This window comes from Lissotriton vulgaris, chromosome 10 (assembly GCF_964263255.1).
Source record: "Lissotriton vulgaris chromosome 10, aLisVul1.2, whole genome shotgun sequence".
In the NCBI taxonomy this organism is placed as follows: domain Eukaryota; kingdom Metazoa; phylum Chordata; class Amphibia; order Caudata; family Salamandridae; genus Lissotriton; species Lissotriton vulgaris.
The window spans coordinates 401,535,558-401,823,915 of NC_141698.1; positions in this window are offsets into that span (position 1 = coordinate 401,535,558).

The following is a 288,358-nucleotide window of genomic DNA, read 5'->3' on the forward strand; positions in this document are numbered from 1 at the left end:
CCGGAGACATGTTTAAAAAAGCTACTTAAATGGGTGGCACAATCAGTGCTTCAGGCCCTCTAGTATTTAATTTATACGGTGTGGGTACATGTAATTATCACTTTACTAGTAACTTACAAGTAAATTAAATGTGCCAATCAGATGTAAGGCAGTTTTACCATGTTTAAAGGAGAAAGCACGTTGGCACTGATAAGCAGTGGTAAAGTGCACAGATCCCTAAAAGCCACCAAAAACGGGTTCAGAAGACAGGAGGGGAGAAGACAAAAGTCTTGGGGGTGACTCTGCAGAGAGGGGCAGATCTAACACCCAGGACTGGAACAAGTAAAGTAGGCTTTGATAGCACAACCCTGCAAGAATACACATCTTTAGCGAGACAAAGTCTGACAAAGTTAAATCTAGAAACATTCCCAAATCACTTAGAAAGGTGAAGACTTTCAAATTAAAGCTTCTGGAGAAGTATTGGCATTTTTTGATCTACTACCTCACACAGAGAAAGGGAGTGAGTATGAATGAGTGAGTTAGCAGCTTAATTTTCCAAATATTTGTGTTTGTTTTTTTCTTTAGCCCAACACCGCAAAAATAACCATTGTGCGTTCGCAGAATTAAACTAGTTTACAGTGGTTGGTGTAAGTCTATACCGTATCAAGCAAATTTTTTTTTTTGTTGGTACAGCCATAAAAGAAACAATTCTACATGACAAATCAAAAACATTTCATTATTCCGTTATCTGAAAAGTACAATATTTGAGATAAAGTTATTCCACATTTAAAACTGATATCATTTCAAATAGTGCACGGATCTGATTTTAATTGTATTTTAGCTATTATATTTTTTCATATTTGTTATAACACATTGGACAAAATGAACTACTGCTACAATCCCTACATCAGAACTAAGTTACTGTAATTGACTCATTGCCAAACAGCACCAGTTCACTTTAAAACTTCCCTCAACTGGTATCAATTTGTTTTTGCTGGGGATTAAGTGAAACTTGCAAAAAGAAACAAAGTACAAAGTCCTCTTTGCTAATATGATATCATGGGGCAGCAAGGAAGTCCCTTAGACCAGGGACCACAAAAGGGGGGATAAAGAATTAAAAATGCAAAGCAATTAAATCTAAATCGAGTCAACAGAACCCATGTTGCAAGTTCATTACAGAGAAAAGGCAGGGCACTTTTCTCATCAAGGAGGCTCCTCCTTTGTGGCGGAGCAGAGTTGCCACACTGAAAAATAAAGTGATAATAAAACCATTTTTTTTTCTTTCCTAATCCTACCATTGTCAGCAGGGGTTAGGGCTGGGCCATCGTGACGGAACATCACAGTGGGGAGGAGTGGTGGGCACCTAAAAGTGAGCAGGTCAGTTTGGCCGGCTGTCTAAGGCCAGCCAAACAGAAATGCGCTCTTTGGTTTTTCCAACCCAGCTCTGTTGTACAGCCGGGTTGAAGAAAAGCTACAGGCTCACTGTGGCTGAGGGAGCATCAAGTCAGCCAGCTCAGGCCAATCCCAGCGCCTCTTTTACCCACCGCAAATTATATTACCAGCATGAGAGCAGGTCTGTGATTGCCACCTGGGAGCCTGTGCAGCGTGACCAGCGTAGGTAGAGGAGCACCAAGGCAGCAGCCGCAGGTGAAAGTAAGTTGCTTAATTTATTTTTCCTCTGACCCCCCCCCCCCCCTCTCCCCCCCTCGCCCCCATTCACATTGGCCCACCAGCTTCCAGTTTAGAGCAGCCACCACTCTGTCTCATGGAAGTCACAGTGGCTTACTGTGAGTTTACATAATTACCCCAAGGATCTCTCATTCTACTGATAACTGAAAAATCTCTATTTGATCTCCTCTTTAGTTTTAGAGTTGATAAGTCGGTTTTGATGAATACCTCCAAGGCATTCAACTCACCAAGACCCTTTTTAATGAAAGAGAGCCATGTGATAGAGAGCACTCTCCAAGAATAAACACTCACATATAATAAACTTTGGAAGCCTGGATCTAGATTTACTCACAGTGTGACCCACAGCAGTAATGGGCATATTTTATTTTAGTCTTTGAATTTTGTTCCTCTGCCAATCCATTCAGACAAACATGGGTGGAACAACTCTGACGTACTGTTAAATGCCTTCTCAGGAAATTGTTTTCTATGCTCTGTAGCCCTTTTACTCTTATATGCCAACACACACACCTTCACAGTATGATTCCTCTCATACACATTTGAAATGATATATATCAACCCCTTTAATGTCTTCTGTACTAGTTTCTTACAAACCTAAAAACAGCCTCGATGGTCATGAAAATTGATTCTGTCTTATAGTGCATGGCGGTCCCCCAGTTATGATCTTCATGAAAAGGAATCCCATATTATGTGAATGTCTGAACACACTGTACAGGGCCTCATGCTATATTGTGGTAACACTTTTGGTAGGCTTTGATCCACATAACATTGTGAAGGACTTTGAATGATTTGTAGCAAAGTCCAGCTGTTTCATAAAAAAGGAACTTCTGAAGCCCACTTGCACTAATAGAACTGCATTGTCTGCATACAATACAGGATTAGGGTGCTTGCCCAGCTGTGGCATGTCCTTCCCATTTGCAATCAAAATTCTCAAAGTTGTTGATTTTTTAAGTAAAACGAAAATGAGCCAAGCCGCAACTTTGAAGCACCCTTCTATCTATTCTGAATGGGTCAGAACATACAGCATTTTGTCCATGGTGCACCCTGGCTATGCCATCGTTGTAACACTGTTACAAAAGGGGTACCACTGATTTATCTAGCTACAATTCTAGCATGATAGACCATAGTCTAGCATGATTTACAGTGTCAAAGACACACCTAAGGTCTATAAGAACCAGATAGAACACTCCTTTCTCTCCTATTGTGTGTTTGCTAATCAGCAGATATAGGTTCAAACACATATCTACTGTCCCATATTCTGAAAATCATATTGTATGTGTAGAGCTAAGTTCCTCATTTTTTAGAAACATTTATCACATTTAACTGTAAACTGCCCACTTCAATGTCAAAATATTATGTGCACAGTGAATGCAAATTTTGAAACAGGAAATCAGAAATTAGCCTATTGTAATGAATTAAGTGAGCTTTAATGCTGATGTCAATTTGAATGTTAACTTTACACGTTAGGATTAAGAGGCCTGTTTATGCATTTAAATTGTGGTTTTGCTCTAAATGTTTCTCTTTCCTCCCGCTGCAGATGATGTCATTTTCCAGAAGTTTACTGTTAGCTAGTGGATAGGCATTTGTTATGCATTAGGCAACTGATAGTGAGGCTCTCACCTAGAGGAGAGGAGAAGGTAGGAAATGGAACTCGTGTAAAGAACTGTCTGTTCCACAAGGTCGGTGAAAGTAACAAACCAAGGACATGTATGAGTAAAATCCATTGTAAAGATGTGAGAAACTTGGGAGTTTAACTGTTCCCAGACTTTAACGAAGAAACATTGGTTTGAGGGAATTGGAAGGATATTGCAACCAATGTTTTGTTACATTAACCCCTTCAATGCTCATGACAAGGTCAACTCGTCATGGGTGTTACCTGCGCTGTGCGTTTGACGAGTTGACCTTGTCATGAACAATGGAAATGTGAAGAGTTCAGCATTGAGCGGGAATTCCCCTTAGCACCCAAGGTGTTATATTAACGTGTGTTACTTCGACGGGACAGGACACCTTTCTGAAGAATTTAGGAAGCAGATCTTAGAGATGCTTGCTGACTTTGAGTTGAGAAGACCCTTCTCTGCTGAACTCCACTGCTGCATTTATATTTTTCTCATCAGAAACCTTCATTTGGTTTTCTGAAACTGACACCTCACGTTTCTTGCTTAAAATTAAATGGCATTGATGCCTAATCCTCATTAATTTAGATTAGGGATTTTCCATTATGGAACACATTTGCTGCATATTCTGTATTCTATTTTTAATTGTTATCAATGTGCTACTTTACTTTACTTTGAAATATCAACGTTTAGATTATTCAAATCTGTAATAATGATGACTAGAATATTTAATGAACTAATGATTTTATTTGAATTGATTTGTTAATAAATCCCTTTAATCTCACTCTAAATCTTTTTCAATTTCTGTGGAGCTGCAATTTGACTTCATGGTTTATGATCAATTAAATAAATTATAGCTTCTTATCCCCTCTCCTTGTCGACTAACAAAGGCCCTTACAACCAATGGGAGAGGAGAGCGACATTCGAGATACAAAAATCTCTGATCCGGCATATGCTTGAAAAGATAGATTCTGCCCTGCCTATACTTCCAATCTAACCAACCGAACTCTGCACAAAATGTCCAAAAGGGATATTGGGTGATAGCAGCTAGGGTAATTTCTTTCACCCTATCCAAATAAATGGGAAATTGATTGCGCTAAACCAGGATGGGAGTTGTATGCTCTTAGTTGGTAGTGGTACTAAGTTCGAAAGCTCTAGGAACCACATTACCCTCTTGTAGTGTAGTTCCTATTTTTCCAATAGGCTCTGCGCATTGGAATAACAAACAATAGTTTAGACGTAGGACTGAGGTCAACTAGGTCTCTATTGAATATGTTAGACTTAATTAGGTTTGCCAGCTAGCTCAGAGATCACTAGAAACTTTCTCGAATGAACAGGGAGGAGTCAACTTCCCTGATTAGACAAGAAGGGATTAGCTTCTGACAACCCCATAAACATGACAACTTTGCTCCCCCAGAATAAAGAGTATATCTCCAGAGTCGTGTGAAAACAATAGATAGCTATTTCATTTAGTCAATCGTGCATACTTAGTTTCACCAGAGTGCAGAGAAATAGAGAGACCGGCGTTTTCAATAAAAGGTGTTATTTAATGAGCAGTGTTCTTTCTCATGCAAGAGAAGTGAATTGCTACAACTGCAATACTTGTCATAAAGTAAAGTGCGTACAGTAAAAGGAGTATTATGAAATAATACTGTAAAAGCATTGATATGGTTTCTGAGCCATATGATACTTAAATGGTATAAAATATATACAATTACATACAATGATAAAAGTTGACTAAACGTACTCAACTGATATTTCTAAATACGCCTACCCCAGTGTACCTAACCTAAGCCTAGTACGTGGGAAGGAGTAGAGGAGTTTTTAAGTTAAGTTAGTTTTGCCAAGAATCTGACTCAAGAATTCTCTAAGGATCTAATCAGGTCCGTACCTTGGTTTTAGAATGAAGGAGGTCTTGTATCTCGGTCTAAGGACTCGATCTCCCAGTAACCCGCAAGGGTGACTGGAAACACTGGAGCTGGATTTTCTCGGCAGGTGAAAAAGACAGCGTCTTTCTCAGTTCATCAACTGGGAGGGACGGCTTCCTTCGGCACTCGCATCAGCTGGGCTTCGGATAAGTAGATAGCCGCTCTGCTCCAAACTGCTGTGTGTTGCTTAAGGCAAACGCTGGTATATTTATACCTGGAAGGTACCGTGTTTGACGTAAGGTTGGACATAAGACGTCAATAAAAGATGTCACTAAGAACTGGCCGTTCTTTCGGACTCGCAGGAGTTCTAGGACAAATCAAAACAAAAGCATGGGGAATTCCCAGGTTGCTGGAGGTTTGGTTTGTTGAAAGAACTCGTTGTACTTTCTAGGTGTCTAAGGAAGTAGCCTTGCCGTATTTGGATTGCATTGGCTATTACTGAATATGGATATGATTCTTATATCTTTATACGGGTATGATTTGTTATAACCACATAAGGGCATAAATCGGGAATATTTAATTAGGGTCCTAGATACGTTCACAACACTCTCACCCCCTTCAGTAGCCAGGTCGACAGTAGGAATACACCCTAGAGAAAAGATCCTCACATTTGTAAGTCAGTGTTTCTATTTTGAGTTTGGTAACAAATGGTAAATCGACAGTCCTGCCAAAAGCCACTCTTTGGTCTTGCCCAATACCACTAAGGAGTCCCACTCTGTCTCCCGTATGTGCTTTTCAAACTTTCTTGTTGAGGTTTGCATCTTCCTGTCTTATAGGATTCATTGTTTTTGGAGCCAGCATCAGTTTTCTATGAGCTGCTGAGCAGCCTGAATCAAACCATCTACAAGGCTTTCCCCCTTTTTCTGTTAATGGGGACAGTTAACGGGATTTCAATATAACCACATAACAAGTCAGAGGAAGTATTACATAATCCAATGTTAAAAATATCCTCCCCAAATGATATTGAAAGTCCCCTTAACCACTTCGACGCTATTGGAATTAGGCTCATATAATGAGATTTCCATTGAAATGAATGGGCAGTGCCTGACGAGTTACCCTTGTCATTAGCATCCAAGAGGTTAAAGTTGTTGGCAAACTTGTCTGTTCATATTCCGAAATTGTCTATTGCGTTGGTATACTGATGGTCAAAGATGTTATTATAAAAGTTGTTTGCAAACTGTGATACTGCCTTACGAACTGTATATACATCAACAGAAATTATTTAGATGTGAACTGAGACAAAAGTTGACAACCCCCCCCTTTTTGCATGCTCCCTTCCTAGATGCCACCACTGGAACACAGATTGAACAGAACCATCCAAGAATATGGGGTCCAGCCCCTAAGCCTCTTCTACACAAATCACATCATTGTTTTTAACATATGTCTCCCCATCTGGGTTGTCCAATTTATTCTTATCCCTGCTATGTATCACGACAATGTCGGAATACTGATTCCTTGATTTTTCTCCAGGACAGTGGCACAAATAGATCTAATACTTTAATATATATATGTATATATTTTAAACTGCAGATTAGCACAGAAGGAAGATGTGAGAGAGGGAGGAGAACAATAGGAAGTAGGGGTGGGATGAGCACCCAGGGGCGGATTTAAGGACCCCAGTATTTGTTCAACACGAAAACTTTGAGGTCTTTTTTAAAGCTGGCATAAGAGGGGTTGCAATGAAGATCTTTGGGGAGGGAGTTCCAGATGTTCGGTGCGTTCCCGGAAAAGGAGCAAGATTGTGTAGTTTTCTTGTTTAACAGAGGAGGGACAAGAGCGAGGGTGTTGGAGCTCATCGGTGATCTAGAGCCACCGCTATGGGAAGTTTATCTGTGAGGTACTGTGGGGAAAGTTGATGCAGGGTTTTGTGCCTAATGCATGCTGTCTTGTAGGAGGCTCTTCCTTCAATGGGCAGCCACTTGGGCGGGGGAGATAGGATCAAACCGTTTAAGGTCACTAATAAGCCTAGCGGCAAGGTTCAGAACCGATTTGATAGGGGCGAGGTGGGCTTTAGGAGTTCCAGTGAGGATTGCGTTCCCATAGGCGATTTTTGACAGGACCAGGGATTGGACGACTAATTTAAAGTTGTCTGCTGGAATGAAGGGTTTTATTTTCTTTAAGTGATGGAGTGTGAAGAGAGCGCTTTTGGCTGAATTTTTTATGTGGGGGATAAGAGTAAGGTTCAGGTCAATGTTAAAACTGAGTGATTTAACAGAGTTGGATATGGTGAGAGAGCAGTTGAGTACAGTAAGGTCAGAGATCCAGGATAGAATGGGGAGCGAGTTGTCCTTAGGGGAGAAAGAATGATTTAGGTCTTTTTTTGCATTTTATCATTCTGAGTTCAGGCATACTAAACGCAAATTTCTTCTGTGTTCTCTTAGTCAGTTAGGATTATAAGATGTAATAATCTAACTGCCCATTCTGGCCTATGGATAACAGGTAGCCTTGCAATAGTGAAAAACCAAAATGTCTGTAATTCACTATTAGGACGTGCCACACACACACCAGGGCATGTCCTACCTTATACTTACGATTACCCTGCCCTTAGGCCTACCATAGGGGTGTCTGATATGAAGAAAAGGGAAGGTTTAGGGACAGGCAAGTGGGTGCACTTGCCCAGTCAGCATGGCAGTACTAGACTGCACACAGGATCTGCAATGTAAGCCTTATACACCATTTTACGAGCTGCTCCTGTGAGTGGCACATCCAGTGCTGCAAGCCCACCAGCAGCATTTGGATTACCAGCCCTGGGCACTCCTGGTGCACTGTACTAGGGTCTGACAGGTAAACCAAACCACCCAAACATGGAGTCACTAATCCATACATCAATGTTACCATAGGGAGAGCATGTGCACTTTAGCACTGATCAGCAGTGGTAAAGTGCCCAGAGTCATAAAACCAACAAAAGTAGGTCAGACAAAATACAGGAGGAAGGCAAAAAGTTCAGGGATGACCCTGCAAAAAGGGACAAGTCCAACATCTACTTTCTCCAAATATCATACCAAACAGAAAGAGCTGTTGCGCCAATATGCTTGTTAATATAAGGGGCAGCCATCTCTTTATGGATGATATATGAGGGAGTTGAATTCGGAACAGCTAATCATCTTCTTAAGAAGATGTTTTTTTGAGTCTGAAAAAAAACATGATTGGGCATTCCCCATAACGCAGCACCGTAACAAGTTTCAGTAAGGCACTTACTCATGTAAAGGGTCAGAATTTCCCTAATTGGCTTTTCCCCCTTTTTTCTATCTGGAGGTAGCCTCTGGGGTCCGTTTACATTTTAATTTGCAGTAGTCAATATGGACTGCTCAATGACCCTTTGTGTAAATAACATGTGCAAATATCAAAATGATTGTGTTTCTACTATGGGCACCCTGTTGACATCAAGTATCCTAGTCTTTGGCTTCCCTTTTCCACAGATTATCATAAATGAATTTTTTAGATTGAGTTTTAAATCCTTTTCATGCTTATGTTCCGCAAATTAGGCACTGAAGCCCGTTAGCAGTTCTAGAAAGAAAAACAACATTGTCTGCATAAAGCAGAGTTGGCGTGACAAGGTTGCCAACCCTAGAAGCGTCAGCAATAAATCTTCGCAAACATTCATCCACTCCATTTGTATATAGAGAAAATAGGAGTGGGGCAAGGACACAACCCTGCTAATCCCAAGTGTTACTTTAAAACTGGTAGTACATACTCCTCCAGGTCCATATTGAACTCTGGTGGTTAAAAGCTCATATATTTGTGACAGGTAAGCAAAAATGTCACTTGGGGTGCCCATCGCAACCAGAGTCTGCCATATTTTTTTGTGATTTACTAAATCAAAAGCAATTATAAGGTTGACAAAACACAAGTGCACATGGTCCTTTTTTGAGATTGTGTATCTATGCCTATTATTTTTCAGAAAACAAATTTGATGCAAAAGCCTTGAAGAAGCCCAATAAATAAAATGTTAATGCTGGGCCAGCCAGAGAGCCTGGACCAAAAAATGGTCATGCCAGCATGAAGCTGTAGTGTCCAGAGCCTGCTGTTCATCACAATCCTGCTAATAACAACACTGATTTTGATGGGCATACCAACAACATCCATGTTGGCCTGAAGTTGGAGCTTAAACTCATCCTGTGGCCTGGCTCCCACCAGTGGGCCTGCAGGTTCAGCGTAAGTGCAGTGTACATGTAGCTTCTAGAGTGTCAGAGTAGGGCCACCTGGGGTGTGTAGCCAGCCTTGTGCCTCCCAGGGTGGCGGAAAGGCCGTGGCAGTTTTTAGGGGGGCATTGGCATGCCTATTTTGGCCAGCCCCCACCTCTACATATAAAAAAAAACAATCTCTGGTGCCTAGTGGGTTTTTTCCACACAAGGGCACTCAGGGGCTATTGCTCCATTTGCCTCCTGGGGGGCAGAAGTACTATGTTTTTTTTAGGGTGGGGGCATTGGCATGACCATTTTAGACAGCCCCCACCCCTATATACATTAAAAAATCTCTGGGGCAGATTGGGGCGCAGAAAGACAGATTATCCCCAATTAATTTTAGGGGGAGCAAAGGCCCTTGTCCAAGGGGCTGCAACCCATCCCTGGTGCCTATTGGGTGGATCCCTGCCCCAGGAGGGCTTATCCCCAAGCAGGGATCCACTAGGGAGGGGTACCTTTGGAAAGGGTATGCATTGTCAAGGGGCTGAGATAGCCCCCAGATCATGTAGAAAGTGAAAGTGAAACTGAGATGAGCATATCATCTCATTTCAGTTTCACTGAAATTACATCAGCGCAATTATATGCGCTGATCGGTAATTCAGGGAAATCATAAGAACAGCCTGGGGAGCTGGGGAAGCTCTACCCCAGCTCCCCATGCTTTTGGGGGAAAATGGAATCCTTCTGGTGCCCGCACCAGAGGGATTCCCTGTGCCATGATGTTGGGCACGTGGGAGCTGTCTGACGCACATGAGCACTTATGCGTTGGATTGCTCCCATGTGTCAGACATATTGGAAAGGGTTAAAGGAAAGGGCACATGGCTGGTTTGTTTTATAGAGCTACTCCAGAAATTCCCCTTAATCTTACTTAGATGCAGGCTTTACGAAAGCGACAAAGGAAAAATATCTTCACTTGCAGCTGGGTATCCTACCATCATTGCTCCATTTACTCCCATGGAAATGACCACAGATAAGAACCCTCTGTCAATTATGCGAAGAATCAAAATGGGATGTGCTACATTTACTGTGTGTATGTGGGAGACTAAACAAGGAACGCAGACTTATAGGAGAACCTCCCCTAAAGAATAAGGGGATAAGAACATGCAGACAGGCAGTGAAAGCATGCTTCGAAGGCAGGAATGTCCAGCTAGCCTGCCGTCTGGTCCAAGTCATGGGAATAGCGGAAAAAAGTTAAACACCAGTACTTAGCTTGCCAATTGGGCTATCACAATAGGCATCAACGAGTCAGCCACCACTGTATCAGTACCCAAGAGAGCCACTACATCTGCTGCTGATTTTGCACCTTGCTCGCTTTAACTGCTGGGAGCCCCACTTAACACCCTGCGGTCCTCGAACATGCTACCTAGGAGGAAAAACGTGTAAATTGGGAGGTCCACACAATGACAACAATCTTGTTTCTCAGTAGTACTGCAGTTATTGACCCTTTAATTTCAACTAATCCTTTTAACAGCATCGAAAAGTGGCTTTGGCTAAAATGAACTGCAAACACCTGTACACAATCAAGGCTTTTACCTCAGAACATTTGTCTATTACTGTTTTTCTGGTGTAAAGGTTTTACCCTAATTTTAAATATGGTCTTACAACATTGACAAATTTATACTGTTTTTTTACTGTTGCAATGGCTTTAACTAATCACGCAAATAAAGATATTATTACTATTACGAGTTTGGCAATCGGACCACCAAAGGACCACTGCATCTGCTGGGAATTGCTTATACCTATGTGGTATTGCAGTGATGTGAGGCCAGAATATGCTGGCAGTGCTGCTGCAGCACAGTCAAGCATATCACTAATGACCCCACCATGAAAAGTGTGACGGTGAGAAAACAAAGGGCTCCCTGTTGCCTCAATGTCTGGGGATGCATGCAGGGGGCATATGGTGTGCCCCCCTGTGTGCATGCACCCCCTGTTCCATGCTGTGGAGGAACAGACATTGGCGCTCCCATTTTGGTGCCTTTCTAATAGTCATTGCTGTGGGACCACCTCCTAATCTGGCAGGTGGGCGCGTTTGGTGGTGTTGGAGGGGGGCGTTGGCGTGGCGGCCATCTCCCACACCGCCAAACTTGTAATCAGGCCTTTAGTCTTGTTGTGTGATCTTAGGCAATATGATGTGACTTGAATCTTGCTTTATGATGTCTTCTCTCTTATGAGCTCCTGGGTTGCATATTAGTCATTTTGGATGAATTTACTTCAAATTCAAACTAATTTTCATTCACTTGAGGCAGTCTTCAATCTAGCATTCCGACAATCAAGCTTTAGGCATTTTTTACAGTTTCCTTTTTAAAAGAATGACACTTAGATGTGGTTTATGCTACCTAAATCGAAAAAAAGACAGTGGTGCTTCCTACAGAACAGAAAATACTGTTACATAGATAACTAGAAGGTCCCTACTATCAGAGACCTTTTCACTAATGTTTGAAGCTAACATTAATGCACTACGTGAACAGTTTTCATCAACTAACGATGGGTGTTTAAATAAGAGGGCAGTGGAGAAAGTGACTGCAAGGGAAATCTTTAAATCCTGGCATCTTCTTGGGAATCATTATTAGGAAGGCTCCATCAGGAAAAAGTAACTGGAAAACCACAGCCACAAAGTGAATGGCATACCAAAATGAGCTCTGGAGGTGACATGTTGCAGGCCTTAAACGGAATACATTATTGGTCAGTTGGTCAAAGCAGACAGTGAATTTTAGGTTTATAGATGGTAGTAGCCTCCTTTAAGAGCATATTGTTGATATCCCGTAATAAAGTTCCAGAGCTAATACCTACATTTATTTAATGAAATTACTGTAAAACAAAAATAAATAAAATCATACCATTTCTTTTGGAATAAAATTGTGTTACAGGTTCCTTAAAAAGTGTAGTGGTAACTTAATTGCGGCTCTATGCCCATCTGATTTGCAAACAACCACCTTAAGCAAATACTTCCTGGCATTGAAATATTTTCCGGGTTCGATCCACATCCGTTTCCTGTGGTCCAGTAAATGTAGCTCTCTGGTTGAGCGATATCAGGCCAGACTTCAGTTGTTCAGGCATCAAACGGTATTGACAAATAATGCATAAATGCCTAAAATTAGTTTAGTTAATGCTTTTAAGATTTCATTATTGCATTTTTGTTCAGTTTAACCAGAATCCGGAACGTGGGTTGCAAGGATATATATATATATATATATATATATATATATATATATATATATATATATATATTCTGGGGCTTGTAGTTGTGATGATCTGCAAGCAGTGTGCGGTGATTAAGGGAAGGGGGTGTGGCGACCCTACACCAATGGGACAGTGGCGGGGGCAGTATTTAATTGTGAACCAGTCTACAGGATCATTTTCAAGCATCTGAGGAAGGCAGTTCCAGGCCGAAATGCATTATGCTGATTCTGCTATTAAAACTGTCTCCAACGCTACCCCTGCTGTGGCCTCTGCTTCTTCAGTCATGGGAGGAGTTTCAGATATATATATATATATATATATATATATATATATATATCTCTATATATATATATATATATATCTCTATATATATATATATATATATATATATATATATATATATATATATATATATATATATATCTGCAAATACCTCGCAGCAGCGCTCCTCCAAAGAAACACGAGGCAAGGACCAGCTTTTCTCAGCATCTTATTTATTTAGCCATTAACCAGAAAGTCATGACGCGTTTCGGCCGTCCCATCACAGCAGGTTAGTACTCATGCTTCACTGTCTGCAGGTCACAACCCGAGGCTATGTCCCTACATCACGGTCACGACCTTTTTCTGCTTGATGGGAAGGGACCATCTACGGACACCCCTCCGCAGGCTTCCTAGGGTGGGGTGAACCCACCACCTCAAAACATAACATTCCTCCTTAGCACACAAAATTAAAGAAAACAGTGGAAGTAAATGCAAGCAATGATAATGAGACCAGTATGGATATAGGGAAGGGGAGAGAGAGAGAGAGAGAGAGAGAGAGAGAGAGAGAGAGAGAGAGAGAGAGAGAGAGAACGAAAATGTAAGACAAAAATAAATCCCAGAGCCAAAACCCATTATTCAGTGCAGTAAAATGTCATGCAAACAAGATATCTTGCCGGATGGGGTCAAATATGATATCTCTCTGTACCTTTGATGATTGTCTTCCCTCCCTGGCTCATTTTGCACGAAACCAGGTGGTGAAAGGCCAGGAGCAAATGGCACAGCCGGCCGACAATACCCATCCGTTTCAGACAATGAGGGCACCACCACTGTTGACTCTAGTGGAACAGGAGGCTCAACAGGGAACAGCTCTTCATCATCAGGTACTTCCACTCCACCAGGAGTATCTAGATCTTCCCCTGATCCTTTGGCAGGGTCTTGAAAACTCTTGAAACATGAGACATTCCTTTTGGCAGTCTCTCCAACTCTCTCAGAAGTAATCATGGTTCATTTTCCTCTTTGTACCTTCCAGGGGTGAGGTTCAAAAGGTAACTTGAACTTTCCCCGAAAATGTCTATTCTTGACTGGCACCAGATCACCCACTTGGATTGAACTCTGCTTTTTTCTATGAGTTCAAGACATGTGCTCATTTTGTGCTTCTGCAAATTTTCGGCAATCTTTTGGTACACAGCAGACAGTTTTTCCACCTGAGGAATGATATCACCCATGGTGCGATTCATGCATAGAGAACTTGGACTAATAAAGTCTTCAAATGACGAGTTAAACAATACTCTGGTAGAAAAGCATAGAGGGCACAGTCCATATTCTGGCCGTTGGCCAGCGCAATTTTGAGCACCTTTTTCAGAGTGCGCATGAAGCGCTCGGCTTCTCCATTTGCTTGCTGCCACTTGAATGTAATTTTCCTGTGGAGAACACCCCAAGATTGCAAATATTCAGCCAGCTTTTGACTCGAGAACGGGGGTCCATTTTCATTATGTAATTCCTTTAGTAGAACATTAGTTGCCATATTCTTCTACAGATGAGGAATAGTTTGACTGGGAGTAGTGGATTCCATGACCTCACCCTCTGGGTATTTTGAAAATCATCGATGACTACCAACATATGTTGACCATCAGGTAGGCTACTAAAATCTATGATGCCTCATTGGCAGGGGAACAGAGGGATGTCTTCTGTGATGATAGGTATGGGTGAGTCAGCAGGGCTGGCAGACTAGCACTGGCGCACAGTCTGTTCTACATGGGCATTCACATTGGGAAACCAGACCGTGTATCGTAACCGAGACATGGTCTTGATGACCCCTTGATGGGCCAAAGAGGCGAGGTCCACCACTCATTGTTGGAGGGTTCCAGGGTCCACCGGGTGGGGACCCTTCATGAGAAAGACTTGCGGGGATGCTCCCAGTTCCCTGCAAACATTGTGCAGTGATGTTAATGTCACCCTTGCACCATCAGTGTGATATATGGTTTTATCCAGTAAGGTGCACCACTTGACGGACCCCACTGCAGATATGCCCAGCTGGATACACTCATCAGTCAAAGTAGTGTTGATTATCTCTTCAAGCGAGATGGGGAGTGTGCGGGAGCGTTCAACAAGAAGTCGAACATACTCTCCCACATCTTCCACATCACACTGGGTTTTGAGCACCATGGCGAAAAAAAGACTGTAAAGTGATAGTGCTGCAACTGTAGAATCCATTTTTCAATCCAAGGGTGGAGTTTGGAGGATGGCCCCATAAGCAGAGGGGTGAGGGGTTTGTGATCAGTGTGTACCAAAAAATGCTGGCCATATAGATACAGATGAAAATGATGGCATTCCCAATGCACAGCAATGGCTTTTTTCTCTATGTGTGAAAAGCGTTGCTCAGTCTAAGTCAGCGCCCAGCTGGCATAAGCCACTGGGGCCCACTCCCCGTTTCCTTGTGTCTGAGATAGCACTGCTCCCAGACCTGTGGGACTAGCATCAACAGATAGCTCGGATTCTTTGGCCGGGTCAAAGTAGACTAGGGTTGTGTCAGATGACAGCACCCACTTCGTAGCCTGGAATGCTGCCTCCGGATCAGGCCCCCAATCCCAGGCTGTGTTGCCTTTTGTCAGCTCTTGCAAGGGGGAAGTGAGGTCCATGAGAAGGCAAATGCATCAGCCTCACTATGTGACCATACCAAGGACACTTCTCACCCCGGTTGCTCTGGTGGGAGCTGGAGCAGCCTGAATGTCCTGGACTTTGACAGGATCAGTTAGGACCTCCTCCTGTGAAAAATAATAACCAAAGAATGATATCTCTTTTCGGAAAAATGGCCATTTTTCTCTGTGAAGTGTCAGACAACTCTCTTTGAGGTGTTGGAAAGTGGCTCTCAAATGATCAAGGTGTTCTTTAAGCGACAGGGCATGGACCAAAATGACATCGCTGACATTGAGGACTCCATCTAGGCTAGCTAGTACACGTCAGATGGTGTCCTGAAAAACTTCAGCTGTGTTAGAGACTTCAAAACTGAGACTGTCGTATCTGCTCAATCCTACATGGGTGGAGAATGTAGTGATAGCGCGAGACTCTGGATCTAACAGCTGATAATAGCCAGCTCTTAATTCCATCTTGGAGAACCATTTTGATCCAGTCACTTTAGACACAATATCGTCGAGGGTGGGCATCAAATGTCGGTCCCGCTTGATAGCCAGATTAGGTGGGTATCAACGCATATTCTGACTTCTCCTGGCTGTTTTGGTTTGCGGGCTATGACAATTGGGGACCCCCATGGAGTTGGGCCGTCAACCTTCTCGATACTATCTGCCTGGTCCAGCTTAATCAATTATTTTTCTACTTTTGGTATGAGGTGGGAGGCCACCTGCCGATGCTCAAGGCTACTGGCTGGATCGAGTCATTGATGTGTAGGTGTATAAAACAGTGATAGAGGCACCCTATACCCTCAAACAATGATATAAACCGAGTCACCAGATTCTCCACGCTTTCATCTGGTGTATGTTGAAAGCAAAAACGAGGAGTTGGTGCAGCTCTGTTGTCCGGCAGCTCAGTAACAACCCTGTGCCTCCTTTTTTGACATACACCTTTCCTCGAATCGAGAGAGATTCATGAGCAATCTCGGTTGTGAATGCCACCACTAGAGGAAGGGGAGAGGTGGATCTGAAGGCAAATACATTTGTAGTGGTGGGTTTTAAAGTAGGTTGTACAGGAAGGGTGTGCATGATGGAGTGGGACATGATGTTAATGGAAGTCCCAGTATCGATCAGCGCTTGTACTTGATGACCCCCTAGGAGGACGCTGCATCTGTTTTTGGGGTTGTGCATCTGGTTGCATGGCATGTATTACATGGACAGAACCCTCAACCTCTTCATTGTCCATGTCCCCTTCATCCTCAGGGACATCTGAAGTGAGGAGGGCATTCATCGGGTCGTATTTCTGACCTTTTGCTGGTGCTGATTAATGACAGATCTTGGTGAAAGGGTTCAGTCTGTTACATACTGAGCATCGTTTTCCTTGTGCTGGGAAGCCTCATTGGTGTGGGCCGGGACCTTCGCTTCCATAGCATATCTTGGACGCCGCAGTCCTCTTGGTACGGGCCTTCCTTTGTTAGGTTTTCTGACGGTTCCTGCATTGACAAGTTTGGTCTTGACCTGGTGCTTTAGTGCCGCCTCCATGTGAGCTGCTCGCATCTTGTGCAAATCTTTTGATCTACCCATGGTAAGCATGTCCACCATGCGTATTCCTGGGACATGAAGGATATTTTCTCGGAGTTTGGTTGAGGAAAACCCTGAATGAATTGAGCTCATATTTTGTCAGTTGGATCTAGTAGGCATAGAAGCCATCAACGGATTCATTTAGTAGCTGGATGTAGCAGAAAATGTTCATAATCAGGATTAGTCAGAGGTTTGAAATGGGCAGTTAATGTCCACTTAAGCGTGTTGTACGTGTAGGGTGGTCCCGCTTTGGTGACCGATTTTTCCACTTTATGTATGGCAGGAATCCCCAGATGTAGAAGCATGGGATGTTGTCTGTCAGGATCTCGGTCTAAAGTTACAAAATAGGTCTCCAGACACTCTACTCATTCTTTCCACTTTACAACACATGTGTGGAAGGGGGACCATCAATATGAAATGACTCTAAAAGCGGTATTCCTGTTATGGTGGCTGTTCTAGGCAGTGAAGATGGTGCTATGAACGTGATACACCCCACTCACTTTTCTCCTCACATCAACAGAGTCAGTCTGAATTTAGCCTACACCAGGGAGGCTAAAGTGCAGTAAATTGTGCCCAGGTCACTGGTGGTAAGCGTAGTCCTTGCAAGAGCAGCAGGACAAGCTGGGCGGCAGACAAGCAAAACTTTCACGCACCTTGAGCTGCAGGAGATACTGGAATCACAGGAGAACCAGAAGGCTGCAGGGCAGGTGCAGGAAGCATGATAGTCAGCATAGGAATATACAACTGCCAAACAGGCTGTCCTTTGACCAATGAATGGCTTGCATAAGCTTGGCAGAGGAGAGGAAGCAAAAAAAAAGCACACACCAATATGTGCCCAATCAGGAAGTCTCCATGTAGAAGATCGCCAGGAGAGGCAAGGCAATACACCCGTGTGTGTGTGTGTGTGTGTGCAAACATAACAATCAGGCCGGAGAAGGAAAACCAGGCAGCCGATGCACCTTGTCGGAGGCCGCATCAGGGATGCTGCATGCTGGCAGCAAGACACAGCAAGGCTGGAGAGGCCGGCACCACGGGTGCAGGAAAACAGGCAACTCCCGGGGACCAAACAGGTGAGCGCACAGGTCTGGACCGCCTCTTCACCAGTTGTTGTGGTGTGTCAGTCTTAAGGATATATATATATTTGATAACCACAGCAGGCTAGTACTCATGCTTCACCGCCTTCAGGTGACGATCTGAGGCTATTTATTACCACACGTCCCAACATCACAGTCGCAACCATTCCGACCTGATGGAAACTGAACACTTATGGACACCCCTCTGCAGGCTTGCCAGGATGGGGTGAACCCACCACCACAAAACATTACATATAATAGTAATCTCGATGGGTATTATTTCTGCTCCACCTTTTCTTAGGGTCAACTTCCAATTTCAGTCATTTTAACAATATGAATTTACATTTATCCAACTTCATCATTTCCCAGTTTGGAAATCACTAATAAACTACAGCAGTTGGGCTTAGGTTATGTAATAAAAATATGGAAACTCAGCTATCATTTTTAAAGTGTGCTAAATTCAACACACTGCGTGTGAAGCTTGTTAAAGATGGCTATCTTGGAAAGAGTGTGAGAAATGTGCTGCTGTTTCCTATTACCTCCCAATGCGGGCGATTCTCCAGGACTGTTTTTGCAACACTTTTTTTTTTGTTTTCTTTTCGACAATATATTTAGTAAGTTTGGAAGGCGTACACCTCTCTTAAACAGAACATTGTTGAATTTTAGTCTTTATATATGATCAAGAATTTTCTGGTAAAAATAAATTTAAAAATCAAATGTTCCTTTGCTAACACATGAAATTACACTTAAATCATTCCTCCTTGCTGATGAGTTTTTTCTTTACCTTGTATTGGGAAGTTATGCCACCCACAGTGATACATATTATAGGCTCGACAGATAACACTGAGGCATTCAAAGAAAGCACATTACCAACACATCACATACTGGAGGGTCGAAAACAAGGCTTTAGCAGAGTGGTATGCACAAGAGGCTCCTTCATGCATCTGCACCCTGTATTTTAGCTTACCAAGTATGTTTAAAGTAGAGATGTGCGAAATGTGCACACTTTTCTGTTGCAGCACACAAATCACAAGTGCTCCAAACGGCAGCTACTCTTGTTCTGCTTGTTTTAGTTATCCTGGTGTACTTGTGCATAATTACAAAAAATGACATCATAGCGAAATTTTGATCATTTTCACAACTAGGATAATCCACATTTAGTAAAATTACATAGATTGTGCTTGTATAATGAAAATGTCACCAGTGTCTACTTTAAAGCTAAGGTAAGCAAAACAAATAAGAAAAAACATTCACTATAATGTTTCAGAGAAAAATTAAATCCTGTGTGATTGCTTAGTACTGACCTGTTCCTCGTGGGAACAGTTCATCCCGAACTGCAAAGCGCGGCCTCCTCCGGGAGAGAACAAGCCACCCCAGACTGGTTTTCGCTCATTAGGCCTAGTCAGTGAGGTATAACTTAGATCATGTGACTCAGCAGTAAAGGCGCTGATATCTGAATACACCCTTTGCTACTTAGGGCATTCCATCAGACACACAAAAGGTGATGGGAAAAATGCTTGCAGACAGTCTAACCACTGGCAATTGCTAAGGGTAGCGTTATATGCCATCTCTTTTCACTCACTTTGCCACTCTAGGCACCTTATGCAAATAACTACTGACACTGCTCCTCACAGGAACAGTCCATCTTGAACTGGCAGGTGAGACTCATTTCAGAAGGGAAAACAAGCAACTCCAGAATAGTTTCTGCCATACTAGGCCTCATCAGTGAAGTATAACTTGGATCATGTGGCAATGAGCAAGGATCCCGCTTCTGGGCACACCATTGCATACTTAGGACATTAAATCAACGACCTATGCTCCAATGCTACAGAAGTGCATATTTCTCACTGAGAATCAGCACTTCCACATAATCCGGTGATGTATTAATTCGCAAGTAAAGGACAAACTGGGGAATACGATAAGGGAAGTAGTGATTTCTCATGCTGACATTTTGTTATGGTCCCTAGTTTGACAATGTATGCTGTTATCTGTCTCTAAAAGGGAAGACCCTGCCACGCACTGCAACTATAATTCTCACATTTCCTGGGACTTCACGTTTCTGAAGATCGTTAAGAGTTATATAAATCCTAAATAAATGTATGACAAGTCATTGTAGCCCTAAACGTACCTGTGGGCATTGGCAGAGGGGGGATGTGGTAAATCCAGGAATTTAAAAACCTGGCAGTGTTCACTTTATTTATGAACACATTATATTAACTGTAGAAAAATACTGACAGCAGCACATTACGAAAAAGACAATTTTTTCCTGCATACATTATTACGTGGATCTTTCAGTGCATGCAATATAAACATCTCCCCGGGCAATCAACATTATTACTTTCCATCCTTCTCTAAGAAGATTTCAGTTACAAATTATTTTCACAACTGCAAATCTTTTGACATAAATGACAGCCTCACTTGTCGCATGGCGAGGAAACACCACAGGAGGTCTGGGAGTAGGGGGACCCTGATGACTGCTCTGCAAGAGAATCATGCATCATGTATAATACCCATACATCAAGGGACAGAGCCAGTGAGCAGATTTAAAGGATTCATCAGGCTTGACAATTTCCTGTATGCAAATTATTAATCAGAAGGAAAGAAGATCTAGGACAGTAAAAAAGAGATCATGTTTTTGCTAAAACTGTGCCTTAACAGTATACTCATTTATTACTTTAATGAAGCACTGATCTTCACCAAGCACAGATGTCAGCACTGTAGCATGCAACATCATTCTTCATAAAGATTGAAAGCAACTTCTTCATTGCGTTTGTTCCAGCATTAAGAGAAATGTTTAGCATCTTAGTGGTTGTAAGAGAAATTCCTAACTTGCAGAGTTTATGGATTCCAGTGTATGGCAAGATAAGCCAATGTGCCGGCATCTTGGCAGCCCTGCCACGTTTCCCAGGTTCATGCGTGGTATGCTGCTCCATTCAAGGTTTTTCTTTGAATTCTGGGACTTATAGTCTCGTTGATTTCTTTATAAAACAGGACTACAAGCCCTAGAATTCAAAGAAAAAGCCTGGACTGGACCAGCACACCACTCATGGACCTAGGGAATTTGGCAGCTACGTCTTGGCTCGTTAGTTTTAAAAATGTGGATTTTAATTTTTTATTATCCTTAAAAGCAGCAGGTGTGGAATCCTCATTTGGGGTTGGGAGAGATCGTTAAGTAAAGAGCAGCTCATCTACCTCTGCTCTAATTCTTTTTGTGATGGGCCTGATAGGAGCAGTTAAAAAGCTACTTCTTGTGGTTTGTTTTTCTCCCTACAATTAGCATGTCATCCAGCCAGATAAACATGGTGTTTGTAGGTAATTGGGTTGCTGGTTGGGGAAGTGAAATCCTTATTTGCGTGAACCGTAATATGTCACTAAGTTAAGAAGTACTTAATTATCTGTAAGTTTGCACAAGAGATGTCAGGCTTAACCTATAGGCAATGTGTAAAGTATTTATGCAGCACACAAATAGCAATAAAGTAAAAACACTACAAGAATAACCTCTCACTAATTTAGAAAAAGAGCTAACTTTAATACATTGACACCAAAATGTTAAAAATGCAAACAGTAGAACAGGGGATTGGTCATTTGAAAGTTTTCGTGTGAGTGTAGTGTCTTAAAAAGTACAAAGCGTTGTTATATTCCATATAGGTACCCCAATATAGGCTCAGGTAACACCCTAACTCTTCACCTATATTCTTCCCTACATTACATACATAACAGTTCTTAGGGACTGACATTTTACCTAGATACAACACTGCACACAGAACACGGGATTTACCCTGGTAAGGCCTCATACATTATACATAAGGGTTCTAGGAAACTCAGCAGGACCACCATTCTCCTTTATAATGTCTATGTATAAAGTTCATTGCAGATGTGATCCTAAGTCCGACAAGTGGCACAGCAAGGTAGAACCCCCGGGGAGACCTTTGGGTATATAAACATCACATCGTGCTGAGACAAGGAAAGGAGATCAGGACTTCCAAGCCGACACACTGACACAAGGCACTGAAGCCCCTGCATGCAGATACTCCAGCACACAGTGGTCGGACATCCCTTGCCGGGTGACCAACCCGAGACCAGGAATGGGTCCCACAGTTTCTCACTTCAGGAAATAGGGGTTGACTTTATCCTACAGGGATTCTTGGCTTAACACCTACATACATTCTAGGCACACTTAGGTACAACTAGTTAGGGTAGCATCGTAGGATTACGCATTTTATTGTCATGTATTTGATATACTTCCCTGTATTCATGGTTTTAGCAAAATGGTAGACATGGTAGACATCTACTATCCTTTTACTTTCCTAGTGCTTCTAATCATTTATACCTGTTACTGTCTAATGATTGTTTCAGCCACCTATTTTACACTAGAATAATGACTGCTCAATAAATACTTATTGAAAATGTCCCTATTGTTTATTCTGTTTAACTCACTGAGACTAAGTGAGCAAGAGTGATTGAGCGAAAAGTAGTACTCTGTTTCCATGGTCCTGAGGGATCAGGGTTGTCATGTTCGATAGTTGCCAATAACTATTCACTCCTTGGTAAGAGAAGTTTCTAGTGGCACTGTGAGCTAGCTGGTTTACAGACCAACATATCCGGAGGGGGTGTCTGGAATTATTCAAGACACTAAGCCCACAGTGTATGTTGTCTAAACGTGCAGATCCTATAGAGTTTAGAGGAACTACAACAGCTTCACTTGCGGTGACTTTTACCTGGTAGCATGAGACCAGGTGAGAGTCACAAGTTCAGGCTGAACGCAATGGAGTACGGGACGGATATAGGGTTTGTGTTAGTCCTTAAAAAAAAAATTGCCTTCTAGAGTCCAGCGAAGAGTTCTGTTTGCGATGGAGGAGGCTGCAAGGAACAGGGATAGCTTCACGGGGGGTCATCGCTGTGTCGCATAGAACAAACTCGGCATAACTGACTATGATCACTGTAGTGCCACGATCTTGTTGTGAGTTGCAGATGGTCATTGCTAAAGATTGGCATTTTTGGCCACGGCGGGCTGTCGATGCTGTAGTGCAGAGGGCAGATCTTGCTTTGAAATTCCTCGCTAGCTGTTGTTGTAGCACAAAGAGTCTGGGTTATTGGTGCTTTGCATTGGCGGTCAGAAAGAAGTTGGCACACATGGGCTTATTTGTGAAGATCCCAAAACTTTAGGTTTCATATTTCCTTTAAGGAGAAGTTCAACTTATGCTAAACCAGTTTCAAGGGCCTGGGAGGCACCTCTTGGAGACCTGGAACACACTCCAGCAGAGGACAGCCGGGCTCAGGCAGGTCCGGTTGCATGTCCAGGCAGGTCTAGCTACAGCAGGTAAGCTAGGCATTTGCAGGGAGACCTCAAGCAGCCTATAGTGTCCATATAGTTCATAACAGGAGGTCAGTCAACTGACCCTTGGTGTCATATTACCCTGGGATGAAGGGTGAAGGTCAAGTCTTACTTCTTAGACTGCAAGGCAGGTATCAGGCAGCCTAGCAGTCTTTCTGTGGTAACTACAACTTGAGGAGGTTACTGAAGAGTGGCTTTGAGGGTCCCATTTTTATACAGTGTAGACCCTTTGAAATGGGAGAAGCGTATGGAGTGTTCCCCCAAGAGTAGAGTCTGGAATGTTCTGCCTCCCTGCCCTGGTCCCAGTCTGTCTGAGGGCGCAACAGGCTAGTGTGTGTGCATGAGCTGGACCAGTGCCTTTGAAGCCCAAATATGGTAGGAGTCACCAGCACCCCCCATTAAGCCAGGATAGCCCTGACCCTCTATTGTAATGCTGTCTTCTTGGAATACACAAAGGCCAACTGCCCCATGTCATGTGATCAGGATAGAGGTAGCAGGCACCAAATGGTTAGGACAAGCAAACTTTCTAAAAGTACATTTTCAGAATTGTCTCTTAAAATCTAACTTTACATTTACACAGGGTTTTGAATTACAATTCCTCAGACACTAAACATGATATTCGTGCCTGCACCAACACAAACGTTATCAATCATTAAATGTAAGAAGGTAACCCAATGTTATCCTATAGGAGAGATAGTGCTTGCAATAGTGAAAATTGAATTTTTTCTACCGGGACATGTCAAACTTAAAAGTACATGTCCAACTTTTTAAATAAAATACACCTGCCCTGTGGGTTGTTCAAGGCCTATATTATGGGTAACATATTTATGAAAAAGACGATTTAGGCCTAGATAACTGCACACACAGGCTGCAATGCAAGACCTGAGACATGTTTAAAAAGGCTAAATAAGTAGGAGGAACAATAAGTGACGCAGGCCTACTAGTACCATTTAATTTACAGCTCCTGGGTAGAAGTAGTAGCACTTTAATAGGGACTAACAAGTAAATTAAATGCGCCAATTTTAAGTAAGCCAATTTTACAATGTTTTAGGGCGATAACACATGCACTTTTAGCACTGGTTAGCAGTGAAAAAGTGTACAGAGTCTAAAAAGCAGACAGAAACGGGTTTAGAACCGGGAGAGCCGAAGGCAAAAAGTTTGGGGTGACCCTGCAGAGAAGGCCAGGTCCAACAGTGTTTAGTTTACGTTCTGTATTTTATTTTCCTATACTGATAGGATCGTTCTTTGAGTGGAGTAGCCTCCAAGCTCCATAGTAAAAAAAAAGCACAAAAAATAACACAAATAGATGTAGCTCACTGATATCTTTGATGTGCAGTTATTTCCTATAACAGTTTATTAAAATATCGGAATGTCGAGAAAAGCACTGAAATCAATGAATGGGCTCAGGCCCAATAATGGCAGATACAGACTTTCGGCTCCAACATTTCTTAGTTTGTCTTTCTTGTTTGTCGTTCTTAATTTCGAACAATCTACCACCTAGGGGGTGAGCACTGGTAATATTCACTGACCCTAATATGGAAGTTTATTTCCACTTACTTCGCACCCATTCTCTTCTCTTACTTTTCTGTGTCTGAAAGACCAACTTTATCCTTAACAAAAGCATCAAACAAAAAATAATCAGGACTAACTTTCCAGCATGAATCTTGGATAGCCTAATTTGTTGTGGGTGCAAAAGCACTCCCTTACAAGACAGTGCTAAAAATCAGTAAGCCTGAAACAATCTATCATTTCTACAGGGAATAAATCTATTGGGCCCAGAATAGGAATTATAACCAACACCGAGCTTTTCTCATTTCTCCAACGTAGGTTAAGGGAAAATCTATACTCATTAAGTATCTGAATCTTCCCAGGCACAGATAAACTACACCCAGTATTCAGCCCCACAACTCAGCAAGCTAACGCAGCACAATCACATCATCGCAATTATGACCTATAAAACACTGGCTTTCTCTGAAGCCTCAAACACATTCATATTTTGCAGCATCAATTACAATGCCCTAATAATCATCGCATTTTACGTGACAGAAAACACTCGCTATTTAGTAAGTCATCCACTTACATAGGAATGGTCGAAGGTTGTTTTCCACTACAGTACACATACTATTGTACTGAAAAACACCATTTTCCAAACAAATGGCAGATTTTCAGACATTTATGTGTAATTTGGTATCACCTAGTGTTGGAGCCCCACTGCCTTACATTGCTTGTGGAGGAGTATGCTCTAAAGCAACACAGAGCTGTGACATGAGCCAGCATCTGCAACAACACACCATCACAAACCATACTCTTTCCTCACTTCACACAGCAGATTAAAACCTATAATTTCAAGGGGCATGATAAAAAAAACTACTTGAGCATTCAGGGTCAAACTAGGAAGTGGGCTTCCTCTGTTTGCAGTGCATTTTAAACCATGTCCAGTCTCTCTACTACATACTGTATTCTAATGCATTCTAGCTAGGTTTGTTTCAATTAAAATAAGATTTATACCAATTAGTAATTGCATAAGTGGTTAGGTTAAACTAGATAATACGAATGTTATGTATTCCTTCCCCCTTTTCTTTCCTCCCCTGCACCCCTTTTTCCTTTTTATTGCCTTAGCAGTTTACATAATTTAATTGTATCTTGTATTTTATATTGAATTGAGATGTTTTATATTTATAATTAAATCTCCTTTCATTTTCAACTTAAAATAAGATTCATATACATACATAAATATTTATCTGCGAGCATGCACTAATGGAACAGATAATGGCAGCATGAAAAGTCAGGCTGCATGATTTTATGAGGTCAAATACAGAATGACTACATTAATTTCTTATAACTTCACAGTCATGAGGCTTAACCTCATCCTGGTCAATACAAATCATTTAATACTACAGATGCTGGGCACCAGCAAAAATCAAAATGACAAAAGCAGAACTCTTGACTAGTACACTAATAGTATTAGTAATAGTAATACGTGTAGCCACACAATGACATTCCATAGGCACACTATACCTACACATGTGAAGAACAGATTGAAAACAAAAGCACTAAAGTCCTAATAAACTCTCAAATCTTAGTTACTAAATAGGCCTCACTCTCATTATTTAGTTTTCTACACATAAGTACCTGCTATGATCTTTAATAACTACCCACCAATCTAACAAGCCAAACAGATGGAGGGGTATCAGATTTGATATCTCATAAAATATTATAGTAAAAATTCACATAGTAAATATTGGGATAAATCAATTGTGGTCAGTCATCAGCAAATGCCAAAAATGTTCGAAGACTGATACCACAAACTTTAAAAAAAAGTGTAATAAACTCAAATCCTAATATGTTGATAAACCTTGAAGTAATCATCACAAAATCATAAAATCCTTACACAACTAAGCTATGCAACCTTAAGAGTAAAACCAATACCAACACAGAATAGTGAGGAAGCGGATATCTCATTTTTATTTGTAGGGGTGCATCATAATCACTTGTAGAACGCATCCACATATAATCATGCAGTTATGGTTACTATTAGGTATTATAATTCAGAAACAAATTAATGCAATGATGTGACACACTTTAGTTTATGGATAAATGCCATGGAGAATTAAAGTAGGAAATAGTAGTAACTAGTAGAAAATGTTGAAACGTGTGCTGTGAAAATTACATTATTCACTTATTAAATGTGCTCTACAATCAATGTTCCTAATTAGTAGGTGAATATATTAATTTAAATACTAATAATGGTTATGCAAATTATATTGTTGAAAGAGACACATCTTATGTTAGCTGAAGTCCTAGACCTGAAATGCGATAGTGGGATTTCATAAGTGTTGCAGATTCTGTTCTTTATCACACTTTCATTGAAGGTGGAGAATATATTCTTTAGGAAAAGTAGCTTCTTTGTTTTAGTAAGTTAAGAAAGGAGAGAAGATGGTACAATTGTGTGTCTTGAGTCGATGAAAGAAGGTCATTGTGCTTCACAAAGGAGAAGGCATGGGAACCAAGGAGAATTTGTTGCAAGGAAGGTACACCATTGACATCTTCAAAAAATACCTTCAGGACTGTACCAAGGGAAGATGGCATGATCCAATCTGCACCATGGGAATGTTACCCGTGATAATACTGGTTGTTGTAACTAGGGATAGTGTGTCACTCCTTTCTTGCCTTCAGAGAGAGAGCCTCTTAGTACAAGCTCTGTCTTTTGTAGCTTCATAATACTTGACTCATTGATCGTGGAGTGACTTCATAGGGAGGCTCCACCTGCTGAAACCTTTTACCCTTCTTTCTGAAAATGCTTATTTAGGGATGTCACTTCAGTGTTAGAGTAGGAAATATTTATGCTTTTCCTACATCAGCCCTCGATGCACGGAAATGTGGGCCTGTTTTTCTGTGTTCTACTTCTTGAATTAATTGTGTTGTTTATGCTGCATCATCAAAACTGGATGCAAAGATTTGCCTTCATGCTGATTCCTCTGTATTCCTATACCCTCTGTGGGTGACTCTATGTTCAATTATTCCTGGCTTTGTTATAAAACAACTAACCTTAAGAAGTTGTCCGTTGGTTAATACGTATCCAAGAGAATTATTGTCTAATTCACTCTTTTTCTAATGACTTTTCTTACCCCTACACTTTCATGCTGCTAAAAAGACCCATCAGAGTGTGACTCTAGAACGGCGAAGAACGTATGGGCCCAGCCCTTTCAGTAGGAATCCACCACTCTAGAGAAAACCAAGATAAGATACCGGCACATTTACATCTCACACCCTACTGAGCCAAAGTGCAAAGGTTGCTGCTGTTAGAGTACTAGAATGACATATTTGGAAACTAGACAAAATCCTAAAACTCTTACCGTTACCTACTGTTTATAAATACTCCACCAAACTGAACAGGCACTACATCCTGATTCACTACACTGGGAACAATATTATATTGCAAATTCAAAAGTATTTATTTTTGTGTCTGTTTAGTTTCTATCACTTTGAATTCAGCTTTCTTCATAGTTTATATGCAGCTGCTTTTTTTGGGCGAGAACACAGTGACGGTTGGAGCCATGATGAGCAGATTATAAATGTAATGTCTTCAACTTTATAAAGGCAGCAGCATTCCTTCAAAATCTTATGCTATGCTCCATTATTACACCCCCTTAACACATATATATATATATATATATATATATATATATATGTGATTGAGACTCCGTGATTAGATAATCGCAAACATCAAAAGACGTTATCGGAGTGGCTGGCTTCAATATTCCATGAACAACTGGGAGTTGATCGACTTTTGCAATATAATAAAGGATACAGGGAGGTAATAGTTGGGGACAAATGTAAGCTGTACAAAACCAGTGAAATTCAGCAGTTCTAGTTACCTGAGCTAACTATAACTTACACCCTGCAATGCACTGCTTATGACCGGACATATTACGTCACTCATGACATGGTCAGTGAAATCACTCATGACATCATCCACAAAACCACTCACACACCCATACAACCTCTCGTATGCCCACTCACACACCTGTACAACTACTGACATACCCATTCACAGACCTATAGCAGAACTCAAGTTTTTTTAAAATTCTATTTGCTAACCATAACGTCCCTGTAATCTTAGGTTATTTCAATGCGTTTCTAAGATTTTTTTAACTAGTAATCTCATTTGCAGAGTGGTAGAGAAAGGCGACTGGGTCTCTAACAGCTCTCAGGAATTCCATTGTGTAGGACTTACGGGAGGTACCAGGAGGGCTTCTTGGCCCCCAAGGGCCTCAGGAGTAAAGTGTAATTCATTCCCCAATCAGTTGTGCACCAGGAGCCGTGTTTTCAGAGTGGTGGAGAAAGGGAGTATGGTGTCCGAACACCACTTAGCAATCCCAAAGTGTGGGATGTACAAAAGGTAACTGGAGGGGTACTTGGGCCCCAAAGGGAGGTAGTTGTTCCCCAAGGATGTTCTCAGGGCGCAACCATCCCTACTGTTACCTCCAGTAAGTCCTACACAGCTGGATTGCTGAGATTACATAGGAGGCCACGCCCCATTTCTCTATCACTTAGCAAACATGCCTCCAGGTGCACTACAATTAGGGGATGAAGCCCCCTGCCTATTGAGAGTCCTTGAGGGCCAGGTGCCCCTCTTGTTACCTTCTTCGTGTTTCACACACTGGGTTTGCTGAGAGGTTTTTGGTGGCCACACATCCTTTCTCCACCACTCTGCAAACGTGCCTCCTGGTGCATGATTAGTTGGAGAATGAAGTCCCCTTGCCTCTTGGGGGTCCTTGGGGGCGAACTACCCTTCCTGTTACCTCCAGTAAGACCCGCAAAGCTGGACTGCTGAGAGGTCATCAGAGGCCATGCTCCCTTTCTCCACCACTCTGCAAACAGGCATCCTGACGCACTGCTGCTTGGGGGATGAAGTCTACTTTATTTCTTAGGCACTCAGGAGCAGTGCACTGAGAAGCGCATTTGCAGCAAGGTGCAGAAAGGGGGCATGGCCTCGGACCACCTCTCAACAATCACACTGTGTGGGGCTTACAGGAGAGAAGAGGAGGTCTTGTTGGCCTCTAGTGATCCTCAGCAGCCAAGGGGAAGTCATAGTCCACCCAGTAGTGTGCCAGAAGGAATGTTTGCAGAGTGGTGGAGAAAGGGGACGGGCCTCTGGGATTTGCCGTACTATTTTTAGGAAGAGGGGCTGCCAAATTTGGTGTAGTTCCATTGAGCAGTTCGGATTGCAGCTGTGTCTAAAATTTTGTTTGTAAATTAACATGGAGAAAAGGCTTTTTTTGGGAACCCCTTTTCCTTGCCCCATGCTTGACGGATAACCCTGAAATGATCAAGACAGCGACTGAAGTGATGCCCTGATAGTTTTGAACATTTTGCGAAGATTCATGAAACAGCGCCAAAGTTATTGGTGCATCAAAAAATGCTCTTCCTATGCAAACTGCATCCTAACTATAACTACCTACTGGCAAGTAGTATATATATATATATATATATATATATATATATATATATATATATATATATATATATATATATATATATATATATATATATATATATATATATATATATATATATATATATATATATATATATATATATATATATATATATATATATATATATATATATATATATATATATATATATATATATATATATATATATATATATATATATATATATATATATATATATATATATATATATATATATATATATATATATATATATATATATATATATATATATATATATATATATAACTATATATAACACTGACGAAGCCTGCAAAGGTGAAACGCGTCTGTTGGGGTGAGGGGGGTTAGGTGTTAATAAACTTCTAAACTGGATACCAGCGTGCCAACCACTTCTTTCTGGACACAGAAACGTGCAGATATATATATATGAATCCAAAACGGCGTGCCAGGCGCGCACTCAGGTACCTGAGTGCGCGCCTGGCACGCCGTTTTGGATTCATATTGTTACCGGTTACCTCACCGGCAGCGCGCCACCCCCACGAGACGAGGGATACCCCACAGAGGTGCTCTTTGGATTTATATATATATATATATATATATATATATATATATATATACACACTCATGCATATATACATACACACTTATACATACACTCAAGCTAGGTGTTGAATTGAAATGCAAACTAATGCTCAAAAAACACATAACATTGACTAGTAATAGTATACTGAGTTAACTATAACCTGTGCCTCTTCCATGCACTAATTATGACCTCATGTATTACACAATTCATGAAATATCAAATGTGATCATTGATGATATCACAGATGAAATCATTCAGTCATTGTGACAGTGTCCTATAGTGTCCTATAGGGTCCCAAATCGGTATCAATGGCAGACGGACCAAAGTCCATTGACCATCATAAGATGCCCTAAGTAATTAAGCATACTGCACCTGTGAAAAATGTGATAAATCACCTTAAATTATTCAAGGTTCTGCAGTACCATTGCAGTATCCACGGTCCAGGCTTCATCCCCTTGTCAAGTGGTACCGGCAAGCTTCACTGAAGAAGCTTGCTTGGTACTGAGGTACCTTGGAGGTGAAGCTTGAGCAGCAGCTCCCTCAGGAGTATTGTGGTATATCGTGGGACAGCTGCAGTGCAAGTGACACAAATGTTTATTTGATAATTTTGGTCTCTGGGAATCTATGGACCCCCTCCTTCAAGTGCCTGGAGGTCAGGCTAGTCCTATACTACATAACACACAAAAAGAAGGGGGAGAGGTAGTATTCCCACCCTACCTTCCAGTCACAATCTAGATCACACAACAAAGAGGCAGGAAAACTAATTCCGGTGATGGCATGTGCTCAGTGAGTTAAAACTGTCCTCACTTACACATTTGTGACATGCTTCATCATCAGGCTTGCTAACTGACACCCCTGTGCAGACTAATGCCTGGGGTGGAGTAAAAGGGAGGTAAAGCCAATACAAACAAAGTTTTGGGATCACCAATGTGAAGTGAAGTTAAAACTAGCTTGAGTGTGTCCCTAATTCTAAATTTATTCCTAAGGAGACTTAGAAATCATAATTGGCGTAATCATTTGCGCATTTTATTCTAAAGCTTTCGGCAGTGCCTGACATTATCAATTTGAAGCTTAATAATCCTAAAATAGCAGACCTACAAACCTCCACTGAACTTCATATTCAAAGAGAAATCAGATTGATACTATACGAGCCTCAAATTCTAACAGATCAAGAGGAATTATCTCTCTTTCTCTTCAAAATTTTGATCTGTTCTTACAGCAGCTAAATAATGTAAGCAAAGTCTCTGGTCTGGTCAAAAGGAATTCTTGGAACTCAGACCAATGCTTCGATCCATGAAGGCTCGTTATGACCTTGTTCATCCTTGCTTCTTGAGGGTTACATATAACAACAAGTCAGCATCTTTTGAAGATCTAGCAGAGCTTAAGAAATTCATACACTCTCACAAGGGAGAAGATATTGAAATCTGTAAATCTTAAAATCATTTCTGTATAATTCATAACCTTGAATTATCTTTTTTTGATACAGGTCTCCAGTCTCAGTTTGTTGAACGGATCAATATAATTTTGTTTTCTAGTGTCTTTTTCTTCAAGTATTGACGTTATATCCACCAAGTGACATCCCTTTTCGTGTTTGAAAGTCCTCTTTTGTACTTTGTTGTAATGGTCTTTTTATACATTTTTTCTTTTTAATTTTATCTTTTTGTTTTGTGTCTTTTTTCTATTTTCATTGTTAGTCTATTGCATTTTCAAATCTTTTATTATTGACTCCTCAGTGCTTCTTATCCAGAACACCTGTCTCCGCTCCTTTTCATTAATATTACCTTTCTTGTTCTGTTTTTCATCTGACTAAAGTATTTTGGCTTTTTGTCATCTCTTTTTTATTTATCAGTACGGAGATTTTACATATTCTTTCATTGAATAGTTTGCGCATTGTTTCATGGAATTGTAAAGGTGTTCATAACCCAGTTAAGAAACAAAGGGGGCTATCACACCAATCAAAACTTATCATATTGCTTCATTACAAAAAACACATTTTAAAGAACCAGATATTGTCCCCTTACGTAGACAATGGGTTGAGAATGTTTTCAGTTTTCCCACTGTAAAAAAAAAATGGTCTTATAATACTGTTCTACAAATCTTTATGTATTAAATTGACTTATAAAGTTGAAGACAATGTGGGAAGATGGATTTTACTAAATATTAAGATTAACAATACCCAGTTTTCTCTTTGTAATGTTTACAATCCCAACAGAGTAGATCCATTATTTTGGAAACAGTTTCTTCACTATTATCTTTATTTGCGTCAGAAAATCATATAGGAAGGGGTGATTGCAATCAAATTATGGGTCCCTTTCTCAATCGGCACTCTAAGGTAAAGTTGATTCCCAATAAAATGCATAATATCTTTCAGAAAGCCATTTTCTCCAGAGGGTTAGTTGATGCCTGTAGAACCTTCCATTTGGAGTTAGAATTTACATTTTTCTCCCCTATTCATAGTTTACACTTCAGAATAGATTATATATTTCTCACTCAGACTGTCCTCCAATTTATGACTCACATCTAGATAGGCTCAATCCTCATTTCATATCACGCTCTCATTATTGTGGATCTGGATACTCCTAATGATACACCTTATTCTCGTAGGTGGAGAGTTAATACTGCCCTATGGCTTGATAAACAATTCACTGTAAATTGAAAACTTTCTTTCCTGATTTCTTCACTAATCTCTCCTCTGATACAAAGATGAATTATGTTTGGGATTCATTCAATAAGAGATTATGATTCCCAAAAGAAGAAAAAAAACAGCACTCAAACAATCTACACAACTTTTAAAGCACATTCAAAGTTTATAACATGAATATTTATTTTGTAATAAAGTGGATATCTTGACCAAACTCATAAAAGCTAAAATGTATTATAGCAGACAATGCATGTGGCAGCTTACTCAAGTTTAGTGCTAAAATGTTTGGTGGTTGCAACAAGGCAGGCAAGACTTTGACTAACTACCTCAAAATAAAGAAACACACATATAAGATAGTGGCCATAACTCACAAATCTTGGGTCATACACAATAGTGGTTTTAAATATTAAAAAGGTTTCCAGAATACCATACCAAATCACATACCCCAGAGTCTTCTCCTAGTACTGAAAATGTAAATGCTTTTTTCCCATAAATCTCAATATTTGCTGACCATTTAGTAGATGTAGCCTCCCTTGACACTGCAATTTCTGAACAAGAAATTATTACCGCCATCACTCACCTTCCAGTTCTTAATTTGTGCCTGTGGTTTCCAGTGCTTAGCACCGGCACTTATTTAACAGGGCCGGGACTATTGAATTTTGCTCCCCTGTGTGATGGTCCCAGTAATTATCAAAAATAAATGTACCTACCTGTCCTACTTTAGCTGCATGTCTGTCTGGTAGGTCCAGAGAGTGTACCACCCAGGTCCACGCACAACCTAGGGTGTGAGACTAGATTGTGTCATGCGCAGTCTGTATGTGCATTGTGCAGGAGGGTACTACCAATTTACCAGCGCTATCACACAAGGTGAGATCGGCCACCCTGCCGGAGATTGGTTTTTTTCAGAGCTTTCCTATGCTAGTAATGGCCGGGGCTATCTAGTGGGCAAGATCATGCATGCCTGCTGCAGAGAGAGGGAGAGGATGGCTCGATGATGTCATGGTCCATAGAAGGATGTTAGCACAGAATGTGGAGGAGCTTTCACTTTCGCTCTGTAATTCCTGGAGTTCAGCAGGTCTTTCTGAAGTCTTGCAGCACAGCGTCCTTCTATACCAACGCTGCAATCTGTGCGAAAAATTGTCATGCTTTTCATCAAAATGTCCTTTCTTGTTCTGCTGCAGCTGTCATCAAAAACAGCTGAAAGGGTAGGAGGATACCTTTTTTTACATATTTATATAGTGTAAACTCGACCCTAAGGTTATATTTATATAAGGACGCATTCATTTTTTGGTAGTTACGGGGAGATTAAATGATTTGCCCTCACACACAGGATATTGAACTGACGCTAAGACTCGCACATGGTTCCCCTGCAGAAAGGTTGGCAGCGCTGACAGTTAGGTGGCATCCTCTCCCCAGTTCATATTACTATCAACCCAGGCATACCTAAAATGAAGCTATTATCGCAAAAATTATGGTAAAATGAGAATGTCACTTCTTCCAACAACATACACCTATTGTGAATTTTTTTACAGTTCACATACTTTTTAAGAAGGCTCTGAATGCGATACTTCTTCCTTGTATTTAATCTGTATGTGGCCACGACCTACCACTGATTTGTAAAAGGCAGTACATAATATTTCTTTTTATTAACTGTTGCATTTTAATGTCAAAACTGCTTTTATTTGTGACGTTACATTCCTAAGCTTTTCATCTGTGTATTTAATCAGTTTAACAGACATGTGTATTTTATCGCAGTTCCATGGTTGCAAGGAGCTGCTGTTTTATGACGTCCAGGATACCTAAATGACAAAAGTGAGTAATTGAATGTGTAGGACAAAACACCAAGGCTCCCAACTGCATTCAACTTGATGCTCACATGTAATAATTATGCAATTGTTCAGGGAAGGCTTGAGTTTTAGGAAGGACAGATCGGGAACATTATAAGGATTTTGGCCAAATTAGTTTTGTGGGAACCTGTTCAGAACAGGTTAGAATACATGATCCAGTTTCAGCTCTTTCTTGCCCTCCTCGGCCAAGTCACTGGCAGTGCACAGGCATACTCTCCAAATTCTAAATGTGTTTTCAGATAATATCCAGGGATAGTGAGGTGTGTTTTCAATATTGTAATACAGAAGCTGACTAATATTGTAAAAACTCTTGGTGACCCTTTCCTGTTTTGTTTATGTGAGGTCTTGTTTCACTCTAAAAAAAACTATGGATGATACATAGTGTGTATGATCAAAGTCCCGCAGGTCCAAGGGCCACATGATAATTCCCTTCGGTAATGGTCTTGCTTAAGACATACATGTGTGGAAAAAGCTGACAAAGGCCCGTGTGGTAAAGTTCCCAGTGGAAGTATTAAGTTCTATCCGTGAGGTAAAGAGCCTGATGTGTGGCAAATGTATATGTTGTAAAGTAAGTCCCTGAGTTAAGATGATCCTGCTTTGTGATTGTGTGGCACCACTGCTTTTTCTGATGGACACTTACGATGTTGAGTGCATCGCTTCTGCAGATGACACTCAACTGATCCTTACCGTAGATAACAATTCAAAAGTGGATGAAGAAAAATGTCACCACTGTCTAACAGCAGTGATGGATTGGATGAAGCTAAACCATCTAAAATGTAATAGCTCCAAAACAGAGATTATGCTGTTTGGCAAGACCAACGTTTTCAGACCGGACCAATGGTGGCGGTCAAATTCAGCCCCACCTCCTACTACAGTAGACACTGTAAAGAATATGGGAATACAATTTGATCACACATTATCCTTCCACAAGTAAGGCCTTGCTGTGGCAGGTACCTCTTTTCAAGTAATAAGAAAATCTCAGAATTGTTTTCGATCTACTCCCAATCCCGGCCAAAGAGACGGTGATAGCAGCCTTAATTCTATCCCATGTGGACTACTGTAATAGTCTCTATGCAGGAACTAACAAAAAAGTCCTACAGGTGGTCCAGAACGCTGCAGCAAAGCTGGTACTCAATTTGCCTAGAGACTCCTCCTCAGCAACAGCACTAAAAACCCTCCATTGGCTGCCCATCCATAAGAGGATTCTCTTTAAGGTTCTGACCATCATTTATAAAACAAAAAATAATACTGGACCAGAATATATTAATGTTAGAACTAAGCCATACACCACTCAATGTACTCTATGGTCATCTTCAGAGAACCTTTCAACAACACCCAAATTTAAACTTAAAACCAGGGGTGGAAAGACATTGGCGGCCATAGTGACCAAAGCCTGGAACTCCTTGCCAACTTAACTCAGACAAACACAAACTGAACTCACCTTTAGGAAGTCCTTAAAAACATGGATTTTTGGTATCCCAGATAATAATGCTTTGTCTCTCCTCTGAATTTCTATCACCTGAGACTGTACCAGCTACTTCTCCTGGTAGGTGCCCTCTCTTTCCGCATACAGCGCCAAGATACTCCTTGGAGTGAATGTTGCGCTATATAAAAGCTCTTTCATTCGATGATTAAACAGCCAAGTACTATATATTAAAATTGTCTTGTGTCACGCATGGTTCCTCACATGTGACAAATGTTCATGTGGATAAACGGTCACCCCTTGTTCTGTAGGATCCCTTTTGGTAAAAGCGAGCACCAAGTGTTGTGAAGTGTTACTTACTGTCCATCAGACAGACTGGCATTGGAGCACTCATGCACCTATCTGTTCCGTGATATTAAATCTGGCTTTTATTAGTGGCAGTTGAGGATGTGTGTGGAGCCAATAGAGTTAATCGGTGGAGCCAATGGAGGAAGTGGGTGGATTTGGGGAAAGTGGGTGTGGCCTCCTAAAAACATTTGAGCACCTGGACTTAATATTTTACAAATTAAGCTCTGTAAGGATAAAGCTCCCAGGCCTGATGGCTTCTCTGTTCAAATCCACGTTCACTTTACGCAAGTTTTAACCCCTAAATTATTACTCCTATTTACCCATTTTTTAACTGTAGGACAGACACAAGGTAAATTTTTGCAGGCTATGGTTTGTTTTCTCCTCATGAAAGAAAAAGATTTAACACAATGGACTAATTATGTACCTCTTTACCTCATTAGCACTGATTATAAGATTCTAGCTAAAATATTGAGCTTACTTATTAAACAAGTAATTTCTGATCTAGCTGTCATAAATCGATCAGGGTTTGTTAAAGGTCGCTGTATTTTAGATAATTCCAGAACTTTCCTTAATAGTATACATTTGGACTCCAAATGTAGATCTCCCTTTTCTGCCTTCACTCCTGATACCAAAAAAGATTTGATAGGGTTAATTGGGAATTCATGTTTGGAGTTTGGAAGTGGCATGGTTGCAGCCCTCATATCCTCCAATATATTTGATAATTATACACCAAGGCCTCTACCTCCATATGGGTCAATGGCAATCAGTCTCATTATTTTCTTCTTCATAGGGGGGCAGGCAGGGATGCCTTTTATCTCCTCTTTTAGTCCTTTTTTATCTCTAGATCCCTTTTTGGGAAAAAATGGTAGATCAGGAACTTTTTCAGAATTTAAGCATATGGAGATATAATTCATGGCTTACACTGATGATATGTTGTTATATGTATCTACTCCAACCACCAGACGTACTAAATTTTTCTCGTTATTAGACAAATATTCCACAGGTTCAGGTTACAAACTTAATATAGGAAAATCAGGAGTTTTGCCATTTAAAACATGATGTCTTCCCGACATGTTCAAAGATACTGCCTTCACTTGGAACTCAAAGAAGATTAAATGTCTAGGTATTTTATATTCTAGCAATATCAAAGAAACCATTAGAATTAATCTCACTGTAATTAATTCAAAAATTTCATTTTTGGCTGATTGTTGGCCTCCTCCCTATTTGTCCTCGTAGGGCAGATTGGCTAAGATTAAGATCATAATGTTACCAATAATCAATTTTTATTAGTCCATGCTCCCATTTACACATTCACTTATTTTTTTTATACTATTAATCATTCCTTGAGGAGCTTGTTCCGGCATAAGTGTAAGCTGCAAATTTCACTTAAAAGACTTCAGTAATTTAAGGATAATGGGGGGGTATCAATTTTTCTAATCTTAGACAATACTACTCTGCTTTCACTCTTAAGCAAATTTGGACCTCCCTTTCGAGTACCCCGTACAACTCTTCGAAAGTCTGGGGCCCACTAGAACATGCTCAGTTTACACAATTTCCATTAAGGGAAGTAGTCTGTATTTCTTAGCCTCCAAAGTCTTTTTTCTATAGTATACCTAGACATTCAATTTCCACTGCTACATCTCTAATTATTAATGCTAATTCTCATTCTGAAGCTCTTGCACAAACTTCAATATGGTACAATAATCACATTTAATGGAAAGAATGGATACTTAAAGGCATTACTACCATAGGTCATATACTTTTGATTGGTCACCCCCTAGAATTTCATGAACTCATTCCTCTACCTCCATATCCCATGCACATCTTTCCTCTTTCTCTATGGATTTTTCTTCACAAACAAAAGCATCTTACAGACACACTACTATGAATTCTTTTTCTATACAAAGAGTTAAATCCACTATGGAAATACATTGGGAAATTGACTTTAACCAGGAATTTTCTCTTTAAACATGGTCATCTGGGTAAGCAGAGATACATAATACTTCTCGTTAAGCAGATACAGCTCAAACATTATTTTATTTTTACAACAGATTGTACTTAACTTCTAGGTGTCTTCATGAATGTAAACTTTCTAAAGATCCCTGTTGGAAATGGCCCTTTTTGCAGGGTTATCCCCAACCTTTTTACTTTTTCTCTTATTTTTCCCTGACCTGTGTGTGTTGGTTTTAGGACTCTGGACACTTTACCACTGCTAATCTGTGCTAAAGTGAATATGCTCTCTGTGTAAAATGTGTTATGGATTGGTGTTTCCAAGATTGGCCTATTTGATTTATGTGTCAGTTCCTAGTAAACTGCACAGCAAGTGCCAGTGCCTATATATCAATTGTTTTGGTGGGCTGCAGCACTGGATTGTGCCACCTATGCAGACTGCCCGTAAAATGTAACTCTTGTCTGCCATTGCAGAGCCTGTGCGCAGCCTGGGGTTGCCATGTCGACTTGGGAAGTGCACACACTTGCAAGTCCCTAAACCATCCCTTTTCTACATGTGAGTCGCCCCTAGGGTAGGCCCAAGGTACCCCCATGGGAAGGGTGCATTGTATGTGAAAGGTAGGACATGCCCTGGTGTGTGTGGCATGTCCTGATAGTGAATTACAGCCTACTTAGTTTTTCCCTATTGCAAGGCTACCTGTTCCCCGTAGGCCAGAGTGGGCCGTTTGATTATAACATCCTATAATCCTAAATGACACAGGGAACATGGTAGAAATTCGAGTTTAGTATGCCTGAACTCAAAATTATGAAATACAGTTTAGTGAAGATAGTTCTAATATTCTGTATTTGAAAATACCACTTTTAGAAAGTAGGTATTTTCTTGCTTAACCATCCAGCCTGCCTCTGCTAGCTTGTGTATTGACTGCCTAGTTGTGCATGACAGGAGCTGGGGAGACTCCAGGAGACAGGGTGAGTCAGCACAGGGCTGAATAGACCTATCTGCACATAGATGGGTGGGAGGAATCGCACCTGGGTCTGAATAGGGCTGTGCCTGACTTCCGCAATGCTCGCTCCACCTCCTGTGTTTCTATGAATATGAAAAAATGGTTAAAGGCGATGTACCAGTTTAACAATGTTACACTCTTGCTTTGACAAACAATAAAATTACGAGCGAAGAAACAAAAACAGCTCCTGGTTAATCCAGACTAGTAATAAGCAGAAAACATTAAGGCATACGAGTTAATCTAAGTATTAATGGCCTCCAGCCAATTGGCCATGGGGCCCCAAACTACTTGGCCCCTTTGTTTAGCCCTTCGCCCCTTCTTGGCATAGATAGCCCACTCCAGCCTAAACGTAGCGAATAGCCTAGCTTGCTATTGACAAAACGAGGGGGGGCTAAAGTCTTTCCAATGTGAAGCGATGCATATCCTAAGAATAGTAATTGCTACGAAGATCAATGCTCCTCCTGCCTTTGGGTGTAGCTGGTCGTATAACCCTCACAAGATAGTACCTGGTGTGAGTTGGATATTTATATATAGTAGATTGCCCAAGAATTTTTGTACGTCTTGTATTAATGGCTGGAGGTAAGGGCAGGTGGCAAACATGTGTACAATACCTGCATTAAATACTTGGCATCGCGGACAATTTACTTCAGGGCCAGATGACTATTTAGCTACTCTGGACGGCGTTATATACAGAAAGAAAGCAGTCTTGTAAAACTGCGCTTGCAGTTTGGAAGAGAGCAAAAATAACTGAGATTGGTCATAGGCTAAGCTAAAAATGTTTGGTGGGACATTAAGTTTTAGCTGCCATTTGGGGTCAGTTTTGTCTAAGTCATCTGTTTGATGTCCGTTCAAGATGGAGTAGATACTACCTATCCTTGCAAGACTAGGATTAATTAATTTATCGACTGAGAAAACAGTGGTAAAGCCCGCTGTCCCACCAGTTTTATGTATTAAAAACATCACTATAGCCTGGTATTGATAGATCTGATTATTGCCCAGTTTATAGTAGGTTTGAAGTTCTGTAAATGGACAAATATTACCAGACCTGAATAGATCCCCTAGTTTATTAATTCCTGCAGCATGCCAGTGTCGAGTATATGTATACTGGAATATCAAAGGCAGATTATCATTACATTTAATAGGAGTATAGTAGTTTAATTTGCATATTCCAAACAACTTACGAACGTTGTTGAAGACTGATACGCACTGAGCAGTGTCTTGAATTGAACTCGCTTAAAGTAGCTAAGTTCGAGTTGCCGCCAAAGACAACCCTTTACCTTCTCTCCTAAAGTTAAATGAAATGGGGAGGGCAATCCTGAGGGGCATATGGCCCGTTCTTCATGTAGAAGGTCACAGGAGTGCTGTAGTACAGCGGCCCAATAATAAAATGTCAAGTTGGGTAGAGCCCAGCCTCCCCTTTCCCTTGGAAGAGAAAGTAGGTTAAATGCTCTCCTGGGCTGTGAATATGACCAAATAAACCGGGAGAAAATACGCTCAAACCGAGCTAATAATTGATTATTGAAAATTTATGTTATTGTCTGGAAAAAATACAGTAGTTTAGGAAAATAAGTCATTTTTAAAACATTACTTCTGCCTACTATCGGGAGATGAAGATTATCAAGTTTCCGTAATGATTTCTCCATGGTCACGGCGAGAGGGGTCACATTTTCTGCTACTAGAGATTCTAGATCAAAAACTATAGTGACACCTAAATATCTAGCCTTTGTAACAACCCTATCACCCACCCAGCTTATCTTATGGTTTACAACTATTTCCGTTTTAGACTTATTCAAAGCATAACCGGACAACAAGCCAAATTCTTGTGCTCATCATTTTTCTGCTCACTAAGCCACCCCAGTTTGGATCCAGCCATAGGCAAATCAGTACTGACCCTGTTCCTCATGGAAACAGTCCAGCTTGGCAGTTTAGGTTGGACTGGTCCCATGAGGAACAAGACTGGTTTGCATATGGCTGGGTCTGAACTGGGGTGGCGAAGTGAGCTAAAGAACGATGATGGATTCAACCTGGATTTGTGACTGGGGGTGAGTGTCTGAAATGTTTCAGCGCTCTGTCAATCATATCCTTGTGTTTGCTTAATATATAGACATATAAGCCATTAGGTTAATCTGCCTACTAAGAAAGAGATCCCCTTCACAAATTGCTGGTTATAGTTTTAAGCTAGTACTCCTAACATTTAAAGCGAAATTCTCAGTAAAACCTCATGTTTGGACAAGTCATACAGGTAGATTAATCAAGCTGAAATCGGCTCGCAAAGGGCCAGATTCTGAGAATCTGGCCCTTTGCAAGCGCTATTTTTGCATTTGGGATTCATCATCACAAATGCAAAAATCGCAATTCTAGAAATCGCTAAATTGCGATTAATTACATTTAAGGAATCTCAATTTGAGATTCCTTAAATGCAATTCATGAACCATTTTAAAATTGCGAATTCGCAATCTGGGGCCGCTATTTACCGCGAAGTCAAACTACGTGGTAAATAGCAAAAACTTAGAAAAATGCACTTTAGTGCATTTTTCTAAGTTGTATGTTACACACACACATGTCCTTCGGACATGTGTGTGTGGAACACCAGTGTACATTACCATTTCAGGGGTGCTACAGGGTGTCCTTTGGATACCCTGACACCATTGAAATTGCTTCCTTATTTGCGATTTGCTAATTGCGAATCGCAAATGAGGAATGACTCCCCATTCATTCCTATGGGCCTTTAGGCCCATAGGAATGAATGGGAAAGCCATTCCTTATTTGCGATTAGCAATTTGCGAATCGCAAATAAGGAAGCAGCAGAAATCGCATAAAATATTGCAATTTCTACATGCATCCCGTTTTGCGAGTCTTTACTAGGGAATCCTTGAAATTCGCTAATAAGGACTCGCAAAACGTTACTTTGATGAATCTGGGGGATAGTCTGATCTCCTAATTCATAAATTCACACCAACCCACTTAATCGGAGAGCATTTCAGATTGCAACTCTAAAGCTACAATAGTTTTTAAAACAAACATCTGAAACTGAACTTTGAGTTTTATATCTGGAATTATAACTGCAAACCTTCCAAAAATTACTAACATCCTCAACAGGTTCGCACTTTCATCATTGAACGTCAATCTATAAATGGTTAAATTGGAGCTAGACTCCATAGAAAAATACTGTAACCTCAAAGAATAATATTACTCTTATCGCAAATCTCTCTAAATCCTTTGGAAAACTCAAAATAGATGGCACCACAAGCTCATCAGAAGGTCAACAAGGGAATTCTATGATGTTTGTAAAAGAAGTTCCATAACAATCAAGACAGTTTCAGTATCCACAAATAAATGAACCTAGAACCATTCAAAAAGTTTGAACAATTACAATTATTTGTATCAGGATTGAATAGAACAACATTAAATTTTGTCAAAATAGTCAACAACCTCACACTGCATGCTAATTAATTTGCCACCTACAGTTATTTTTCTCATTGCCCTTATTCAATCCTGTAACATCAGAAGACCTGATAAAGTAATTAACCTTACACATGGTGTGTATCTGCTTAGTAAATCATGCTCAAAATCTATAAAAAAGAAATACATTTGACCAGCAATGGCCACTGATAGAACTGAAATTCTGAATATCTATTTCCATGAAATAAAATGCCTCAGTTGAGCCAGCGATCTTACAGCCAGATTCATCATTGTCCCATTTTGCGAGTGCTTAATAGCGATCATTAAGGAATCGCTATTAAGGACTTGCAAAACGGGATTCATGTAGGAATCGCAAAATAAATTGCGATTCCGACATCTTCCTTATTTGCGATTAGCAAATTGCTAATTGCAAATAAGGAATAACTCCCCATTCATTCATATGGGCCTAATGGCCCATAGGAATGAATGGGGAGTCATTCCTTATTTGCAATTAGCAATTAGCTAATCGCAAATGAGGAAGCGATTTCAAGGGTGCCAGGGGTGTCCAAAGGACACCCTGAAGCACCCCTGAAATGTAATCTACATTTGTGTTGCGCACACACATGTCCAAAGGACATGCGTGTGTGTAACATGCAACTTAGAAAAATGCATTTAAATGCATTTTTCTAAGTTTTCGCTATTTACCACGAGGTTTGACCTTGCGGTAAATAGCGGCCCAAAATTGCCATTTCGCAATTTTAAAATGGTTCATGAATTGCATTTAAGGAATCTCAAATAGAGATTCCTTAAATGCAATTCCTCGCAAATGTGCGAATTCTTTAATAGCGAATTTTGCATTTGGGATGATGAATCCCAAATGCAAAAATTGTTCTCAGAATCTGGCCCTTTGCGAGCACAATTAGGCTTGATGAATCTAGCTGAATGTGAGATGTTAAAAATGGGAACAACAGGATAGGTGTAAGCATATGTTTAGGAAAAACGTTCTCAACCTTAACCAAACAGACTTTCAACCTTCTTAATGTTAGAAATCAGGATTGTGATCTATAAGGTACCCAATCAGCAGTGCAAAGATTAGTGAGGACCTTCTCACAGCTTTTACCAAACAGAATAAAACAATCCTTATCTGGCTCCACATCTCTGCAGTGTATGATACATAAGAGTTGTCTTTTCTGACTAACATGCTATGGGAAGATGCCCTATGTTACAGAGAAGGCTTTGAATAAGTGTACCCAAAAGATAAGTATTGCGTTTCAATTTTCATTGATTCGAACATACATAGTGGCCCACAAGAATGACCCTTGTCCGTTTTCAACTTATACCTACAACTCTAGCCCATGCAATTGACCGATATCAACTGGAGTTCCAAATGCATGCAAATGATGGTCAAAGTTAAGAATGTCTGGTAAATCCGCAATCAAATTGACTCTCAATCAGAAATAGTCAACACAACTGAAAAGCTGCAATTAAATTATTGGGAAAAAGGATCTGACAATCTGTAAAAATCAACATTATATTACAATTCAGGTAAAATCTCTACCATGTTCTTATTTATATCTTTTCAGCCTACAGAAGTAATAATGTAGGAAACAGGTGGGCAAAACTGACAGATCTTGGTCCAAAAATCGTGAATGTTCTCAACCTAATACTTAGCTCACAACCAAACTTTATCTACAGCAATGTGCTCAAATATGTGACTTTTTAATAAAACCTTTTATTAATGAATGACGTGATTGTGTTATATTCGTAAGGTCACTGGACTACTCAACTACCTGTACTCATACTATCGTGTTCCTAACTACCATCTTAACTCTTCACTAAATTTTGTTTCAAGGGCATTTTAGCCCTTTTTGTTAGTTTTTCCACTTGAACTTTCATCCTTCCCTCCCTATACACCATTTCATTCTGTATTCATATATATCTCTCTGTGTGTTAAATGTAGTGTTGCATATCGTTCTAGTAAAGTGTTCCGAAGTTACCATTAGGCAACATTAAACCACATACAGAGCACTTTAGGTTGTAAAATACAATAATATGTTTGCATTGGACTGAACATTCAAGTTAATAGTCGGAGGCAATGTCCGACCCATATTTAGTGTTTTCGATCAATCATATGCTTTCTGATTTCAGCTATTTCTTAGAGTTACCAGTTTAAGGCATTTTTGCAGATATTGCTTTGGTTCAGATCAATTGACCCAGTTGAGCACATTGCCCATTGTGTCCATGAGCCGCATAATTACACTAGCATTTCCTCACATAATTAACCTCGCCCTTCAAACTATCTTCACCTCTTAATCTATCCTTGTAACCAGAGCAGTAAAGAACTGTTGAGAATACCACCTAGTCATGCTGTTGGAGAAGATTTTATTTTCTTCCATTGTGGAGCAGTGCATGTAGAGTAATCATACTACTGTTCCCTTAAATGCCCACTATACATGGAGTGCTCAGTGAAGGGATTAATAGCTGCTTATCATAAATGTTAGATGTAGGCAAATCAGCCATATGCCCAGATCCTGCTTGCATTGTGGAGAAGTGTGGCTCACTGGTTAGAGCAGCCACACCCTGAAGCAGAGCTCAGACCCGGGGCCAGGGTTCGATTCCCTACGCGGCAGGGTTTTGAGCTCAAATGTCCACGGACTCGATAATTCTCGCTTCGGTGCCTGACCTAATCATGGGGTCACACTCTGCAACTCTGGGCATTAAGCTTGCTTAATCTCCACAACAGCCCCCCGCGGCGGGATGCCTGGCTTTCACCTTGGTGATGCCCTGTAGGGACTATCTCACAGGGAAAAACCAGGACGGGTTCCCAAGGCAAGTGCGGAGATACCCCTTCGGGGGTCGATTCTGGCGCTATATAAGAAATATATAATAATGCACTCTATGAATGTTTGGACAAATATTTTATGAAAGCAGTTTAGTTTATCTTAACATTTCTTATTCTAAAGATAAATTCTTCTGATGGGTCTAAGGTACAGGAAGAAATACAGGTAATTCCAGCACTGTGTTTCTGTTGTTAAAACGAAAAGTGATTTTTTCCAGCAGTACAGACCTGAACAGAATATAATCTGCATTCCCAATAAAAGACAGTTTAGCCAGGTGCAGCAGCGACAACAAGGTGCAGGAAATAAAACAATACACGAGAAATGCAAATTCGAGCAACAAGAACTCTTATCTGGTCCCAAATCCCCCATCACATCTGCAGCATGCTTATCGAGCAATGAAAAACACCCTGAGCTCACCGTGGAGAAAACACACCTGCCAAAGCAGCTCTATGGCTGGAAGATGATTGCCCTTGTGCTTCCCATGTTTGCATTCAAGCCTGGTAGAGTGAGTGATTCAGATTTAGGTTACAGGGGAAAACGGCAGTATAAGAATGTGATGTAGTGAAATGTCTGATATGACACACACGTTTTACTATTGAATCCTTATTTTCTCAAAATGTTTGCTGCACATCCCTCAAGGAAATAACCACTTGTTTAACTTAGTGACTTTTTTTTTACATTAAAACACATATAAAGCTGTTTATTAGCATTAGCTCATCATTCCCCATCCTCGTCCTTTCAATTGGATCGTGAAGTGTATTCCACTTCCTCAGACACCCACTATCTCTAGGAAACAAGCAAATACATTTTGTGACACCTGAAACTTCTCCATCAGAAGACCGCACAAAGAGAAGGGTCACCTTACAATGACTGTTTACCTGCTTTTGATACATATCACAGGTCTTGAGTAGGGCTAGGTCCTGCATTTCTCTATGCATTTACAGCTGGGGATGCAGAACCTTCTTGGTGCTGTGGCTCATTCCTGTTGGATGCTTTTGTTGGTTCATTGCATGGCTTGGTGATCTGATTGCTAGCTCAGGTGAATGATATGCCAGCTGGTGGATGGGTCCCTTGAAGGGACTCTCCTCAACAACTTCTTGAGCGTGTTGCTGGGGAAGCTTTGCAGGCAGGAGTTCCTCCATAATGGCACTGGGTGTGGCTGGGTCAGTGGCTCCAATGGGGTAGGGACCTGCTTGTATATGTTGGTACAGGCTTGTGGTTGGTTTATGGCTCCAGTCCCTTAGTCTTCCAGTGTGTGGACCCATGGTCTGCTGAGCCTGGGCTTAGTGTGGGTAGCAGCCCAGATGGTTCTTGTTCTGGTTATGTTCTGTAGTATGAATGCAACGTTGTACCTCAGGCTGATGTTCCTTGGTCTTGGACTCCTATAGGCCAGGGGCCCTGGCTGTCTTCTCTTATACTACAGTGCGTTTTGTGGCTCTACATCATGTGTACTCATGCAACAGACAGATTTGCTCCCTGGGTCCCCAAATCCACTCTTGTGGGTCGATCTGAGAGGATGCCGTCACTTGACCAAGGGCTCTAGCAGGCAGGAGGTCTACAGTTTTCTTCCTGGTGATATGCCAGCACCCCCTAGGCTGAATGATGTTCTCCTCTGAGGACAAGGATTCTGCTGGAGTAGAGGCCTCAGATCTCCTTGACCGGGACCCCTACTGTAGTGGGCTATAATTCTGGCCCTAAGGGCCTGTGTGGTTCCAAGACTCCTCTGAATTGGATTGCGGCTTTCCTTCATGTATTCGTCTCTTCTTATTTGACTCTTTTGGCTGGAGATTCAGTAGGGCCTTATGGACCCCACCCTTCAGTCTTCTAAGAGGTCTCATTTGTTGAGTGCATTTCTTTTACCTTCTTGTGACATTCCCGGCATTTGCTTACTGTTGTTGGAATGATTCGTTCCTATCCTGGGTATGGGATTTGGATGAACCTGCAATTATACAGCGCTTACTTTGTGCTCCAGGTGGGTCTGGAGCTTTGGTCGCGACTGTCCTCTTTGTGGTTATGTGAAATCTCTCACTACTCATGAAAATGGGTGTTATAAATCTGACATGTACTCCTGTATAGGCTATGCACTGGAGTGCTCCTGCAGAGTTTTGTGCTGATGGCTCTCTTCATTAATAGTGAGCTGAACTGGCACTCTTCCTTCGAGAGACGTGAGTAGGTTTTAGCCATCCATCTGCGGTCCATGCTAGAAGGTTGCCCTTAGTCATTCCAAAACTCTACCCACTTAATTTTCTTATTAGGGCCAGCTTTGTGCTGTTCTCAAGCTGAGGGCATCCACCTATAATATATGGGTTTGGGTTCGTAAGGGGTTTGCTCCCCTTGTGGATGATGTGGTTGGGTTTCAGTTCTCCGTGGGCCAGCTCTGTGGAGACAAAAAGGGACCTTAATTGTTGGTCACGTATTTGCCACAACCTTATATCTGGGGTGTGACAAGGATGCAGACCTCGCTTGTGTACCCTCTTCGATTGCATGATTGTGGCATTTCTGTCCTGTCTTTCTAGTCCTGAGGTCAGTGCCCTGCCTCGCTGTACTCGTGTCAGATTTCTGCTGCTGGCTCCATTGTTGTCCAATCCTTCACTGGCTCTTCTGGCATTAGGAATGGGGAGCGGCTACTCTATGAATGGCAGAGGAGACAGTGTACTTGAAGATGGGTGTACCCTTCCCTATTTAGTGGGTGTTGAGCTGAGTCTTGGACTCTTCCCTGTCCTCCCTGCTTGACTTGGGATCTATGTACAGTGTCCCTTCTCCCCCATGCTATTGTTCCATTCTTTATTTCTGCCTCCTTACTGGGTTTGTTGAAAACTCTTAGGTGCTGCCTCTGTTTGAAAACCACTTCCCTACCTCATTGCTGGGCTTAGGGCTGTGGTTAGGTTTCCTACCCTGAAACGGGTGTTCCCCCCCCATGTGTCCTGTTGGGGTCAGACTTGTTGGGTGTGTTCCCTATTTCCTTTCATCTGCCATGTCTGTCTTTTCCCTTCCTCCTGCTGTAAATTAATTTTATGATTCCCTTATTGACTCTCTGATAAACCCTTTCAGGCTTGGCCTTGCCTGGGGTTTGTGCTTGATCTCATGGCCTGATTCTTATGCACCACATTTTTTGGCTCCCTGCCCCGGCATATCGCTCATGTTAATTTCACCTTTGTTTGCTTTAGTGGTGTCTAGCAGACAGTTACTTGGACTCCTTGTATGCCGGGGATTGAGATGGACCTGCTCAGTGTTGTCATTTTTATCTTTTTTTGTTCCCCTATTTTGTTGTTGGTATCTGGGGATAGACTTACCCACTGGCAATATGTGATGGCTCGCTTTTATAAGGCTGGATTTTTGCCTCCTTGCTTCATCGTACAGCACCTCTTTCCCATTTTTTTTCTGTTTCGTTTTGAGAATGTTGTTCACTGCCTGCACACACATATTTTGGAAATGACTTGGACCTGCATTGGGGGTGTGTCACCGAAGCTCTCAGGTGGTGCTCGAGTGAATTTGATTATTTACAAAATACTTTATTGAAAAATAATGTGAAGAATTTACATTTATAAACAAGAAAGGTTTCATGCAAAATTGTAGTAGGAACCCATCCTATGGGCCTGTAATCTAGTAATAAGGCTTGGGGTTCACTTTAAATTGACATATGTGAACACACCATGCTGTAATGTGAAAACCCACTAATCCTGAAACACTTGCTTTTCACTTAAATTGACAAATTGGGCAAGTTGTTTTTCTTCTCTTTACTGCAGACATTGCAATGTTGGAAGCTACTGTCTATTAGTTAATGAATAGACATTAGTTGTATTAGATGACCGATAGTCATATTCTCACCGCAAGAGATGTAGACAACAGCGTAGGCGATTCGTGGGAAGATGTGTGGGTAAAAAAGAAAGGATGTGCTTATAACATTAAAGGACACATGGTTAGAAGACAATTGTACTCTGGTGAGAAGATGGGGGGTAGATCTGTTCCCAGGAGCTTGCTGAACACTCGCTGGACAACCCAAAGGTGAACACATCAATGGTGCAAACTTAGAAAACCTGTACTTATATTAGTGACTGATCCTAGGTTAGTTAGGCAGATGCTTGAGTTATACTCATTTTGTTCCCTTTCCTGACTCTCTAAGAAAAGACTAGGTACTGAGTTTCTTGGACGTCTTTCCTGCAGAGTTTATTTCTTGATTTGCAATTATTTGAGCTAAGAGCTCTTATAAGAATGTACTTCATGCACATGCTTAATCTCTCATCAGAACTTTCCATGAGTTTCTTAACTGACACTGTGATTCCTTTCCGTCTGCGATGATTTACCTTATACTAGGGAAGTTTCTATATAGAATACACTTTCATTGTATTGATATCATCTTAATACTATTAATTGACTGATTAATTGTTAAATCTTCCAGATGAATTTTGGAAACCAATACATAATAAAGAGCGACCAACTAAAGGATTTGAAAATAAAACACTTTAACTCATAACCAACAACTCTACTAATTGAACCGTAGTAGTAGTAGTTGATAAAGTTTATGATTGACTTCAGCTTCTTACTTATCTGTCCACATCAAAGATCCATCAAACTTGTGCGTGGGGTTTATGGTGATAAGTACATGACAAAGAAACCCTGTGCTCCATGAGTGGTATATGCTGCCGTGAGCTGCATACTATGTGTGGGGTTGTTTACTTCTAGCCTGACCTTTTGCCCTTCTTTTCTTTGAAGACTGTTTTTGTTGAGCTGTTTCCTGAATTTTATCTGATGCCAGTGGTCCTCAATGGACTGGTTGGCTCTTTGTAGTGTATGGTAGACCTTGCTTTAGACTTTTCGCTAGTCTTCAGGGGAGGTTTCTAGTCTTGCATGTGCTTGAATGCCCATATTCTTGGGCTTGGTTGCTTTCTCCAGTTGTTTGTTGACTGTTCAGGCAGGTATCTTTAGCCTTCTCCTGTGCTCCTTGTTGAGTTTCTGCATCCCTGGGTGATTGTTGCTTATTCCACTTCCCCGTCAGCTGTTGCTAATTCACAAGTCAAAGAACTAATAGTTATCAAACCGAAATATTTTAAAGAAGTAACTGTAGATATTTATGCATTATAATGTTTTATAATATTACATTGATGGGTTTTACTATGCTTCACACATTTAGGCTTCTCTTGGTCATGTTCTAGTGCAGTGAAGCTAGATGTGTTTTAGGGGCTGTGTTACATTGGAACAGCATAATGGAAACATCATTTACAAAAAATGTATCTTGATGATGAAGGAACAGGAGCTGAATGCAAGGATAAAACATTTATGTTTGAAATATATACAGTATTGAAGGTGGTTTATATAAGATTGACTCAGCGCTAGAAGAATGTTTCTGGCATAGAGCTAGGTCTGAGAAAATTTGCCTGCCCCAGTTATGTTGAAATTTGAGGACAGATAGCCTATTGTAGAGTCTTGTCCATATAAGACGGCTTGTACCAAAATGATGAGTTGTCTATTGGCTATGATGGCATTTTATTTGCACCTAATGGGGAGAAAACATTATTTTAAATTTGAGAAAGCTTGAACGGCAAACAGCGAAGACACCAAAAAGATGACATTTGTTTCCATTTAAAAGCTTCAGCCATAAGTACTGGAGCTCAAACTCACAGTATTGCTGAAAACCCTCAACATTTTACTAAACTGTTGTAGCAGAGTATTCGCCACCTCTACCACATTCAGTGCCACTGAAGGACCACCAGCGCATGCAGCTTATCCATTCAAAATGTAATCCAACTCTTGCAATCTTTTACACAAAAAAAATTATTCTGACTATTTATGACCACATACATTCTCTGTCTGGTAGCTCATGATAAAATATGATTTTCTTTACAAAGCTTTGTTTACACTTGTTGTGTCCACGACACTGTCAGCCATACATGTGCAGCCTGCTCTCAGGGGTCAATTGCACTAAGGTATTGACTTGGAGAAGGAGGAAGAGGTGAAGAGGAATGCATGGCAAGGAGTTAAAGAAAGGGTGGAAACTGGAGGATGGGAGATTTTAAAGAGAGAATTGTAGAAAAAAGATACCAGAGGACAGTTGTGATGAGCCCTAACTAAGCCTAAACTAGTCCAGGGTTGCTTGTATTTTCGGTTCAGGGCGGGCCCGGCCTGGCAGTTTGGGCTTGACTGGTCACATTGGAGCAGGGTCAAGAGTGATTTGCATATAGCAGGGTCCAAACTAAGGTGGCAGGGTGTGCAAAATAACAATGGGTTGGGATGTGGTCCGATTGATTACCAGTAGCTGGGACTAATTCAAGCATTCCACCCATCACTATTTTGTACACTTTTATAAAAATGTTGTAATAAATTCCAAAATAAAACTTTTATTTTGCATCAAGGAAATGCTATAAAAAATATCTCATAGAAATGTAAGAAACCTCATTTCTTCATGGTTGTTTGAACAATATTAAGCCCCCTATTTTCTATGCAATTACATTCATTCACAGCCCATGATGTCTTCCAGACGCCGTACATCTTAGTTCACTCATTTAGAGGGCATTGCACTCCTTCAGCAAACATTTGGTCCACCTCCCCCAAGCACCTCCTACCACAAACATGTGAAATGCCTCTTATAGACGTCAGTGGGATCAGTCGTCCACCAAACATTCCTCACCCTCCAACAAATGTTACATGTCTGTGGATCTCAATGGACCATCCAAAACCATGTGATCTCATTCCCTTGGAGGGTTGAACGTCTGAGAGCTTTGCCTGGAAGCACCTGAGTTTACAGTGTGTATTAAACTAACTCAGGTGGAAAAGCATGAATAACGTAACATCACATAGCATCACTCATCACCACAATCACATAACTTAACACATATACTTACTGTTATAAGAGCTGATTCTAAAAGCATTTTGCACAAATATATTCAATACCTTTACTGCACACTGATACAATCAGGATTGGCTAAATTACACGTTTAACACACTGGAGACTACATTTTGCTCCTGTAAAAGACAGGATGATTGGGGTTGGTGTGGTAAGCTTAGCTTAGTGACTTAATTTAATGGCGGTAAACATTGTCTACCACGAAACCGGGACACCGCATGCCATTACTCGGCACGTTGGAACAACAACTTGCTCTAGGGGTTAGAATGTGTTCGATTTAAAATCCAACACCTTCTCTACTGTTGCACAGACTGGAGTTGGAATAGTAATTTATACTATTCCAACACCCAGCAGCCCCCTACCGCAAGTCATTGTTCTGACTTGCGGAGTAATGGCATGGGTTATTAAAACGCGGTTGTTGTAATGACCGCGTTGTAATGGCATGGGGTAAAAAAACAAGCTGGGTAACGTGGCATATTCTTTAGTGGCTTATTCAATGGGGAAATATTTTTCACTTGTAAAAACTAGAAAATTGTGTTAACACACATTTGTATCATGTGAATGTTTATACAGGAGGACATTTTGCATACCCACCTTAAACACAAAGAAGATTGACATAGATTTCCAAGACCACTATGGCAATTCTATTTTAATGCAAAACATCATACAAATGATGCGCAGAGAGTTTGGAATAGTGCTTAATTTGTACAGGTGGTGGTCACGGAAAATCATCTTTTGGGTACTGGGACATATGTGTCTTCTTTATCAGACTGGCAGGAAGCGTGGGGTGGTGGATGAAACTAGACAAGAGGTGGAAGCAAGATAAAGCAGCTGTAGTAACCGGCATCGCCTGTGTTCGGCTGCACCAGAGGCGAGTGATTAAGAAAAATTTGAGGGAAACACAACTTATTTATTTTTTAACACAAATTAAGCACCGCTTAAGAGTAGTTTTAAAGACTCAATCTTATAGTTATTCAAAGTTATGTTGTGAATCAGGTTCGTGTATCCATTACTGCGCCCTTTCAATTAACCATTGTAACCTCCGTTTTTTTTTTTAAAATGCAGAGTTCAAAGACATTGCACACTGGTTGTGTCTGTCTGTTTGAAATATGCTTTGCTGCTTCGCTTCCCGATATGCCTGTACCTTTATCACTCTACATTTACCAATAAACTGGCATAATTGACTTTTTGCTAGTCCATTGGATTACACGATATTACTTAAGGGACTTTGCTATCTCCGCGAGGAGCTTTATCAGGGCACTTTCCCAATCAATTTGAATATAATATTCCACGGCACATTTGTCCAGGGAAGAGTTTGGTTTCTCCCGAACAGCTTTTTCTTTGTCATTGTCCGTGTCCTTGCATCCGTTGCAAGTAAAGAGATAATCTCTTTGTTATTTATATTCTCAGGATGCCGCGAGACGCCTGTTTTGCAACTGGCCTTCTGCCTAAATGTTAAATCTATAAATGTGTAATTCCATCAGAGGGAAGATGGTTAACTGGATTCAAATGTGTTCTATTAGTTCTGTTGGCAGAGGCAGCGCTGACAGGTTTGCAAGTAATATTAACTGCCTTTTGTAGTAAATTACATTCTGCAATCAGCGGTGTTCCCTGCACAGGGCAGAACGGTTATCAGCCACCCCAAATGAAATGCTTTGGAGTATGTCCTATCGGTTTCCTCTCGGAATAACACAAGTTTTGCATAAACAGGATTGTATTGAACCTGGGGTCACCTCTTCAAAGCACGGTGCATAGCTGCTATCAGACCGTGGGGAGGGTTTGGAAATATTCACACTGCTTACTATAAATGTGAATAAACCGTTTTAGAGATTTTTTTTTTTTTTTTTTACAGAAAATTCGGTCATGTCTAGGGCCGGACAGCGAGCCAAAAACAGCCCTGGCAAATTTTGTCGGACCAGCCCCCTCACTTCATAGTCAGTCTCAGGCAGCTCCGTTCGGCTGCACAAAGGCTTATGTTTTCAGTGGAATTCCATGCTGAAACTACTATGACCCGTCCAAGCCTTTAGTGAGAGTGGCCTGATAGTTGAAAATGGCCCCCGGCCTCCAGTCCACAGAGGAAACGCCAGATACCTGGAAGGGCACGCCTGCAAAGCAGGGTAAGAGGAGTCCTGTCACTTCTATTGGGACTGCTAGGTAACGGTGGCGGAGGGGGGTCGGGGATCCAGAGGGGGGGGGGGAGGGTTTGAGGTATTAAAAAAAGAAAGAAAATCAAAAAGAAAGATGACTTACCTGCCGAACTCTGGCTGCTGACTCTCCTCCATCCTCCCTCTGTTTTGGCTCCCGGCAGCACCCAGATTCCCCAAACCAATCACAATGCTGCTGGACAGAAACATCTGATTGGTCTGAGCCGCCTGGTTCGGCGCTCAGAGAGGGACTGAGAGGCTGTGCATGTTCTCCACTCAGACTGCGCAATACAGCCAGTTGGAGAACATGCTAAGTGCGCATGTCTATTTGGCCGTCCCAGGACGGCCGGACAAACTGTCATGCGCACTTAAGTACACCAACCACTCCTCCCACTGCTGGCTGTAACAAGGGTCCAGTATGACCCAAGAAACTGCCTCAGTAAGGAAAAATAAACTGAAAATAACATTGTGTTATCATTTTATTTTTCCTTTTTTGCACTGTTCCAAGTGCAGTGGGGCAGCGATCCTCTGCTGATCACTTCACTGCCCTCCTATTGCACTGAAAGCGCTGCTGTGTCATCCTACTATACCCGTCACCTCAGTGCCCAATCTCTAGAATATATAGACTATTTTGAAAAACATTCCCTAAAGAGTTTATCAATGTAATGACATCCTGGATTTTTAGAAAAACCTTTCCTTCTAAGTCAGTCTTGCATTTCGCATAATCTGATCATGTAACCATGTACTGCGTCAGAGATCTAGCTAACCAGAGATGGGCTGTATCCCAAGCATCACTGCGTGGGTGTACCCGTATAATGACTGGGTAAAGAGTTACAAACTACATTACACTGAGAGATGGACAGTTTTTCCCCACTCAAACCGTGGGGGTAACGTCAAATTATCATCACAGAATAAGTCTATAAATGGCATTTGCCCCCCTTAATACATGTAGTTATACCGGGAGTATCATGGGGCCAGGGGGTGGGACTCTAGGGCTACTGACAATAGAAGTTAAAGACTCAAACAAAATTAAGAGAATACTGCCATGATCTTTTGATTACCAACATGCTTTTTGTAGAACCAGAGGAGCTCTTACTTTTCTTTTTGGCTGAGTGGATGGTGTTGTCTCTCCTGCCATCAAATATTCCTCCAAGATGTGCACGTCATCATGTGAGTTACAGTGCACTGTACAATTTGTTTGGCTTTTATACTTTTGAAATGTCACTATGATGACTATCACTTATGAGGCAGGGACTAACCAGAAAAGAGAGTTGACAGAGCGAGGAGACGATTTGGAAGGCGAGGGCAATGCAGCATGTCAAACTCATTTTTAATGCATGGACAATTAAAGAGTGCTTTCACAATAAATTCAAAGTGGCACAAATCTAAATAATTTTACGCATGTATATAATGCCACATAATGATGTTGCACCTATTCTCCAGTACTCTGTATTATTATATACCTAGTTTAACAGTTTACTCTGTTAATATGCCTGCTTCAGATATCTGTGTGAAAACTGCAAGTCACCAATATGAATCCTTACAGGTCCACTCACACTTATATCATTCAAAGTTCAATTAAAATTAAAGCCGTTGAGAAACCAGTAATACTTGCTTTATATGATGCTTAGGAGATACTGTATGGTAGCATTGAACTGAGTAGATGCAAAAATACCAAGGTGATGGATGGAATGCTTGGATTAATCTCAGCCACAGGCAATCGCTCGATCCGCATCCCAATCCCTTGTTTTTTTGCCCTCCATGCCAACCCACTTTTGACCGAGCCGTATGCAAATCTGTCTAGATCCTGCTCCCCATGGAAACAGACCAGCAGGAGCTGCCAGGCCTGGTCTATTCTGGACCAGAAACTAGTATCCTGAGACCGGTTTCGGAGTATCAACCCTCAGCAGACAGGCCAGCTTGAATTCAGAGGCACAGTGGGGCTGGGACCCACTTCTAGGCATACCTAGTACACTTAGGACAAAAAATGCTAATAAAACAAGGTGATGGATGGAGTGCTTGAATCAATGTCAGCCATTGGCAATTGCAAAAACAAACCTATCTAAGCGGGCCTAACAAGAAAATACCTTCTATCCATAGAGTTTGTCAGAGGGAGATTCCATTAGCAAAACCCTTGCTTACTATTTTATATATGATGATATTCAATGTAACAAAATCTTTCTAAAGGTCTTAGTGCAGTGTAATAGCAATCCACTCGTACATATGCCAGGACCACTTTCCTTTGTTGTTACTTCAAATAATAGACGCATTAGGCCTGTAACCGTTATCATTCAGTTGATATCATACTGGAAGAATCTTTCAGTTCAGTATTAGTTGAGGGGGCAACTACCCACCGCAAGAAATAATCACAATCCTCATCGGGGTGAACCACTATAGACACTAAATAAACCTGAGTGCAATACTCAAAATCGTAAAGCTCAGAGCAGACAGGCTTAACTTAGAGGCAATGTGTAAAGTAGCTATGTGGTGCCAAAACAGTTATAAAGTCAAAACACAACACAAGAAAAATCCCATTTAGAAAATTAAAATTAGAGTAAATTTAAATAACTAAAATGGCATTGTAACAAAAATCCAAAAAGGGAAACTGGAGATATGAATTTTTTAAGTTTAAGGATGAAATAGCACCAAAACATGACATCCAAGGCCAACTGGTCATGGTAGAATAACTCTTACATGCTATTTGATGCTGATCGTGATGGTGTGAGGGTCAACTACAGAAACCAGGCTCAATCCAGTCAGATATTTTACCTTTGGGCTTATTCTCTGAAGAGGAACTCCAAAATCTTCAGTGAAACAAGGAAGCAGGCTGTATCCAAAGATGGCTCCACAAGTTTGGATACCTTCCCTGTGAGGTCCTGATGACTCACATTTGCTGCTACAGCAAATCTCAGTGGGGCACACCTGAATCTTCAGTCTAGTAGCAACACTGCTCCGTCGGATCAAATTGAAGGTTTTTTCCTGCTTCTCCAGAAGTCTTTGGACCCCAAACATTCTCAGGATGTTAGGAGGAGTACATTTTGACACAGCCAGGGATTCCAGGGCATGAGGAACAGGACTTGGTGGGCAAGACTCACTCCAGCAAAAGCCCCAACAAAGTCCATGGCGGGGGGCGGAGTCTAGGAACATGGCGGCGGCAGGCTAGCGGCTGTCGCGGAGCTCTCCACCCGAGCGTATGAGCAGAGAAGACCCGACAGAGCTAAGCGGTAAGAATTTGATGGCCGGAGGCTCGTGAGCTTCCCTATGCCTCGAGAGTGAGCGGCTTTTTTCTCTCTTTTGTTGTTCTGAGGAAGCCAATGCGGTGAAGGTAGCGGGGCGGCGAAGGAGAAACAGAAACAGAAAAACGCAGAGGTCGGCGTTAGGACCACGGGGCTGGGAAATGATTACAGCGAGCGTCAGCTGGAAGGACGTTGAAGGAGGACGTGCACGGGACCCGAACAGCAAGGCACTGAAAGCGGCAAGAGTAGATTCTGGTGCTACAACGGGGAAGCCTGTCACGAGTAAAGGAGTAAAGATAAGTGGTGAAAAATGAAAGGGGGGAACCTGGAAGTGGGACAGATGCCAGTACATAAGAAGCGTTTTTCTTTTACAGCAATATAGAGGTCCTGTGTTTTGGGGGCATTTGTCTATGAGTGGATATCCCTTTCCTGCCATATTAATTACCCTTGATAGAGGTAAAGCCCGTATGGAGGCAACCCCATCAGAGGCAACAGCAATAGCACCTACATTATTTCGTCAGAGGGAAGGGTGCCTAGCGACTAAGGCTGACACTGGAGCCTTTACACCAACAGACGCTAGTTTAGCAAAACCAGAGCACAAGGGGAAGGACCAGGTTAATAGCAGGTTGGTTAAAAACCGAGGAGAGGTAGTCAAAAACAGATACCAGCTGAGGTCCAAACAAGAGCTTAAGCAGAGGGGGGTCCTAGATTCGACGGAACTTGGAGAGAGGGTGAGACCTTCACCTCTCACTCCACATAAAAGCAAGAGGAAACTTAGTTCAAAGAAATCTATTATCAGCAAGCCTCTTCAGCAGATTCCAACGCTAAAAAACACCCCCTCCCCCAAAAGTTACTTTAAGGTGCTAGAGAATATGAATCCCGTAAAAGAGGGGGTGGGTGTAGAAGAGGTCCAGCAGTCTATGCAGGAGTCAGTGTTTACCCCCGCATCTGGTCTGGTTCTCTCTAATAGGTATTCTCCATTGACTGAGATTAGAGGCTTTAGTAGACCCAGAGAGTCCAGTAAATATAGACAGCGACACTATATTAAGCCGTGGCGATACTGATATTACCTCGGGCAACTCCTCACTCCATCATGAACTCTTGAGTCATAGTGAGTTGGTGCGAACTCACACAAGTACATTGGCCTCAGATATCGCTCCTATAGATCTGGCCATACCGGAAAAAGAAAAAGGAAAAGAAAAAGATAAGGGAACAGAGGAAGATACAGGCATGTTTCCTACGTCCTCGCAGGAGATAGAAAAGATTGGGCTTCTGCTTCATTCCCTGAGAGGTGATCTATTGGAGAAGTTCGAATTCTCTGAGTCTAACCAAAAAAGACTACACAATAGGTTTGACTTACTAGAAACTAGAATGGACGGAATAGAAACACGAACAGTTACCTTGGGGAAAGAGGTCTCTACCTTGTCAGCGATTACAACAGAAACCAGCGAGGAACTAGGCGCCTTAAGGAAACAGAATAAGGCGTTAATGATGGACATGGAGAGACTGGAGATGCACTCAAGACGGAACAACCTCCGTATTCTAAAAATACCTGAAGGAGAGAAGGTAGGGGATATAAAGGCCTTTGTCTGCAGACTCCTTAGAGAGGGGGTATTAAAAGACCATACAGATATAGATCTTGAAGCAGAGATACAGAGGGTGCATAGGGATCCCTTCAGGATTCACCAAGATCGTAAGGGGCCTAGGAAAATACTGGTTTACTTTCAGACTTTTTCTGTTAAAGAGCTGATATTGAGCAAAGCTCTAGCTAGTGCCTCTCTTCACTACAGAGCCAACCCATACCAAATTAGGTCAGACATAGGTGGAAGAACGGCCCAGAGGCAATGGGAATTGGGGTCAAGAATGACAGAGTTGAGATCTTTTGGAGCAAAAGTGCAGATGAAATTCCCAGCCCTGCTCAAGGTCATGTGGAACAATAAAACCTATACTTGTAATCAGCTGGAAGAGGTAGATGATCTGTTAAAGAGGATGAGGGAGTAGGCAAGGTCAGGCGGATGACTTCCTGTCCTAAATTCTAAAATAACTAAATGTCTAACCTTCCTTTGGAATAATCAAAAATACTTATATTTGTATATATTCCTGCATATAGATGGTGTCTGAAAGGCACAATACAATTCTCAGGCGTAAGATAACTACTAAAATAAGATATTAATTAATTAAAGGATATACCACTATATACTAAGCTACACGAAGTGCTGTAAAAAAAAAAAAAAACATTATCACATAGGTTTTGGGGTTTTCACATTAGGTATGATTAATTTTATGCAAAAAGGAGGGAGATGAGGATAAAGGTTTGAGTTTAGGGAAGCATTAAAATTGCATGTAGGTATTGATGAACTAACTTGTGTTGCTATCACTAGATGTTGTCACGGGATAAGGGACTAGAGCTATAGAGAGGGCTCGATAGGTGGAGAGCTCCACAAGGGCAGGACAAACGCCCAAGATGAAGGGGGGGTTCCTTGGGGGAGGTGGGGGGGGAGAGGGGGGGGGGAAAGAAAAAAGTCCTCATTTAAAAATAGAAACTCTGAAACAATTATTCATATACATAGACAAACACAGAAACAAACGCACAATTAGCTATTTTTGGTAATATAATTAAGCTGAACAGGGAGAGCAAAATATGGTTATGGCTACTAACCCCTATATAAATAGTAAAATCATATCTTGGAATCTTAACGGAATAGGAAATCGAAGGAAACAGCAGAGGGTTTGTGATTTCTTAAAGAAGCTCCAGGAGACCCACATTGAGGAAAATGAGTGTAAGAAGGTCTTTGGGAAAAGGCATTGGGTACAGGACATTCTATGCTCCAGGCAAAAGGGAACAAATAAAGGAGTAGCAATAATTATTAGAGCGAACAGGAATATTAGAGTGCAGAGGTGGGATACAGACCGGACAGGGAGATGGTTGGCAGCTGAGCTCTCAGTAGCAGGGACACCTTACAATGTTGCAGTCTATTATGGCCCTAATGAAGACAATGAACTTTCTTGGTTAAACTCGAGAGGGTTTTGATCTCCAGTAGGGCACCTCTGATTTTAGGGGGTGACTTCAATCTTGTCTTAGACACTCAATTAGATCGTACTTCAAGAGCGAAATATACCTTGCCGAAGAAATCCCTCTCTGCTCTGAAAAATATAATGAAAGAACATAATTTGTTGGATGCATGGAGAACAAAAAATGGTGATCTCAGAGAATACTCTTTCTATAGTATAAAATACAAGCAATTTTCGAGAATTGACTTATTCTTGGTAGATCACCTTTTGGAACCAGCCCTGATCTCGGTTACTCACGTTCCTGTAGGCCTTTCGGACCACTCAGTAGTACAGCTTAATATTAACCTTTCAAATGCTACCATCGAACGCAGGTGGACTCTGGACAGGACAATTTTCTTAGATGTCAATATAAAAGCTAAAATCTGTAACAGCATAAGGGAGTACTTCTCATTTAATGTGGGCTCAGCACTAGAACAGATAGTATGGGAGTCATTTAAAGCTTTTCTCAGAGATATATTGGGAACCCAAATGAGATTAAAATCGAACGCAGGTGGACTCTGGACAGGACAATTTTCTTAGATGTCAATATAAAAGCTAAAATCTGTAACAGCATAAGGGAGTACTTCTCATTTAATGTGGGCACAGCACTAGAACAGATAGTATGGGAGTCATTTAAGGCTTTTCTCAGAGATATATTGGGAACCCAAATGAGATTAAAAAGAAAAGAGATTAAAGACACAGAAATTAAAGATCTTGATTCTATTAAAAAGAAAGAGCTTGAGCTTCAACACGCAGCTCTGGAGGAAAGGGAGAGGATCCCAGATCTAGAAAAAGAACTCTTTGAGCTGCAGCTGAGTCTTAAAGCTAGTGCTGATAAACAGATTCATGACAGATGGGAAGTTAGCAAACTAAAAAACTTCGAATACGGAGAAAAATGTGGGGCACTTTTGGCATGGAAAGCAAGAGCTGACAGGACTAGAAATAACATTGACACCCTGACTCAAAGGGCCTCTGGAAATCAGTTATTTAAGGAAGAAGAAATTAGGGAGGAAGCCAGAGGATTTATGGAGGAGCTATATCAAGAAAACAACAAGACTGGCGCAGAAGACCTAGAGAAGTGGTGGAACCAGAGGGCACTACCACAATTGAATGAAGAGGATAAGAAGACCCTGTCAAGAGACATTACAGAGGGGGAAATAAGAACTCAACTAAAGAAAATGAGTAGGAATAAGCCCCGGGCCCTGATGGTCTGCCGACAGAGATCTATAAAGATTATGAGAACGAGATTACTCCACATTTACTGACTCTTTTTAATAACATTTATCAGCAAAAAGGGGATATCCCACCATCCTGGTTCGAGGCCACTATTACCCTAATCGCAAAGCCAAATAAAGATCCAAAGAATATAGAATCATACAGACCCATATCTCTTCTAAACTCGGACCTTAAAATATTTTCTGGAATTTTGGCCGAAAGACTATCTAAAGTAATAAAAACTGTTATTCACCCTGACCAAAGGGGCTTCATTCCAGGACGACAGCTTAATGAGCTGACCTTTCAGGGTATAGGCGCAATAGATTATGCTCTACATAAGGGATTTCCACTCACCATCGTGGCAATTGATGCCGCGAAAGCTTTCGGCCAAGTCAACTGGGTTTTTCTGTGGGACACCCTAACAAGGTTTGGTTTTCCACCACCTTTTATTCAGGCTGTTAAAAACCTATATGGACATCCACGAGCTAAGGTTTTAGTTAACGGAGCCTTGTCAGACTGGTTCGAGATATCGAGAGGGACGAGGCAGGGCTGTCCCCTGTCTCCTCTCCTTTTTGATTTGTACATTGAGCCTTTTGTTATGGTGATTAGATCTGACCCAACAATTTCTTCTTTTAATATGGGTGGGCTGGAACTTAAAACTGCGTTATACGCTGACGATCTGCTACTATATACCACAAACCCATTAGAAGCGATCCCAAAGTTATTCACTCTTGCAGAAGAATACGGAGCAGTCTCAGGATACGGCATTAACAAAAATAAAACAGATATAATGAGTTGGAATAGCCCTATCCCCATTCCTGATGTAAAGATTAAGATCAGATACTTGGGTATATATATCACTAAAGATCTACTAGACTTACCTAAAGTGTCATGGCAGGTCGTGGTGAAAGATATTATTAAACTCCTTCAGAGATGGTCTAATCTTCCTCTCAGTATTTATGGAAGAGTTAACTTAATTAAAATGGAAGTACTACCAAAAGTGACTTTTTTATTCAACAGTATTCCGCTAACATTTCACAATAAAGATATCTTAAATCTTCAGGGGAAAATAAGTTCATTTATTTGGGCATCTAAGTCCCCAAGAATTGCCTGGAGGAAACTAAGGAGAGGGCTAAATATAGGAGGACTGGCTCTCCCTGATCTGTTAAATTACTGCTATGCATTTCACTTAAAAATTTTTAGACTCCTGGCCAATAAATTAGATGCATCATCACATGGTCGTTTGTTTCGAGCTCTTCTATCTGACCTACCTCAGGGCCTTGAATTTTTCTTGTTTAAATTCGCCGCCCAAAAATTCAACAAAAAAGTCCGCCTCAAAATTTTACTAACTGCCCTAAAAGTCTGGCAAACAGCATGTAAAATATGGAAGATTCCTTATTATAATTTTTCGGCACCAATTTGGGACTCCCCCGGAACACCAGAATGTCTATTAGATAGACTCTCCTTCCCCCTGAGGGAGGCGGGTTTAAATCGATGGGGAGATCTCCTGGTGAATCAAAAACTAATGGATTGGGTATCCTTATCTAATATAACAGGAGGATCTCTAGCGAGGTTTAAATACTATCAGCTATCATCATGGTGGGGGAGCCAAAACTGGATGTCAGGAATTGAAGACTGTGACTTTTTAGACCTGGCAAACAGACAAGTAGGTTGGAAGGGTGAGGTCTCAGCCTGGTATAACGCATTAATTAGGGCAAATGATAGTCAAGAGGCAGAGATCTCGAAACTCTGGGGAGACATAATAGGAGAAGATCTTGAGAAACAACTAGAGGTATGGTTAGATTCCTTTGCAATCTCTCAGAAAATAATAAAACCCCCTAATCTTAGGCTAAATCATCTTTTTACGGCATACAGGGTATACTGGACCCCCTTCAAGCTTTCAAAAATTTCTGGAACACTACATGTATGCCCTAGATGTAAACAGGCAGACGATTTACATATTTTTGTAGAATGTAGTGAGATTAAAAATTATTGGTTAGCAGTCTGCACCTTCTTGGGGGAGGTACTGGGTAGAACAATCACAGGTAGTCCCAGGTTGATTCTAATGGGTCTGTTGGAAGAATATGATTTGACAGATAATATTACCCAGTTTATATTTTATGTGATTGTCATCGCCAGAAGAGAGGTATGCAAAGAATGGAAATCTCCAACCCCTCCTAGGTTTGCAGAATGCTTAAAGAACATCATGGCTATCAGTAAAACAGACCTCAAATGTGGTGGAGAGGAGGCGGAAAAGATCTGGGCACCGTTGCTTAAATGGTCGGACAGTTAGACACTAAACGTCCAATGATTAAGCCAGGGGTTTGTAGTCTGGTCCTCCCCAGGACAAGGTACAGAAACATCGAACAGGGGAGTTGGACTAGTAGAAAACCCACCTCTGGGAGACTTCTCGAAGGCCACACATATAGCCAAATATTCCAGGGCACACAGTAAGGTTGTTTTTGTGTTGGCAGAGTTGAGAGTTTCCATCTGGAGTCATTTTATCTGGTGGCAAATATGAGGACAAAAAAAAAAAGTCCATGGCAGGCTTAGTTGAAATTTTCTAGGTGCAGGAAAGGCCTAGAGTAGCGTGTTGTGTCCCTGTTTTGAACAGGTAGTTAGCTTTATCACTTTTGGAGTCCATGTCATTGTCCTAGGTACAAGAGTGACAGCAGGTTCAGTCCTTCAGGGCTCTTCTTAGATAGCAGATAACAGACTGATTTCTCTCTACAGGTCCAGTAGTGTTCTGAGGAGCATGCTGGGTAGGCCACATTTATGCCTGGCACCAGCTTGTGGGTAACTCCTGCCCCATCCTTAGCCAATACGGTAAATGTTCCCAGGGGTAAGCCTACTCATTGTTGCATCATTTCATGTGTGCCCTACAGCAAAGAATACAACATGACCCCTTCTCTACCTTAATCCAAGCTGGTAAAACCCTTCTCCCTTTGTGGAGAGCCAGTGTATGCACACCAGATGTATGGACAGGGAAATCAGCAATCCTTCCTTGTTGGTCACAAGTTCTGGGGGAAGCTCCCCTCCCACTGTGATTGAATCCTTCCTGGCTGGGGGGACAAAGAATGGCCCTGCCCAGTTGTCAGCTAACAGCTGCCTCTGACAGGGTCAGCCTTCTTTGAAGGAAATCAAGTTCCCATGAGTAGTCCAAATGGTAATCCTGTCAGAGTAACAGAAACAACTCCCCACATACAAGCCTTTGAAATAAGTGTGACAACAGCTCCCAGAGGGCTGCAGCTGGAGGCTAATGCATTATCCTCCAGAGACTGTTGAGCAGGGGAAAGGTAACTTTCTAAAAATACCTTTTTCCATGCTTAATTTGTAAAATATTAAGTCCAGGTGCTCAAATGTTTTCGGAGGCCACATCTACTTCCCCCAAATCCACCTACTTCCTCCATTGGCTCCACCAATTTACTCTATTGGCTCCACACACATCCTCAACTGGCACTACTAAAAGCCAGATTTAATATCACCAAATAGATAGATGCATGTAGTACTCCAATGCTGGTCTGTCTGAGGGACAGTAAGTAACACTTCATAACACTTGATGCACACTTTTACCAAGTGGGATTCTACAGAACAAGGGGGACTGTTTATCCACATGAGCATTTATCACATGTAAGGAGCCAAGAAAACAAACCTAACTATCCCTGAATATTAGATGAAAGCACATTTAGAATTTGAAGAGAATGCCTGTGCACTGTCAGTGACTTGGCCGAGGAGGGCATGAAATAGCTGAAACTGGATCATAAATTCAAACCTATTCTGAACAGGGTCCCACAAGATTAGAGTGGCCCAGGGGACCTAAAAATCCTTATAATGTTCCTGATCTGTCCTTCCTAAAACTCAAGCCTCCTTCTCCTATCATTTGTATAAGTATTACATGTGTCAAGTTGAATGCAGCTGGGAGGATCTGTGTTTTGTCCGAAATGTTCAATCAGTCATTTTTGTCATTTAGGTAACCCAGACGTCATAAAAGAGCAGCTCCTTGCAACCATGGAACTGCACTAAAATGCACATGCCTGTTAAACTGATTAAACACGCCGATGGATTTAAAATGCATCAGTCATTAAAAAGAAATATTATGTACTGTCTTTTACAAATCAGTGGTAGGTCGTGGCCCCATACAGATTAAATACAAAAAAATAATTATGGCATTCAGAGCCTTGTTAAAAAGTATGTGAATGGTAAAAATGTTCACAATGGGTGTATGTATTTGGAAGAAGTGACATTCTTATTATACCTTAATTTTTGCAATAAAAGCTTCATTTTAGGTGTGCATGGGTTGATAGTAATACCAGCTGGGGAGAGGATGCGGCCTAACGGCTAACGCTGCTGACATTTCCGCTGGGGAACCAGGTGCGAGTCTTAGCGTCTGCTCAATATCCTGTGTTTCAGGTCAAATCACTTAATCTCCGGTTGCCTACCAAAAAATGAATGCGCCCTTATATAAATGTAACCTTTGGGTCGAGTTTGTGCTATATAAATCTGACAAAAAAGATATCCTCCTACCCTTTCAGCTGTACTGATGACGGCTGCAGAGGAACAAGAAAGAACATTTTGATGAAAAGCATGACCATTTTTCACACAAATTGCAGCATTGGTGCAGAAGGACGCTGTGCTGCAAGACTTCAGAAAGACCTGCTGAACTCCAAGATTCACAGAGCGAAAGTTAAGACAGCTCCACATTCTGTGCTATCATCTTTCTATGGCCCGTCATAGAGCGATCCACTCCCTCACTCTGCAGAAGGCATGCAGGATCTTGCCGACTTGATGACCCTGGCTGTTACAAAACATAGCAACGCTCCAACAAAAAACAGTCTCTGGTGGGGTGTCCGATCTCACCTCGTGTGACAGCGCTGGCAAATTGGTAGTATCCTCCTGCACAACGCACATGCAGACGGCGCATTACACAATCTAGTCTCATACCCTAGGTTGTGCCTGGCTCTGTGTGGTACACTCTCTGGGCCTACCAGGCAGACATGCAACTGAAGCAGGACAGGTAGGTACAATAATTTTTAATTATTACTGGGCCCATCGCACAGGGGAGCAAAATTCAATTACCCCGCCCTTGTTAAATAAGAGTGGGTGCTAAGCACTGCAGACCACCGGCACAAATGAAGCACTGAGGGGCAGATTTATGTTAACTGGCGCATCCCCAGGAATGCGCCAGTTAATGTGCGCCACAGTGCGCCACAGCTCCGCCACCTATGGTGCGCCGCATTTACAATGCGGCCCACCATGGTGCAAGGCAGGGAAGATGCGTGACGCATCTTTCGGCGTTCGGGCGGCGCATTGCTGGAGTCATGTAGCAAGTGCGACATGACTCCTGCAATGCACAGGGGCCACCCCTACATTGCATGGTGCATCACCCTTACGCCTGCTTCAAGCAGGCGTAAGGAATTGACGTACAAAGTGACTACGTGAAATCTTGTAGATTTCACTGAGTCACTTTCCAGGGGCGTTCCTGCGACGGAACGCCCCCCCCTGCACCGGAACGCCTACATGAAACCTGACACAGGTTTCATGTGGCGCAGGGCCTTACACCGTGACGCATCTCCATAGATGCGTCACGTTGTAAATGCCTCGTAGGGATGCGCCACGTTTACGCCGCCTTGCGTGACGCAACAGCGGCGTAAACGTGGCGCACGGGCCTCATAAATCTGCCCCTGAGTCCTTTTCCATTTCATATAAAAAATCATCCAACTTCACCAGTGAACCTGGGTTTTAATCTGTACTACAAAGAGTCCAAGAATTTAATTTCTATTATTTTTTCTTCGTGGGAGACATTATTAAATGGAGTACTACACCTCAGTGCTTTCCAAGGAAAGGCCAGCTTTGCTGCAGTGGAATTAGTGTTTTGAGTATTTTTCACTGTAAGGTCATGTACCATTCATTTTAAGCATATCCTACTTTTACATACCATGTGCCTGTTCTTATGTGCAGGAAGGCCTAGTTAAATTACAGGCCCTGGGTAAACTTTGCACAATATATTAGCAACTTAGAGTTAAGTTAAATATGCAAATAGGGGTATGTTCCAAACCAATCATGATGAAAGGAAGAACATGACCTTTACCCCTTGTTAGCAGTGACAAGGTTTTCCAGCAAGCAAAATAGTTAAGACAAATATCTGGGCGTACATCTGTCAAAGGATGGTCATTTGCTACACATACCAACTATTTCCTGCTGTAGTAAGTTTAAGCTTTCATAAAAGGCAAAACATGCAATATAAGACATCCTTTCAATGGAAAAATACAACATATTCCCAATCAAATACTGCACTCAAGGGAATCAACATGTAGAAGAAGTCAAAACCACACTCTCAGCAGTACTACTCTATGCTTTTACTGTTGAATACATATGGCCAGGCTACTGCTCGTCTGTCAAGCCAGAAACAAAAATACAGAGTTGTGCTATCATGTTACCCATTTAAGATTATTGAAAAACTTTGTTTGATCTGCCTGTGTTTCTTCCCACTAAGAAAAACGTTTCTACATCCAGTAGAAAACCTAAAATGCATCCTTGTCCTCTGCAAAGTCACCTTTATAGGAGGCCTAATTAATACTGTTTGAAGAAAAGGTAGAAATCCTTATTATAGTCATTGATTAAGTCATTTGAAGAATATAATCCAATTGAGAGCTCTGTCAATGTCCCACTCCAGTGATAACAGGTTATGGTGTGTCTCAGGAAACCGTTGCACTGCAGGAATATACTGATCTGCCAGGAATGAGGCGTGAATTGACTATACAAGGAGGTAAAGAGTAAAACTGAGAGCTTTGTGTATGTCTCATTACTTTGATAATGATGTATGCTGCAGGTCAGTAGAGAGGTGTACTGTAAGAGCTTGTTTAATAGCTGAGGTCTAGGATCATGATGTGTCAGATATGTGTCAATAGGACTATTTATGAGTTCATGTGCTGGTTGCAGAGATGCAATGTAAGAGAACAGTGGAAGTCTCAGTACCGAGATAAAAGTAGATACTACTCACTTTGCGACAACACCAATACTTATGTGCAGCAACATTATGCACTGTGTCTCCTCACCACCATCCTACCATACACACTACAATCACCATATTTCATTTAGGATGAGCCATAAATACACTTTCAACCATACACTCTAAGAGCTGAGCAACCCTATGGAAGCTTTACAACCTCACCGGGATAGTAGAAGTCATATAAATAATGCAACAGGATCACCTAGAAAAGGCCATAAGGCTTTAAGGGATATGGAAAGCACTGCACATATAGAAACAGAATATATAAGCAATTCTAAAAGTAAAGATAAAGGTAGACCATTGCAACCTGCAAGTTTGAGAACTTGGAGTCAAAGTCAAACAAAGCTTTATTCGATTTCTTTTAAGAGAATTATAAAAACATATAAAATCACATAAATCACATAAATGTTGCACAAATAGACATAACATAGAGTAAAAATAGCATCCAACGTAAAGTCATTTTGTACCCCGACATTGATGATCTCATTCTTAGGTCCCATATTCACGTGTGCTTTTTGGGGGAAATTAGACAATCGCATTTAAATCGATTTCCTACATTTAAGTACACTTTTTAAAAACATTGATGAAATCCATACTGCATATTCTTTTTCTAAAAACTGTAATACTAAAAAGGCGGGTGGCATTGTCTAAAACAAAACGTTTTTAAAAGTGGTACGATCCATTTTTTCCTTTGCACATCATAAAATGTACAGAAGAAAACCACATGAAGTGTTGTTTGTTCTGAATGATCGTCACAGGGATACAGTTGCACAGCTCTCGGCCAGTCGTTCATGCTTAGAAAGCTTGTTAGTCTATGCAGAATCTCTAATCTGAATCTTGTCAGTAATATTCTGTCATAGCCACGAGGGACGAGTGTGAGATAGGGTTGGATACTATGTGTCGTTAGAATAATTTGATTATACAGTACAGTAGGCTTTAGCATTTGTACTGATAATCTAAGTGATTCAAGTAGGGTTAGACCCTTCAGTTTTAAAACCTTTCTTGTTATAGTGGTCATTGTGCTGGGCTCGATATACAAATCTGGATGTGCCTAGATCATGCATAAAGTTCCAAACGCACTTTAGCCATGAGATTGTTAATAGATCTTCCAGTTTAAAACTGTCGTTTAAAATGTCCTTAATGAGCATGGTTTCTGACTACGACCATATCCTATGCATATCAGGAGTGGTTCCACTTTTAAAAGGTCTGTAATGTAAGGCACACCCAATTAAGAGTGACAAACATATGAAGAGGACTTAGATTGCTAATATATATCTTAAAAATATGTTTTCAGCTACCTTCAAAGAATGTGAATCAGTATATCCCCAAACCCCAGCACCGTAAGTAGCCGCCGAAATGCACTTGGCAGTATAAATCCATAGGAGCTCGAATGGTGGTCTCCTTCCCAGTTTTTTCGTGAAGTTAACTTGGGCGGCGGTGGTTTTCATAAATATCAGTTTTCTGGCTTGTACCGCCTGGGTCCAGGTGCCATTTTGGTTGAAGAGGATACCCAGATATGAAAATCTGTTTGTAAATTCTATCTTGTGCTTATCGATGTACATATCTCTGCATTTGTTGCTGCCTGTGCCACACCTCATGACAAAGGTTTATTATATTTTTACCTTAAGGCCCAAATTGTGTATAAAGTCCAAAAAACGATTCAATACTCTTTGAAATCCTACTTCAGTGTGCAACATTAAAATGGCGTTGTCCACATACAATAGGGCGGTATGGGCCATCCGCCACTTTGTGGGAAGTCTTGGCACTTGTTCACTAGTACTTGGCCTAGACCGTTTATATATAGATTAAATAAAATTGGGGCCAGCACACAACCTTGTCTTACCCCTCTATTTATTTGGAACAAGTCTGTACATTCACCATTGGCACCAAACCGCATCCTAGCTGTGGCGTTGCTATATATTTGCCTTAAGAAGTGAATAATAGTGGGTTTCACTCCTAGATCCTGGAGAGTCCTCCAGAGTTTACCATGTCTAACACAGTTAAAAGCTGCTGTGAGGTCAAAGAAGGCTAGGAACAACCTGCCCTTCTTTGTGAGGGTGTACTTCCCTATAATGATGTTCAGGTTTAAACTTTGTTTGACTGTTCCTAACACTTGCCGAAAACCAAACTGTAACTCAGAAATAATCTTGTTTTCATCGGCCCAGTCCTGTAATCTTTCGAGCCCTATTCGCCCGACTAATCTTCCCAGAGAATCTAAAAGTGATATCGGCCGATAGCAGCCGGGATCCTGACGATTCCCTTTTTTGAAGATAGGGACTAAAATTGATTCGGACCAAGTTTTTATGAATTGAGAAGAGCAACTTACAGTAATTATCTGTGTTAGCAATGGACCCTGTAGTGTCATATTGGATTTTGATAAGTCTACAGGGACCCCATCTGGGAATTCGCAATTAAGTAATAATTCCCATGCATTCCTATGGGCCAGGAGGCCCATAGAAATGATAGTGCAATAAATCTCAAATTGTGAATTCGCAATTTGCTAATCGCAATTTGAGAATTAATTCAAGGGTGCAGGGGTGTCTCAAAGACACCCTGCTGCACCCCTGAAATTTACATGTGTGTGCATGTGGCGCACATACATGCGCCCTATGGGCATGTATGTGTGTCACATGCCACCCTCACAAATGCCAAATAGGGCATTTTTAAAATAAATCGCAAATTACCCGCCAACTACAAGTTGGTGGTAATTTGCGATTTCTTAACACAAATTTGCTGTTTCAAAAAGTTACATAATCTCATTTAAGGAATCGCAAAATTTGCGATTCCTCAAATGCTTAAGCAAAATAAGGAATCGCAAATTATTGCGATTCCTTATTTTGCGATTTTTTGATACATATGAAAAAATGCTAAAATGCCTTTTGCGAGTCGCAAATTCGGCCTTTGCGAGTCGCAAAAGGCTTGATACATCTGCCCCTTAGTTTCTTCAGAACCATCCCGATCTGTTCAGATGTAGCGTTATTATAGAAGTTTATCAAAGCAATGCAGTGCTTATAATCAATGTGAAGTACAATCAGTTGATAGTATATTTCTTCTAGTTTCATCTCTCTTTTTTTACACAACTGCTGCAGTGTGGAAGGTTCTATAACCATTGATATGTACTGTATCCTTTACCCAGGTTTCTTGGAGACACATTTATTAAACTTTGATATAAAATCACCCCACAACGGGTTTGCCAGCTTAGATCATATGCCTGAAATATTCCAAAAGACCAAGTTGTTTAGGTTGCTATGATAGCTATCTGTGGTGATCATACCCGTGGCATCTTTGGTGGTTGTCATAGGGTTAGTGGGTAGTGTCTGCTTCTGAGTTGTACCTAGAATAAGTGTGGTGTTCTCTAATGGATGTATGGTGTCTGGCAGCTTTCCGCCCAGATTAGACTAATTCAGTGGCTGAGCCTCCTTTGATGATACATTTAGTGTATAATGGGAACAGTGCTATTTTTATTTCACCTGTGTCTGTTTATTCTGCTATGCCTATTTCTTTCTACGTTCTCCTTGTTTATAGGATATAGTTCTATATCATTTTTTAGTTAAGTCTGTTGAAGCGATTACTGACTGGGACATTATACCTGTAGTGCATCCCATCTGAATAGTTCCTACACATAGGCTTACTTCTCTGTACTTTTGGTGGTTGATAGAAACCCTAATGGGACAATATTGACTGCCTGGGGCGTAATAAAAAGGCTCTCTGCTCTTTCAAAAGTGGTCCGCACCAAATGGGGGGATCTAAACGTTTGAACAACACAATCCCCTGCCAAGGTTTTGCGAGTTTTACCTACCCAATCTACTATTCTGGCCATTTTGAATTCTGAGAACAGGGCTTCAGTTAGTCCTGTTCTAATGTTCAGCCAGTGTAGAGATTTATTCCTCAATGACAACCAGGGTTTATCCTCGTTATCGGGGAGCAACGGAGCGTTTGCCAGGACTACCGTGGAGGGAGTGGCCTCTGGTGGTAGGTCTAGAAAGAACTGCTCTGACTGATGTGGAGCTTGGGGTTTAATCATTGTAGTGTGAGTAGGGTCGGGGTCAGGTTGGCTCTGTAGAGAGGTTCTGGCATTTGAATACCTCCCCAGGGGTATACTATCTGTGTCTCTCCTGCCTTGGTTGTGGGGTGGCATTGCTAGGCCAGGGAGGTTTTAGACCCCTGCATTTCTGGGTGATTCTCAGGGTTCACCGGGTTCGTCCCTACTTGCTTCCCTTCAAGTGAATCTAGTAGTTCAGGTGCAGACACATGGGGTGCCATTTTAGTCCTTTTTCTCGGGGAATCAGTGCAATCTCTTGTGTTGTTATCTCCAATGAGGGTGGCGTTTCCTAGATGTTTTTCTAAGGACACTTCAATAGATTGTCTGTCAACTTTGCTATGGCCTCTTTTAAAAGGTTCTCTACCCAATCTATCTGTGCGGAAAACTTTATTATGTCGTCCTTTGAGTTATACAACTCTGTATGTGTTGGTAATTTCACACCAGGGCCTGTTTGCAATGACACTAATGGTTTGCCCCGCTTAGTTGCTTTTTTCGGTGTTTTTTTACTTGAAGTTATTGGACATATATATCAACCGCCCACTACCTTATTGTCCACCCCTGGGTTTTTAGGGCGCTTTGACAGGGGTAGGTGTCACTTTCCTGATCGCTAACCCACACATGATCTGAAACATTCTGCACACAGCCATTAGTGCATCTAGTACAATCGGGTGACACAGTGCCCCTCAGAACCTGGGTGTACAAGAGTGTGGAAAATGTTGGTTCTGTCGGGCACAGAATTGATTCTAGGTTTACTGAATAACAATACTTAAACCTTTCAGTAATAATTAATGAAAAGCGAAGAGGAGAAAATGCAAACACCATGAATCAAAAAACAAAAACACACCAATATTAAATCATTCAAGGTCTGTATGTAAGGGTAAATCTATATGTTTTTTACATTTTATGGTGTCAAAATGACATTACCAGGGTGTCAAAGTGCATGAACATACAATTTTCCCAACAGTGCAAGTGATATGATGAAAAAAGGTGTGAAAAAAGTGCTGAATGTGAACAAAATATATATAGTGCTGTACAAAATGCTGAAAATGGTCTCTTGGTACATAAAGCTCTGCGCCTCTTGGGATTTTAAATTTCCGTTTCCCGTGGGGCCTAGAAAGTAGGGTCAGGATTATCACAAGCACATCGACGTTTTGACCCAATGGGGTGCTTGATTTACCAATAGGTACGGCGGGTCTTCCTCAGGACAATGTGATACAAGGGACAGCCATATTTTTTGAAAAGAGGTCTTCTGGGATTGGTCCACCATGGGTTCGACTCACAATGACTGTGGCAAGGTCCTAGATGGTGATGAATCGTATCAAAAGGGCAGCATCATCCTGTAGCTCTCCGGCGCGGCTCAGGGAATAAAGGACTTCATTCCCCAAGCCGCACCGGAGAGCTACAGAATGATGCTGCCCTTTTGATGCAATTGTAAATCCAGCAGGGGAAAGTTGCAAAAATGGGCGATTGATGCACCCCGTCTCAGAGCCCACATGGGGCTGCAACTTTCCCCCGCCAGATTTACATTCCTGGACCACCGAGGACCGCTTCCTTGACTTCAAGCCTCTCGATCCAATTTACTGTCGATGTTCACTTAAACCCGACCTCTGGACCCTGCAACCCGGCGTCAGACATTCATCACTACTTACTCAACAAGGAGAACAAGTGTACCGACGTTGTCCTTGTGCCCTTCCTTGCAGAGCCAGCAAGGACCTTTCACATCTCGATTTTTGTCCAGCTGGACCCTCAACTACCATCACTATATTACCTAAATTAACCCAATCCTGATGATGACCTGGAATCATACAGGTCGAAACTCTATTGACTACTCAGCGCAACCTCTTGCACTACCGTTGTCAGCTTAAACAATTTAAGCAAAATACCTGCCATGTATATATTCTTCGTTGTGTTGTTGACCTCCAAGTCTGTGTCATTTTTTTAGCTGCTCACGTTGTTTTTTACCTTATTGTGTCACTGTGCCGTTCACTGTCACGAGCACAATATATGCACACCCATTTTGGGTTACTTATGCATACACTGTATTGTAGTGCTGATATAACTACTTGCAAATAAGAATCTACTTTCTACTTACAATCTTTTCGTGGTCTCCCTTTTTTTCTCCTCTCCGATTGCTTAATTCTTTCTATGTATTTCCTCTCTTAAATGATCACTAGTTGAGACACTGTTGTTTGATGATATACTCTACTCGGGTCTCGACTGGGTGAACGGGTTTACTCCTGTTTTTCGATTCCCCTTACTTAGTCAGGGCACTCTCAAAACTGAAGGGTTGCATTGCTATCTCCTCATGGTGGACTGTCTTTATACTGAATTGAATGACCCCTGTGCTGCCCTCAGTCAAGACACAAAAACTCAAAGCGATCCAAATGCCCCAGGAAGCACCACCCTTGCGCATGTCTAAATTCATTCACTGCATGCTGCCTCGAATCAGCAAAAATGGCTCTAAATTCCCCAAGATGTGTTACTCTTACCTGTGCAAAATTGTGCTGCTTTGATTCCCACTTTTTACGGCTGCATTTATAATGCCCGACTTCCTGCTTTGTTGACAAGGCTACTGCTAGAATCGTTCTGAATGCCGCTCACATTCTTGTCTTTTTTTTTTAATTAAATGCCTCGAATAGTTCAGCATGGGGTAGTCGGCAGCATGCATGTAACTCACCCGTGCTATGTAGTATGTTCTGCAGATGTGCCAGAAGATGTCATACACGGGATTCCTGGTACACAGAATTCCTATGAAACGTTAAGGAATTGCAAAATGTCATTTCTCCCTGGTAGAAATCACATTGTTCGATTCCCTATCTTCCTTTGTGCGTTAGGAAGGGCTGTTTTGCATTTCATAACAGGATGACATTGCGTATCAGCCAATTAAAAAATGAAATTTCCATTCGTGCATGTGCCCCAAAGTTCTTTCTTTCATGGAGAGAAAGTGACACGCCACGAGGCATGGTAATGCTGAGAGCTGGCAATGAGAGCAGTGTCATCTTCTGCCTTGTGTTACCAGTTGCCGTCAGTGTTCCTGGTCACTATCTCTAAAAGCGCTTAGAGACCTGAAGGTGATTTTGCGCTATACAAAAGACATTTAACATTTAAAAAAACACTATTGCTCACCCTGCAGGACCTTCCAGTAAGAATAAATATGCTCAGCGACAGTCTGTCCTTCACTAGAAAGCTTTAATATCACCAAAATAGGCCATATGGCACTTCAAAGCCTGCCTTTGCAATCAGGGCTTACAATTTTGAATATTAGGCAAACCGGTTCCAACTTTGGCAGGTACATAAAGCCTCCAAAATGTATGTGGTTTGAAGTTTTCGGACTGCAGTGTTAACCTGCGACAATTTGTTGCAAAACCAATCCGAGCTCAAAGAATGTTTGACAAAAGCAAACTAATCTGCGTGCTTTTTTGAGGAAAGAGTTCGGTAATAGTTGATTGCCTTTATGTTTGTTGACCCTTAGATTTCCTAGAAAGAAAATCCCGTAATAAAGAAAAATCTGGGGCTATAACAATAAGGAATCGGAGTTTAGGAGTCCTTTTCTGGACACACTGGATTAGCAGAGTTAAGCTTTACCCTGAAAGAAGAGTATTATGACAGAGTCAGAAAATTAAGTTTGTATTGTGAGTGGTGAATTCAAGAGCATACACAGCAAAATTATTGTGTAGATAATATTTTGACACAGGGACAGTGCTTTTACTGTTTCTTTAAAAACATTCATGTGCACATCTTTACTCAGAGAGCAAAAAACATTTACATTGAAGGATTAGTTATCATGGTAGCAAATTAAGCATTAATGCGCAGGGGCTTTAATGCATAGCAGATTGTCTTTACAACATGATTATTCATCCAAACAACAAGCTCGTACTACTCAAGCAAAAAGCAGCAACCCAGGAATTGAAATGCTGTATCAGTCAACTTCTTCAAACAATTCATTTTGGCTCAAAGGAAACAGAGGACTATTTGAGCCCAATCAATTAAACCTAATGGGAGCACAAATAGGGCAATGTATCCATTCCTCAAAATGTTCTGGTATTACTAGACAGCCCACCCAAGCAAAGCGAAACCAAGACGAAACATAAAAATCAATGTAGGAAGAAGGATGGTTTTATGGGTATTTGTAGAGTGCACAACTCACCCCTGATGGTATCCTGGGCATTGAAATACAGGAGCGGCCTGGGTGTAGACTAGGTCAAGAGTAATGTTTCCAGTTTCTTGTGAAATACATGAACTGAGTAGGAGGATCTTATGTGCAGAGGTAGTTGCTTGCAGGATTTGGGAGCTAGGTAGAAGAAGGCACAGCTGCCCAATCTGGTACTGCATTTTTAGGGTATGTTTGTGAGGAGTCTGGCTGAGCTGAGTCAGGGAACTAGCTGGGCGAGACTGAGACAAGACTGGATAACTGGTTTGTGTATAGTCTCTGAAGGAAATATAAGCAACGGTCCCTGAAGGCTGGCAGGGAAGGAGGATGGAGGCTGAGGACTAAAGCTGGTGGGATCCGGGTACTGGATGTCTGGAGGGAAAACATGTACAAACGGGAAGATAAAGCAGGGAAACAAAATTCAAACTATCATAAATGATTGTTTGCTCCCTAGAAATGATCCCTCTGTGAAGTGAAACATTTTTATACCTAGGCAAGGAGCAGATTAATCTCACAGAGTTTTGAGAGACACCAACAACTCCAATTGAGAAGGTGCACTGGGTGGTTATATGTGCCAAAGGCAGAAGCCTTGATATTTAACTGGCAACCTTCAAAGCAATGAAAATCAGAATAACAATACAAAACAGAACAGGGAACAGAACAATAAATACAAAACAGAAACTGGGCTCAGGTAAAAGCAGGACTGGAATCAGGCCCAGGAACAGGACTGAAATACTAGAATCAATGCTAGGAAAGATCTGCACTCAAACAAGGCAAGACAGAAGTATGCAAACAGGAAAACACAACACAAGGCAAATAGTCTGTGTATAACGTGGCAGATCAAGAAGTGTGCAGAAAGTGGATTATGATCAATGGCTAACAATGTAACAGAGCTGCAAGAAAACAAGGGACAGAAAACTATACTACAAATAGATAAACAAAGGGAAATGGGTACAGAGGAAAGGGAGAATCAAAGGACAAGCCAGTAATAGCAGCATGAACACAACAGAGCACAAGAAGCCTCCACAGAAGTCCACACTCACAGGGCTGAAATAGTTGTAGGCTTAGGAGAGGAGCACAGGTGTAGGGAGAAAGCCAGGTTCTAGGAGTTATGCAACAACCAATGAAGGGAAGGATGAACTGTGACCTAGAGAACGGGAGACCGGGGAAACCAGGTGTAGGAGAGTAGGGTCTGCTATCCTATGGTCACCCCAATTTTTGCTTTTTGCTTCACTGGTTTTCGACTTACTGAGGCTGTGGGCCTGCTAATCAGACCCCCAGCCTGCTGTTCTCTCTCTAAATTCATAATACATGTGCTATAGGTACATACCACAATTGGAAATGGACTTCTTGTCAGCCCCTGTACCATGCACTATAGGTGCCCAGGGCATAGGTGCCACCAAGGCCTACCAGGGGCTGAAGCATAGCTTTTGCCACCCCTGGCTGGCTCTTAAATTGACACAACTGGCTGATCACTCAGCTGGGGCAAGTGGGTGTAATCACCCCTTGCTTAGATATAGTATACCTATATCTAAACCTATATCTGGACACATATATAGCCTGTAAGCCACTCCTATGGAAGGCCTCATCAATCCTGGAGGCAGAGTGCGTGGTTTTATGTGAGATGGTGCTCTGGCATGAGCTGAGCCTGTCTGCAGCTGTCGGGAACCACTCCCTAAGCTGATCCGGGATAATGCCATACCATATACTCTTAAGCGCATTATAATCCTCGCGGTTATATAGCAACTTTGGTTTGGCTTTATCAAAACATGTCGTGTAAGGTGTCATACGAATTGGAATACTATCCCCTCGCCAGTTCTGGCGACGGGGATAGCATTCCACCCTTCTAGAGGGAGAAGACATGTTACTTTACTGAAACGCGGTTGATTTAAAATGAGCCTCAGATCCACAAAATGGATGCCCCTGCCACAGACACGGGTCTGACCTCCTGCTGCTGACCGAAACCCGGCAGAGGAGGCCTGGACTAAGAGTTTCCTGTCACAGGGCGGTGTCAAACCACCCCAGACAGGAGATAGTGGATTGGAGTAGGGAGGTTTCAATGAAACCAGACACTGCCTGGGGAGCACAAGGCTGCCCCTTGCAGGATCCGGCCAAACCGGTTCTGGGGCCTCCCAGCCCCTGTCCCAGCGCGGCCAGGATCAAAGGAGAGGGGTGTAACCACCCCCTTCCTGGGTCCCACCCATAGGAGGGGACCTAGCAGGATGTCCAACCCCCTAGATTCGAATAAGAGGGGGAGCAGTCCCAACGGACCTCAGATCATCCTGAAGAAACATAAGAAACGAAATCTGGACCCTTCGACTTTCTACACGACGTGAGAAGACTGAAGAATCTCCCTTGTGGTCAAGGAGTGACCACCCTGTGCAAACAGGCACCATCCAGCCCTCGACCCTTGCTTTGTTGCAGTTCCCGCCGGAACTCGAGCGACAGAGATCGACGAGATCAAGCTTGCCTGCCTTCTACCTGCCCGATCCACAGTCCCTGCAGAGCTGAGACCCGTGGAGGCGACCGGAAGCGTGGGGCACGCCATCTTGAAAAGGCCACGAGACGCTGACCGTGCGGCCCACGAGTGACCCTCGAAGCTGTACACCGGGGTTTGAGAAGCCCCAGCCCCGAGCTCCACTTGCACCAAAGCTCACCCCTCCACACTCGCTGAGTGCTGCGTGGGGCCCTTCTGCTTGTGTGCGCTCGACGCGTTGGCCCGGTCACTTGCCAGCTGGCTTGTGGCCCCTGTGCCGACAAACTTTGAAATCCGACTTGCTTTTCTGGTTGCTCCAGATCTGCACCAGCTCCTGTGAAAAGGAGCACCCACTCTGACCCTCCTGGTTCGAGTGATAAGCAATCTCCCGGTTCCGCGTGGATTGCTTTTGCCAAGTGCTGTTTGCTACAATCTTCAAGCCGACGGTGCTGACGGCGAGAGCCTACGTGGGACAGATCGTGACCTGCTCCTGGACGTCGCAGATGCCCCAGAGCCCACGTGACAGCGGAGAGAAGCCTATCGACAACCGCCTGATTGCGCCCGACATTGCCTGGTTCCGTCCTGGTTCCACCCTGGTCACTGCTGAGTGACCCAGACTCTGTCCCCTCTGCTTTCAGGTACTTTTCTACATCGATCCACCCTTGGATCGCACCGGACACTTCTGCTTCACAGCGCCTGCAGCTGCAACAGCTCCAAGCACCCAGAACCTGCGTGACAGAACCCGACGCCACTTCGACCCTGTGCACCCACGGCCTGTGGGTGAGGTAACTTTGCAACGCCGGTGTATTTACACTGGTACACACCTCTAGGGTCTGTGTCTAAAGTTTTGTGTTCCTAGGTTCAGCGGAAGTATCTTTTTATTCACTTTAATTGACTTTTACGCACCATTGACAGTGCATTGGTGCGCGCCGCACTTTCCGTGCTGCACCCGTCTCCTGTGGGCTACTCCCGACTTCTTCATTGCTTGTCCTGACTGCTCCCAGCGAATCTCTAGGCCCTAGGCCTAACCATTGTTCGTAAAGTGTTACTTATACCACTTTTTTTATATATGGTCTGAGTGGCCACCCGCCCTCATCCATAAACGTGCAACTTTATATGTGTAACAGTGCTTTTGATTTAACGCTTGTGCCCCTTTCCTCATAAAGAGTACTGGGGAGTAATTTAGAAATAAATACATATATTTTTATAATATATACTTGTGTGGTGTCCTTTCATTTGATTACAGGATTGTATGTGGTAAAACAAGCTCGCTTAACACGACCTCTTAAGTTAAGCCTTTAAGGCTGCTTAGTCCATGCTACCACTCGGATAGCTTGTCTACAAGGTTGACTTACAACCTGACATCTTTGGGGTTTGTTTGGACTGATAACCAGTGGTTCCAGAATTGGAAACACTACCTATCAGGCCAACTTCTCACATTGGTGTGCAGCGGTGCGGATTTGAGCTTGCTGTTTGTTTTACCATTGCAATCTTTATCAAATTGAAAGATCACATCAAGTACCTCTAGGTACATATAAATCAAAAGCTTAGCATATTAAGTTCTACTGAACTTAGTAGTTGTAGATTAAAGGGATTAGCACACCCTGACTACAACTCACTAGCAAGGTACAGTAGGAAACCACTTAGTGTAGGTAAGTGCACCACTTACACCTCACTAGCAGTCATGTCTGATACAGAAAGAGCCTCAGGCTCTGCTCCTGTAATAGTTGATCCTATAGGGACAACATCCAGATATGACAACCTTAGCCACAAAGACCTGAGTGCCTTGTGCACAGCCAGGGGGCTAAAAAAGGGCAGAGGCCCTACCATTCCTTCCTTAGTAGCTCTCCTAGAAAAGGATGACCTAGATAAGGTGAGTCAGACTCCCTTAGAAACAGAGGAAGGGATAAACTCCCCTGAGAATGAGGATCTTCAAGATGATGTAGTGGAGGAGGAAGAAGAAGAGGAAGGCTCTGATGTAGAAGAGCCTGAAGATCAGGATCAGGTGGGAAACCAGGTACAGGTTGCCAGGCTTAACCAGGCCAACTTGGACCTACATGGGAATGGAGGGGGCCAGCACCACTCCAGATCTCATAACCAAATTCTCCCAGGTAATAGAAGGGAGAGATCTCTGTCAAGGGACTCTCACCTTTCTAGTGCCTCAAGAGAATCTCAAAGAGGAATGACTTCCTCCCAGAGAAAAGAGCATAGGGCCAGGATGAGGGCTGTCCAACTCCAAATAGAAAGGGAAGAGGTAGCCTTGGCTCAAGCTAAACTTGCTTTAGCAAGAGAGAGAAAATTGTGTGGCTTAGATGCCACTGGTGGCAGCAAAGTTCCTAAAGAAAAAGACAGGGCCTATGACAATAGAAACCTGACAAAAATTGTGCCCCCCTACAAGGAAGGGGATGATATCCACAAATGGATGACTGCTCTTGAGAGGGCCTGCATGGTACAGCAGGTCCCTGAGGATCAGTGGGCAGCAATTTTATGGTACTCCTTTTCTGAGAAAGGGAGGGACAGGCTCCTCACTGTTAGACCTGAGGATGCCAAAAACTACTCTGTTCTGAAGAGTGCTCTTATTGAAGGGTTTGGCCTAACCACTGAGCAATACAGGTTGTTGTTCAGAGACACCCAAAAAGCACAGACTCAGGACTGGACTGATTTTGTAGATTGTGCCACTAAGGCTCTGGAGGGTTGGCTGCAGGGAAGTAAAGTTTCAGACTATACAGGATTGTACAATCTTATGATGAGAGAACAGATCCTTAATAACTGTCAGAACCAGCTGTTGCATCAATACCTTGTTGACTCTGATTTGACCTCTCCCCAAGAATTGGGAAAGAAGGCAGACAAATGGGTCAGAACAAGGATTAAGCAGAAAAACCAGAACCAAGGTGACCAGAAGAAAACAGACCAGAAGGGTGGGAATCAGAAAGATAAAGAAAAGGACCAGAAGTCTTCAGGCCCCCAAACTAGCAATAAGGAGGGGGGTTCCCAAAATGGAAACAAGAAAAAGAAGAACGATGGCCCAAAGAAACCTTGGTGTAATACCTGCAAATCAGTTTCACACTGGGGCAGTGAATGCACTAAGAAAAATCCAGTCCCCACCACTGCAGCTCCTAAAGCAACTGCACCCCCTAGTACAGTCAGCAGTGGTGGTACACAGCCAAAGGGTTTAGTAGGGTTGACCCTGGGTACTGAGGTGGAATCTGGCCTAGTCAGAATCCCCACACAGGCAGTTCTCCTATATGATGTGGACATATCTTTGCCCACTGCAATAAGCCCCAGTAACCTGGGCAAATATAGGCAGACTCCCTTAATTAATGAGAAACTGGCTCAGGCCTACAGGGACACTTGTGCCAGTGTCACAATGGTGGCACCTGGCTTTGTGGACCCTGGACAAATTGTACTAGGTGAAAGTTACCTAGTGACCAATGCAAGCAACTCCACTACTTCCCATAGTGTGGCTGTTGTGAACTTCTCCTGGGGAGGGGTAGATGGCCTAAAGAAAGTTGTTGTGAGTGCAGACCTCCCAGTAGACTGTCTGTTAGGCAATGATCTTGAAAGCTCAGTTTGGTCAGAAGTGGAGTACAGGACTCATGCAGAAATGCTAGGGATTTCAGCTCATGTCCTTGCAGTGACAAGGTCTCAGGCTAAGAAGTGCCTTCCTGAACCAGTGGTGGATCTTGAAACAATAGACCAACCACAACCCAAGAGAAGGAGCAAGAGGGTTAAGGCTGTGCCTTCCCACTTGCCCCAGGTTGAGGATCAGGTTTCACAGGAAACTGATTCTGCAGTCCAAGAGGAGACTGTCTCTGAGGAGCTTGAACCTGATCAGGTTGAGTTTCTGGGGACAGGGGGACCCTCAAGGGCAGACCTGGGGCAGGCCCAATTAGATTGCCCTTCACTTGAACCCCTCAGACAGCAAGCTGCTGCTGAGGCTGCAGGGAATGCTCAAGGTACCCATAAAGTGTATTGGGATGAAGGACTCCTTTATTCAGAGGCTAGAGACCCCAAGCCTGGCACAACCAGGAGGTTGGTTATACCTTTGAAGTTTAGGGGCTTCTTTCTTACCTTGGCCCATGATATTCCCCTTGCAGGACACTTAGGCCAGAATAAGACTTGGGACAGGCTTGTTCCACACTTTCACTGGCCTCACATGTCAGAAAATGTCAAGGAGTTTTGTCGCTCCTGTGTCACTTGCCAAGCCAGTGGTAAGTCAGGTGGCACAACAAAGGCCCCCCTGATACCACTACCTGTGGTGGGGGTACCCTTTGAAAGAGTTGGAATAGACATTGTGGGTCCCATGGATCCTCAAACAGCATCTGGGCACAGATTTATACTGGTGGTAGTGGATCATGCCACCAGGTACCCAGAAGCAATTCCCCTGAGGACCACCACAGCTCCTGTGGTGGCAAAAGCCCTCATTGCAGTTTTCTCAAGAGTGGGCTTTCCAAAGGAGGTTCTTTCAGACAGAGGTACCAACTTCATGTCTGGATACTTAAAAGCAATGTGGAAAGAGTGTGGAGTAAACTATAAGTTTACCACACCCTACCATCCACAGTGCAATGGGCTTGTGGAAAGGTTCAACAAGACCCTAAAGGGAATGATAAAAGGGTTACCAGAGAAGCTTAGGCGGAAATGGGACATCCTTTTACCCTGCTTGCTCTTTGCTTACAGAGAGGTCCCACAGAAGGGGGTTGGCTACAGCCCTTTTGAACTTTTGTTTGGCCACCCTGTAAGAGGTCCATTGAGTTTGGTGAAGGAAGGATGGGAGTTACCTCTCAAAAAGCCTAAACTAGACATTGTGGATTATGTACTTGGTCTCCGCTCCAGGATGGCTGAATACATGGAGAGAGCATCCAAAAACCTTGAGGCCAGTCAGGAATTACAGAAAGCCTGGCATGACCAAAAGGCTGTTCTGGTTGAGTACCAGCCAGGGCAGAAGGTGTGGGTGTTGGACCCAGTGGGGCCAGCAGCTCTCCAGGACCAATGGACTGGACCCTACCCTATCATTGAAAAGAAGGGAGAAGTCACCTACCTGGTTGACTTTGGCACCCCTAGGAGCCCCCACAGGGTGCTCCATGTCAATCGTTTGAAAGCATTTGTTGACAGGGAGGACATGAGTCTCCTCATGGCCACAGATGGGGAACAGGAGGAAGAGAGTGACCCTCTCCCAGACCTGCTTTCCCAGAACCCTGATGATGGTTCAGTTGATGGAGTAGCCTTGGCAGGCAGCCTCACTGAGCAGCAACAGGTGGACTGCAGACAGGTATTGCAGGCCCACAGACAATTGTTTTCACTCACACCCAGTCAGACTAACTGGTGCACCCATGAGGTGGATACTGGTGACAATCTGCCTGTGAAGAATAAAATCTACAGGCAACCTGACCATGTCAGGGATTGTATAAAGGCTGAGGTGCAAAAGATGTTGGAGCTTGGAGTGATTGAGCCATCCGAGAGCCCATGGGCTAGCCCAGTGGTCCTTGTGCCAAAACCTCATACCAAAGATGGGAAGAGAGAAATGAGGTTTTGTGTGGACTACAGAGGTCTCAATGCTGTCACTAGGACAGATGCTCATCCCATTCCAAGAGCAGATGAGCTCATTGATAAATTGGCTTCTGCCAAGTTTCTGAGCACATTTGATTTGACAGCTGGCTACTGGCAAATCAGACTAGCTGAAGAGTCAAAAGCCAAAACAGCATTCTCTACCCCTAGTGGACATTATCAGTTTGTGGTAATGCCCTTTGGTTTGAAGAATGCACCTGCCACTTTCCAAAGGTTGGTGAACCAAGTCCTTGCTGGGTTGGATGACTTTTGCGCAGCATATCTAGATGATATTGCTGTCTTTAGCTCCACCTGGGAGGATCACCTGATCCACCTGAAGAAGGTTCTGGAGGCCCTGCAAAAGGCAGGCCTGACTATCAAGGCTACTAAGTGCCAGATAGGGCAGAGCAAGGTTGTGTACTTGGGCCACCTAGTAGGTGGGGGTCAAGTTCAACCACTGGAGAGCAAGATCCAGACCATACAGGACTGGACTCCTCCAACTACCCAGACACAAGTCAGAGCCTTCTTGGGCCTGACTGGGTATTACAGAAAATTTGTAAAGAACTATGGGTCCATTGTGACACCATTGAATGACTTGACATCCAAGAAGATGCCCAAAAAGGTTCAGTGGACAGTTAGCTGTCAAAAGGCATTTGATGACCTGAAGAAGGCCATGTGCTCTGCACCTATCCTGAAGAGTCCTGACTACTCCAAACAGTTCATTGTACAGACAGATGCTTCTGAGTTGGGGGTGGGAGCTGTGCTTTCACAACTTAATCAAGATGGTCAAGACCAGCCCATTGCTTTTATTAGCAGAAGGCTGACCCCCAGGGAGAAACGTTGGTCAGCTATTGAGAGGGAGGCCTTTGCTGTGGTTTGGGCCCTGAAGAAGTTGAGGCCATACTTGTTTGGTACTCACTTCCTAATTCAGACAGACCATAAGCCCCTCTTGTGGCTAAATCAGATGAAGGGTGAAAATCCCAAACTGCTCAGGTGGTCCATTTCCCTACAGGGGATGGACTTTACAGTGGAGCACCGCCCAGGGACTGACCATGGTAATGCAGATGGTCTCTCCCGGTACTTCCACTTAGAACATGAAGACTTATCTGGTCAAGGTTAAGTTTAATGTCCCTGCGTTTGGGGGGGGGTTATGTAGGAGAGTAGGGTCTGCTATCCTATGGTCACCCCAATTTTTGCTTTTTGCTTCACTGGTTTTCGACTTACTGAGGCTGTGGGCCTGCTAATCAGACCCCCAGCCTGCTGTTCTCTCTCTAAATTCATAATACATGTGCTATAGGTACATACCACAATTGGAAATGGACTCCTTGTCAGCCCCTGTACCATGCACTATAGGTGCCCAGGGCATAGGTGCCACCAAGGCCTACCAGGGGCTGAAGCATAGCTTTTGCCACCCCTGGCTGGCTCTTAAATTGACACAACTGGCTGATCACTCAGCTGGGGCAAGTGGGTGTAATCACCCCTTGCTTAGATATAGTATACCTATATCTAAACCTATATCTGGACACATATATAGCCTGTAAGCCACTCCTATGGAAGGCCTCATCAATCCTGGAGGCAGAGTGCGTGGTTTTATGTGAGATGGTGCTCTGGCATGAGCTGAGCCTGTCTGCAGCTGTCGGGAACCACTCCCTAAGCTGATCCGGGATAATGCCATACCATATACTCTTAAGCGCATTATAATCCTCGCGGTTATATAGCAACTTTGGTTTGGCTTTATCAAAACATGTCGTGTAAGGTGTCATACGAATTGGAATACTATCCCCTCGCCAGTTCTGGCGACGGGGATAGCATTCCACCCTTCTAGAGGGAGAAGACATGTTACTTTACTGAAACGCGGTTGATTTAAAATGAGCCTCAGATCCACAAAATGGATGCCCCTGCCACAGACACGGGTCTGACCTCCTGCTGCTGACCGAAACCCGGCAGAGGAGGCCTGGACAAAGAGTTTCCTGTCACAGGGCGGTGTCAAACCACCCCAGACAGGAGATAGTGGATTGGAGTAGGGAGGTTTCAATGAAACCAGACACTGCCTGGGGAGCACAAGGCTGCCCCTTGCAGGATCCGGCCAAACCGGTTCTGGGGCCTCCCAGCCCCTGTCCCAGCGCGGCCAGGATCAAAGGAGAGGGGTGTAACCACCCCCTTCCTGGGTCCCACCCATAGGAGGGGACCTAGCAGGATGTCCAACCCCCTAGATTCGAATAAGAGGGGGAGCAGTCCCAACGGACCTCAGATCATCCTGAAGAAACATAAGAAACGAAATCTGGACCCTTCGACTTTCTACACGACGTGAGAAGACTGAAGAATCTCCCTTGTGGTCAAGGAGTGACCACCCTGTGCAAACAGGCACCATCCAGCCCTCGACCCTTGCTTTGTTGCAGTTCCCGCCGGAACTCGAGCGACAGAGATCGACGAGATCAAGCTTGCCTGCCTTCTACCTGCCCGATCCACAGTCCCTGCAGAGCTGAGACCCGTGGAGGCGACCGGAAGCGTGGGGCACGCCATCTTGAAAAGGCCACGAGACGCTGACCGTGCGGCCCACGAGTGACCCTCGAAGCTGTACACCGGGGTTTGAGAAGCCCCAGCCCCGAGCTCCACTTGCACCAAAGCTCACCCCTCCACACTCGCTGAGTGCTGCGTGGGGCCCTTCTGCTTGTGTGCGCTCGACGCGTTGGCCCGGTCACTTGCCAGCTGGCTTGTGGCCCCTGTGCCGACAAACTTTGAAATCCGACTTGCTTTTCTGGTTGCTCCAGATCTGCACCAGCTCCTGTGAAAAGGAGCACCCACTCTGACCCTCCTGGTTCGAGTGATAAGCAATCTCCCGGTTCCGCGTGGATTGCTTTTGCCAAGTGCTGTTTGCTACAATCTTCAAGCCGACGGTGCTGACGGCGAGAGCCTACGTGGGACAGATCGTGACCTGCTCCTGGACGTCGCAGATGCCCCAGAGCCCACGTGACAGCGGAGAGAAGCCTATCGACAACCGCCTGATTGCGCCCGACATTGCCTGGTTCCGTCCTGGTTCCACCCTGGTCACTGCTGAGTGACCCAGACTCTGTCCCCTCTGCTTTCAGGTACTTTTCTACATCGATCCACCCTTGGATCGCACCGGACACTTCTGCTTCACAGCGCCTGCAGCTGCAACAGCTCCAAGCACCCAGAACCTGCGTGACAGAACCCGACGCCACTTCGACCCTGTGCACCCACGGCCTGTGGGTGAGGTAACTTTGCAACGCCGGTGTATTTACACTGGTACACACCTCTAGGGTCTGTGTCTAAAGTTTTGTGTTCCTAGGTTCAGCGGAAGTATCTTTTTATTCACTTTAATTGACTTTTACGCACCATTGACAGTGCATTGGTGCGCGCCGCACTTTCCGTGCTGCACCCGTCTCCTGTGGGCTACTCCCGACTTCTTCATTGCTTGTCCTGACTGCTCCCAGCGAATCTCTAGGCCCTAGGCCTAACCATTGTTCGTAAAGTGTTACTTATACCACTTTTTTTATATATGGTCTGAGTGGCCACCCGCCCTCATCCATAAACGTGCAACTTTATATGTGTAACAGTGCTTTTGATTTAACGCTTGTGCCCCTTTCCTCATAAAGAGTACTGGGGAGTAATTTAGAAATAAATACATATATTTTTATAATATATACTTGTGTGGTGTCCTTTCATTTGATTACAGGATTGTATGTGGTAAAACAAGCTCGCTTAACACGACCTCTTAAGTTAAGCCTTTAAGGCTGCTTAGTCCATGCTACCACTAGGATAGCTTGTCTACAAGGTTGACTTACAACCTGACATCTTTGGGGTTTGTTTGGACTGATAACCAGTGGTTCCAGAATTGGAAACACTACCTATCAGGCCAACTTCTCACACCAGGGGACACCCAAAAATGAATAGGAAAACTATAGTTGAGTAATTTGCGTAGCAAGGGTGGGGGTTGGGCGGTCCATCTTTGGCAGCGCTAGTTTTGGTGGCGGCAGCCTCCCTCTGCTCTTACCTGCGGTGGTGGCAGGAATCACAAGCACCCCCCCTTAATGGAAAATATAACAATCGGAAATTGCATTTTAAAAGTATAACATGGCTATCTATGTATCTATATTGGTGCGATTACAACGTGTACTGAAGTCTTAGCTTTCCCTAACTTGACCAAAGGCCTTAAGCATTTGGATTTCGCAATGTTTAACCTTCAACGTGAATCTTTTCTTTAGGTGCAGAATTTTTCTGTCCTCTGCAGGTGCCTGGTGCATGATCTAATGAATGGAGAAAGGCACATTGTGTGAACAAGATGTGGAATCATGAGGGGAGTTTAAGATGATAAGAACTGATGAGCAGAAGGGAGGACTACTGTTTGTGTGGAATGAGGAGATGGAAGCCAAGGGCACTTGGAATATGTGGATCAAAGAAGAAGAATTACAAATGTGTAAGCCAAAAGTATTGTTTGAAGGTGGGCACTAATTGGACCTTTGATACTTTTCTAGATGGGTCTTTTGTGAGTATAACTGGGGAATACTCTTTAGGTCTATTCAGATTCCTTTCAGACTAGGAGAGGTACAGACCTCTATGCAGTGTTCTGGCTGCGTGGCTTCATGCTATGAGGTACTCTTGCTTTAGAGAACTTCTACAGAAGGTCCCTTATGCTGACCAATGGATCTAATTTGAGTTTCCTATAGCATTTTGTATTGTAGGCCTTAACTCTGTCTTTCTTATACTTTGCACGATTGCTACTGAAGTCCTCATCTATCACTTGCTATTGAAAAAAAACGTTGTTTGCTGATTTGGCTTTCCTTTGATAATTTTGTACTGCTAGACTATGTTTCTGAGACTAATTTATTTTATTCTGGCTTTGAACTTGTAATAAATCCATACTTAACCTTACTTCCCAACTCTGAGAATCGTTGTGCGACCAAATGGGCTGCACTGTAATCGTGAATTCATCAAGCACCCTAAAAACGTGATTCACAGGGGGCAAGAAGGGGGCCCAGACTCTTCTGCATTAGCACTAGGCAGGGTCTGTGAACAGAGGCAGCTACAAGAAACATAACCCATCAGGGACATGAAATAGAAACCTGGACTAAAATGTGAAGCAAAACTAAGTATGGTAAGTATTAATGTTGACCTATAAGCATGTAAAGGCAGGTTCGTAACAGGTCCTCATGAGTCAGATCTAGTGGCAGGATGGCAGAATGCTGACAGATGGAGTTGTCAGGTAGGTATGTGAATGCCACTGTTGAGGTAGCTCAGGCAGATGTTGTTTAAGAGGAGTTGGAATAGTGCTTATATGCAGAAGGGGAACCACTGGAGATCTCCAAGTTGCAGTGTGATGTGTGTGAAAGGGGAATGTCCTAGTGTGAGTCTGGCAGCTAATTTTTGTATGGCCAGGAGACTTCTGATTAGTTGCATATTGATTCTTACATAGACTGAGTTGACGTAGCTCAACTTGCTGGTGATGGTTCGGCGGGTGTTGAAAGGAAGCCACTTGAAAATCTTATTTTGGATCTGAGTGTGGAACGAGGAGACTGTGTTCAATAGGCCAATCTTAGTGAGGTGGTTGTCACTATTGTGTGGCAGCTCGCCTCTGGAACGAGCTCCCTCTCTCCCTCCGCAAAGCTAAGAGTCTCTTAGCTTTCAGGAAAGAGCTGAAGACCATGCTCTTTTCCGCGTAATCACTGTGACTGTAGTGCTGCTGCCTCTGTGTTCTTAGGTTTCAGGTTCTCTTTGCCAAAGCGCCGGAACACCCCTTGGGGTAGCCGTGCGCTCTAAAAGTACGGCCTTAACATAACATAACTATTCTGTGGTTCTTTGAATGGGTGATTGAGTTGGGTGTGGGTCCAAGATGGGAAGGCCACTAGGTGGAGTCATATAGTGAGGTGTCTTTGCTGGAGAGGGCCACTTCCATTTTGTGTATGTTGAGCTTCTGGCAGTTGGTTGCCATCCATCTGGTGACATCAGACATGCAGGCGGAGAAGGTGGTCGAGGTGTTCGATGTTTGTTGGAAAGGGAGAGGATGACGGAGTGTCCTCTGCAAACAATATCACATTGATTCCATGGGCATTAATGATGCAGGTGAGTGGGGTCATGTAGGTGTTGAACACTGTGGGATTGATTCTTTTGGGTAACCCATAGCCCACTAACTCCATGAACTTCTCATTGCACTTTTTCAGAGAACTGATGAAATTAAGTTGACGAAGAAAGCTAGAATGCCTCTCATAAAGACACCTCAGCGCATTTGTACTGGAAAAAAAATTTCTTTGTTTTTGATAAAATCCTTGGCACTGCCTGGTTGATCTAAATGGTACCATCTGTTCACTGTGTTTCAAGGTAGGAAGCCACAGTATGGTTTTAAAACACTGTATGGTAATATCTGACTAATGAACAGATTGCAAATCTTCAGGAAACTAAATAAATACAAAATACATTAACATGTGAGCCTCACGTTTCCTGACAACAGGAGCACCCATACATTCTGTACTCATTTACAATTGTACTGTTCTTGAAGGTTATATAATGGATACTACTACATCTAACCCTGAAAAGTTTTTATATATAGAAATAGTGTTGGAAGTAAAACTCTGATCCATTTAAAAATATTGAATTGTCTAACTAGGGAAAACTATTCATAGGGTTTTCAATGAAAACGTATATTTCAAGAAAACTTACCTGAAGATTTTGAGGCAATTCACATTGATGAAGATTGTTCCATATGCATGATATGAGGACTTATGGAGTGCTGTGAATAGAAGTAGCATGGATGAGCTCAGTGATGCCATGATGTAATTTGCTATGTCATCTGTGATATCATCAATGGTGTCTGGTAACTAATGTAATACATGAAGTCATAAGCAGTGCATGACAGGGAAGCTAATTATGTATACTCAGACCCTGCTCCCAACCTCCTGGGGAGCAGCCAAGCCCTCCACCCAATTCCGTTGAGGAGCAGCTAACCCCCACTGAGCACAGGCTTAGTGGGGGTGTCAAATACCTTTTTTTGGTAATTGTTTTAAACTTTCAGAAGGCGTTGTATTATGTGTTACTCAGTTTGCAAATGGTTTTATATTTTTAATAATTAGCTGATTTGTATATGTTTGTGTTTTACTACATTTCACACATAGCACTTGCCAGAAAAGGACAATTGAGCATTCAGCTATGCAACAGATGGGATAACAAATTAAAGGTAATGTAAAAAAAAAAAGGTATTCAGAATAGAGCAGGAACAAGCAAGTAGATCATCAAAAAAAATCACGATTAATCAAGTGCAGTTAAATCTGCTCTCCTTCAGAAAATAGGATGTCCAAAGAACATTTAAAGAAACGAGTGAGATAGTCTCCTAATCAGCATAGCTGTCTAAAACTCCACTGTTCCTGTTGGACCTGATACTCATCAGGTAGCAGTTTCCGGAACTTTTTAAATATTTCTACCTGTGCTTTACTGATTCTCTTGGGCCCTTACCCACCGCAACTAGTGGGCGAATATGCGCCTGCCCTTTCTATCAATGTTGGGAAATGGCGCTGATTCCATGTTCTGAAACATGGCCAATCTGTTATTGCAGACTGGTGGGTGCACACTAGTACCTATTGTAGGTAAACTCATGCACATCTTGCTAGTGTAAGCTGCTGTGAGTGCGCATCCGCACCTTTAGTGCCCACGTTTGAGAGCACCGTCTGCCAAGGCAAGTTATTGTGTTCGCATCCACACACATATTTGTTAAACCCATGTCCAGTCTGATGTGCAGATTCGGCAGGGGTGCATTGGCACCACTGGTGCTGGGAACTATTGGCCAGATGTAGGAAGCCTAATTCCGGTTGGTAATGGCCGAAATTACCGAATTTCAACCATTACTGACCGGAATTTGGCTTTTGTGATGTAGGTGGCCAATTTACAGATTCGATAAATACCGAATCGGTATTTACCGAATCATCATTTACGGATTCAGTATTTACCGAATCGGTAAATGACATGTAGGAAGCACTTGGAAGAGTGCTTCTGTGCTTTACGGATTCGTTATTTACCACCAACTATTAATTGGTGGTAAATAACGAATACCTCTGTAAATACAAATCTGTGCATTTAAACCAGAGCCATGTGGCAGACATACATGCCCTTAGGGCATGTATGGGTGCCACATGTGCACACAAGCACTATTCAGGTGTGCAACAGAGTGTCAATGTGACACCCTGCCACCCTTGACTCTTTCCCTATTTTACTGTATCGGTATTTACCGATTCGGTAATTGTTATTCATTCCTATGGGCCTCTATGGGTAAATACCGATTCGGTAAATACCGAATCTTATCGTTTCGGTAATTTTTACTGAATTTTTTGCTACCTAGCATTTACCGAATCTAAAATAGCGAATCGGTAAAATTCGGTATTTTAGAATCGGTAAATACTATTTACCTACATCTGGCCCTATGCGTTCCTCATGCCATCGCATGTCTGGCTGCGCAATAGAGCACATGCGCCCAGGTAGTGAGGAATACCTATGCGTGTTTTCACTACCTATGAGACCTACTTTGCCCATAAGTTAATATAGGTGACTAGTTAACAACATTTTGCACTGCAAAGCAGCATAATGATGTTTCATATCAATGGATTCGCAGTGCAAACCCTTTCCATTAGTAAAGAGGGTTTTGGCATAACTCGCTTAGAAATTCCACTTATATATTAGGGACATTTATATGCTCCAAGAGTCTTGGGTACCGTGGTGTCTGGCTCCAGTGGACACCAGGGGTCGAGGGGAGCACATCTGTGCATTCCACAATTCACAACCATAAAACATGGGCATCCCAAAGGAAAGGAAGATGTCTGCTGTTTTAGGGCAGAATGGGAAAGGTTGAAGATAGAAGTTATGACACTTAGCCTCTAGGGGCCGAATCATGGTCCCATTAAAGATTAAGATCTGCATTCCAAGGCCCAGGGTAGACAGGCCTACAATTTAAAGGAGACATCTGTGGTTCAAAGGAAAAACCCCTAAACCACCCAGACTTCAAAGACACACAACAGTATAACTACAGGTGGGGATGTGTGACCAGAAAACCCAGACTCCGTGGTCCACATTGTCTGAGGTCTCTGTTGTGCACATGGTAGATAACTGCCCAAATCAAACAGAGATTGGCCTGGGTTGAGGACAGGCTAAAGTGTGGCACCCTGAACTGTGCTCTCCAAGGGCCCAACAGCGGGCCTCCTGTTCTCCCAGAGATCTTAGTGACATCAAAGATCTCCCCCGAGGGACCTACACCATCTACCTATGACATAGGCACTGGAGAGCGATGCCCTCTCAAGTGCCTACTTTGGCTAAAAAAAGAATATAAATACAAACTGACAGCATGGTGTGAGTGTGGACTTAAGACTTGTGCCTAGACAGTGGATTGATTTGTGTGGAGCACCAGAAATATTTCCCGCATCTGTGGCATGTGGTTTCTGTACTGCGGGGACTGTAACACTCATAAGCATCTAGTGGTGGTGAGCAGAGTCTCTGTTTGCGGGACCCTACATAGTCCGTTTTGTCAATTGTGGCACATTTCTCCTGTTCAACATGCCAGCTGCATGCTCATTGAGTGCGATGTCTGATTCACAGGCTGCTATCTATAGAGGTGGGGGTGTACCCAGAGTAGTGCCTCATTCTACCTAGTGTGGCTCCGGACTGGTATGGTGCAACCTGTATCATCGTGCACCGGGCATTGTGTCTCATTTTGAAAGAGGTACAGAATTGAAACTCTTCACTGTGTGTGTAACTGGAATTGCCTGGTGCCACCCAACTCGATATGCATTGCTCCTTGTGCCTCCCTACGAGGGGGGAGTGGAATTTTGCAACTCATCGTTTTAAAATTCTGCAGTGCTTGGTGTAACTCATTCCTAAGCACACCAGGTACTGTGCACAGTTTTCCTGGGGAGTACACAGATCATCGTGTTCCGATTGGGCACCTCATCCCATCGAGAGTCTCCCCTGTTTTAATCCCCATTCATAGGTTGTTCCCTCGTTGAACCTCATTGCAGCGGTCCAACTCCCTATCAACACCTGGCCCCTCCCAGAGACATCTTGGTGCTAGGTAGCAACGATGGAGATTGCCTGGGTTGAAGAAACGCTTCGGAGATGGGCCGGAAGTGGGTCAAGAGACTGCAACACTCCTATGTGTTTTGAGACTGTGTGCAAACCTCCAGAGTGGCTGCTACCCTGTCCCTTGTTAACGTCTACCTCATAAATAAAACTGTTACAAATTCCTACCTGTTTCCCGAGGTCACAGACTAAGTGTGACTTCGGCCGCATGCAGTCTAGGGTCCGTAAGGTGGGCTGGTCATCTATCTGGGGGTATAAAACAATAGGGGTGAACTTGAGGGTGGAGGGAAGTTTGGGCCACAGCGTCTGCAGAGGGTGAACCACATACCTGGTTGGTATCAGTGGCACTGTATTAGGGTGCTGAGTGCGTATGTGTGTGTAAGAGCATGCCGCATGGGGGGGGGCGTGGCCTAGGAAGCCAAGATGGCGGTCGAGCTCCCTTCATATGGGCCCAATGCCCACTCATCCGTCTTGACAGCGGTCTGTAAATTATCTACTGGGCCTTCTGATTGAGGGCCAGACTTAACTGCTGGCCATCAGAACCATCCAAAGTAGCCTGAGACTCACAATCCCCAAGCCGGCTGCCTTGGTGGGGCCCATCAGCTGACAAAGGGGCAGTTGCGTGGATGTGGGCCGGCTCGCCCTTGAGTTCACTAGCATGGGGTGAGTCGTGCAGGCTGGCTGGAGGCTGTTGTGGTACTGGCGGTGGGATCCCATCCCCTCATGTGGAGTTTCTTTGGGCATGTGGCGGCCTGGGATGCCCCAGGACTGGGCCACAGTGACAGCGAGGTGCTCATTTCTGTGCTCTGGGCGAGCCTCACTGAAAACCGCCCGGTTGGTCTCTGACTGCCCTGTGGCATCCACCTGGTGCCCAGTGTGCAGGTGGCTGCACCCCCTGCTGAAGGGATGTGGCCCCTCCCCTTTTCAGATGACCTAGAGCTGCAGGAGCCAAGAGCAGATGGCTGCGGCGGTTGCAGCATACCCTTTCCTTCCTGCTGGTGAGGACTGCGAAATCCTGACTGGGGCGTTGTTGGGACCTTTCTCCCTAACCCCACTGACCCCGGGAGGTGTTTGGTGCCCTGGGATAGGACCCATGGCACTGTAAACTGCTGGAATTAAGTCCCTCTATGGACAACATGGAATGTGGTGGCAGCAGCACAGCTGATTTGTTGCAACTTTGTTCTGCCCTTGGTGCTTGGAGACCAGACCAGTTATTGCCACTCTGTACATGCAACATTTGTGGTTGGGGGCTATGTGCTACCCACCTCTCTTGCTATTCTACACCCCCACCCCCTTTTTCCTCCTTGCACCTGGGGAAACTAATGCTGATGGCCAGCTATCCATGCCGTGTGGGCTGAGACTTGCTCTCTGGGAGGTGACCACTGTTGCTCCAGCGCTCTACTGAGATGGATATGCCACTGGGGGTGTGGTCGTGTCTGAACTATGCTGGTGTGCCATGATGGGGTTCCCTGGGCTACTTTAGATGTTGGGTTTGGTCCTGCCCCTTGCCTGACGGGTCACCTGCTTCACAAACTACTACTAGGCCTGGCCTTACAACACCTCTGTATTGATGAATTGCTCGGTGTCGAGACCTGCAGCTGCTGCATTCAGGGAGGGTCCTTTAATGGAGGTGCTCTGCACCTGCTGAGGGCTGGCTACTTGTGCTACCAGTGTGGTAAGTGGGCCTGGTCCACCTGGACTGCTCTTCGAGTTGCGCCTAGGCTATTGCACTCCAATGAGGGGTTGTGGGAATCCTCCCCCGTCGAAGCCTGCCTAGAACAAAATGGATCAGTATAAGGTCCCCCCACCCAATGCTAAAAAGAATGCTCGGGCCCTGAATTCACACCTGAACAGCCTGATGCAGCAGACTTAGGCATGATCTTTAAGGCCATTCAGGGATCGAGAGAGGCTGGTGAGTCCAAGGTTGATGGTCTCAGAGTGGACTTCTACCTGCTGCGCCAAGACCTACGTAAGGGAACAGATAGAGATACAGAAGCTGAGACGCGTATATCCACGATTGAGGACAAAGTCGCTACTCTCAAGCATCAAGTATCAAAATTATTCATCTCTGTGGTGGCCCTCACCGAAGGGGCAGAAGACGCAGAAAATCACTTGAAGCATATCAACCTCCATCTTGTATGCCTTCCTGAATCATTGGTGCCCTTGGGCATGGCTAAGAAGGTAGAGGAATGGTTCCGCTCCTGGGTCCCTGAAGGTAAGCTTTTCCAGCTGTTCATCATTGAAAGGGCACACCTTTTACTGGCTTCCAAACTGCTGGTTGGGGCACTGCCTTGGCCTGTGATATTGCGGTTGCTTAACTTTAGAGACCGTGGCAATATGTGGAATGAGGTCCACTCTCAACCAGAGCTACGGCATTCCAATTCCAAGATCTTCATCTTTCGGGATTACATCAAGGTAGTGCAGCAGCACTGCCTCTCTTTTGAGGAGGTGAAGCAGAAGCTCCACGCTCTCAATCTTTGCTATATGCTTCTCTTCCCGGTCAGCCTTTAGGTCACTTTTCAATATAATACCTTTTCTTTGATACCCTGGAGCAGGCATGGTAGTGGGCCATGGAACAGAGTCCTCTGAGATGACCTTCACCTGATGCACAGCATATTGGTGACTCCCAGGGACACAGTTGGACAACTCTGCTTTTAGGGAAGAGGGGAGGTTGCTCTCATGCCACAAAGTCATGAGCAGACCAGTGGGAGGTCACCACCTCATCGGATTTGGTACTGGCAGAGGGTAGGCAGTGGAGATCCTCAACTAAGGACAACAATGCTTCTGACACTCCACTGATTTTTGGTCCTTTGATGAGATCCTGAGCTCTATTTTTCATCCTCCCTTCCCTCCCTGATTATTGTTATGTTATCTTTCTTTTTTACGTCTCATTTTCTTTACACTGCTGGCAGAAATGGCAGGGGCACCCGGATGGGTTGTTCATATCTCTATTTGTTTACTGGGATGTACATCTGCCCGATGCTTGTTTCTCACCTTAGCTCATGTGGCCCTATACCGGGACCAGACACTGCCACCCTAGCACAGATGTTTGATACCTACATTTATGTGCACCTGTATGTTGTCAGGAACATTCTCCTACTTAAAGGGCATCTAGGCACCACAGATGGATCCCCCTGTTTTTTATAATGTAGTTGCTGTTTTGGGGCGACAGATGCTTCCTGGTAAGATGTGTGGGGTGGGGAGAGTTAGGGTGTGCAGTTCAGTTGGCCCCATGGGCTGTGTTTTAGTTCTAACCCTTTCTTTTCTTTTTTCAGGGTGTTTCACTGCAGACACTCCTAAAAATTCTCATGTCTTTCTTAGACTGTCAATCACACCTTAGACAGATATTCATGGCCCTTGGCGGGACCTATAGTGCCTTTCCTCACTTACCATGTCTGTCTCTAACGTGACGGTCCTCTCCTGGAGTACCAACAGTCTCTTAGACCAGATCAAGCACTCTGCTGTACTGCGCTATGTTAAGAGATATAGGCCAGCAGTTGTCCTATAACATAACATGTGTAACATAACATAACCTGTGTGTTTGTAAAGCGCACGTTCACCGGAGGCATATTGGTGCTGAATAACAGATGATTCTTGTTACCTAACTCAATGGTACTCATCTTATCGACCTCAGATGGATGAAAGACCATGAGATTGAACACAGGCCTCTGAATTGGTCGCATTAGTCCACTGAGTCACCCAACCCGGCTACAGGAAACTCACCTCTTGTTCTAGCAGTCACCCTTCCAGATTCCATTGGATATGACAGGGTTTATCACTCTGAATTAACAAGGGGTTCCTGAGGGAGAGCTATATTGTTACATAAATCTCTCTCCTTGATGGTGACTAAGGTCCAAGAGGATCTCCAGGAGTGATATGTGGAAGTTGTGGGTCATCTGGCAGCAAAACATTATAATTTAATTTCCTGCTATATCCCCCCACAACTGCTGCAACCCACTCTCCAGATAGTTCAATCTTTTATCTAGACCCTAACTGTGGGCACTACAGAGATTCGATGGGACTTCAACGTGGTCCCTGACCCTAACCTTGATGCCTCTACTGTTTCATACCCGACCCGGTGTACTCGTTCGGACTGTTTAACTTCCTTCGCAACTCTATATAGCTATTCAATGCTTGGCGCGCATGGCACCCTGCGATGTGAGCCTATACTCACCAATCAGTGGTCCATGATATGGAATCACAAATTGACCTGCAATGGCTACCAGCTGCCGACCTTCTAAACGGTACACGTTCATCCATGTTGCATCTCTGACCATGCATCCCTCTAATAGAGTGGGCGATTCGGCCACCACCCTTTGCTCTACCTGGAGATTCAGAGCCTGGTATCTGCAGGCACCTGACTGTCACATTTGTGGAGGAGGAGCGACATTTCTTCTTTCAACTTAATGTGCACTCAGTATCCTCTACAGATACACCATGGCATCCTGCAACCCTCCATGAGGGGCTGTTGTGAGCCCACCGGATGGTGCGAATAGGGGAACAGGAAGGCCAGATACTTCAGTTAGATACTGACCGGTGCAGCCATGATGAGGAGGAGATCCGTCGTCTCCTTGCTGTTGCCCTAGCTGACCTGCGGCAGGTCTCCCTTGAGGAGGTGAAGCAGTGTTGGAGGGTCTCAATCCAGACAGTGTATGAAGCAGGTGATATGTCTTACAGGTTGCTATAATGGTTGTGGAACGGTAGCATATCAGACAGAGTGGTACATGTGGTTTGGGACTCGTCTGGTCACCTCCGGGACTGAGCCACTCAAGATTGCAAGGGCCTTCGCAGATTTCTACCTGGCTTGGTATGCTCATCGCCCGCAGTACTGATTGCATAGAGACCGTCCCAGTCTGTTTGATATTCCGATACCATCCATTCCTGACTCCATGTCCCGGGATCGAGATTGGGCCCTCATTGTAGAGGAGATTGATAATGCTGTGGCAGTTTTGCAATCTGGGAAAATGGTGGCCCCAGATTGTTACACCATTGAGTATTACAAGTAGTTTCGAAACACTCTGACCCCATGTGCTCTATTTCAATACCACTGTGATACAACATGGCTCTTTCCCACAAGATCTGGTCTGCACCATCATTATAGTTCTTCCTAAAGAAGGCCTTTCCAGGGATCAGTGTTCAGCCTGTTGTCCCATCTCAATCATAAACACAGATATTAAGATATATGCCAAGGCTTTGGGGACTCACTTGACCCGGGCTCTTCCTCATCTTATTCATCCAGATCAATGTGGGTTTATGCCGGGTCGGAGCTCTCGATTCAGAAAAGGGGGTGGTGATGAACAGAGTGTCTGAGTTGAGCAGACCACTCTTACCCAGTCAAAAGATCAGGGCTTGATCCATCACCGTTATTTATCTCACTGCCCCATCCCAGCTCAGAACCTGGCTATATGCAAATCAGTCTGTCCCTGGCCCAGTGCATCATGGGAACAGGGCAGACTAAACTACCAAGCCAATTCTTCACCAGAAAGGAGACAAGCTACCGGGGACCGGTTTCTGGCATTTCAGCCGTCTTCGGCCCGGCTTGCTTGAATCCTGATGGAGCAGTGAGAAAGGGACTCATGTCTGAGTATACCCTGCCACACCTATAGTGGCCAAAAACGATTCAGAAAAGGGGGTGGTGATGAACAGAGTGTCTGAATTGAGCAGACCACTCTTACCCAGTCAAAAGATCAGGGCTTGATCCATCACCATTATTTATCTCACTGCCCCATCCCAGCTCAGAACCTGGCTATATGCAAATCAGTCTGTCCCTGGCCCAGTGCATCATGGGAACAGGGCAGACTAAACTTCCAAGCCAATTCTTCACCAGAAAGGAGACAAGCTACCGGGGACCGGTTTCTGGCATTTCAGCCGTCTTCGGCCCGGCTTGCTTGAATCCTGATGGAGCAGTGAGAAAGGGGCTCATGTCTGAGTATACCCTGCCACACCTATAGTGGCCAAAAACGATTCAGAAAAGGGGGTGGTGATGAACAGAGTGTCTGAATTGAGCAGACCACTCTTACCCAGTCAAAAGATCAGGGCTTGATCCATCACCGTTATTTATCTCACTGCCCCATCCCAGCTCAGAACCTGGCAATATGCAAATCACTCTGTCCCTGGCCCAGTGCATCATGGGAACAGGGCAGACTAAACTACCAAGCCAATTCTTCACCAGAAAGGAGACAAGCTACCGGGGACCGGTTTCTGGCATTTCAGCCGTCTTCGGCCCGGCTTGCTTGAATCCTGATGGAGCAGTGAGAAAGGGACTCATGTCTGAGTATACCCTGCCACACCTATAGTGGCCAAAAACGATTCAGAAAAGGGGGTGGTGATGAACAGTGTGTCTGAATTGAGCAGACCACTCTTACCCAGTCAAAAGATCAGGGCTTGATCCATCACCGTTATTTATCTCACTGCCCCATCCCAGCTCAGAACCTGGCTATATGCAAATCAGTCTGTCCCTGGCCCAGTGCATCATGGGAACAGGGCAGACTAAACTACCAAGCCAATTCTTCACCAGAAAGGAGACAAGCTACCGGGGACCGGTTTCTGGCATTTCAGCCGTCTTCGGCCCGGCTTGCTTGAATCCTGATGGAGCAGTGAGAAAGGGACTCATGTCTGAGTATACCCTGCCACACCTATAGTGGCCAAAAACGATTCAGAAAAGGGGGTGGTGATGAACAGAGTGTCGGAGCTCTCGCCACTGCATTTGTAGAGTGAAGGCGGCCCATTCTCGAACACAAGACTTGGATGACACACTGGCCTTCCTGCTTATAGATTTCTCTAAGGCCTTTGACCTGTTATCCTGTCACTTTTTGGACACAGTTCTCCTGTGGGCCAGCTTGGGAAGTACATTTCATTGGTTGATTCATCTTCTTTACTGTAACCCAACTGCCCAGATCAAGGTGGACAAGACAATTCACATCTGATGGGGTACGCACCAGGGCTGCCCGCTATTGATTGCTCTCGCGATCAAGCCTAAGACGCAGCTTATATGATGCAACGGCTGGGTACAGGGATGGAGGTGGGCAGTTGGGTTTGCAGACCACATAGCCCTCTGGACCTCATTGCCTGGAAATCCTTCATTATTATTAGACTTTCTTTTCTGTGATCCAAATTCTAGCCTTTAGCTGCTCTTTCCTGATTGGCCAGCCTCTGCCCAGGCTGGCCAGGCTGCTTTAATGATGGGTGAAAAGCCGTGCTAGAGCAACAATTAGTTTCTTGTGGGCATAGAAGTACAAGTTCAGAGCAGATGGCAGGAAGGGGGTGACAGGTAGCCAAACTGGTCCTAAAAGGGAGAATGACACTTTAGGACAGCACAGCTAAACCCCACATCCTGCACCCCAGCCACAAAGGAGCCCCTATATTTAGATTAGGGATTTACAGGCTTGGAACTCACTAAAGACAATAATCCCGCAGTTACCATGGGCAAAAAAAAAAGGCATCAAAACAAAGCAAATCATTGAAAGGATTAAAAAGAGCCAGAACTGAAGACCTCATAACTATAGATGGAGAACCAGTTGCAAAATCTTCACACACTTACCAACCGAAAATCTATACGAAATTTGCGTTCCTAAAACACCCTGGAGCGTCAATTTTCACTAAAAATGAGAACTTGGAACAACTACCCACTCCTTTGGAACCTGGGAAGATAAAATATTCCCCACTACAAGTACAACAATCGGAAGCAGAAAGACCCCTAAAACTTGTAATGGCAGACATTCACATCAACAGCCACCAGAGGGTACAAGCTGAAATCGGGCCAACAACTAACAAGGAAAAAGACGAAACAGCCCGCACGACAATAGGCCAGCCAGGGGAGTTTAGCAGCCCATCAAATATAGCATTAAAGAGCTCTCAAAACACACAGACTCCGCTCAGAAGGATAAAAGCAGAAAGCTCCCCGGTCAAGGAGACCTCTCCAAGCGGTTCAAGACTAACCGGAGCACTAGATGCCTCCATTATCTTCCAATTTCATGACTCAAATGATTGGGGCGACCTCTCATCCCAATCATCGCATAAAAAAGCTCAGAGTGAGCAGGAAGGAATGGGAGCAACATCTCAACCTACCAGCACCCCTCCACCAACGCTCACTAGCTCGCGTGACACTCATCAAACGGCCCCTACAGAGCAGAGAGATACAGGCCGTCTAATCATACCAAACACACCTAAAAGTCAGAAAAAAGAGAACACCTACATCACAGCCAATGACATGACCTTTCTTGCATCACAGGAGTGGCAAGACTTAGTAACGGCCTACAATCTAAAGCCCAGTAAAACCCCCAGTACCACCAGACCAGAGAACGAGAGTAAAGGCTCGTGCACCACATTCTGGGCAAATCTACTAAACACAATACAACTATCTGCAACAGCACTACAATATCAATCAGAGAAACTAGACATGCAACTAACAGTATTACAAACACTCGCAGAGTTTACCTCAGGAATCGAGAGGAAACTAGGCGACTTAAACGACCTCATAAAAAGGGGACAGGAAGTAGTAGAACTTTCAGCGTTAGCAAAAACAGAATGTGACTGCTTCCCAATAATAAATAAGCTATCAACGCTACCAACTATGCTAGAAAACCTTCTGGACGAGCTGAAACCTCTTAAGGCACCGACACCAACAGACATAGTCACCACGGGAAACGAGACTAGGGATCCACAACCGAATGGAAATCAGACTCAGGCAGAGAAGAAACAACTCCAAAACGGGAAGATTAGCTCTCCTCAAGCGACTCAATCGCCAAAAAATCTAACCCCAGCTCTCAAGACTCCCGAAACAGAAAGCACAGTAGCACCTACAAATTCACAAATTCGCCGGAAACAAAAAAGGAAAGGCAGGAACAGGAGAATGATAGCCATAACTCAAGGAAAGGAAAGTCAGTTACAGGAGTCCTACCATCAAGAGACCAAAGAAGAGACCACATCTTCCCATAATGAGATCGAGCAGACCTTGACCACAGGCAAAGAAATGACTCCAGGGAAAAAATCGATCGCCTCAAGGTCCAATACACTCAAAAAGCCAAACAAAATAGAAACAACTGCAATAATAACTGACGGATCGGTACACAAGGAGGAGTTAAATATACAAAGTATTCAACAGTGGAAAAGTCTTCAGCAAGAGCCCCACGAACGTGGTGAAGCTAGGAGCCAAAACTCTGTGTCTCAAAGTGAGAGCCTGCTGGGCCTGAAGCAGGATCAGGAAAACTCCTCCGACAAACTTAAAAAACCAACTACAATAGAAGTAACTGCACTAATAACAGATCATCCCAAACACAATGCGGAGTCAGATACACAAATCATACAACAGCGGAAAAGTTCCGAGCAGGAGACCTATGAATGTGGCGTAGCCAGGAGCCACAACATCACGCCCCAAAGTGAGAGCCCCCCAACTATGAAGGGGCACCAGAAAAATCTCAAACCAAGGGAAATCACAGTTATAGCAGACTACAACTGTGACCAATCTTCCAACAGGGCTAATGGCCCCGGCCTCACTGCAGACAAAGAACCACGTGGCACTCCATCTAACAAGACAGACATACTAATATTCATCCCAGAATATAAAACGAGAGGCCGAGTGGACGTTTTGAACAGAGGGAACATCATAAAATTGATAAACTCAATTGAGGGCCTGGAGGGCATCTCTTCAACTGACCTACTCGAACTCGAATTCCTACCTGCACTAGTGCAGAACAAATCAGAAACAACTAAGACGACATGGTCATCAAACGACCTGGTCGATCGCATCTTAGGAAAGTTGACCAAATTTGAACAGTGGGGAATAAAACTTGAACTAGGCAAAAGGCCTTGCTACCCAACACCCTTTTTAAATGAAGGCGGAAAAGAACATCGCCCCAATGCTACATCAATATTAAAAGGAGCACTCAGTCACTCACCAGGCTACCAAGGGAGGCCTTCCCACATCGAAGTGGCAACAACAAAACTTCCAACTTTGAACTCTGACATAATACTGCGAACAATAACAAACAGAGGTGGGCACTGACAAGAATACTCAGCAGAGCCCCTGGGCTTTGAAAACTCAATCAACCTCAGAATTTGCATCCGGAACATCAACGGTTTGACTGACAAATTAGACGACCAGGACACATTAAGGTACCTAAGGTCATTTGACCTAATACTACTCCAGGAAACTTGGGAAGTAGAAGAAATATCCCTGGAAGGATATATGATGCAAACTTCTCCAGCGACCAGGACATCAACCTTTGGTCACAGCGCAGGAGGATTGACGATTTTTGCCTCAATATCATCAATTAGATCGATGAGGGAAATAAAAACCAAAACCACAACTCCTAATGTGCTACAGGCGGCAGTTATTACACACAACCGCCCTCTTGTAATAATCAACTCCTACATACACCCGAAGCACAAGCAGAAGGGTGCAAGAAGCTGGCCAAGGAAACAGCAAGAATCATGGATGAGGGGGAAGCTGAGGACTTAATCCTGGCAGGAGACTTCAATCTTTTTCTCCTTGGAACTGCCGCGGATGAGGAACTATCACGAGAACTCGATAGAGCATGGGGTATCCCAGCGCAAGCACAAGTGCCAGTAACTAAACGAACAAAATGCTCAACACAATTGCTAAAAGATCTAGAGGAACTAAACTTAAGGGCGCTGAACGGACGGTATACAGAAGACACCCCCCCAGCATCAATTTACCACTCCGCTACAACCTCCTCCTATTTAGACTACGCATTTGTAACACTCCCACTATTTGACGTCATCAGCTCATACCAACTGGGCGCCAGCGACCAAAGCGACCACCTGCCACAAGAAATAGTCTTAAAACCTATTCGTGGGAACCCCAAAGAAGCCAGGGCAACCGCAGGCTCTGAACATACAACAGACTTCAAACGCATTAGATTCAAACAAGACAATATTGAGGCGCTGTCTATTGACGCAAAGGAACTAATACATCAAGGGACCTTGGCCGGAAACCAAATAGAGGTCTGGGAAGGGTTCACGAAGGCCCTTGGGGTCAAACATGCAACAAAACCAATGGCGTCTAAAGGCAAACCCTCGAAGGCCACACTGAGAAAGACAAGCACACTGGAGATAAAAAGCCTCAAAAGGGACATAAAGCAAACTTTGAATCAATTGCGCATACAGCCCACAAAAGAGCCCCTACATTACATTCTACGTGGTTTAAAAGCAAGTCTGAAAAAGGCAACCTGGTAGAACAAAAGGCAGATGAACGACGATCTTTGGGTAAAAATAAAGCACGATTCAAAACAAAAAAACAGCGGCAATTTTTGGAAACGAATTCATTGCCTGCAGCGGCCAGGGCACCACGGGATAAGCTCATATATATCAGAGCCAGTTTGGGCAGATCATCTGCACAATCATTTTAATCAACCAAACGTAGACAACTCTACAGGTTCGACAACACAAGGAAATGAGCTTATCACGGAGATCAGTGAAACAAGGAAGATAGACAAAGGGCCCAGAAACGCAGGAGAAAAAATCAGAGCACAACATGACCAACAGAAGGCAGGGGGAGAAAAGAAAAACAGCACATCAACATTTAACACTGAAAACAACATTAAAATAACTACTAATCGGATAAAAACTCAAATAAAGAAAGGGAAAACGGAAGGAGCCCCGGGCCCAAACGGGATACCACCGTCAATATTCAAGCATGACATCGAATTCTGGAGTGATATTTTAGTGCCACTCTTTTCGAGTACACTGGAATTAGAGGCATGCCTGGAATCCTGGAAAGGATCTATCGTAAGTCCTATTTACAAGCAAGGAGACAGGAGCAATCCTGCCAATTATCGGCTGATAGCCTTACTAGATATAGAAGCCAAATAATACGCTGGCATACTATTAGAAGAACTGACTTCATGGGCAGAGACAATGCACATAATTCCAACGACTCAAACAGGTTTCCGCCGAGGACAGGGCACTTCCACAAATATCATGGCTCTATCCCTCTAATAGACGCGGCAAAATTAGGAAAAAACTCGCTGTTTCTGTGCTTCATAGACTATAGCTCAGCCTTTGACCACGTGGACCGGGGCAAATTATGGGAAAAGCTTAAAAAATGGGGGATACCCCACCCACTCTTGAGGCAACTCATCTTACTTCACACCAACACGTGGCTTAAGATCAAGCTGGGAGACGGGACGCACCTTTCAAGGCAAATTAACACATCCAAAGGCCTGAAACAAGGGTGCGTCCTAGCCCCGACCCTGTTCAACCTCTCCCTGGCAGATCTACCAGGGGACCTGGATGGCACCAATTTGCACGCCCCGCGGCTAGGGGACATCACGCTGACCAACCTCCTCTATGCCGATGATCTTGTCCTAATAAGCCGCACTCCAACAGGCCTCCAACATCTCTTGAACACTACTAGTTCATTCTCGAATCGAAACGGCCTAACCATCAATTTGAAAAAAACAAGAATCATGGCTGTGAACTACAAGAAGGCCAGGAAGAACAATTGGCTCCTGGATGGACACAAACTGGGCCAAGTGACGTGCTACAAGTACCTGGGTGTCTTATTGGATAGCAGAGGGTCGTTTAGACCTCAATTAGAATCGCTACACCGAAAAGGAACCATGACCTTCCTTGCGATGAGACCCTTGAAGAAGCTTCTGCCTGACCACACGCTCGACCCTTTTCTGCAGGTACTGAGAGCTCGTCTCCAACCGACTCTCACATATGGGAGTGAACCAACCTTTGGAAAAGACGCGCTGACAATAGACAAAGTAATCGCCAGAACCTATAGGTCAATCTTTCAGCTTCCTAGTTATGTCTCAGCAGCACAAATCCGTCTGGAGTTTGGGGTACAAAAGCAAACAGTGGAAAGAAGGGGCAGCTTCATAAAATGCTGGCACAAGATCAGAAACGCAGAGCCGGGCACCCTAAATTCCCACCTCTGGACTGAACTGCAAAGACGCGAACGATCAAACGCTAGAAAGTACCTGACGGAATCTCTACAAACTCTGGAGCTGACTGGCCTCTGGAACAGCCCAGTAGACCACAAACACCTTAAAAAGCTGGTAACAAAAGTAACTAAAATAACATCATTGCTGGAAGACAAAGAAACTCTGGCAAAAAGGGCACATGGATGGATAGTCTTAAACAACTATAAAACTTTAAAACCTCAATAGTATTTAGATCAAGGATTTAAACAGAAGATTAAAGAAAAATTCCTAAAGCTGCGGTTAGGCATTCTTCCAATTCTCCCTCATCTGGCTCCATGGAAGAGGACTCAGGTCGACCAATCTTGCAGACTCTGCAAAACAGGCCCTGAAGACCTAGTCCACACAATATGTATTTGTCCCAGTTTAATGGACTTAAGGAGAAACCTACTACGTGCAATATGGAACCAGAAGGGGATTAGATCCTGTCGACAGGCAGTCAAACTGTGCTTCAACTCACAAGAGACCCAATTAAACTGCAGAATTACAAAATACCTTGACGCAGTGGCAAAAAGAATTATTGAAGCACAAAAAGATGTAAATGTGCAATAGCCAGTTACTGCCCTGAGCAACTCTGAGCCCATGATCCAAACGAAGCACATTAACTGACTCATCGACAATATGTACTACGCAAATAATTTTAAAAGTTTGATAACCAATTTTTATGTATTTTAAATTGTGAGTTTTAATTAACTGTGCAATAAATTTACCTTTACCTTTACCTTTACCTATATTTAGAATAGGGAGAGGGTTGGAAGGGGAGTGTTTAGGGAAATTAGCCACACCAGTAGGTTGGGTTAGCCTGATCCTGCTTCTCTGGAGAAACTTCCTCCATTTTGGATTTTGAGAGAATAATGCTTTCTGGGACGAGAATATGTCACACTTTGGAGGAAGAGGTCATACATTTGGGTGGCACCCTGCAGCCCATTGGTCAGGGGTGCCCCTTGCTTGAAATATGTAAGAGCTGAATAGCTCCTCAGATCTGCTGCCTGAAACTAAAGGAGAAGGACTGCCCAGCTGGAATCTGGATCCTCACCCAAAGGACTGCACTATGAAGTTCTGCACCTGCTGCACAATATGATACTACAGCTCTAAGGACTGTGCCTTGCTTCAAGAAGGATTAAGGAATGGACTCCCCGCAAGCTACAGGTTATCAGAGCCCATCTGTATCATCTCCACCAAGACTCCTCATCCTAGAGAGTGCCCAGTGGGAGTTTAAGAATTTGGCCTGGTGCTTTGTGTGAATTATAGTCCAGACATCAGCAGGACCTTCTAGGAGATTCCAGACCCTTGGATTCATGTTTTGGACACTTTCAACCCTCAAGAGGAATTTCAGGAAGAAGTTCCAGAAATTTGGAGCAACTTTTGGAAAAAGCTCCATAAAGTGGCCGACTTGACGTTGAGAGTCAGGCCGATCACCTTCAACCGTGACCCGGCCTGGATTTTAGGTTAGTCCCGATGAAAGCTCCTGAGCTCCAGACTTCCAGGATTTGACCGAGGCCTCCGGTAGAAGCAATATGACAACAAAATCAACCTGCTGGAGGGGACCGCTCAAGGTTGAGAGAAAATCCACCAGAAACGTTTCTAAGTTCGAAGGTGACATTTTGACTCCTGCATGGTGTATCCGACCAGGACTCCATCACGGTCAGCCTCAAACTTTAACCTTTTCCTGGTCAAGTGTGACCAGATGTCCCAAAGTGAGGCTATATGTTTTTGAGCACTAGAAAGTGTTTATTCTTTGAAAATTCATATCTCGGGTTACCTACATTGGATATTTGTTGTTTTGGTGTCTATTTGATCTAACTGCTTTGTACACCTGTTTACTAAGATACGCCTGTCTGCTTGTTGCTAGCTACTAAAGGTTGAGCAAGGGAATAATGTATTGAGATCTAGACTGGCTCTTCTATTGTGTTTGTGGCCTTGCTACTAGTGATAAGTCACCACTTATCAGTACTAATAATCCACTTTCCAACACCCATCCTCACTGATAGCCACTCAGCACTGCCTAGGTCATCAAAGAGGTGGGGCACTATGGCTTCATTTTGTTCTGCGCTTCTAGCCTCTCTCTAGTGTGCCTTTAGAAGTGCAAGATCAAAGCATTTGAGCTGATTTTAGGTGAGCCAGGCTATGTTCAAATAGGTAATTGAACTGAGCGGCAAAATGAGAGGAGCTGAGTCTATCATGCTCATGGATAACCAAGTCAAGCAAGTTAAGAGTGATCGTCTGGTGCAGTTATGGCAATTAAAGAAAAGGAGAAGAAGCCACTATGCGTTATTTGCCTGACCGATTTATGTGTGGGCTGCCATACTTTCAGAGTGGGGGACTACATCTCCCTCATCGTCACTGAACCACAGACTCCATCTAGCTCCTGCCTCCAAGCTTACTGGCTATGCTAATGCCATAATCTAGCCTTGGTCCCCAAAATATTCCGCTGTCTCACCAATGACTTCGGGATCTTCAGTCTGCCACATTGGGAGTTGAAATGAGAAAAAATGTAAAGTTGGAATCTGACAAAGATAACAAATACAAAAGTTAACTATGCAGACCTGTCATCTTACTGTCATTTTAGACAGTGCTTGAATGTCTTAGCTCTCCAGTGGTGCACACTGGAAGCACCAGAAGGGGTGAGCAGAGGGGTCATTCTTCCCCAGGTTCTGAGTTTAAGGGTGCCTGGACTCTTGAGACAAACATTTGTTTTTAGAATTAAAAAACAAAGCTGCAATCTTTATTATTGTCAAACAGCTAACACTGATAATCCATCTACATGAGAGATGCAATTTTCCTGTGTTTTCTCTTTCCGTACAAGGCATATTTGTTAACTTTGAAACAGGTTCTTCTCCTGTGAAAAGGTCTGATTCAATGTGACAGCCCTGGCCAAGAAGTAGCTTCTGAAATACCTCGAGCAAATTCAGGTTGTCACGGTGACTCCACTACCACCAGGAGGTATAGCATGGTCGAATCAGTTGTGCGACTCCACCCCCAGTACCTTGAATAGTTAATACCTGATGTGTGGTAACTCAGTAGGACCATGCTGAAGATTACTGAAACACCCTGGAAAAATGACGGAGAGACCTGTCTGAATATCCTCAGGAAGTGGATTTACTTAAACTCATATTCGCACAGGTCCAGGCGAGTAAACATGAGGTTGGAGTCGATACAGGCAGAGGCACTGTCCCTGTACTTTGGGGGCAGGATTGTTATACCTGTGAGGGTCAATCTGAAATCATTTATCGCATGGAGGAAAAGATGGCCGAGTAACACAGTACTAGAACTCAGCCATGTGGCCCATTAAAGCTCAACTAGAAGTAAACAAACTTTGGCAGATGTGCAGGGCCCTATATTAAGGAACCAACCAACAGAATGTAAGCTACATTAGCTCTTATCAGGGATATAACCTCTGATGTGCAAGTAAAACAGTGTTACAAAACAAATACTTTGATGCTACAATAGTTTACGGACAGTACTTGTTTGTTTTATTTCTACTTTATAATACATTTTGCATGAATAGTTTTGCTATTTATCAAGTGCTAGAAACTTCCGGTTAGAGTAAGAATTATGGGCTTTTGAGAATGCAAAGTAAACCTGTTGTCCACAGTCGTGGCCAGCATGACTCGCGGGTGAGGGGTCGCAGGGGGGGGGGGTGGAATTATACATTTAAAATAAAAAATTATCTTCGCTAGCCTGATCTGGTCCGGTGTTGCAACCTCTCTGCTCTGAGTCCGCGCAGGAAGCAGGTAGCCTCCCTCCCCTCTCCAAGCCAATCACAGCGCTGCAATGGCAGGGTTGTGATTGGCTGGGATGCTGTCCACACAGGCGTCTATGGGGAAGCACATTTCTCCATGTAGGCTGCATGCAGCCTACATGGACAAAAGGGAGAGTGTGTTTGACTGGCTTGGTCTGCCCTGGAGCTGACCAAACAGTCAGCGCCCACTTGTCCCCTGCCCTACAGCAGGACCACCCACCCGCCCGCCCCCAACCAAACCCTTCTGCCTTCTTGCAGTGCAAGAACCAGAAACATAAAATGGAATTTATAATACCATTTTATGTTTCAGCTTCTCGCACTGCTTGAAAGCAGTGGGCCAACGCTCCTCCGCCCACATGAAGAAGCCGCCCCAAGCCCACTGCATGCTGATGACTCCATGGAACAGCTGCTTTGGTGCAGCTTTTGCCAAGTACCTTTTACAGTTTAAGCAGGCATGAAGCGAAAGCTTCAAGAGCAGATGTCTCATGATATATTGCACCATTTCATAGTCATATGCACCCTTGACTAGCTAGAATTCCAATGGACGATTCAGATCCTATGCGGATTCTCAAAGTTTGGATTTGGCTTGTCTTCATCTAGATTGTTGTTACTGGCAAATTCTCAAGGGTTATTGCACATACATCATTAATTAATTGTTAAGCATTGCTTGAGCAACATAGTAAGAATTACAGATGCCAAAGAAAGATCTCGTTATTTATAGCCCAATCATGATTGGAATTCCTTAATTCTAATACTAAGTCAAGCAAGCTCTTGTGCAGAAATAAGAGTACCAAGGTTTGAGGTAGAGACCAAACCCCTGCAATGTTCCTCTGATGGATTTACCAGGTGAAATCTGACAGATTGTTTTAGGTAAACATTTTTACCTCACCTTTAACAGAGCCACACCCATTGGAAGCATGTCAGGCTGGCACTGCGTGGAACATGGAGCAAGTTAGCACTTTTTTAGAAACTAAATGACATACTGCATACTTCAAGTGTTGCAAGTCTTAACAATGAAGACACTGTTGTCTTAAAACAAAAAAACACACAAACTGTCTAAATGTGTCGCACAACATGAAAACACTTGGTCTCTACGAAACAGAGGCAAATATTTTTTCAACAGCCTTTGCTTGTCCATTAAGTTATTTGGAAACACAAAGGATATTTTTTGTCCTAGAAGGAATAATGGCCCTGATATATGAAGATTATGTTTTGCGTCCCAATGCCTTTTCTGCACAAAGTAGCTGAATTATTAAAGGGTAAATAAATAGTCTATCAAAACGATGTTGGTAGTCAACCTGCGTTTGCAACTCACGTCAGCTGGTGAATCACAAATAAATGGGGTTGCATGGGGCATTACTCTTCCCTGCGAATCTCAAAGACTGTATCCAAAATATGTCACAGTTCCAGAAGTCGTAAAGCATGGAATGGTGAGTGACTGCACTTGTCACTCAGTAATCTTTTGCATTGTGGATTATAACTGAGGGACAGCTTCCATTGCACTAGTGGTGGCTCTGGCTTATTGGGGGTGCACATATGGATCGCTGCGTACTCCACCCCATGTCCATTTTCCAATGTACCTCTTTTTTTGCTAATGAAATACCATCAATGTATGCCTTTATAGTGTTTCTTATGTCCAATAGTATGGGAATGCATGTTGCTGCAGCAGGATGCTCACTTTTATTTTTTGTCGACCGATCGGTGTGAGGACAGATCCTCCCTGCCCCGAAGGACCCCCGGCTTGTGCAGGAGGTCTGTGGCGGCTGACTCACCCTGAGGACAGACCCTCTCTCCTCGGTCACGGAGGACGGACTCCGGCAACATTGTCCTTTCCCCAGCACCATTTTGCAGCGCTGATCTCGCCTGCACCTACGGACTCGGCCGCAGCGTCGCCGTTGTGTCGGAGCTGCCGAGGTCACTGGGCCCAGAGGACGGACCTCTACCTCAGATAATTGACCCCGACGACTGAGCACACGCTGAGTGGCGTCCTCCCGCCCTGGGGAGGAGGAGGGAAGTCTCTCGAGCTGAACCTCGTTCCCAGCAATGGCGAGGGCGGGCTTTCGCCCCCGAACTGCTTCCCCCAGACTTTACTTGAGCACACCGCTCACCTACTGGGGCTCACATCACCACATAGGAGACTCCCGAGACCCACATAATGCCTCAAGCTCCTGCCGCACCCCTCTCTATGTATCCCGCTGCCTGGACCCTCATGATCCACAGAGGCTCTGAGCAATTATGCTTGTTTGTGCTGCCTGCAATTCCTTCGGCCTCTGTAGCAGCCGCCCTGTTTCCTCCTACACTGTGTCTTGACTCATACTCGCATTGCCTTTGGATGCACCAGATGCACCTTTGCCAAGCCGTTTTTCTGACCCCTTAGCTGGGCTCCCTATCTAAAATGGCAGCGCCCTCTATCTATCTATCCTTTAGCCTGCTCCCCCAGCCAAATTGTTAAGCCCGGAGCTGGGCTCCCAACCTAAAATGGCGGCGCCCTGCTTCTACCTACTCTCTATTTTCCCCCCTCCGCCCCGGCTGAAGTATCCTCACCCCCAGTGAGGCTGTGCTACAACTGCACTAATTTAAAAGTGCTTATTTTTGCCTTTTGACTTCACTAATTTAAAGTGTATTTTTTTTCCTTTTGACTTCTCTCTGGTCCTAAGAATACTTGCTCCTTCCTGCTCCTCCTATCCCCTAGCTTCTCCCCTCCACCCCCACCGATGAACCCTCACCCCAGTGAGGCTGCGTTACAATTGCACTAATTTAAAAGTGCATTTCTGCCTTCGAAATTCGCTCTGGCCCTAGGATTACTTGCACCTACCTATTCTACCTACTCTCAAGCTTCTCCCCTCCGCCCCTGCCGATGAATCCTCTCCACTAGTGAGGTTACATTAAAATTGCACTAATTCAAAAGTGCATTTCGACCCTCTGAATTCTTTCTTTCTGGCTCTAGGATTATTTGCACAGCTTGTAAACTTCAGCCCAAATCCCCACGTCTGACTCCAAAATAGCAACTGCTACTGCCACCCCTCTACCCCTTAACTTACTCTATTGTCCCATCCCAAATAAACATGACATGTCCCACCTTGACTTGGACCGGGGAAAACCCCATTACCTTGGTCTATCCCCCCCCCCACCTCTCCAAAGCCGCGGCTAAATCTTTCAATCATGCAACCTTAAAAAGCCATCCAGAGATGCTGGTAACCGACTTGCGATTCAACACGGACAGTGGTACTTGCAAAAATGACCTCATCTTCTACTACTAAAGAATTGCAGCCTGGCGCAAAACCCTAATTCACCTCCTTAACATTCGCTCATCGAGAAACATTTCATATGGCAACAAACTCTCAATTGCCCCCTCCTCCACGCTCCGAGCTGACATTACTATTACCCTATACAAAAATGGCTTCATTCTGATCCAAGCCTCATCCAATAACCTCAATAAATTTGCTGATCTCTTCTCCCTGCTTAGAAATCATGTACACAACACGTATAAGGTATCCAACTCCTGCAGCATAGGCCCTACATCCTACCAGTCTACTTTGCCTATCCACCCGCCTACCCCCACCACTACAGCTTCCATCACTGCTCATCCTACCCCCCCAACATATCCACTGACCCTGGCCTGAGATCCTCCCACACCACTGATCCCCCCCACCTAACGCCCCCCACCAACCGCGAGGCTGGCTCTCCCCCAAAAACACCACCCTCAGCTCTAACTTGCCCCTCGCCGGCCCCCCCTTACAGGTCAACCTAACCACGACAGCTCGCACTCTAACCCCACCAGCATAGTCATCCCCAGACCTCTGCTCACCTCCCCGCCAACCATCTTCCATTACCGTGAACTGGTAATGCCTCCAAAGACACCTGAATCGGCTCAAGTAAACCCTTCTCCTCTGTCACCTCCATGTGCTACCGACACTGCTCCCAACCCTCGCACCCCACCACTCTAGCACCTCCAGCCTTTATGGATCTCGAAACTCTACACTCCAGAGCGACAAATCTAACCTAGAGCATCCATGGATCCATTTTGGATCTTATGAACCTTTTTAGCCTCGCCGAACTCACCCTCACCAACCTCAAAACACCCCAATCCTCCCCACCAAAGATTGCCCTCACCAACCTCATGTCCCCACAATCCTCCCCCCTAAGATCACCAACCCTCTCATGCACCCTCTTCCGCTACCTCTAAGACGTCTTTGCAAGCGCAAACATCCCTGCCTCCTATCTGAGGTAGAATCCAGAGCTCTTGCAAACACTTACAACTCCACCTCGGCCACCTCCTCTCACTCGGACCTCACGGAAGAAGAAATTCTAGCTATCCTCCAAGACCATAACCCTGCCCAAGACTCCACCTGCCCTCAAGATACGAGTCCTAAACAGCACATCTGCACAGTCCCCATCAACCCTAACAAACCACCTACGCTTCACAACAGAAGTGTGGCTAAAAGCAACCCCGCGCCAGTGCTTCTATCCACCCTGACCCCTGACACTCCCCCGGACTCCCCTCTATCGGGCCTCTTAATTAACTGCCGCTCGGCAGTTAAACATGCCTTGAATATCTGTGACCTCATCCTAAATAAAAACATAGACCTAACAATAGTAACCGAATCCTGGCTCAATGAATACTCTTCCCCTTGCCTCGACCTATTAGTCCCCCCTAACTACAACATCGCTAGGCTAGATAGGCTCTCCAACAAAAAAGGTAGAGGCATCGCCTGCATCTACCAATCCTCCCTCTCGGTCACGGAACTCCTTGCTGACTCCACTGACTCCTGTGAATACCTTGCCCTCTCCATTTCAAGCAACTCACTACACGTTTGCAACTTGCACATCTTCTACCATCCCCCTTGCTCGAATGACTCTTTCACTGACCTCCTCATGGATATCATCACAACCAAGATTACCTCCAATACTAAAGAAATCTTCTTGGTAACTTCAACCTGCATTGGAAAGACCTTAAAGACCCCCACGGCAACGCTATCATAGACCTCCTCTCTGATTAAGCCCTGTCCCAAGCCTGCTCGCTGCCTACTCACTCAAAAGGGGCCACCCTTGACTGGATCATCTCTAAAGAATCCACAGTCAAACTTGTCTCCATAGACCCATGTGACTGGTCCGACCACCACACCATCTCCTTCGTTCTACCAGGGACCCGCAAGTCAAACACACCACAATCGGTGATCCCCAAGCGCTGGATCAGAGACACTAAAAACCTTGACCTTATCAAACTGGAAGCACACTGCAATTCCGATCTTCCCCCCTCGTACATTACTGCGGTCAGTGACCTCTATGATCATTACTCAGCATCCATATCTAACATCCTGGACGACCTGGCCCCTCTAAAACTAAAAAGGTCACAAATCAAAGACAAAAATCCCTGGTTCTCTGATTCCCTCAATATGTAAAGGAGATTCCTAAGACAAGCTGAAAGGATCTGGAGACAGCACCCCTCTGCTGAGCACCTTAAACTTCTCCGCCAGGCAAGAAACTCTTACAACAAATGCACCCTGAACTCAAAAAAAGAATATTTCAGATCGGAATTGGGGAATGCCAGAAACAGACCCCGCAAGCTCTTTGAGCTGATGAAACACCAATCTAATAAACTGGCTAAATGTCAGAAAGAATCCCCTAAATCACTAATATCCTCTGAAGAATTCTCCTTCTTTACTGATAAAACCAAGGCACTAGAAACTGAACTCAATACCGCCGATTACTCTCATCCCCCCCTGATCTCTCCCCCTTCTCTGCACTACCCACACTAGCCCCACCTAAAAACCAAGCTCACTGGACTGACTTCGATTACTATGACGAAGACTCCATCTCCATCTCCAAAATCCTCCCTACCTTGAACCTCAATAACTACTTCAATGACCCTCTACCATCTAACTGCCTCACTGCAATCACCCAAGCCATTATTCCCTGCTGGATTACAATAATCAATGCCTCACTTCAGCAGGGCTCTATCCCTGACCCTTGAAAGCCAGTCAAGTCCTTCCTATCCTAAAAAAGCCATCGCCGGACCCCGCTTCCCCCGACAACTTCAGACCTATCTCCAATATCCCTCTGTTAGCTAAAGTGTTAGAAAAATGTGTCCAACAGCAACTAAGTCAGCACATCAATAACTTCCACCTATTGGAAAACCTTCAATCTGGCTTCAGACCAGGGCGCAGCATGGAAACCACTATGCTCCACATCATGGTTGATGCCCTCCAAGCCCTTGACCAAGGTAAAACCTGCCTTCTAATCCTGCTTGATCTATCCTCCACTTTCGATACGGTCAACCATGATAAGCTACTTGAAGGTCTTAATCTCAGGATGGGGCTTGATCGTGTTGTCTTAGAATGGTTCAGGTCCTTCCTACATAACCAATCTCAGAGATTCCTCATAAAGGGCTAACTTTCAACTCCCACCCCAGTCACAGTAGGTGTCCCCCAAGGATGAACCTTATCACCCACCCTCTTTAACCTTTACTTAGAGCCACTCACTGAAGTTCTCCGTACCACCAACATCTCCTACCACATGTACGAGGATGACACCCAAATATACATCAATATTACATCACTTGAGGAGATAATTACCCTGAACGAGACCCTGAAACAAACTGTCCAATGGCTTGCCGCTAACCAACTGAAACTCAATGCAAAGAAAACCAAATTCCTCCTGATCTCCCCCTCCAAAGCCAATCCTGAGATCGAGATTTGGATCAAAGCTATCACAGCCTTAAATTGCCCGCCGACCATTGTGAGCTCTGCTAAATCCCTGGGCATACTCCTTGACAGTAACTTGAACATGCATGACCACTCAATGGCTAAATCAGCCAGATTCCACCTGAGCTACCTGTGGAAGTTAAAACCCTTCATAGATGCTCAAGACTTAAAAATGGCATTCCAAGCACTAGTCATATCGAGACTGGAATATGGGTGTTCGACCGTCACTGGTTTACCCAAAATCTCCCTGGCTCCTCTAAAAGCCTACCTCAATGCCGCCGCAAGATTACTCACAGGCACCAAGAAATTTGACCACATTTCTCCACATCTGAAAGCTCAAAACTGGCTCCCTATGGAGGCCAAAATACAACTGAAAATTGCTTGCATTACTCACAAGGCCCTTTACACAAACTCCCCTGCCTATCTGGCGCAGAAATTTGTGATGTCTGGAGGAACTAGGAACTCCTGTTCCGCTAGAAACCTCCTGCTCCAACCTGCTCGCTTTCAGGAAAAAAGAACCTACAATAGGGCATTCTACGGAGCAGCACCAAGAATTTGGAACTCTCTCCCGCCTGACATCCGAAAAATCCCCTCTCTATCACGCTTCAAGAAGGAGACCAAAACCTTCCTCATGGGCAAATTTCTAGGCCAATGACATGCTTGCACCTTCCACAGTGTGCCTATTGAATCCATAACTATTGCCTCCTCCGCTGTTTACCAACTCGCCCTGATATTTAATCGTTGGGGCTTCTGTTTCTGGTTCTACTGGGCCAACTGTAACTGTATCCTATGCTCCTCAGCTACCCTATCCCTCCCCAAACTTTGTATATTTCTGCACTTGAGTTTATGTTGCTTTGTCATCTTGCCTTGTTGCTTTGTTTACAGTGTAACTGTGTAAAGCGCTCGGATACCCTCACGGGTCAAGTTCATGCTCTATAAAACATTTAAATAAATAAATAAATGAAAGACTTACGTGCCATGGTCTTTAAACTCATTTATTTGTATATAAGGTCATCGTGATGTATAGGTTTTATTGATTCATGTGACATTTTTATATCATCGATCTGAAATAAATCATATAATTTCAGTCCAGCAACGAAAGGGCATGCTGGCAGATGTAGACAGGCCCTTGGTGTCTCTAGCTGGAGCCACTCCTTCCACGACTAGGAAGCAAAGCCATCTAGAAATGCATTGCATCCACCCCCTTATTGTACCAACCCCCTTATTGAACCAACATAATATTACCCTCTTCAGGAGTTATTGGAGGCTTAAGAGCAGGGAGTACATTATTAACTTCACAGCATAATTCCTTGCAAATATATTAGTCAAAGATCCATAGAATTGACCCAGGATGTTATTCAAGAGAAGTGTGCACATGCCAAGCAGAAGCCCTACTAACGTCTACTCCAACAATGACTGATCTCAAAGTTTACAGGTTCGACTAGCAGCTAAAGAAATCATGGTGCATGGATGGTGCAGAAACGTATACAAAAAGTATATCTATTACATTAAGTAAACAAAGCAATCACCAGGCTACACTAAAGTTTTGCACAGTAACTCACCACAATCGAATCCCAGTTTCCTTGGATCTCGGTCTTGTGAGCTTCAGCCTCTGTTTGGGTGTTCAAGTAGAGCCCTTTACAAGGAGGAACGTTTTCTCCACAGTATTTCCCCCCATCATGGAGTCCTGTTCCAGGATTTTCACCCCAAACATTCAGGAATTTCTGGACAGAATCCTGCTTGCTTCACCAGGAGACTTCTCTCAATCTCAAGTTGAAATGTCTCAGGTGGTACCACTAATCTCCTCATTCCAATGGGGCTGGTAATGGGAGTTAATGCCTCTCCCTCCCTCCCCACCCCCAACCTCTGGGGGATTGACGGGACTCTCAGAATGAGGTCCTTAGTAGAAAAGTAGTGTCTGACTTAGAGTGTTTTATCCTATTAGCCAGCTACCTATAACTTTTCAGTTACTCTGCGCCTTCTTCAGTGGCAATGTTTCCATATTTCTCGTTATATGCTCTCAGCCTCCTTTAACTAGCGTCACCAGGAAGGGTGTCTAATTCTTGCTAGTGAGTACAACAATTAGTGTTTACGAATCTTTATAAATCAGTAATAAACTCAAATTAGAGATCAGCTCTAAAATTATTTTATTTCCTTAGAATACAAGTGATGGACTACAAAGCGCATCACAGCGGTGCCATTAACCCTGAAGCAAGGTGGAAAATGCCCCCTAACACCTTGCCCGAGTAGAAAAATCACCCATTATTGGACTGCAGAGGACCTCTTGCAGCCTTTTGCCCATGCAGCATGCAGTTCTTTATTTCAGCAGGCAGCTCTTTATTTGAGCCAGAAGTTGCCGGTAGGGCACATCAGCCCTCATTTTTGGGTATCAACACTTAATATGTCACATCAAATTTTGACCTGAACAAGAGATTGAACCACAAAAGAGGGATTGAAAGAGGAAGAGAAAATGGAGAAAAAAAACAATCACAAAGGGAGAAAACAGGAATCATAAAAAATCTAAAAGAGTGAGATAAAGCAGGGAGTGTCTGAGAATGCACTAGAGGTGTGAGGTGGGATCAAGAATCTGTAGACTTCATATTCAGCACCGTTACATTTGGAAAGCACCAGTCGCCGGCTTCTAAACAAAATGTTGGGCCCCGGCATCTATTTTTTTCTTTTTCTTTTTTTTTTTTTTTTTTACAAATTAGGCACTCGCAGTCCTGAAATGACAATCACACAGCTGACTGACTAGACTCCGGTGCCAAACTGCTCAATCTGTGCACCAACATTTGCACAGACACCAATGTGAAATCCAGTTGTTTGCTTCATTCAAATGTCATACTTGCACCAGTTTGCTGAAAATATATTTTCCAGTAGTAGTATAACTTTATTTTGGTAACAGAAAATATAACCATATAAGTACATTTAAAAACCACAGTTAAAACATAGACGCCTAGTTACACCAATACAAAACACAAATCAATTGTACTAACACATAGACAAAAGGCTTACAATAAATAAAAGAATAGGCCACCATGTACAAGTTAAGTAATTCAAAGAGCTGCTTCAGACACTGGAAACAATTAGAATTTCCTATCACTATGTGCTACAATAGAAGCACTAAAAGCTACTAAGTAGGCTTCATACTACCCATCCGGACACTAATATACATCATCAAAAACTGACATTAAAAGTACCAACAATTGCCTTGGTATGCCAGCACAATAATTTAACACTGTTACATTATAGTTCATTATTTAATATAGCTTAGAGCCTGCCAATGCGGGCTCTGCTGGCCATTACAGGCTAGCTCCAGCGTTAAAGCCTTGAGTGGAAGGCGAGGGCTTTTAACAAGGTAGCAGGCCTTTAACGGCCATTGGAGCCAGCTATGAAGGACTCTAAGGCGATTAGAACATTCTGCTTCTAGAGGGCAATGATAACCAGGGCTTCATAAGGAGGTAGTGATATGTTTCATCACGTTGCTCAAAGTGTATGTTACGCTTTTCAATCAATCACTAAACTTTATTCGATCTATTGAGATAGACCATGAAAGTACAAGAAGAAAAAAAAGAAGTTACAGTGCAATGCAAAAAAGATGAAGTGGTTATAAATACATTATAAAAATGGTTAATAGTTTTACATTTTGCAATAAAAATCAGCGAGAAGGGGAGTAAGGGCAAAACTTCAGTTGGCGCTCCGCTATGCATTTCATTCTACCCATATTTCTCTTAAAATCGTCAAGCTTCATTCAAAACTATGTACAGTAGTTACGACAGTAAATAAGACAAAAGTATATATAGTTAAAAACCACATAATGCGCCTTTAACAATCAAGTTCATAAACACCTGCCCACTAAATTACAAGGATAAAAATCCGGCTTATTTTTTCATCTCTTATCTCTCTATATTTCTTATATCACAGACTGTATGATGATTAGCTATGAGTGTATAGCTTGGTGTATCAGCTAGCACTATATTTTTCACACTACCTATATAGTATTGGGGTCAATATTCTTTGTTTAACATAGATTCGAAGCAACCATATATATCTCTAATTGATGCATCAAGATAATTTTATATTGTTGCACACAATTTAACAGGTGTTTGTATTTCTCTATTGAAAACAACTAATACAAATTATTTGAAATCGTAAAATCTGGCTGAGACATACGGAGCAATCATGGAAATAGCGGTCACAGCACTTTTTATGTATGGACACATGTTCCACTTTACCATTCCCACAATAAGTGATGAACGAGGGCAAAAGAGATTTATGTAACTCTGTGTGGTCAAATTAAAATTGTAATTCTTCTAAGGACTGCATATTGTATGATCTTAGAAACAATATTTGGGATATATTTTGAGTCGCAAAACTACTGAACTCTAAAGTTGGCAGGCTAAATAAGTAGTCTATTTTATCTGTACTTTTATGATTGCACCGAAACCATCGAATAAAGATATTTTGAATTGAATAGTCCACCTCACCTCTCAGAACCCAGCCCACCCATCTAGATACACGTTGTGGATGTATGCTTACCTTCAACCCGGTTAGGCGTTGCCCTATCTTACAGCTATGTTCAAGCTGCAGGAATACCACATCCAGAAATACAAGCATACATAAAACACAAGGAGTGTGCACCATTACTGGTTATATCAACTTCCCACCTGTCGGGTTTCTCCGTGGTCACAAGTGCAAACCTGACTGCAGATGGCCAACCCTACCTACTGTCTGCCCCACTCACGACCAGAGGGCACAAATATGTTATCATAATGAACACGGAAATTATACTTCTTTTTCCTTCTGTCTACATTATCATGACAGTATAAAATATGAACAAATAACAAGTGATTAAAACTTCCATGACGTAAACGAACAAGTCCTCCATATATACTAATACAAGATAAACTCCGTGTCATATACGAACCAATATAACGAGGTTGGTTAGCCGATGCTTTTGGCCTTCCCCATCACACAAACTCTGAAGAGATGCCGGACCAGGGACACTTCAGAAGGTGGCAACTGCGGATGACATCTGCCCTGGCAACAGAGGCAGCCATATCCCACTAGATACTTGGCAATGTAAGCACACTGTCCAAAGCATAACTGCGCACACCACAAAAAACGTAACATGTGTATTTGTAAAAGCGCATATTCACCCTTTGCATCATGGCGCTGAATAACAGATGTTTATTGTTACCCAATTCAGTGGCACTCATTCGTGACAGAGACAAACATGGTCAACAGGCATTGATAATCTCGTTTTAGGTACGAGAAAACATGCATCTGAATAGTCACCATCTGCATTTCGAGCAACTCTTTCGGTGCTTGCTTGAGTCTCATGTTTGCAGGCGAGGCAAAGCACTTAACATTGGAATACTGCCTTGGGAGCGCTTCCACCCTAACTCAGATTCCTTGCCTACAGCTTGGCCTTTGAACATTATCATTTGGAGTGAGATCAAATCACAATTCCATGTATCAATAGTCGTGGAACTTTAATCTGGGTCTGAATATTCTTTGTTACGATTCTCCACGCGTTTTCAATGCCACAGGTCATGTGTGCGGCTGCTGGGTTGAGGTTTTTGTCGCATCAGGTAGAGACACAGTGGTGTAAGAAATACCTCCGATTCTGAGTTTTCACTCAGAAAATGGGACACATATGGGGTATTTGGTGCTCAAGCCAATTTGCCCATGTACCAGAATGTTCTGGACTTTTACCCAAATACATTTCAGTAGTTTTGACCTGATGAAATTTACATGGGTATCTAATGACTGGAATCCCAATATGTGAGGTAACAGGAGAGGAGCAAGCAATAGGATTTCATGTTTTTCCTATAGCCTTCTGGAAGATTGGTCTTTCCCATTATTTCCAGTCATGAGTGAAAATTTGATTTATAGCCAGAAGGAACGCTGGAATTTATACGTTAGAGATTTCTTTCCATAGATTTCCCTATCAACCACTTTTCCTCAACCCAACATGTCAATTTGAGCCATTACTACTGCCTACAATAGATAGAAGAGCAATAATGAGTTCTATGGGTCAAATACTGTGTCATCTAATTCCAGGTCAAATTCTAATCCTTACAATACTGGGAATGGTACAATTGTACCAGAATCCATTAAGGTAACAGAAGGGAAATACTTACAGTAGTCAGAGACAGGGACAATCGCCACCAGCACCAAATCCAATGACCAGCTGCTCACAAATTGTCCAAAATCCAATCACTGTAAGAGATGACAAAATACTATTAAGACACAGAGGACAAGGGACATTAGACTTACCAGAAAGATGTAGTCAATGTAAGCAAACAAGAGGTGTATACAGACCCAATGACTATTTTTAAACTAATAACGATTTGAATCCCATTGTCAAAGTGGCTGATAATATATGTGGCAGAAGAGAGGCTGCAGAATTGTGCCAGTCAGTGGGAAATAAAAAAAAAATGCCAGCAACCTCTGCAACATGTAGTGAAGTGGGAATATGTATTTTGTAATTATTTCTAAGAGGTAGCTTTTTAATGTAAATGTTGTACCTAGGCACAACCAATCATACTTAGCTGTTTACAGTGAGATTAACAGCATACCGGTGGGCTGGTGATGGTTGCAAAATGAATGATGAGACATTTATATGCAAAAGATCAAATTACAGATAAAGGCAGCAGAACAAACAGTGTAAAAAAACTGTGTAAAAAATAATAAGGAAAAATAGTCGGACGCTAAAACATTAAGGTCCCCTACCTTGCAAGTAATTCAAATGGATTTATGATTGTGCCCACAAATCGATGGCAAATATTGAACACGTGGCCTGTTTGCACATCGGAGTGGTGAGTAACATTATATTTCAGGGTTATTCCTCATTCCTAATTGAAATGGAATACAAATTCCCTCTGTTGATTTAAGCACCCTGTGCTAATGAAAATTAGCAAGCACACACATTTACACCAACATTTTGCTGCACCAATGTGACAATCCAAACGTAGTAGCACATAGTACAAAGTGAAAAGGGAGAGAACCTACAGGTCCACCTCAAATAGCAAAGGAATTTGGGGACCAACAAGGGTGCCTATAGAACACAAAGGAATCTAAGCAAGACATATCAACCACAAGCTCAGAAAAAGATTAGTTTGATTCAGGCATCAGATGAGTGAACACATTTCATCAAGTAAGAAAAAGTTCATGCATGCCTTACTGGGGGAGCCACCATTTGTTTGAACCATACTGAGGGTTATTAAAGATGCGACTTTAAATGATTGGGCACTTTAGCATCCAGAACCTTATGCCATTTTGCTCATTTGGCTGCATCATAAATTTCAAAGGACATCACAGATAGCAATAAGTGAAAACAAAGTAATCCCTTTTAGTTTTACAACATATATTACCTTCACTTCACTGGTAATCTTAATGAATAATAATTGTGGGCTGTGATAGACAGAGTGAACATTTTGGGTGATATTTATGACTACACAAGGTTTATTTTAAAGATGGAGAAAGTCATACCAAGTGTTTCTTTAGTCTCCAATAATGTTCCTTATTCACTTGCTAAAAATAAATACTGTTATTGGTGGCTGTGTGGTTATTTGTTTAGCTGTCTTTTCATGATCAAGAAGAATTTGAAAATATAAACCAAATAGGTTTGTCTGAAACAATATTAACCCCTTCGATGCGGCCACGATTCCCCTGGTGTGCTGTAAACAGCACGAACAGGGGCGGGCCGTGACCAACCCCAGCCGTCATCAGCACACGAGCACCATAGTGCATGACGGCTGGGGTTCGTCATCAGCATGGAAGGGGTTAATTTAAAAAATGATTAAGGGACATAGGATAAAGAGGAACTGGAAATACAATTGAGGAAAAGATAACATCAATCAATCAAGTGTTTGTTAAGCTCGGCAAATCACCTGTGAGGGTCTCAAAGGGCTGGCGTTGCTGCTTGTATCGTGATCTGTTCATTCAAACAGTCAGGTCTTGAGTCCTTTCCTGAATTGCTGGAGCAGTGGGAGAGTCCTGAGGTGCAAGGGGGTCATTCCAAGCTTTGGCTGCCAGTTGTGTGCAGGAGGTTCCTCAACGTGCTTCAGTGAATCTGGGGGGTGTTTATGAGATAGAGAGAGGCGAATTGTAGTTGTCTGGTTGGTTGGTGCAAGGTGAAACATTCTCTGATGTAGGCTTGTCCTTCATTGTACAGCGCTTTATATGCATGGGACAATTACTTGAATTGGCATCTCTTCTGGATCGGAGCAAGAGTAGCTTCCTGAAGTGGAGGGTGATGTGGGTAAGTCTGGGGAGAATGAGGATGAATCTGTCTGCTGAGTTTTTTATTATCTGTAGTCTCTTTAGAAGGCATGCAGAGATTCCTACCTACAGTGCATTGCTGTGGGTGAGCCTGCTGGTGATGAAGGCCTGCGTGACGGTCCTTCTGGTGTTGACTGAGAGCCACCTGAAGACCTTGCAGAGCATGCATAGGTTACGGAAGCAGGCGGACAAGACTGTATTTGCCTGTTTCATCATGGAAGGTTTACTCTCCAAGATGATGCTGAGGTCGCCAGAGTGGTCAATCAAGGCGAAGATAGGCAGAGTTCAGCAGGCCACCAAGGATGTTCTATGGAGAATGGAGAGGTGTTGTTCCAATAGATGAGGACCTCTGTCTTGTCCGTGTTGAGCTTGAGATAGTTTTTTTTTTTTATTTTTTTTTTAGTGAAAACCTTTATTGAAGCAGTTGTCAGGTACACAGCTGTAAACGCCTACATCCTGCGGGCGCAGGCCGGCAGCAATCCCAGAGTCCAGCATGTAGTGTAAATGAAGAGGATAACTTCTGACACAGCAAGCCGCCTACAACCCCTCAGGGCCGGCCGCGTTTAAAACTAGAAGGAGCTGTGTGTGGCAGCATTCAAGAAGAACGGAGATGTGAACAGATAAGAAACAGTGAATGCCTGAGGTTTTCTTTTTCATTGGTTTTTCTCCCCCCCTCCCCCAAACAACAACAGTCAACAACAGCGCAATTGTGTGGTTCTACGATCTGGTGTGGCCGATGTAGCCAGTCTTAGCCTTCGTCTCCCGCCGCCCCCCACCCCGCCAGGAATTGTTGGAAAGAGGCAAAGAGGCGGACATCCAGCTCCCCACGGCCCGTCTGTACAGTACTAATGGTCCCCCTAACGCGCCATCCAAGGTCCAAGGAGGGGGTTGTATGATACTAGGGGGGGATTGGAGGGGGGGGGAGGGGAACGGGAGGCAGACAGTACCAAAGGCGAGAGGGTCAACAAGTGGAGTAAGGTCATGAAGTTCTCATCAGGCCAACATTAAGAAAGTGGGGGAGTGGGTGGCGGAGCTTGCAACCTTAACCACCCTAGGAACCCAGAGTGTGGTGTGGCGGTGAAAGATTAGGTGTGAGGCCCAAGTTGGGGCAGCCCAGAAGCCTCCCCACTGCCTGGAGTGTCAGAGTCCCTGGTCGTGAGAGCCTGGAGACGCAGAAGGTACGCAGTCAGTGGGCCCCATATGTCTTTAGGCCTTGACTTGAGGGGTAGCAGTTCGGCGTAATCATGCTGTTGGTCTTGCCAGGTAGTCATAGTCGCGAGCCATTCCTTGAATTTGGGCGCGCGACCACGCCCCCAGCGGCACGCCACATGACGTTTCGCTATGAGGAAGCTCAGAGCAAAGAATTTACGATGGGCTTGCAAAGGGAGGTCAGTCTGCCCCAGCAATGCTATCCTAGGGCAGGGAGACACAGATACGCCAATCATGTCCGAAACGGCCGCGAATACCTCCTCCCAGTAGGCAGTCACCCTGTGACATGACCATGCGAGATGGAAAAAATCTGCATCCTCCGCCCCACAACGGGCGCATCTGTCATCCTCTCGGAGCCGGTAGCGATGTAGTTTAGCCGGGGTATAGTAGAGTCTGTGTAAAAATTTGTAGTGAATGAGGCGGAGGCGAGCATTGCCTGTTACGGCTACAGCATGGGCGCAGCTTTCCGTCCATTGGTCATCCGTCATTTGGGTCTGCAGATCAGCGTCCCAATCCCGTCAGGAATTGTTGGAAAGAGGCAAAGAGGCGGACATCCAGCTCCCCACGGCCCGTCTGTACAGTACTAATGGTCCCCCTAACGCGCCATCCAAGGTCCAAGGAGGGGGTTGTATGATACTAGGGGGGGGGTTGGAGGGGGGGGGAGGGGAACGGGAGGCAGACCGTACCAAAGGCGAGAGGGTCAACAAGTGGAGTAAGGTCATGAAGTTCTCATCAGGCCAACATTAAGAAAGTGGGGGAGTGGGTGGCGGAGCTTGCAACCTTAACCACCCTAGGAACCCAGAGTGTGGTGTGGCGGTGAAAGATTAGGTGTGAGGCCCAAGTTGGGGCAGCCCAGAAGCCTCCCCACTGCCTGGAGTGTCAGAGTCCCTGGTCGTGAGAGCCTGGAGACGCAGAAGGTACGCAGTCAGTGGGCCCCATATGTCTTTAGGCCTTGACTTGAGGGGTAGCAGTTCGGCGTAATCATGCTGTTGGTCTTGCCAGGTAGTCATAGTCGCGAGCCATTCCTTGAATTTGGGCGCGCGACCACGCCCCCAGCGGCACGCCACATGACGTTTCGCTATGAGGAAGCTCAGAGCAAAGAATTTACGATGGGCTTGCAAAGGGAGGTCAGTCTGCCCCAGCAATGCTATCCTAGGGCAGGGAGACACAGATACGCCAATCATGTCCGAAACGGCCGCGAATACCTCCTCCCAGTAGGCAGTCACCCTGTGACATGACCATACGAGATGGAAAAAATCTGCATCCTCCGCCCCACAACGGGCGCATCTGTCATCCTCTCGGAGCCGGTAGCGATGTAGTTTAGCCGGGGTATAGTAGAGTCTGTGTAAAAATTTGTAGTGAATGAGGCGGAGGCGAGCATTGCCTGTTACGGATACAGCATGGGCGCAGCTTTCCGTCCATTGGTCATCCGTCATTTGGGTCTGCAGATCAGCGTCCCAATCCCGTCTAGCTCGTAATGCAGGTGGGGAACCGGCTGCCTGAGTGTGTTTATATAACGACGAGACAACATGCTTTGGAGAGTCGGTGTGGAGGAGGGTATGAAGGGGCTGTACCGTCTCTGGTTCGTCCAGGAAGTTTGGGGTGACCGCCTTCACATTCTGACGTAAGCGTACATACAGGAAGGTATCGATAACGGACGGGGAAACATCCCCAAAGAACTGTGCTGACGTTCTAAAGATACCCTGAAGGTACAGGTCCCCCCATGTGTGCAGCGCCAAGCGCGTGAGCATCTTGCGTCCTATTTCCTCGCAGGCGACACGAAGTCTAGGGTCATGAGAAAGTGGCATCAGAGGCGAGTATAGAAAGGGCGTGCCTAATGCTGCAGCCAGGCGTCTCCAGGCAAGGACAGTGCAGTCCACCGTACTGGGGTCACGCTCCGAGATTTTGGTCTCAGTATACAGATAGCCCGACGGTGGAGTCGGCCTCATATAGCCGTCTTCGACTGCCAAATGGGCCATAAATGGAGGGGGGTGAAGCCAGTATGCAGCAAAGTGAGCCTGTGCACAGTCGTAATATCTACGAAAATTCGGTACATCGAAGCCCCCCTGGTTGTAAGGAAGCATTAATGTGCGCATGCTAATTCGAGGCTGCTTACCACCCCAGATCAGCCTGGACATTTGGGAAGTGAGGGAGCGAAAGAAGTGGGGGCCGGGATTATATGGGATGTTGGTGAACAAGTATAATAATTTGGGCAGCACGACCATTTTGATCAACGAGATACGGCCAGCCATTGATAGCGGAAGGTGAATCCACCTGGTGACCTTATCAGTCAACACGTCCAGGGCCGTACCATAGTTGGCTCTGATAGTAGTGTCGCGACCCCTCGTCACGTTTATACCCAAATATTTGATTTCATCCGCCTCCCAGACTATGGGGTAATCGAGGGGGAACTGTGTTGTTATGTCAGTTAGTGGAAATAGAGCTGACTTCGACCAATTAATTTGAATGCCCGAGAAGCCACCGAATTTAGTGATTTCACGGAGAAGGGGGTTAAGGTTTTCCTTGGGTTTATGGACTTAGAGGGTCAGGTCATCAGCATAGAGGGCAATGAGCAATTGCCTATCCGGGTATATAAGGGAACGGTGATTGTGGTGCTGTCGCAGCTTGGCCGCTAAGGGTTCTATAGCGAGCGCAAACAGAACCGGGGATAGTGGACACCCCTGTCTAGTGCCACGGTGGATTTCGAAGGGATCAGACCGTGATCCGTTCAGCAGCACCGAGGCCATCGGTTGGCGGTAAAGTAGTCGTATCCAATCAAGGAAGCTAAAAGGGAACCCCATTCGCTCCAACAGGGCCAATAGATAGTCCCATTCCAAGGAGTCAAACGCCTTGGTGGCGTCTAAGAACACGACTGCAGCCTCACACTTTGGGGTGATGTCTTGGATGACAGCCTGGAGGGTGCGCAGGTTGTGGGAGGTGGCGCGGTTGGGGACAAAACCTGCCTGGTCAGGTAAAACCAGTCGCTCCATCAACAAATTAAGACGGGATGCAAGCACTTTCGCTAGAATTTTCACGTCCGAATTCAGGAGGGATAGGGGTCTATACGAGTCACAGGACTCGGGCGGCTTGCCCGGCTTTAGCAAGGACGCTATAAGAGCTTCCCGCATAGGAGTCGGCAGGATACCCTCCTCCAGCGCTGCATAGTAAACCTGTTGTAGGATTGGAGCAAGAATATGTATGAAGGCCTTATAAAAATCAATCGGCAACCCGTCCGAGCCTGGCGATTTTCCGGACTTCATAGACATGATCGCATCCATGATCTCTTCCAGTTCGAGTATGTGATGAAGGAATTTTTGTTGGGATGGACCCAGCCACGCTAGTGCAGTGTCGTTTAGATAAGTGTTCAGGGGGGTGGGGTTGGACCGCTGGGAAGTGTAGAGTTTGGAGTAGTGGTGCGAAAGGACACGAAGTTGTTCCGGGAGACATGATCGCATCCATGATCTCTTCCAGTTCGAGTATGTGATGAAGGAATTTTTGTTGGGATGGACCCAGCCACGCTAGTGCAGTGTCGTCCAGATAAGTGTTCAGGGGGGTGGGGTTGGACCGCTGGGAAGTGTAGAGTTTGGAGTAGTGGTGCGAAAGGACACGGAGTTGTTCCGGGAGCGATCGCTGGGGCACATTGTGTTCATCCAGCAGAGTTGTTATATAGTTTTGGTATCTGGGGGGATTGACCGCGAAGGCAAGCGCCTTACCAGGTCTGTCACCTTCACCAAAGATGCGCGCCACATACGGCTTACCCAGGAATTTACATTCCTTGTCAGCCAGATCTGCGTATTCATTCAGTTTCTCACGTTGTGTCGCTCTAGTTGTGTAAATGATTGGGTCACCTTCCACCTCCCTCTCTAGTTGCTTCAGCTCACGTTCAAGTTTCCGCAACTCGTCTCTAAGAGACCTAAGGACCCCTCCACCTTTGGCAATACACCATCCCCTGACTGTGACTTTAAAAGCTTCCCAAACCGTGGTGATGCTTGAAACTGAGTTAATGTTACGGTCAAAGAAGTCCTGAATATCTTGCTCAAGCTCTGCCTTGAAGGCAGAGTCGGTGAGATGCGCCGGATTAAAACGCCAATTCAGATAGGGAGACGCATCTTGCGGGATACGCATTGAAACATAAACCGGGGCGTGATCAGAGAGGGTGTGAGCAAGGTGGGATGCTGAAACTAACCAAGAGGAGAGCCCTGCAGAGCAAAAAATGTAGTCTAGGCGCGCCCAGGTGGAGTGTACTGCAGAGTAATGTGTGCCTTGCAGCTGTGTTGGGTGTAGGTGCCTCCAGACGTCAAGCAGGCGGCATTCCTCAACTATATTCAACAGAGCGCGCTGGGAATGCGTGTAATCTAGAGACTGAGGGTGGGATCTGTCTACATTAGGGTGAAGCGCCGTATTAAAGTCCCCACCCAGGATTATGTGTGGAATCCCCATAGATTGGATCTTACCCCAAAGCATGAGGAGGGAGGAAGGGTCATCCACATTGGGTCCGTAATAACAGGCGAAGAGAACCTTATGTGAGTATAGCCTACCCCATGCCATGCAGAATCTGCCCGTTGAGTCAACCTCAGCACCCTCCAGAACAAAACGCACACCACGTTTCACCAAAATTGTCACCCCTCTAGCATAATTGGAGTATGAGGAAAACACTCTGTTGGAGGCCCATCGGGCCGCGAATAGAGGAGACGTTCCTGACATCAAGTGTGTTTCCTGCAGCAGTGCGACAGAGACATCATGCCTTACCAGATATCCCAATACCAATCTCTTCTTCCGTGGGTCATTAAGCCTCCGGATATTCCATGACATCAATTTAACTTGCTGAATGAGTTGTGTCCCCTCTATCTCACCCATGACAAGAGACATAAATAGACGTGCCTATATCGCGGGGGCTCAGTTCCTGTGCAAAATGCCACGCCATGTAAACAGATAGTAAGCATCAACCCCACCCAGATCAACCCAACCAGAATGCGCGTCAAGTAACAGTGAGTACGACTGCAAGAAATCAAATCCCCGACCCACCCACACCGGCCACCCCAACCCGCCGGGCATAGAACCCCTCCCACCCCGCCCAACAACCCAAAGAAACAAAGCATGATATACCAACAGTTCAAAGTCACTCTTTCCCCTGAAGGGAGTAGGTAATTTCGGGGATCACCCATTGGGGAAGCTTTGCCAGGGGCGCCCGACCAGCCCCCTACCTCACAAGTCACACCCAAAAGGCGCCAGCCGACAGCCGGATCGCCTATCTTGGGATGGAGGTAGGTTGTCGAACCAAGTCTAGGATTCAAACCGGCATTAAGAAAGTTAGTAAAGAGTACCTCACCGGGAATGAAGGACCTGGAGCTGCACCTAGGGAGTATATGCGGCCTGCATATTACTGGTCATCTCAGGACATAGTCAATCCTGCTGCTCCAGCGGCGAGCGTGAGCGCGATCTGCTTCCCTCTGTGTTTCGCCCAGCTCGGTCGCTGCTTCGCTGCTTCAGAAAATCTTCGGCCTGTTGCGGAGTTGTAAAGACGTGCTGCTTGCCGTGGTAGGAGATCTTCAATTTAGTAGGGTAGAGCATGGCATAGGAGATGTCCTGGGATTGCAATTTCTTCTTGATCGGTGCGAATTTCCGCAGGGCTTCTTGCACAGCCGGAGTAAAATCCGGAAAGAAGGACAATGTGGTGTTGCCATAGGTCACGGTGCCGATTTCCCGGGCACGGCGGAGCACTGTATTGCGATCTCTGTAATTAAGGAATCGGGCAATGATGGGCCTGGGGGTAGCACCCGGTGGTGGCTTGGCTGCTAAGGACCTGTGCGCCCGTTCCACTATTAGATGTGGGGAAAAGGAGTCCTTCCCAAATAGTTCCACCACTAAGGCCTCCACAAAGGGCTCCATTTTTCCAGTATTGGTGGATTCCGCCAGGCCTAGGATGCGGATGTTGTTCCTTCGGGACCTGGCTTCCAAGTCCTCATTCTTTTCAGCTATAACTTTGAGGAGTCTGTCCATCTGGGAAACCTGGCGGCGCGTGGCGGCGGCTCCATCTTCCAGCCCAGAGACTCTGTCCTCCGCCTCCTTAAGACGCGCATCGTGTTGGTCTAGTTTCATCACGACGCCATCAATGCGAGAGTTCATGCTATCGATTTTGGCATCAATACTGGTTAGGCTCTGCCTCATGCCCAGGAGCAGGGACTTCCAGTCCTCGTCTGGCGGCGTGGTGGCAGTAGGGCTGTCGCCCGGGCGTCATCTTGTTCGCTTTCCGAGTTTCAAATGGGATCTTCGACTGTTTGGCGTCGCCACGGCCCATGGCGCGCCCTTGAGATCCTGATGTCGCTATCGCTAGACCGTTGGGGGCTAGGGTGACCAGCAGTGCCTGTACAGAGGGGAGATGGCAGAGGGTATTGCAGAGGCAGGGTATGTGATGGTGCACGAGCCTGGGCCCACCAAGATGGCAGATGTTGGGCAAGAGAGCGGAGCCCCCACTCAGTCTTCCCCTGCAGGGACCCCCGCGGCAGTAGTGCGGCCGGGGAGGGGCCCCCAAAGCGTCTCAGGAGGCAGTGTGGGTCTCCCCAGGGTTCCCGATGTCACAGCTGTGGCACAGAGCTGGGCCGTTGAGGGAGCAGCTGTCAGGGCGCCCTTCGCGCCAAAAGGAGAGAAAAGGAGAGTGGAGATCTCTCCTGCGGCAAGCCGTGTCTGAGGCTGACGCGGGGGTGTCACCCGGCACCGACAGGCAGCGACGACCGGGGCATGCAGGGTGAGCAGCTGAGCTCGCGAAGGGCAGGAGAGGGCTGCGGCCGCAAGCGGGAAGGCGCGCTCGGCCTCGTCTCCGCGCAGGGGGATGCGGCGGATGCAGGAGCGGTGTACGGGAGGGTTACTCCTGGGGGGGGGGGGGGAATGATCTCTCACCGCCGTACGGGCCCTCACAGTCGAGCCTTCAGGGCCGCCCACCCCCGGACCTCCGATGATGCACCGGCTGCCGGGCCCAGAGTCCCCGGTGTTGCGTGGACTTCCGCTGCCGGAGAGCAGGCATACAAGTGAGCGCGGAGACTCGCCTGCCAATTCCGCCGCAGTCAGCTCCCGCCTCGGAGGCCTCCCAGAGGGTTTCCTGGTGTCGGAGCGTACAGCCCGAGGTGAAGAAGATGCTCCCGGTGTTGTAAGAGAATTCAGAGCCGGTTAGGATAAGTTGTCGGATTGAAAGCGGCTCAACAAGGCGAGAGCCCCACTACAGTGCGGCCATGTCGGTCCAGCACCACCTAGCGCCCCGAGCTTGAGATAGTTGTCCTTCATCCAGTCGGCGACATTCATCATACATCTATGGGAGTTAGCTCTGGTGGTTGTAAGGTGATCTGCAAGCAAGATGATGAGCTGAGTGTCTTCGGCCATGTTGAGTCTGTGGGATCTGATGGTGCTTGCCAGGGGGTCATGCACATGTTGAAGAGGGGGGTGAGTGATGGACAATCCTTGGAGGATGCCACAGATTATCTTTTTGGGTTCCCAGGTGAACAGTGGGAGACATATTCTTTGGGTTTCTCCAGTGAAACATGAGCGAATCCATTTGATAGTGTCTCCTTGAATCATGACGCGGTGGAGTCTGATGATCAAGATGTGATGGAGGACGGTGTCAGAGGAAGCTGATAAGTTCAGGAGAATGATAGATGCCTTGTTGCTGCAGTCCAGGATGGCAATGATGATGTGGTTGGCTCAGAAACCGGATTGAGAGGGATCCAGGAGGCTGTTGCATTCCAGATGTTCGGTGAGTTGCTGGTTGATTGGTTTCTTGAGAACCTTCGCTAGGAAAAGGAGATGGACGGTTTGTTGTTTAGTTTGGTTGGGTCAGTGGATGGTTTCTTCAGGAGGGGCCTCACTTCAGCATGCTTGCAGTCGCTAGGGAAGGAGGCCCAGGTGACGGAGGTGTTCAGGACTTTCTTGAGCTCATTGCCAATTGTTTTTCTCCCGAGGATGAAGACGAGGTGGGGACTGGGATTCATTGGTTTCCTTGAATGCACAGAGTTCATGAAAGAGATTGTGGCTTAAGTTGTGAAAGGGTTATAGTGAGTGATCAGGTCTTCAGGGTTTGTGCTTGTGGGTGTGAGCAGGCTGATGCTGTCAGCGGCAGTGGGTTGGGGTTTGACGCTTTCAAATATGCCAGAGATCTTGTTGTGGAAGAAGTCCGCTAGGGTGCCACACAGTTCTTGAGATGCGGTGATCTTGGTGACTGTGGGATTGAAAAACTCCTTCAGGATGGCAAAGAGCTCCTTGCTGTGCTTAGTGTTGGCTTCTATGCCGTCTGCTGAGATGCTCTTCTTTGTTTCTTTCAGACTGTGGTGATACTTTTTTAGTGCTGTGTTGAAGGTGGTGTGGTCTTCTGAGTCTTTGCTGGTGCGCCACTTCCTCTCTAGTTTCAAGTAGTTGCATTTGGTGGGATTCAGCTGGCTATGCGGACCAGTCCTTTGGATTTGACTGGCTTAGCAGTGCAATTGTGTTGATGCATTTAGTGATCCACTAGGAGTAGCTCTTCACAACTTGATCTGTGTTGTATGTTGTGTCTGGGAGGTGTGAGTTGGGAGCCTTGTTCTATTGGTTTTCTGATACCTTTTTACAGTTTTTGGGCATGGGCCAGGGGAGCAATATCCCAGTGTTGGTGGGACCTGAGATTTGAAGAGGATGCTGCTGTGGTCAGTCTAGGTGAGCTAGGAGATGTGGCTGTATTTGACTCTGTCACTGGATATTAAAATGGGGTAGAGTGTGTGTCCTGCTATGTTGGTGGGGACTGTGATGAGTTGCTTGAGGCATATGTTGCTTATGCTTTCCAGGAGATCAGTTGAGTTGGTATCACTGGGGTCATCGAGGTGTAAGCTAAGATCTGCTACAAAGGTGCAGTGCTCTGAGTCGATGATGATAGGGGCAATGAATTCAGGGATGTGGTGAGGATGCCTCTGATGGTGCTTTTTGAGTCAGTGTAGAGATGCAAGTTGATATGCTACATTGTGGGGTTTAATTTGTCTTAGGAGGTCATGCAGTGGATGGTGTCCTTGAAGAAGATGGCAATTCCACCTCCGTATTTGTTGGTTCAGTCCCAGTGTGTTATCTTGTAGCCTTCAAGGGTGGCAGTGGTGATGTCTGGCTTTGAGGCAGAGCATGGCCAGGTCTCTGATGGCATCCAGAGTGAGGGCGGGATGAGAGCATGTCCCAGATCTGCACAGCATGTTTGCCGAGCGAGGGTGCTTTGAGTAGGATGCACTGGAGTTCTGCTGTGGAGGTCTCTGCCAACAAGGTGGATGCAGTCATCATGTTTGTGGTGTGTCTAACTTGGTGGTTGCTCTGGTGTGTCAGGAGAAGAAGCAGCAGTGACATGAGAAAGGTCCTACTGAGGATTGTGGAGATGCCATGCAGCAGTTGTTGCAGCATCTGTGGTGCTGAGCTTGCAGCTGTGCGCAAGAATCACTGAGGGTTGGAGGAGGGACAATGTTCCTGATGCTGGGCATGGTTCAGGCACAGGTGGGAGCTGATGGGCATGCCTCTGGGTGCGCCAGCGCTCCTGTGCATTGTGGTCATTCTTCGACCCCTATTAAGTAGGTCCTGGGAGGTGGGAACGTCTCTGGGAGGTGGTGGGCTGGGCTGGTGGAAGGGAGAAAAAGAATAGCCATGAAACGAGTGGGCAGAGGGTGGTGGGGGAGCACAAAACGAATATTCGAAGGGGCAAACAATCCCAAAACAAACAATTGGAGGCAGCAATCACAGAAGGTCAGAATGCGGAAATGAGCACCTGCTAAATGGGGTCGTTCTGCAACCTACATTAAGTAGGTCCTGGGTGGGTTGCTGTGAGGTGGTAGGCTGGGCTGATGGGAGGCATGAAAAGAATCAGCAGGAAGCGAGCGGGAGGGCAGTGGTGGGAACAACAAAAAGGAATTCCAAGGGGCAATCAGTCCCAAAACTAGAAATATGAGGCAGAAATTACAGGCAGTAGGGGGAGCGGAAATGAGATCCTGATCCAATGCAAACAAAAGTTACTGCTTCAATTGGTGTAGAACAATTGACCCCTCTCATTCCCAATTTTAGGGTACATACCTTTTTCCCTTGCTTGAAAAATATTGGCAACATGGTATACTTCTAATTCCATGAAAAACCTAAAATAAACACAATAATGTTCTGATATTGCACTGTTACATTGCCTTAGGATTCAGAGATCATTGAGAAGTATTCCACCATTAGAGAACTGCAGAAGGTCAGACCTTTCTTTAATTCTTTGTCTCACTGAGTCAAAATGGAAGTATCAGCAAAAGAACATGGCCCTATTATTAAGTTCCTATTAAGTACACCAGTAACTCTCCCTTCTGGAGATTCTGATACTGGATATTGATCCCACTAGGTGAGTAGAGTTAGCAGGGGTTACAAATGAGTCCTTCTGGGTCAGGTTGAAATTTGAAATTACCAGAGTAATTGTTTTATTCTGGTTCCAATTCCCGCAGTAATTGTGCAGTTTAGCAGATTTACTGAAGAGCCTGTAATCATAACTTGGTTGGTTAATCCTATTACCAGCCTATTCAGGAAAACTGGAACCCTCATATGTTGGCTCCTGGTGAGATTATGCTTATTGTACAATCAATTAAGACTCCAAGGTTCACAGGCACCATCAGTATGTGAAAGTTCCAACTTGTTGATTTTCATATGGAAATTAAGAAAGCCTCTTTTACACCAGACTTTTTCTATAGGAGGTATGGGAGCATTTTACTGTGAAGAAATATCTGCTTGACTATTTGGAAGATAAACTGTGTGGTAGTCTAATTATGACACTTGGAGAGATTTAATTGCAACTAGTTACTCCCCTACTACGTGACCTACGTCAAACTGTTGGAAAGTAGGAGTGCAAAGTGTGGGATCTGGTGTTGCTATTAATGGTATGGCTAGGCTTTTGAATAAGCTCTTCTGCTCAGTCACATTGTTTTAGGTAAACATCAGGAACTAGAAAAACAAGCATTTACAATGCAAAACATATCGCATGTGCGAGAGTGTAAGATATTGGCATTGTAAATGTTAATGTCTATTATTTATCTGTTTTGCTAATTAACATATAAATAAAAGGCATTGCGATTTACAATGTCAATAGCTCAAGCTCTTGTAAATGCGCAACCTATTCAAAAAAGCAGCCGCCATTGTCACGGGCTGCTGGGAAAGTTAAGGCGTGCATGGCCCGCTGAATGTTGCAGGAAAGCATGTCGTGCCTGCAGTAGGAAAAACGTATTAAATAAAATAATGCTTACAGACTAGAAAAAGACGTACCGTGTAACAAGTAAAAGGGGGGAGTCCTCATGGGAGGTTAAAAATGAAGACAAGGCGGTACTAAGGAGGGATAAACAAGCCTATTAACTAATCAGAAGCCAGCATTTATGAAGGGCAATGACACAAGCCAATGACAAAAATGGGCGGAGAGTGGTCAGGGCTTTAATTCCATACTCCATTACAGGATGCTGTAGAGCAGCGAATGCGCTGCACAGGCTCTATTTAAAAAGGACCATTGCCTGGTTCCAGCCACCTTTGAGAGAAGTGACCATGGTGGTAACCGATGTGGGCCCAAGCCCCTGACTGACTTTCAGAACTAGAGCAACCCCCCCGCCACATGTGGGAAGTATCATAGGTACTTACCATCTCACAAGAGTAAGCGCTATGGACTCCCAGTCAGTGCCCCTCCAGAACTGCAAGTGCTGCCCACCAACCGCATCCACTGCCACTCTCTGTGGAGTCTCCTTTTGCCCAGTCCCTGCAGGAACAGGTAAGACTGATTGTAGGATCGGAAGGGGCCACAAGGTTTTGTTCTGCGTCATCACATAGCGCTTTGGGTGCTGGAACAATTTTGACTTTTATAAGAGTCGGAGTGTGTTGGAAATGGCCCTTTTTTTGCAGGATTATCCCCAAACGTTTTGCTTCTTCCTCCCTTGATTCTCCTGACCTGTGGTTGTTGGCAATAGGACTCTGGGCACTTTACCACTGTTGATCGTGCTAAAGTGCACATGCTCTCTGTATAAATTGTTATTGTGATTGGTTAGCCATGATTGGCATATTTGTGTTACCAGGAAGTCCCTAGTAAAGTGCACTGAGTGTGCCAGGGCTGGTTATTCAAATGCTACTAGTGGGCCTGCAACACTGATTGTGCCACCCACATGAGTAGCCCTAAAATGGTGTCTCAAGCCTGCCACCGCGGTGCCTGTCTGCAGTTGCGTACTGCCATGCTGACCTGACCAGTGTCCACACTGGCCAGGCCTAACCCTTCCCTTTTTGTACACATTGGACACCCCTATAGAAGGCCCTAGGTACCCCCCTGGGCAGGGTGCAGTGTATGTGAAAGGTAGAGCATGTATTATTGTGTGTGACATGCTCTGGTAGTGAATTACAGCCATTTTCGGTTTTCACTATTGAAAGGCTATCTTGCCCATAGGCTATAATGGGAGATGCTGTGTATAATGTTAACCTGCATATCATCCCATAGGAGCGAGATAGAAAATAAACGTCTGGTATTCCTGAACTCAGAATTTAATATCACATCTTTTAGGAAAGATGTTTTTTAAATCCTGTGTTTGAAAACAGCACTTTTAGAAAGTGGCTGCTTTTGTGTCTGACCTTTCTGTGTGCCTTGGCCTGTTTGTGAATTGACTGTCTGATTTGTGAGTGACAGGGTCTGGCGTGGCTCCCAGATGCTGAGTGAGTCATCTCTAGGCTGAATAGCTCCATCTGCATCTTGAGTGGTGGGATGGGATATCACCTGGAGAAGTGTGGCTCAATGGTTAGAGCGGCAGATCCTGATGCAGAGGTCTGGCCAGGGACCAGGGTTCAATTCCCCGCCTCAGCGGGTCTTGGGCTCAAAATTCCATGGACCTGATAATTCTCGCCTCGGAGCCTATTCCAATCATGGAGTCCCACTCTGCAACTCTGGCCAATAGCTTGCTTAATCTCCACAACGGCCCCCACAACGCTAAGGATGCCTGGCCTCCACCTTGGGGGTGCCCAGAAGTGGACGCCTCATAGGGAAAGCCAGGATGGGTTCCACAGCGGTATTCGTACAAGCGCCTTCAGACCCTTGCGGGTGAGTAGTGCGCTATACAAGTATCAATTTACATTTACATTTACCTGGGCCTGAATAGGGCTGTGCCTGCCTTCCACAAAGCTGGCTCCACCTCCTGCTGGGAGGCTGACGACCCTGCCCCTCTCTCTCAAAGGAAGGAAGAAGTCAAGTAAACAAAGTTCTCCAGGACTGGCCAGAACTGGTTCTGACTAAGCCAAGGCCTCTCTGTCCTCAGAGAATAAAGAGAAAAGTGGTATCGCACACCTCCCCATACAGAACGGATTTGTCGCAACACACCCGCTGTTTACAGCAGGGCTGTCGCATCGCCTCCCCAGGGTCTCAAGAGTGACGCATCGCTTGTTTTTCAACGCTGCAGCTTCCATTTGGAACTTTTGTCGCACCGACAGGTACTTTGGGCTAAACGTGACGCAACTGTGGATTATTTTGACGCAAACCCTAGAACTCTTTTAAAATCATATTCTTGAACTGTATATGCTGGATTTTTGTCGTTTTGGTCTTGTGTAGTTTAGATAAAGATACTTTATTTTTCTAAACTGCTGTGGAGTTCATTTGTGGTGTTTTTACAGTGTTACTCTCAGTGTTGGTACAAATACTTTATACATTGCCTTTGATAAGCCTGTCTGCTCGTGCCAAGCTACCAAGGGAGTTAGCAGGGGTTATCCAAAGAGTGTATTCCCCTTACCCTGACTAGAAGCAAGGGTCCCTATTTGGACATTGGTACCTACCTTTGCCAACTAGAGACCCCCAGATCTAACAGAGTGGGACTCCTGTGACTCAGTCTACTACTGGGGCCTAACCTGAATGTAGCCTATAGTGAATGGGTAATAACCACTACCACTAGCGAGATGGAAGTGGGACTCATGGATCTGTCTATTGTATACTAGGGCACTGACCTCAAGTGGCAAATGGCCTTTACACTTCAGGCTTAGCCACGCGTGCCATTTCCCCACAAGCATAACATGGCTTGCCTGACCAGCACATATGTCTTAACCATGCAGCTGTCTTAACCACGCATATGTGGCAGATAGCAGTCTAGTGTCTGGGTGGGCAGGGAGAGGAACAGTTGCCATCCGAACAGGAACCTCAGGACAAGGACAGGAAAGTGAGGTTGGGTATGGGGGGTATTTTTTTGGAATGGGGTCGGTTTTAGGGCTCAGGGCTGGGGGGGTCAGAGTAGTTTTTTTTAAGGGGGCCAAGCTTTTAGGGCTAAAGTTTAGCAGAAAGGGTAGGGGAAATTTTTATGGGTTTGGGTAATTTTTAGGACTCATGGAGGGGGTGGCTGGGGTCAGGGTAGTTTTTGGTAGGGGGCAAAGTGCTAGGCTGCGGAGCGGGGACAGGAGAAGGGGTAGTTTCAAAGACAGTGCGAGGTCAGTTTTGGGCTCACAGTGAGGGGGCAAGGTAGGGGGATAGGATGTTATGGTGAGGAGAGGGTGTTGGGTAGTGTGAATGTACCACGCATATCTCTTTAGCAAACATGCCTTTACAAAGAAATTAGTTGTAAAGTCGTGCGTGATAAAGGCATGCATGGTAAAGGAATGCATGGCTAATGCGCTTTGGTGGTTGCACCACACCGAATTGTAGAGGCACATGTGGTTCAGCACTGTGTGCTTCTGTCATACAACCACCTCGGGTGGCTGTGTGTATTATTTGTGGATGCTGGATTTAACTTTGTATTCATATATAAATTCTCTTTTTTTTCAGAAAACCAGTTATTGACGGGACAATCATTTATTGCTGTTATTGAATGTATTTCAAGCTGTGAGTCTGTGTGCACCCCATTGTATCTAGCTCCCACTTTTCCAGAGAAGCTTGGCCTGCTCGTCCACAGCTGTTCCTGGCTCAAATGCTGAAGGGGTCCTTGGCCCAGTTGCTGGGGAACCACAACGCAACGCCCCCAACGCAAGTCGTGGTAATGACTCGCGTTGTAAGGGACGCGTTGTTAAAACACGCGTTGTTATGGTACGCGTCGTAACGTCGTACATCCATAATTTCGTGGACGGATGTACGACGTTACGACGCGTACCATAACAACGCGTGCTTTAACAACGCGTCCCTTACAACGCAAGTCATTACCGCGACTTGCGTTGGGGGCGTGGATTGAGAATAGTATAATTTACTATTCTAACACCAGTCCCCGTGGACACTAGGGAAGGTGTTGGAATAGTAAATATACTATTCTTAATCCTTTAGCGCCCTCCAAGGCAAGTCGTGGTTACGACTTGCGTTGTAACGGACGCGTTGTAAAAGCCTTGGGGAGTAAAATCCGCATTGTAAAGGATGTTCCCCCGAAAATTATCAGTAAAAGGCATTTGGTTGGGCCCAGGAGCTCCTCTTTGCCCTGTGCGCATCCGAAAGGGGCTCTGACAGACATATTGACACAAGGATGGACAAAACCAATATTTTTTGTTGTTTTACTGATTAAATCCTGTTGTATGTGATCATATTGAGGCTTTTTTAGATCTAGACTTGTCAGGATGTGTTGTGTGGGAGGAAGATGGCCGCACTGATAAGACACTCTGCCACTACGTTTTTTTTAATAGTCTTATTTGCTAGAAGGAATTCCGAAAAATGTCAATTCTAATCCCTCCCCTTGTAGAACCATGATGCAACTATGATGACTAAATATGAAATAGGTTCCTGGCAGAACAAGAACTGATAAAGCACAACTGGTTTACAGAGGTCTGAGAGCGCTAATGCTTGCTTTGGTTATCGAGACACCTTGAGTTTGCACTGGTGAAACAACGAAAAATACAGGAGTTTCTATGACCAAATACAAATCTACTGTATTCATATTATCAACCTCTGAAACACAAAAGTATGAGTTGGCACGGTTTTGATTTGGACATGTGATGTATAAGTTATAATAGGATCTCTAGAAAAAGTGTTTATCTCACTGCGCTATCTAATCACTGTCCTGCTGAATTATAAACTTCATGCCGGCACCTCAGTTCCTCTATCTGCCACAAAAGTTGATGTGTGATGATTAATGCAGACATTACTAACAACACAAGAGCTGTCCCTGTGCCCCACTGAAGCGTACAAGTGATAACAAACTTTATTTTACTTCATGTGCATGCACGCACTATCTAAAGACCTAAAACCATTGAAAGTGCACTCCCACTGCTCTAGGGGGTTCGCTGCATGTGCTTCCCTTGGGCAAGGGCTGGCATTAGTAAATAAAACTGCTTTATTCTCCTGAACCCATTCGGTCACACGTCAGGCAAGCATATGTTACTGACCATGCCCCAACCCTTCCAGCCTTTCCAAGAGAGCAGCAAACCTCTGCGTATGAAAGACAAGCTCTAAATCCTAATCTGGCAAGCGTGTTCTGGCTTCGGATCTAATCACGAAACCCACATTAATCTCTCGGGATGAGGCTAGCAGCCACTTTAACTCGCTGATCGCTGTGGATGGGGGGGGGGGGGGATGCACGCGGGGAGGGGGCTTGTCTGTCAAAACCGGGGACACCTCTTTTAGAACTGGAGGTTTCCATGTCTCTGGTTGATAGAGGTGCGTGCTAAAGGACACGCATAACAAACGTAACATGAAGTGTTGGCAGCAAAGGGCTGTGAAGGGTAACAAGCATTTCCAATGCAACAGGACTTGCATTTACGCGAGACCTATTGCATTGCAAACGAGAGTGCGGGCGGGCAAGAAAGCACGGACAGTGGGGGTGTGGGTTGGGAGAAGGCAAGGACAATGGGAGCGGGCGGGGGAGCGGGACACAATAGTGCAGTGTAACACTCGAAGTAAAGGGGCCAATAGCCATGGGAGGGTACAAATGACGACATGGCCATAATAAGACGGTACTAACAAGCCTCTATCATTCAGAAGTCAGAATTTAGTGGGGACAAAGACAGACACCAATGAAAAATATGCGCGGAGAGGGAGGGCAGCTTGTCTCCCTATACTGGACTACTGCATGCCTCGCAGAGCGAAGAGTGCATGCCCGCTGCCGCTAAAGCTCGACCTAAAAAAGGATGACTTTAATGGTTATTGAAAATATCGGTCTTCATACAAAGGAATATTTCATTTAAGCCATTAAGATAGCACAGTAGGCTGCCTTACCAAAGGCACACACTTGTGAAAAGTTGTAAGCTGATCTGTTTGAGCGGAACAATAAACTGTGCTTATTACTTTGAAACGTAAAGTTTCTGGATGAAGCCCAATGGTCAAGTGTTTGCTCGCTTACTCGAACAGGTACTCGGTATTTGAATTCTGCAATACAATTCAAATATTAAAAGTCGCCACCACAAAGGTTATACTTATGTGAACAGCTTTAATGAAACTAAAACTTTAAGGTATCAGGAGATCATGGTATTGAAAATTAAACCTTGTCAACTGGTTAAATAAAAGCAGACTACCTCATTGGAAATTGATCAGTCTTTTACTGCTAAATGAAATTGAAAAAGAAAGTGAAGGCTACAAGGAATACATCTAACAGAATGCCAAGAAGTCCTACCGAAGACAGCATAACTGATGACACATACGTGTGTATGTTCATATGTATGTTTAGTAAGTTAGAGGCTTTTAACATTATTTAATTTTTCTTTCTGTGGAAAATAGTTTTCTAAAACAGATTTGCTATATTTCCGACTCAAAAAGTGAGGAATGAATTTGTATTTCACTGCACATACCGCACCACTTCTCTGTGGATGATTGAGGGAAAATATTAAAGTGCATAAGTGTTGTAAAGGCTTTGCAAGTGTTGTTGAAACCCGTCTAAATTTCAATTCCCCGACCAATCCTTAACCCGCCGCTGGAAATGTCCATATCTACTCCAATATAGTCCGCATTTGAATGCAGAAAAACTGCAAGTGTAGGTGAATTACTGCATTGATCAGTGCCACCTCCGCAGGCAAAACCGACTTTGTAAATCACCTGTCCATTTTTCATGTGGAGTGTCAAACTGTTCAATAAATATGTTTGATTTGTGCATGAACATATCTTTTTGTATCACACTTTTAATGAGCTTTCCATTATAGGTATTTTCAATGATACACTCCAGCAGAAAGGTTGATTGTGAGAAGTGTTAGATCCTGAGATAGGCAACGATTATGGGTCACATGTTTCAACCTAGCTATGATACCTTAACCTGCCATATCTAAGGTTGATAAACTGTGCACCATCGAAATGAACAACATTTAGACCACTCAGAAACAGAGTATGAGGAGCTTTATAAAAAAGGAGATGTTGTTAGTACTTCTACCTTGCAAACATGAGCACTGGGGTTGAGATTTCAATAACTACCTGTGGCATATTGCTTTTGCCACAGTAACAGACACCACTATTTTATATGCACAACTACATTTTACTCTTGTCATTTCCAAACTAAATGTAATAAGTTATGGAAGGCATATTGGAAACATACAATCACATTATTCCTTTCCAGATGGTCCAAGCCTTCTTAAGAAATGTCCCAACATGGCCCAGATCAATAAAATGGACTGATAAACAACACATACACAAGTCAACAATGTAATATTTTACAATTGTTTTACATTGATGGCCTTAACATGATATTACATTTTGAAAATTGATTTACTGGTTGAGGGGGGTGAAATACTACTAAAGTAGCAATCACAATCTGTCAGGGTGCAACACGAGCATCCCCTAAATTAATCTACGCCTATCCCTCTAGTAGCTTGGCACAAAGCAGTCAGACTTAACCTAGAAGAAATGTGTAAATGTATAAAGTATTTAAGCAGCACTCAAACATTAATGAAGTGAAAACAGCACACAAGGAAAATTCCATACCAATTTTTTAAAAAAAGAGTAAATGTAATAAGTTATTTTGACCAAAACAACAAATATCCTATCAGTAGAACTAGAGCTATGCAATTTTAAAGATTTCTGGTAAATATAGTGCCTAAAATCCCCTAAAAGCACAAAGCGCCACTCACAGTTATATTATTGTTCGATACCAGGTGAAAGTCACAAGTTCAGGCCAACCGCAATAGAGTGCAGGCCAGATACAGAGACCAAGTTAGTCCTGCTGAAAGTGTAACCTTCAAAAGTCCAGCTTGAAGAGTTCTTTGTGCTGTGGAGGGGTACATAAGGAGCAGGGGGAGCTTTGCAGATGGTCATTGAGGTAGCACGAATATCTTGTCGAGCATTGTGGACGGTCATTGCTGGAGCTTTGCACTTGTGGTCACTATCAATGCTGTAGCTCAAAGTGCAGATCCTGCTCTGCCGGATGTCGTTGGCAGTCGCTGTGGAGCGAAGAGCCAGCTTCACCATAACTTAGCACTGGCAGTCACCACAGGCAGCAGGATTCTGGAAAGAGCAGGCCTCTTCGTGGTTGCAAAGAACACAAAACTTCAAGAATTTTCCTTTTCTTAGGGAGAGAGCTCAAAGAGGCTTCGCCACGGGTCTAAAACCTGAGGGGCATCTCTTGGGACTCAGGAATTCACTTAAGTAGAGACCAGCAAGGCTTAGACAGGCTAGGCGAGCAGGTCAGCTGGGCAGTTGAAGGAAGCCTCTGGAGCTTGTTTTGTCTCTGTAGCTCAGAACAGGAGGCCTGTCAGCTGACCCTTGGAGTTACTTCAGCTTGAGATGAAGTTTGCAAGCAGGGCACCAGGCAGCAGAGTAATAGGGCAGCGGTCCTTCTGGCAGCAGAGCAGCACACCAGTCTATCTGTAGTATCCACAGGATCAGGGGTGTACTGACAATTTGGGTTTGACGGTTCATTATTTATACCTGGTGCCCACTTTGAAGTAGGAGAAGGTTCTGGAGGAATGCACCCTCAGAGGTTTTTGGAATTTCTTGTCTCACTGCCCTGACCCCAGCTTCACTTGGGACTCACAAGGCCAGTGTCAAAACCTGTTGTGAGTGTGCTGGGAAGCCTTTGTGATGTGCAAGTGCGATAGCTGACACCTACTCCCCTCATCAAGTCAGATATATCCCATCCTACCAACACCTATTCTCCTTTGTCTCCCTGGGAGCAATTCACAAAGACCAACTGCCAGCTACATCTAGTCACATGACCTAGGAACAGGCTACCGACACCAAAAAGAAAAAGAAAACATTCAAAAAGTGTCATTTTTGGAATTGTAACTTAAAAACCAACATTAGCATTAAAGAGGATGTTAAATTACAATTCTTTAGACACCAAACTCAAAATTCCTTTCTGCTGTCATTTGAAAGTTATCACTTATTAAATGTAATCAATTAACCCAATGTTAGACCATGGGAGAGGCAGGATCCATCAATTGGATTGTAAAATTGAACAATGCATGCCTGAACAATGCATGCCCGAGCAACACATGCCTGAATCACGTGGTCTTAATCATGACTGCATCTTCACCATGCATGCCTTTACCAGCCATGCCTTTAACATTCAATTTCATAGTAAAGACATGATTGGTAAAGGCACAAGTGTGCAAACGATCATACTCCTGCCCTCAGTCCTGAAAATTGTTCTTTTTCCTCCACCCCAAGCCCAAAAAATTACCCCATGCCCTAAAAGCTACCCCGACCACAGCTCCCCCACCCGGAGCCCTAAAAACTGTCACCTACATCTGTAAATTACCCTGAACTCCGCCCCCTGCCCTTAGGATTAAAACTGCCTCATTCCCTAAAACTATTCCTTCTCCCATCCCGCCCTGATCCCTACAAACTAACCCCATGCACTAAAAAAACTACCTCAACCCCAGCCCTCAGTCCTAAAAACTGTCCCCTAAACCTTTAATGTACCATGACCCAGACCCTTCCCCTGAGCCCTAAAACTGCTCCCTGCCATATAAACAATCAGACCTGAGTCCTTAAAACTACCCCACCCAGAAAAACTAAAAAGACCCAGTCCCACTTACCTCACTGCATACTCTAACTGTCTTCCTATGCCCACCCATCTACTCTGCATCTAGACTGTGCATTGCCTTAACTACAATGATGTATTATTAAGGCATATGCATGGTTAAGGCAAGCATGGCTCGGCTTGCGGGGAAATGGCACGTGTGGCTGAGCCTTTTTTCTTAAGGCTGTTTCCTATCAATTGTGATGGAGATCAATAATGATTCACAGGCTCTCTTTTCTGGAGAAAATCCTCACATTGACGGCATTGCACCACATTCTATAAAGTACCAATTTTACTATACAAACCACACATCAAAAGATTAAAAATGGAAATGGTTAAGGCGGTAAATAACAGGACAAAAATAAGTCCTATGAAAGCTTTTAATGAACTTGAAAAAAAAATCTCACTAGCAATACATGCTTTATCTGTAGAATTGAAAATAGTTATTTCTAATAGAGTGAAAAGTAAGGAAGTGAATGAAATTAATGTTATAGAACTTCTCCAACCAGCTGTCACAACAGGAAACGCCACACTCGTACCAGCAAAAAACTGCCCAATCTGCGTACCATATGGATATAGTTAAACTGAATTACAAATTTAGGGCTACTTGTTTTTAACTCTGCAAAACAAACCATTAATTCAATCTGCTCTTGTCAGTCTCTTGGAAAGGGTCTGTCAAGCCTACAAATTCAGTTTCATACATACAAGAATTCAGATGAAACTAAGGGCCATATGTATCATCATCCAGATTTGCGAATCTCAAATAGCGATTTTTTAGAAACCACTACTTGAGATTTGCAAATTGGTATGTATGTAGAAAATCACATTTTATTGCGATTTCTTAAAATTCCTTAATTGCGATTAGCAAAATGCGAATCGCAATTAAGGAATAATTAAGGAATAATTTCCCATTCATTACTATGGGCCAGGAGGCCCATAGGAAAGAATGGGAAGGTATTCTCAATTTGTGATTCGCAATTTGAGAATCGCAAATTGAGAATAATTTCAAGGGTGCAGGGGTGTCCAAAGGACACCCTGCTGCACCCCCTGAATTTAGCAATGGTGCACATGTGGCGCACATACATGCCCTAAGGGCATGTATGTGCTTCACATTGCACATTGCACTTTGAAAAATACAAAGAAGTGCATTTTTCAAGGAATTGAAGAACTTGAAGTTGGTGGTAATTTGCGATTCCTTAAGGCAAATTTGCATTTTTTTAATGCTTCTTACATTGCATTTAAGGAATTGCAAAATTTACGTTTCCTTAAATGCAATCGCAAAATAAGGAATCGCAAATTTTGCGATTCCTTATTTTGCCCTCAATTTTGCTACATACATACCATTTAGCGAAAATGAGTTTGCAAACGCCGAAATTCACTGCGTTGATATTCAGGTTATGTAGTGCAAACCTATGAGAGCTGAATGTGTCCAGCAAACCTCGAAGAACTATTTATCACCTAATTGAAAGATGCAGGTGAAGCAATACTTCAAACCAGTAATTGGCCTTCTAAGGTCGCTTTATAGCTTCCAAGTTTACAATCTAAAAAGGACCCTGGTCTACCGTGAACCTCGACTCTGAAATGTAACATCAATCTTACATTTTCTCAAAGTCCGAATTAGATCAGTGCCTTTTGCCATAAAGAATCTTTACGAATCCATTCCAGATCCCGCCGTTCGACATATTATCAAATGGCTCTAAAAACCTTTATCCAATTAAACTGTATGGAAGTGTGTTAACTAATGAACCAATTAAAGGACAATATTGCACCATATCTGGCAATGCCTAGCAAGATTAACTTAACCAGGAAAGATCAACTGGCAAATTACACTCAGAGTTCGCGTTTGGAGTGCTCAGAATACTATTCTGACAATTGGAATGATATACTTTAAATTGTAAAAAATGTGTGCTCAGATTTAAACCTACCCAAAAATACATAGATACATAAAGAAACATGAAAAATCCATCATACAGTTATCAAATCACTGCTTACCATTACATTTAACAAAATATAGCTAGGATATTCATTCATATTGAGCACTAAATAAACAAATAGGAGATCAGAAATATATTTACTCTTCTCATATTCACGAAGCTCCATAAGCATATTTTTCAAACTACTATTGAAATTGAGAGCCGGCTGGCTAGTGAAACCCAGTTAGGCCCACTGAACAAACTCCTTAACCCCTTCCATGCTTATGACGAGCTCAGCTCGTCATGAGGCACAGTGGAGCTGTGCTCATGACGAGCTCAGCTCGTCATAACTGCTGCGGCCCTCCCACGTGAGGCAAATTTCCCACCTGTGCGGGCGTTCTAAAGGAGTGGGCGGAGTCATGACTAGTCCAGCTCGTCATGAGCACAGCTCCACTGTGCAGCATGACGAGCTGGACTCGTCATGAGTACCGCGGCGCCGCGTGCGGCTCCTCCCCCCGCACCGCGTGGGAATTAGCCCCGCGTGGAAGGGGTTAAATCCTGCTTTGCAGAGTGTTGCAACGATCCGTTGCACAACAGAAGCGCTGAATTGGTTCAAAGATGCTGCAGTGTGGGGCCCTGTGTCAACGTCGAGGATCTCATCAACTAGAACTTGCGATGTGAAGTCCGCAATAGAGGATGTAGAGGATGCACAGAGGAGGGGCGCTACGTCACTTCAGAGGAGCTGCAAAGTGGAGTCTGGCATTGTCCGCTGCCGTCAACAAGTGATGCAAGGGGTTGCGCAGAGGATGCATTGTGCAGTAGCGGTTCTGATGTGGTGACAGCCTACGATGTAGGTCTTTGTGGTAGTTCTGATTCATGCAGTAGCCGCAATGCGTTGTTTCTACTCGGGGTGGCACTGCACATCAGAGGAGATGCATTGGTTCCGCAGGATCCACAGAGGCTGCCAGAGCGCTTTAAGCCCACTTTTAAGAGTCCAGGTCCTGGGTCAAGGTTTTTGGAGTTTTTTTTCTCTTAGGCTCAAGTCAAAAGGCCAGCCATCAAGCCCTGGGAGTCACTTTGGAGTTTTGGGTTCAAGCAATGCAGGTGCAGTCCTTCTCACTCAGGCAAAAGCGCAGTAGAGAAGCACAGCAAGGCATTAGTCCAGCAGGGCAATAGTTTGGCAGTCCTTCAGCACCTCAGCAGTCCTTCTTGGCAGAGTATCCACAAGTGAAGAAGTTTACTTGAGTGGTGGTGTCTTAGGTCCAGTATTTATAACCATTTGTGCCTTGAAGTGGGGGAGAAGCTTTTAAAAGTTTCCCTTTCAAGTCTCTAGATATCCTTTTTCCCTACCCTGACTCCAGACTAATGACAGAGGGTATGCAGAACGTTGTGTGGGGTCAGGAAACAGCCTATTCAGGTAGAATTCCTGATAGCCGAAACCGGTCCTAGGATGCTTTTTTCCAGTCCCGGCAGAATCTGGCCTGGCAGTTCGGACTAGACTGTTCCTATTGGGTGCAGGGTCAAGACTGATCTGCATACAGCTGAGTCCAAACTGGAAAGGCATGGAGAGAAAAAAAACAATGGATTTATGCCCAGATCTCTGTACTGGGGTGAATGTATGAAATTGTTCTGCATTCAATCCATCAATTGTTCTTTATAGAAATGGGTTGTGCCCAGCTCCTCCCTCCCATCCTGCCGGTGATTGCCCATCCAGACACAACTAATCTCCCTATTTTGTGTGGCGGTCTTGGAGAAATACGCAAAGCTAACCTGTCAGGTACACCGAGTCATGTGACTACGGTACAAGCACGCTATGGCAGAAAAATGCCAACATTCAAAGGTAGTGTTTAGAAAGGTGAGTAACCCAATATACCCTTGCGGGCTCGGGCAGAGTTTAGTATATAATGAAGTGGCCAGCAAGGGATTTTATTTGTATGAGGTTGCAGCACTAGTTAGGACCTGTTGAGGGGCAATCAGAGTACCTAAATCTGAGTTTAGTCGGCGGCTGTTCAATAAAATTAAAAGGTTTCTAACAATGAGAAACAAAGGATGTTACCACACTAACATCATGGGTACAGTAAATGAATAATAAAACATGAAACCAGGATAATTTGTTTGTCTGAAAAGTTATTATTTTGAATTCAAGACAAAGAGTAGTTCTGTACAAAAAGTGAACTGTAACATAAGACAGGGTACATACAAAGATATACAATGGATATTGAAGGTATTGGTTACTTTTCCTGTACTATATCCAAGAAAACAGTCCAGACTGCTACGAAAAGATGATAACTAGATTTCCACTATTAATCAAGAGAAAATCAAAAGTCGATATAAATCAAACTGTGCAGAATTGGACTAGGTAGGTCGACGTTTCGGTCCTATCCGGGATCCTAGAATTCGCAAATGTGTTTATATTACTTCAGTCGCCACACCGACTGTTTTACATTTTTGTAATGTCTTTAAATTTGTTGAATAAAGATGTAATTATAAAAGTTTTTTAGTTAGTTAACCAGGTATTCATTAGTAACAGAATACACCGTAACGTTATGTTGTTTCTCTTGCAGAGGGTCAACCATTGTATATAGTACTACTCCGTCCCGATGATGGTCTTGTAAATGATCAAGATAAGACCGAAACGTCGACCTACCTAGTCCAATTCTGCACAGTTTGATTTATATCGACTTTTGATTTTCTCTTGATTAATAGTGGAAATCTAGTTATCACCTTTTCGTAGCAGTCTGGACTGTTTTCTTGGATATAGTACAGGAAAAGTAACCAATACCTTCAATATCCATTGTATATCTTTGTATGTACCCTGTCTTATGTTACAGTTCACTTTTTGTACAGAACTACTCTTTGTCTTGAATTCAAAATAATAACTTTTCAGACAAACAAATTATCCTGGTTTCATGTTTTATTATTCATTTACTGTACCCATGATGTTAGTGTGGTAACATCCTTTGTTTCTCATTGTTAGAAACCTTTTAATTTTATTGAACAGCCGCCGACTAAACTCAGATTTAGGTACTCTGATTGCCCCTCAACAGGTCCTAACTAGTGCTGCAACCTCATACAAATAAAATCCCTTGCTGGCCACTTCATATTATACTAAACATTCAAAGGTAGCATTTTCATAATTGTAAATGAAAACCTGACTTCACCATAAGCTAGAATTTTTTCATTAAATTCCAAAGGCATCAAACAGGATGGTACCTTCTCCCATTTGGAAATTAAAGCTTAACAAAGGTAATAAGGTAGCTCAATGTTATCCATTAGGAGATGTAGGTCTTAGAGTAGTGAAACTACCAGTATATGTAAAACCTTAATGTACATTTCCTACTTTTTAAGTGCACCACACCCTGCCCTCTGGGTTGTACGGGGCCTACTCTAGGGGTGCGTTGTATGTATTAAAAAGGAAGGTTTGAACCGGGCAAAAGGATTTTTTTGCCAGGTAAATGGAAGTTGATGGAGGGTGGTTTATTAGTAGGTGTAGGTAAGGCACTACCACTAATAATTTTGCCACAATTACAATATAATATCCAGTCAAAGTCCCAATAAATTATTCCCTTGCTCAACTCTTGGTAGCTGGCTTCGAGCAGGCAGGCTTAACTTAGGAGACAAGTGTATAAAGCATTTAAAAACACCAATACAATAAATAAGACACCACACCATATAAATCTTGCACTAATTTATAACACTAGGAAATATTTGTATCTTTTAAATGACACCAACACAACAAAAATCCAATGTAGGGAACCCGGGATATGAATTTATAAAGAATAAACACTTTCTGGTGCCAAAACGCGCCAACTTGGGACATTTGGTTGAGCTTGACCCGGACAAAATCAAAGTGTGCAACCAACCACAATGAACTATTACAAGGAACGGGCGGCCTATGTCAGGTTTTTACCTTTGCACTTCTCGTTTTGCTGGAGCTTATTCTCTCGACTTGTTGGGTGGGGAGCATTGGGAAAAAATAAAACATATATATATTAAAAATATGTGATATTACAACTTCCAGTAGCTACTGAGGAGGGTGGAGCCTGCTTTATGATAGGGGTAGCCCAACCCAGGATGGGAATCAACACCTAGAATGTCTTAGTTGGAATGTTAATGGTTTGAGAGTTAAAAGAAGACAACACCTGATTCTTCAATACTTAAGGAACAGTTCAGCTAGACTGCTTTTGATCCAGGAGACCCACCTCTTGCAAGCAGAGTGCAGGACACTATTTGGCAAACAAAAATGGGTGGATGAAAATATCGCTTCGGATCAGCAATGCTGCTCTAAAGGGGTTGCGATAATATCAAAAATGAATTCGGGAGTTGAGGTCATTAAGTCTCAGGTAGATAATAGAGGACGCTGGGTCATCGTTGAAATTAAATTTAAAGGGATCAAATATACCCTAGTTAGCTATTATGGGCCTAACGAAGATGATATTTTTCATTTGAAAACTCTGTGTTTGGCCCTCGCAGATTTTGAGGCTCCTTTGATATTGGCTGGGGATTTCAACATACTCTTACACAACGAGCTAGATAGGTCTTCCCCTCGTACCCAGATAGCAGCCCCTTGTGTTAAAGCACATCTTTTGAACATTCTAAAATGTTTTAACTTATGTGATGTGTGGAATAAAAAAACAAGGTGAGGTTAGGGAGTACTCCTTTTATAGTAAAAAGAATTCTCACTATTCTAGTTTAGATTATATATTCATGGACCACGCAGAAACCCATAAGGTGACTTCAATTAAATATCTGACCATCCATTTGTCGGATCATGGAGCTATGGCTTTTAAACTGGATATTCCCCCAAATTTTTCTTTAAGAAGATGGACATTAAATAGGAGGTTCCTCCTGCTATCTTCTACTCCGGGTCTTTTGAAGTTCGAAACTGATACCTCCTTCCATAATAACTTACGGTCCGCCCACCCCTACATATCACCTGGGATGCCTTCAAAGCGTGGCTGAGGGGGATATTAAAAGGGGCGGTAGCAGGATGAGCTAGGTCAGAGAGGGAAGAATTGGCTAAACTAGAACAACAGATAGCGGGGCCGAAGCTGATTCGAAGGCGAGACCTCCTGATGACCCGGGGAATGAACGGTGGATAAAGAGAGTGGAGGAGATTCAACTAAAATTTAAACTTAAGACAATTTTATATCAAAAGTGGGAGATAAGTAAAATGAGGGAGTTTGACCAAGGGAAGAACTGTGGTAAGCTTCTTGCGATGAATTCAAGGATCGACAGAGCTAACATGTACATCAGCAAGATTAAAATGGATGCACAACTGACAGAGGAGAAAGATAAAATAGAACAGGCCTTTAAAGGGTTCTTTCAAGATTTATATCATGAAGATCTCCAGGGGCTGGAGGAGCTTATGGATAGCTGGTGAAAGAGAAACAACTTCCAAGGTTAACTGAGGCTAGTCAAGAATTTCTCTCTTTCGAAATATGAGGGAGTGAGATATTGGAAGAGTTAGATTTGGCTAAAAAGGGGAAAGCTGCAGGGCCTGATGCAATCGTGATTGAGGTCTATTCGATGCTGTAGGATGAAATTATTCCGGTCTGGTTGAAACTGTTTAACGAAATACTAAAGGATATATCTCCCCTACCAGATTCATGGTCTGATGCAGTTATTAACTTTATCTTAAAAAAGTCCGGTAAGGATCCTTTTCAGTGTAAATCATACCTTCCAATCTCCTTATTAAATGTTGATTATAAGGTTTTTGCAGGGATTTTGAATAAACAACTTTGTAAAATTATAGGCCAAATAATCCATGAAGATAAAAAGGGTTTCCTTCCGGGTAGACACATGTCAGACTTGGTTTATACTTTAGTTGGCACAATGAATATGGCATCATCATGGGGTTTTCCTCTGTCAATCATCACGGTTGACGCAGCTAAAGCCTTTGATTGTGTTAACTGGCATTTCCTAGACAGGACCTTTAATGTTATGGGGTTTGGCTCTGGATTCAGAAATGTTATTAAAAAAATCTATAGATCATCACAGGCTCGGATTTTAGTTAGTGGAAGCCTTTCTCCTGTTGTTAATATGGAACGTGGTACAAGGCAAGGTTGTCCTCTGTCCCCTATTCTATTTTATAATTAGTTGGAGCCCCTGGCTCAGAGTTTAAGATCAAATAAAACGATTGTTTCTCTTAAACTGGGTGGGTTTGTTAGAAAAGTAGCTCTATATGCGGCTGATCTAGTCGTGTTTTTATCTAATGTAGACATTACACTACACAAAATTATACTGGAAACTGAAACTTTTGGGAAATTTTCGGGTTATGAGATAAACAAAGACAAGACAGAGGTCATGACTTGGAACATTGCTAATCAGGTGGAGCCATAGGCGACAGAACTTAGATACCTCGGAATTACAATAACTCAAAAACCCCAGGAAAATTCCAAAGGTCAATTTAGATAGAGTTTCAAAGGAAGTTGAGCTTCTTTTAAAAAGATGGCGGAACATTCCACTATCTCAATACGGATGAGTCAATTTGATTAAAATGTGTGTCCTCCTGAAATACACTTATCTTTTTAACAACATAACTTTAGAATTCACAAATGCAATGATTCCTAAAATTTAGGGTAGGATTTCCGCTTTTATTTGGGCATGAAAAGGGATTAGGCTGTCCTGGAAAAAACGTAGGCGCAAACTAACACAGGGTGGCATGGGTTTACCAGACTTTTAGCTCTACTGCTGGGCCTACCAAGTAAAAAATGCCGGGATGCTATTGCATACCCCAGATAATTCACTAATTGGTAACATGTTTAAAGCCATGCTGGAGTGGGTAGGGGAGTATGGTTTTATGTACAAATTTGGCTCTCCTAAATGTTATAAAAAGGTTTGTCCGAAGACACTGGGCATGGCGGCCAAGCTTTGGTCAGACTGTTGAGCTTGCTTGGGGCTTTCCCATTACAGTGAATGGACGCCTGTGTGGGATTCCCCTGGAACGCCTGAGTGCTTCTGGACGCTCTAGCTCAGCCACTAAAAGCGGCAGGAGTTTGACAATGGGGGGACTTGGTGGTAGATAGCAAATGTCTTCCTTGGGAATTCTGGAATCATACTACAGTTGGAACTTTGTTCAGATTTAATTACTATCAGCTTATGTCACGGTGTGAATCTCAAAGTTGGCCGTGTTGCGAGGATAATCACATGGAAAATGATTTGTAAAATCAAGCCCCAAGGAAGAAAGAAGTTGCCCTATGTTATAATTATCTTCTGGCTGCAGCAGAAAGAAGGATGGATAAGCCTTATCGAGTCTGGGAGAACTACTTGCCTGGCGAAGAACGGAAAGAGTTATGGCAAGTATCTATTGACCTGCTTTATTCGGTGATTAAATCTGCTACACTCAGAGGAAATCCTTTTTTTCACACTCCATAGGATATACTGGACCCTTCTTTAAGTCTCTACATTGAAGGATGGAGGTGAAGCCAATTGTTGGAGGTGTGGCTTCCAGAATGCGGATTAATATCCACATATTCACGTCTTGTCCCAAGGTACAAATTTTGATTGGATGTTGGTAAGACTATCTCCAGGGTCATGGATGTGGATGTGGAGGTAAGCCCAATTCTTATCTTATTTGATGTTGTGCCTATGCCGGGTGGGATACGACTTCTGTTTGGTCCCCAATATAAATTGGTGTTCTACTTGATCTTGTTGGCAAGGAGAGAGATCTGCTTACTATGTCGACAGGAAACGTCTCGTAGTTGGAATGCCTGGTGGAAATCTGTCAAGTATTATCGAGCTGAAGACCAGAGGGTTGATTCTTTATGGAAAGGTCTGACATTGGGTTGTTTTGAAATTGGCTGGAAGACCCTTTTTGAGGAGATCTTTGGTTACCTTATGTTAGATCTGGATATAGGATAACTTCCAATGATTAAAACCTCTGGGTCAGCTCAAGTTGAATATAAATGGTCATTTCCCGTTTAGAATATATCAGCTGAGACGAAGTACCACCAAAAGTTATTTGCGCCAGTGGTGGGACAGGTCGAGAGGCGACAGTAGCTACGGAGGTCATATGAGAAAAACACATTTTTAAGAAAAAAATAAAAAACCTGTTGCTTTCAAGATGTCTACTCCTTCACTTCTAGAAACAAGGCAAAGTCCTTAGGGCTGTAGTTCCAAATGTGCAGCAGGTGCAGTCCTTCAGCGTGCAATCCTTTGGGGTGCAGGCCAGGGTTCATACAGGGCACTCCTTCTCCTTGAAGTATGAGGTAGGGATCTGAGTTGCTGGCCAACACTCTCATATTAAGTCACAGTTCCTGGGTGACAAAAAAGGGGGGACCAATGGTTTGCAGTATGTCACTCTCCAGTATGACCACTTCCCCCAAGATGTGGCATATTATTGACCTAGAAAGCACTATTCTTACAAAATGGAGAAACTCTCTCCTGGAGGTTAAGGTCTGGTAAAGTCATCCTACTGGCATGAATCAGTTTTCCACCTCTCTTCTAATCTAACAACAGAGGGCTTCTGCCTGGCTGGGGGTGGGGGGTGGCAGAATGTGGGGATGAGCCTTTGCTGCCCTAAACTGTCATTCCCTCTTGGAAGACCAGTTTGCTACTTCGCCTCCATGCTGCCTTTTGCTCGGCAGCTGCAGTTCTCCATCCACTGGATGTCCTTTGTATCTAGTCAGGCCATTATTTCACACCTCATCAAGGCAGTTTGGCTCATCTTGGCAGAGACTGGCCAATCAGAGAAGATTTGATTTTGGCTCATCCGAAAACTAAGGTCTTTAACTTATTTTCTGTGATAGTTATAATACATCTAACAATGGCAAATTGTTAAACTGTATATATCTATCATTTTAATACTCTGAAGCTCCTTTCTTTCAATAGTTATACTTATTTTAGTATTCCCATATTAGCCTATCAAACCATTGTGCTACAATAAGAAAAAAAACATTGGTTTCTCTCACAGGGCTTATAAACAATATTTTATAATGTCCCTGCTTATAGTTACAAGGCACCCTACCCCTTGTAGCACCTAAGGAAGACCTTAGGGGTGACATTGATGTAAACATAAGGAAGTTTGAGACTTTGGAAGTACCGCTAACACCAAAGTCAAATTTTCATATGCTTTTGGTCCTGATTTTAGATTTCAGTGTATGGGTTACTCCGTCACAATGGTGATGGATATCCCATCCACCAAAATACACAGTCCTTAATAATCTATGGGATTTCTATTTTGGAGGACGGAGTATCTGTCATCGTTGTGACAGAGTAACATGTCAGTTGAAATCTAAATCATGCCCTAAATTTTAAGAGCAGTCTGCAAGACAGGGCGGGCTTTTAAAATGACATCAGGCACCACAGTAGTGCACACTTAAGTGCATTAAATCTACTGGGCCTCTAAACCTACATGACCACCATAAACTAGGATTTACATGTAGGTTGTCATGCCAATGTTAATTACACCTAATTACCATATACATTTTAAACAGAGCACTGCCCCCGAGTCTGGTTAGCAGAGCCCAGGGCACAGTCAGAGTCATTAACTGCCGGTTTCAGCCAAGAAATGTGGGTGATCAGGGCACAATGGATTACTTTCTCACAGCAGATTCAAATTGCACACACAGGCCACAATGGCAGAGCTGAGACATGTTAAATAGCTTACTTGGGTGTACTGCACAATGAGAGCTGCAGGCCCAGTAGTAGCATTTAATTTACAATTAAGCCCCGGCGGGTAACTACGCTCCGCCAGCGGAGTTTACATAGTTTTGTGTACTCCACATTCCATTGCAAATGCGGAGTTTGGGCAAAACTACGACTCTGTGGCGTAACGTAGATAGCCAGCCCCTCCACCCTCCCAAAGTAATTATAAAGTAAGAAAAAAGGCACTTACATGACATGGCTGCCTCCTCTTTGCCATGGCCGCTCTCCTTCCTCGTCCTCGCTGTCCTTCTTCTTTGATAACCCCTACATTGTACGTCTTGCGAGTGCGCATGCGTAAGATGTACAACGTATGGGTTTTCAAAGAAGAAGGACGGTGAGGACGAGGAAGGAGAACAGCCAGGGCAAGGAGGAAGCAGTCATGGCAGGTAAGGGCCTTTTTTCTTACTTTATAATTACTTTGGGAGGGGGAAAGGAGAGGAGTGGAGTTTTTTTCCATCTCCGTGTACTCCGTGTAGAGGCAGTACGCTTGCTCCGCCCGGGGTTATTTACAGGCACTGGGCACATGTAATGCCATTTTACTAGGGATTTATGAGTAAATTAAATAGGCCAATTGGGGTTTAAATGCAAAAACAACAGTTGATGGACAAAATGCAGAACAATGTCATACATTCACCCCAGTACAGACATCTAGGCAAAAATCCATCATTTTTTTGCACTCCACACCACCCTAGTTCAGACATGGCCATATGCAAATCAGCCTTGACCCTGTGCGTCATGGGAACAGTGCAGCCCGAACTGCCAAGCCATGTCTTTCCTGGACCGGAATCAAGCATCCTAGGACCTGTTTCTGGCTATCAGCCGTCATCAGCCAGGATAGCTTGACTCCAGTGCCGTGGAGAGCACGGGACTAACGTCTGAACATACCCTTCCCAATCTGGGTGACAAATGCAAAAACAACAGTTGATGGACAGAAAGCAGAACAATGTCATACATTCACGCCAGTACAGAGATCTGGGCCAAAATCGATAATTTTTTGTTTGCACTCCACACCACCCCAGTTCAGACATGGCCATATGCAAATCAGCCTTGACCCTGTGCCTCATGGGAGCAGTCCAGCCCAAACTGCCAAGCCATGTCTTCCCTGGACCAGAATCAAGCATCCTAGGACCGGTTTCTGGGTATCAGCCGTCATCAGCCAGGATAGCTTGACTCCAGTGGTGTGGAGAGCACAGGACTCACGTCTGAGCATACCCTTCTCACTCGGGGTGACAAATGCAAAAACAACAGTTGATGGACAGAATGCAGAATAATGTCATACATTCACCCCAGTACAGAGATCTGGGCCAAAATCCATCATCCCAAGTCCCATGCTCTCCACGCCACTAGAGTCAAGCTATCCTGGCTGAAGACGGCTGATAGCCAGAAACCGGTCCTAAGATGCTTGATTCCGGTCCAGGAAAGACATGGCTTGGCAGTTCGGGCTGGACTGTTCCTATGAGGCACAGGGTCAAGGCTGATTTGCTTATGGCCATGTCTGAACTGGGGTGGTATGGACTCCAAAAAACGATGGATTTAGGCCCAGAACTCTGTACTGGGGTGAATGTATGACATTGTTCTGCATTCTGTCCATCAATTGTTGTTTTTGTATTCATCACCCAGAGTGGGATGGGTATGCTCAGACGTGAGTCCCATGCTCTCCACACCACTGGAGTCAAGCTATCCTGGCTGAAGATGGCTGACAGCCAGAAACCGGTCCTAGGATGCTTGATTCTGGTCCAGGAAAGACATGGCTTGGCAGTTCAGGCTGGACTGTTCCCATGAGGCACAGGGTCAAGGCTGATTTGCATATGGCCATGTCTGAACTGGGGTGGTGTGGAGTGCAAACAACGATGGATTTTGGCCCAGATCTCTGTACTGGGGTGAATGTATGACATTGTTCTGCATTCTGTCCATCAATTTTTTTTTTGCATTCATCACCCCGAGTGGGATGGATATGCTCAGACGTAAGTCCCATGCTCTCCACACCACTGGAGTCAAGCTATCCTGGCTGAAGACGGCCGATAGCCAGAAACCAGTCCTAGGATGCTTGGTTCCGGTCCAGGAAAGACATAGCATGGCAGTTCGGGCTGGACTGTTCCCATGAGGCACAGGGTCAAGGCTGATTTGCATATGGCCATGTCTGAACTGGGGTGGTGTGGAGTGCAAAAAAAACAATGGATTTATGCCCAGATCTCTGTACTGGGGTGAATGTATGATATTGTTCTGCATTCTGTCCATCAATTGTTGTTTTTGCATTTATCACCCGAGTGGGATGGATATGCTGAGACGTGAGTCCCATGCTCTCCACTCCACTGGAGTCAAGCTATCCTGGCTAAAGACGGCTGATAGCCAGAAACCGGTCCTAGGATGCTTGATTCCGGTCCAGGAAAGACATTGCTTGGCAGTTCGGGCTGGACTGTTCCCATGAGGCACACGGTCAAGGCTGATTTGCATATGGCCATGTCTGAACTGGAGTGGTGTAGAGTGCAAAAAACCTATGGATTTAGGCCCAGATCTCTGTACTGGGGTGAATGTATGACAATATTCTGCATTCTGTCCATCAATTGTTTTTTTTTGCAATTGGGGTTTAGGCAATGTTTCCATGGTTTAAGGAGTGAGCATATGTACCTTAGTTCTGGTTAGCTGTGGTAAAGTGCATAGAGTCCTAAGGCCTGCAAAAACGAGATCAGCAAAAAATAGAGGAGGAAGGCAAAACGTTTGAGGAAAGACCAACCTAAGGCTGACAGGTGTAACGCTTGCCATTTACTATGGTAAGCTCCATTATTGATATTTTACTGTCATTTTTTGCCTTTCAAATATTTTATTTTTAAAGGCCGCTAATGCTCCTCCTGTGCAATGGCCCCATATAAATCTGATTTAAAAAAATCTGTTTTAATTCCACTGCGATACCTACTAAGTCTGCTTACATTTTACGCAAGATAGTCTATCTTTATATTGATCTTCAATAGAGATTTTAGCGGTTCCTGGAATGATGTGGAGTCTTCACTGTAGACCTGCGTATTATGTAGGAACATAAGCCCCTCTTTATTTAACTTAAGCAATAGTCGATCAACATACAAAGCTGTCAAATTGTATGAAAGGATATGTTATTCTCCAGGGCAAAGAAAGTAAAGAAAATTAGAGCCATTCAAGTAGACAATAAATGATTGTGTATCAGTAAATTTTAACAATTTATCGATATGAAAACTGGCCGATCGAGAGTTAGTTTGTGTGCTAACATATTCCGTCAAATCATGTGAATATTTAGGTTACATTTTTGTTCCGATTTTATTTTGTACATTCTCTTGATTTACCATTTTTATGTAGTTTGCCAGTTCTCACAAATTCTGATAAATATTTTTTGTTAAAGTTACTTTAAACCACCTGATTTTACTTTTGCGTTCTTTGTGTCATTCCCTTACCTCTAAATATTTTTAGAAATAAAAAAAATCATGTTGCTGCTACAGTACAGTGTTTAAAGTGTTCCTTGCCAAAGTATCCATAGTGTAAAGTCTTCCTTTCACTAATCACTCTGCTTTCCTGCTGGGTCTGTAGGCAGCAGTGGTCTTTGTATGCTCCTCGGGTCACACTGTACCCATCTTTTTGTGTAACAGGATTAGATCCCGTTTGATAAAGTTCTAAGGCACTGAAAGTCTGTTCTCAGCATCAAACACCGGTTAAACCAAGAAATAATAAAAGGAGGGGTGAACCTCAAGATATAGCAGGAATCTAACCACGAGACAAGAATAGGATGTGACCTCTGAGTCAGAGGAACAACTGCCTTTGCAAAAAGCTGAGATTATGAACGCTCCAGTTTACAATGTCCTCCACAGCTTGACACGGGAAAAATAGAGCTTACATTCAAACAAGACTCAGAATTGGCAGATAACATGCTGAGAGCCAACGCTGGCATCAATCTGTTCATTTTCTTTGAGCAAAATTAATATCTATCGGAAGAGGGACTTTATATAGACTACCAGAATCAAGTCAGAAAAGCAGAACAAAGGCACCCAAGCCTGGCACATATGGTGGATGCAAAGCAAAAAAAAGTAGACAGAGATAATTTTAAGTATATTGTTTTCATGGAATTAATATAGCTTTGGCAGTCATAGAACAGCCTGAAGGACAGGTTCTTCCTTGGACATAGACGACATAGGTGGTTACTAGTATGACGGCACCAGCAGCACAGTGCAAAGGTGCTTCTAAAGTCTAGCATACATTTTTTACTGGAAGAATACCTTCCAATATTAAATCTTATGCTTAAACACTTATTTACATTTTTTACATGGGATAGATGTATCCAACATTACACTCGCCTATCAATATATCTTCCAGCTATTAAATCGGTTCAGGTTATTTACCAGTCACTCTGCCCTTATGCCAGTTAGTGTACTCGTTTCTTATCTTCCTCATCAGTCGAAGGAACTCTGTATTACATTACTTTCCTCCCAAGCATCTCGCTAGGATTTCCAATAAAAAGGGCCCCTGTAATAACCAATCAGATGGGTACATTGTAAAGAATACAACAGTACATTACATATGAGCCTCCAATCAAATCTGTCTCATGTACACCGGAAATACTAACACAATGCAAATGCACCAAAATACTAACAAATCCCTTCAAAATCACCCTGCCATAGCCCACTTGTAATGTAAGATGCAGAGCTGTTGGCACTTTTGTTTATACAGCCTGCTTGAGAGAGCTCCAGTCATACACCAGAACAACAAGAACTGCACTTTAGGAGTACTCTTATACCGCTGATGTTACATTTTTTTTAAGGAAAGCACAGACATTGGGATTTAGGTCTTGCAGTCACATCTCCAATTTAGAGCAAGGCAATGTATCTGGCTTGGGGAAAATCATTACATTGCGGTCTTCACACAGCAATACCTTTACAACTCAGGCATTACTACGCAGCCCCTTCCCTAAAAAAACAATATTTAATCTAAAAAAACCTCTGGCAAGTCCCCAGAGGCCACGCCCTCTTCACCACAACTTTGCAAATGCGCCTCCTGATGCAATGGTGGGTGGAGAATTAAATCCCCTTGAATGCTGAGTGTATTTGGGGCCAACAAGGCCCCTTATTACCTCCAGTAATGCAGAGAGAGCAGGAGTGCTAAGAGGACTTGAAGGCCACACCCACTTTCTCCACTAATCTGAAAACATGCTTACTGTTGCGCTTCTGGTTGGGGATGATTTCAACTTTACTCCTGAGGGCCTCAGGAATAAAATGGACTACTTCCCCCTACCAGTAGGGTGTCATGATGCGCGTTTGCAGAGTGGTGGAGAAATGGGACCTGGCCTCTGACCTACCCTCAGCAATCCAGCTATCTGGGTGTTACTGGAGTTGCCAGGTGGGGTAGTTGGCACCCAAGGGCCCTCAACAGCTAATGGGAATCTCATCCCCCAACTAGTATTGTGCTAGGATTTGAGTTTGCACAGTGGTGGAGAAAGGGGACATGGTGTCTGACAACCTCTCAGTAATCCTGCTATGTGGGACTGTTGGTCCTGCTTACAGGGTCATCCTGAAACCATTTGCCTTTCCCCCAGCCCTTTTGCTGTGATGGAATTGGTGGGTTCAGGATGTTGGACACTTTGGTGCTGGTTAGCAGTGCAAAGTGTGTGTGCTTTCTGCCTTACATAGGTATATTAGGAACCCCCCCTTTAGGGGACATCTCCCCCATGGTAGGAAATGTATATGCCATGTGTGGTGTGAGAGGAAAATATTAAATGCTGTGTAATGGTGTATGCACCTTTATGTTCACCATTGCAGAAATGTCACTTTTAAAATGGACGCCATTCCTATCTGCTTGTGCCGTCTGCCTGAGGTGGGTTGGCGGTCTAGTGTTTGAAGTGCCAGGGTGTTCTACACTTCCCCCAGTGACAGTTTGCCTGGAACTGCCAAGGACCTTCTAGAAGCTTCCAGATCTTTCTGGTAGGTGGGAGGAGGGGTGTATGTGTAGAGCAGTAGAGATGCCATGTGCTCAGACTGAGGGTGGACTGGAATGAGAGGGGACACTCTACCAGGAGGTACCGCCGCATGGGCCTGTGTGCTGGCTCCTGAGACCATCTGAACCCCTCTGCTGTCCACAGGGCCAGTGAGAGCCTTTGCTGGAGTGAAGACTGCTGTGCCAGGATAAGTGCCACTTTATGGGAGATGACTGCTTTTAGGAACTGCTGTCCTGTACTGATGAGTGGCCACTGTCTGCTGATCTTGCCCAGCCTGGCCTGCCTGCTCTTCTGCCCTAGCGCCTCGTGAGTGCCTCCACTCCAAGGAGGTGAGGAGCTTGGGCGCTCGGCCCACGGATGGGACCCCGGGAACTGTGAGTCACCTAGTGCCTGGTGAGCGTCATATTTGAAGTGACTGTGCTGCTCTGCCTGCACTCTAGCACCTATTGGGCACTAATTTCCTGATGACCAGAAGAGGCGCCCTATCTTCTGTCCCTGAAGCTTCTAGTGGGACCTAGTGCCTCGCAAGCGCTATATTTAAGGTGCCAGGGGAAGACAATCTCTAATTCCCATAGGGACCCCGCAGGACCAAAAAAGCTTTTTTTTAAAATAATCCTGTTGGAGACATGCTGGATCTGCAGATCCTGATGAAACTTAAAAAAAAATAAAATAAAAAAAAGCACAGGCTCCTGTGCTTTATTAATAATTGGCCTCCATGTTGGCCAGGTCTTGAGGAATTTGCATAATAAATGAGGGGGCACATGGGTCCCCCTCCTATGCTTATTGCTCCGGAGACCACAACCTCCCTGGATCATATTTATTTAGAAACTGGTGACCCCCCCCGGCCCCAGTTTCCAAATAAATATGATGGCCCCAGTGACAACCATCTTCCGGGGCCACATTGAAAAACAAAATGGGGGTCCTCTTGGACCTCCAGTGCCCTGGGAATCACCACCTCCCCAGGGCAGGGCCAACACCAATTATGGGTGAGGGCGGCTCAACTATTCCTCCGGGAGCCATAGGTGGCCCTGGGGACCGCCACCCCCAGCCCGGTTCGTGCAAGCTCCTGGGGCAGCTGCCCCAAAGACATAGCTGTCTGCTGTTGAATTGATTGCTGGAAGCAGAGCAGAATTGCTTTTAGACACAGGAAGCTGCATTTCCAGCAGCTCCCTAAGTCTAAAAGCAATGCAGGCTCCCACAGGAGGGGGGGAGCTGGTAGGGACTTGGGGGCCTTGAACTCCCCCCATGGTATCCAACAGATATGAGTGGGTGCCCTGGTTGGGATGATTATATTTTCAAAAGACAAAGGAACCAAAGTAATCTAGAAGGGACCTCGGGTACAAGTCTTTATTCAGGAACAGTTGTCCCTAACAACATAAGTTAGAGGCATTAATAAACACAAAGATACAATGATATCTATGTTCTTTACGTCCCAATCAGAAATTATGATTTATTTGCATCAAAAAATAAAGAAACCATAAAAATTGGAACAGCATTCAGGTATTTACAATAAATGTATGAGCAATTCAGTGTCAAGGTACTTAAGTTGACTGCATTTTGATCCCTAAAGTAGTAATGGGATCACCATCAGGACACAACTAATAATACCGGAGATTAATGCTTGCCAGAAGGAGAAGAATGCGTATGGTAATGAAAGGGCAACGTGTGCTAGAACAAAGCAATATCTGATTTCCGGGAGGACAACCAGCGTGTCCTTGAAGTGAGTAGAGAATCAATACCATTTATCAAGTGACACAGACCTGGCTTGAGTAGAACACAGCGTATAACCGCAGGACGAAGTTAGCCGGGATACTGCAGAGACAGGCTGCAGCCTACGAGGAAGACCACAAATGGTATCGTAGAAGGGATTGAGTGGGACCAGGGCATCCACAATAGAGTCTGGGCCCCTTGAGATGGGGGTCTACTGGGCTAAAATTGGCCCATGGAGGTAGGCGCATGGACCCCCTCCCCTATAACATGTAATCTGGGCCCCGTGGGATTGGGTCCCCGAGACCAAAATCGGCCCAGGGATGGGGCTGCGTGGCCCCATCCTCCAAACTTTTTTTTAAAAGGCCAGGCCTCAGGGGATTGGATCCCGGGCTAAATCAACCTGGGAGGGGGGTCATGTGGCCTCCTGCTCCATTTCAAAATGGCCTGGCCTGGGATGTGTTTCTCAGGGCCCAAATCAGCCCAAGGAAGGGGGCCTTCCTCGCCGGATTAAATATATATATATATATATATATATATATATTAAAAAGCATCCAGCAAGTTGCCTGGAGGCCCCCCTTTCAACACCACTCTGCAAGTGTGCCTTATGGTGCACTACTACTTGGTGTATGAAGTCCCCTTAGCTCTTGAGGATATTTGGGGGCCCATTACTTCTCCTGTTACCTCCATTATGTCCCATACAGCTGGATTGATGGGAGGGTGTTGGAGACCAAATCCCCTTTCTCCACTACTCTGCAAACACACCTCAAGGCACACGAGTGGTTGGGGAATGAATTCCCCTTGGCTGCTGAGGGTCCTTGGGGCCAACAACCCACCCTTTACCTCCAGTAAGTCCCACACAGTGGAATGGCTGAGAGGGTGTTGGAGACCAAATCCCCTTTCTCCACTACTCTGCAAACACACCTCAAGGCACACGAGTGGTTGGGGAATGAATTCCCCTTGGCTGCTGAGGGTCCTTGGGGCCAACAACCCACCCTTTACCTCCAGTAAGTCCCACACAGTGGAATGGCTGAGAGGTTGGCTGAAGCCATTCCCCCTTTCTCCACCACTCTGCAAATGCTCTTCCTGGTGCACAACAGGTTGGGGGGTGAAGTCCGCTTGGCTCCTGAGGGTCTTTGGGGGCCCACTTCCCTTCCAGTTACTCCCAGTAAGTGCCACAAGGTAGGATTGTCTAGATGTTGCTGCAGGCCATGCCCCCTTTCTTCACCACTCTGCATACATGCCTCCTGATGCACAACTGGTTGAGGCACGAAGTCCCCTTGGCATCTAAGGGGCCAACAACCTCTCCTTTTACCTCTAGTAAGTCCCACATAGAAGGATTGCTGAGAGGTTGTCAGAGCTCATGCCCCCTTTCTCCCCCACTCTGCATATGTGCTTCCTGGCACACATTTGACTGGGGTATGAAGTCCACTTGGATGCGGAGGGTCTTTAGGGGCCAGGAACACGTCATGTTACCGCCAGCAAGTCCCTTACTGCAGGATTGCTGAGAGGTCTTCAGAGGCCACACCCTCTTTCGCCACCACTCTGCAAATGCACCTCCTGGTGCACTACTGGTTGGAAGATGAAGTCCCCTTTGATTCTGAAAGCTCTTCTGGGCCAAGAACCCCTCCTATTGTCTCCAGGAGGTCCCACACTGCGGGACTGTTGTTAGCTGGTGGGAGGCCCAGCCCCCTTTCTCCACCACTCTGCAAATGTGTCTGTTGGTGCACTATTGGTTGGGGATGAAGTCTTCTTGTATATTGATGGAACCTGGGGGCCAACAAGCCCTCCTGTTACCTGCAGCAAGTCCCATACAGTGGGATTCCTGAGAGCTGGTAGGAGGCCCTTCCCCCTTTCTCCACTACTCTGCAAACATAAATCCTAGTTAAAAAAACATTGAAATTCACTTAAAAAACAAATGTTACTAGGACGTTATAGTTGGGAAATAGAATTTGAAAAACCTTAGAAAGTCACTTAAAAAACAAAGATTACAGGGGCATTTTGGTTAGGAAATAGAATTACATACACTTTAGAAATGCACTGAAAAAAACAAAAGTTAAGGGATGTTATAGCAAGGTTGAGATTTCACTCGTACAAAACCAGTGAAATTCAGCAGTGATAGTTACCTGAGCTAACTATAACTTATGCCCCTGCAAGGCACTGCTTATAACCTCACATAATACATCACTCATCATGAAATGGTCAGTGACATCACTGATAACCTCACTGATGACATCATACACAGAACCATTTACAAACCCCCTCAAACCCCCAAACACCTACTCACACACCCACACAACCACTCACATACCCATTCACAGACCCATACCAGTACTCACACACTTGCTAACTCCTCCATACAGCCAGTCACACCCCCCACTCACTCACTTACTCGTACAGCCACTCACACCACCATTCACTCACCCATTACAGTCACTCATGCAATCAGTCACTCACCCGCACAGCAAGTCAAACAGTCACACACTCACAAATACAGCTACTCACACACCTACTTATTTAACTACACATACAAACGCTCACACACTCACTCACACACCCACACAACCACTTACATACCCATTCACACATATATACAAGCACTCACATAGCACATACATTTGGCTCAATTAAAGACTGTACTCAAGGGAACCAGCATGTGTATGGAGCCTAAGCCGTCACTCAGTAGTACTCTGAAAACTTTTTGTTAATCACATAAGCAGGGGTATCTCCTCTGTTTGATCGAAGTAGCATCACCCCACAAGCCCCATGGTTGAAAAATAAAATAGTAATAACGTTTGTTTATTACCATTTTATTTTTCAGCAATCGGTCCCAAACTAAGGGGCCTATTACGATTGCGGTTTTTCCGCATCCTCCGGGCCGGCGGAAGCTCCGCCGTCCCGGAGGATGCTGAAGAACCGCAGTGGACCCACCAAAGTCCCACCGCCACATTAGGATGGCTGGTAGGTCCTGGGTTCCGGCCGCAGCTTTTCCGCCGCGGTTGGCTTACAACCGCGGCGGAAAAGCTCTAATATGGTTGCGGTGTCTCTCAGACACCGCCAGCCATATTAGGATGGGCTTTAAAAAATGCTTTTCCGCAGCGGGTTTTCCACCGTGGAAAAGCATGTGGAACTTCACTGCGGGGGCCTGTTTCGGGCCCCCTGGGTGAAGGGGGGGTGGGAGTGCACATGGGGGGTACCTATGGTACCCCCGTGCATTTGTATGCAATGTATGCATTTTTACCGTTGCGGCGGGTGCAGCTTGAAGCCGCACCCGCCGCATTGGTAAAAATAGAGGATGTGACCGCCAGGGTGGTGGTCACATCCTAATTAAGCATAGGCGAATTTTGCGAAGCTGGCGTTCGCGAATTTTGCGAATTTGCGAACTCGCAATCCGCAAATTTGCGGATTTTTTTTGTGTTTGCAAGGATTTCTGCCAGTTTGCAAGGATTTCTGACAGTTCGCGAGGGTTTTGTTACAGTTCGCAATTGCGAACTTACATGTCGGCTTGCAACGGTCACGATTATGTTGTTTCTACGTCTGGTTCATCATCATAGGTTCCCAGCACCCTCTGTTTCACCCCTGCCACCCTCTGTTTTACCCATGCCACCCTCTGGTACATCAATGCCTTATGCCACCCTCTGGTTCATCATCACTGTAGATTATGGGGGAAAAAGCAAGCACACCTGCCTGCTTCAACTGACATGAATTAATTTGGGGTTGATTTATTAATGTGTCACTGTTTTAAAATTTAAGTCTGGCACCTGCTTCCTTATCTGTAATTTGCTTTCTGTTGCAGTGCAATTTCTTTTTTCCAGGACCTTTGTGGCCTACTTGTAGCTATTTTATGAGCCTGCTGTGAGGGTCAGAGCAGGGTCATACAATTGTTGCAACTAGCAACTGAACTGGGAATTTGCAGATTTTTTCTTTGGTGTTCGCAAGGATTTTTGCCAGTTCGCAAGGATTTCTGACAGTTCGCGAGGGTTTTGTAACAGTTCGCAATTGCGAACTTACATGTCGGCTCGCAACGGTCACGATTATGTTCTTTCTACGTCTGGTTCATCATCACAGGTTCCCAGCACCCTCTGTTTCACCCCTGCCTCCTCTGTTTCACCCATGCCACCCTCTGGTACATCAATGCCTTATGCCACCCTCTGGTTCATCATCACTGTAGATTATCGGGGGAAAAAGCAAGCACACCTGCCTGCTTCAACTGACATGAATTATTTTGGGGTTGATTTATTAATGTGTCACTGTTTTAAAATTCCAGTCTGGCACCTGCTTCCTTATCTGTAATTTGCTTTCTTTTGCAGTGCAATTTTTTTCCAGGACCTTTGTGGCCGACTTGTAGCTATTCTATGAGCCTGCTGTGAGGGTCAGAGCAGGGTCATACAATTGTTGCAACTAGCAACTGAACTCTGGAGGGGCCCTTGTCAGGAAGCACTACAGGGAACAGTTACTAATGATGAGTTTGAACTTTTGAACCTGCTTTCACTTTTGCAAAACTCGTTTTTCTGCAGAGCAGCATTACAGCAACTTTAATGCCCCACCAAGCTTATATGAGAAAGTTGATTTCTAATCCAAAAGTTATCCAAAGAAAATTAAAAGGCCTCAAATCTAAAAAAGTGCAGGCAAATGTCAACCTGAGGAGTTATTCTGATAAAAATAATCATTTTCAGAAGGTCTATGCTGCTTGCTAGTAGATTTCTTGTGCAGAATTGCAATTTTTGTAATTTTGCGAGTGCGAGATTGTTGCTGCCCGCCGCACCTACATGTTCGCAATTGCGAACTTACACCGCAAAGAAAAAAAATCCGCTGCGTGCGAATTTTGCGGGAAATTCGCGAATCTCGCGGATTGCGAATTTACCGAAAATCCGCAAAATCCGCGGGCGTAACGGATTTTCCGCCCATGCTTAATCCTAATTGGACAGGAGGGAACTCCGCAGGCCATGCGGAGGTTCCCTCATCCTCTATGGTCGTGGACAGACTCAAGTCCGTCCGCGATCATAATGGGCCGCTAAGTGTGAGGATGGGCCAGGGTCAGTGCTGCTGAGTGGAAGAAGCAGGGAGCTGTGCACTTTAAAATATGCATGTCTCTTTTTGCCAGCCATCTAGGAATGGCCGGCCAGACATGCACATTTTAAAGGTCTCTAACATAGCCGTCTTAGAAAACTGGGTTAGAGAAAGCACAGGCCTCCAGTACTCTTAGGAGTGCTGATAGAGCCTGCTCTTTTCAATACTGAGGTTACTCACATGTTGTGACAGCAGCACCAGGATTGGGTAGTGGAGTTTCCTGCACCTGGAGCTTGCAGATGACACCTGAGGAAGGAGGACGTCATGTTGCAAGTTCAGAAGGTAAGACTATTTCACACCACCCTCAGTACATGTCAGCCACCTCTGCACTTATGGTCAGGTGACCGCTACACTGTAAAGCTAGGCCTATAAATCTATATAGATTAGTGTAGCTGGGGCATATCATACTGCTCTACAACACAAAACTGCAGTCTGAAGTCTAAATTTAGTGATGGAAGTGGACCGCGCTTGAACTGCAATACATTTCTCATGACAGCCATCCTCCCATCTGTGCTACTGCCATACTAAAACAAACATAATAAAGTATCTAAATTTCAGAGACACTTCAACAGCCATACAATGTTGTGTGTGCCCTTGAAGGTTCAAGTTCAGGTGCCATACCAGAGCTAGATGAAGCAACTATATAAATTAACAAAATCACAGCTGCATGGAGGAGAATCCATTACTATGGAAGCACACACCTTCTGCACAATCAAAACTTGCATTCCTGGATATCAACTTTTTTGGAGGAGCAATAACAATTGTCTGTAATACTCCAGAGAGTGTATGTTTCAGTTTATCTAATCAAACTGTGAAAGCTGTAAAGCCCAAAACATAAAATCTAAACAAGGCGTTTTTTCTATCATTTCAAAATGTTCAGTCTGTTGGTATTGACCAGCATTAAAAGATACCAAGAGATAAATTAGATAACAGTATCACATGATTAAAAAATTAAAATCCAAGTTATGAACTGGTCGACCGGTCAGCTCAAGGGTTGTCATCCCTCAAACCTTTCACCTTACAAATCCATTATTTTTTGCTGATCTCATTTTTGTTGGCCTTATGACACAGTTCATTGTACTACCTCTAACTAGTGCGAAAGTACATGTGCCCTCTCTGTAAAACATGGAAAAATTGTCGCACAAGCAATTAACCTAATACATTTACCTGTATATCCCTAGGAGCTGTAATTTAAATGCTACTAGTGAGCTTACAGTACATATTGTGCCTATTGTGCCACACACTTACGTAGCACTTTAAACAAATCTCAGGCCTGTCATTTCAGCCTGTGTGTGCAGTGTAACCTGCTATTTTGACCTGGCAAAAAAAGAACCCTTGCCAGGTCTAAACATTTCTTTTTAATGAATAAAAGACACCCTTAGGGTAGGCCCGGACAGCCAGGATGGCAGGCTGCAATTTATTTAAAAAGCAGAACATTTACTTTTAATTTTTACTTGTCCTGGTAGTGAAACACTAAAATGAGATTTTCACTACTGCACAGCATGTCTCTCCCTTAGGATACCATTGGATAAACTTCTCACATTTATTACGTGATAACTTTCAATTGGGAGCAAGTAGGAATGTTGAATTTGGTGTCTCGAGAATTGTATTTTAAAATATTGGACACTCAGACCCACCTCTTCAGAACATCACTGGTGAGCAGAACCGTCTCCACCTGCTGGAGTTTGATTCACACCCTACGACGGATTAGGAAATATCTTTCCTTGCAGGCTAGAAAACAAATAGCCGTCGCACTCATTGGTTCTCGTTTGGACTACTGTAATGCACTGTATACTGGGCTCAACAAGAGCCACCTGCAGCGCTTACAGGTAGTCCAAAACGCCATAGCCAGATTTGTTCTGGATATTCCCAGACGCTCTTCGGCCACTGCGGCCAGGAAAACGCTGCATTGGCTGCCGGTAGAACATCGAATCCGGTTCAAAGTTCTATGCATGACCTACAGAGCCATCGCCAAAAATAGCGACACGGGAATCGGTTCCATCATTTCTCACTATATCCCCGGAAGGAACCTGCGTTCCACTGGGAAATTGCATCTGACAGCCCCCCGTGTACGAAGAGCTAGATGGGGTGGCAGAGCCTTCTCCACTCTAGCTCCTAAATGGTGGAATGACCTCCCCCTGGACCTGATATCCGTTCCGTCTTTACAGAACTTCCGCACTGCTCTAAAAACTCTTCTCTTTCGGCAAGCTTATTTGTAAGGTTTTCTGTCTCATTTTCTGTTCATTCTGTTAGGCGCCTTGATACCTGCGGGTTATTGTTCTTGCACATTATAAATCTCCATTCAATTAAATTCAATTCACTGGACATGTGGAAGACTTAGGAGTACTGTGCTGCAAGAAGGACTCCTACTCTGCTGCCTGATTGGTAGTCCTGGGTTCAAGATGCCAATCCAGTCCTTTTATCAGAGTGACTCCAAGGACTAGGTGGCTGGCCTCCTGATCAGAGCTTCAGAGACAGAAAATTCTCCAATCACCTTGAACCCGCATCTGGACCCAGTCTGCTGTGAGTCTTGCCCCCTGAGTGGTGCCACCCCAGTCAAGGACCCTTGGAAGTGGGCCTGAATGTGGTCTGCTGGTCAAGTTGTGGTCTCTAGGGCAAAATAGACAATGCAACGGATCCCCCCACATCTCCACATTGGAACTTCCCTAGTGCGGCACCTCAACTGACAGCTTCTTGAAACTGCTACTGTGTGACGCATTATTAACACAGTATTATGCATCGCAAGCCCAGTTGACAGCATCCTCAGGCACGATGCATCTAAGACGTAGATTCTCGCAAAGCTCTGCAACCAGAATTTAAGGTATTCTGTTCAGCAGGTCTATCTTGGTCCCTATACCTCAACTTCTCTCCCATCGTGGATGGCCTAAACTTGTGACTTTGCCCCGGTCCATCACAAATAAATAACCACAGTTGGCACTTTGTGCTTGTAAGCACTGTTTTCACCTAAAACTTTAAAATTGCATACCTACAGCTCTGGTTAGATTTTTGTCGATTTGATTAAATTTACTTAATTAAATTTTACTCTTTCTAAATTGGTGTGGGATTTTTCATGTGTTGTGCTTTCACTCTATTACTGTGTGAAGTACTGCATGAATACTTGAAACATTGCCTCTAAGTTATGCCAGCAGTGTATTAATCACAGGCTAATTTGGGGTTTGTTTGTGTTTGACCCCGACACTAACTGTGGTTGCTGCTTTAGTGGATTTTCACTCCCCTTAATCAGTAAACCCATTTCTACGTACCGGAAAAAAATAGATGAAATGAAATACTTTTAATACAACCTATTAATCGAAAAATGAGATGTGCAGTGGCACAACATTTCTGAATTTCTTTGAAAAAAACGAACCCTGACCTAGGTTTTAATTTACAAAGTTCAAACATGCCATCTGGTGATCTAGGATAATCAAAAGCAAGCAATAATATTCATTTCTATCATCAGCTCATTGGTTTCACACTTCCCTACTGACCACCGAAGCAGGAGGGAGCCTGCATCACCCTGCTGACACCGCCAAGAGTCCTAATTGCACCGGAATTACTGTGGTAGGCTTACCTTTTGCTGCCGCCACCGCCAGGAGTCAGAGGACGCCACCAGCAGCACTGTTGCCGCCCCGGGACTACAATTCCCGCAGCCTCAGCGGCGCAGTGCGCTCCAACGACTTGGGCAGCAGCGCCAGGAGGCGCATATATCCCCCACAAGCCCTCCGTGTCGCGGGACGAGGCCTGTCTGAGCCCGTCCGAGACTGAAGAGGCTGGGCTGGGCTAGGTCTCTTGGTTCCTAACCCTTTTTACTGTAATATAACCGAAGGAACATTGAAGACTGTCCGGCGGGTAAGGACTCCTTGAACTATACTCATTTGGTCCGGACTGGTATTAGGTTTATATTCAGTACGCTCCTTATTTTTAATTTTTTTTTATCATTTAAAGTATTGTGTATTTGGTTCATTTCATAGGCTTTTTTCTTAAAAGGTATCACACTCTATTTTAATAATGTCACGACGTAAGGGATGTAAAACACCAGTTGAGCATGCAAGCTCTACCCTGGATGACTATCTCGTGAGAGCGGTGAGCGTTATCAATGATCAAACAGTTAGAGCAGAGCGGCGACTCTCACTTGATCCGGGTAGTCCAACTGTACCACCTGCAGCCCTCCTAGTATCTTCTGATAGAAGTAGAGGGAATGCCAGCATAGACACTACCTCACAAACTAGTTTAGCTGAGATACATACAGAGTCTGTTGCTACCCCTAATCTATCACCCGCCCGAGAACTAGAAGGGGTTATAGGAAAGCTCAATTCAAACACGGTCCTATTCAACTGGGGAAGGGTGCAAAACAGTAGAGCACGCATCCTCTGTAGATGATCATCTGGGTAATACTAATCCAGGTGTATTAACCGATACACAGGTTGAGCAACTTATGAACCTTTATTGCCAAAATTGAAGGATTTATTAAACCCCTATCCGACAGATTGGACTACTTAACTAGTGAGTTCAATAGGGTCAGGGCTGAGATTACCATACAAAATGATTTATTGAAAACTCAAGTGAAAGCCCTGGAAAATTGTCAAGCTAACATGGCAAGAGGAGAAACGGTCAATCCTGAAATCCCAAACACAAATGGGAGGGCACATGAACATGTACCTATAGAAGAATTAAATAGGCAAATTTCTGGAACTCAAAAGAGTAAAACAGTCCTAGAATCCAGGGGGGGGGGGGAATACCTCACATTGCTAAGCATAGTAAGAGTATTAACCTACCCCCTGATTGTGCCCCATATGTGGCCGTCCTAACCAATGTTCCATCATTAAACGAAAACCTGGCCCCAAACCAGATGGAGTCCCATGAATCCCTTAAAAACAAAACTGTCTTGTGGCTTAACAACCAATGTGGATTCCCAGTGGCCTTATCTGATCAGATCCTAACCACAAGAAGGGTCAACTGGATTGGGAAAAGGACTATAAAACCTCAAGGGAGACCGTATTATCATAAATTTTAGAAACCCTCACTTTGCAACAACTTCCTTGATCAGAGCAACATCATTACCACACAATGAACAAGGAATCTCTTTACGCCCCCTGGGTTATTTTTATAGCCACCTAATGTACCAAAATAGTGTTGACCCTACAGAGTCACGCCCACCCCCTGATATACCCAGTATGTTCCAGGTGCCTGCATCTAATAGTTATCAATCCCTGAGCACCTAAGACGTAAATGATTGACTCAATCAGGATGATACTATTATGGATGAAGTGGTCAGACCCATATGCGCTGAAAAGGAGAGGGGTAACACAAGGGAGTCGGGGGCCACATATGTGGCTGAATCTAGTAACGAAAGCCAGGATAAGGCTAGCTTGATCATTGTGAAAATGGAGGGGGGTGAGAGGCCGGGAGCCCCCGACCTGGAGCAGACAGTCGTCCCGCAGAATAGTGAGTATCCTCTTTCCCATTGCTCTATAGTTATTTGGAACATTGCCGGACTAGCCTCAAAAGGGGATACATTGGGTTGGTCTGATTTTATTAATTCTATGACATCATCTGTTTCCAGGAAACCTGGTGTCAGGATCTGGTTAGTTACGATGGTTACGCCGCCTATAGTTTACCAGTGGTGGACTCTGTTTCTGGCAGAGCCAAAGGAGGCCTTTTGACACTGGTTTCAGTTAATCTCCCCATCGTTGTGAAGAGACACGTGAAGGATGGGGTGCACTCACAGGTTCTATGGCTGCTAGAAAGACATGCCCGCAATGTTCTTCTAATTAACGTTTATAACAATGTTTTCGACAATACACAGCACCAAGCTGTGAAGGATTTAGAGATTGCTCTAGGTGAATTGATTGCAGGGGAAAATGTTATTTTTTATTTTATTTGGGTGGGTGATTTTAATTTATCTACTTGTCCACTGTCTACCCAAGGGGTGTGTGGGGTAAAAGGTAATTCAGAGGAGGACGACTTGCATTTCCCTCATAATACGTATGGAGAGTCACTAAATAAAATAATGGTGGACCATGATCTAGAACTTTTGGCCTACGGCAAGAACGACCATGGTGATATTATTCCCACATTTACGGGTCGCAATGAAAACACAGTGATTGACCATGTATGCGTATCATCGAATATCACTTCACTATGTAAGGTCCCAAAGATTGTAGAAAACCCGTTGAGTGACCACAACTGTATTATTTTAGAAATTACAATCTGGGAAGGCAGAACACCACCCATTTCACGTTTTGTGATGAATATCGCACCCCATAGACCCAACGGTATGCGATTACGATGGAAGGGAGAAAAATTTGAAGAGGTCTTAAAATCTATTGTAAAAGGGTGCACCGGGGAAATTAATGCCATTTTAAATAACGATCATGATCCCGTTTGCATCCTAAGTAATTTTAGGTTTATTAATAAAGTTATTGACACTATGTTCACGAAAACCTGCTCGGGGATAACCACACACAATAAAGGGTGGTTTGACCACACATGTACAACACTGCAAACCGCACTAAAGCGGGCCCTAACAGCCAGGCCGAGAGATAAGATAGCGGTAAGCCAACTGAGATTTGATTATAAAGTAGCCCTTAAGCATAGGAAGTTAGAGCTACAACAAGAGGCCTGGGAAACACTGACAGAGGCCGCAGAAATGTGTAACAGCGCGTTATTCTGGGCAACAGTTAATTCTCCTTTTCTAAAAGACGATCTGGTCCCTGAACTCACATCAAATGTTCCCTGTGAGACTTGGGTAGCCCACTTCTCTACTATATTTAAGTCTGACAACTCCCACTGTGTCAATGATAGTTCTTGTCCTGTAGTCCCTCTGAATTTCACTATTGCTAAGGTGGAACAAGGCATTAATGCCAGTAAAGGGGGAAGGCCCAGGGGCCAGATGGGGTTCCTATTGACATGTATAAAACTGCCCCGAAGTTGTGGAGCCCCGTGTTAACTTCTGTATTTAATGCCGCTGTAAGTAATGGGGATCCTCCGACTTGGGGGGAATCCATCATAATTCCGATTTATAAAAAGTGGGATGGGGGGATGCTAAAAATGACCGCCCTATTTCCTTGTTAGACTCCTCCATCAAAATCATGAGCAGAATATTGCTGGTACGGTTGGAAGAATGGGCTGAGGAGAAAGGGATTATGGCAAGTTCCCAGTATGGCTTTAGGAAAGGGCGAGGAAATTTAGACCAGTGTTTAAACTTAAATTTGCTTATCGGGAAGTATACCCAGGCCAAACAGGGCTCTCTCTACCTCTGCTTTGCAGATTTAAGCAGCCCCTTCGACCTGGTGGTACACTTCATTCTTTGGGCGAAGCTGCTTGAACTTGGGGCCCCGGAAGGTATTATTTTCTTTTTAGCTCAGCTGTATGATAATCTTCAAACTAGTATCCGTTACGGTGTAAAGGCGCAGTGCACTCCTAAATTTAAGGTTAGGAGTGGTATAAGACAAGGTTGTGTCCTTGCACCCCTGTTTTTTACACTTTTTATCAACGAGGTAGATTTAGTTTTATAAACAGTTAGTGCCGATGTCCCACAGGTTAATGGCCTTGACGTGCAGGTATTGTTATATGCGGACAACGCCGTGCTACTGTCTAGGACTCCCATTGGCCTTCAACGCTTGATTGACAAATTCTCCATTTTTATCAGGGATAGGAAACTGCTTATAAACAAAACCAAAACTTACACTATGATTTGTGGGGGCAGCTGAAGGAGTTCCCATAGTTTCTTTAATGAGGGTCAGAGAGGGCACCAAGTTGACAATTTCTGTTACCTGGGAATCACCTTTGGTAGAGACCGAACTTGGGCACATGAATTTATTAACGTGCTGGCCAGAATGGCCAAAAGTGCCCACAGGGTTTTTAGATTCGCTGCCAAGATAGGCGATAGATGCATCAGGGATATGTTGCAGATCTACCGATCCCGATGCGTATCAATTGCTCTATATGGGTCCGGGATCTGGCGTCATTGTTCTAACGGCTGCTTGCAAGTTGAGGAAAATGTTTTTCTCAAGAAACTCCTGTGTCTACCAAATTCCGCCCCTAATGATTTAACTCATAGAGAACTAGGGATCCACCACTTGTCAGACATGATGTCTCTGAGGCCGCTAATGTCATGGCGCTCGATCTGGCAAAAGGAGGAAACAGCATTGAATAGATCTTTTATTAATGACTGCCTCTCTCTGGATAACTACTCTAAGATCCCTTGGTTAAAATATATAATCATCAGTTTCCAGGAAATTTTTGGTATAAACATCTTGGCCGACCCATATGCGGCTGCAGCAATGTCAAACCATGAGCTAAAGAATATATTCATAAAATACAAGGCTGAGAGGCAGGTGAGCAGCAATGGTTTAAAACCCACCTGTATGTTTTATAATAAATTTGTGGGGAACGAGGGATTTCAACCATATCTACGCCAGGTGACCAGACCCTTGCACAGATTCATTCTCACGAGGTTGTGGCTTGGGTTAGTACATCATCTGGTGGCCTTCCCGTCTCCGAAAAGACATCCGGTGGGTCCTTGTCGCTGCGACGGCCTATCCAAGCAATGCACTTTGCACTTTCTTTTGTTATGTAACCTTTACATGAATTACCGCATTGTTTACCTAAAACCTATCTTTGTAAAATATGGAGTCCGTACTGTTAATGAAGCCATGAATTTGCTTTTTAATATGCATAACCAGGATGTATGCTTTTTTACTGCTACCTTTTTAAACAAATAAATATATGCAAGGAAAAGTATGATGTTTTAAAATTGTATGCGTTAACTGAAATAATCATCCCTGTATCCCTTGCCAGTTTATATCTGTATGTTATCCTGTGCTTTTATGGTCATTTTTTTTATATGTACCGAATAAAGCTTAATGAAATTAAATGAAATTAATTTGTATACAAAGTTCAAACATGCCATCTGGTGATCTAGGATAATCAAAAGCAAGCAATGATATTTCTTTCTATCATCAGCTCGTTGGTTTCACACTTCCCTACTGGTCGCGGAGTCTGGCCTAAAGCCAAATTAATGACTTTAGAAAAAGGTTCTATCACAAAGAACAGCCTCTCCCCACTGATGCTTAAGCCACATTTTTAGAACGTTGTTCTTCAGTATAATAAAAAAGCAGCAGAATTCATCTGCTTGGAGCACAGGGGACACTACAAAGAAACAATTAGGGATTATGAAAGGTGCATTAGATCACTTGTAAATTGCTAGAGCTGAAAAGGTTAGCAACTTGTTCTGTGTCCTCAAAAGCCATTACCATCAATTATTATGAGCAGCAGTGAAAGAGTAATGCAGGTGACCGCGTGCCTGGGAGCTGAGGCTCTCTCCTTGCACAAAGGGAAAAATGGCGCACCTTGTGTGTTATCAGTGTGCATTTATTATAGACGGGTGGCTCTGCATATCGAGAGCGAGGGGGATTTGTCTCGAGTGAATGGAATCTTCATCTGCCGTTTATCATGCGAGGAATGAAACAAAGGCCTGTAGATTTCAGCGCAGGTGCATGTTTGCTTCAGTTTTCGAATTTCTTTCATGTTTGATTGTTATTATATTTATGATTGCTATAAACACATGCTGATTAGCATTCTTAGTTTGCAAGTAATCTTTTTTCTATGGAGGATTTTACCGTCAGCTTGTAAACACACCTTTCAGACTGCACACACAAACACACTCACTGACCCATTCACCGCGGTATTCATGAAGCCCTGCTGCGGAATGCTTAAAAGGGATTTTCTAATACTGTAAGTATTTTGATAAATATTTCCATTTAAGATGTATTACGGCCAAATAGTACATTAAAAGTCCTCAACGTGGAAGCACGATTTAAAGAATTATACATGTACTAGGACCTACGCTGGCATATTAGCCCCTCGTACACTCAAACCATCATTTATAGCCACAAAATGCCTCTTTAGAACCTGGTTCATTTTACCTCGCCCAAAACCGATAATCAAATGCTCAAGCCTCACTATTTCACGTTTGAATGCCCATCTGATCTCAGCTTAGTACAACTGTTATGTACCTCTCGTGAGTCAGAGGTTCTCTGCCTTCGGACATGCATCTCCTATAGGCTGTCTCTGGAGTGCACTAAAAAGTGACTTATTGCGAGACCTTTTGGGATGCCTCAGCCAGCCGTCTTTTGTTAGCCGTTTGTATATATACCCTGTTACTCTCTTACTACATTCAGTGCAATAGTCCGTGAGATTTTTCTTTTTAAGGTCGCTACAGACAACTTATGTAACAGGAAGACAGGTCATTAATTTAATGGAATGTTTAAAGCAAGGAGCACAGAAAGAGGTGCACCACCCACTTTCAACCATTTTGCATGGTTTGCCATTGTTTGGATGGGTTTTGCTTAAAACCAATGTCATTTTATGGAAGGTTAAGTTGTCCCATTATGGTTCGTATTAGGATTTGGGATGAGCTTCAAGTTGTAGCTCTACTTACCTCGTCTCCCTCACTACCCATCCTTCACTACTTTCTCATTGCCTCGACCCACCTCTAATGCTCCCTGTCATCCCTTTCCCCTTTCCTCCTTGACCTTTCTACCCTATCACCATAGTCATTACTTCCTATCATCAAATTCCCACTCCTTTCCCTTCTGCTCGCCTCTCCCACCGATCCCTAATGCTTTCCATCTTTTCCACAAACGTTCCTTGCTTCCCATCATTAGTTCCATTCTCTTTTCCTTCCTTGCCATCTTTCCCTCTAGTTTCTTTATAGCAAATCACATTTTTCTCTTTCCTGATTTTCTTCCAACCCCTGTGCCCTCCCCTTCCTTCTTTGTTTTCCCCCTCTTTTGCCTTATGCCCCATTCCTCAATGCTTTCCTACTGCCCTTGTCCACCTGCCTTGCTCTATGTCATTGCTTTTCCTCCGTTTCTACCCAACCACTGCCCCACCTCCTTCCATGGTTATCTCTCTCTCCCTCTCTTGCCATTACTGCATGCCTGTGGAAAACCCAGTCCTTCTGGCTTCTGGAGACTACAGAAAAAAGCTATACAAGTTGACTACTGAGAAACTATACAATAAGATTGCTCGGGAGTTGTGTGGCGTTTTAGGCTCCGAGTGAATTTTCAGATTCATGCCCTAATATAGGTACAATTCACATTGCCTTAATATAGACATAGAAATCAAGCCCTTATTTAGGTATAGCCCATGCAAACCAAATACAGGCACGGCTACTTCCACCCGTACCAAACGTCACAACGATTTCTTAGAAAATCAGCTTAAGCAGTTCGGGAACTTCCACTTCCTTGAATATTGATTTGTCAAAGAACTCATGTACTTTGCAAAGAACGACTATTCCCAAGGGGGTCTTTCTTGACGTTATTATGCCCAACTTTATGTCAAACTATGGCATTCCTAGACACCTTCAAACTATGGCATTCACTATTACGTTTAATTTATTCGATAGAGACCTAGTCGACCTCAATCCTACGTCTAATCTATAGGCTATGTTATTCCAATGCGCAGAGGCTATTGGGAATATAGGAACTACAATACACTGGCTTAAAATTAGGAAAGTGTGGTGGGAGATAGCCCTGGCAAAGCTAGTTGACTGTTTTTTTTTGTCGTTCATGGTCACCAACGTTGTGATTCACCTCTGCAAATATTTTATGAATGGAACTGTAAATCAACCAGAGCTCAAAATATGGGATAGGATGGTCAGCTGACATACACAAAACAGACTGCAATAAGGCTCAAGATACGAGTTAATGGGAAAAATGAAATCTGAATGGAGCAGCTAAGAGTCAATGGTAAAGATACCTGCTTTAGAGTGTGGCACCAGTACTCTTGAAAAAAGTGCTCAGTTTAAGTTCAATGTGGAGGCCTATAATTTGGACATAATAGGCAATGCATGTAGCTGGAGCAGCACAATTTAGACTTCACCCTTTGCATATATTTTATACATATAATCCATATATTATTTGTGTGCCTGAACTCATTGACTCATGTATTTTACAGTTATGCATTATCATACAAAGTTGCTATGCATATCTAGAAGTCACAATGTCATAAAGTGGAGTGGATACGCAAGGCATTTATTTACCCTTATTGAATATTCACCAGTATGATAGCTTGCTTTTTATGGTTAATAACATTATATTGTGCTTCCATTTTTATTCCCAAGCTAATTTAGCTTGACTTAAGCCTTAGCCAAATGCTGCACATTTGGAGGCTGTCCGTATGCTACTTTTTCGTTTGATTAGCTGAGGAATGGCCCAATATTCTGTACTCTATTTGATAGTAAGGCTTGAATAGGAGAAGTTGGCAGTAAAGAAGGAGATGAAATAACTAGAGGAGACACCTGGACCCGACATACCAGTAGGATGCAGTGAAGAAGAGCAGATGTGTGCCTAGTTGTGCTGGGTTGGGAATTTAGGGAGTTATCAACTCTGGGCAAATGCCACCACAGTATTGGTTCTGTACTTTGGAAGCGACATATTGATGTTCTGGAACTTTTTATTTTTTCTTAAAATTAGTGTTCCACATCAGTTATAATTTGGACTATCTCCCTGACTTTGAAGAGAGGAGATACCTCTACCTTTCTGGTTCCCCAGAGTGTGTCTCTTGGTGCTCAATACTCTATTTCTGAACTTCTGGGGTTCACATGAGGCTTTACCCTTTGGAAATCCTCTTTGTACTTTCATTACTTCAAGTTAGTTAGAATTAGCTACTTATGGAACATTCAATCTGGATGATTTGCATTATTTACATATTGATTATATACATTCTGTAGTTTATAATTTCTGGATGTAGAGTGCATGAGCACCGTAATCTTTTCCCTGTAAGAAAAGTTTGGTGATTAAAATGATCAAATAATTTGAAAAGAGACCGTTTTGGTCCAATACTATCTTCTGTCATTATTACAGACTTGCACTGATTTTTTTTAAATGAAACTGACTTCTGGATGGTAGCTGTCCCTCAATGCTTCAAGTAGACAGCCACAGATCCATAAGACCAGTGGGGGAGTTTTTGTTTGATGATTACTCCAAGAGATTGAGGTTCAGGCTCCATCAAAGCTGAGGACCATTTGCTTAAGGCAAGGTTGCAAGTTAGTTGTTTAGGACTGTAAGGGAAGTGTTCAGGTTTAATCAAACTTGGGCCTTGAGATTACCCCTCACTCTAAGAATATCAATCACTACAGCACAGGTTCCAATTCTTTGAGTTTTAAACTATTTCACTGTGATTAGCGGGTGATAAGTAGGATTATTAGTTTAAATTTCACACCCCAGCAAATAAGGATTGGACATAGTGTAACTGCTGAGAGGTAATGGGGATGTGAATGACTGTAGTGCAACAACGTTTGTTTTATCATTCAACAACTGCATACGTTAGGTTTCATAAGTGAAGAGTAAAGCCAGTTATGCGAATGGTGGGATAAAAATATTGAAAACTTGAGTCTGCTCCAAGCGACAATTCTTTGATGAATACAAACTCCTACAGAACAAATCACTGAAACCATGGCAACAACCATTTAACCCAAAGAGCTGCTCAGGGTGTTTGACTTAAGGGAGCTGCAAACACTGCAAATACGGTAAACATGTATGTGATGCCATGGCATATGATCAGCAGATGTGTAAACAAATAGGAGGACCCCACTCTAATTTATAAGGGACGGTGGGGAAAGTAATGTTAAGAAAAGAACAAAAGTCCAGAGTCGGTGGACAGTGAGGATGGTGTCTTATTTTGGTGCTGGACAAATGGGTATCACCATTAAAGATTATGATAATTGTCAATACACGAGGGACGTGATTAACATGGAAAAAGCAAAAGATTTACACACTTATTACTAAGGTAATAGGTACACACTTATATATTTGTTTATCACTTTAGAGACGATTACGTAAATGTTAGTTGGTGGAGTAGATACGGGAAGGTGACAGACTCTTAAAAAGTTGATTCAGTTACCTTGAACCACCTACTGTACATCTGATTACAACACTAAAACAAATATTAAGACAAATATTCAACAGGTTTTTTGATTAAAAGCATATCACCACATATGTTTGGTAACAGTATATAAATTTTATTACACTATACAAAATATTAAAATACACTTTAAAAACATTTAGCAATAAACATAATCATCACAATGTCTTGAATAAAAAGTCACAGAATCAAAAGGTCGACGCGGCGTTTCGGCTTTTTCTAGTACACCTTCATCAGGACAGATTCTTGTTTATCCAGATGGATTAATTATCCACGTGGATGGAACTAATTGGTTCCATGTGAAGTCCTTTTTTGAAAATTTGGACCACTGGTGGGTTTAGCTTTGCTAGTGATTATTCGCAAAGTTGCTCTGTCTCATAGTCGTGGGTTAATTCAATTTCCACTATTTTAAAGATGGGCTTATTCTAGAATGCAGTAGGAGACTCGATATCCTCCTTTTGTGCCTTGATAAGGCTCTGTTCCTGCCGTGTATTTAGCTGCCAGGAGGAGCCACCGTTTTATAAAATTGATCGTCTGGCACTGTTCTCCCGTGGGAGCCGGAGTACTGGTTGCAACAAAACCTCAAAACCTCTTTCAATTAGGTGAGAATGTTTCGTGATTCTCCTCTTCTGTTTGATGATATCAATATAGTTATAGTCGGCCTCCCTGCTCCTTCCTCCCTGGCAGCTCGTCCTTGTTAACACCGCATGGTATTCAGTGGAAGATGTCTTTTACTGCCGCTCAAATAGATTTTTATTCGAGCGGCAGCTTCCTCAACGCGGACTGGTAGTTTCTCATCGGGAGTGGTTGCGAGCATAACGACCATTCGCAATGTGAAACCTGACCTCCCCGCGTTGAAAAGCTCGCCGGGAGGTTTATTATCCATGCTCGCGATCGGCAACTTGATGTTGCTGATTGCGAATGAGGAAAAAGTCTCGCTGGGATGTCATTTTGCTTGCTCGTGGTCGCCAACTTGACGTTGAGGACCGCGAGCAAGCAAAAAATGACTGTTACGCTACGCGTGTTTGCACTATGCTACATGCAATTCGCGAAGTAGCGCAAACTTCACAAACTATGCAAACGTAGTGTAGTGCTCTGCCCAGGGCTAAGGATTAGTGGAACCTAAACTCTCTTTCATCACGAATAGGAACACTCAAAAACACTAGGAAGTCAGAAATACCTTTTCAAGCTTTATTAAAATCATATGTTTTTCCTAGTGCACACAATATGAATGATAACTTGAAGGAACACAGGGATTTTGGTGATGTCTTACCACTTTTTGGCCCAATTTTGACTACTAGAAACTGGTTTTCGACTCTGACAGTGCTCTGAAGCCTGCTAACTAGTCTCCAGTGCTCTCTCACAAAACTGTTATGCTCAACTTGGTAATCCCAAATAGGCAAATACTTTTTATCAACCCATAGTATATAGTACCTGGGGTACTCAGGGCATAGGTGGTAAAGGGGTCGGCAGCATGGTTTTATGCCATCCTGGGTGAACCAAGCAAACTACTGACAGCAGGCCTGTCATTGCAGACTGCAGGAGCAGGCCAAACTGCTCAAACTTGACTGTGTCCGCACCATGTGTGTCATATCTTTAATATATATCAGACACCTCTAAGGAAGCCCTCCTCAACCCATGTGGCAGGGTGCATTATATTGAAGGTATGGACATATACATATTAGCCTATATGTCCCTATATTGGTATTCCCCATTGAAAACTTACATAAGAGTTAGGAGTCCTTAGAATAACATGGGCTGCCATCCAGGCACTCTCGAGATTGTCAGCTCCATATTGGTGCCAATAAATGATGTCATGTTTGGTATCAAAGAACTTGTCTTCTCACCCCTGACACGATTCTTGTGCACTGAGTGACGTGGCATTCACCAATGTGGCACCATAGAGGCTGCCTACCTGGTTTCCGCAGGTTCTCTACACTCTTGCTGACCAGCCCACGCTTTCCCATGTCTGCTGCCATCAAGACAGGATTCTGACCTCCTGCCAGGCAGTGTGATAACTCCCAGGAGTCAGGAACAAAGGCAGGGCAGGAAGAAGGTCACACCTCCCTCCGCCCCAGAAGGCTAGTGAACTGGCACAATTGAGGGGTGAGCTCAAAGGCTGCACCGCCTCTGATATGCAACTGATATGCCTAAGTAGGTAACAGCCCATCCCTTGCCCCAGGCATGCTTGCACCCAGCAAGGCTGGAAATTATCTTTGAAGAAGGTGTACAACCCCACAAAGGCTGACCAGACCTCTAGAATTGGCAGCCTGGGCTGTACAGCTAACATGTAACTGACATCTTTAGGAGGGCAGAAATAGCTGGTTCTGGGTGGAAAAGGTGACCTACACCACCTGATGTGGTCACCTCTGGGGCAGACTAGCTTCCCATTGGCTACTAGCTTCCACAACTTTGCACCCAGACTTCACAGGCAAGATAAAATTGATCTGACTGGTATAGCCTGGTTCTGTGGCCCACATGATCGTACCCCTATGAAGGTTCCAAGTATCTTGACCTGCTAGTGACTGATTGTCACTGGTGGATTTACCGATTGACCGTAATGTTATTTTTTTTCTATGTATTTTACTGTACTGATTAATATTACTTCAAAAATCTATAACTCTGGGTATATGCACGCTATTATTTTCATTTTGCTGTTTAAATAAAGATAAAAATACATACAATTTTATAAATTAGTGTATTTCTCTCAAGTTGTGTCAATTAGTTATCACCCATGTTGGTAGTCTGAAATGCCTAATACATGTTTCTCTAGTAAAGTCTGACTGCTCTTTGCCACTCTTCCAGGACTGAGCTAAGGCTTTATTAGTGTGAATCCATGGATCATCTTTGGACTATTGTGATAATATTATATATGAAGGCTACCAAGCCATATCACATAATATTCCACTTTCCTACATAACCATTATAAAAATAAACAAGATAGCGGTAATGCTACTTGCAATAAATTAGAATAATAGAAACTATTTAAAAATCATAATATTTATGATATAGTTTTGCTTCTTTATCCAACCTATCTTTTCCCTAGGCTAATTAAGCTAAACGTAGCCCCAAAACAGGACGTTATTGAGTTTCATAGATGGTTCATTCTGACCAATGGAACCAATATTTGGTAAATAAATATTAGCTACTGCTCCTATCTGTATCTCCATGGCTATGCTCCTTAGTTGGCAGATAACCTTATCAGAGGACTTGATGTGCCTTCCCTAGATCAGCAACTAAAGGATTTTTAGGCTTTTTATGACCTGGAGTCTTGAATCCCTTTATTGAATTTCCTCTCAAACTAAAAATAATTTGTTCTACTTTATATATTTTGTCACAAAACTGTTGAACATTTTCAAAATAAACATTTAGTGGTAGAGTCCCTCTAACCTCTCACTTACTTACATTCTCTAAATCCCTGGTTTTGGTTTACAAATAACTGAGAAATCAATATCGTTTAATGAAGAACAAGGCTACATAGAAATACATCACTGGAAAAAGCAAACCAAACTGTGCAGAAATGAATATGAATATTTTCAAATTAGCTGAACTATCACTTTGCAATTGATAGCAATATTGCTCATTTATATCTGCAGTATACACCTAACTAATCAAACATGATTCAAAAGGTTGATATCTAGAATAGAAAATATATATTACATAGGCAGACATTTTCCTTTATTCTTCTCTATGTTCTTGCCCACCATTTTGTGTTTTGTACATTTGTGTGAGATGGTTGATTAATTATATTTCTTGCTCTTTGAAAAGTATTTTGCATGAGTAAGTGCTGTCTTGTTCTTTTTAAGTTGGCAGCAGTTTTAATGTATTTTACACTTTTCTCAGTGTTTCCATGCTGCATTTCTGCTGAGCTCGTTGCTGCTGCGTTGCTGCTGGTGTACTAGGCCCACAGATATGCCCAATCACATGTTAGGTGTGTAGTAAAACAGCTGCCTGAGCCAGCAGCAGTATGGCTACCGGAGCTTAAACTTTCAAGTGCCCACACATGACTGACAATGTAATACTATTAAACTGTCTTAGAATACTTTACCTGCAATCCTGCAGGTTTTTGATGTAGGGGGAGTAGTGGGCACCAGCCAGGTTAGGGCAGCCGTGTTCTCTTTATTTTCCACACCTTCATGAGGTGACAGTAATTTTGTGGACTGTGTGTGGGCGTGTGTATGTGTGTCATGGGCAGCAATGTTGTCCTTGCTCTACTTTCTGGCCAATGCAATGCTTTAATGTCTGTATGAGCAGTGACCATGGAGAAGGACAAAGAGAGGATAGTGGATTACTTAAATCACATGCTAGTTCGCTTTGAGACTTTGACACAGAAAGTCAGGAGGGAGGACAGTATCATGAGCCAGACAATCCCATTGTTGCATGAACATTTCCAAAGGTAAAACACAGATTTATAATGTTAATGAAGAAGCAGCTTCTTGGTCAGAGATTAATCCTTCATCTGAACACAACACAAAACAATGTCTGTCAAAAGAGATGTTGTCCCCTGAAGCGTAAATGTGTGCCAATATACTGGATGTATGGTACAAATAGTGCTGGGCACTTTCATTCTATTTTCAAAAGTGAAAATCTCAATTTACAAGAAATGGATTGTCAGAAATGTGAAAGACCTAGAAGCTGAACAATTGTAAAGGTGAGGCCAAAGCATAACAACAATTTAGCCTTCATACTCCAAAGAGATCAGTATTTGCGTAGAATTGCGAAGCATGTTGAAACTGCAGCAGCACCCAGCAGTGATAACACCATCACATTCCACTAAACCTACACCATTAACAGCTTCACATTCAACATCTGCAGTTGGTTGTTGTATTGCTATAGCAGGACTTGAATCAAGTGCACAGGCAATGCAGGAACAACAATGACACTTGAGAAGGCAATAAAGGGCTATGTTCAAAAACCAATGAAGGTCTATCTGAATGAAGACCTTTTGACCTATTGCCTTGGGAAGACATACCAATGTCCATAACTAAACAGCCATGTCTGGTAGCCAGTATATCTGTAGAGCATGGGTTCAGTGCAGCTGTGGCATTTGCCCCCATCAGAAGGAACAGTCTTTCTCCCCAAACCGTGAAGCTACTGATTGATTAAAATGAAAAAAGCAATGAACACCCAAAAAATATTAACCATGGTGCAAGCGTGCCTGCATAAGCACATGGCAGCCAATTGTGCACCAGCGTAGGGGAAAGCACAGGGCTGCATCATATTGTTGTAAATATGACGCATCCTTGTGCTTTTAAAATGATGCAGCACGGCGCAGCAAAATGGCTTCCATTTATGTATGGAGATCTCTGGGTGGCGATCATCTGGGGTGGTCTCTGACACCCGGAATGAACATTGAAATTCTGTGAGTGTCCATACAGGTCTGAACAATTACGTTTGTTGTGTACTTATGTAGGATACCTTTGCACTTTATGTGACCTACACAATTTAAGTTGTGTTAGTCCTTTCGTGCAGTCTTTACGTGGAAATTGGGATGGACATTGCCAGTGCGTGACATACTGTGATTTTACATGGAGGACGTAGCAGTAGTGATTTAGTGTATTTATGTAGGTACGCACAAGTGATTGATTTTCTAATTTGTCTTTCAAAACTCGACTGTTTTTGTCTCTTAATTGGCATTCGTATTGTTTTATGGCTTCATAAATGTTTATATGACCACATTAAAGAAGGATCAGCATTATTAGTACATCGCATGGTGGATGAAGTACCACTACAAGATGGCCGCCGCTATGGGTAACGTTTTAACTTCATTAACACGTGCCTATTTCTATGAACTACGGGACACGCTCCATACTCTGTGGATTGAGTCGAGAGTCAGTGGACCTAGCTGTTGCCGGTTACACATTTCAAGTAAGTCCAATTATGTTAAAATAAGTTCTATTTGGAGGCGACTGCTTCTCCAGACATTAGAGAGTTCGTTCTAACATAGAGCTTCGATTGACAGGTGATATATATGCTGAATTTTACTTGCGACTGGGGAGTAGTTTTTAAAGAAAGGGCACATTATGGTGGAGACAATGGTGGTTCTTGATAGGACGTTGGACCTACTGAGTCATTTTGTTCTTGCTTCTTTCTCATTCAGATTTGTCTTCTTGCCTTTTTGAAAAAACAATGTAAGTACAAGATGTGCAAATATTCTTAAATAGGGGTGTTTTCTTGGACATTTGGAGCATGCTAGGACATTAATGTTTGCCCCTTTCAAGTCTCATTAGATAGGTTTGGAGCAGTTCATCTCAATTCGCTATTGGGATAGCCACATGTAATATGGTGCTCATTTGAGTAGCTATTAAGTGAGTTTTAACTTTGGTGTATTTCTGGGTGTTTTGGTACACTTGTGAGTGGTGGCATGTTTTGTGTCTTTTGAGAATATTTCCATTGGGTTATAATGAGTTTAATGAATCACTATGAGTTGTCTTAGATGTGGAGCGGCTGATACCTATTTGTATATACAGGGTTTCTTGAGTAAATTTTTATATTTTGTATTATATTAGATTTGGATATGCAACTAATGCCGTCCTGATGATGGCCCCGTGGATCTTGTAGACCGACGTGGGACCAAAACGTCGACAGAACACAGTTTTGTTTATATGATTGTATTGTTTACACAGAACATGATTTATGTGCAATGTTTTGTTTGATTTCCGATTATATGGTGTTTAGTTTTCCATATTTCTATAAGCAAGAGGTGTTCAAGATACTACTGTAACAGGATTGTAAAATACCAGTAGTATGTATGTTACTTTTCATGATAAACAAAAATGAAATAAGAACTATTGAAATAGTGGATTACTTAAATCACATGCTAGTTCGCTTTGAGACTTTGACACAGAAAGTCAGGAGGGAGGACAGTATCATGAGCCAGACAATCCCATTGTTGCATGAACATTTCCAAAGGTAAAACACAGATTTATAATGTTAATGAAGAAGCAGCTTCTTGGTCACAGATTAATCCTTCATCTGAACACAAAACAAAGTCTGTCAAAAGAGATGTTGTCCCCTGAAGCGTAAATGTGTGCCAATATACTGGATGTATGGTACAAATAGTGCTGGGCACTTTCATTCTATTTTCAAAAGTGAACATCTCAATTTACAAGAAATGGATTGTCAGAAATGTGAAAGACCTAGAAGCTGAACAATTGTAAAGGTGAGGCCAAAGCATAACAGCAATTTAGCCTTCATACTCCAAAGAGATCAGTATTTGCGTAGAATTGCGAAGGATGTTGAAACTGCAGCAGCACCCAGCAGTGATAACACCATCACATTCCACTAAACCTACACCATTAACAGCTTCACATTCAACATCTGCAGTTGGTTGTTGTATTGCTATAGCTGGACTTGAATCAAGTGCACAGGCAATACAGGAACAACAATGACACTTGAGAAGGCAATAAAGGGCTATGTTCAAAAACCAATGAAGATCTATCTGAATGAAGACCTTTTGACCTATTGCCTTGGGAAGACATACCAATGTCCATAACTAAACAGCCATGTCTGGTAGCCAGTATATCTGTAGAGCATGGGTTCAGTGCAGCTGTGGCATTTGCCCCCATCAGAAGGAACAGTCTTTCTCCCCAAACCGTGAAGCTACTGATTGATTAAAATGAAAAAAGCAATGAACACCCAAAAAATATTAACCATGGTGCAAGGGTGCCTGCATTAGCACATGGCAGCCAATTGTGCACCAGCGTAGGGGAAAGCACAGGGCTGCATCATATTGTTGTAAATATGACGCATCCTTGTGCTTTTAAAATGATGCAGCTCGGCGCAGCAAAATGGCTTCCATTTATGTATGGAGATCTCTGGGTGGCGATCATCTGGGGTGGTCTCTGACACCCGGAATGAACATTGACATTCTGTGAGTGTCCATACAGGTCTGAACAATTACGTTTGTTGTGTACTTATGTAGGATACCTTTGCACTTTATGTGACCTACACAATTAAAGTTGTGTTAGTCCTTTCGTGCAGTCTTTATGTGGAAATTGGGATGGACATTGCCAGTGTGTGACATACTGTGATTTTACATGGAGGACGTAGCAGTAGTGATTTAGTGTATTTATGTAGGTACGCACAAGTGATTGATTTTCTAATTTGTCTTTCAAAACTCGACTGTTTTTGTCTCTTAATTGGCATTCGTATTGTTTTATGGCTTCATAAATGTTTATATGACCACATTAAAGAAGGATCAGCATTATTAATAGATCGCATGGTGGATGAAGTACCACTACAAGATGGCCGCCGCTATGGGTAATGTTTTGACTTCATTAACACGTGCCTATTTCTATGAACTACGGGACAAGCTACGTACTCTGTGGATTGAGTCGAGAGTCAGTGGACCTAGCTGATGCCGGTTACACATTTCAAGTAAGTCCAATTATGTTAAAATAAGTTTTATTTGGAGGTGACTGCTTCTCCAGACATTAGGGATTTCGTTCTAACATAGAGCTTCGATTGACAGGTGATATATATATGCCGAATTTTACTTGCGACTGGGGAGTAGTTTTCAAAGAAAGGGCACATTATGGTGGAGACAATGGTGGTTCTTGATAGGACGTTGGACCTACTGAGTCATTTTGTTCTTGCTTCTTTCTCATTCAGATTTGTCTTCTTGCCTTTTTGAAAAAACAATGTAAGTACAAGATGTGCAAATATTCTTAAATAGGGGTGTTTTCTTAGACATTTGGAGCATGCTAGGACATTAATGTTTGCCCCTTTCAAGTCTCATTAGATAGGTTTGAAGCAGTTCATCTCAATTCACTATTGGGATAGCCACATGTAATATGGTGCTCATGTGAGTAGCTATTAAGTGAGTTTTAACTTTGGTGTATTTCTGGGTGTTTTGGTACACTTGTGAGTGGTGGCATGTTTTGTGTCTTTTGAGAATTTTTCCATTGGGTTATAATGAGTTTAATGGATCACTATGAGTTGTCTTAGGTGTGGAGCGGCTGATACCTATATGGCTGAGATACCCGCCACCCCCTCTCAACACAATCCCCAAAAGGAGGAAAACCGGAAACAGTTCTTAAAGTTTTTGGATGTGGGATGGAGTAACCATCCCGGCCGTATTTATTAAAACAAAAAATTAAAACATTAAACGTTTCATGTTATGTACAATTTCATTATCACATTGCGATGTTTGGCTAACCTTAACATATTCTCTAATACAGAGGTTCTCCTAGCCGAACTAGCATCCTACAAAAAACATTCTCTAGAAACACTGAAATTGTACATCCTAACGTTTAAGGGCCAACGGCAAGGTCATAACCGGTGTCAAGATCCCTAACCAGACTTACCCCTCCCACTTGGGAGGGGCGACAGCACAGAGGCTTACCTCAAGTGCAACTACTAACAATTTCCCTTGACTTGACGGGGGCACTTAAGACTCGACGCCATTTAAAGGTCGTTCGAAGACTTGTGTGTGGTATCTAGAAGGTATCGTGGACCTCCCCCCACCCCACACAACTTACCGCATCTGCCGTCGCAGATGACACTGGCCCCGGGAAATTCCCCAGGAGGGGGCTGTAACCCCTCCTACAAAGGAAGGGGCCTTGACCGCCTTTCCTTTACTTCCGGCGACCCGCCCTTAGACGGGACCGCCTCCCCATTGAGGGGCCAATGGCCACCTCTCCCGAGCGCTCCCATCCGTGTTGGGTGACGCCCACTCATAGGGATCTACCAATTAGTGCTCACCGATCATGACCTTACCGCCTACCAAAAAATAAATACGACAATTCTTACTCAAACCTATGAAAACATTGGTCGCTACGACCGAAAGAACATGCATAAAATGCAACACTACATCAAATCATTCTAATCATAACAACCTACACGATATTCACCATACTTTATTATGATCAACAACAAACTGATACTTTCACAGCCTGTAAACGAAATGGAAAGAACAAACTTTATAAATTCACTTTATTGCACAACAACTTGCTGTCCTCAGGGGCTGGTGGGTGGGTCAAAATTGGCTCTTCGTTCCGTCCCGAGCTCACGTGTAGCGAGGAGGTGCAGCTTCGGAGCACAAGAACAAGAGGACGTCTTCTGGTCTTGCGTCTCTTTTTATCCGTCTTCAGGGCGGGCGAAAACCCGCCCCTGCCTGCCCCTAGGGCGGGGCTGGCTACGTCGGTGTCTAGGCCAGCCCACTCTAGGGCGGAAAAAAGCGCGCCCCGGCTACGCCGCTTCGGGCATACCAGCCGAGACGCGCTTCCCGCCCCAAAATGGCTTCCCGGGGGGATCGAGGCACTCCGCCATACGTTCGGGGGGACCGAGTGGTCGCCCCTTTCCATATGGCTGAGATACCCGCCACCCCCTCTCAACACAATCCCCAAAAGGAGGAAAACCGGAAACAGTTCTTAAAGTTTTTGGATGTGGGATGGAGTAACCATCCCGGCCGTATTTATTAAAACAAAAAATTAAAACATTAAACGTTTCATGTTATGTACAATTTCATTATCACATTGCGATGTTTGGCTAACCTTAACATATTCTCTAATACAGAGGTTCTCCTAGCCGAACTAGCATCCTACAAAAAACATTCTCTAGAAACACTGAAATTGTACATCCTAACGTTTAAGGGCCAACGGCAAGGTCATAACCGGTGTCAAGATCCCTAACCAGACTTACCCCTCCCACTTGGGAGGGGCGACAGCACAGAGGCTTACCTCAAGTGCAACTACTAACAATTTCCCTTGACTTGACGGGGGCACTTAAGACTCGAAGCCATTTAAAGGTCGTTCGAAGACTTGTGTGTGGTATCTAGAAGGTATCGTGGACCTCCCCCCACCCCACACAACTTACCGCATCTGCCGTCGCAGATGACACTGGCCCCGGGAAATTCCCCAGGAGGGGGCTGTAACCCCTCCTACAAAGGAAGGGGCCTTGACCGCCTTTCCTTTACTTCCGGCGACCCGCCCTTAGACGGGACCGCCTCCCCATTGAGGGGCCAATGGCCACCTCTCCCGAGCGCTCCCATCCGTGTTGGGTGACGCCCACTCATAGGGATCTACCAATTAGTGCTCACCGATCATGACCTTACCGCCACAGGTCCGGATAGTTGACCGGCTATCCGGACCCCCCACAAAACTCCTACCTAAAGGTCATGTTTTAACGATTTTAACCAAGCTAGGAAGTCTCCTATGAGTAACTCATTCCCAACCCTCGACAAATGCACACCATCCCCCAAATACATACTGTCATCATTAATACAACTATGCGAGATCGAATGCAATGTCTTGGAACGGAACAACCTACTCACTTTGTTATTCAATTTTCTAACGGAATGATTCAAAGCAGGGATCGAGATAGCCCCCCGCCACACTTTTCGTGGGATCATATGAGACCACGCAATTATGCACCCCGGAACTCTCCTTGCTAACCAACTTACCGTGGAAAGCATAGCCTCCAGGAGAAGTCGTCTACCGGTGGTGACCAAATCATTGCCCCCCAAATGCACTATGACTATGGACGGCGGTGACCTCATCCGCTCTAACAAACCCTCAAAGAATGCTTGAAACTGGTCAATACAGAGACCGCCTCTTCCGTAGAAGGACACTCTGTACCCGTATTCCCCAGGTACGTGAATCATGTCACCTGCTTTGAATACGTCTGCGGCCCGTCTCACGTATGAGTGGCCTACGACCCACACCTCCTTTCTCTCAGCCGGTGATGTGTGACCGCTGGCCTGGTGTTGGGTCGACTGCACAGTCCGCCCTGCCGCGTAGGCTTGCGCAACTGAAAACAAACAAAAGACAAGAAGCGTGAGTACATGATTACAGCTTCACAACATGTGCAATCGCACATACCTTTTATAACAATTGGAGGACCAGCGCCCCACACGTTTCACTTGTTCTACATTAAGACCCCTGGCTGTAGCTTCAGTGGCAGCCCCTATTCGAAAGGAATGGGTCCCAAATTCGCCCGGGTCCAAGCCCGCTGCGGCAATGGCCATTGCAAGCACCCGCTGAAACTGAAACCTCGTCAGCGGGGTGGCGTCTGCATGCCTCAACAATGTCCCCCCCCATGATGCCACCCTTCGTGCTAGGTAATCTTCTAAGCACTGTACCGGACACATGGATGACCCGGGGATCCTGCGAATGATCGTACAGTCCCCCCTCCCATCTTGGTCGGTCTTGGACCTGAGAAAGGAGACAACCATCGCATCGCCCCTGATCTGAACATGTTCCCTGCACAAGCCCCCCGCCACATCTTGTTTGTTCCTTGCAACCAGCTCACTAACTCTCATAGCCCCGTGAAATGCCAGCGTAAATGCAGTCCGGAACAAACAGGTCTCGAAAGGAGACGAGCATGTGTTAGGGAGTGTGGCCAGTAACTGGGACAACCTATCTAGACCTATCGGTCGTCTTACGTCTACTCTGCGACCCTCTAGGCGTTGCCACCCACGCAGCGCCTTTTGTACTGAAAAAGACGCTGTTGGGTCCTGGATGCCATGGGCCCTGGCAACAAAGGAAATGGCGGCACGATGCCTTTGGGCCGTAGCCACCGATTTCCCAGCCCTACGTAAGGACATCAGAAAAAGTACTACCCACTCTTCCTGACCCCAAAGTCCCCCTCTCTCTGCCCCCAAAAAGGCTAAATAGGCCTGAAACGCCCCTTCATATGCCTTCCTTGTCCTGGGTGCTAGACTCTCTCCCACGAGGTGACGAAGTTCGGGGCACCGAGAGACCAGAGAGCTTCGGGGAAGGGTGCCGGCTCTGGGTCCGCTGAAGGAAGGAAACCCGAGAAAGCCTGCATGTGAAAACGAGACAGTGCATCAGCAGCCTGATTCATCACCCCTGGGACATGTTTTGCTCTGAATATCACGTTCAGTTGCATACACAGTAAGACAATTTCTTTGAGCAGCCTCAGAATCAATTTACAACGGGCTGCCTGACTATTGATGCATTCTACCACGGTCATATTGTCGGACCAGAACACGACAGAATGATCTCTGAACCCTTCTGGCCAGGTTCTCAGGGCCACCAGAATGGGAAATAGTTCAAGGAAAGCAATATTACTCGTCAGCCCTTTCTCGTGCCACCATAGGGGCCACCTTTGTGCCGACCATTTTGTGCCGAAGATGGCACCAAAGCCTATGCTTCCTGCTGAATCTGTCCATAGCCCAAGCTCTTCGGAGGACACGGCTGGCTTGTTCCAGACGACTCGGCCATTGAAGTCCGCCAAAAATGCTAACCAAATCCGCATGTCCTGGCGGACCTCGGCCGATAACCTCGTGCGATGATGACCCTCTTTTAGGCCAACCATCGCTTGGGCAATTGAGCGGGAAAAGGGGCGAGCCATTGGGATCACCCTCAAGGCAAAGTTCAACTTTCCCACTAATTGTTGCAACTGATGCAGTGTAACCTTAGATACATTTAAACATACTTGGAGGGCTGCCCTGAATTTCAACACTTTGCTAGCTGGTAAACGGAAACACCCCTCCCTTGAGTCCAACTCGATCCCCAAAAACTCGAGGCAAGTCGTGGGACCCATAGTTTTACCCGGTGCCAATGGCACGCCAAAATGACCCATCAACACACAGAATTCAGCTAAGGCCTGAGCACATTCGGGATTTCCGGCGGGGCCAAGGAACAAAAAGTCGTCAAGGTAGTGCATTACATTTCGGAAACCTGTTTTCTTAGTGAACACCCATTGCAGGAAAGTACTGAATTGCTCAAAATAAGCACATGATATAGAGCATCCCATTGGCATACACCTATCCATGTAAAATGACCCCTGGAACCCGAATCCCAGAAGACGCTGATCGTCTGGGTGTACCGGGAGCAACCGGAACGCTGACTCGATATCTGATTTCGCCATCAACGTCCCGGGCCCCAGGCGATTCAAGATGGCTACTGCCTCATCAAACGATGCGTATCGCACCGAACAAACTTCTGGATCAATTGCGTCGTTCACAGAAAGACCATGTGGAGCTGACAGATTATGGATCAAACGAAACTCACCTGGGTCCTTCTTGGGGACCACCCCTAACGGAGAACAAACAAAATCCGGTACCGGGGGTACACTAAACGGGCCGGCGACCCGTCCCCGGCTAACTTCTTTCTGAATTTTCTCTTGCACTACAGATGTATGTTGTAAAACGGAAAGTTGATTTTTGCACATCCCTACACCCTGAAAGTCCCCCACCGGGATGCGGAAACCATGTGTAAAACCGTTCCGCAGCACCCCAGCAGAAGTACGATCCGGGTATTCGCTGAGCCAGGGAATCATTGCCAAGGTATCAATCGGGGTTGGTAAAGGCGCCCCTCGGACTAGCTTAGACCTGTTTGGCGCCTCCCTTACCCCCATTCTCACCCGTTCTGGCTCTGCACGATGACTCAGGATGGGACGACCCACACGTACTACATTCGTGTTTGAATTTACACGATCCCGGAGGCCTGGTACATTTCCCTTTGTTGAAATTAAAACAGAAACCCTTTCTCCCTGTATTGCCTGCGGGCCTCGACTGATCGTCGGTGCTCGTACTTGGTCGAAAGGGCGTCCCCACATTTTGGCGGGAGTAATCAACAACAGTGCTCCCAACCAATGGCATTCTTAACATTCCCGATTCTTTCATTTTATCCCATGTTACAGAATCATAACAGTCCCAAGTCAAACTCTTGTTATGTTCCTTTTCTTTCCTGAACAGATTGTCATAACAAAACCAATGGTTACCTTGATACGCTGTCGAGTAACCCATTATTCGTGATTGATAAATGGGAAACTCAGGAAGCAACTCGGGCCTACATTCCCCCAAAATTGATGTAAAAATACCCCACGCATTGCCCCAGTTGCCAATATTCTCATTTACCTTAAAGGCGGCCATTTTTGCGCGCCAAACACTCGGATGCATTAGGTCCTTCTGACTTTTAACATGCTCCACCTCATAATGATCAACAAGCAAGGAGAAAATATTCACGTACTCCCCCGCCCAGATCTTTTCCTTTATAGCTAAAGGCACATGTTGTCCCAATCTCTCTCTACGAGAGGGTGCTGACTCGTCCTTGCAATCGGCAATGGCCGCTTACCTGAACCGGACGCAGCATCTGCCGCTTGCGGCTTGTCTATTCCCGCCAACGGCGCAGTCACTTTAGCTGCATCTCTCTTCTCACGAAGTCCTTTTATCAGCGCCTGTGCCTCGGCAGTCGTGGCGCCATCACTACTATCCCCCAACCATGCTGCTAGCTGTGCTGCCAGCTCGGGGGGCATGTCTTCCTTGGAAGTCGGGGTGACGACAACGGGGATTGGATTCCCCTCCATCGGTACTGGGGTCGGCGCCTCGAGCGGGGCAGAGGGAACCGGGACGTCTCCACCGGCTGGAACCCTTCTCGGCCTCTTAGGTCTCCCTCCAGCCGGCGCAGGGCCCGAACCCTCCTCCCCGTCTCGCTCCGCCAACCGTTTCTTTATGTCGGACATCTCTTTGCAAAGGGCCCGCACCATCTGGTCGGTCGTCATTCTCTTTTCGCCTTTCTTGGGCATCTCTCCGAGGAAGTATCTAGAAGACAAAGAAAAAAGATCAAAACGCTCAAAATTGGCTCTTCGTTCCGTCCCGAGCTCACGTGTAGCGAGGAGGTGCAGCTTCGGAGCACAAGAACAAGAGGACGTCTTCTGGTCTTGCGTCTCTTTTTATCCGTCTTCAGGGCGGGCGAAAACCCGCCCCTGCCTGCCCCTAGGGCGGGGCTGGCTACGTCGGTGTCTAGGCCAGCCCACTCTAGGGCGGAAAAAAGCGCGCCCCGGCTACGCCGCTTCGGGCATACCAGCCGAGACGCGCTTCCCGCCCCAAAATGGCTTCCCGGGGGGATCGAGGCACTCCGCCATACGTTCGGGGGGACCGAGTGGTCGCCCCTTTCCATTTGTATATACAGGGTTTCTTGAGTAAATTTTTATATTTTGTATTATATTAGATTTGGATATGCAACTAATGCCGTCCTGATGACGGCCCCGTGGATCTTGTAGACCGACGTGCGACCAAAACGTCGACAGAACACAGTTTTGTTTATATGATTGTATTATTTACACAGAACATGATTTATGTGCAATGTTTTGTTTGATTTCCGATTATATGGTGTTTAGTTTTCCATATTTCTATAAGCAAGAGGTGTTCAAGATACTACTGTAAAAGGATTGAAAAAATACCAGTAGTATGTATGTATGTTACTTTTCATGATAAACAAAAATGAAATACGAACTATTGAAAACAAATAACAAAAGTTAGAGACTTTGAAGTTTCCCTGTTTGAATATAATAATGATCACGGATGTGACAATATTCGGATTTATAACTGATTTTTTAATGTTTTCCCTATGGATATATATACCGTGTGATTGCAAAATGGCTTGCGGTGCCAAGCTGCGTAATTTTGTTGTAAATGAGGCCCAAGTGATTAGATATGGCAGAAGTGTAATAATAAGTGTAACAGAACAAACACTGGGTTTTGCTCAAACTATTGCTCTAAACAGTACTGATTAGCAATGCTACTGTATCGTTTACTTTGGTTTTTAGTTCAATAAAAGTGGTCCATGTCTTTTTTATATTTTGTTGAGGGTAAGTTAAAAAAAACTATTATGCAAATTTCCAACTTCTTAATGAATAAACATACAGAGCATTGTTCATATTGCATCCCATTTTCAAAGTGCAGCTTGGGTCACATTACTTCTTTGCCTTAGTATGAAGTTCACTGTATCATTAATTGGTGGTGTACTGTCAAAGCAGGAATCTTTACAATTAGAGACACGTTCTCTGTAGTTATTTTTGGAAATACACAAAGCACACGCTGTCTATAATTCACCATCTGCTTTAAGTGCCCCCAAGTGAGGTGTTGGCAGATACTGTACAATTATCTACACAGGACTGGTTTTTACTTGCCAACCGCAACTCAAATGTTTACTGCTTTTGATAATTAAACACGTACAATGCATAACTGTCACCAGCATCCACAGCACACACGCAGCACATTAAGGCACTAGTTAGTTTTATTTTGGAGAACTTACATTTTGATTTAAGTTCATAGACATAAACCCAGAATCATAAAACCAAACTTTTCTTTCTACAAATAACATTTTTAATGTCTGATTGATTATTGAAATAATATTTGATAGATGTTACCTATCTAGCTATTATTTCCATCTATGATGTTTTCGATTACCTTTCCATAGTAAGCTTTGTGTTTTCGATTTGGTTTGAGGCTGTCAGCCAAGGACTTTGAAATAGCTAATTTAACTTATAATATACTTTACTCGTGATCATCTTTGGCATTTCATAGAGAGACCAAATTGATCTATCCATCTATACCAAGTGATAGTATTATTCCTACAGATTTCACATTACATCTATTTATCACTAGAGACCTGTCATTGCCACTGCCTTTTTTCGCGATTACGAATGATGTCATTGTCGCATGAGAAATCTCCTACTGTGGCTTCCTCGTGGGTCTCCTCACCTCTTACTTCTAACCCCCCCGGCAAATGTCAAAACATCACCACTGGAAATCCCAAAAAATGTATCATGTCCTAAAACCAGGATGGGACTAGAACTATTAAAGGGACTGTTGTTTAGATTTGTGTGCACACATCTGTGATGAGAAGGAAGTCTTTACCAAAAACATTTGCTACTTGACAATTATATATGTTATGTTAAATTATTTATAGAGTGTGCAGCTGCCCCAACAAAGGGGCTTCCCGGTGCTGATCATGAGAGACAAAGCACATGTAAATACAAACAATGAGTTGGAACAAATATATACTGCACAGTAAATCGAAGGAAAACTTAAATTATTCCTTCCAACGAGGTTCACTCTCTAGATTAATCATATGCAAATTAATATCATGGACAAAAAGCAGTTTAAGCAAAAGTTTTTTATGTGTCTATATGCAAAAAAAGGGGGGTTTGAAAACGTTTTGTATTTCTCTATATATACATGTATACACTCATATATCATTATATACAATACATCATTTACATTTTTTTTACCAAAACATAAATCAAAAAGAATCTAACAGAATAGGAATATATCCTCTATTCCCTATTACCCTATTGGTAGATCTGAATGCTTTCACTTTTTTGGGAAAAGAGCATTCCGTTTATCAAAGATAGCCCTAAAATAAAGTACGCAGAAGAACAACACTTAAACCTCGAAACATTTAGCACTTTTTATCTTTTTTTACACAAACAACTTTAATTTAACAAGGGCTTCTTCAATTCTTAGGGAACTATATATATATATATATATATATATATATATATATATATATATATATATATATATATATATATATATATATATATATTCACTGAAAAAACCATAGGTTTCACACCAGTTATAGTTAGCTGGAAATTTTACTGATATAAAACCATTGAAATTCCCACGTTATAGTTAGATGGACTCACTATAACTTGCGCGTGCAATGCACTGCTGATGACATCACATATTACATCACTCATGACATGGTCAATGACATCACTCATGACATCACTGATGACACCATCCAGTGAATGTGTGTCTTTCTGAAAAATAAATATATTTTATATATGTATATGTAAAAGTTGATGGAAGAATAAATGTTTAAATAAGTGTCTAAATGGATGGTTTTTAAAAATTGATTGGTTAACTGGCTTAATAAGACATCATCAGCAGTGCATTGCACGCGCAAGTTATAGTGAGTCCATCTAACTATAACGTGGGAATTTCAATTGTTTTATATCAGTAAAATTTCCAGCTAACTATAACTGGTGTGAAACCTATGGTTTTTTCAGTGAATTTAATAGGTTTTTTAAATGCTAATTCCTAACTATAACTGGTGTGAAACCTATGGTTTTTTCAGTGAATTTCATAGGTTTTTTAAATGCTAATTCCTTTCTATATCGAGTTTCTAACCTTTTTTTTTTTTACAATTTGCTGTTTTTTTTTAAGTATTCATTTTTTTAATATATTTTTTTTCTTTTGCGCTCTGGGTGCGCGCTCCGGGAAGCTTTCAGCTAAGCTCTCCGGTAAGCTTTCCGGTGAGCTCACCTGAAAGCGCACCCAGAGCGCTACTGTCGTTCGTGAAAAAAAATATGAATGAAAAGTTAATAATAATGCAAAACATTTCGCTCCATACAAATAAAATCCGTTTTTTTTAATAAGGAAAATGATTATGTATTTCTGTAAAAGTTTGATGACGTCACTTTGGCGCGCAACGTAAGTGCCCTCGGAAGCGCCTACGATCGCGCCGCGTAAACGCACCCGGAAGCGCCCAAGATCGCGCCACGTTTCCGCCCCGGAAGCGCCTACGATCGCGCCGCGTAAACGCACCGGAAGTGCTCCGGAGCGCGCTGCGTAAGCGCGTCGGGTCATGTGACCCTAAAATAACACTTTTCATTGGTTGCTAACAGTTTTTTTACAAAGAATGAAATCCCCACCCATTTCCTTCACTATTGCTTTGTACTTGGAGAGAGCAAGAGCTGTTCTGTGTACTATCTTCATCTCCTACTTTCCTGATCTACAGCAATGGCTGCAAGAGAGTCATCCAGCAGTGATTCAGAGGCATTTGTAGATGAGGACCCTCCTAGGCAGAAGAAAAAAATCCATTTCATCTGGAAATTTTATAACATCCCTGAAGGAGAAAAAAAAGTCAACGCTCCAAAAGTAACCTGCAAAATATGTGGTAGTACTTTATCCAGAGGCAATCCTCTGAAAAAATATAGTTTTGGAAATGCCAATTTAATCAGGCATGTCAAAAGAAGACACCCAAACAACTTTGCGAGGGAGAGTGTCAGAGACCTGGCACGGAAATTACCCACAGATGGCGGCAGCACCTCCCCTGGTGGAGCAACACCTTCGGGACCATCCCGTAGAAGAATGGTCCCTAACATACAGCCAGAGTTTGCAGGCATCAAATTTCTGTGCACGGAGTGTGACGAACTGCTCTGCTATGGGGAGCAGAGTGTTGAACTCATTGCCCAAAAGAAACAGCAACACCGCTGCCCTGACAGTCCCTAAATTTTCACATTTTTTTGCTCCTGTTGAGCCGTTTTGGAATCCCTGTTTTTTGTTTTTCCCTTGACAAAAATCCAAAAAAATTATAAAATTGTTTTAAAAAGCCAAAAAAAGTTCAAAAAGTTAAAAAAACACAAAAAAATATAAAACAACAAAAAGAAGAAAAAAAAAAGTTCTTTTAAGAACTACCTCCAATTTCTAAATAAAGGCTTTTTTTTTATAAACTCTGTCATCTTTTTCCTTCCTTTTACGCTCCCCGGTGCGCTACCTGGTGCGCGTACCGGGCGCTTCCCCCGCGCAAAACGAAAAAAAAAAAAATATTTTAAATGCCCCGCGGGGCCCTTTTATAGCCCCCACATCAAACCTAGGGGGTCAAGGGGGGAGTACCCTGCCCCCTTATGGTCATTTCCCCCTTTGTTTTGGCCACCTCTCGTGTCTCGATCCTACCGAGACACAAGATGGCGGCCGCTCCGGACTGTTTCGAATGTTTACAGACAACTGAGAGCCAATCAGCTTTCTGCGCGCAAGTCGCGTGTCGCGCCGGGAGCGCACTCCGGTGCGCGCACCGGAGAGCGCCTATAGCTATATATATTTTTTGGAACCTAAATTACTCAAAATCCACTGCAGCACATATCTTGAGACATAGCAAAGGCACATCAGGCTACCAGTCCCTACAATTTTGCCAAGTTTGGTGGAAATCCATTCAGCCATTCGGGCAAAAAGTGAAATCGACCGCCCTATGGAAATTAACATGGGGAAAACGCATTTTGGGACCCCCCTTTTATCTCGGCCCCCGCTTGACGTACCCCCCCCAAACTTTCAAGGAAGAACCGGAGCTCGACGAGGCCATTTTCAGGAAATTTTCAGGCAGATTCGTCAACCGGTGCCAAAGTTATTCCAAATAGAATTTTGAGATTTAACATTGAAAAAAATCCTAACTATAACTACCTACTGGCGACCGCCAGTAGGTAATATATATATATATATATATATATATATATATATATATATATATATACACATAAACCTATACACAGGAACTATATGGACATATTGACCATACATATTTTACTTATTACTCTCTCAAGGTGGCAGTCCACGAGAGAGTATTTATTTTAACCATGCATAACTCAGCACCAGGAAGTGACATCTAGAAAGATCTCTAATTACCATAGAAAATGATATCACCCACGACTCAACCAAAAGGGAAATTCATACAAGAGCTGCCTGTAGTGCCTCAGAGTTTCCTATTCCAAACACTGCGGGAGGACTTATTGGAAAAGTTTGTGATTTCTGAAAGCAACCAAAATGGGCTGCACAACAGGTTTGACGCACTTGAGGCCAAGCTGGAGGGAATAGCGGCTCGAACTAGTTCGTTGGAGAGTAAAGTTTCCTCACTCTCAGAAACAACCACAGGGAACTCTAAGGACATTGATGCTCTCAAAGCACAGAATCGAACACTTATGATGGACATCGAGAGACTGGAAACACTAATGGCCAGATGTAGGTAAATCTCATTTACCGATTCATAAATACCGAATTTTACCGATTCGGTATTTATGAATCTGTAAATGAGATGTAGGTTAAAAATGGGTATTTTTTTACCAAATCGGTAAGATTTGGTATTTACTGATTCGGTAAATACCGAATCGGTATTTGCTGTTGAATCCTATGGGCCTTGAAGCCCATAGGAATCAATAGCAAATACCGATTCGGTATTTACAGAATCGGTAAAAATACCGAATTGCTAAGGGGGACAGGGTGTCACTTTGACAACCTGTTGCACCCCTGTAACTGGCTTTTGCGCCACGTGGCACACATACATGCCCTTAGGGCATGTTTGTGTGCCACATGACACAGGTGTACATGCACAGATGTGCATGTACACAAGAATTCGAAATTTACCATGCAATTGTATTGCATGTTGAATACCGAATTCTAAAGGCCCTGTAGCACTGTTAGAAGTGTTACCTTCATCACAAAATGCATTTTCGGTATTTTTACCAAATGGTAAATTTACCAAACCGGTAAAATGTACAGAATCGGTAAATTTACCGATTCTGTAATTTTACTGATTCAGTAAAATTACCGATTCGGTAAAATTACCGAAAATGTACGTTTTTTTGGCCCCTACATCTCCATAGCCCTCTACCGGTCGGAAACGGCTGAAAATCAGTATTTTCGGCAGTTTCCAACCGGTAAAGGGCTACCTATATCTGGCCCAAAGTCGGCGGAATAACCTAAGAATCCTTAAAACACCAGAAGGGGAGGAAGTTGAGGACATTAAGGGGTTTGTCTGTAGGCTACTACGGGAAGGTGTATTAAAGGATCGGTTGGACATCAAGCTAGAGGCCGAGATTCAGAGAGTGCACAGAGACCCCTTTAGATTGCATCCGGACCGCAAGGCACCAAGGAAGATCTTGGTCTACTTTCAAACCTACAGTGTTAAGGAACTTATTCTTAGCAGATGTCTCGCAAGTCCTTCTCTCCATTATCGTGCTAACACCTATCAAATTAGATCTGATATAGGGGGGAAGACAGCTCAAAGACAGTGGGAGTTAGGCTCTAGAATGCCAGAACTTCGTTCTCTGGGAGCTCAAGTTCAAATGAAATTCCCTGCCCTACTTAAGATTATGTGGAACAACAAGATGTTTAGCTGCAACCACCCGGAGGAGGTGGATGAGTTGTTACTAACAATGAGGAAATAGCTAATCTTAAGTAAAAATCAGTTTTAAGTAACTAAGAAATAAGTAGAATATAAAAAAAAGAGGGAAGGATAACCGAATAGTACATTATACCTACATGAAACGTCATGAAACTGAGGTAGTTAAATATAAATGTACATTTGTGCACACACTCACACATATATAGTTAGCAGACTAGATATAAGAATGTATAGATTTTTTCTTATCACACGTGTTAAAATATATATATATATATATATATATATATATATATATATATATATATATTCACTGAAAAAAACATAGGTTATAGACCATATATAGTTAGGGATTAGCATTTACAATACCTTAATTTACTCGCACAAAACCATAGAAATTCGCATATATAGTTAAATGCAATAACTATATATCGCGCACCCGCAATCCACTGCTGATGATGTCACATATTACATCATTCATGACATGGTCAGTGACATCACTGATGACATCACTGATGACATCTCAAATGACATCACTGATGACATCACTGATGACATCTCAAATGACATCACTGATGACATCACTGATGACATCACTGACATCTCAAATGTCATCAGTGATATCTCAAATGACATCACAGACAACATCACTGATGACATCAATCATGTGATAATACGATTAACCTCTTCAGACTCTAATATAACCTTAGATACACTCATAGTAAACAGACATTCACAGATTGCCACTCATCCATGGAGTTTCTCACACACCTAGTCAGTCATGCAAAGAATCAATCACACCTCCATTTCCTCAACTATACAGTTATACACACCTTACTTATTCAAACATATACTAACACATATTTACTCTCTTATACAATCCCTGATACAAGTTCACAATGATCCATAAAGCCACTCACACATTCACTGGCTCTTATGCACAGTTATTTATATATGTCAACTCTCACATGTACTGTGTTTTACATATGTACTTACTTTGACATGTAGCACTGAGATACCCATTCACTCACCAATACACTCATGCACACAGTCAACCGCCCATACAGCTGTTTCCACATGCACTTTTGAACCCATACATCTAGTGAATCAACTGCTCACACATCTATGCACAGAGTCACACACCTCCCAACCACCCCCACACACACACTCACTCTCCCATACAAATACTTGGGCAACCAATCAATAACCCATATAGTTACTCATATAGCTACTGATCAACACATGCAGCAGTTTACAGAACAACAGATATAATGATGCACAAATTAAGACAGTTTAGTCACTAACCCATGCACTCAGTGAGACACATTTAATCACTCACTCATACAGTCAGTCACGCACCTACTAAATCCTTCATCCAGACACTTATACATCCACTCATTCTTCAATATGTAAGACATATTTTAACTTTACAGAAACATACAGTCACTGGATGATGTCATCAGTGATGTCACTGACCATGTCATGAATGATGTAATATGTGACATCATCAGCAGTGGATTGCGGGTGCGCAATATATAGTTATTGCATTTAACTATATATGCGAATTTCTATGGTTTTGTGCGAGTAAATTAAGGTTTTGTAAATGCTAATCCCTAACTATAAATGGTCTATAACCAATGGTTTTTTCAGTGAATTTTCTAGGTTTTGTAAATGCTAATTCCTAACTATATATGGTCTATAACCTATGGGTTTTTCAGTGAATTTCAATGGCTTTTTAATAGCAAATATCAAAAGCTGTCAAATGTCAAGCACGTGGTAGGTAAAAACATTTTCGTGTTTATGCACGCTGAAATGCTTTGAACGCTGCCCCCCTCCCCCCCCTCTTTTCTCTTAGGAGTACTCTCTCTTTGCAGATAGTGTAGGGTAGTTAACGCAGGCCTTTGCCCCCGTTGTAATCCGTCGTGCCTGCTTCTCTCTCCATTTGATTGATTGTTATCCAAGCATTTACTGTTTTAGAATTGGTTCTCTTTGGTTCATTCTCTATTTACAAACAAGCACAGAGTCGCAATACTCTGTTTAGTCTTTGCAGATAGTGAAAAATCGTTTAAAAAAACAAAAGGAATCGAGCAAAATCAGTAGGCCACTAATGGGATCTCTTTTTGACCTCGCTAAAATAGAAACATTAAGAACAACCCCTCATGAGAAATACGAAACTAGTGAGATGAACTGAGCTCCACACCATGATGGCTGCAAGACAGCTCGGCTCCGCCACCCACCCCACCCAAAATAACTACAAACCCTATGCAAATATTATAAATATATACAACACACCAGCAAAGTAACAGGGTAAAACATTTTATTAAATAACTATTTACATAACTATTTTATACTTTTTGTTGCCCGATCCGGCTAGCTCAATCGATCGAGCATGAGACTCATGCACTCTGATCTCCTTGGCCTCAGTCAAGCATTAATAGTAAGATTTTCATACATGAGTGTACTTTTTGCCTTTTGGCGACTCTTCCATTCTGAACATTTTTCCACAATCCGTTTGACCTGAAACGATTACACAAATAAAACATTTGTGAGTTTTAAATTTCCGGAGAAGTATAATTCACCAATAGCTTTCTCTGTAGATCTTTTTCCATTAACAATCCCAGTTCCATCACCCGCCCAGGATATCACTACTGTTAGTTGTCATTGTTGCTTCTGTTTTAATAAAAAATGTTTTAAGGTGTTTACTGTTTTTGTTGCGATGTATATATTTATAAGTTATTAAAGTGTTATAATCCTACTAATTTTTTATCGATTATTGCTCTTTGAGATATTCCCTGTCTACAAACAGAGAAGAATAGGAATATTCTGTCTCCCTTTGCAGATAGTGAAGGATAGGTAATGCTGACTTTTGTCCCCAGTTGTAATCCGTCATGCCTGTTTTTCTCCCCACTGATTGATTGATTGGCTGGACATTTATTGTTCAAGGAATAGTTCTTTCGAGGTATTCTCTGTTTGCAAATAACGTGGAATAGAAATATTCTGTCTAGTCTTTGCAAGTAGTGAAGGGTGGGTTATGCGGACCTTTGTCCCCCGTTGTAATCTGTCATGCCCATCTACTCCCCACTGATTGAGAAACTAGTTCCACCCGGACCATTTATTAGAGGTACATCAACATCATCTGGCTCAACCGGAGGGTACCCCTAATAAAGAAGACATATGTAAAATACGAAGTAATCACTGTATCCTGTTAAACAGAAACTTTAGCATGAAACACACTTGAAAAGGAAGGGAAAGAAATCGAACAAAATAAGTAGGCCACTGATGAGTTTTTGACTTCGCTAGAAATAAGAAACATGGAAGTGGTGAAAGAAGCCAAGCTTGACGTTACGGCAGCCACGAGGTAGCTAGGCTCCGCCACCCCCCCACTGCTCCAAGCATGTCTGTCCCACCGCCCGCCCCGCCCAATAACGGTAACATGAAATAGATACAAATCAGCAGATACCTACCCCCATTCCGGAAACTCCTGAAGTGCAACAGGTTCGCGGCTACGCCCATCCGGAAGACGAGGCCTTCGGCACGTGTAGGGCGAGTCCTGCTGGCAGCCATCAACCGGGGAGGTCGTCGCCTAAGGTGGACCAGGAGAGGAGCCGAGGCCGACGGGATCCCTCTTCTTTTTTCAATAATGGCTGCGACAACGGGGGGGGATGTCTTGCACATGCCACCGACCCCCCCCCCCCCCCCCCTGGGCCAGGAGAGGAGTCGAGGTCGACGGGATCTTCTTCTTTCTTCAATAATGGCTGCGAAAACACTGGGAGGGGATGTCTTGCACATGCCACCGACCCCCCCCCCCCCCCGGGCCAGGAGAGGAGCCGAGGCCGACGGGATCCCACTTCTTTATTTAATAATGGTTGCAACAACAAGGGGGGAATGTCTTGCACATGCCACCGACCCCCCCCTTCTATCTGCTGGTCTGGCCTCCCCGTTCGGTCCTGAAGCGGCGCCCTGCAGGCCACGGGGGGGATGTCTTGCCTCTGCCTCTGAACCCCCCCCCCCTCTTATCGCCTGGTCCGGACATCATGGATATCAACGCCAGGTGTCGGCGTGGGGTGCGCTGGGAGCGAGAGGCGGCGCGAACGAGCCTCTCCCACCCCCCCAGGTGGGGGCCCCTCAGCTGCACCCCTAACGCTCCACTCACCCAACAAAAGGTCTCGTCCACTATTGTGAGGCAATGATGCTCCGCTCACCCAGCGGGGGTCTCGTTTACTTTTGCGGTATGACGACGCTTTTGAGTTCAGCTAGAAAATGAGTCCTACGTCCAGAAACGTTCTCCTCAACTTTGAAGATTTTATAAGAGCCACGGGGGCCCCCGACCCCCGATGGGGAATGACTGCCATGATCACCCACGGAACGACCACGACGTAGCCGAGGAACGTCGGCGCGCTCATGCCGGCGCCGGCCTCAGTCTTGAAATGATCAAAATCCTGCAAGACTACCAACTTGATCAATTCCATTGGGACACCAGTATGACCCGGTAGGAGAGATTGTTGCCTCCCACCCCACTTTGACTGATGGTTCATGTCGCCAGTCCCCTCTGCTACCCTTCAACGAAAACTTTTGGACTGCCGAAAGAGGTCCCGGTCCAACCACGAGTTGGTGGAGACATTTTGACTATACTTGGACCTTCCTGACCTCACCCAAAATGGCGCCGGTACAAATGAAACTCTCAACTCCTTGTTGTGCCCCGATTGCTCAGCCTTGATATCAAGAGATATGTATGCAGTTTTTAGCACATGAATTGATATGGGATAAGACTGATTATATGTTCGGACAATTAATTGATCCGGGATGGGTATTGATTATACGTTCGAACAATGAATTGACATGGGACGGGTACTGATTACACGTTCGAACAATGAATTGATATTACGTTCTAATGCATCATTGATTACTGTATTTATTATTGAAGGTTCGAATTGTCGACACTTTTGGTACTTGCTCACAATGAATTATCGATATGATTTTGTTGCACTTGTCGCACTTTTTACTATAAAATAAACGACCACTGACTCTGTTATGTTTTCCACAAATAAATACCCCCCCCCCCATTTACAGTTCCAGCCTGCTCCGTGGCCGGCCCACGGGGTTGTAGGCCCGTATTTGGGCACCAACATTTTTATTAAAGGTTTTTGAAAAAGCAAACGTAGTTGTAACGCGTAGATTGGTAAGTTTCGAATAAATGGCCACTGTTTCCGATTTTTTTTTTTTTTTTAAAAAAGCAGGTGAAATGAAGCAGCTCAATTAGTTAAGGGTTAAAAAGTATAGTACGCAGAAACATTGAAAATATGAATGGTCCAGGTTTGTTGTATGTGTTTTTCATTTTTGTACAGCATAAAGCAATCGATAAAGATCCTGGTATTTAGCCTCTACTTTATATGCTACCTGTATCAGGGAAGTTGTTTTAAATGCCCCTAAGCCACCCGAAGGAATGTCACCTGGCCCCCCTAGTACGAACGAAAACGACCCCGTACCACTGTAGGTTATCTCTCTTCCTCAAAAATGACAAAAATTACTTTATAGGACGTGTTGGACATTGATGATTTTCATATGATCTATTTATTAAAGTAATACTCATCTCTCCGCATGAAATTAATTTTCCACATGCTACACAAGTCAATCTCATCTGCCCAACGTTCTTTTGCATATTTGGGACCGTTTCCCTTGCCTCTGACTCACTTATTGCTAAGTCATTGGTGGATGTTTTTGCCGGTCGGGGTTATCCACCAAATCTCGAAGTTGTGCTTTAGAATAATTAAGAGGGTGCCACCTCTCCATGTGCCGATGCATGGTATGATTACCATAGCTATATTTTTTTTCGGTCCCTCTCGAGAGTTTTTTTTTTGCAGATGAGGCAGGTAACGAACCTGGCATTAACTTTCTTTTCATGAGAAGGAAAAGAAAAAAATTGCCAGATAAAATTCACTTTCACATGGGACGTTCTTGGCATTTCTTTCAGAAACTTTTACATCACTGTGTCATTTCTTTGTCTATCCTGGTTAAAGCAATGTCATGTTTAATATAAGCACTTCCACATAGGATTGGGTGCATTGTTATAAGGCATGCTTTAAAAGTGATTTAATGAAATGAGCGACATTTCACTGAGTGAGTTCAGCAACACTGATATATGAAAACATTGGTGGTAAATGATATTAAATGTTACATGGCGTTCTTTGCAGGAGTTTAAGTCCTTTGTTGCAGTGGCAATTCTGCCTCAGGATTTGGGGGCCGGGGGGCTGAGTGGTACTTGTATGATATGTAGAGTGAAATGACAGGCTCTCCTCATGAGAAATAAAACTCTGTTCTTGTGTTCCTGCTTCCAGCGCCCGTCTCTTTATTTGGTAACCGTTCAAGATGGGAACTAAGTGGCGTCTTGTGCCAGCAGCCTGGGCATCGGTTGCAATCTGGGCTGAATTTTCCTCAGCACGGGGTGTGATTCTCAGGGAAGAGCAGCGCATATGGGAGGAGGTTTATGGCCCATACATGAGAGAGAGAGCGTGGGTGACCAGTGCATGGGGGAGATGCTTGCGAGGGTGGGGAGCCATACTGAGGATCGGCGGCGTGCAGAGAGTGGGTCTGGTCAAGGCATCTAAAATGGCTGCCGTGCACAACAAAATTGTGGCATTGGAAAAAAAGCAAGATGGCGCAGACAATGTTTATCAATACGGATTAATTTATAACAATTATTTTTAACAATATATTTACTCGCAGTGTCAAAATGGCGGTCAACACTTCCTGATTTCCTTCGAATCGAACGTTAACAGAAATCACGCAGCAAAAAAAAAAAAAAACGCTCACGCGCAACCGCTGGAAGACAAGTATCAACATATATGAGCCTCCTCAACCACCCTCAGAAAACATAGGGGGTCAGGATACGTCTCACATACCCCCTTATACCCAATACTCACATTGCTTTTCCTCCATCTTGTAATTTAATTAAATCGAAACACAAAATGGCGAATTCCCGTTTCGCTACCAGTTTGCGACCCGGTTCGCGAACCGAGAAGCGCTTCTACCGCGAAAAATCTATTTTTTTTTATTTGCCCCACTGGACCCTTTAATAACCCTAACATCATTCCTAGGGGGTCAAGAGGAGTCTACCTTGCCCCCTTTCATTAAATTCCCCCTTCGTTTTTCTCCTCCTCTTGTCTCTCGATCCTACCGAGAGACAAGATGGCGGCCGCACCGGACTGTTTAGAATGTTGACAGACACCGGAGAGCCAATCAGCTTCGCTTCGCAAAGCTCCGTTATGCGAAAAGTACGCGATCTGGAGCGCTATCCGGGACGCTGTCACAGATATTTCTGTTTTTTTAAACGTTAATTTCTCAAAATCCACTGGAGCACATATATTGAGACCCAGCAAAGGCACATCGGGCTAACAGTTTCTACAATTTTGCCAAGTTTCGTGTAAATCCATTCAGCCGTTCGAGCTAAAAGTGAGGCCAACTGCCCTATGGAAAAATGAATGGGAAAAACGTGTTTTGGGACCCCCCTTTTTTCTCGGCCCCCCCTTGACGAACCCCCCCCAAATTTTCAGGGGCTGCTCAGAAACAAAATGTGCCATTTTCCTGAAAATTTCAGCCGATTCCGTCCACAAACGCCAAAGTTATTAGACAAAGAATTTTCAAAAGTTCCATAGAGAAAAAATCCTAACTATATATACCTACTGGCAACCGCCAGTAGGTAACATATATATATATATATATATATATATAGACCAGGAAGGACTATATATCATTTGTTTAGTCCCCTGTTTGTTTCTTTGAACCCTTTTAAACATTATGTGTTTGAATTGGTGGTTAACATTAGTCCACCGTTTGTGTCACTGATACTGTGAATAAATTCCCATGTGGCTTTGCGATCACATCATGTGATCAAGACAGTGGATACTGTCGAAACGCGTAATGGCGGGCATGCTGAGCAAAATTGAGCTTAAATAAATACGCACTTTGTTTGGCACTTTGTTTGAATATATATATATATACATATATATATATATATATATATATATATACAAACATAAATGCATGCATACATATACTTATATGCATACAGATGCATGTTATTTACATGAAAGTTGAAAAAACACTAATAAAAGCAAAGCTAAAAAGCCACCTCATTACAAACAGAATGGCTTTAACTTAAACGAGGGTGAGATCTATTGCATTTTCAATGCTTGTTTACTTTGGTTCCATCAAGAAGGCATTCAGATGTGTCACACATTTGCCATAAATTCTGAATGTTAGCACTCTAGTTGCACATTAGATCACTGTAGTAAAGCTACTGCTCACCAGGGACGTCTGCTGCTGGTATTCAAAGTGCATGTTTCAGTCTGCATGTCAGAATTTTTTTAATAAAATAGAAGAGGATTTGAGAAGTCACTCAAAATGATACCTAATTTTTCTTTCTGAAGCACTAATCATACTTTCTATGGCAAAATTAACCCCCTCATGTTGTTCCTTTTTAAATTGAGTGTTTTCAGACTTACCACTTCATTCCAATCAAGATGGCTTCTGGTGTGCCATACTTTTGTCATAAGTAAGACTGTTAGCGCTCTAGTTGTTCTTTAGAACACTCTGGGACATTCTGTCATTGGGCTATACTTGGGGTACATCTGGGTGATATTTGGGCTACATTTAGGCTCTTTTGTCTCTGGTGGCCATCTTGGGAGACTGTATGTCAGAATTTTTTAATGAAATTGAAGAGGGTTTGAGAAGTCACTCAAAATGTGCCCTAATTTTTCTTTCTGCAGCACTAATCATAATTCATATGGCAAAATATACCCCCTCATTTTGTTCCTTTTTAAATTAAATGTTTTAAGAGTTACCACTTTATTCCAATCAAGATGGCTTCAGGTGTGCCATACCTTTTTAATAAGTAGGACTGTTAGCGCTCTAGTTGTTCTTTAGAACACTCTGGGACATTCTGTCATTGGGCTATACTTGGGCTACATCTGGGTGATATTTGGGCTACATTTGGGCTCTTTTGTCTCTGGTGGCCATTTTGGGAGACTGCATGTCAGAATTTTTTAATGAAATAGAAGAGGATTTGAAAAGTCACTCAAAATGTGCCCTAATTTTTCTTTCTGCAGCACTAATAATACCTTTTATTGCATAATATACCCCCTCATTTTGTTCCTTTTTAAATTAAATGTTTTAAGAGTTACCACTTTATTCCAATCAAGATGGCTTCAGGTGTGCCATACCTTTGTAATAAGTAGGACTGTTAGCGCTCTAGTTGTTCTTTAGAACACTCTGGGACATTCTGTCATTGGGCTATACTTGGGCTACATCTGGGTGATATTTGGGCTACATTTGGGCTCTTTAGTCTCTGGTGGCCATTTTGGGAGACTGCATGTCAGAATGTTTTAATGAAATAGAAAAGGATTTGAGAAGTCACTCAAAATGTGCCCTAATTTTTCATTCTGCAGCACTAATCATACTTTCTATGGCAAAATATACCCCCTCATGTTGTTTCTTTTTAAATTAAATGTTTTAAGAGTTACCACTTTATTCCAATCAAGATGGCTTCAGGTGTGCCATACCTTTGTAATAAGTAGGACTGTTAGCGCTCTAGTTGTTCTTTAGAACACTCTAGGAGGCTGCAGTAGAACACAAAGGAATCAACTGACAGTCTCTGTCCTTGTTGGATGTACATGTTTTACTGAGAATGTCAGACTTCATTTTCACATGACTGAGAAAGATAATGTGAATTTACAGAAAATATGCTTTCAGTTTAGCTTATAGATCCCCTTCCAAACCACTGTGGGAAAATCATGGGATATTAGTTTTCTTTCAAACAATATTCATGATATCACAGCAGAAGGTTTTTTCACATGGTAAAATCACCTTAGAACCCACCACAATTCCTAAAACGAGTATGGTACCATCTACAAATGATTTATAATGTAACTAAAGTCCTAAAACTCTCTATTAACTAAAATGCTTTTTAATGAGGTGCTATCATGTATATTGGTCCCAAGATGGCTGCCAACACTTCTTGGATGAAGTGCTGACAGCCAATCAGATCAGATGTGTGGTTAGGCTCCGCCCAGATATATATCTTTTTTTTAACCTAAATTACTCAAAATCCACTTGAGCACATATATTGAGACCTAGCAAAGGCACATCGGGCTAACAGTCCCTACCATTTTGCAAAGTTTCGTGCAAATCCATTCAGCCGTTCGAGCTAAAAGTGAGGCCAACCGCCCTATGGAAATTAACATGGGAAAAACGCGTTTTGGGACCCCCCTTTTTTCTCGGCCCCCCCTTGATGAAACCCCCCCCAAATTGTCAGGGGCTGCTCAGAAACAAAATGTTCCATTTTCCTGAAAATTTCAGCCAATTCCGTCCACAAACGCCAAAGTTATTAGACATAGAATTTTCAAAAATCCCATAGAGAAAAAATCCTAACTACATATACCTACTGGCGACCGCCAGTAGGTTATATATATATATATATATATATATATATATATATATATATATATATATATATATATATATATATATATATATATATATATATATATATATATATATATATATATATATATATATATATATATATATATATATATATATATATTCATTTTTCCCAATAAATAACTCCATGCAGGAACAAATAAGAGCACTCTGCTGGTTAAATACCCATTTTATTTCACCAAGCATGACACATTTCAGCTTAATTGCCTCTTTAAAATGCTGGCAACAATACAATGGATATTTAACTCACAGTGCTCCTGTTTGTGTCTGGTTGGAGCTATTTGAAATATTGAATGTATGTAGGCTACTTACACGAAGGAGGCACCCGTCATGGAAGAGTTAGACAGTCACAGTGGCATTTGTAAATTATATGTATTTATATATAAATAAATAACTATCATTACATAGATATTGAAGGTAGCCAATACTTACCCAAATGCATGGTAAAGACATGCATGCATTGTAAAAGTATATGCTGTAAAATGTGTGGTAAATGTATCTCGTTGTATTGACTTTGTGGTAAATAAAGGCTGTTTCCCACAAGAAACTACTGTATGGCTAAAGTTAGCATGCAAAAAAAAATAATTAAGTGGTCAGATAAATCGGGTTTGCAAATACAATTATAAAAGGTTGGAAATATGCTATGAACCGGTTAATAAAATAGTATAGGTGATATCTCTGCTGGGGAAAGCAAATGGCAATGTATGCCTTGGATGAAGGAAGGCTCAACTGTGTTTTCAATTAAATGACTTGTCTTTACAAACAGAAACGTGACATTTAAAAGTAACAACAAAAAAACTGAAACCATGAATAACAAATCATTAAACCAGCCACAGATTAAAACAATAATGACTTGATCAGCAATAGCAAAAAAGAATTTCATTTAACACATTTTCAAAAATAAAATGAGAGCGAAGCTGGTATTTAATTAAAGTTCCTTTTTCCTATTAAGTTTGGAACACTTACATTTCAGTCAAAGATGTTCATTATCTCAACAGAAAGAAAGTAAAGATCTAAAAATATCTGTAAGGTAAAAGAGAATTTTAACTATTCTGAATAGTCTTTGGACTCCAAGCCAATAAATGTTCAGTTGGACCGGGGATTAAGATATTGGTTTTGCAGTCTGTGCAGGGGGCAACTAGGAATATAATCACATTAGACACAAGAGCCAGTCCCAAAATGTCGCCCTTGCGATTAAGAGCAGTGAGGTGGGGGGGGGGGGGGGGGGGGGCAGGGGGTATCGACAGAAGACTAAAAGGGAAAAGTAAATAAAAAAAAAAGAAAAACACTCACCTTGCCCTTGACCCATTGCCGACTCAGCGCAAAGGGTTTTCTTTTTTGTAAATGTAATTTTCCCTTGTCCTCGTCTGTCGACTTCTCCCCCCACCCGCCCCATCACTATCTGCAAGGGGCGCCTATGTGCTGTTTCCACTGCTGTACCCCAGAGAAAGGAATAAAGTGACTGATTAGCAAATGTCTTTTGCGTATCATAAAATATGTGCACCTGTGCAACAATTGGCTTGCATCAAGGCTTTCAGTGGGTCGGGTCCTGCCAGGGCTCCGCACTGGCAGCTCTAAAAAGCAGATGCTGAGAGAGGTCCCTATTAGGCGCTCTATTTACGACCTCACCCTCAGGGTGAAAAAAAAAACCTTACATCTGCAGCAGTACCACCCTTTACTGAATTTGATGTAACTTCTAAGAGACTCGTTCTAGGCCTTTCATAGTCTCATCATTTTCTGAACTGAAGCATTTTCAATATTATATACAATAAAGCCATCATTGTTGTTCATTTATCTTATGCAACTAGCAGCCTTTAACAAAGCCAATAGTCCTGGCTTGTTGTAGGTATAATGTTACTTGCTGTATTATATATCAGGATGCACTGACAGAAACAGCAAAAAAACAGCCGGGCGGTACACTATGCTAAGCACAGGTTTTTAGCTTAGGTGATTTTAAGCCACACCCTTAATTACATAGGCCACGCCTCTTAGAGAGCCTCCAGTTTTTTTCATCCCACTTAAAGCCCTGGCTTGCATACCTTAGTTTGCACACATCCAGATGCTCTCTGTTGTGATTAGTGCAGATTTGCATAATGCATTGATCATATGTGGTTCACATTGTATCGATCCTACTGAGAATAAGGACTTTGGGTCTGATTACAACCTTGGTGGATGGGATACTACATCACAAACATGATAGATATCCCTTCCTCAGTATTGCAAGTTCCATAGGATATATTGGAATTATAATTTGGTGGACAGGATATCTGTCATGTTTGTGATGGTGTAACCTGTCCACCAAGACCGCAATCAGGCCCTTTCTTCCCTATCCATCTTAAAAGGAGCACTAATTATAAATGTCACACGCATGTCAGTGCTAATTACAATGGCTGGTTTGTTGGGAAAGTGACGAGGAGGTCACATGAATAAGATGAAAGTAGGATGTTCTATGTGAACTATGTCGCACAAACAAATTGTTGCACAAGCACACATTTTTTTTGATATGGCAGCTTGCTGGTAATTGCTCGGGTATGACTCACTGCAGGGAAACAGACAATGTATTTAAAATAACATCTAACCTTTCCTGCATGGAGTAATGTTTTGGCAGGTTTATTTCAATGCAGAGGAGAGAAACATTAACCATGGGCAAATGGGGACAATGCTAAACGTATGCAAAAGCCTTGCTTCTACTTTCATTTATTCAAGGATAGGGGAAGTAGATAATGGGCTTTGAGAACTTCATGGACCTTGTAATGAATATTTATGCCTTATCAGACAGGACAAGGCACTGGACCTGTTTTTATGAAATTACTATAACCAACTTTCAAACACTTAACACGGAAATTGTTAAAGTTAGCGCAAATGTTGCAGGCAACTCAGAAACTGGGAATAGTGATGGTCCCACTCTGTGTTCTACAAGCTGGATCAGAGTTGCATGAAAGTGAGCTATTGGCTGTGAACAATGGCGGAGTCCTTTTACAATTAATAAGTAGAGGTATACAAAATTACCGTAATTTGGTTTTAAGCAGTTAATCAAAATTATGCCAAAAATATTATTTATTGCACGAAATACAAATCTATCGATTTGCACCATATGTTAGCGCAAAATGTGTCCTAATGTCATGTTTTGGTGCAAAGGAGCATTTAAAGCAAACATAGTGCACAATAGGAATTCGTTCTGTTCTTCCTGTGCATTTAAACTACGTTGTTAGTGTGCATGGTATGTATGTATGTATTTGTATGTATTTCGCATTTGTAGAGCACATTATCACCGCCAGGTCTCTAAGCGCTGTCAAGAGAGAGAGGCACGTCCTGGCCTGCGGAAGTGAAGAGTTAGCATTGGGGAGAACCCCAGGCTTCTGAAAAGAGGACCTTTTTTAGCTTCTACCTGAAGGGGAGAAGGGCGCGCTCTTTGTGCACTTTCTCTGGCAGTTTATTCCAGAGTGGGGGGATGGAGGTGTAAAAGGCTCTTCCCCTTTTAGAGGTCAGACTGAAGCGAGGACATGCCAGTAGGCAGGCCTCTGAGGATTTTAGTACCCTGTTCGAGGTGTAAAGTTTTAGGCTATCTTTGATGTACGTAGGAGCTTGGCCGTAGATGGCCTTATACGCGATGCAGAGGCCCTTCAACTTAGTTCTCTGCTTGACTGGGAGCCAGTGCAGCTGTTGAAGGAGAGGCGTGGCAAAAGCCCCTCCGGGCAGTCTGAATACAAGCCTGGCAGCATCGTTCATGTTGACCTGAAGTCTGGCAAGTATTTTTTCCGGGAGGCCAATGTACAGGACGTTTCCGTAGTCCATACATGAAACTATCATGGCCGACACAATCAGTCTGAGAGTGGAAATGGTCAGGAGGGTGCAAGCTTCCGAAGCTGTCTCATCAGGCCGGCGCATGTTCCCGCTACTGCAGACACCTCCTGCGTCATGAACAAATTAGCATCAACTTTGATGCCTAGGCTCTTAACAGCCAAGGCCGGGTCAGGGTCGGCGCCCAGTTCCTGAGGCCAGAAGAGGTTTCTACAGGGATTAGACTCAGTGGTGATGTCCAAGACCTCGGTCGTGTCCGGGTTGATTTTAAGGTAATTGGCCGTCATCCAATTGGCAATATATTTGAGGATGTTTTGTGTTCTTGCATGGGAGGCTGGGGAGTTGTCGATCTGGATGATAAGTTGGGTGTCGTCAGCGTAGTTGTAGATCTGACACTCCATGGTGTTAGGTCAGCTATCAAGGGCTGCAGGTAGGCATTAAAGAAAAGGGAAGACAGCGCCGATCCCTGGGGGACTCCTCAGGAGAGACTGCCCAAGTCGGACATGTGGCACATCAGCTGTGCTCTCTGCTTTCTACCACTGAGGAAGGATGTGAGCCATCTGAGGGCTGTGCCCTGGACTCCAAGATTGTGTATCCGCGACAAAAATAGGTTGTGGTTGACTGTATCGAATGCCGCAGATAGGTCCAGTAAGACCAGGGCACACAGGTTTTTTTTGTCTGCCCGAAGCCTGAGATCGTCTAGCACTGCTAGCATGACCATTTCTGTGCTATGATGGGCCAAGAACCCTGTCTGGTTGTGATGCAGGAGGTTGTTTGTTTCAAGGTGGTGAAAAAGGGATTTCAACACGTGCTGCTCCAGCACTTTCGCTAGGAAGTGGAGTTGGGAGAAGGGCCTAAAGTTTTTTAAGTTCTTCACATCCGCTCCTGGCTTCTTCAGGAGTGGGATGACACATGCTTCTTTGAAGTTAGCGGGGACAATGCCGTGTGCCAGGGATTGATTGAGAAGTGAGAGTACCTCGTCCTCAATCCCTGGTAGTGCCATCTTGAAAATTGTTGGTGGACAAGGGTCCGCTGGGGAGCCTGACTAGACCCGTCCCATTAAAGGGGGCAGAAGGTCGGTGGCCAGTGTGGGGAAGACGGTTAGCGGTGCAGCGTACGAGGGGGCCGTGCGACCAGGAACAGTGGACAGGGGACGATGGGAGTAGCAGCAATCTCATTCAGTAGATCCTTGACCTTTTCTAGGAACAAGGATTGAAACTTGTTTCAATCCTCCGGGCTATGGGCGGTCTTCACAGTCTCTGTTTGTCTTAGCTCATAAAGTACACAAAAGGTTTCTTTTTGTGTGTCCTTAGCTGTGGTGATCCTAAGTTTGTAGAATTCAGCTTTCCTTGCTAGGATGGCTTTTTTATAGGCTCCGAACGCTAAGAGGTACTCCGAGCAGGAGTCTGAGCTGTAGGCTTTGCACCACACTCTCTCCTGCTGGCGGAGGGTTTGTTTCAGGTCTCTCAGGGAGTCGTCATTTAAGCAAGGGGCCCCTTTACCTTTGTCCCTGATTGTGACTCTACACAAGGTAGCCACTATGTCTATGGCCTGCTTCAGCCTAGTAGACAGGGTGATGCTAGCTGTGTCAGGATTGCCCCCAGTTGGATCGGGGGGAACTGAGTTGTGTAGGGTGCTGACCAGGTCGTCTGCTTGGATTTTTTTCCAGCCCCACAGTATTTTCCACTCGGGAGTAGGGTAAACTGCTCGCTTTGTGGGTAAGAGCTGGCCACTGATTAAGTAGTGATCAGACCACGCGCAGGGACTGATGTCTATTGGGCAGGTAAACGGTGGGATGACCCAACTAGATCTAGAGTGTGGCCCTTCTCATGTGTGGGAGCATTTACCACTTGTTTGAGTTCCAGGGTGGTAAATGCTTCATTGAGTTGAATGGCCCGGCTTTCCATGGGAGTCTGGTCCCAGTGGAAATTGAAATCTCCTAGGAAGCCTTGGTATCGTGTGCGGATGTCATTGACTAGTTCTATGAAGAGCTCTACGAATTTGGGAGGTGTTCGCGGGGTACGGTACACTATTAAGATGGCTAGACAGGTTGTTGCGGAGCAGATTTTAGCCCCTAACACGTCCACCCCCTCGATGCTTCCTGCACAGATAATTTCAGCCTTTAGCTGCTGTTTGTGCAGGATTGCTACACCACCCCCTCTAATACTGCCTGGTCTGTTATGGTAGATGGCAGTGTAGTTTGGAGGCAGGGTGGCTCCTACGTCCGGGGTTGAGGACTTCTCGAGACAGGTTTCTGTGACACCAAGGATGTCTAGGGTATTGTCTTGGAGGAGGGTGAAAACCTCGAGGTTGTGTTTCTGTAAGGAGCGAGTGTTGAGGATGGCCACCTTGGGTCCGCAGGGAGCGAGGGGTTGAGGCGGCTTTGGAGGGAGTGAGGTGAGCTTGTGTGAGACAGTTCCCCATTGGTCCCTAAGTAGCTTTTGTGATCTGAGTACCTTGGTGGTAGTATTGCTGAGTGGCACAATATTTTGACCTAGGCTCACGAGGTCCTCCGCATGGTACAGGATGCAGGGGCCAGGGGTCCTGGTCCCAGGTCCCGGTCGGGCGCGGACGTGCACAGACGGTCTTGCCTTTGGCGCACCTTCGGCGCGCGTGTCCGCTGTGCTCCCGCGCTGGAGCCGGCCTTTGAGTCAGCCGGGTGCCTAGGCCCCTCCTCGTGTCATGTGATCTGGAACCGGGAGCAGGGCAGAAGTGGCTGAGGCGCTCTAGTAGTCGGAGCGAGCCTCAGGTGAGTCGCACTGGCAGTGAATACAGATTGAATTTTTAAAAACACAGAGAAATTGTGACAATCTTGTTAAAGACAAAGTGCAAGCTACAATTTTAAAAATTAAGGATTTGCGTCCTTAGCGTGCGATATTTGTAGGTGCAGTGGACGGGGTGGCCGGTGTTCTCGAGTGCCCGCTCCCGCGCTAAAGCCATCTCTCAAATCAGCCGGGTGCCTAGGTCCCTCCTCGTGGTCACTTGATCTGGACCCAGGAGCAGGGCGGAAGTGGCGGAGGTGCTCTAGTAGTCAGAGCGAGTCTCAGGTGAGTCGTGCTGGCAGTGAATACAGATGAAATTTATCAAAACACAGAAAAATTGTGACAATCTTGTTAAAGACATAGTGCAAGCTTCAATTTTAAAAATTAAGGATTTGCGTCCTTAGCGCGCGATATTTGTAGGTGCAGTGGACAGGGCGACCTCTGTTCTCGAATGCCCGCTCCCGCGCTAAAGCCGACTCCTAAATCTGCAGGGTGCCTAGGCCCCTCCTCGTGGTCACGTGATCTGGACCCGGGAGCAGGGCCGAAGTGGCTGAGGCGCTCTTGTAGTCAGAGCGAGTCTCAGGTGAGTCGCGCTGGCAGTGAATACAGATGAAATTTTTAAAAACACCGAAAAATTGTGACAATCTTGTTAAAGACAAAGTGCACGCTTCAATTTTAAAAATTAAGGATTTGCGTCCTTAGCGCGGGATATTTGTAGTTGCAGTGGATGGGGCGGCCTCAGCCATTTCCTACAGTTATTACTGCACAGTGAACGTCACATAATTATATCAAGTGGCATACCAGCATCATTTGGGGATTAATGGGTAAAAAGCATAATGCAAAATATCCCAAATTAAATTAATTACGTTGTGTAATTTCAATTTTGCAAAGACATAGCAATAAGCCTGCAACATTCTGTCTGCTGGGAACCAGGGGTACCCACTTGTAGCACTTGACTTGCAAGGTATCAAGGCAGACCAGTACAAGGCCTACTCAGTGGAGGTGGTGTGGGTTAGTCAGTCAATCTGGAGGCAAGCAACATTCACTTGCTAAGTAATTATCCAGGCAGTGCTTTTGCTTGCAACAAGGGATAGTATGTTTTTACCCACTCACTACCCACTGCTACACCGTACTTTACAAATATACATATGTTGAGAGGTGGAAATATAGTTTGCGACATGCTCCTAAAAACGCACACCCCTAGAAAGTCCTATACCCGCTGTACCCTCTACTCCTACTAGACACCTTCTAGGAGAGTGTGGGTATCAAAGTCAGACTTACTGGGTTTGTCAGGGTGTCACCCCGATTAATTGAAACAGTAATATATCATGATAAATGTGATGGACAATAAAGCATTTCAATGATAAATCAGTGAAATCTAGTGTGATTTCACTTCCATACATAGTGATTCTCTGTTATATTGTGTTAATAAAGCATTTCAATTTCAATTACTCTAATACACAAGACTTTCTTCTATTTTTAAGCCCGCTATAAGCTCAGCATTAGGACTGGCCAACAAGTACTTCCAGGCTTCAGAGCCCATGAGCAAAAGTCCAACACTCCAGGTGTGCTTTGGGAGAATTCCTTGACACCCAGTTGCTTCCGGGGAGCTGTCCCAAATAATTAAAGCTGCGGTGCCTCTGCTCTGCCTGGCACTGTGCACCAGATAGGCAGATTAGACATGCTAGTGTCTTCTGGAACATACCTTTTGCCTTGGGTATGTTCTCCTAAACTGTGAGGCCCCATGGTATCAATCCATTAACAGGGATGCAGAACTATTGGACTGTGCGGGGAGCCCAGGCCTGTGTGGCTCAGCTTGCTCCCTGCCCCAATACTCTGTGCCAGCACAGACTCTGGCAATCACTGCTGTCCCCTTCCATAGAAGTGGGTGAGACTCTGCTCATGTCTGGGGAAGTGGGGAGAGGAGTGCAGGGAGAGTGGAACCACAGAACCACAAAGAGAAGAGGATGCAGAACTACAATTTTCCTGGGACTGGTACCCATGGGTGCAGACTCATCCTCAGAAGGCAGAAGGAATGCGGCCACACTTCTGCCTCCAGGGAGCTGGGGGCCAGTAGAGAAGATTGAAGCAGGCAGGCATGAAGTTGCTGATTCATTTGTTCTCTTCACTTTGGTCCTTGGAAATAGGGTGCACCCAGGGGCACTCCTTCAATAAGAAGGAGCACCAAGAAGTTGTCCCAAGGACAATCTTCTATCCTCAGGGCCTTAGCCTTTCCCTGAAGAGTTCACCTTTCAAAAAGGGGAGAGCTACTCACGACTGATCATGGCAAAGTCTCCTGGAGGACAGAGTTTCTTTCAGTGATTCCTTAACCCCCCATCAAGCCAACTGGAACAATTCTGGTTTTCTGCTCCTGATAATCAGCTCTAGCCACCTGGAGGTGCTTAGATTCCTTGGGGAGCTGATTTTGCTATGCATAAGGTCCTTTCTCTCTCATTACCAGCACTCTGTCCTAAACATGGTCTTCTCCATCTGGGTTAATCTCCAGCAGCATCCCACTATCCTTAATGTGGAGCATACTCCATGTCTGCTCTCCACTGGTGCCATGGCTGCTTGGCCACTTGAAAGGCACACACTTGCTAGCAGAAGTTAGAAGCCTACTGTATGCTGAGGGGCACCCACAAACCTACTCTTCAGAAGTCCCAGAGATCCATTTTTCTCCAGGGTACCTCAACAGGTTGGTCACTATGTCCCTTAGAAGGGGTAGTACCAGTGCCAATAGAACTGGAGAAGTTACACCATCCAGGCTAAGTTCAGGGTGCTCCTGCCCACAAAAAGGGGACCAGTCATCTTTAGGGAACTACAAAATCCGCTCTTTGTTCTGTGGAGAAATGTTTGAGTGGGAGGGGGGATTTAGAAGGTAGGTACTTCTGTCCAATTATAAGATGACATTTCTATACCCTTAGCCTCATCCCTTGGGTGCTTGAGGCATGTCAATATGGCTACTTGAAGCAGTCTGCTTAAAGACCTCTCTGAGAGCGTGAAACACCTCTGACTGCCACTGCTGTCTGGCCCCTTCCATCCAAAAAGTCAAAGGACAGCCCTTCCTGTGTTTGGCTCCAGAGTTCAACCTGCACTCAGCACATTGCAGTTCGGCCCCACCCCTGTCCCTACCAGACACAGGCCCCAAATTGACAAATGGATGTCTTGTGTGCTGAGCATTTTTGATCGTCTGGTTGCTCAGTCGAGAAATTTAAAAATAGTAATGTAATTAAGGAGTGATAGTCCTGAAAATCTTTAAGGAATGCAGATGTGACTGAACCTGTTGGATATGACAATCTTTTATGTGGTATTTACCCCAGATGTTTACCTTTGCTATCCTATTTTTGCTGAACTAATTTTTGTTGACTTTATGGTTTTGTGCACCTTAATCCTGCTAATCAGTGGTAAAGTGCTTGTGCTTTCACTTTCAAACAAGATAACATTTCCGTTCACCTAATTAGCACATTCAACGTACTTATAGTCCCTAGTATATGGTACTATGTGTGCCTTGGGCTTGTAGGAGGATACCCACCTTAAAGTGGTGGAGGGGCTTGCATGTCTCCATGACCTGAGAAGCTTTTCTGGCCAAAGATTAGCCTCCAGGCTGGGTCACTCAAGCTGGACTGCCCAAAGGGTAGAGACCAGATAGCATGATTCACTGATTCTCCAGGTTGGGCCCAAAGCTAATAACCTTCTCTCATAAAAATCGTTTGAAACTGACACAGCAGCAATAACACTAATTGTTATGAGCACAGGAGTCTTCCAGAGTCACTGGATGAGACTTGAATGATTGGAGAGTAGTCAAAGCTCAAGGAAACTACTGACAGGATGACAGGACTTTAAGTGCCAAGTGCAAGACCTGAATTGGATTCTGGAACATATGGACAAATCATGACATGGAATCTGGGTCAAATAACATCTGAGGTGAGCTGCTATAAGCTACACATCTTGGGTGCCTACAAGCTACTCATCCTGGGTGTCAGTGAAAGATGGTGGTCCAGGTCTGGCAGAATGAAAAGCAAGAGGAGAGATACTACAGTTAATGAGGAACATCACAATGGAGTAGCCGTCTTCACACATATGATAGCAGAAATATCTATATAAGTGGAATCCAGTCAACAACAAACTAATGGCAACCAGATTAAAAGGCAGATGGCACCACCACCCTTACCAAGTGCTGTGGTGAAACAAATGACAAAAGAACAAGCAGATATTTTACCAACAAATGCAAGCTGAGATTGATACTTGAATGCTAAAGTGGGAAATGACAATTCAAACTATGACAGAGCCATGGAAAAATGAAGGTTAAGGAACAATGAATGATAATGGGAAATGGCTATCCGAATTTTGCAACACAAATGATCTGGCCATAGGAGGGTCTCTCTTCCCCCACCGGGATATTCAAAAACAAGCTCAGAGCGTACCCAATGGAAGAGCCAGAATCCAGACTGACCGCCTGCTAAGTTGCACCTGGAGATGCTCACTTTTATTGTCAGATGAGGAGAAAGCAGACTTTGTCAGCGATCAATGCAGAGTGTCTGCTTTTGTACAGCTGAAGGTCAAAATAACAGAACACAAAACATCAGAACAACTGCACTTTGATATGGCAAAATTATCGGACCCCAAATCTAAGAAGGCATTCATCTTACAAATTAAAATCAGGTTCCAATTTCAGGCAAACACAGAAGATCCATCTGAGCCAGCTGCAGAGCCAGTCAAACAAGAAATGGGAACAGGTCTCCTCAATATATGTGTAGAGCAATGAAACATGCCAAGGGTCCAAGACACGGAGGAGAAAAGAATGAATAGGATCAGACATGTGACATACTGTTGAAGGATCTCATGGAGGCCAACACTGAGAGGCTGCATGAAATGTAAAAGCAACAGTATTTAGAAGCAAAAAGAGAAGTCAAAAGAATACCAAGAGCAGGCAAGCAGGCATGCATGGACAACCTAAACAGCTAAGCCAAGGAGGCTGCCAGTAGAGGAGAATGAGGGATAGTCTTCAAGATCACAAACATAGTCAGTGGCAAATCTCATTTAATATACAACACCCATAACATGAACAAGCAAGGCAGACTACTCACAAAGAAAGAGCAGGAAGCACGCTTGGCAGAGCACTTCAAAGTTGTCTTTAACAGACCTGTCAAGAACCCAAAACATTGCAAAGTAATTCAGTTTTATATGAGGATGAGAAAAGCCAAATACGTCCTAGTTCGACACAATCCGCTGTGGAGCAGAAAATACCCCCGTAGCAAGTTCAGGATCAGCATCCTGCTCAAGAAGAGAGTAGTGTCTCCAGACACCGAAATAAAGTACAATATCAGGATTGTATTTCCAAACTGCTTTTGAGTAAAAAATTTACTGTGGAAAGAGTTCAGTAAAAGCGGGTCAGCGATCAACAAAAAAAAGTATTAAAGAATTGAAGGACTGCATGTACATTTATATTTATTAAAAAGAGATACAGAGCAAAAAATATTTAGACAAATATATAGTGGACAGTTGCCTGATATAAGGAGAAAAGTAACCATATTTACAAAGCATTAGTTAAAGGACTATGAAAACATTTGAACGTAAGAGTAATAACTATCAACAACTCTAAAAGACAGACATAAATCTGAAGGTCAAGATTCAAATAAAAAAATATATTATGTCAATCTAAATCCCACAAGAACACAATTCATAAGCAGAGACTGAGTTTCAACAGAGTTCTTGTTGCCTCAAAAAAAACCAATAATTAATTTATAACTGAACTTCAATGAGAGAAGAAATTCCTGAATAGCTTGCAGGTAAATAGAATTGCTAGCATTTAAATAGAAGACATAGAGATTTAAATGTAACAGGTGCTGAAGGAATGAACCTTGTTTGTCCCCAATAATTGTCTCTACCTGTCTTATAGGCACTGTACAAGAGGCTTGCAGTAATGGAGAACGCACAACAAGAAGGTAATGAAAACCTATTGAGGAGTCTCTCTTTAATCCCATACCCTTTCCCACTCACTGAAATTGGAGATAGATATATACAAAAATTGTCTGTCTCTAATAGTAGTGGCTGGAATAGAATACATCTCTTCTGCTCCTATGCATATTGTTGGATCCTGACAAGACCTCTACCAACAAGTAAAGTGGACACCTAAAAAGCTTAGACAGACTTTGATGTGAAAACTCTCTCACTACAGAAAGAAAAAACACCACTCATCCAATCTCTCAAGAATTGAAAAGCTCCTGGCAAAAATACCCTGAATGAGAGATTTTCAAGACAGACCCTTCTGTCAATCCAGAGTAAAATGCTGGCAAAAATCATAATACATTGATTTCTGATGCTGTGGACAGGCAGTTAAGAAACTAGGCTGGGTTCTGCAACAGCAGAGGGTGTGTTGATCAGATCCTTAGTCTTTGCAACATCATGGCAGTGAAGGGATTGGGAGAGATAACTAGAACAACATCGATTTAGAGAAAACCTTTGAAAGTACAAATCATGACAGCCTCTCACTTATACCAATGGACAATTGCATTCTGCAGCAGATAGTTTCTCATCAAGAGCTTCAATGATAATTTTACCTGCAAGGTGGAAGACAGACAAAGTCACGGCTGGTGTGAGAAAGGGATGAGTGATGTCAGCATTGATCTATAACCAGGTCTTCGACTGCGTGATGCAATGCACAATAGAAGCCCAAGACACAGGCATGAGATGCACCTTATTCTCTGTACTGGAGGACCTTTACTACGTGGATAACCTAGCCTTACTGAGAGACACATTCACACACAATACAACTCAACATCCCAAATGCCTCACCAATCAAGGTGGATGGAAATGACATAGATGACCTACCAATGACATGTTGGAATGGCAGTCTGTGACATCAAGAGCAGACTTAACAAGGCTGGGAATGTCTTCAGGTTGCTGAATAATATGTGAGGTCATAGCAGTACAACAAAACAAAGGCAGAGGGACAAGACTAAGCTGAGGCTTTAACAGAGCTTTGTTCTGTTCACAGTGTTGTATTGATCAGAATTCTTGCAGATGGCAATGACTGACATCACCAAACAGTCACCCTTCCACACCACTAACCTGAGAAGAACCTTGTGCTTTTTCTGACAACAAACCATCACCAACCAAGAACCAGATGCAAGCAAGAAAGGAATGACAACATCTTTATGAGAAACCAATAGCAATTGTAAGGCACGCCATCAGAAAAGAAAAATACTCCTTTACAAAGAAAAACTCTCCATCTGACCCCATAAGACAAATGGAGGTGAGGCAAGCAAAAGAAAATCTGGTGGGTAACTGTGGAACAGAAACAGGGGGCTCAGAAGTACAACTGGGGCACTGTACAGAAATGTGCCCAAGAAAGACAGAAGTGGATGTTCTTCATTACTGCTTGTTATGTTGACTGGCATTTAGGGCAACAACACCGAGGGCCTGTAAATTAAATGCTACAAGTGGGATGCAGTACTCATTGCGCCAACCAATAGAATAGCACTGCAAGTCATGCCTAAAGGCCTGCCCTTGCAGCCTGTGTTCAGATTTATACTGCCATTTCAACCAGGCAAAATTAACCTTTTTTAATACTTATTAGTCAACCCTAAGGAATATCCTAGCAGCTCATATAGCAGGGTGCATGGTATTAAAGAGTAGGACATGTATATTTCATGTTTTATATGTTCCAGAAGGAAAAACGAATTTTCAATCGGGCAAGCAAGCTAATTTACTTTATTACATTTCATAAGTGCTACATTTAGTTTGGGAAAACATAGGGATGCTTCTTCCACTCATCATAATTAATGTAAATTATGTTTGAATGTTAAAGTATGATTTTAATGTATTATTTTGTAAATGTAACTTTTAAAAAGTTGGGCTTTCCAGCCTTTGAGTTTCTGGGATGCTTTCTATGTCTAGCTGACCTTGGATTGATGGCTTCACCACTGGAAAATGTGTATTAGGTCCAGACAGTGGACAATGGGCCTGGCTGTTGGTAGGGAAGAGTCTTTCTGACAGGCTGGCCGGGCAAAACACCCCTGCCCTGATTGCACTTCAATTAGTAGCCTGTAAGCTGAACCCAGCCCTTACTGACTTCAGAAGATGGCTACCTTGTTACTGGCAGATGCATCTCATACCTGGGCCTGCATGGCATTTTTTTTACTAGCCTGGCCGTAGCCTAACCCAGGGGAAAGGTAAGAACTGACCAGAGCCAGTTGGAGTATTACACAAGGGGGAGTCCCTGACCCACAGAATGGCACTGGGCATACAATTGGCATCCGCGGAACTTGAAATCAGACCACCGCTGGACTGAAGCAGATTCAGAAGAAGAACTGCCCTGCTGTATAAAAAAGGAAGTTTGCAAAAACAACAGGTGATGGACCGAATGAGGATCAATGTCACACATTCAACCCAGTCAAAAGATCTGGGTCCTAATCCATCGTTTTTTTGCACTCCACACCACCCTGGGTTAGACAATGGCGATATGCAAATCAGCTCTGACCCTGTGCCCCATGGGAACAGTCCAGTCCGAACTACAAAAGCCATGTCCTTCCCAGAACGGAATCAAGCATCCGAGGACCGGACCGGTTTCGAGGTAACACCTCTCATCAGCCCGGCTAGCTTGACTCCAGTGGTGTGGAGTGCCTGGGACCCACGTCTGGGCATCCCCAGTACACTTATAGCGAGTTTGCAAAAACAACAGGTGATGGACCGAATGAGGATCAATGTCACACATTCAACCCAGTCAAAAGATCTGGGTCCTAATCCATCGTTTTTTTGCACTCCACACCACCCTGGGTTAGACAATGGCGATATGCAAATCAGCTCTGACCCTGTGCCCCATGGGAACAGTCCAGTCCGAACTACAAAAGCCATGTCCTTCCCAGAACGGAATCAAGCATCCGAGGACCGGACCGGTTTCGAGGTAACACCTCTCATCAGCCCGGCTAGCTTGACTCCAGTGGTGTGGAGTGCCTGGGACCCACGTCTGGGCATCCCCAGTACACTTATAGCGAGTTTGCAAAAACAACAGGTGATGGACCGAATGAGGATCAATGTCACACATTCAACCCAGTCAAAAGATCTGGGTCCTAATCCATCGTTTTTTTGCACTCCACACCACCCTGGGTTAGACAATGGCGATATGCAAATCAGCTCTGACCCTGTGCCCCATGGGAACAGTCCAGTCCGAACTACAAAAGCCATGTCCTTCCCAGAACGGAATCAAGCATCCGAGGACCGGACCGGTTTCGAGGTAACACCTCTCATCAGCCCGGCTAGCTTGACTCCAGTGGTGTGGAGTGCCTGGGACCCACGTCTGGGCATCCCCAGTACACTTATAGCGAGTTTGCAAAAACAACAGGTGATGGACCGAATGAGGATCAATGTCACACATTCAACCCAGTCAAAAGATCTGGGTCCTAATCCATCGTTTTTTTGCACTCCACACCACCCTGGGTTAGACAATGGCGATATGCAAATCAGCTCTGACCCTGTGCCCCATGGGAACAGTCCAGTCCGAACTACAAAAGCCATGTCCTTCCCAGAACGGAATCAAGCATCCGAGGACCGGACCGGTTTCGAGGTAACACCTCTCATCAGCCCGGCTAGCTTGACTCCAGTGGTGTGGAGTGCCTGGGACCCACGTCTGGGCATCCCCAGTACACTTATAGCGAGTTTGCAAAAACAACAGGTGATGGACCGAATGAGGATCAATGTCACACATTCAACCCAGTCAAAAGATCTGGGTCCTAATCCATCGTTTTTTTGCACTCCACACCACCCTGGGTTAGACAATGGCGATATGCAAATCAGCTCTGACCCTGTGCCCCATGGGAACAGTCCAGTCCGAACTACAAAAGCCATGTCCTTCCCAGAACGGAATCAAGCATCCGAGGACCGGACCGGTTTCGAGGTAACACCTCTCATCAGCCCGGCTAGCTTGACTCCAGTGGTGTGGAGTGCCTGGGACCCACGTCTGGGCATCCCCAGTACACTTATAGCGAGTTTGCAAAAACAACAGGTGATGGACCGAATGAGGATCAATGTCACACTTTCAACCCAGTCAAAAGATCTGGGTCCTAATCCATCGTTTTTTTGCACTCCACACCACCCTGGGTTAGACAATGGCGATATGCAAATCAGCTCTGACCCTGTGCCCCATGGGAACAGTCCAGTCCGAACTACAAAAGCCATGTCCTTCCCAGAACGGAATCAAGCATCCGAGGACCGGACCGGTTTCGAGGTAACACCTCTCATCAGCCCGGCTAGCTTGACTCCAGTGGTGTGGAGTGCCTGGGACCCACGTCTGGGCATCCCCAGTACACTTATAGCGAGTTTGCAAAAACAACAGGTGATGGACCGAATGAGGATCAATGTCACACATTCAACCCAGTCAAAAGATCTGGGTCCTAATCCATCGTTTTTTTGCACTCCACACCACCCTGGGTTAGACAATGGCGATATGCAAATCAGCTCTGACCCTGTGCCCCATGGGAACAGTCCAGTCCGAACTACAAAAGCCATGTCCTTCCCAGAACGGAATCAAGCATCCGAGGACCGGACCGGTTTCGAGGTAACACCTCTCATCAGCCCGGCTAGCTTGACTCCAGTGGTGTGGAGTGCCTGGGACCCACGTCTGGGCATCCCCAGTACACTTATAGCGAGTTTGCAAAAACAACAGGTGATGGACCGAATGAGGATCAATGTCACACATTCAACCCAGTCAAAAGATCTGGGTCCTAATCCATCGTTTTTTTGCACTCCACACCACCCTGGGTTAGACAATGGCGATATGCAAATCAGCTCTGACCCTGTGCCCCATGGGAACAGTCCAGTCCGAACTACAAAAGCCATGTCCTTCCCAGAACGGAATCAAGCATCCGAGGACCGGACCGGTTTCGAGGTAACACCTCTCATCAGCCCGGCTAGCTTGACTCCAGTGGTGTGGAGAGCCTGGGACCCACGTCTGGGCATCCCCAGTACACTTATAGCGAGTTTGCAAAAACAACAGGTGATGGACCGAATGAGGATCAATGTCACACATTCAACCCAGTCAAAAGATCTGGGTCCTAATCCATCGTTTTTTTGCACTCCACACCACCCTCGCCATTGTCTAACCCAGGGTGGTGTGGAGTGCAAAAAAACGATGGATTTGGGCCCAGATCTTTTGACTGGGGGAGTGTGTGACATTGATCCACATTCAGTCCATCACTTGTTGTTTTTGCAATTGCCGCCCTAAGTGCGCTGGGGATGCCCAGACGTGGGTCCCAGGCACTCCACACCACTTGGAGTCAAGCTAGCCGGGCTGATGAGAGGTGTTACCTCGAAACCGGTCCGGTCCTCGGATGCTTGATTCCGTTCTGGGAAGGACATGGCTTTTGTAGTTCGGACTGGACTGTTCCCAAGGGGCAACAGGGTCAGAGCTGATTTGCATATCGCCATTGTCTAACCCAGGGTGGTGTGGAGTGCAAAAAAACGATGGATTTGGGCCCAGATCTTTTGACTGGGGGAGTGTGTGACATTGATCCACATTCAGTCCATCACTTGTTGTTTTTGCAATTGCCGCCCTAAGTGCGCTGGGGATGCCCAGACGTGGGTCCCAGGCACTCCACACCACTTGGAGTCAAGCTAGCCGGGCTGATGAGAGGTGTTACCTCGAAACCGGTCCGGTCCTCGGATGCTTGATTCCGTTCTGGGAAGGACATGGCTTTTGTAGTTCGGACTGGACTGTTCCCAAGGGGCAACAGGGTCAGAGCTGATTTGCATATCGCCATTGTCTAACCCAGGGTGGTGTGGAGTGCAAAAAAACGATGGATTTGGGCCCAGATCTTTTGACTGGGGGAGTGTGTGACATTGATCCACATTCAGTCCATCACTTGTTGTTTTTGCAATTGCCGCCCTAAGTGCGCTGGGGATGCCCAGACGTGGGTCCCAGGCACTCCACACCACTTGGAGTCAAGCTAGCCGGGCTGATGAGAGGTGTTACCTCGAAACCGGTCCGGTCCTCGGATGCTTGATTCCGTTCTGGGAAGGACATGGCTTTTGTAGTTCGGACTGGACTGTTCCCAAGGGGCAACAGGGTCAGAGCTGATTTGCATATCGCCATTGTCTAACCCAGGGTGGTGTGGAGTGCAAAAAAACGATGGATTTGGGCCCAGATCTTTTGACTGGGGGAGTGTGTGACATTGATCCACATTCAGTCCATCACTTGTTGTTTTCGTATAAAAAAGGAAGGCTAGTCTGGGCTGAAGGGAGCAGGTCCAACCAGAGTGACGCCAAGGGTCAGTTAGCTGACCTTCTGTTTGAGATTCAAGGACACAACAAACTTTCATACTCCCTTCCCACTTACATGATCTGACTAGACTGGACAGGGTCCCCTCTACTGGCCTTTGTGGGAGTGGGTTCTGACCCCTAAATGCCATCCTCCAGGTCCTCTACCCTTCGCTGTAGTCAGAGTGTACTTCTGTCTATTTAAGTCAGTTTTTATTTGAGATGGAGCTTACTAGATTACTTTGCATTACAGCATTGCATAGCCACTGATTAGCGGCTTTACTGGGCATGACACAGAGCATTGCATAGTAGCACCAAGTAGCCTCTGCATCAAAGACAATAGTTATAACTCCCAGCAGACTCAACCTGTTCCCATACCTGGGGTCAGCAGACTCAACCTGTTCCCATATCAGGGGTCAGCCAGTAACCCTATGGTAGCCAATAGAGTTACTAACTCTCCCACAACAAAATTAGCATTTAGAAGTTGCTGTTAAGACACACATAAAAATACAAGTCCAACTTAACATATAGCCCCCTGTCTTAGGGTTTGATAGGCCTTCGATAGGGGACGCTAAAATATATTGTTTTGAGATGTGGTGACATGCCCAATAATTTTTAATGGCAAAGTCCAACTAGCAATGTAACCACTGCCCTTCCAGTCTGCAGTGGTGGGCTGGGAGCAATTTTGTACCCTATCACACACAGGGTGGCAAAATTAATACTGCAACTCTGGGTCGACACTTGCCTTACATGCCCTGGGTACCATGTACTAGGGATTTAGAATTAAGTCAGTCCTTGCCAATTTGGGTAGCCAATTCCACATATACTTTATAAGGGGTTATAACACTGGCAATGAGGTCTGGTTAGCAGGTCTCAGAACACTCAATGTCAATAACCATCAGCATCAGTACAAAAAAAGGTGGGGGTAAAAATGCAAAAAAAAGGCATTTCATTTATACTATTGTTAAATTAAATAACATTTCGAAGCCTATGGGGATGCTCAGCACCCTACATTTTACACCTCAAAATGTGCCCTCTAGAGTGGTAGATTGGGGCAGTGTTAATCTCCATTTCATCAAGCATTGTGTCCCAGGATAAGGTGCAAATCAGCGTATCAAAAATACAGTAAAATAATTAAAGACTTATCAAATCAGTGAGTAGAGCGGAATCAAGGAAACTCTTCAGTAGTGGCTGGTGTCACAGCAGAGGGGCGGGGTGGCGGAGCAGGGGTGGGTGAATGGGAAATCAACAACTACGAAAATACATTTGAAAAAAGAAAAAATATATTACCTGCTGCCTGTTGCATCACCACTCTTCTGCTCCTCTCTGGCTCTGCACAGGCTCCCAGACTACCGTACGGCCAATCCCGATTCTGCTCTCATGCTGCTAGCATCATAAGAGCAGTATCAAGATTGGCCTGAGCGTCCTAGATGTATGCTCCCGGAGAGACTAGTAGCCTGTCCCTGCTGGAGACAGCTCAGTGAGCATGTTGGTTTTGCCTTCCTAAGATGGCTGGACAAGCACATGCGCACTGACAGCAGTGCAACCACTCCGCCTCTGTGACTGTCATCCCCTTGGCCCCGCCCCAAGACATGGCCCCTAGAACTTAAAAAATAAAACAATAATAAACCTGTTTTATCATTTTATTTTTCAACTTTTGAGGCCACTGGCAGGGGGGCGATGCTCCTCCGTCAGAGCAGAGGAGAAATTGCTGAAACCAATGAAGGTTTGTTACAAAACTTTGAAAGACACAATACAGGATAATTGAATGATGAAACTACTGGGTTACATGGTAATCAAATTGGCATAACTACCATCAGGTCAGAACTATTCAGAAAGGTCATAGAAAAACTAAGTCCCAAATATTCAGCAAATTCGGTAAGATATCATACAGCATCCTAAGCAGAACTCAAAAGATTCATGCCTCACTCCCAAATTCAAAGGTTTATTATATAGAAAGTTCCCCCATTGAAGTGTCTGAAAACTGAATAATCATTGTGATCTGAGCAAAGAAATAAATGTCCAACAAATCAGAATAAGGATATTTTATCATAAATAGTCAGACAGACCTTCACCTAAGCTTTAGCCCACTACGTGATAACTGATTCAGTCCCTCTGACCTAATGTCACCTGGAGCTGTCAAAACAAACTAGTTACATGAACAGTTTAACTATTATGAATACATTCAATACTGCGGGCAAGTGCAAGATCCCTGGAAAAATGCTACATTAGTGAGCATAAGCTAGACAGCCTTCTTCAAGAACTATGTCATTCAGAAATAAAACATGTGTTGCTTTACAATTCACAGCAAAATTATAAACTAAGTATGAACATGATGAGATTTCCATTTTGAACAAGATGGTGTTGAGGTCCAATTGAAGCCTAGTTGGCATAAGCCAAGAATATACATTTAAACCGGTTTTAAAAGCATTAGTATCATTACAATATATGTGAGAAATCAAGTGAAAATTAATACTATGCACATTCTTAATGCACATTCTTGTTGAATACACAAAAGCTCTCTCAACCACACCAAACGTTCATGACATACTTAAGAATCTATTTGGACCTACAACACTCAGCGAAGAGGTCCGAATCCTTCTGATATACTAGAATACTATACTATAAGGCTACCACACTATGCAATACAATGTGAAAAAAGCTCCATCTGAGTCTACAACATTTACAGAGGAAGGACAGTAATCAAGATGAAACAATCTGTACTTGGCCCATGCTCCTGAATAAAGAAGGAGTGAAGCCAGCACATGCTGCCAAACTGGGAGACAGAAAATAATGGTGACAATGAAGTCTGCGGATTGTAAGCTCTTTGCTCTGTACGATCGTTAGTGAGTGTGCATGCATTGCTTGAGCTACTCCTATATCAAAGGGGTAACCCAAATAATCCAACAGCATCTGAGTAAATAAACACAAGTAAATACAAACAATGCGTTGGAATGAATATATACTATAGTGTAGAATGGAGGAAAACTTGAACTATTCTTCCCAACGAGATTCACTCTCTAGATTACTCAAATGCCAATTCAGATCATGGACAAAAAGCAGTTTAATCGAAAGTCTTTTAAACAAAACTTTTTTATATGTATTTTTAGTATTTCTCTAAGTATGCATATATACACTTGTATATTCTTATATACAATACATAATTAAAATTTTTAACCTAAACATGAATCCGAAAGAAATAAAACACAATAGAAGTCTATCCTCTATTCCTATTACCCTATTGGATGCTCTCACTTTTTTAGAAAAGGAGCATTCCTTTCAACAAAGTTTGCCATACAAAAAAGTACTATGAGGTACACTACTCCAACCTCTAAACATTTAGTACTTTCATATTTTTTACACAACACTTTAAATTCACATGGGCGACCTCAAGTCCTACGGTCGACGTGTTTCAGCCCCACTGGTTTTGGGCCTCATCAGGACTAGGGTGTATAAGGATATTTTTCAACAAAGACCCCTGAAAGATAAATATACTTCTTTACCTACAAATATATAAATAAATATTCATATCTATTTACATATATATATATACACATATACATGTATACACAGGAACATATGGACAAATCGGCCGTATATATAAATCTTCTCTCTCGAAGTGGCAGTCCATGTGAAAAAGTTTAAAAAGTACATAACTCAACACCCGAAAGTGACATCAAGAAAGATCTCTATTAACTTTAGAGCAGAGGTCTTCAAACTTTTGTCAGCCAAGTCCCCCCATCTAAACCTTTTTACATGTCGAGCCCCCCCCACCTCCACCATCACCTAATAAATATGTTTTGGAAGCTAGTAATCTGCATCATTGATGGCCCATCCCTCCTGCAGAGCCCGGGTTATACAAGGCAAATAATATAGAATAAAGTAAGAGTGTTTAGTCAACTGAAGTGTTTGTAGAGCATGTTCTTATTCTAAAGTTCAAATGAAAAGAAAACAATTAGCACAAAAAAATTTCAATGGTGCTTTATTTTTCACATAAAACACAAAATTTAGGATAGATTAGCAAAAACACTCCCAAAACACAATTGTGGGAGTGCATGTTTTTCTCCACAGAGACAAATGTGGATGGATTCTTGCTTCTGCCATCCTTAGGTTGTGCTCCACTTCCAGTCTTGAGCAGTGACAAAATGTTGTATTATATTTTTTTCAGTTTTATATAGCGCGAACATGACCCAAAGGTATTGGAGAGCTTTACAGGAGCATCTTGTACATTACACAAGCACACAATCATTTTTTGTAAGCACAGGGAGATTTTGTGATTTTCCCAGAATCACAGGATGTTGAGCAGAAGTCAAGAATTGAACCTGGTTTCCCAGGTCTACAGGCAACAGCTCTGACTGTTGGGCCACATCATTCCCCCTAAACAAGATATCAGAAAAAGAAGTTCCACAAAACATGCTTTGACACAATTAAAAAATCCATGATTATGTGGAGTATGGCCAGGTGTTGCCATGTCAGTAGGAGTCCAGCCAGAGTTTTCCAAGAAGGCATAGGGGGCATTTACATCAAACACATGTGATATAAGTGATTCAAGACGATATCTACATATTTATTCTCTAGCAGCATCAAGAGTCAATTTGTTAGCATAGTTGGATTATAAAGGAGATAGCCTTCCAAAGCTTCAGAAATAGCTGCACAAGAAAACATTTAAATGTGGTCTACGAAAGAATCGAGGACAGATGGCAGGTAAACTTGACAATATTTGTTATATTAGGTTTGTGGACTCAGGTCTCGGGATTGTAACATGTTAAACAAGCACCAGTGACTTTAATCAAGGTCAAATTCCTTTTTCATAAGCTACTGGAAAATTAAGTGATTTTGCCCAGGATCACAAGATGTTGAGCAGATACCAGGACTCGAACCCGGATCCCCAGAACCAAAGTCAGCACCTATGGCATTAATGCCAAATCAGCTCCTCCTTGAAATATCCAACGTTCCAACTAGTATTGGGACGAAGAGGAAAGGAGCGAGGCTATAAAAATTTTTTACAAAAAGCTCTTCACTCTTACCTGCCATAGAATGGAATCTTCAGGAAGGATACAACAGTTGTAAACTCCTTGCACTGAAACATACTTCCGACGTGGGAAGCAACATGGGGCGGAACTAGACCTGAACTTCGGGGGGCTAAGACTCCCAGCGTGTACTGGCCCTAACACTGATCGACTCAACACATGTTGCAGCAGAAGGCCATGCTTCCGGTTTTAAACGTCACATGGATCGAAGAGAGCTCCAGTGGGCAGTCCCCTGTGAGCTGTCCCATTTCAATCTCTGCCCTCCCTGCAAATTTCAGCAGCAGCTAGGGCCATGGGGTCCGATTGCGTTGCTTAACACTGATAATCCATAGTCCTCCATTGTCACTCACCTCCAAACAGACATGGCTGAAGAGCATGGGTACGAAGACAAAACACAACAGTAAGATATGTTATGGACACACATTTCATCATTTGTGAATTGACAGTGTCTGAATCAATGGCGACAGCCATGTCAAAGGCCTTAAAACACATACAGGACCTCCTGTCTGACCAGTGGACACACCCTGTGGGTGCAGGCGGGTCCCCAAAGTGTGGATCAGAGTTAAGAGAAATCCGGAACAAAGGCATACTCTGTTGACAAATTGCAGTTGCGAAGACCAGAGGGATGAGGTAGCTGCTAGGCCCAGTGGTGTATTTTGACCAGAGAAGGGTGCCGCCCATAAAGCGGCTTCTGACTAAGTCCTGGGGATACAATTGCCTTCACATCAGGTGCACAACCCCCACGGGGCTCAAAGGGATTCAGCGCCCTCACCCCCCTGCCCCCCAAATCCACCCATCATGTGTGTCAGACCCGGCCGAGACAGCTTCCCACCCGAATACTTCACAGGTCTTTAAAAGATCATTTACGCGTTGATGAGGCTTTGTTTTTCACCCCTTCTTAGAGCCCCTTAATCTCCACTCTTCCTATTGCTGGAAGAATTAGCCCTCTCCCACTCTTCACCACCTCCGAAATCGTTGCACCTCTGGCCTTTAAAGACCTGTGACTCCAGACACTCTCAGCAAGCCCCCAGCAGCAGGAGCTGCAGCAGCCCGGGCTGGGAGATACGGACTGGCGCCTCAAAGCAACAATAGAAGGTGAAGTGCGTGCCCCCCTGGAGGAATGCTGCATCCCCCGAGAAGGGCACGGCCCACAGTTTGAAGACCTATGACTTAAAGAATAACATCACCAGTGACTAAACCAAGAAAAATGAGGAAAGGAAAAATAATTGACCAGAGAGGCAAAGAATACCCATAGTGCAAGGGAAAACAACAATTTGGAACTAAGGGTAAAAATAGCGTGCTGAAATTATGCCTTAATATCCAAAAGCAGAACTATGTCATGCCACTATACTAAAGCCCTGTGAGCTATTGCTCCCTCCACTGACATAGGCTGCTCCCTCTGTGGGAGGTGATGTTTTGTCCCTTACCCATAAGATTTGTGGTTATCGGAAGTCACAGGCGAGGTGAGCTTGTAAATTTTACCTCTCCACCGTCTGTACCAGGAAGCCTCCAGTTACCATATCCTCTGCTATGTGTCTAGTTAGCTTATTATTCCTCCTGCCACTGCAGTGGCCAATACTATGTGCAGATGATGTTGACTTTGTTCGAGGCAAGCAGAGACCGGATGATTTGTTATTTATTATTTTACCCGGTAACTAGCCAGACCCGGTAACCTGTGCAACTATACTCACTGCTGAGACCAAACCAACTAATACCCTGATGGTTATTATGTCTCCCGTAAATCCTCCTTTGTGAATGGAATAAGTTCTGTTCATTATGGACACAGACTGTTAATTATAAACTTGGGGGTGGGGGGAGGACCCTCCTGCAACAAATGCCTTGAGAATAATTTAGCACCATCTCTTTTGACTTCTGTAGCCACACCATGAGAACATGAGAAACTCTACATCCATGCTAGAATTTGTTCCCCCTGTGCTCTCATTCCAGCCATGTGGTAAGAAGTATTCAACGATATGTCGGTGGTACAGTCAATACCAGCCACCTCATGTTTCATTTAATCACCCCGATGGAATGCCATCTATTAGCTTTGCTCCCCAATTTGGCTGACAGCGTCAGGATGCCAATTGCTACCATTACTCTTGTATTCTGTGTGCACCCATGCACAGTTGGAATTCCTGTACAGTGGCCCTCCCTGCAATAACTAGCCTTGGATGCACATAGACACCCATGATCGTTACAGAGGCCGAAGGGCAAAGATTACCTCAGAACTGTGAGGAACCTTGAGGAGCTAGTTGCTACCATCACTCTTGCATTCTGTGTGCCCACCTCTGCCGTTAAAGTTCTTGAACAGTGGCCCTCCCCATAACAACCAGCATTGGATGCAAAAGACCACATAATTGTTACCAAGGCCAAGAGGGCAAAGATTACCACATAATGCGGGCGACAGACTATGCCCAGCCCCCCTCAAACCTCCGGTGGCATGCTCAGAACCACACCGATGGGTAGCCTCGATCCTCAAAGACGTGCCCCTGCTGCTTGCCGGAGGTCCGAGGGGACAAAGAGGCTGAATATCCCGGGGCGCGGACTTCATAATCCTTCTAGCACATCCCGATGACATCAGCTCATCCAGACCCCTTTCCGGCCCACTGGAGAAGCCCAGTCCTGTGGCGCTACTAAGGGCGCCCCTCCACTAGGCCTCGACAGAAATTATTAAAAGTTGTTTTCCAAACAAAGGGGACACAAACATGTATAAAAGCAGTGGAGGTGCTATCTAAATGCATGGTTTTATCAGAGGTAGCAAGATTCTGAAAATTCATGCAGGCAGTAAGAACGGCCCTAAAAGAAGCAAGGTCTCACTGTGTTAATAAAAACTCTGCCCCCTAACTCAGGCAATGTCACTGTCACCCAACTTGGAATAAAGTTAGTAAACATGCAGTTTTTTGCAAACTCAGTTCAGTTCGGTTCACAGAGAGGCCACAGCTAAGGGAATAAAATGGCAGCTTTAACACACTGGATGTTATTGAAACCGGTCACACACAGCTTTAGTGATTCCCAGAGAAGTAGACGTCGATGAAACAAAACAAAAGCTTCAATGAAACCTGATACTAGTATCGCAGTTTACCATTCAGGCTTTAAGTGGGCGGGGTCTCACCGCTGCGGAGCACCGGCACGTTTTTAAAGGGGACCTCATAATGGGTCTCTATCGGGCTGGACTGTTTTGTGCCCTGGCACAGGCCGTCCGTATTTTTCTGGAATGCACTGACAGCAGGCACATCAAGTTCGGGTGCTCACACTGGTCACTTCTTACTTCTCACTACTGTGCGCTTGCTCACGCTGCTCACTTCTCACTAGTGGGGAAGTTATGGCATGAGGTCATGCCAGGTGAGCCTTGTAGCCTGTAGGGGAAGGAAAGTCCTTTAAAGAGAGTCCTTTTCTCTCTGGATTTCCCTCCTCTTTTTGAAAGTCAGGAGCAGCAACATTGTTGGGTGTCACAAGGGCTTTATGTGGAACCTTTTTCAATATTATATACAAGCCATAGTTGCTACTTATTTATGTTATACTGAATGCAAATAACCAATGGTGGACTCTGGATGCCGCACCAACCGCAGATTATTTCCCAGAGTATCTTGCAGTACTTGTATTCTGATGGTGTGCATACACAACTCCTGTACCCACCGTTGAGGGGTACAACCCGTGAACGGGAAACAAAATTACCAAGAAAATGGAGTGTGCACTACCAAGGTATCCAAGGATTAATAATGAAGCTTTTACTATGGATCAGAACTTGGCTTAACCCCAAACTTACACTGAATCATAAAATTATTACGGATTGTTTGGGGCGGGATAGAGTGGCTGATATTAAATGGTTGGCATACATCAAAACATCCACTGCACTCCTGGGTCGACCGGAACTATACTCAAATCCGGAAAATTTGAATAAAGATGATATTAACTGGGTAAAAAAAAAATTCATTAGGACCCGAGAAATGGATAGAGAGTCGATTGAAATCTCTAAACCGACAGTAAGATCACATTTTATGCTGATTAACTCAATGTCATGGCAACCGTATCTGACTGTTGTTACACGTCCTTATCATCGTTGGTTACTAACTAAATTTAGATTTAATCAGGCACACTTTCTGTTGGGTAATTATGAGAACTGGTGCACGCCAATGGAAAATGCACCATGTGAATGTGATAATTTTTCCGACCAGGATTTGATACATTTTATCTTTTTCTGTCCCTTCTTCTCGGAAGGCAGGGTAAAGTATATCAAGCCTCTCTTGAGGGAAATGGGGTTCTTACAGCTGAAACCAGCATTGTTGTTTTTACAATTAATGGAAAATCATCGGGTGATGTTCTGTGTAGCCAATTTTCTGATTGCATCTATCCGTGCTAGACGGAAGAGACTCCATATGAGCCTAGATGGAGTTAATGTAAATGTTTGCCCTATACCTGGTAGTATGAACTAATTTCTAGGCTCTGGTCCAACCCACATATATTTTTTATAAAGGAATATGAATTTTTTCCTGATAACAGTGTAATTCCTGTGTGCTAGGTCATCCTATATGTATTCGTAAATGAATTTTAAAATGTACAGTATTTTTATAGTTTTGTATGATGTTTTTATGTATTTGTATAGCATACTTTTATGATTTTTATTTAATCGAATAAAGTGCTTTTTGACTTGACTTGACTTGACTAATAATGAAGCTCAATCAGTTCCTTCGTAGAAAAAGTCTTTAATCATATAAATCCAAAGCATGAATATAAAACAACAGCCAACGCGTTTCGTTCTTGAAAGAACTTTGTCAGGGCAATTATTTATGCTGAGCAATAATCTCACTAGGTGGTTGGATTCAATAATTTCACGAAGTCGTCATTCTAAAGTGTAGAGCGATTGGAACATAGGCCACCTTGATACGGGCCAGAACCGTGGCACTAAGGTTCGTGCGTCACAAAGTAACACCGGTCGGATACTGGGCCGGTTTCACCATATGATAGCGCGCCCAAGTGCAGACCAGAGCATTGCACCTGTTTATTTGGTACATAGACAGGTGAACCAAAAACAAAATTGGCCACTGTGCACTGATGCCTCACAACCCAACTATTGATCACATATATAATACCAGCAGCCCAATCTTGAAGCACAAACAGCTCCTCCTTGTTTTTGCTTATTGACACTGCTTTGAAATAAAATTAGAATATAAGAATATTGGGTGCTTAATTGAAGACAATGGAGTGCTCCGGGCTTCGCTGGAGCGAGCCTTTAATAGCCGGTATAGCCTGCTATGGCGGGCTATAAGCATGGGCGAATTTTGCGAATCTCGCGTTCGCGAATTTTACGGATTTGCAAACTCGCAATCTGCAAAATCCGCGAATTCTCGCGAATTTTTTTTGTTTGTGTTCGCGCGGGTTTCTGCCAGTTCGCGAGGGTTTTGTACAATTTCGCAAACGCGAACTTACCTGTCGGGTCGCAAGTTTCGCGAGTTTGTTGTTTCTACGTGTCCAGCCTGTTTGGGACACTCTTCTTCATCACTGCCACTCTCTGTCACCACTGCCACTCTCTGACTACTCATGCCACCCTCTGGCCCACCCATGCCACCCTCTGTTTCATCACAGCACCCTCTGGTTGTCCAGTCAGTGTACATTATTGTGGCAAAGCACACCTTCCCTGCCTCAAGTGACCTGAATTAATTTGGGGCTGATTAATGTGTCACAGAATATTTTTTTAGCTGGCACGCTTCCTTAGTGCTTCCTGATTAGTGATCTTTTGCACTTGCTAAGTGCTTTCATTGTTGCAAAATTAGTTACAACACCTGCCCTGCCCCAACTGACAATAATGAATTAGGGGCTGATTAATGGATTTGAACTTCCAGCCTGGCTCCTGCTTGTCTCCCTTAGCTGTAATTCAGGACCTTTGTGGCATATGTGTAACCATTCTGAGGTTCAGAGCAGGGTCACATAATAGTTGCAACTGGCAACTGAACTCTGGAGGGGCCCCTCAGGAAGCACTACAGGAAATGGCTACTAATGATGAGCCTGAACTTTTGAACCTGGTAAGTAGTTTCAGTTTTGCTAAGATCGTATTTCTGCAATTTAGCGCTTATTCGCGGGGCGCAAAGTTGTACTAGAAAGCCGCGAACTCACGCGAACAGTGCGAGCAAGCCATAAAATCCGCTGCTCGCGGATTTGCGGATTTTGCGGGAGATTCGCAAATCTCGCGGATTGCGAATTTCCCGAAAATCCGCAAAATCCGCGAGCGAATCGGATTTTCCGCCCATGCTTAGCGGGCTATACCCTTTAAGCTGCTAAGGCTATACAAGCAGGCAGTTATTTTGTTTGAGCGGATCTGTGAGGGAATATTCGTTTCTTTCTTCTTCAAGAAGGAAGGAGAGCAAATCTTATCTTTTATTGTGTTCACAAACGAAATATTAGCAGAAATCTCTGGACAATTAGCGCCCCATAATGAAAGGCAGCGTATCTTTTCCTTAACTACGAATCAGTGTTTAATTATAAAATATGAATAGAAAATCTCCCTAATATCCATCATTCACTTCCATACTGGCAACAGCTATCCAGAGAGCACGCTAATGGCCCATGCCCCTGTATTTATTCACAGTAACGTCTGTGTCATGTGTAAGTATTTTGTAATAAAAAGGCATGTTTTCTGTGGTAATTGAAAGAAGCTCAATCTGTGCTGTCAAAAACGTCAAACACATTAATGTAATTATGGCCGCAGTTTAATTACAACCTTGCTTTATCCGAGTACAACACCACGTCCCATCAATCTGTGTCACAAGCACATAAACTAATCTCTGCACCAACTAGTCAAGAATGCACTGGCTCCTCGTTACCGTGATTGATGGCAGCACATTTTACTCAGACTTTTATGTATTCTCTTCAGACAAATTGGACTCTGGTTCAATGCTTTTTTTCTCTTCCCAGCCTTATTGCATGTTATGTCAATATGACCTCCGTTATTTTCCTTTTTGAATCGCAATACTAAAAGCTCTACTTAGGTGGTACTAAACTGTGGTGGCTTCTGATTATTTTTGTGCATTTTTTTTAGTTTTTGTAGAATTGCGCTTCCTTGTGCTAAGTTGTGCCTCGACAGTCTCAAAGGCTTTTGTTAGGCAGTGTATTCATTTATGCATTATTTCTGTATTTATCGTATTTCCCATTACACCTGCTGGTGGGTTGGGACGGTAAAACAATTAAAGCCAGTCATTTACTTCATATTTGCACATATAACATAGCAGAAACATCTGGCCCTCTCTACAGGGTCACACCCAAACACTTTGCCTTCACTCCTCCTATTTTCTAAACTCATTGTTGTTCGTTACAGGACTCTGTGCACTCTGTCACTGCTAACCAGAATGACTGTGCTCTGTAATTTTTAAACATGGGGAAATTGGCTTACACCCAATGGGCACATTTAACCCCTTCGAGGCGGATGACGAGCTCAGCTCGTCATGAGTGTAACCTGCCGTGCGCTCATGACGAGCTGAGCTCGTCATGAACCGCTGGGTTTTTAAAACTTCAGCGCGCAGTGGGAAAACCGCCGCGCACATGCGGTTAATAGACTTATAAGTCCCTGGGGAAGTTGCACTACAGGTACACAGGGACCATAAATTAAATGCTACTTGTAGGCATGCAGACATGTTTTAAACTCTCAATGTGACTTGACAAAATAAACTTGTTGTCAAGCCTAAATCACCCTTTTTATTGCATACAAGCAACCCCCAAGGTAGCCCTAGATGGAAAATAAGGCAGGGTACATTGTATTTCAAAAGTTGGACATGTACTGTTCTGTTTTATATGTCCTGGTAGTGAAAACATCCTACATTCTTTTATCACTAATGTGCAGCCTTCCTCTAACAATAGGAGACCATATTATATTTGGTTAGTGATAAGTTTGGTTAGGAACAGGTTGAAATATAGGCAAGATGGAGGCTGCTAGGCTAGCGGTGTGAGTAGCCAGCTCTTCCAGTCCCGGTCTGAAGAGGGAAAAGGGAGAAAATATAGGACTTACCGTGTGATGAGACCTTTCCTTTGGATGCCTCGTCGAGAGAGTAATATCGGTTGTACTGCCTGAAGTTGTCCCGAAAATTGTTTGAAGAATCGGGTCGAATTTGATCGGGCTGTTTGACCGGGTGGTCTTGCCGGTTCAGGTGCTCTGGTACCGGCAGCTTAGAGGACTCCGCCCTCGATGGTGTACTCGACGCTGTTACCTGCTCGAGTTCTCCAATACCCGTTTCAGGTTTGGCGCTGCTCCTCACTGCGGTTTGGGCAGGCGTTTTGGTCGGCTGCTAGCAACGGAGCTACTATGCCGCCTAAGTACTCAAACCCTTCTTTAAAACCACCCGCAAAAAGGAGTTGTAAAACTAAGTCTTCTGCTATTTTGGAAGGAACATAAGACATGGTAACCGGGTCGCTGAATATGTCAAAATCTGGTGAGTCCACTCTTAACCAGCAACTGCCAGCTGCTAAGAAAGGGGGAGAGCGTATAATTAACAAAAACAATACTTTTTCACAGACTGTACCAGCTCTGTTTGAAAAACAAGTAATTAGGAATGCACAAGTGCAGCGTGGGGAAACAAATTTGTCTGCTCCCTCTGTTGGTCACTCGGTACAGATAGACAATGAGACTAATCTGACAGCGACTCAAGAGGAACACTCCCAGGATATTGATTTATTTGGGATAACTGAAATGCCCAAACCACTTGTGGCTGTACTAGAGCTAGAGCCAGTCTCAGAATTCGAACTTGAAACAGCAGTGATGGTGTTATGGGAGATGTAGTACCGACGACAACCACTTCTATAACAAACTTAGAAATAAGTCAAACTTCGAATACACTTGATCCACCTGGAGCTAATATCATACCACCAGTTAGAGAAGCTTTTAGTCAAGATGATGTTCAAGAAGTAAATGACAAATTTTTTCAATGTCTGACATTACGTCCGATGAGAGTGTTGATAAGGATTGGGTTGATTATCCTGTTGATGACAGTAGTCTAGAGGAAGAAACCGGACTAAGTGAAATTTCGCCTGGGTCTGCTATAACTGTTAAGACACACCTGGTCAGAAAATCACAGTCAGCACGAAATAAATCCAATTGTTCCCATGACCCACCTCCACAGCCCAGTCATCTAAGAGAGCAAATTCGAACAGAAGTTCTTGACTCTATCCCTTACGCTACTGTTACATTAGCTATGATATATCAGACATTGCTAGCACACAGATCTGACACTAAGACCGAGATTGCCCATACTCAAGCCACGTGTCGAAAAGTGCAGAATGCTGTTGGACGTATCACAAAAATATGCACTGACATCTCTACAAGGGTTTCAGAGACCGAGACCAGAATATCCACTCTTGAAGATGAAGTTGCCGCACAGAAAATAGAACTTTCTTCAATTAAAGAACACAGAGATGATATTAGCCTTAAACTCACTGAGCTTGAAAATCAATATCTAACGAACAATCTGCGAGTTTTGGGTGTCCCGGAAAATTTAGGCTGCGTTTCCAGAACTCTCATCCTGGAACTGGTCTGTGGTTGTTGAACGTGCACATCGTTTTCCATTTAAACTAAAAACTAGGCAAAAAGATGGTGATTATCCTAGAGCTATTCTGGTCAGATTTAACAACTTTCTGGCCAGAAAAGCTGTCTTTGCTCTGGCTAGACCATACAAAAAGTGCACTGATAAAGGATGTAGCTTTTTTGTAAGACCTCATTTTTGCCAGGCAACCGTAGCGAAACATTAGCATTTTAGACAGTTGATTGCTGGATTCCAGGAAAAGGGCGCTAAGGTTTATTTGCAAAATCCGGCCAAATTCAAGGTTATCGTTAAAGGTCAAACAAGATTCTTTCTCTCTGAGATCTCTGCCAAAGAATACCTAGCCTCATTATGAGTAATTCCGAAACTGTTAAAGTCTGTGAAGCTAAAAGTCTATATTACTTCTCTTCTTTTCTATGTTAATTAAGGTCTTAATGTTTCACATATAAACTCGGTAAATGGCTAGGTTGAAAATTATTGTAAAGTTTCCATCTTCAGACCGTGAGGGGAGGGGGGGGAAGGCACTTGGTGTTCCCAGGGACTGTTTGTCCCTGTGCCTCATAAGGTGAGTCGGGGAGGATTGAGGGAAAGACATGTGGGTGGTGGGGTTTTGTGGGGGGATTTCGGGGGTGGTGGGGGGGTTAAATCAGCAACAGTCGGGATTTAGCAATGTTTGGAAATGGTTAATTTTAATCAATATGTGAATCGGATTCCGAATTTCTTCATTAGAGGTAACGATTGTCATAAGGAAATGAGATCTACTTTGATACTTCATTTCAGACATAATAAGAAAGTATATTTTGATACCAAAAATGTCTGGATGTCCCTAAGTGATGTTTTTTCTTTTTTTCAATGGGTAGGAAGATTAAGGTCTGTACACTGAATATTAATGGTCTTAAAGGCTTAAAAAAAGGGATTTTGGCTAAAATATTTTATTTATTGCAGATAGATATTCTCTGCTTACAAGAAACGCATGTTGCGTGGGAAAAAAGGGGGATCTTAAAAAATTTAGGATTAGACTTGCTAACTTGCTCTAGACAGACGGGGATCAAGAGAGGGGTCGCTAATTTTATGCGACGAAATTTAGGCTCTCGTCTTAAAACCTCAGCTGATAAATGGGGGAGGTGGGCGTCAGCAGAACTTTTATTATCTCAAAAGAAAGTTATGATTTACACAATATACGGTCCTAATGTGGATGATTCGGAGCTGTTAAATTTTTTACATTCGGAGATCGCTTCTTGTACACTCCCTATTATTTGTTGTGGAGATTTAAATATTCATATTGAAGCAAGTCTCAATCTCAGACAAGATGATAGATACACAGGATTTAAACCATGGACTTTTTTTAAAGCCCTGAGAAATCTAGTGTTAGTCAATGGTCTTACTGATGCTTGGCATATCCTTTACCCTAAAGATCCCGGCTATACTTTCTTTTCTGCTCCAGATCGTAAACATGTTCGCCTTGACTACTTTTTTATTTCCCAGTTTTTTATAGACAAAGTAGAGATTGAAACGCTGCCTAAATTATTATCAGACCACAACCCATTGCTAATAAATGTTAATTTGTCATCGGTCAGGGAAGCCAATAAAAGGACTTGGTCATTTCAAAGGAACTTAATACTTGAAGAGGATTATATACAGGTTATGACCAAAATCATCCAGGAATTTTTCGAGATTAACAACGATACTGCATCTATCCCAATTGTGTGGGGTACATTTAAATCTGTAAAAAGAGGGGAAACTTTAAAGTACTCGAATTTTTTGATAATGATTAAACGTAATAAGTTCAAAATTGATTGCAATATGGTTCTAAAGGCAGAAAGAAAACTAGCCAAAAACATTAAAGCTAATAAACATATAGAAGAATCCCAACTTGATTTGTCTATTAAACGCAGCACAGTCTATTCCCGTATCGCGGACCGAGTCGCCTCTCAATATAGACATCACAGAATAGAAAGCTATGAATTAAATGAACAAACAGGCAAAGTATTAGCGCAGTGACTACGTCAAAAAACAATATCTAATGAAATTCATAAAATTCGAGTTCTTAGTGGGGTTGTTAGGATTTCAAAAGGGGATATACTAGTAGCATTTAATGAGTTTTATCAGGCCTTATATCATCAACCCAATAACGTGGGAGATATGGGAGTAAAGATTTCAAAATATCTGGAAAGTGTTAACAAAATTGACCTATCGGAAGAACAGAAAAAAATATTCAGTGCCTCAATCACCTGGGAAGAAATTGAAACAGCTATTATGGGGCTTGCCACAGGTAAGGCAAATGGGACCTGACAGTATCCCTTTAGAATTCTATCGGGTATTCAGGAGAATTTTAAAAACAGAATTGATTAAGATTTTCCAGCTTGCTTTTTTAGGTAACCCTCCTGATTCATGGTCATCTGCCACTATTGTAATATTTAAAAAGAAATGAAAGCCCAGTGATAAGCTAGGGTCATACAGACCCATTTCTTTAATTTCAGCTGACAGCAAAATCTATTCAAAAATACTTGCGAATAGATTAAATGAAATGATGCTGTCCCTAGTCTCTATAAGACAACATGGATTTATTTCAAAAAGAGCCACTACGGATCACGTGAAAAAAATAATAGCTTTGTTGGACTGGGCACAGGCCTCAGAGTCCCTGGTTGCGGTGGCCCTGTTGGATGCTGAAAAAGCATTCGACAGGGTCGTCTGGGGATTCCTATGGGCTGTAATGGCCTGGATGGGATTCCCCAAGGAATACATCAACGCAATCAAGGCACTTTATCTTGATCCAAAAGCTGCTATTAGGATCACAGATACACTTTCTGAATGTTTTGGGATAACGAGGGGCACAAGGCAAGGCTGTCCTTGTTCTCCTCTGTTGTTCGCAATATATTTAGAACCTTATCTTCGCAAATTATCAATTGATGAGGATATTGCTCTGGTTATGATCCGACAAAATGAATTTAAAATATTTGCATATGCAGATGATGTTGCCGTTACCACTTCAGATATTAGACGGGCATTACCAAAAATAATTCAACTTGCAGAAGAGTTTGGAGCTCTATCGGGCTACAAACTAAATCTTTCAAAAACCCAAATGATCCACTCGGAAAGCGACTGCCCTAACGACCTGACTTTTGTTCCTGAAGCTCAATATCTTGGGATCACAATATCTCCCAAGATTGAAGAAATTGTATGTCTTAATATTGAACCAGTGTTAAAATCCTCCAATAATATTCTGGAAAGGCTAAATAATCTACATTTCTCTCTTTATGGTCATGCTAATATATTAAAAATGTTGATTTTTCCCAAATTTTTATATTTATTTCGCACAATACCCCGTCTTATTTTATTAAAATGGATAGAATGGCATCCAGGTTTCTTTGGGGCGATCATCGATCTAGACAGGCTTTGAGATGGTGCTCCCTTCCAAGAATGAAAGGTGGTTGGGGATTCCCAATTTCTGTCTATATTATTGGCTTATCTCATTAAGATATAAGGGCATATTAATCTTTTCTGATATTATCACTGATGAATCTATCTACCCTTCAATTTATGAAATGTTGCTACTTGAGGAAGTCTCTCAATGTTTAGTAAAAGTTGTAGAACCCAGTTACTACAAAAAGACTAAATTTAAAATTATATTAACTGCCTCGATAATTTGGAAGCAAATTAAGAATAAGAAGAAAATTATACGAAGGGGGGATCTAAATTATTATTCTACTGTGTTGAATAACCATATGCTACTCTGCTGGGATTCGTCTAGTGGGAGATTTCTATCAATTAGATAATAGTTTGTTTGTTTTGAATTTTAGAGTGAATTATATTGTATTTTTATGATTACTTGCCTTAAGTGCTTTAAATGGGCCGGTACTCACCGGTACTGAGTACTGAGTACCGGCACTTCTAAATTTTCGGCGCTTAAGTACCAGAACTATCCTAAGAGAGTATTGGTACGCATGGGAATGTGAGCCAAGCTCAGTGAAATTGCCATTTAAAAAAAAAAGTGCAACACAGCTGACGGGTGGATCCGTTTACCTGAAACACTCTGATCAAGTGCTTATCTCGCCTTACAACGTGCTAATCAGCGGCCTGCAGAAGGCATTCATTCAGAGCTGGCAGGAAGTTTGCGAGGGCGCCGACTCACAATGTGATTACTGATAGTGTCAGAGGCGTAAGTAGAGCCAAATGTGGGGGGGGGTGTTAGGCGGCTAATTCTTCCAGCAGTAGGAAGTGTGGAGATGCAGAGGCTCTAGGAAGCGGTGAAAAAACGACAAAGCCTCATTAACATGCAAATGGTCTTTTAAAGACCTGTGAAGTACTCCGGTGGGCTCTGTGTGTTTGTTGGGGGGGGGGGGCTGAATTGACTCATACACACCAGTTTTCCATTGTACGATGGTCTTTGTATGATGAGCGATCTACTCGCGCATGGAATCGGAAACTCGAACGTTTTGTGCCTGCCTTTCTTTGGAGAATTAAGTAATGAGATGAAGTTTGGGGAAGGATTGAAATGAAATACCTTAGCGCCTACCGCAGCTGACTTGTTTCATTGCACTGTAAACAACAGGACAGGTCGCCTGGGACTGAAGGATGTGCACACGAACAGCGAGAGCTTAACCCGTTGAGCTGCTGTCACAGTGAGCCAGTCCTCAGGTGGAAGACGGAAGTGGTGAGGGGACTGAGGGAGAGGGCTGGGATTAGCAGATGGAGAGAGAGATAGATACGGGTGTGCAGGAGGCCACGCCAGGCTCTGATTCATCAGGGATACTTGGCGCGCTCTGTCTAGCTGGTTGTTTTATCCCTGGCTGCCACACACGAGGGGGGAGGGGCTGAAGCCCTTTGAGCCCAATGGGCGTTCCGCGCCTGAAAATTGTCCACTTAGTCTCTGTGGAGTGCATAGAACTGTACGTGTGTGAGCAGGGCCTGCTAACAGACATATTTTGTTACTCTCAGGAAATCGAAGGGAAGGTTTCCTGCTGGCATAGCAGAGTACAGCAGCACTTGTTTGCAACCAGACAGAGGAGGATTGGGGTGATAGTAATGCTGTAGCTCTGCAGGTTGTAAGCAAGGTTTGTTAATGTGGGCAGCAGCAAATATAAGTATTTCTAAAATACATGTAGTGAATGCCCTGTCTGCGTGCATCCATGCTTAAATGGGTGTCCCTGGCCGTATCCCTTTGCCCTGCCCATAGCTCCGCCCCCTAGCCCCATCCCAAGTCACGCTCCCTAGTCCACATCTCAATTTGGCGAGTACCTGCACTTATTTTTTTCCATTTAAAGCACTGCTTGCATTGTTTTTATAACTTTGTAACAGATAATTTCTAAATAATGGACAGGGATAATATTTGTAAATGTATTGCATTAATGATTTGTTCCATGACTTGAGTATCAATATGTTAATCATGCATTAATTCTTTTTATGGTTCTGTGATAGAAAAGCAGTAGAAAAAACGATTATGTGATTGATTGCCACACTGCCCAGCGCTGGGACACCTCTTAGCTGGGGCAGCTGTGCGCTTAAAAATGGAGTTAACATAACATAACATAACGTAATGAGAGGCTGTTTCCTATGAAATGCAATCAGATGTTCTTAGGGAGGTAGAGTTAAGGAAAGGAGCTCAGAACTGTGCAGTCAGCCAACAGACACAACAACTTTGTCCAGCTAGAACTTATTGTTTAGCTAATAAGAAAGTACTTTAATTTCACAGCAAAATATATCAATGGGGTACAGTTACTGGGTTGAGATCTCACCTCTGGATTCCAGTGAAGGGTGAAGCCTCCTCGAATAAGGGATTTCACTATAATAGTACAAGACTGTACCTTCCTAAGTTGTCCTCACCTCACTCTAGGAAATACCCCAGTGTCTATGGTAATTTATGGGACTGTACTGGGATAGGAATTAAGCATAAATGGACTTCAGTAGTGGGTATCACACTGGATAGTCCATAGGTCAGTTCAATAGTTTAATCCAAAATACTTCAATCTGGCAAAGGATAGAGTTCTAATGATAGGTGAACCTTTGCATGACCAGGACACCGTTTTTCAGTCTTCTCGAGTATAGGAGCCAGTTCCGGCTCCAGTAATGTGGGACCACTGTTGGCAGTTTTGTTCTTCATTTGCCCACTGTGCTCTCCTCGGCCAGTTCCGGCCTCCCTATCTGGTGCACATGGACGCTCTTCTTCAACATGTGGAGACTAAAGGTTGGGTGCTGACAGGTATTCATCTTCAAGAACTGAGGCCTCTGGGCTGAGTAAAGACAGGTGTTCTTGTCCGACAGTTGTGTCCTTGTGACCAATGACAAGTATTCCTCTTATTCAGCAAGGACAACTTCTTGCGGGAGTCAACACATTGGGCATCAGCAGCACCAGTGCTGTGGGCATGCTGCAGGGGGGCCAGGGAGCAATGTGTTATTCTGGGTGATAGCTTCTTTATGCAGTTCACTACAGGAACCACGCTGGGTGATAAGGGAAGTCCTCATGACAGGTTAGCACTGGCCTCACTTCCACTGGTAGTCAGCTATTTGTGGATCTATCAAATGATTGGAAAACTGATTTTTTTTCCTAGCAGTTTCTTTTTACATAGTATAGGACACTCTCCTTCCCTCTCTCAGCAGGCAGGCAGACTTTGGAGGCATTCGGAAACACTCAGCTTCTTAAGTAAATTCAGGTGATGTCTCATAACTTATGGGACACTGCCCCTCGTCGCAAATCAGCTCTTAAAGTTCACTGTGGAATACTCCATTCCATGGTCAGGAAGAGCTTCGAACTTAAACACAGTTGAGTGTTTTGGGTCCCACTTTTATATGCATTTTCCAGTCCAGGCGGGATGATGTTCAATTTTTTATGGTCCTGAAACTGGGTTGTGGTGAATCCTTATCAGAATAACTATTTCCAGGCAATAGTGTGCTTGGGCCACAGCACTTATGCTACATAAGTGTGTTAACTAGGCCAGTAAAATGTCAGGATAGTCTCATGTGCATGTGGGTCATTCCTGGAAGGGCGGAATGCCTATAGACCAGGCAGGAGACATTATCATCCCAAAAGTACCAGATTCCGAGCTGTACAGCATTCAGCTGAAAGTTACTGTACCTGGATACTCCAGGGTGGGAAATTTTACTGATGACATAAATGCTCCCTCTTCCAAGTTTGTCAATTCTGAAAAGGCTTAACATGTCTATTCCATAGTCTATAGCACCCAAGTCATGCAAGGTTAGTTTTATTCCTGAACATTTTTCCATAATACATTTCACCAGGTTTTTTTGTGATGAAAGCTGTAATCGGAGAAGTCTGGTAATTGAAATACATCTATGAATTCTGATCCACCCATAAACTTCCATTTGTGTATTATGAATCAATTTTAAAACAGTTTGCATTTCGGGTCTAATTAAAGTCTGTAAGGTTAGCGAAGGCATGGATAACTCATGAAAACATGAAAATAACTTGCTTTGTATTTTTGTATTTCCATTTTTATGGCCTTGCAGCGCCTTTGGAGTTCAGTACATTGTATTATATTGTATTTCGATTGCATCTTCATATTCCTGATAAGATCCCCAAAGAGAAACTGAGTAGGTAGCATCAGGCGGACAACTAGAGTCTAATTTTGAGGGGGGGGGGAGCTGGAAAATATTTCGAGGGGCGGGCTAATTCTTCCAGCCATAGGCAGAGTGGTTCTAAGAAGGGGTAAAAACACATCAAAAGCCTCATTAACAAGTAAAGGAGACCTTGGGTGCGGTTGCAATTAGACAGTCGCCAGCCCGCGAAGCTGTCTCACATGACGGGGGGGCAGAAGCCTGGTGAGCTCAATGGGTGTTGCATGCTGTGGTAGCCCGATACTACATGGGTGTGCTGTGGAGGGAAGAGAGTATATTGGTCATGTGACTCATAGGCAACGTACTGGTTGTGATGACCACATTTGTGCTCTTATGCTTTATCTGTACATTAATGCTTCAATATAAAGTGAAAAACGTGAAAGTCAGGTTGCTTAAGCGTTAGCCTTCAATGTGTGAATGAATAGAAGTATGTGAATTGTGTTTGCCTATATGTGAACTATGTTGGTGGCATGTGTGTATGGCTGTAACTGCTCAAACTATAATACATATAAGCATGCACTCAAATTCACAACAATCTGAATCTATATTTTAGAAAGTGACAAGGTAGCTTTACTTTGCATTTGTGATAGAGTGTGATAAAAGACTTTTGATCCCCGTTGGTTTCTCCCTTATATCTTATATATCTCATTCTTTTTTTAATAGACACCTTGAAAGTGGGCTGATTAGGCTGCTTAAGTCAAGACACCAAGGACAATAACCAGCAATTGAAAAAAAATGGGTTTTTAAAAAGGTAACTTACACTTGTGATTAAGTTACTCGCAAACGTTTACTTATACAATTGAGTAACTTGATAACTTTCTGGCTATTAACAAAAACGGAGTGTTAAGTTACTCATAAGTGTAGACTTACATGTATCAAACCCCTGATATAGAGTGTGAAGCTAAATTTACAAATGGAAGTTACTTCTTCCAAGAATAAACAGTATTCAGTACAGCATCACATATGGCCAACCACTGATACTGTGACAAACTCCTATAGGAAATAATGGAGGTAAAAAACTTAAAATCGAAAGAAATAGTAGAAATATTTATTAAATTTTGAACATTTATTTTATCTTTTTATTTTAAACATAGAACAGAAAAAATACTACAGCTTTATTAACTTAATCTTGAAATGCATCTTTAACTTTAATCTGTTAAATAAACATCATTTTGTTACAGTTTTAAATAAAAATATTTCCACCTGAAGTGAACAAAAATATTCTTTTACTAAGCATTAATTATTAAAAGTGAATTACAGAATAATTAAAAAGTAAATTATATCTTGTTAAAATGTAGTTATTTACATGAATAAAATTTTTTTTAAATTAAATAGTAAAAGTTTTATTGTTATATTTTTTTAAATTAAACTGTATTTATTTATATTTTCAACTATTTAAGGTAATCTAATTTTAGCCATATTACATATGGGTTTTAATTCCCTACTTTCATGATTTTCTATGAGTGGTTTGCAGTACCAGTAGTAGCAGGTGTGTGGTGCTGCACTTACTTGAGCTCTGAGCTGTAATAATTAAATATAGAATTAGAGCCTGACGTAGCACGCTCTACCAGCTATTAAATGCTTTCTCCAGCATTAAAGGCCAGAGCTGAAGGCAAGGGGTTTTAACAAGGGAGCAGGCCTTTAAAGGCTATCAGAACATTCTGCTCTTTGGGACGGAATGTTCGGATGGAGATTTCCACACGGGAAAAAATTAGGAGAGGTAGCCTCCACATTTAATTTTGTGAGTAGCATTTTGTACTATGCTAGTAATATTATTGTATCACTTTAACATCCTAAAAATTGTAGTTTAAGGGTAGGCTGTAATTGTCGTTGGATGCAAGGTAAAGATGGCCTTGAAAAGACCAAATTAAAAGTTATTAAATTGTATTTTAACAGGCACTCTGATTAACTATGAGTGCCTGTTACATTTGCCCAATGCTATTTTGAAGAGAGGACATCAACATGCCTTTATTTTCATCTTCTCACTATTCTTTTATTAGTTACAGAATAGTTAGCAAATCGTGTGTATGTTCAATTTATCATTGTTTCCAAATGGCATGCTAAAAAACTTGTGTCTGTTTTGTTAATTACAAAACTTTGCCTAGTTTTTTTTGTTGTTATTATAATAACTGAGTTACCTCCTTGCAGAACCATTATTCGTTCACTGATGGCATTCAACAGAACGTCTCAGTGTTCATCGGTAGGCAAGGAACAACTGTTAGCAGGAGGCGTGACAAATCTTTACTGCCAACTGCTACAATGGTAATGAGACAATTGGGCAAAATGTTCTAATTACCATCCAAATCGAATTTGTATGATGGGGAGTGCAAAGTAGGAGTCATTGTGCTCAGAAATAAATCTGTTTTAGGGTCACTTGCAACATGACCGCCATTAGAGTAAGCGAGGATTTTACAAGCGGGCTACAACTATAACACTTTAACTTCTAACTGTAATTTAGCTCCATATTTTTTAAATGTGTAAATGAAGTGGCAAATTAAAGGAGATGTCCTTGTGTATTATGTGTTCATAGATGCACTTTTTATGCTGTGGATAGTTTACACATTGCTATTAGCAAGTAAGGAAAATGCATGTGATTTTGAAATGACTGTTCTCGTAGACACAAACAAGTGGCAGGATGTGGACATTGCCTGTTGTGCTGAAATTTATTTTCTATATTGAGGACAGGGTTGTGTATGTTAACAAATATTACATAAATGTAACCTCATAATAATATAGAAATGTGACTTAACATAGAAAATATGTGTGTCAATTTAGTGGTTAGGGAAAATGTGGTTCTATTAAACGTACAAAAAGTGAAAACGCTGCTTATTTTTGCAGAAAGCTTCCATTTCTATTGTTCTTTCAATGCTAGACCTCAATGTTTTCTTGATTCTTCCCTATCCCTTTAATAAAATAAAAACCTTTTTGTAAATGCTTATTTAACGTTATAAATGAACTGGAGAACTTGACATCTTTGTGAATTGTGCTGTTTGCTTCATAATGTATTTCTTTACTCTCTCACACCATATGACTTCATCAAATGTTAGATAGTTTTCTCTACAACATTCTTATAATGAACAAGTATATTAACAGAAGGAAATGCTTGCTGTAGGGTTAAATTCCATGATCTAACCAGAAAATGCTAGATATTAATGTATGATTTCTTAAACAGTTAATTGTTATACAATGGGACACTGAAAAGCTATCAGAGTAGGCTTGCAAACGTTCTCATGAGAACCTCCCTAGATGTATCTTTTTGTAATATGATGTAGCCACATTCAAATAACTACATGTCGACATGGACGTTTACAGTGAGAATTGAGAAAGAAAATAACAGACCATCGGATGATCCTTTCCTGTTGGTTAGAAATGATTCATAAGTCATAGTTTGCAACATGGCTTGTGCTTTCTATATAGTATGTGTTACTAGCTGAAGAGTTAAGGCATTCTGCATCCCCACCCTGCCATTCCCCTTAGCACTTTGTTGTGCTAGCACCAATTGCCACACGCTACAGCTAACGGTAATTTCTTTGCTTTCCTTACGCTTTGGGAGGAGACTTTCTATCTTCATCCTGATCATAGCTACTGTTGTGAAAAATACCTTTTAATTGTTATAGCGGTTTCTACTGCAGGTGTTAAGGAACTCGGTTGAGTTTCAAGAACTACTCTTTATGGGAGTTCAACCTTACATAGCAATTGGTCTTTTGCTCCAAATTTTACCTGCTCTTTTCAAAAACAACTCTTAATGGGCTCTCGCTAGGATAGGTTAAGTCCTTTAGATTAAGATAGGGACTAAATCCTTCATGGACTACACTGTTCTTTTGTATGCTTGTTCTAACCAAAATTGTCTCGATATTTCTGTAAACTGATTTATTTGACTAATTTGAAAAGAAAGAAAAAACTACAAACTAATCTCTTACAACTTCATCAAACCTCCCATAATTGAGTGAACATTACATGCTGTAAGATAATGATTATTTTAAAGATGTTTTTGGGTTATGCTTCATTCTAATATGGTGCGAAAAGAACAATTGATGGATAGAATGCTGAACAATGGCAAACATTCACCTCCAGTACAGAGATCTGGGCCTAAATCAATACATGTTTTGATCACTATGCCATTCCATTTTGTACCCAGCCATAACAAATCAGCCTTGAACCTGCTGCCCATGGAAACAGTCCAGCCCAAACTGCCAGGCCAGGATGTCCCTGGACCGGAAACAAGCATCCTGGGACTGGTCTTGGGCCATCATCCTTAATCAGGCAGGCTAGCTTCAATTCACTGGCGCAGTGAGCATTGGACCCATGTCTTGCGCATACCCGTCCTACTTAGGGAAACAAAAGCAAAAAGAGCTAATAATGGACAGAATGCTGAACAATGCAATCATTTACCCCCAATCACAAAGATCAGGGTTTACTCCATCTTTTTTTTGCTCACCATACCAACCCAGTATGGACCCAGCCACATGCAAATCAGTCTTGACCCTGCTGCACATGCGAACATGCCGAGCCAGGTCTTCCCTGTGGCATGGTGAGCACAGGACCCACATTTAAGAATAACCGTCCAACTCAGGTGACAAATGTAAAAAGAAAAATTGATGGACATAATGCTGAACAATGTCAAACATTCATTTAAGTACAGAGATCTGGGCCTAAACTCCATTGTTTTTTTCATTTCCATGCAAATCCAGTTTGTACCCAGCCAGATATTAATTAGTCTTGAACCTAGCATTCGGTCCATCATTTGTTCTTTTTGCCATTGTAACATAGTCACAGAAAGAACAGATGATGGAATGAATGCTTAACAATGCAAACATTCACCCCAGTCAACAAATCTAGTCTGGCAGATGAGAGGTGATGCTCTAATACCGATCCCAAGATGCTCGTTTCCGGTCCAGGGATGACCTGGCTTGGCAGATTTGGTTAGACTGGTCCCATTAGTAGCCGATCAAGACTGATTTTTATATGGCTGTGTCCATAACAAGGGTGGTGTGGTGAGAAATACAATTATGATTATAACCAGATCCTGGTGACGGGGGGGGGGGGTAAATGTTTGCATTCTTTAACAATCTTTCCATCATGTGTTCTTTTTGGTTCCAATATGGTGGCATAGATTTATAGACCTGAAGAGACGTGGATATCAGAGGTTCACTTAGTAAGTTTAAAGTGGAGCTATTTCTAAAATGTTTATGAGATTTCTACGCTTGCACAATCTGGTAGCAGAGGATAGGTTTAACACAGAGAATAGAGTTATGAAATACTACCCAGAAATATTTTGATATGCTTGATTCCTGAATGCAATGTGCAGTACTTGAAGATCCTGCAGAGTCGTATTTAAAGGCAGTTGTGGTTTTAAAAATGCGAGTATTAAAAGGGGGAAAGTGTTGTGGTTATGATTGTGATCTCCTTCTGGTTTGAATATTTAATTAAAAGGAGTGATTAAGGAGAAAATAGTTGATAAGTGGTTGAAAAGGTGTTCAAAAATTTTAGACCTGTTGTAGTCAAAAGATCCCTGGATAACTTAAGAACTGAAAACTTGCTTCCAGAAATTTCAAGGTGTTGTGTGTGCGGTACCATCCCCTACACCAGTGACATAGGTTATCCTAATGTGACTGATTAATATTGATTGGTGTTAGATTAACCTAATTGAGCAAATCAGGGAAACTGCATTGATTTCGGTGATTTGACACTTGACGAGATTTCTCTTGCGTTTGTTGAAAATATTCTTGAATGTGTGGGAAAAAATGTGTTTTAGTAGAGCAAACAAGAAGGTGTTTTAGAAGTTGCAATTATAGTTGAGCTAGTATGAAGAAAATTGTAAAGGACTGTGAGTTGCTGCGAGGAGTTAGGTTGTGGGTCATACTGTTCTGTGCTGGGATTAGTAGGTTAGTTGGTGAGGCTGGAGTGTAGTGTTGGGATAGGATCTCTAAAAAAAATACTTTATTTGGATTTGTTATTAACATTTTTGAGATAAGAAAATAACTGGAATTCAATTGGCGCAACAGAAAATTGGCCTATACAGAACAAAATCATATCTTTCAGTTTAATCATGTTGTTTCCAATTGACCTGTCAATATGAAATATTTTAGAGCTTTTCAAAATTTTGTGAGGGGGATATTACTATTCCAACACACAAAGGTGAAGAGACACCTCCTGAGGGTACGCCTACATACTTTATAACTATGCCAATGGAGTAGAATTAATGAGAAGGAGGGTGTCTTTATTTTCCTAGATATGGAACATTTAACACCAGAATTCTTGATCATTTGAAAGAAAAATTGTATGAATTGAAGCCACCACCTAGACCCATTGAACATGAAGAATTTTGTGCTTGGGAAAGTTGCCATGGAAAAAGAGAGGAAAAATACTAGAGGGGGACTAATAGGGCAGTGGAAGATTATGTGAATGCCTGATGGGGTGAGGAGGAGCTTAAATGGAGAAAAGCTATTATAGAAGCGACTAGATTGTATCCAGTACTTAGCTCAGAGACTGCTGATAAGGAAAAGGACAAAGATTCCTTTAAGAAAGAAAGGGATGGGTCAGATGCTGATTCAGGTGATGAAATATTTGAATAAATGTTGACTTTAAGACCCCCATCACATGATCCCTGCAGAGCAAAGTGAATCAGGTGCTAGAACTAGTTTGAAAGTGCCTACTGTTCCCGCAATCCAAGGAGCAGCACCAATGGAACAACCCCTACAAATAATGCAGATTACCTCACCAGTAATAGCGTGACCACACGTTACTGCTCCAACAGTGACTATTACAGCTTCAGTGACTAGTATAGCACCAGTACCTGTTGTTATTGTTCAATCTGTAACCAGGGTAGTAGTGCTCCTCCACTTGTGGAGACAAGACCTGAGACTCAACTAGCTGCTGGAGGTTTACCCACCTTGGAATTTGACCTGACTTCCCAGAACTTACAGATAGTTTAATGGAAAGCACCATTAACTGGGCAAGCACTAATAAATGGAGGGATGTTAATGCTCACAGCGCCAATATCACCAGGAGAAATAGTTGCGACTGCGAAGGGATATATACCAGCCTAGTTTGAGTAAACAGCAGGAACTAGTAAGGCAGAGATTTCAGAACACCTGCAAAATCACAGGTTGAAAAGAAAAACCCCTTAAACGTTTCTCAACTGAAAGTTGAACTGGAGGAAATAACACAGGGATGTTTAGAGTTTGAGCACATAGAGCAATATTAAAGGAAATGTTTTCTGTACTTGGGCAAGGAGGTTACGCGAAGGGCAGCCTTAGTTCATGACAAATTAACTGCACCAGCTCAAAAATATGAAAAAGATTTTACAAAAAATGTGCTTTTACACAGAAGCTATAGATTTCAATTGGATGACCCAGCATTCGAGAATATGAGGATTACACAACTGTATTTGCATAATATAGAGTTGGCTAGAAACATGAGAAGAAAAAGAGGGAAGCAGCTAATACAGGAAAGCAATATGAAGGAAATGGGAGAAGTGACAGTTTACCGTCTCACAGAAATCACAGGAAAAATCTATGTACATGTTCCTTGGAGTCATGGTGATTTGCCAGCATTCATGAACAATTTTCTCAAATTGGGAGACAAGCTGGTGCAGTGATATACACAAGTGGAAAGGTTCATAAAGATTTCAAGTTGTTCTGGGCTGATTTTTATAATGTTTTTGACATTGTGGTGCCTGCTGAGTAATGGGCTGAATGTAAGGCTAAGTACAGTGTCCCTAGGTGGAACCAGCAAGAGTGGCTGGAAAAATGCACCATCTCCTAAGGTGGTGGAAAGGTATGAGCCAGTTATTACCATTTTGAAAGGCAGAGTACCTCCTAAAGATATGGATAGACTCAAAATTAAAGGAACTGCACATGAGACAAAGTAGACTGTACATGAGTATTATGAGAGATTGTTGCAGGTATTCCAGCAGCACAGTGGACGTGATTATTCTGAGAAGAATTATGTAGGGATTTTCATATCCCAGTTTGTTTTCGGTCCGAAGCCAGAGATCTGTTAAAAAATATTCAATGAATGAATGAAAGGAATTTATTATAGGGCAAAGCTACTCAACAAGAGTGTCCCGGTGCTGAAAGAGCATGTGGCAGGACTCTGCGGCATGACTAGTTCTTGAAAAGCCAGGTTTTAAGATGTTTCTTGAAAGTAGAGAGATCTGTAATGGCTCTCAGTGTGGGAGGTAGTTAATTCCATGCCTGTGCGCCCAGGACCTGCCACCTATATGGGCCAAGAGTACTTTAGGGGTACGGATGAGTTAAGAGAAGGAGGATCTTAAGGTCTGCACGGGAATTGAGTGGTTTATGCCCTTATGGAGATAGCTGGCTCCTTTGCCATGAGGGCATTGAAGAATACCACCAGGGTTTTGAATTGAATCCTTTCCTTTATTCGCAGGAAAATGTAGGGTCTTAAGGAGGGGGGCCATGTGAGACCTGGGTTTAGGTCTAAGAATCACCTGGGCCGTTGAGTTTTTCACCACTTCCAGGTGCTGGATAAGGTAGCAGAGCAGGCCCAGTTGCAGGATATTAGCGTAGTCCAGTCTTGACGTCACCAAGGCTTGGACCACTAATTTCCTGGTATCAGATGTCCGCAGTGGAAGGAATTCTTTCAGCGTACAAAGTATGCCAAAAGAGGTGCCTACCAGAGCTCGAACCTGGAACCTCATGGAGAGGGCACTATCCATGAAAATTCCAAGATTTTTGGCCGTCTCTTGGGCTGAAAGCTCCAAATTCTCAATACAGGTTAGCCGAAAAAAATAATGTTTGATTTATCAGGATTGCATTTCAATTGATTCACTTTGGACCAGTTAAACACCTTTGTGAGACAAGATCTAATATTTTCGCCATCAAAGTTGGTTCCTTTTTCGCAGGTGAAATCAGTCTAACTTTTGCTTATAAATTATACAACCCCTTTCCCACTGCACCGATCTTTCCTTAGAATTTTATATCCCACTTTAATGTATCCCAATCATGTCAGTGTTTAGTTACTAATGTAGAGATGTGGGCTAAACTTCAATTCCATGCATGTAACTGGACCCTTTCCTGGATCATAGATGAACCTTCCAAGCCTTTCAAGCCTTTCTCCTTAATGGTTTAGACAAAAACGGGAAGCACACGCTAGCTGCAAAAGTGTGAGGCACAAATCCATGACCTTCTGTTGTAGGACCGTCCGTATCGCCTGTTTCTCATAGAAACATGGTTATCTGAGTCTTCTAATCCCATCATTGCAAATGTTACAGAGGATCAACGTTTCCTCTAATTTTTTTCCTCTGTGTGCGGCAGTGTGAGGTCTCTGTGCGCTCCAGCCACAGCAATGTGCGCCAAGAACAAGACTGCGTGTGTGGGTGTAGCAACAGGGGTTCTGACACTGGGGTTCCTGCTTGATTGTGCAGATAAATAACCTAAGTACTGGAAGTGAGGAGGCCTGTTTGATGGGGCAGACAGGGCCGGACTGGGTACCCAAAGTAGCCCTGGCAGCTTTGCCTGAACGGCTCCCACCCTCCATGTGTGGGGTGGAGGGGGGGGGGTGGCAAGTGTCAAGCACTACTGCTTAAAACCGGTCCCCCAACTGGTGCTTTTGTTACTGAGGGCCCATATTGCAGCATCGGTGCAAAACTGCCCTCAGTAACAGAACTGGCCCCCACTGCTCCAAAACTGCCCTTCCCTTCTAGCCTACCAGGCAAACGCCCGATGCCTGCTAAGGCCAGTGCAGCTGGGGGGGGTTGTGTCATGTTCGAAATGAGAAAGTGCAGTGCAGAGCATCTGCAACCACAGCAAAGCTATGCTAATATATGTTAGGAAACCGATGCAACCGGCCTCCTTCCACAGTGCCAGTAATTTGGTGGTAGATATGTTATTCAGTTATTTGGCTAGATGAGGGTAGGCGATGGGATAGAAGAGGGAAATTGGTTTGTATGTATATAGCGCCTGGTACCACTGATGGGGTTTGAAGGGCTTTTTTTGGCAAGTAGCACGCTACTTGGGAACCCATAAGGATTAGCGTTGAATTAGTATAGTGAAATATGAAAGTAGTTTGAGTGGTGTATATGTTAGTCAGTTATTTGGATTTAGACGGGTTGGGGAGGGGGTGAAAGGGAAAAGGGTTTGCATTTATATAGCACTTGTAACCCTGATGGGTTGTTGATACGCTTTATTGGTGAGTAGCATGCTACTCTGGAACCCATAAAGGATTAGTGGTGCATTAATATAGTGGAATATGACATTTGAATGGATGAAGAGGGCCGGATTAATGAGGTACCTACAACTAAACACATTATCTATCTTGTTGTGCATTATTTACAGAGTATTAAAAACAAATGGTCTTGGCAAACAGCAGACACAAAAATGATTATTTCATGGTAAATCTTGTAGGGCTGCAACTGAGAAACCCATGGCTTCCTACCATCAGTGTTTTTCGAAGTGTGGCGTTAACAGTTAAAATAGTGGAACACTCACAATGAGGCCCTAAACGTGTGAATGCTATTACAAGCCTCTCTCCTATCCTTTTGCCAACAGCCCACATGTTGAAGCTCCACAGTAAGAGACTGGAAGGAAGCGCCATACCGAGAGATTAATAACAAAACTTAGACTAATGTCTCTCTAGTAATTGATGCTTGCTTCCTTGATAGTACGTACTGGGAGGAACATCCTGCCATCCTTCGTCTATGGTGGCAGCATTATGCACTCTTTGTCAAGTGACAAGTCAGAAAATCCCCTCCCCCTTAACTTTGAGTTTGTCTTTATAATGAAGGGTTCTTACAATATCGTAAATGCTCATTTTTGTGGAAGCCTAGTAACTCTTGCTTTGGTTATCTACTGTCCTCTTCACTTCTTCTGTCCACCAAACCTCCTCCATACACCCTCACCTCACTTCCTTACCTATTCCTCTTCGGAACTCTCTCTCCACTCTCCAAAACCAGTACCGTCTTTATTGCCCCTGGTAAGTCTACCTCTCCCCTTATCACTCATTTATTTATCCTCCACTTTGCGCCTCCGTCTTCATCCCAGTGTCAAACGCATAACACAATCTGCTCACCATCCCCACTAAGGCCACTAGCGCTTGATGCTCAAATCTCCGCTTTCTCGTAACTCAACTTTCTTGCTGACATCCATTTTTTCAGACGCCTGCAGTTGACACAGCTCTACATATTACCCCGGCTTTTATAATCTCTTCTTAAGTTTCCTCTTCATGATCATCTTTACCCACCTGCTATACTCTTTCAGTGCTTCCTTTAAGGGCCACCCCTGCCACCCTTCTCGCTCACTCCCCACGATACACTTTTCTTCCTCTCCAAGCTACCTTACGTCTTTCCCTACATACCACTGAGCTCATTCCCCTCCAATGCCCAGTGTCCAGCTCCCCAGCCATAACATGTTAACGTGTCGCTTTACGGTCATGCCTCTTAAGAGTTTCTCTACTGTCCCCTCTATTCTATGTTTCTACATCCAAAGCATCACCAACTAAGTCATCCGAAGCGAGTTCCAATGAGGTGACCTAGAACTACAGCTTCCAGAAACCACCGGGCGGTGAAAAGAAATGCCCACCACGGGGACACAGCTGCCTAGAGAACAAGCATTGGCATAGCCAATAGGTCTCGCCTTTGGGACCTTATAAGTGTTTAGCCATGCAACAGTTGATGTTGTTGCTCCAAGGATATTGTATTGCATGACTAAATACTTACAAGGTTCCAAAGGCGAGACCTTTTAGCTATGCCAATGCTAGTTTTATTTTCTGTATTTTACTTAATCTTGCATTCCGCAAGAGTGCTATCTAATTCCATGGTGTTTTTTTTTTATTTTTTCAGTGTAGCAGATTACTGTTCTATAGTTCATACTTTAAACAAAGTTCTCCATGTGCTCATAATAGGCAACAATTGATAAGTCTGGATTGGAGGCTGACGGTGCTCGTCAGTGGATTAAACAGGGGTTCAGAATGCGTGGGCATCCAAACCTTGGCCCCTCTGCAAGGCACACAGACAATGGTCACTTATTTTAGTTGCAATTGTGATTCAGTCCAAATATGTGTGATGGAGGTATACAGTTGTTAAAATATTGCATATGGTGAAAGTAAAAGAAATTGCAGTGTTTCCAGGTGAGTGGTTGCGTTGTGTTGTGTTTGGCGTGGTGAAGTGAAGAAAATGCGAGGAAGTGCCTTTAGTAAAGAGTAAAAAGAGGGTGGTGAAAAGGAAATAGATGGGGAGTAAGATATGCAGATGAAGGAGATGTGGTGGAAAAGGGCATACACCTCCAACACACAGTGAACAGAACAGAAGAGACTGAGTCACTCTGAAGACCACTACCTCTTCCACAGTCTTCAGTAATGTTTAAGTCAGTCTCACAATTTCAGGATTGAAATATTTCCAATATTAATTATTGAGAACAAAATAATTGCTATTACTAATTTATCTTAAACTAGCCAGAAGTCTTGGCTGATTTTAGGTGTATGTCAGTCATGTGGCATCCCATACACTTCCCTTGGGTCTCGTTTGCCCTCCTTCCATGTCCCATTCCATTGCTCTCTAGCATTCATCCTCAAAATGTCCCTAAAATAGTCTCCAGGTCTATACGGTCCCAATCCTGTTAGTCAATATTCCAATACACCAGATACGTTTCCGCTCTCAGACCGGTCATATGAAAAAACAGAAGTGAAGGTTGGCAACTCTATTGTTTTTTGTAAACTTAAACAAGACTCAGCACTGTACTTGCTGTGCGCACTTCTCTAAAGTGGAAAAGACAGGCTTTATTTTCCAGTGCAGGCGGGGTGGGGTGGGGTGAAAAGGTTCACTGATTTCGTAAGGCACCTCCTATCTTAAACTATCATAAGTGCACAACAGCAGCAGCGGCGGCAGCAGCAGCCTAAAGGAATGGGGCAGGGGGGGGCTGGTGGGTCGTGTGCTTTCTGGGTGTGAATTAAAACACTGCTTCAATATGCCAGACCTGTCCTGTGTAGCGCTGCACTGATAAGGACATCTCTAGTATATGGAGTGTCCTTAAATCTCTGTTTCATAACCACCATGAGTCACCGCATTTTACCTCAGCTGCTTGTCATATCAGCTACCTCCCAGTGAATACAAGAGTTAAAGGCTGGTGAAACGATCTGAGCATAGACCGTTCATTGTGGCCCAATAAAGTGTTCCACTCTCCAGAAACCCAGTTCGGATGCCGAAGACATTGCTTTATCTCTCTCATACTACAACGTGGCGTGCACCTGGTCAAATGCCCGTACTTCACTGCGCAGAATCAATCGATGATTAAAAGTGCCTCTACAGCACTGAGAATGATTCTTATAAGGACTGTATGAAGGTGAATACGGTGATAACCTAATAGAAAATGGAACAATGCATATTTTTGGGCTGCCTACCGGTGTGGCGCTGAAAGCTAGCAACCAAAACAGTGCGTGTTTAAAGTGCGCAAAGAAAATTGGTTTACCCTAAGAATCGAACCATCTTGATTTGGACACCTTTTATGGGGCTAAATGAAAACAATTTGTAAAGATGGTAAAAAAAAACGATATTTGTTACAGTAACAAAACTCTTCCTTAAGACATTAGTCTAAAATATTCACCCCAGTTTCCTTACTCTAAAAAAAACAATAGTATTCTTTCTATAGCACTCGTATTTTTCCGCTTTTCTTTGGAAAAACGGCAAACTCAATATTCTCCCGAAGCCAAGCAGTCACAGGTGATCCATTAGAATACGGATGAGAAGCAATAGAGTAGATGTACACATCAGTACAATAAAGCATGTATCACGTAGTGCTGTGTGACAGTGAAACTTTCCATTCAAGGGTAAAACCTTACCCAGTACCTTATTAGCGGTCTGATTGCGGGCCATTGTGAAAATATTTGTTAATGGCAGCACCGTAATGCGCTGCAATTAACATCAATATTTTTACAATTGCCCGCAATCAGCCCACAGCTGTGCACCTTTCAGAGAAGAAATGCATCACACGTCGTGCTTTTGGACTGCATTTCTTCTCTTAAAGGAGCACGGCTGCGGGCTGATTGCGGGCCATTGTCAAAATAGTGATGTTAATTGCAGCGCATTACGGGGCTGCCATTAAGAAATATTTTCACAATGCCCCATCAACAGGCCCCAGCCGCACTTCATTAAGGAGGAAATACAGCAAGTGCAGGAGCCACCACAACCAGGAAATTATCCTTTTTCGCCCAGGTCACGTTATAAAAACGGTTGCCGCGAATGATCTTCCGAGATGTGCTGTGGGTGCGCGCTCCACATGAAGCACTGCGCGCTTGGAGGAACAGATTTGCGCGTGCGCTCGGCCGCGCACGTTGCTGAGAACACTGCAGAGGATGAACATTTTATTCCGGGAGTTTATTACATTTGCGGACCAAATGCTTCCTTTTGACTGCCAGCTAACTCAGAGGGAATCTGCTATTTAGACATTCTAATATCAAGGATGTACCATATCACCTCTGTGACAACATACAATACGACTTAGAAACGAAGTCAAGAAAATGGTCCACAAAAATTGGAACATCCTGACATCAGGAGAATTAAAGTGGCCCAAACCACGATTTGCCAACAAACTAACCAGAAATATCTGTGACCTCCTCATGGATCACCTGCCCTCAGCAAGCAATCTCACACTTGCATGTTTTACCTGGTCCTGACGAAAGCCTATAGACCCTACGGGGCAAAGTAGAGCTGAAACATGTTGACCTCTCGAACCACGACCGCTAGAAACACAGTTGCATTAGAGCAGTAACTTTTCTAACTTCACACCACCACATAATTTTAACCTTGCCCCATCTACGACAAATACACACTGGGTAGTCAGATATAGGTAATTTTAATCTCACTGCACCTCAAAACTCACTTTCCCTAATCACTACTGTCAATACTAGTTGGTCCTCCCCCAGGTGGAGCCAAGCATAACTAAAACCCTATGATGATGCTTTTCACCTAACCATATTCTTGCGGAAAACCAAGATATGCTGCAACCAAGGTTAAGTTGTGAATGAGGGTTTTCTTAGCCGGACAAGCACACTGACCCTGGTAATACACAGGACAAGTGATTCATTCTCCGTTGAAGATACGTTGCAAAGAATACATCAGGTTTAGAACCTAAATTATGTGAATTGGAAATGCCAAGTTTCTTTGAAAGTTTTGGAAAGGGAGTTGCCACAATTGGAAATTGTTTTTCAACAGCAGGAAAATGTATATTGAAGGCTATTCTAATGCCAACAGTAATAGTGGGTATTTGTCTAATGTTTCTTTATGTACTATTTTGGAGATATAGATACTTACTTCGCAAGAGAAAGGAAAAGTTGGAAAAGAAATGGTATGAGAAGGAATCGAGATTGAGGGGCATTATCAAAGATGATTAACATATAAGGGCTTGAAAAGAAAATGACGAGACTCAACTGACAATGAAAATGCACTATGAATTGGACTCACATGAGAAACCTACATATATGAGGATTAATAAAGTCATCAGGCATGGGATTGTGGAAGATGAACATTTTGCGTACATTTAACCTCATAATAATATGGAAATGTGCCTTAATGTTAAGATAGAAAATGTGTGTCAATATAGTAGTTAGGGAAAATATGCTTTTCTTAAACGTGCAAAAAGTGAAAATGCTGCTTATTTCTGCAGAAAGCTTCCATTTATATCGTTATTTCCCTGCTAGGTCTCAATGTTATCTTGATTCTTGCCTATCCTTTTATTAAAATAAATGCCTTTTTGTAAATGCTGATTTACTGTTATAAATGAACTGTAGAACTTGACATCTTCGTGAAAAATTTGCTTGTTGCTGCAAAATTTATTTCTTTCCTTTCCCACACCATGTCTCTTCATCATATTTTAGATTTTGTACTCAGTCACATGATTTATAATTAATTGAATAACCAAAGGGGGAGTGAAGAGGTAAGAGCAGAAGAGGTGGATATGTCCTCCTCTAGTCAATAGGTATCAATCAAACGGATGGATTCCTTTGTTTGATTCCACATGATTATAGTGAACAAGTATATTAACAAAGGAAAATGCTTGCTGTAATTTTAAATTCCATGATCTAACCAGAAAATGCTAGATATTAATGCTTAATTTCACAGGAGCAGTCAATTGTTACATAATGGGACACTAAATCAGAGTAGGCTTGCAAAGGTTCTCATGAGAACCTTTCTAGATGTATCTTTTTATAATATACTGTAGCCACATTCAAATAGTTACATGTTGACAAGGAAGTTTACCATGGGAATCGAGAAAGAAGACGTCAGACCATCAGAAGATCCTTTCCTATTGGTTAGAAATGATTGAACATTCATAGTTTGCAACATGTTTGGTGCGTTCTATATAGTATGTGTTCCTAGCAAGAGGTTATGGCATTCTATCCTTCTATGCACCCCTACCATGCCACGTCCCCTAGCACTTTGATGCATTAGCCTAAAATACCATAGGCTACTGCTAACAGTGATTTCTTAGTTTTCCTTATTTTTTGTTTGGAGACTTTCTATCTTTATGCTGATCATAGCTACTGCTCTGATTAATACATTTGCTTGTTTTAAAAGTTGCTGCAGCAGCTGTTAGAGAACTCCGCTTAGTTTCCAGAACTACTCTTTATGAGAGTTTGACCTTTTGATAGTGATTAGTCTTTTGCTCCAAATTTTACTTGCTCATTCCAAAACATATATTTTTGGGTTCTCAGTAGGACAGGTTAGGTCCTTCTGATTAGGATAGGGACTAATTCCTTTATGGAACACGCTGTTATTTTTTATGCTTGATCTAACCAAAAGTTTCTCGAAATTTCTGCAAATGGATTTATTTGACTAATCTGAACTAAAAGACAAAAAAAGACTAATCTCTTAAACAGAAAAGAAAACTTCATCAAATCTCTCATCATTTACTGAACATTAAATGCTGTGGGATGATGATTATTTTAGAGATGTGTTTGGGTTGGACTCCATTCAAATATGGGGGCAAAGACTCATCAACCCGAAGAGGCGTGAACATTGGAGGTTTGCTTTAGTTCAAGTTTAAATGTGAGCTATTTCTAAAACGTTTATGAGATTTCCAAGCTCGCTGGGTAAAAACGTGGTCAGCAAGATGGAATCCGCAGAAGCAGGATGGCGCCACCAAAACAGCTGTACCATCCAAGGAAATGTAGTCTCTGTCCAAATGAGTAGAAAGAGGGGATGAAAGATAACACACAGGCTCCAAGGTGTTGGACTGGTCTGTGGTAGAACGTGTGGGCTTTGTTAGCAAGTCTTGTGGTTGAGCCTAGGACTTTAAGAAGGAAAGGGTAGTTGGCCAAGTCTGGTGATGGAGCAAATTGGACTACATCAAAATGTGGAAGTATGCTGAACTATTGGCATCTGAATAGCATACATTCTCCTGCTGTATGGTGTTAAAGACCTGACAGCGGGTCTATGACTTTTCACTTAATTCTGATGTAACTAATGGGTTCTGCCTGCAAGAGCACATTTGGGTTATGGTGGATAAGTCAAATGCGTGGAGGCTCTGCTAGACTAAAATGACTAAATTCCAATCCTACTGGCCTTTCAAAGGAGGGAGTCTGTTTTAAAGAAAATCTCTGGAGTCCCATAACTATCTGGTAATCAGCATGCTTGCATTTGACATCGTTACTTGGGGAATATTAAATGTTGTCAGATTTCTTTCATCTTCCTCTCTACAAGACCAAATTATCAGTGATGGATGTGTTTTGAGTCCCGGTCAGGTCACTGAGCGAGGGTATATAACCAGGGACCAGTGGGACACTATTGGCTTCAGTAGTTATGTCAGGTATTAGAGAGCTGGAAAGCTGCAGTCAGGCAGCAGGGTGTTGTACATTAAATTAAGTAGGTAGCAGGACACGTCTTCTGGTAGTTAGGTTGTATTTACATACTTACAACACAGGGCTACTAGCTTGTCCAAGACCGAACATTAGGTTTAAACCCTACAGGATGCTCCTGATAACCTGGAGTTTTACTGCCCCAGATGTACTATGCAAAACACTCATCTAACCCCTCTCAGCACTGTTCTCATTTTTGTTATGTCCTGCCCGCCACTCAGTCGAGTATAGTGCCACGATACTCCATGGAGTGAAAGCTGCGCTTTATAAATACTCTCTAACATAACATAACAGAATATATTTTGATGCAGTCCAGGTTGTATATCCCATGGCCTCTGGTGGCGTTTTGTGCTAAATTGCACTATGTATTTACCGCTTAGCTGTGATCAGGACTTCATTGTTTTCAATGAAAATAAATGGCTTACTAAAAGGGTAAAACTATCAGAGCTGGTTCTTCTCGTAGTATGCTCTCCCTCCACTTCATGCTAGCCAGATCTAAGTGCTGAATGGAAGGTTGGAATGATACCCGATTAAAAGGCATGGAGCCTTGCTTCTCTAGTTCATGCTCCCTCTGCCACTCTTTCCCCCTTGATACTCTCCCCAAATCCAAAAGCTGGCTCCAATTTCTCCAGAGAGCCTTGCTAGGAACATTTTAAAAAGCACAGACAAAGACAGTAGGTCTGGCATTGACTGCCAGACTTATGGAAATTCTTGTTTGTCATGGTTTTTGCAAATATGCCAGGCCACCAAGTTAAAAGCAAACATTTTCTACAGCTTAATATGTTTTTTAGTCTAAAAAAAGCACACACACACTCCTTTGGGGGGAGGAGTTGTCCTAACGGCTAGGGTGGTCCACCTCGAATCTGGGGAAATGGGTGTACGAGTCTCGGCAATGACGCTGAACATACTGTGATTCTGGGCAAATCACTTAATCTCCCAGTGCCTAGCAAAAATGAATGTGTCCTCATGTAATGCAACTGGTGCCATGTAAAGCACTCAGATACCTGATTCGGGTCGAGTTTGCGCTATATAAAACTCTGTAAAAACAAATTTAACATAGTACTCTCTAGTAACTCCTTTATGCGTGAATGTGGTCCTTATAAAAAGACGGCATGCCATAATTCATAGTGAATTTAGCCAACAGCTGAGGTGGGCTTATTATATTGCCCCTTAAACATGCTGGAGAGAGTTGAAGGAAAATGTGAATGGCACTAACCACAGGCTAATTGATGAAGTCTGGCTGAACCCCTATATGCAACTATTTTGCACATAATTTTCGGAACATCAAAAGGTCTTAGCTAACAGACCTAAAAAAATGTCAGCCTGGCCTTGGCTGCAAGCCTCTGACCTTGAGAAAGAAAGATGCAAAGAGGCAATAAAACAAAATAAAGGAAGATGGGAAGATATGCAAAAATGAAAAGATCAAGAAATAAAGAAGTGAATAGGGTAATAATCAAAAAACGGTTTCAAATGGACATAATCTGGTATGCTGTGTAACAGCTGCGGTCAGAAAATCAACACTCTAAAAGGAATTTGCAAGAGCACCGGCAAGTGATGGGATCTAATAAAGATGGAATGTGGATCAGAGGCGACCTACTATCACATCAGGCTCTAAACACATTGGCAACACTAAATTAATTATAAAGCAAAACAAAAATACTGGCACTGATGGGAACTAGCTTTTGTGTGGATGTGCTCCTAGAGAGAGAGAAAAACACAGTTATTCATAGTGAAGTTAACCAGTGGTTTAAGTAGGCACTGTCCCATGCTAAGCAAGACACCTACAGACCAATGAATTGAATGCTGGATGAAAGTCCCTAATTTAAGGTTTCACTAACAACAGACTTAAAAATGCTAGGGGTAGGGGATACAGGTAAATGTGATGTTACGATGAGGCAGGGTCCTCATTGTTTTCAGACTATAAAGTGAATATACCAATTAAGGTGTATCAATTCAGTGTAAAATATTGTTACCCTTTCAGTGCATTGCATACTGTAAAATCACATGTATCTGTTCATGTAGTGCCTCATATCAGTAAGATAGCTCAGTCAGATGCACATTCAGTGCTAAATAAGCAGTTATCTGCAGGTTAATAATTTAAACCCAGAAAAGTCAACTCTGACTGTTAAACACATATTAATGATAGTGCTCAGAAATAGCATATGTAGTATGAATCGCTATACAAATAAGTCATCGCATATGCTGATGAATTCATGCCTACAGTGAAAACAACATAACCAGCTTAACTATTTACAATAAATGTGATCCTGTTCTTTACGCTTGACCTATAACAATACACGTCAAACAAGACAACTTGTCTACTTTCTCTGCGCCCTATTCGTCTCTTACCTGCGGGGTCCCTCAGGGCTCTGCGCTCTCACCCTTACTGTTTAATTTGTATCTACAGCCACTTCTAGCTTCCCTCCGCAATACCCGGGTCACTATTTTCAACTATGCAGACGATCTTCAGTTAATTTTTCCCATTGATTTTCTTCCCTCCTCCCGTTTTAACTTTCAGTCTACCATGCTCAACATTGCAGAGTGGATGTTTCACAGCCAATTAAAATTGAATCCCACAAAAACTGAGCTGGTACTGGTGGGGGGTCCCACTAATCCGTGGAATTCCCCTTTTTGGCCTTCTTCCCTGGGGGCGCCACCTAGCCTTGTTAGCACTGTGAAGAGTCTGGGGGTGGTCATCTCTGAGGACCTCTCTATGAGGCCACAAATCAACGCAGTCACCTCATCCTGTTTTTTCCATCTATGACGGATCCGTAAAATCAGCAGGTTCCTCACTAGAGATGCCCTAATCCTAGTCATCCTAGCCCTTATCCCCTCCAGACTCGACTATGCTAACACTTTGTATGCCGGAATTCCAGCAATCCATCTTCGCCGGCTGCAACTGGTGCAGAACCAGGCAGCCAGCCTGATCTTCCGTCAGCCTAAACATCAGCACGTCACCCCCCTTCTGTGTAGCCTCCATTGGCTCCCCATCACCAAACGCTGCACCTTCAAACTTGGATGTATCACCTTCAAAGCCTTATCAGATCTAGCCCCTGCATTTATTTCTTCTTGTCTGACACGGTATGTCCCCCACAGAGATCTCCGCTCTGCATCTCTTAATCTTCTTGTTGTTCCCAAAACCAGACGGAAAAAGCATGGTGGTCTGAGTTTCTCTGCCATGGCCCCCACCACTTGGAACTCCCTCCCAACACCACTCCGCCTCTGCCCCAGCTATGATCGCTTTCGCAGACTGTTAAAAACCTTTCTGTTTTAGTCAGCATCTGAGTAATTCCTCCGCCCCAGCTACCGTTATGTCAAGAGCGCCATGAAACCGTTGGTGAACGTGCGCGGTATAAATGTTTTTAACGTAACGTAACGTAACTTTCCAGCCATTGACTACAGTTGACATGCACAGGAAAACCTCTATCTCTCTTACCCTCGCCTAACTTAGGCATTTGTTTGCACCATGTAAACCAGCACCCAATCAATCACCACCCATTCAACATTTAGATGTACCATTTGCATAGAGTTTACTACCAACATTTTCATCAAGTGGTTGATTGTTTTTAGTCACTTGGGCTCAACAGTAATTTTATTTGGTTCTATTGTATCCTCAGACTTTACCTGCCTGTACCCCCGAATAGTGATGTGATCTCTTATGTGCTTCTTCCCCCTCTTGCTGCATGCATGGAAGATTATATCTATAATCAGTCTGCAGAAGGCCTCCACCATGCATGCACTGAGGCTCTGCCCAAAAGATAAAATAATGTTCCTCTTCAGGTCTGGATCATTACGGCACCAGCATGGAGCACACACCGTTAAGTACGTTACACATTCACATGCTCCTATGCAGCACAGAAACGTGAAGGAGATCAACTTTGGGTATGGGACTGCAGACCTCTTCCCCACAGTACAGGTGATGTGTGGTTGTTTATTACACCCCAGACCTAACACCTTATTTAAATGTGCCAACATATTTTAGTATTAATTCTTTTTATTGAAAAAGCAGCTCGCACATGAACAATAATACTTCTGCGGATCAAGAATATGCAATACAGCGGGAGAGGCATTGAAATGCTGTGACAAATACGGTTAAATAACCCTAGAGGCCCGCAAGGCCCTACCCCTCCCCGAAGAACTGTAGAGCCGAGACTGCAACAAGAAGAAAAAACAATACCCTGATCCAACCCCCCACCCCTACCCTCCGTCTATCCCCCCAACTACCAACCCACCTCCCCCATTCCAGGTCCAGAATTCCCACACAGCCAAACATCCATCCACTCCAGAGCATTTCAAGGATCGACCTGTGACAGCCGTAACAAACGCAGATACCGGGGACATGTCACCTCTCTGAATTCCGTGGCCAACACAGACAGGAACGGCTGCCACAATTCTGCGTATTTGGACCCCTCCCCTGCTTTGATTAGAGATAACTTTTCCATGCCCAAAACCGACCAACGGCGAAACAACCAACCCTGGAATGTGGGAATATGTGGAGTGCGCCAGAAGGATAGCACGTTCTGAACTGCAGAGCCCAGGGCAATAGCAATCAGTCTGCCCCTGCGCGATTTCAACAGGTAGGTTAGAGCGTTCGGTAGACCCAAAAGGACATAGGCAGGGAACCTTGGAATTTCTGTATCAAAGTGTGCATCTACCTCATCCAGAACCAATTTCCAGTACCCCTGGATCTGGGCGCAATCCCACAACAGGTGAACTAACGTACCTCTCTCGCCACAGCCCCGCCAACAAGGGGCTTCCCTTGTGTGATCCATTTTGTGCAACCTCTCGGGTGTGTAATACCAATATGTCGCTAATTTGGTAAAGGTGTCTGTCAGTCCCATGTGGTAAGCTGAGTGCCTTGCTCGATAGTAGATGCCCTCCCATTCCTTGCTACTTAGGTCCCTCTCCCAGTTGGCCCTAGCTGGGTTATACACATGAGAGAACCGGTCTAACACCATGCGGTATAAATCCGAGATGAGCCGTTTGTCCATCGTCCGTGTGATTAGCCAGTATTGGTAGGGACTGAGCTTTCTATCCACCTCTGCCAATACCTGAGCGTTAAGTGACCAATGATGTGCTTGCAGATAACGGAGCCGTTCCATCTCTGGCAGACCATGTTCCTGTTGTATAGTCTCAAAGGGGGCTATCCCCTCACTCGTGTACAAGTGGAACAGAAATCTGCACCCCGCCGGACACCACCTGGCGAAGGCCTGAATGTCTCGACCCGGCCCGAAATCTTGGTTTTCTATCAGCTGCGGAGGTGTGGATGGAAATGTAGTCAGCTCGTGCTTCGTGTTGGTCTGTTCCAAAACTTCCAGGGGCACTCTTGTGATAAACGAAGCATACAAATTGGCAGGTCAATGTTGTTTGGGGAGGAAGGGGACCTCCTGCAGCGGTCGGCCCGCTACTGCCTGGTCCTGGAAGAGCCAGTGTTTTTCTGACTCCCGCCTGCTCCATTCCACCAGGGTCCGGAGTTAGACCGCTTGATAGTAGAGCATCAGGTCTGAGAGACCCAAACCCCCCGTCTCCGGTGGCAGCATGGCTAGTCTGAGCTTCCTTCTTGGGCGTTTGCCATTCCAAATGAATTGGGCGAGATCTGAATGTGTTTGTCGGATCCATCCCTCAGGGGGACGGAGTGGGATAGCGCGATATAAGTACAAAATTTGCTGCAGAATAGTCATTTTTATCGCAGCAACTCTACCCTGCCAGGACAATGGGAGATGCCTCCATCTGCACAATTCCGTTCAGGGAGTCTGGCACAACCTGACGTAGTTGATACGCACTGTGTCTTGCAGAGTGGTTGCCAACTGGATTCCCAGGTATGGGATAGCCCCTGACGCCCACCGGAAGGGGAAGTGCGCCTGCAAGTTGGCCCTTGTGTGCCCATCGAGCGAGGGGTCTAGTGCGACCGTTTTTATCATATTAACTTTGAAGCCCACCGCTCTAGCAAAACTCTCCAGGATTTCCGCACATACCAGCAGTGAAGCTTTGGGGAAGGCCAGGGAAAGAAGGAAATCATACGCATATTAGCTTGTCGTGTGCACATATGCACCAAACTTAATCCCCTGTACAGTCAGGTCCGTTCTCATTGCCTGCACCAGCGGCTCCATATAAAGAGCAAATAACAGAGGCGATAGTGGACACCCCTGCCGGGTCCCCCGTTCAATGGAAAAACGGGGCAAGGAGCACCCGTTGACTCTCACCATGGCCGTGGGGAAGGTATAACAATTCTGGACCCAGGTTCTAAATTTCACTCCTATCCCTGCTTTTATTAGGACTTGTTCCAAATATGGCCAGTGGACCCGGTCGAATGCCTTTTTGGTGTCAATCCCGAGCATCATATATTACCCGGTTGTGCGCGTGGCCTTCTCTATCAGATGTAGAGCACTCTTGGTATTGTCGAGCGTGTGTCGCTCCGGGATAAATCCCGCTTGATCTGGCTCTATCAGCCCCTGCATGAGGGGTGCCAGCCGGGCTGCCAGGATGCTAGTGTAGATCTTAAGATCGACATTAAGAAGAGCTATGGGGCGATATGCTCCACATTGCGTGCAGTCTTTTCCCGGTTTAGGGATGACCGATATGGTGGCGTCCAATAAGTCCAGCGGAATCGCTCCAGGCTCCTCAAATGATTAAATAAAGTGGTCCATAATGGTGCTATCTGGTGGCAGAAAGTTTTGTAGAAAATAGCTGTAAAACCGTCTGGTCCCGGGGCCTTGGCCAACTTAAGGCGCAAGATCGCCGAAATCACCTCCTCGGGACAAATCTTACCATCCAGGTGTTCTGCTTGGTCCTTCGACAAGGCCAGGAGGGCGACAGACTCTAGAAAAGCCTCGCTGTCTGCGGAATCGAGCCACTCCCCTGCATAGAGGGAAGTATAAAAGTTGCTAAAGGCCTTTGCTATGTCACTGTCGTCAGTGGCACGCTCCCCATCCCGTGTTGGGATCTCTTGTACCATGTGTCACTGTTGAATTTCCCGGAGTGCTCGACCCAACAGGCGCCCGCACCTATCCCCCCAGTGTAGTACATGTGCCATATCCTCAGTGCCGCAATTTCAGCCCTGTCCTGATCTAAGGCAGCCAGCTACTGTCGTGTTTGGTGAAGCTGCCTCCACACCCGAGGCGCACCTGTCCTCTGGTGCATCGGCTCTACCTCCCTCGTCCGCAACGTTAGTTCCTCGTGTTTGCGAGCCTTCTCTGAGTTTTCTGCTGCCGAGACCGCGATAAACTCCCCACGTAGTACTGCCTTGAGCGCCGCCCAGTGTGTAGCCAGAGATGTGTCTGAGGTGTGATTATGTGATAAATAGTCTTTAATAGCTCCTTTGATTCTCTCTACAGTATCCTGGCGGTTTAGCAAAGTATCGCGCAATCTCCAGCAGTGCGCAGCTCTAGTCACAGGTGGGAAAGAGAACACCACAGACAACAATGCCTGGTCGGAGAGCGCCGCAGCACCTATCTCTACCTCTATCGCCAATGCTCTAAGTGATGTGGAGCATAAAAAGTAATCCAATCTCGCATAGGTTTTATGGGCATTAGAGTAATAGGAATAGTCCCGGACTCCTGGGTGAAAGCTGCCCCAGAGATCAACTATCCCCATCTCCTCCAATCTGGCCAACCCCTCTTGGGATAAGGTTCCTGACTGCGTGGTGCGCTGCCCTGACCTGTCCAATAGGTTGTCAAATACCAAATTTAGGTCCCCCTCGATCAGAATATGCCTATCTGGTGTTGCAGCTGCCTCAGTAAATGCCTGATGAAAGAATCTTTCCTGTCCCTCGTTGGGTGCATCAACTCAGCTGACCGTGAAGGTGTCGTCCCCCAGGGAAAAGCTGTAGGAGAGCAGTCTACCTCATGTTTCAGCTACCTTCCTCCCTACCCTCCCCCTAAAGTGCTGGGCCACCAAAATCGCCACCTATGGCCTCTTAGTGGGCCCTGAGGAGAAGAAATGAGGCTGGAAGGAACGCGACTTCATCCTGAAGCAATCTTTGGCCGGGAGATGCGTTTCCTGAAGTAGGCAAATATCAGCCTTTGAGTTCTCTAGGAACGAGAGGACTGTGTGCCGTTTCACAGGGTTTTTTAGGCCTCGGACATTGAGGGTGAGAAGCCGCAGTTCAGTCGCTGGCATGACCAATCCTCAAACCCGATCCCTCTATGTCCCTGTGTAGTGATGCACCTCCACTCCAACAGTTGTGCACCGAGAGCCTTAACCTTCCACACACACACACGCATTCGTGGACCTGGAACCCCC